Below are 288,358 nucleotides of genomic sequence, written 5' to 3'. Positions count from 1 at the left end.
TTATTTAGTTTGTAGGATACCTGAAGAGGGAAGTTATCACAATAACCCAGGTATCGTACTCACGTCTGTGCTGACAGAACATGTACACAGCTTGTAGACTTGGCACCTGCCTGACATCACTTACTGGGATAAGTTAAATTATTCGTTCTTTCGTCAATGGAAGGACTGCTTACTAAGAAGACACGGCAGCATTAAGTGACCTGCAGGTGAAAGAGCATGTTGTCATCTAACAGAAAACATGCCCTGGAAGAAAGAAAGAAAGTCCTTCAAGATTTTTTAGCTAGTATATTGGGCTTGGACTTCCATTAAAGGAAAAAATGTTTTGTTTTTTTTTTTTAATAACAGAAATGTTATTTTCCCAGAATTCTAAAGGCTGGAAGTTCAAGATCCCAATTTTGGTCAGTTTGGATTCTGATGAGAGCTCTCTTCCTGGCTTGCAGATGACCATCTTCTTTCTATGTCCTCATGTGGCCTTTCCATGATGCATATGTGCTGAGAGTGAGAACTTGTGTCTCTCCTTCTTTTATAAAGACACCAATCTTATTGAACCAGGACTCAATACTCATGACCTCATCTAACTCTAATTACCTCTAAAGACCTCATTTCCAAATACCATCACATTGTGGGTTAGGGGTTCAACATGAGAATTTTGAAGGGCACACAGTTCAGTCCATAGCAACTAAACAATGGTCTCCATGTAATAGCTGAACTGACTAAGATCACATGGGTAGAGGAAGCTCCAAGGAGAACTTCCCACATTTCCTCCCTGATCCAGTGCTTTCCCTCTGGAGGGCTGAATTGGTCTAGAAGCACTCTTTTTTTCATTATCTGTTCTGTAGTCAGGGAACTTGTATAAGAATTGTTTTTGCCTAGGAAAATAACTACATATCTCAACTACCCTGAAATGTTTCTGACACTTGCCTGAAACTTCCATCATAAAAGGATTTCCATTGGCTAAACATTTAGGCATTAGCAGCATCGGTGGTATGGTTAGGGGTGAATCATTTGAAATTTGTAGGAGTTAACTGATAGAACCCTCTCATACTCGAGCTTCTACATATAAACATGAATGGGAAGAACTTTTAATATATGAGTGCTCATCATGTCATTAATTTGAATCTCAGTTTCCTTGTCTGCCAAATAGAACTAAAGATAATGACTTTTTAAAATTTGACATGGAAAAAAAATGGAGAGGGTGTAGCTAAAGTTCTCACCAGAGTATTTGATACATTGTAAGCTCACAATAAAAGATGGCAGCTAATAATGATGATGATCAAGAGAATAACTCTGATGCTATTGGAAGGCTATTTGAGGGCTCTTGGATATTCTGTGACTAGTGTGACTACCTTGGGATTATGAGACTTTGAGGTGGAAAGTGGGTCACCTAGAAATAACATGAAGATAAAGGGCACAAGCATATGCCATGATTATTGATGAATTAAAGTTAATAAATATAAAATTTTATTGGAAATACAGCAACAGAATGGGAAAAAATATTTGCCAGTCTTCTACCTGATAATGGGTTAATATCTGGGTTATACAAAAACCTTTTACAACTCAATTACAAAGCAACAACCAAATTAAATAGGCAAAGGAACTAAATAGGCATTTCACCAGAGGTACAAATGGCCAATGAACATATGAAAAGATGATCAACATCATTAGGAAAATGCAAATCAAAATCACAATGAGATCTCATCTAAAACCACTAGGATGATGTTATTTTTTTAAAAGCCAACAAAAATAGAAACCCACAGGCATTGACCAGGATGAAATCCCCAGGCATTGCTGATAAACATGTAAAATGGTACTGTTGCTTTGGAAAACAGTGTATTGGTTTCTCAAAAAAGGAAACATAAAGTTAAATAAACATATAATCCAGCCAGTTCATTCCTAAGTGAATAACAAAGGATAAAAAATGGGGACTCAAACAGATATTTTATATGTTTACAACAGTATTATTCACAATGGTCCAAAGGTTGAAACAACTCAAATGTGCATTAAAAGATACATTGATAAACAAAATAAGGTAAAAACTTACAAATAAATGTTATTTGGACATATATAGTGATGAAATTCTGATGCATGCTAAAGCTACATGAATCTTGAAAGTATTAGGCTCAGTGAAATAAACCAACACAAAGGACAGATATTGTAAGATTCCACTTATATGAGGTGCCTATAATAGGCAACTCACAGAGACAGACAGTAGAAGTTACCAAGGGTTAAAAAGATGGGAGAATGATGAGTTGTTTAATAGGTAGTGTTTCTGCTTGGGATAATAATAAAAAGTTCTGGAAATGCATAGTTGTGATGGTGTCACAATATTGTGAATGTAATTAATGCTACTGATGTACATAGACAGATGGTTAAAGTGGTAAATTATACATTGCATGTAACTAGAATAAAAACATTAAAAATTAGATTGGAAATATTGGAGCTGAGTTTGATCTGCACAGTTTTGCCTATGAGAAATCTAGAATTAGTGAAGAATTTGAATTCCCATTTACAAGAGGAAACACCTAGCAGCTGAGTTAGCAGCACAGCACATCCAAGCAACCAGGCAGGGAGCAGGGAAAAGAGGACTCAAACTCTGTTTTGGTATACACATTGAGTCTCAGTCTCTGAGAGGTTTGTGTCATCAATAAACCGGCAGAGACTTTCTTTTTTCCCGCTGTATGCTAAGCTCTGGTACTTACTGGGGATGGTCTGCAGAAATGTAAAACACAATTCCAATACTAAAGGATTTTACAGTCTGGTCGGGAATAATAATTTGATGATGACATAAAAAATAACTTTTGGGAAGTGTAAGATGACAACTTTGAGACCTGAGTTGGGTGATTTAAAATTCTGAAATACTATAGTAGGTGAGATTCAGCAAGGGATAGTGATATTTGGGGAAGATCTGACCTCAAGTGGGACTTGGTTTGGGCCAACATGCTGATATTAAAAGGGTAACAGGTGTCAGATCTGCTGCATTACTGATGGACATCCTCATGAAAGTTGAGTTGTTAGGAGGCTAGTGATACCTACGAGAAGCTAAAAGATTTATCAAAACTCCCCATGAAAGCTATTCTAACTGGATTAACTGCTAACATGAACTGAGTCTATAAGTGGGATTAACCTCGATTGCACTGAATTATTTCCTCTTTTATATCCTTTTCTCTCTTTCCGCTATGTTTTGACTCTTGGGCAAAGCCAGGTGGGATACAATGGCCATGTTGACGTTCTTGGAGTTAAAGGATCTGGGGAAGGAGTTAGTGAGTGACCTTTCCCCTGCTTTTACACCTGGCAGATGTAACTCACCGGTGAAGGAAACTTACCTTGCAATTTACCTCCTCCTGGTCAGCATTTCTCTTCTCCAATATTGAAGGCTTATTTACTGCCTTAGTATCCCCCCAAATTTGAGGGAGGACTGGAGGACAAAAACGCCACTTCCAATAATCTCAGATTGCAGGCAACAGGATTGCTCTTTATTAGGCTTGGTCAAGGTGACTTAACCAATGAGATCTATTTCTGGGGGAGGTTTCCATGTTCTTGCTGTTATGATCATTGGCTTTCCTGATGAAGAATGGTTAGCAAAACCTTCTCCTTCTCTAGCCCTCTTATCCTCTTTGTTCCTTTCTGTTCTCATTGTAAAAGATGAAAACTAAGTTCTGAGTATAAAAAGTGAATAAAACATGCATAGCTGATCCTTCATCAGTGGTTCAAGCTAAGCTGAATGTGTAAGCCTCTTCTCTCAGTCTTGGGTGCCTCTGCTTGGCATTTAGGTCTGGGCCTACGAATGTCCCTCTGTCTCTTCACCTATCCTCAAGGATTCCTCTAATCCAGAGTCACTCACCCCATCTCTTAAACACACCATGAGTGTTCACTCTCCAAGTTTCATGTGATGACCTCTATAATCCCTTTTCTCTATCCCTATGTCTTGACCCTTCAAATTCTACTCCCTTCTGGACAATTTTTCAAGAATTACTAGAGATCTAGGACCTGTCCTCTGCCACCTCTTTCTCTGAGGACCTTTAATAATTAGTATGCACAGAGAACACTTTGCCACCCACACCTGGGTAATGCTACTGAATCAGAATATGTCTCTCTAAGTGTGTTTGTCTCCGTCAGTCTCAGTGTCATTGGGAACCCTTATTGGCTTTTCTGCACATCACCACACATTGAATGATTGTTTATACAGCTCCTCAGGCCTTTTTGGGGCTTCTAATCCCAGTACTACCTGAAATGGTTTTTAGAAGTTCTTCTTATTCTTCCTCTAAGTTTTCAGTTGGCTCAAACACCTTCAATTCTGGCTAGGCTTAAGGCTCACTCTGTGCCTCGGGGTTATGAATCAATCTGTGGCTTAATTCTGGATTCAGTTTATGTTTGGAGTTAAATCATGACAGTAAATATACACAAACATGGTCGATGTTTTACTCTTTTTTCTCCCCATATTTTAGATTGGTACATTGTACACAATGATTTGTACATGCACACAATTGGCCAATATCACCCCCGGATCTCTTCTTCCTCCTCTCCTCCCAACCCCTGACTCCTTTCCTCTATTGATATCCAATCCCAGCCTCCACCCTTTATTCTCCTTTTCCCTCTCTAACTTTCACCTATGAGAGTAAACATGCAACCCTGGACTTTTGAGTTTGGCTTTTTTTGCTTAACATAATGGCCTCAAGTTTCATCCATTTTCCTGCAAATGACATAATTTTATACTTATTTATGACTGAATAAAACTCCATTGTACATATACATCATATGTTCATCATCCACCCATCTGCTGATGGATACCTAGGTCTGTTCTATAGTTTGACTGTTGTGAATTGCATTGCTGTAAATACGGATATGTGTGTATCACTATAGTATGATGACTTTAATTCTTTAGGATAAATGTTGAGGACTGGTATAGTTGCATCATATTGAGGTTCTATGACTAGTCTTTTGAGGAACCACCATACTGATTTCTATAGTGATTATATTAATTTACAATCCCTCCAACAGTGCAAAAGTGTTCCTTTTATCCATATTCTCTCCAGTATTTATTATTGTTTGTATTCCTTTTTGGGGGGTGGGTACTGGGGATTGAACTCAGGGGCACTCAACCACTGAGCCACATTCCCAGCCATATTTTCTATTTTATTTAGAGACAGGTCTCACTGAGGTGCTTAGCACCTCACTTTTGCTGAGGCTGGCTTTGAACTCATGATCCTCTTGCCTCAGCCTCCCAAGCTCTTGGGATTACAGATGTGCACCACTGTGCCCAGCCATTATTTGTATTCTTGATGACTGCCATCCTGACTACAGTGAGATGAAATCTCAATGTAGTTTTGATTTGCATTTCCCTGATTGCTGATGAGTTAATTAAGCATTTTTTTATACATTTCATGAGAATTTGTATTTCTTCTTTTGAAAAGTTTATTTAATTCATTTGCCCATTTATTAATAGGATTACTTTTTAAGTGTTAAGTTCTTTAAATAGGCTAGTATTAATTCTCTATCAGAAGAGTAGCTAGCAAAGATTTTTTTTCCATCATTCTTAGGGTACTCTCTTCACATTTTTAATTGTCTCCTTTGCTACAGAAGTTTTTGCCATTCAATGTAAACTCTTGGCATTACTTACTAAGTCTACAAACTGAGGTCCTATTGTAAAAGTTGTTGCCTGTGCATATGTGCTAGGGTCTAATTCCTAAGTTGTTTATTTTGAATCGACTTTTGTGCAGGGTGAGAGATAAGGGTCTATTTTCATTCTTCTCCATATGGATAACCATGTGTTTTCCCGACTCCATTTATAAAAGGCTCTCTCTTTTTTTTAATGTATGTTTTTGGCACCATTGTCAAAGATCCTATGACTGTAGATCTGCTGGTTTGTCTCTGTTTCTTATATTCTGTACCATTTATCTACAGGTCTGTCTTTATGCCAGTACCATGCAGTTTTTGTTACTATATCTCTATAGTATAATTTTAAGTAAGATACTTCAATGTCAATTATTTACTCTTGTTCTATCTCACATGGATATTTTTCTGGTTACCATATTCCTAGTGTCCTATGCAGAGCCTAGTTTGTACTGGGGGTTTTAATACTTATCGAATAAATGAACCAATGAATGGTCCCACTCTAGTCAGGATTAAGGCTCACCATTGGCTGGGGTTAAGGCTTGACACAGACTATGTCCAATCTGTCTTGTTTTGGAAGTAAGACTGGTCTTTTGTAGCTGAGGTCAGGATATTTTCTTTGATTGGGAGCAGCACAGAGTTTGTGGCCATGCTCAGGGCTCAGTGGGTGGCCACAGATGGGAGATGCCTGATCAAAGGACCCAACAGGCAAACTGGTCCAGATAGCATCAAATTATTGTTCTCTTGGGGCTGGGGATGTGGCTCAAGTGGCAGTGCACTCGCCTGGCATACATGCGGCCCAGGTTCGATCCTCAGCACCACATACAAACAAAGATGTTGTGTCCACCGATAACTAAAAAATAAATAAATATTAAAAAATTCTCTCTCTCTCTCTCTTAAAAAATATTGTTATCAAGCACATTGCTGCTGAATTTTGTATGGGCTGTCTACTGGAAATGGGATGTTCAACATAGGGCAGACCTGCTAGAACATACCATCTCGTTTCAACCTAGAACTGTAGACTGAGGCCATACCTATACTTCCTACAGTCTGGACTTCAAAAGTAGTTTTCAACTGAATTTTAGATAAAGGTATTTGTGACTTGATCATCTTTTGAAGACCATGATTCACATTGGAAATGAACAGCCTCGTTTGAAGGCCTAGAATAGGGGTTCTCCTGCAGTGATTGCTGGGCAGCAAGGGAGTTGATAAATTAGGATTTTAAATTGTTCAGTGGTTCTGTGGGTTCATCTTCTCTCTGTTCTAGAGAAAATGTCAGTCCTTGGCATTTCTATTGTGGTGGAGTTTCTCAGCTGCTGGGTCTGTCTTGAGGTCTTCTGGCTGGTTGTCTCATTGTTTGTCTGCAGTTTTCTTTTGTCCTCTCCTGGTTTTTAGCAGTCACCTTGCTGGGATTTTGCTGAGACAGCACTGCTCCCAAATGATTAATAACTTGGAAAGTGGCTCTGTGTCTGGTGATGGATTAATCCCAGTAGAGAAGGAATAACTAGAGGCCAGATGCCCTGAAGAGGAAATGGAAGCTCTTTACCCATATTTGGGTAATTTTTTTCCCTACCTACATCTCTGCTTGGCTATAAGACTCGCCTTCACTCTTTTCCCTTCCACAAGCTAGCTCACCTTCCAGAGTCCTGTTGCTATTACCTTAGGGGCATAGGGTCCTGTATCCTCATCTTCTACTTGAGCCAAAAGACCTAGGTTGTGATCTTAGAATCATTAGAAATCAGCTGTTATACTTTGCAAAAACATTCCTCTGGGCTGGGGTTGTGGCTCAGCAGTAGAGCACTTGCCTAGCACGTGCAACGCCCTGGGTGCAATCCTCAGCATCACATAAAAATAAATAAATAAAGGTATTGTGTCCAACTACAACTAATAAATAAATAAATATGTTTTAAAAATTCTAGAGCTTGGATTCCTCACCTGTAAAGTGGGCTTGGGGAGGGGGGAGTTGCCTTTCTGAGGATAAAAATTTGTCATTGCTTGTAAATTGAGGAGTTTGGTGATGAGGTAACAATCATTTTAACGGGTCCTCTCATACATTTTTTTCTTTTGTCTTAGAAGTGAGACTTCTGTATGATAAGTTGAATCCACAAAAAATAACAAGGTAGGTACCATAATAGGTAGAGATGGGGATATATATTTCTCTGGCATGGTGGATACTTTTCAGAGATTTTAATGGAAACTGATATTTTGCTTGTGTGTATAGACATTCTCTCAGTGTACACAGTCACATGCTTATCCACCCATTTATATACATTCATCCATGATGCAAACTTTTATATGAGAGGGACTAATTTGAGGATAGACTGTACTCTTTCCTTACAGAGTTCCATCATTCTTAATGAATTACATTTACTTTGTTGCCATAACTTGCATGGTATTGTTATTTTAAAAATACAGACATAAAAAAATAAATAAAAATACAGACATATTAAATTCTATTCTCTAATTATTTTCTTTGAATCTTTTATGACAAATGTGTTTTGCCAATGTTGCTGATCCATCATTGGATGAGGGGCTCATCCATAAGACAATGTTGTGTTTCTTATCTGTTTTCTTGTATGAGAGGGACCTTCCTCGGAAGTGTCATTCAGCTAATAGTTTGGAGCATGTACAATATGCACATTCTGCCATATTGCCATTAGAAATAATCTAGAATTAGGTAGACATGCTCTCTGTTATCATGAAGTTAAAATTTCCTCTTTTATTAGCCACATGCTGTCTTAAATATTTGAATGAAGTGGTAAACAAGGAAATCCCCTATTCTCATAGAGAGAACAAATGTACAAAAATTATAAAACATTTTAGGCGAGTTCCATAAAGAAAATCAAACAGACATGTGGTAGAGAGTGCCTTGAGGGGAGTACAGATAGTGTGGACAAGGGAGGGATCCTCTGAGAGTGTGCCATTCAAGCCGAAGTCAAATAAGAAGGGGCAAATCATGCAAAGATTTAGGGCAAAAGGAACCAAAAGAAGGTCAGGATAGCTGGAAACTTGTGGGAAAGTGGAAGGATAAGAGAAGATGAGATTGAGAGAGTAAAATTATCTAGGACATTGCAAGTGTGTAAGTGCATCAGGAGTCTGCTCGTTTTAAGCAGGGAAGACATGATAATGTTTTTAAAGGTTCAGTGGTTCATTTTGGCTATTTGTGTGGACAATGGATTATGGGATTGGTTTGATACAAAACTCAGGCAGCTATCATGATAGATTTTTTCAGTAGTCTAAATAGAATATTATCAAACTGTGGGTTAGGGTATTAGTAGTAGAGATGGATAGATGGGAAAGAATTCAAGGCATCCTTTAAATTTAAAATCTGTCTGACTTGCTGGCAAATTGGTAGAGGGATAAAGGAAGGAGACAAATTGTCATTATCATATTTTAGTATTTTACTCTTCCATCACTTATTGTGGACTGTGAAATCGTTGAGGTTAAAACTTGGTTTTTAAAATATCCCTTGAAGTTAGTACAGTGCTTGGAATATTGAGTGTATATTGAATGAATATATAAATGCATGCATGCATATATGTAATACAAGTAGGAGCTAAATTATCTTGAAGAAAGTTATCTTTTTCCTACTCAAAAGTTTTTAAATCCCATATTTATATTTGAAATGCATTTTTATTTCTTTTACACCATAATTGAATTTTAAAAACACCAGAGCAACAAGCTGGCTGATATTTATATGAAAGCCAGCTGTCTTGCGACTTATCAGTGATGACTTAAAAGTCTCAAAGAGTGACTCCAGGGTAGGTTTCATGAAACTTAATAATCCATTGCCTTTCAGCCTTTTAAATCCCATGTTTCCCAGTAGCCTAGCTTCTAGGCATGGACCAGATGTGATTGACTAAAATTGATTGCTCATTGAAAAACGAGGGGGCTGAGTAATAATGACTGGAAATTTGAACTGCAAATTCCATCAGGTCAGACTTTCTGCAAGGACTCCTCAGCCCAGTGAGCCAGGCTCAGCAAACAGGGACTGGTATGGATGGAGGAGGATTTAAATTGGAGCTGCTTTTTCATAGCCCTTGGAAAGCTGCTGATTCATCTTCTAAACTAGGCCAGATCAAAAGCAAAGCTGAAGCAACTTTCTCAGGCATTTGCTGTAGGAGAGGAATGAGAACCTGGCTTTACACATATAAATAAAATGTATTGTAGGTTGTATCATTTCAATGGGGCTTCAAAGACCCTACTGACGGCCAATTGCCCTGCCAATAAGACTGGAATGTGGCAGTGCTGATATTTTATGATGTTGTTCCCAGAGAGGATTGTGCTGCTGTCCATGGTTCTGAAACAACCTGCAGATGGAGAAGAAACTTGGCCTCCCTGAGAGGAGGAGCTGACAAAAATACTCACCTGAAATCAGTGATTTGGTGGCAGAAAAGAGACGAGATTTCTTAATTCTGTCCTCTTTCCCAAAGCTTGCATTATGCCAAAGATTCCCTTTGTTTCATTTACAAGTTTTCATGCTATAACATCTTCCTGATCACAGAACAAGGAAGTGTCAGTAGTATCTCAGTGGAAAAGAAGCCACGTTCTAGTCTCTAATCATGGGTTGCCTAGAAGCTTGAAGGTTTGGAAATGAGTCACCTTTAGGTACATTGGTAGGCTCAGGAACATTACAGTAAGAAGCTGTTGAGGCTTATGAATCTGGGGCAGGCTAATACAAATGGGGATGTAGTCTGTGGGACTGGGAAGAGTTTGCTAAGCCAGTTAACATCATATATCTAATAGTAGAAGTTTCCCTTCTTTAAGGTTTCTTAGTACACCTTCATACTAAATAAGAAACACCAGCCTAAATTAGGAAATGCAGAGACCCATAGTTTTGTATTGCCTATTAAAACAAGTCTAAGTGTTGCTTTAGTTAATTTCATTTAAATAACAGATGGGAATGACATGGAATTAGTATATAATTAAAATTATAAGTGCCTGCTTCTAATTTGTATGAGAATGTTTGGAAAATAATTTTCTCTAAGGTTTCGTAAACATTTCCTCTGAATATGTTAAAGTGTTGGTTGGTTTAATACAATTTTCTTTATAAAGGAAGCGTTTTCGCATAATGGTTAAGCTTATGACTTGAGTAAATCTGAAGTTGGGATGATCCTATTCACCTATTACCAGTTATGTGGCCCCAGGAAATTCTAGTACTATTGTAAACCCTCAGTTTTCTCAATTAAAAAATGGGCTTAATGGTGTCAAGTTTGTAGGACTGTTGCATGACTTAAATCAATGCATATTAAATGCTTAGTACAGTACCTCTCACATGGTTATTAAATAGTGCTCAGTGAATACTAGTAGTATGATTTAGTATAATTAATAAATACTAATATCAGACATTTCAAAGATTGGTTTCTCATTTTTAAACTATTACAAATTTTATAGCTAGAAGAAGATGACAAGAGCTAAGTAAATAAAGGATACCATCACTGTTGATAATTATCAAATTGAAGTCAGCAAACCTAATTCTGAACCGTTAAGGGGAAGAGTCTGGGTGCTTATGCCTTCATAAATTCTGAATTATTTAAAACCATCCACTTGAAAGAACGTGAGTCCTATATTGACATCTGAGGCCATTATTTTGATAGATGGCTCCTTCCAAAGCTCCATCTCAGTGTGACTTGTGCCCAGCTGGGCTTCAGGGTGGTCACTCTTTTGCTCTATTGACTTGCCAAGGGGAATTATTTATTTGGCACCAAAAATATGCTCTGTGTTCTATGGTACTTGGTGATAATAATAGCATGGGTTTATTTAGTTTCTTTCCTCCAAGGAATTGAGAGGATATTTGGAACAACAGGGTGGGGGGTGGAGGAGCGCGGGGGTTGGGGAGACTGCCATATTGCCTCTCATAACTCTTAAAAAAAACCACTTTGGGATGATGGTAATCTTGAGATGTACATGGGAGCAAACCCTCATGGGAATGGAGATAAAGATATGCAGAGACTGAGAACAGTCTGAGAAAACTGAGAACAGAAGCAGGGAAAAGTCAGTGAGAGTTCTAATTTGATTAGTGTAGGAAGGCAAAGTGCATCTTCACATAATGCTGTAGACAGCCTGAAAAATCAAAGATACAATATGTCACTCTTATTTCCTCTAAAAGTTGATTTCTTTCCTGATTTTCAAAGGAATAGATAGCCAGTTTCACTCAACCTCTGTCAATTTCCCTCTTTTCTTAACCTCTCCTGGAGTTAGTTTTGCCCCTCTCACATTCTCAAATTCCTCATTTTCCAAGCAAAACTCGAACCAAAATGAATTCCAAAAGACTTCATTGTAACTTCTTATCTAGTCTCAGCCTCTTGGATGGGAATGGATGGCATCAATCTTGTCACCTCTCCAAATGGTAATCCTTCCTCAAATCAGTGAGACACTTGGTTCTCAGTGTTGGTCTTCCTATGTCAACTGGAAATGTGTTTGTGTTCTCTAATGGCTGATGTTATGAGGGATTTATTAAATATTAGTCTGTATGCTTTATATACACAAATTCCAAACCTCTCAATAAATTTGAAATATAGTGACCTTCATTTAAAATAAAGGAAACAAACTAAGACTTGAGAAAGTTAAATGGTTTATACATTCACCTAGCTTTCTAGTGATGGAACCATATTCAAGGTCTTGTCTTCACGAGAGGTTTTAAGCAAGAAACAAGGCACAGTGAAAGAATAGCAAAGTTTAATAGAAGAGAAAGAGATGGAGAAAGTGGGTCCTCTCAGAGATAATTCCTTACTTGTATCCCAGCTTTTTTGGGGGATGAAGGTACAGATTCTAGAGGGTCCTGCCTCTTGATTGGCGTCTTAGCTCTTGATTGACAGACTGTACAAGATTTCAAAATCCTGATGGCGAATGTCTCACTCATGAGTGTCTAAGTGAAACTCACGGGGCAAACATTTATAATTACAATATGATTAAATAGTATGCCAAAGACCCGAAGGCATCTTTGGTCATCTTGGCCCATGCCAACTAATTTTATCTGGAACTTAATTTCACAGTCCTTGAGGCCACTGAGCTCTCCATCTTCCAGTCAGGTCAGTCTGCCTGCTTCTTATAAAAGGAATTGTTTTGGGCAAACACACCTCAGCCCTGTGGATAATAGGTTGTTATGGGGTTATTAAGACACAGCAGGGCCAGACCAACTTTGTGTACATTGTTTCTTTAAAAACATGTTGAGCATTAGTATATGGGCTCAGTCTGCGGAATTAACCTCTTCCTCTCCATGTTTCCACTGCTTATGTCCACCTGTGCCTATCACCATTCCCTTTCTTTCCAGCTATCATTTTTTAGGGGGTTCAGGGGTTACTGGGAATGGAACCCAGGGTCTTACTTCTGCTAGAAGCACTCTACCACTGAGCTGCATCCTCCGCTCCCCACACTTACTCTTCCAGTTACCTTAATTCTCCATTTTTCTGATACAGCTTCTTTGGCCACCCTGTCCTGCAGTGCTGAAATTTCTGAGTCATTGCAGCAGTCTAGTCTCTTAACATTCTTACGGCAGTTACCGCATATGATAATGCATCACAAAATCCTGTTGTAAACTTAACGTTTCCTTAAATGTTGTTTGATTATGCAACAACATGGACTGCTGGAAATGAAAGGGACAAAAGAGGGAATAAACGGCAATTCTTGGTAGTTATTGAGTGTTTACTATGAGCTAGGCATTACTCTAAGTGATTTGCTTTCATTCATTCATTTAATGCAAATGAAGTATGGATTATGTGAAGCGTGTGCATGTCTTTTCCAGGTTTTACAAATGAGAAAGTGGAAATACAAGGAAATCATTCATTTTCCCATGTCCATAGCTATAGCTTCACAGTCACTTAAATCTACAGGCTTTGAAATGGAATTTTTTTTTTAACTTATTTGGCAGCAAATCTGATCTGAGCTGAACTAATTTTGTGGCAAACCTTGTCCTGGCCTGACACAAGACTATTTATAATTATTTCTCTCACTGCATGTTCATATTCATCAGTTTTACTGCAGAAATATTTATGTGTTTAACAATGGAGCACTTGCTTCAAACCTTCCTAGAGATGGGCTTGCTGTGTGGTATTGGTTTACTGTTTTCCTAACTCTGTCCCCTACTCCAGCCCCAAATCCTATGCAGAAAGGCTTTAGATCAGCAGGTGGTAGTAAAAGATTCACCATTCAAATCAGGCTTTTAGATACCAGACCTAGATTGACAAAAATTAGGAAATTATTTAAATATTTAAATTATTTAAAATATTAAAGAACTAATAAGGGCTAAACAGTGACTTGACTAATAATAAATAGTAAAGTCTGTCTTTTTAGTATTTTAGTAACATATCAAATAGGATAGTATTTCTGTGTTCACACCTTGTTTCTTAATAGCACTCTTATCTTTGCCTGTGTGTGTGTGTGTGTGTGTGTGTGTGTGTGTGTTTACTGGGGATTGGATCCAGGGCCTTGAACATTGAACTACATACCCATTCTTTTTTATCTTCTCTTGAGACAGGTTAACCTTGACTTTGCCATTCTCCTGTCATGCCCGTAAGTAGCTGGGAAGCAGTTCAGACAAGCACCACTGTGCCACTCTCAGCTTCTTGGGGGAAGACGAAGTACTTGAAACACAGATTTTCTTCCTGGACACACCATGGTATGGTCAAGGGAACCCAAGCCTTGGGGCCAGAGGGCTGTGTGTGAATCACAGGCTTCACCATCTACTCGCTCCGTGATTTTTGACTTTCTTTAAGCATAAGACACAGTAAAGATAATGCTAAGAAGACTGCAGGTGGTGATGGATGTCAAATGTACACAACAACAAGGAGACACATGGAATTTTCTCCCTTCATAGTATATGTTTGTTGATGAGGGTCTGAGCTGATAGGCTTTGGCATCCCCTTTCCCTACATTCTAGAAATTTTAGCAGAAACAACCCCTGAGCCTTACTTTTCCATTGTAGCAGGAAGAACAAGCCCTGTAGGGACCTCTTTGTTGGGTTGTCTGCAGATACTCTGACCCTAATTTGGTTAAGCAAACATGGGAGTGAAGATGATTAATCTTCCATTCCAAAAGGCATGAAGTTTGGTGTTTGACTTGAGAAACACCATTTTTTTTCAGGCGGTACAGGTAGAGAAAATTCTTACAGATAAGGAGTTCATAGATATTTCCTATGGAATTAATCTTTGGCCCCTAATGATCTCCATCATTATGCAGTTATTTAAAAAAAGAAGAAAGGGCTGGGGATGTGGCTCAAGAGGTAGCGCGCTCGCCTGGCATGCGTGCGGCCCGGGTTCGATCCTCAGCACCACATACCAACAAAGATGTTGTGTCCGCCGAGAACTAAAAAATAAATATTAAAAATTCTCTCTCTCTCTCTCTCTCTCTCTCTCTCTCTAAAAAAAAAAAAAGAAGAAAGATATTCCCATGAGATAATTCTTTCCTGTCCTTTAAGATAGGCCATATCAAGTCTCATTTATACTGAGAAACTACCAGATGAGAATACCATTTATTTTCCATTAAATAGAATGTACTAGATATAAACCAAAAGTTTGGTTTAATGGAAGTGGTGGAAGCCAGCTAGAAGACCTGCTTGCATTAGAATCACAGGAAGGCTCTGTAAAGGGTGGTTTCTGAGCTCCACCCCCAGAGGTTCTGACTTCAGTACCTTCCCCAGGACCTAGACATTAATTTTTTATGTTCCCAGGTGGTTTCCTATAAAACCAATCTCCAAACAACTTTCCTAAGATAAATGCTGGTACAGGAAAGGACTCAATTATTATTTAGCTTATTAATTCATTATAAGTTCTTATTTAAGTCTTTTGCCAACTCTGGTTCCCAGGTTTCTCATTTGTAAAATGGGAAGTTAGCCTCGCTCTAAGTTTTTCTTCTCATGCCAATGTTTTATGATTTGATTTCTGGAAACATAGCAACTACAATGCATCGCTCTAAACTGCTGCTCAGAAGGCTAATTTTTTTTTTCTTTTTTGCCAAGGTAGGCACAGTGCCACAACAAAAGACAGAACAAACTGTGGGTAATTGATCCTAAAACTAGGGCAGCAGTGGAGAGAAGCCTGTTTTTGGGGGGTGGGTAGGTACTGGGAATTGAATTCAGGGGCATTCAATCACTGAGCCACATCCCCAGCCCTTCTTTATATTTTATTTAGAGACAGGGTCTCAATGAATTGCTTAGCGCCTTGCTGTTGCTGAGGCTGGCTTTGAACTTGAGATCCTCCTGTCTCAGCTTCTGAAGCCACTGGAATTACAGGCATAAGCACTGTGCCTTGCGAGGACCCTATTTAAAAAAAACAAACTTTATTATATTATATGACCAAAAACATGAGATTCATCCTCTGACACATTCTGAAGTGACTAGTGCAGTATCTTTAACTATAAGCACAGTGTTGTATAGTAGGTCTTTAGAACTTTTCCATCATGCATTATCAAACTTTATACCCTCTGAGCAGTGATGCCCCATGTCTCCCTCCCCACATGCACCATTTCACTTTCTGCTTTGATGAGCTTCACTACTTTAGAAACCTCACATAAGTGACTTCATCATGCCTTGTTCTCCCGTGACTGGCTAACCTCACTTAGGGCAGTATCCTCAAAGTTCAACCATGTTGCAGTACTTGACAGGATTTTCTTCATTTTAGGCTGTGCTGGTAGCAGGCCCACCCTGGCCCCTGGGGACTCAACCCCCAGTTCTTTGTTCTGCATGTCAATGCGGCCAGCTCACAAGGCCGTGACACGGGCTTGTGGTTTCCTGTTTATCTGCCTCAGCATACGTGTCTCTCGGGAACATCTTGACCTGTTCGAGCCTCCTGATAGGGAACGGTGACGGTGGCGGTAACCCAAGGACGCAGTTATTACTCTTCCCTTCTCGCTTTTGAGTAGTTTCCCGCAGCTGTTACAAAAGATATATAAGGGGAACAAATTTGGCAATAAAGCGCACACACGCCTCCTCCTGGATGAAGAACCTTGGTGTCCTGTGTATTTCTTAACCCCGCCATCCCTCACCAGACTCGGCTCCTGTGGATGGACGCGGCAGGCTGGATACTATTCCACTAAATATTTGTACTGCAGTTTCTTCAACCATCCATTCATTCATTGATGGACATTTGAGTCACTTCTACCTCTTGGCTACTGTGAATAATGTATGGTGAAAACTAGGTGTGCAAGTATCATTTTGAGATTCTGTTTTCCATCTGATTAAATAAATATTTGGAAGTGGGATTGCTGGATCATTTGTTCTATCTTTAATTTTTTGAGGGACCTAGATAGTTTTCCACAGTGGTTACCCTGTTTTACATTCCTGCCGAAAAGGTTATAAGGGTTCCAATTTCTCCACATCCTTACCATCTCTGGTTGTTTTCTGTTTGGTTTTGTTTTGAATAATGACCAGGACAATAACTATGGGGTGATATCTCATGATAGCTTTTATTTTCATTTCTCTGGTTGGTTAGTCATGTTGAACACATTTTCATATACCTGTTGGCCATTTTTTCTATCTTCTTTAGAGAAATGTCCATTCAAATCCTTTACCCACTAAAAACATTACTTTATTATTATTTATTATTTTTGCTATTGAGTTGTAGGAGTTTCTTGCCTATTTTGGAGATTAATTCCTTATCATATATATTATTTGAAAACATTTTCTCTCATTCCCTATGTTGCTTTTCATAGAACTATTATTTTAAAGCAAGGAAAACTTAAATTCTTTTCTCCTCTCTTTCTCTAACATCCATGGGTAGTCCTTAGTCTTTGTGAGACCTGTCTTCATATCTGCCAAAAGAGATAATGAACTCATCCTTAAGTAATTTTTTTTTGCCTTGTTAACACCAAATGATTTAATATTTACTAAAATACTTGGTACCATTTCCTTAAATTATTATTTTACATACCATTCTCACAATTCATTTCCTATGTAATTAATGGGTTTACAGACAGCTAGATTTTCTTAGATTTCTCCATAAAAAGAGTCACAGAGAAGATCTTTGAAGTCTCCATTACAGGGTGAGGAACATGCTTTTATGTGATTTTTGAAGTACCTATTTATTTCTATTTCTATTTCTCCAGCTATTCATCTCTGCATTCAACCATCCAATTAAGAATAATTAATGTATGATAATTATTATAATAAAAATGGAATTTAAATAGTTGTTATAATTATAATGATTCCTTACATCTGCATAGAGTTCTACAGTTTAAGAAGCATTTTGACATGCATTACTACAGCAGTCCTGAGAGAATGATTTATGCCTATTACCTGGTTCTTGGCTGAAGGTGGTTTACTTAAGCAAAAAATTTACCTGTTTCCTTGCTAATGAGAGGCAGATGATGGCAACCTTCAACAACTCTGCCTCTCTTTAATACATTTATCACAAACTTTTTACCCTCAAGTTAGTGCAATCAGTTTAGAAAAAGTGATTTTATCTCCATTTTGTTTATATGGTACCTAAAGGTCCAGAGAAAGTGCATGATTTGACTAAGAATAAATAGAAACTTGACTGTAAGCCTTGATGTTAAGTCTGAGCTTTTTGACTTGAGTCCCTTTCTCTGACTCTGAACCCTGTACTCCCAATGATCTTACTATCCTTTTCCATATAAGCCTCGTCACAGAATATTTCATCATTGGCTTCTTGCCACCTCCTCTTTCTGCAGTGCCTCCATGCAAAAAAAAAAAAAAAAGAAAGAAAGGAGAGAGAGAGAGAGAGAGAGAGAGAGAGAGAGAAACCCATGTCACTCTTATCCATGTCCTAACCCCATTCTGTCACTCCTGCCTGCATGCTGGTGAAATATGTGTTTGGCTGGGGAAAGAGATTTTGCAAGCCACCAACTCAAAGATGATCCTGACTTTGGAAGTTGACCAGATGATGGAAGGAGAAATTATCTTCTGTTGAGGGTTATCTCCCAGTAGTCTCTGTGTTGAGAAAGACCACTGCAATTCCTCTGCCAGTTTCCCTGATATTTTTTTCATAATGGGTTCTATATGAAATATAGTATTTAAACATATGCATGCAAGAATTGTAGTGTAATAAACATACAGAAACCATACTATAGTAGGGATACATAGTGGCTCATGAATATAATCTTACTATTTTATAAATAGGCAAACTGAGGCCTCATAAGTTGGTAGAAACTTGCTCAGAATCATCACACACATGATGAGGCAAAGCTGGTGCAGAACTCAGGAAAACCATACCTGACTCTACTTAGAAAATACATAGCTGTCATTTTTTTGTTTTTTTTTCTTAATTTTTTTGAATTAGCACGTACTAATTGTACATATTTATAGGGTGCACTGTGGTAATTTAATTTATGAATTGACCAAATGTATAATGACCTAATCAAGGTAACTAACATTTTGTCTCCTACCATTTCTTTCTGTTAGAGGCCTTTGAACTCTTCTCATCTGGTCCTTCATAAAATATGCAATAACTTGTAAGCTATAGTCACCCTACTGAGCTGTAGGACACTAGAGTGTGTTCTGCCAATCTAACTGTACTTTCCACCAAAAATTTCCATAGCAACAACTTCTATGTCTTGTCCATAGGACTTATAAAAATTAAAACTACATAAATTCTTTTTATCTTTTGTTTATTGTCTTTCTCCACTACTAGAGTGAGAGCTCCCTGTAGAGGAGGAAGTGGATTTGTCTTATTCCCTATAACATCCTTAAGTGTTTAGCATGATGCCTAGCACAGAGAGTTCTCAATAAATATTTGTTGGCTGAATGAACCAATAAATGAGCACATTAATGTAAATTAATAAGCAAACCAGAAATAGAACCTAAACTTTTAGGATTCCAGAGTAATATTCCTCCCTTGGAACAAACTTTCCTTCCATGTTTTATATTTTGTAACACATTCTATATTTAATGATGGCATAGATGCATTTTTCATTCATTCTGTGTGCAGAGGCAAAAATCCTTGCTTTTAGGATGACAAATAGAAAGTGATTTAAAATTATATGGTGTATTCACAGCTGGAACAAGACCAAGGATTGGCCCAAAGCTTGTTAGTACCATTGACAGGACAGCGGCCTACCTCAGGGAGATCGGTTTTCTCAGGGCTTAATTTTTCCTATACTCCCTTTCCTGCTTCACTCTACCATCTACTTTCCACCCCCTTATTACCCTGTTCATCCCACTTCTCCACTTAATTAGACAGAGGGTTGATTGATTTTCCATGATAGGACTGGTAGGCAGAGACCGGCTATACTCTTGGTCCCTCCTGGTTGCCTGGATGTGAGAGCTGATGTTTCTAGCTGATCTGATCAGCAGAGTCTTGTTCAGGACCTAGAGTCAAGTCTCCCCCATCCTTTGGCCCTCATCCTCAGATAGTTCTGATCCCAGGCAGCCCTGTAGCCTTGGGATGCTGGTTTTCTGTGTTGGCCACTCCTAGTCAGCAAGATGGGAACCAGAGGATCTTCCTGCTGCAGTACTTAGCCTAAGGGAGCTGCCTGGAGCAGAAGGCCTTCGAGGTGTTGCTCAGCTTTGTGAGGGACTGTGTCACCATCAGCCAAATTTTCATCTTCTTCCTTGGGTCAGGGGTCACCATATTCCTCTCTGGCTGATTCTTGTTTCTAAATTATTTGGCAGCATCCTTCCTCCCCCAGAGGGTATTGTCTTAATTTGTTTTGAGATTTAAAAATCGGTCAGTATTAGTCTGGCATGATGCTCCATTTAATGACCTAAATTTGATTCCAGTTAGAGAAGTAACAGACCCAGAGGAAATTTTAGGCAAGGGTGAACCTCCTTGCTGTGTTAAGGAGAGTACTGAGATTCTGGGGGGTGGGGGTGGGGGATGGGAATAACTTTTCCAAATTCCCACTGCAAGTTCTTTTCTTCTCTCAGTCTAGTTATTTGATTTTTGAAACCAACTGTGAAAGTTAAAAAAAAAAATTGTTAGTAACACAAAGGCATTGGGGAAGGTGAATAAGAATTCCCCAGGAAGCTTGTTAAGAAAGATCCCTTTCTTTTGGTCTGCAGAAGGGCCTATGACACTACACTTTTAACTTCTCTCTCCCTAATGATTCCATGTAGATTTGCTGAGGGCCCTGCTTGTGCTGATATGGACTATGAGAGAACCTTGATTGGTAAAGTAGGTATGGCTGGGCAGAAGAAAATGACCACTGAGATTTCTCCAGATGCTTCTAGAAGATGTAGACAAAGGAGGTGCAGAAGATGATGGACATGGTGGTGGAGGTAGAGGTTGTTAGTAGTACATCTTAATCAGGGCTCCTGTTGCCAGCAAGAGAAACTGGCTCAGGCTTCTTGTATTAGTTTGCTGGAGCTGACATAACAAAATACCACAGATTGGGTATTTTATGGAGCATACATTTATTTTTTTATACTTCTGAAGGCTGGAAGTCCAAGGTCAAGGAGTCAACAGAGTTGATTTCATTCAAACCTTTCTCTTTGGCTTGGCTTGCTGGTGGCGGCTGTCTTTTGGCTGTGTCCTTGGTTGGTCTCTCCTCTGGGAGTGTGCATTCCTGGTGTCTGTGTGTTCAAATTTCCTCTACTCACAAGCACAAAAATCAGATTGCATTAGGGCCCTAATTTTTTTAAACACTTCTTATTGCCCAATATGGTAACATTCTCAGGTCCTTGGGGGTTAGAATTTCAACATATGTCTGTGGGGTGGACAAAATTCAGCTCCTAACATTGCCTAGGCTCACATAGTTGATAGGGGGCTCATGGACCAGGCTTATTAGTGGGGAAAATTCAGTGACAATTAGGAAGGCGACCTTAGGGATGAGAGAGCAATCTAGCCTGGTGACTTTAAGGTTTTTATACTCTTCAGTTCTCCTTCTTGGAGTGATAGGCATACTTTGAGTCCTGCTGTGTTTCCATGAAATTAAATAGATTTAGATGTAAGCCTTTCATCCAAGTTCAAAAAACTCAACTTTACAAATACAGTTTGAAGACATGAAGACACATGGAGAATGAAATATTGAAATATGGATTTAAGTTCCTTATTCTGCTTTGAGAAAGAGATGCTGATAAATAGGATACTGACAGAAGAAAGCTACTGAGCATTTTTTAAATGATCATATGAGGCACTTAAACGTATCAACTGTGTGTCAGGAATTGTTTTAACAGTTAGGTGTATATTCACTTACTTAATCTGTACAGTAGCCCTATGAAGTAGTGCTATTGCTACGTTCAATGTTCAGATGAGAACACTGGGATGAAGAGGTTAAGGAAACTTTCCCAAGGTCACCTGGCCAGTAAGTAGCAGAGCAGTGCTGAACACAGACTGGCTGATTCTGGAGCCTTGCACTTTGTTAAACAGTTGAGAATACTGAGGACTTTCAAAGAATGTAGTTTTCAGGTATATTTTAAATAACTTAAAAATATATAGTAACTTGGTATGTTTACTCTGTATGAGGCATCAGAGTAGATCTAAAACTAATGACTAGGAAGGCATATAATTTTAAGAAGCAGTGTCCAATTCATTATTATAAAGAATTTTGAATTATTCCAGTAAGAGACTGGGCTACTGTGGCCGACATGGCTTATTGCCCATGCCTAATAGCCATTTTCCTTTTTTCTTTGCTTTTATAACTCCAAAGCATGATTCGTAAGTAGTCAAGACCAACTTTGGCCATCCAATACCCCTCTGTGAACAGTGGTGAGGGAGGTGCATACAATCCTATTCTGACCAGTCAGACACAAGGGAGAGTTTTCTGGGGAAGGTTTTCTACCTTGATGACATGGGAGAGGCATAGAAGAAGAAATGCCACATCTTCACATTACTTTCGTCTTGCTTTTAATGGTATCATATGAGAAAAGGATACTTGAGCCAATGGGAAAAACTACCAGTGATTTCCAGCAAGATGGAAAAAAATCTTTGTTGTTGGTGATGCTCTCAAATCACTAACCAATTCCCTGCCACCTCCCTCCAGACTTCTTACTAAAAGGAATGTTGAAAATTTGTTTGCCTAAATATCCTATTACTGTGGTACAAATCATCCTATTACAGCTGCCTTGGGAGGTAATGAGTTTGATGTCCTTGGAGATGAACAAGCAGAGCCTGGAGGCCCACTTACAGGAATATCATAGCAAAAGATCGTGCTTTTACCAGAGGATAAACTGAGGTCACTTCTAGTCCCGATATTTTATTATTGCCTTCCTGCCCCTATCCAACCTCAGCACAAGTCACTTTGTGTGCCTCCCCAAGTCTGTGTATATTAAGACAGGCTGGCAGCCACAACTGACACTTTGTCTGAGTCACCTGTAGTGCCAGGCTTTGGAAAAAGGCAGAGGCTGTGATGATGTCACAGCTCCTCCAATGACACAGCATCAGGGGACAGCCACAAATAGACACGTGGAAGCCCTTGCCACTGGCGCTCTCTCTCACTCTGAAGTAGCCCCATTTCTCTCAGCTCAGACACCGGGCTGCTGGAAATTTGGAGACCCAAAATAGATTGGATGTCTAGTCACCCTTCTAGAATTCCCCATCTGCTCTCACAAAGTTCTGGGGACACCCAAGGTGAAATTCACCCAGCAGAACATTAAAAAAGCAACAGAGCTTTAGCAGGGCTTTGGTTCCTAACCATTATGGGTCATTCACAAAAGAAGGTCCTGAGAAAATTCCAGAGATCTGAGGTTGGGAAGAGTTGGAGACCATGGTTTGTTTCATCTCTGACTTTTGGTTTTGATTGCTGCTGAATGTAAGCAGCCAAAACCTGTCTAGAGCCATTGGTTAGAATACAAAGAAGCTGGAGATTCTGCTGGTAACAATTTTTTACATAACACTGATCATCAGAGCAGCAGATAATATTTGCTGGGACTTTAGTGCATTAGTAGGTAGTGCCTACATTTTTCTTTAAGCCTAATACCAATGAAGAGAATGGATATAAGAATCAGAAAAAATAGGTACCAAAATGTCAGACCCATCATGGATGACCGTGAGGTTGGGAGCGTTGACTTAAGAAAGAAGCAGTAATGGACATTTTAATTCGGCACCCCAGAGAAGAACTTTTGCAGACCTCCTAATGTGTGGCTGAGAGGAGATCTCATTGTAGCCTTCCAAATGCACTCTGATAAATCTCTCTTCCCCTCCACGGTGAGTGGGAAGAGAATCCAGGAATGTCGGTGCAGTTCAAGTCTTAACCCCAAAATGAGATGAGGGTAGAGTGTCTTCCCCATGGCTTTGAGTGAGTTCTTACTATTTACCAGGTACTGTGTCAAGCATCTGCATAAATTGTTCAATTTAATTCTCTTTTCAACCTTCTGAGGAAAGTACCAGTATCATCATCATCATCTTATTGATGAGAAAACTGAAGCTTAGAAAGACTCAGAACTTTCTTAAGCTGACGTGACAGTTTGTGGTGAGATGAAATCTAGGTGGAGTTCTGTATGAGCTAGAACCTACCTTGCAAGCCCAGAATCTCCCCCTCACAACTGCACACGAATGCCCGGGTGTTCGGAGGACATGAGAAAATGTGGGGTTTTGGATGAGAAGACTTGGGTGCTAGCTTAGTTTCTGTCCTTCTTATACAGCTGTGGTGTCCTTGCCTGAAAATGGGAACTATGAGGTCTTTTTTGAGAAGCTCATGATGTTCCTATAAGGATCCAGTGAGATCAAGGCATTTAACGTGTCTTATAGCTCTCTGGACCACGGCAGTGATGAGCATCCAGCCGTAGGAGAGGTCTGAGTTCCAATCCTGCCTTCCTCAATGACTTTCTCAGTGATTGTGTCTAAATACTTGACTTCCAAGGCCTCGGTTCTATACCTGTAGATTGCAAGCATAGTCCTTGACTTAAGAATCTCTCAGATGTATTGTGATGCTTAAAGGGAATAAGGTAAAGAAAACACTGTGTGTGATGCGAAAACATTGCAAGAAAGTGATGGGGGCTTTCTTCGCCTTTTGGGTGCCATATGGTGTTTGAGGCAGTGATCACTTTTGTGATAAAATCATAAGCTCTTATAGAGTCACTTATCAGAATAATTTTAATGGTGATAAAACTAACCACATCTCCACAATACTATTCAAAATAACATACTAAAATAAAGCTCTCCAGCTAATGCAAAGGAAAGGATTCAAACCCAAGCATTAATAAATACCAGTTTTGTACTCATCCTTAAGTTCTATGAGGAATAAAAGAAAAAATATCACATGCATATAGTTTACTCTGTGCCTGCTACTTTTCTAAAGGCCATCACCATATTAATTTATGTAATTTTTATAAGAAACCTACGAGTGGGCATGTTATTATCTCCACTTTTTTTAGGTAGAGAGTGGGGAGAACCAAGGCTCAGAGGTTAAGTGACATGTCCAGGATCTCACATCTCACAATCAACAGAAGCAGGATTGGAACCTAAGAATCTATTGTCATAGACCTGAACAGGGCTTTATAAAGCACAGTTCCTGTACCTTGCAGAACAGGGTACAGACTAGGTGAAAAAAGCCATGCATAGATGACAGATAAACCGGAAAACGATACAGGACATTGCTGTGTCGAGTTGTGTGTCAAGTGCTGCTGTCAGACTACAAGAAAGAATTCTAAAGAAAGATAACAGGCTTCTGACCTGGGCCTTTGATAGCTGTCGTGTTTGAGTAGGTAGGAAAAGTGATAGGACCATTCATGCGCCCCTTGGTCTACCGAATGGAACTCATTACTTGAGGAAATAGCTAAAAATATCTCTAGATGAAGAAAAATACACACCCTACAGAGGAGACGGCTCTAGGAATAAGTGATGGTGTTCCAGAACATTCACTAATCATAGGACAATATGTGCCTCAGTGGTGTCTGGCTCTGCAAAATGCAGATAGGAATTTCTAATTTGCCTTCCTTGCAGAGTAAAACTCATTTGGAAAATCATAAAGTAAGAGATACATTTACAATGAAGCAATATTCTTAAAAGATTGCTTTTTTTAAAAAAATCTTTTGTCTTCCCAATTACAAGACTTGCCTTCCGTGGCTGGCGGAGTCTATTGCCTGGAGAAGGGAAGGGGAATCAGGAAATGAGGAGAGGGATAGGAGGGACAAATGCAGACCACAGAGAGCATGCACACACAGCCAGGCCTGTCTTGGGTGGGGGGAGGGGGGTCCCTCTGTTCCTGCAGCAGCCTGTTTAACACATCAAGGCAGAGTTTATCTAAAAGAGGTCTCCCCAAAAAGGCCACGTAGAAGAAGCAGCCCCTTTCTATCTTCAAAGGGAGTGGGAATCAGTGGGCGGGGGGAGGGGGGGCGGAGAAGAAAGCAGGCAAAGAGAACAAAGTGACTTGGTCCTGATTTTCTCATTCCTGTTTTGGCTTTGGCACAGGAAGCAGGAGGCTCATTAGAAAAATTGGAACAACAGTGGGAGGAGATGTGCTTCTTCATCAGACTAGGGCACAAGAGGGACCTGCTAGTCCTGCGTAGCATAGGCTGGGCTCAGAAGTCATCCGAGACTGTGTCTGGAGATCTCGCCAGAAGGAGGGTCTGGGCAGGGTGGAGGTCACACCTGGCAGGTGGGGAGTCTTAGAGAGGGCCTGGTGCTAGCAGCAGGCAAGGTGAGGGACAGGTATCCCAGGGTCACCCAGACTCTGTGCTCTGGCTAGAACAAGAGCACAAATAACAATGCTTGTCATGCCAGCTTTGATTTCTGTCATGATAGCTGGAAGGTTCAGGGGCATGTAGTTGGAGACGGGATGTGGCCATGCACCAGAGAAGGTATGAAGCCATCCCTGTGTCCTGCATGCCACCACGAAGGCTCAGAAATCACACCTCCCTCTCTCTCTCTGCCCCTTGCTTATGTCCACAATTCATCTGGATGGAGAAACAGGAAGGAATTATCTGAATGATTAGAAGATTTTATTCAAGAGAGACGGACACAACCTAAAATGGTCACTTAGGAATAAGAACAGACCAAATTTAAGCTAGATTGGCTATTTAGTTCAACTTTTCTACCACCCAGATAAAGGAAAGTTCACACACAGGCAAAAGAAATTCATTTTTTTGTCCTCATCCAAGGGGTGGTATGAACACAAATATAATGCAATCCAATTACAAACAATATTGTTAAACAGTGCTCGCTGAGGATAATAGACTTAAATACTGAATTTTTAAGATATTTAAGTGACATCAACTTTTCACTGAAACATGATAATATATGTTAGGATTTCTGGCACATATTAGGTGCTCAGTGAATATTAATTATTTTCATGTTGTTTGAGGTCAGTGTCAGGAAAGGTAACCACTATGTTCCTGGGATCCAGCTCTTTTTTTTTTTTTTAAGAGAGAGAAGAGAGGGAATTTTTTTAATATTTATTTTTCAGTTTTCGGCGAACACAACATCTTTATTTTATTTTTATGTGGTGTTGAGGATCGAACCCAGCGCCCCGTGCATGCCAGGTGAGCGCGTTACCACTTGAGCCATATCCTCAGCCCAGGATCCCGGCTTTTGGTTTTGCATTTAGAGCCTGGATATCGGTAAGATGGTCCCAGAAGAGCACATTGCCTTCTCTCTGTGTTGAACCAGGGCCTGTGGTCCAGAGCACAGACTCTCAAACCTGGTCCTGCATCCGAATCATTTGGATGATTGTTGTTTAAAAATAAAGATAGTTTCTCCTCTGTTTCCCCTTGTGGTTATGATTCAGTATTTCTGGGGAGGTGCCAAGGCATCTTTTGAAAACCGTTAAAGTCTGTTCAGATGGCATTGTAAATACCAAGGGGCACTGGGGGACATCTTCGGCTCTTCCTTTCCTTCTCTGATGCTTGTTGATTCTTGCAGACACACGTATGGGTAAGCAGGGAAAACTCAGACCTGATTGTGGTTTTTGGTTTTCATCTGAACAGAGTTCTGGGTCTACCTGGCTCAGCTTCAGTCCATTCCCTTAATTTCAAAACAAAACAATTGTAAGGGGTGATGAGGTTTTGGCTGGGCTAGGTCAAAGAAAAGGCATCTCCTCTTTTATTTAGCAGGACACAGTCTCAAAAATCAAGAACAGAGATCAGGAGGGAGGGGACATCTTCACTCTGGACAGAGCCATTTTCTGTTTTTTTCTCTCCTTCGTTTCCCTCTTTTTTAGTCCCAGGGGGGACTTTGCTCTTATCAACTCTCAAGCAGAGGATTTTTCCTACAGCACAGAACATTCTGGAAAGCAGAGAAGACGACTACTAGGATTCATTAGGGAAACCTGCTTCTTCAGGCCTGACATCTTTTATCCTATCTCTGCTACCACTTTTGGGGGCCTTCACCTTAACGTGTCCCCACCCCTCCCGCAAGCCCTTTCTGAGTCATCATTTTCTGTTGGTCACCTGACCAAAGGAGATGCCCTGGCTAAAGTTGGCAAATGGCCTTTGTGCTGAATAGAATTGTTCCAGTAAAATATGGCTGATTAGCATAGAAATCTCCATAAGCCTTTCCATTCTAATTTTGCTGTTAGAATTCTGGCCACTTCAGAGGTCATGCTAACCTAGTTAAGGCTTACAGAGAAAAGACTGTCGTTTCAGCTCATTGCGTTTGCATTAAAATATATTGTCCTTCAGTGGACGAGCTAACCAGCAACCTATCACCAGCCACTCCCTGCAGAACCTGAACTACAGGGCATCGTTCTTGATTTAAGTTGGAATCTGGGAAGCTCCGTGAAAATACATGATGGGCACTTAGACACTAATGTCCTTAAAGTTCTGTTGGTGTGCACTTTACTCTGGAGGAAGTGAAAAGACTTTGATAAAGAGCAGATTGCTACAAAGTAAAGCATGCTAACTGCTGGGGTCCTGCCAGAGTAGCATCCCACAGAGACAATATGGTGTTTTGAGGGTGTGAGAGTTCAGACAGCCAGGTGGCAATCCCTGTTCTACTACAAATGCACTTTGGGGATTGGGACAGGTTACAGTATGTATTTCTGCAAGGAACAAAAGATAATACAGTTATATATCTCATTGGGTTTCCATGAAGCTTGAATGAGGCTGTTCCTATAGAATGTTATGTGACTTGTACTCAGCCAGTTATCAATGGTTGTTACTAATTAATACTGCTATGTATATTCAACCAGTGTGAACTATTTTTATCAACCCCTATAACAAACCCATTAAACAGTTCATCCTTTGTAAGTCTCATTCCTATGATCCTTGAGAAAAATTAGGGAAAAGATGTTCAGGTGCTGGAAACACATCAGCACAGGAGAAAGGAGAGTTTATACCATAAGGGCCATGTTCCCCAGAGATGGCCTGGGATTCAGTAAGCCCACCACCCTCAAGAAGAGGGTGTAAGATCACGTTTCAATATGTCATAAATTTGTTTTTATTGACCGAGAGCTAGGACATTGCTTAGAACCATGCCTGACTAGAGTGAGATGAACTCTTATTTTTGATTTGCATTTCTCTAATTGTTGGACATGTTGAGCATTTTTTCATATATTTGTTGATTGATTATAGATCATCATTCCTTGGCCCATTTGTTGGTTGGATTATTTGGTTTTTGGTGTTAAGATTTTTGATTTCTTTATATATCCTAGAGAAGAATGCCTGAAACCATATACTTAACATGTAATAGTTTTTTAAAAACAAGATCAACAAAATTGTTATTGTTGATCTTGTTTCTACCTGTGTTTATTTGTTCTGTCTTTTTTTTTTAAAGAGAGAGTGAGAGAGGAGAGAGAGAGAGAGAGAGAGAGAGAGAGAGAGAGAGAGAGAGAGAGAGAATTTTTAATATTTATTTTTTAGTTCTCGGCAGACACAACATCTTTGTTGGTATGTGGTGCTGAGGATCGAACCCGGGCAGCACGCTTGCCAGGCGAGCGCGCTACCGCTTGAGCCACATCCCCAGCCCCTTGTTCTGTCTTGATTAAGCTTCATGATAGCCTTGTGAGAAAGGTCTTGTTATTAGCCCATATTCCTGATGAGAAAACTAAGGAGAGAAGAGATCCAGAGCTTCCTCGAGACTGGAGTCGAGACTTAAACCCGCTTCCTTTGTTGTTCAGGGGTTGTTTTTTGTTTGAGCCGACTTGTCATAGCCTGTGTTTCCAAAAGCAATGGGGAGAATTGGAGCTGTCAAATGTTTAGTGATGGCCACGAGCTGTGTAAGGTCCTTGACTGTGACACATCCTTCCAAGGAAGGGGGTCACTCCCTGTGGTCCCCAGGAATCCCCTGTGGGTTGTGCTACATTCCATCAAGACCTTTAGAGGTTGTCTGCCTTGCTACCTGTCTCCAGACAAGACTTTATTTAATCCTTCCTCAAGAAAACATCTACCTAAATACTCCTACAGAAAAGGGGAATCTATACTTTATGACCTTTAAATAAAAATTGGACTAACATGCATTAGAAACGGAAGAAACCTCCAGGATCCTGTAAGCCAACTCCTCCAATTTGTACCTGAGACCTAAGCTAAGGGATAGGATGCAAATCACCAGAAGTCACTTGATTAGTCATGGGGCAGCATGGTGGCTGGGAGAGTGAGTCCTGGAGCTGGGTGCCCTGGAGCACCAGTTCTAATCCCTCTCAGCTCTGTGACTATGAACAACTGTCTTAACCTCTCTGTTACAATGAAGGTACTAATACCACTTCCCTCATAAGATGTGATGTTTAAGTTGGTTCTTCTGTATAAAGAACTCAGAACAGGGACTGGCACATAGTCACCTGTATGTGTTTACCATTCCTGTTGTTTTGTTGACAACACTGTTGGTATTGAATCAAATTGCTTAATACCCTATCCAGAGCTGCTTTCATCTACCTAAATTCATTTCTCTTGAGGTCTTTGTGTCTAGCTGAGGTTCATCCTGCTCTAGTTTGACCCCATTTATTTTTCCATATGTAGTCCTGGATATGACCTCCACATGCTATGGCCACAGGGCTCTGAGGTCAGAGAGACCTGGGTTTGAAGTCAGCTATACACAGGTAACTTAGCCTCCCAGTGCCTCCTTTTCTACACTGGAAAGGACTAAGGATTATCTGCATTATTTGGGTTGCTGATAGGGTTAAATGAGCAACTATTTCTAAGAGCATTGATTCTTGTTAGGTACTTAATACATGCAGCAATGTGTTATTATTACTATTGTTGTTGCTCCTTATGGGACCATAGAAGTGATAATTTTTTTTTTTTGCAGATTATCCTGACTAAGCTGAGCCATCAGTGAAAAGGAGGCTGAGCATTGCAGAAGTAGAGAATCTGAAGCCAATGTGACAGGTGAGTTAGCCTTGTGTTCCGTGAGCATTAGTCCTTGGACAACCTGCTTCAGAACCCTGGGGAGTGCATTAAATATGGATGACTGGGACCCACCTTGTATCTGTTGAATCAGAATATTCTAAGGAAGCAGGTCCCAAAAATAAAGGTTTTCAGTTCCTTAACTCATTAATTGATTGGTTTAATATATTTTGGGGGTTCAATTTTTTGAGTCCTTTGTATATCCTGGAGATTAGTGCTCTCTCTGAGGTTGTGTTATAAAGATTTTCTCCCATTCTGTAGGCTCTCCCTTCATGTTGTTGATTGTTTCCTTTGCTGTGAAGAAGCTTTTTAGTTTGAATCCACCCCATTTATTGATTCTTGATTTTACTTTTTGTACCTTAGGAGTCTTGTTAAGAAAGTCAGTTCCTGAGCTGACATGATGGAGATTTGGTCCTACTTTTTTCCTATTAGGCACAAGGTCTCTGGTCTAATGCCTAAGTCCTTGATCCATTTTGAGTTGAGTTTTGTGCAGGGTGAGAGAGAGGGGTTTAATTTCATGTTGCTACATATGGATTTTCAGTTTTCCTAGCACCATTTGTTGAAGAGGCCATCTTTTCTCCAATGTATATTCTTGGCACCTTTGACTAGTATGAGATAACTTCATAGAAGAAGAAAAAGAATGACCAAAAAATATATGAAAAAATGTTCAACATCTTTAGCTATTAGAGAAATGCAAATCAAAACTACACTGAGATTTCATCTCACTCCACTCAGAATGGCAATTATGAGCAATTCAAGCAACAATAAATGTTGGCAAGGATGTGGGGGAAAAGGTGCACACTTACATTGCTGGTGGGACTGCAAATTGGTACAACCACTCTAGAAAGCAGTGTGGAGATTCCTCGGAAAACTTGGAATGGAACCATTGTTTGATCCAGCTATCCTACTTCTTGGTCTATACCCCAAAGATTTTTTAAAATCAGCATACTATAGTGACACAGCCACATCAACGTTTATAGCAGCCTAATTCACAATAGCTAAACTATGGAACCAACCTACATATTCTTCAACAGATGAATGGATAAGGAAAATGTGGTATATAGACACAATGCAATATCATTTAGCCTTAAAGAAGAATGAAATTAAGGCATTTGGTAAAATGGATGTAGCTGGAGAAAATGCTAAGTAAAATAAGCAGATCCCCCAAAAACCAAAGGCTGAATGTTTTCTCTTATATGTGGATGATAATTCACAGTAGTGGGGAGGGGCTAGGGAAGAATAGAGGTACTTTGGATTAGGCAGAGGGGAATGAAGGGAGGGGAATGGGTATGGGGGGTAAGAATGATAGTAGAATGAATTGGACATTATTACCCTATGTGCATATATGATTACACGACCTGTGTAATTCCACATCATGTACAACCAGAAGAATGAGAAGTCATGCTCCATTTATATATGGAGTATAATGCATTCTACTGTCATGTATAGCTAATTAGAACAAATAAGAAAAGGAAATAAAGTTTTAAAGCTACTAGGCATACCAGATTGGTTTCCAGATTTGGGATCCACATGATAAAGGCAGCCATGTAATAGGGGTGACTTACTGAATTCCCAAAGATTTCCTTATAATTTCTTTCTCTCATGACCATCCATTCATCCACCTAACACTCATTCCATCCCCAAGAATGTTAGTGCCCAGTGGTTGCTTCTGAGGTTGGTACACAGATGAATCTTCAGTGCTCTTGAGGAGCTGATAGCCTAAGAGAATGGATAAATGGAGGATAAATAGCATATGATATGCCATGAAGTGCTAGGGACGTTCAGAAAATGCACACTTATTTCAGATTGTAGTGGAAGAGCCAGGGGAGATTTCCCTGAACCTACGGCATTTTGTCCCCTTGGGACACTTCTCTGTTTAAGCTTCCCCTTCTCCCGACTGTTTGCATTAGATACCAATCCCAAGGGTGTCTATAGCTTTCTGGGCTGATTTTTTGCATTACAGTTTTGCTGGGTTTGCTTATGTTTTACTGACAAGCCAAGAGCTTGGTGCAAATGGAGACTGCATTTCAATCATTGTCTTTCCCTCCACCTGAGTTAGCCGCCTACCTCTGATGGGGCAGCTGTGGTAAGTGCTCGCTAAACATTGGAGAGTTTGAGTTGTCCTGTTGGTTATGCATGGGGCGTGGTATGGGGAGTAAGCTGGGAAGCCAGGGCTTGGAGCAGATCACAGAGCCCCTGGAATTCAAATCCAATTTGGGTCTTAATTTTCCAACAATAAGCCCAGGACCATTTTGGAAACAATATCTCCTTTGTCCACAACAACGTGAGAAAGGGAAAGAACTGGGGCAGACTAGAAAGGCAGAGATCATTTTAGGTGTAAACTGTGACGAATCCCATTGAATTACAAAGTGAGATGATTATTCCATTTCATTCTGTTTGGTTATTTCAAGAAGATATTCTTAGATGAGAAGTAGTATCTCAGCACCCTTGAACACTTTCTGATCTACTTTTTTAACAAAGAAAAAACAGGGCATGGGCCCAGAGTCTTGGCAGATTTTTAGTTATTTAGTGCCACATCAATGTATATAACAAGCCACCCCCCTGCAAAAAAAATTCTCTGCCTTTTAACAATAAACATTTATTTTAACTCTGGAGTCTGCCTTTGGCCTGGAAAACCAGGGTTCCGCTGGTCTTGATCTAGCAGGGCTGACAAGTCTGGTAGTTAGATTCTCTGCCGGCTCTTAGCTGGGGTCACAGACTGCTCGGTGGACTTCTTACATTGGCTCCAGCAGGCTAGCCGGGGCACGTTCTCACTGCAGAGGAGTGACCAGCCACACCAGAGCTTCTCATGCTTCTCAGTCTCAAATCTTGTGCCACAGCCCTGGCAGAGGAGGTACACTGGCTGCTTCAGAATCCAGAGATGGAGATGTGGGCTTTGCCTAGTGAGTGAGAGGAACTCAGGTCATATGGCCAAAAAGCATGACTCAAGAGGAATGAAAGACTCATTAAGGGTCTCACTATATCGACCATGCAGGCAAGACTGTCTGGCTCGATTCGTGGAATGTCTTTCATTTTTATTTTAACTGCCTTCTTTTTGTGGCAAGCAATTTAGGTTTGTTTTTTTTTTTCTTTTTTTTTCTTTTTTTTTATTGGTTGTTCACAACATTACAAAGCTCTTGACATATCATATTTCATACATTAGATTGAAGTGGGTTATGAACCCCCAATTTTACCCCAAATGCAGATTGCAGAATCACGTCGGTTACACATCCACAATTTTACATAATGCCCTATTAGTAATTGTTGTATTCTGCTACCTTTCCTATCCCCTACTATCCCCCCTCCCCTTCCCTCCCATCTTCTCTCTCTACCCCATCTACTGTAATTCATTTCTCTCCTTGTTTATTTTCCCATTCCCCTCACAACCTCTTATATGTAATTTTGTATAGCAATGAGGGTCTCCCTTCATTTCCATGCAATTTCCCTTTTCTCTCCCTTTCCCTCCCATCTCATGTCTCTGTTTAATGTTAATCTTTTCTTCCTGCTCTTCCTCCATGCTCTGTTCATATTTGTTCTCATTATATCAAAGAAGACATTTGGTATTTGTTTTTTAGGGATTGGCTAGCTTCACTAAGCATAATCTGCTCTAGTGCCATCCAATTCCCTGCAAATTCTATGATTTTGTCATTTTTTATTGCTGCATAGTACTCCATTGTGTATAGATGCCACATTTTTTTTTATCCATTCATCTATTGAAGGGCATCTGGGTTGGTTCCACAGTCTAGCTATTGTGAATTGTGCTGCTATGAACATCGATGTGGCAGTATCCCTCTAGCATGCTCTTTTAAGGTCTTCAGGGAATAGTCCGAGAAGGGCAATAGCAGGGTCAAATGGTGGTTCCATTCCCAGCTTTCCCAGGAATCTCCAAACTGCTTTCCAAATTGGCCGCACCAATTTGCAGTCCCACCAGCAATGTACAAGTGTACCCTTTTCTCCACATCCTCGCCAGCACTTGTTGTTGTTTGACTTCATAGTGGCTGCCAATCTTACTGGAGTGAGATGGTATCTTAGGGTGGTTTTGATTTGCATTTCTCTGACTGCTAGAGATGGTGAGCATTTTTTCATGTACTTGTTGATTGATTGTATATCCTCCTCTGAGAAGTGTCTGTTCAGGTCCTTGGCGCATTTGTTGATTGGGTTATTTGTTATCTTATTGTCTAATTTTTTGAGTTCTTTGTATACTCTGGATATTAGGGCTCTATCTGAAGTGTGAGGAGTAAAAATTTGTTCCCAGGATGTAGGCTCCCTATTTACCTCTCTTATTGTTTCTCTTGCTGAGAAAAAACTTTTTAGTTTAAGTAAGTCCCATTTGTTGATTCTTGTTATTAACTCTTGTGCTATGGGTGTCCTATTAAGGAATTTGGAGCCCGACCCCACAATATGTAGATCGGAGCCAACTTTTTCTTCTATCAGACGCAGAGTCTCTGATTTGATATCAAGCTCCTTGATCCATTTTGAGTTAACTTTTGTGCATGGTGAGAGAAAGGGATTCAGTTTCATTTTGTTGCATATGGATTTCCAGTTTTCCCAACACCATTTGTTGAAGATGCTATCCTTCCTCCATTGCATGCTTTTAGCCCCTTTATCAAATATAAGATAGTTGTAACTTTGTGGATTAGTCTCTGTGTCCTCTATTCTATACCATTGGTCCACCCGCCTGTTTTGGTACCAGTACCATGCTGTTTTTGTCACTATTGCTCTGTAATATAGTTTGAAATCTGGTATCGCTATACCACCTGATTCACACTTCCTGCTTAGAATTGCTTTTGCTATTCTGGGTCTTTTATTTTTCCATATGAATTTTATGATTGCTTTATCTATTTCTACAAGAAATGCCGTTGGGATTTTGATTGGCTTTGCATTAAACCTATAGAGAACTTTTGGTAATATTGCCATTTTGATAATGTTAGTTCTGCCTATCCATGAATAGGGTATATTTTTCCATCTTCTAAGATCTTCTTCTACTTCTCTCTTTAGGGTTCTGTAGTTTTCATTGTATAAATCTTTCACTTCTTTTGTTAGGTTGATTCCCAATTTTTTTTTTTTGAGGATATTGTGAATGGAGTGTTTCACCTCATTTCCGTTTCAGAAGTTTTGTCGCTGATATACAGAAATGCCTTTGATTTATGCGTGTTGATTTTATATCCTGCCACTTTGCTAAGTTCACTTATTAGTTCTAGTAGTTTCTTTGTAGACCCTTTTGGGTCTTCTAGGTATAGAATCATGTCATCTGCAAATAGTAATAATGTAAGTTCTTCTTTTCCTATTTTTATGCCGTTAAATTCTTTCGTCTGTCTAATTGCTCTGGCCAGTGTTTCGAGAACTATATTGAATAGAAGTGGTGGTAGAGGGCATCCTGTCTTGTTCCAGATTTTAGAGGGAATGCCTTTAACTTTTGTCCATTCAGAATGATGCTAGCCTGAGGCTTAGCATAGATAGCTTTAAGAATGTCAAGGTAAGTTCCTGATATCCCTAGTTTTTCTAATGTTTTGAACATAAAGGGATGCTTTACTTTGTCAAATGCTTTCTCTGCGTCTATCGAGATGATCATATGGTTCTTATCTTTAAGTCTATTGATGTGGTGAATAACATTTATTGATTTCCATATACTGAACCATCCTTGCATCCCAGGGATGAATCCTACTTGATCATGGTGCACAATTTTTTTGATGTGTTTTTGTATTCGATTCGCCAGAATTTTATTGAGGATTTTTGCTTCTAGGTTCATTAGAGATATAGGTCTGTAGTTTTCTTTCTTTGAGGTGTCTTTGTCTGGTTTCGGAATCAGGGTGATGTTGGCCTCATAGAATGAATTTGGAAGAGCTCCCTCTTTTTCTATTTCCTGAAATAACTTGAAAAGTATTGGTATTAATTCTTCTTTAAAGGTTTTGTAAAACTCCGCTGTATACCCATCCGGTCCTGGGCTTTTCTTGGTTGGTAGTCTTTTGATGGCTTCTTCAATTTCATCCATTGATATTGGTCTGTTCAAATTGTGTGTATCCTCCTGACTCAGTCTGGGCAAATCATATGACTTAAGAAATTTATCGATGTCTTCACTATCTTCTATTTTATTGGAATATAGGTTTTCAAAATAATTTCTAATTGTCTTCTGTATTTCTGTAGCATCTGTTGTGATATTGCCTTTTTCATCCCGTATGTTAGTAATTTGAGTTTTCTCTCTTCTTCTCTTCGTTAGCATGGCTAAAGGTCTGTCGATCTTATTTATTTTTTCAAAGAACCAACTTTTTGTTTTGTTAATTTTTTCAATAGTTTCTTTTGTTTCAATTTCATTGATTTCTGCTCTGATTTTAATTATTTCTTGCCTTCTGCTACATTTGCTGTTGTTTTGCTCTTCCTTTTCTAGGGCTTTGAGATGAAGTGTGAGCTCATTTATTTGTTGTTTTTTTCTTTTTTTGAGGAATGACCACCAGGCGATGAATTTTCCTCTTAAAACTGCTTTCATTGTGTCCCATAGATTCCGATATGTTGTGTCTGTATTTTCATTTATCTCTAAGAATTTTTTGATTTCCTCCTTTATGTCTTCTGTAACCCATTGATCATTCAGTAACACATTGTTCATTTTCCATGTGATGTAGGATTTTTCCTTCCTTCTTTTATCATTGATTTCCAGTTTCATTCCATTATGATCAGATAAAATGCATGGTATTATCTCCACCCCTTTATATTTACTGAGGGTTGCCCTTTGGCATAATATATGGTCTATTTTTGAGAAGGATGCATGTGCTGCTGAGAAAAAAGTATATCCATTTGATGATGGTTGATATATTCTATATATGTCAGTTAAGTCTAAGTTATTGATTGTGATATTGAGTTCTATAGTTTCTTTATTCAACTTTTGTTTGGAGGATCTGTCCAATGGTGAGAGAGGTGTGTTGAAGTCACCCATAATTATTGTGTTGTGGTCTATTTGATTCTTGAACTTGAGGAGAATTTGTTTTATGAATGTCGCAGCACCATTATTTGGTGCATAAATATTGATAATTGTTATGTCTTGTTAGTGAATGGTTCCTTTTAACAGTATATGATGTCCTTCTTTATCCCTTTTGATTAACTTAGTCTTGAAGTCCATTTTATTCAATATGAGGATGGCCACCCCTGCTTGCTTACAAGGACCGTGTGCGTGGTATATTTTTTCCCATCCTTTCACCTTCAGCCTGTGTATATCTTTTCCAATCAGATGTGTCTCCTGGAGGCAGCATATTGTTGGATTTGCTTTTTTAATCCATGATACCAGCCTATGTCGCTTTATTGGAGAGTTTAAGCCATTAACATTCAGAGTTACTATTGATATATGGTTTGTACTTCCATCCATGTTTGATTGTTTATCCTTTTTTTAAAAAATTTAGTTTGTTTCTCCATGATTATCTTTCCCCTCGCCCTCTGTCTTTACCGAGGCACTTCCCACTGATGGTTTTGGTTATTGTTTTTCATTTCTTCCTCGTGTAGTGTTTTGCTCAAGATGCTTTGCAATGCTGGTTTTCTGGCTGCAAATTCTTTTAACTTTTGTTTATCATGAAAGATTTTTATTTCTTTGTCATACCTGAAGCTTAATTTTGCTGGATACAGAATTCTTGGTTGGCATCCATTGTCTTTCAGTGTTTGAAATACATTGTTCCATGACCTTCTTGCTTTCAGTGTCTGTGATGAAAAATCCGTTGTTAACCTTATAATACATTGTTCCATGACCTTCTTGCTTTCAGTGTCTGTGATGAAAAATCCGTTGTTAACCTTATTGGTTTACCCCTGAATGTAATCTGTCTCCTTTCTCTTGTAGCTTTTAATATTTTCTCTTTGTTCTGTATATTGGATATCTTCATAACAATGTGTCTTGGCTTTGGTCTACTATGATTTTGTGTGCTCGGTGTCCTGTATGCATCTTCAATTTGTATATCTGTTTCCTTTTTTATTTCTGGAAAGTTTCCTGTAATTATTTCATTCAGCAGGTTACTCATTCCCTTGGTTTGAATCTCTGTACCTTCTTCTATCCCGATGACTCGTACTTTTGGTTTTTTTATGTTATCCCATAACTCTTGGATGTTTTTCTCGTGGTTTTTTACCAGCCTTTCTGAGTTGGCTAGACTCTTTTCAAGATGATATATTTTGTCTTCATTATCTGACATTCTGGCTTCTACTTGCTCCACTCTGTTAGTGATACTCTCAATTGAGTTTTTAATTTGGTTTATCATTTCCTTCATTTCTAGAATTATTGTTTGATTATTTTTTATAATCTCTATCTCCTGATAAAGATGCTTAACTTCTTCTTTTATCTGTTTATGTAATTCATTCTCAATGTGTTCTTTCGCTGCTTGAATTTGCTGTCTTGTATCCTCTTTAAGGTTCCATTTCGTCTGTCTAAGGTGTTCCTTGAGTTCTTTATATGACCATTTTTCTGATGACTCTAGGTCCTCCTGAATATTTAGGCTGTCCTGCATTGTTTGTACTCCTTTTCTTCCTTGCTTTTTGAAGCTGCTCATGTTACTTCTTGTTCTGTTTGACTGCTGAGTTACTGTTTACTCCTATAAATTTATTTGATGCTTGGGAGGAAAGGTATTAGAAGGGAAGGGAAGAAGTCACTAAAGAGAATGAGAGTAAGCAGGTAGAGTTCAAGGAAGGGGGGATAAGATAATTGAAAAGAAATTAAAAGACAAAAGAAGAAAAAAATAGGAAATAAAAAAGAAAAAATTTTTTTAAAAAAAAATTAAAGTTAAAATAAGAAGAAAAAAAAATTTTTTTAATTGTAAAAAAAAAATTTAAAAAACAACAAGCAAGAAAAATGAAAATGAAAGAAAAACCCAAATCAAAAAAAAAAAGAGAAAAGAAAAAAAGAAAAAAAAACTAATAAATGCAGTCTTAGAGTTTGATTAACTTCCCTTCCAGTAGGTGGCGCTGTGCCCACCAGGCCAAGTTTCTCCTGTCAATACACGGGAACCAATCACTGTGCAGCAGCTCCTCCCAGACTGGGTGATTCTCCAATCCTGAGTGCCTAGGGCCTCCTCTTGTGTCTAGTCACTTCCCACTTTTCCTCTAGCCAGGCCCCTCTCACGGGTGCCGCTCACCACAATACTGGCTACACGCCAGGTCTGCTGCTCCCGGGAGCCCTGTTTTCATGAAGGACTGGGCACACTCTTCCAGTTTGCCATTCCCTCAGACCCTAAGTTTGTAGAGCTTGGGGCTGAGAATCCTCAGCGAATTTTACTTGCCCTCCGGTAGCCACACCCCCCGTAGCTGGTGCAAGAGACCTCAGCTGTCAGCACTGGTGGGAGCGGTAGTTCCGCGCCGCGGGTCCCATGCCACCTCTGATTCCCTCGGTTTGGCTATCGCGCTCATGGGAGAGCTGGGAGGGGCCCTTACGGGAGAGCTGGGAGGGGCCCTTAAGGTTTCCCCGATGTGTGGAGAGGGAAGGCTAGGGGATTACACACCTGTACCCGCAGGTTTCAATGAAGTTATCTCCTCCGCCGCAGTCTGGTGACGTCAGTTCTCTGCCATGGTGGTGTCTCTTGCAAATAGCGACAGTTTGTTTCCCTTTGCCGGGCGACCAATGCAACGGGTGGGTCCTTACTGTCTCTCCCAAGCCCCGTTTCAAACCTGTGGCCACTACCTATGAAGGCCTATGAAGGCTCGGTTGGCATTTACCTCCGTAGGAACAGAAGGGCCGACCAGTTGTTTCAGCCGGATGGATTAGTGCTGAGTCACAGCTGTTTGTCTGCGGGAAGCAGGCAAACGGGAGCTTGAATTCAAGCAATATAGGTTTGTGACGCAAGCTTCCAGCATAAAGCAAATTCATTTGACACGAACCTATGTGGATGTAAAGAAAAAAGACTTTAAAAAAATAAAGTAGCCCATGTGGTTTCCATGTATGATAAGAATCATCAGAGGAAGGAAGTGACCAGTCTGAGAAACTGGGAAACAGGGTGATGACGGGCCCTGGGACTGCAAACAGGGGATTCGTGCAAGAGAGACTGCAGAGTTGGAAAAATAAGCTTAAGAATAATCACAGGGTTAAGTGAGTTCAGTTAAACAAACATTAGTTCACGGAACTACCTGTCTGAGCTGGTGGTAGGAACTAGAGATGCCAAGATATAAAGCTCAGATTCTCAAATGCACTTTGTAATCTATGGGGTGGGAGACACCCAACAGCTCACGACAGGTCTAGATGCTCTGCGAGTCTGCAGAGAGGACTTGGAGCTGAGGCAGAGGAGTGGCCACAGGGAAGAACTTTCAGCAAGTTCTCTGCAGAAGGTTCTGGAAGGGTGAATGAAATTGCCTCTGATGAAAAGGGTGAAGAGGGTCCCCAGGACCTGCAGACGTATATAGACTGTGACATTCTCCTCCTCAGGAAAGTTCCTTCTTATGAGATGATGTTTGAGATGAGATGACGCTGATGTGTTGGAGCCAGTGTTCAGTGTGCCAAGAGTGACATCCTAGAGTTTACCTGGACAACAGGGGGTCATGGAAGGTTCTCCAGCAGGAAAAGGACATAACTAGATCTGTGTTTGGAACCCTTGCCGCTCACCCCTGCCTCCAAACAGATATCACATCTAACCCCATGACGTCTAGCCGTATGTACCTGAAGTGCGCACACAGACATTGTACATGATGTGTATACCTGTCTCTATTTATCTTTGCAACATAGATATTTATATGTGTTTTCTCTACAAAAATTCCTGCCAGGTGCTTTTCTAGCTTCTGTTTGCAGACCTCTGGTGACAGGGAAGCTCATTAAAGTCTTGATTGGAACCTGATGAAAAAGATATACTTGAGGGACAAAAAACCCAAAGCAGGGATTGCTGCCGTGATCCAGGCGAGGGACGCAGAGGAGCTGAACTGTGCAGGGTGAGCATGGCTGTCCCGATGGACAGGCACAACTAAGTGCCACAAAAACATGAATTAGGTGAACTGCGGATTGTAACGTGATTGTGTTCACTTTGGAGCCCCGAACAGACTGCGCAAACAAATCCCCAAACGCACCGAGATCCATTTTTTTTTCCCTTAAATCGGACAAAGCAATGCTGACACCCAGTGGCTGGCTCTGATTCTCCACCGATCCCAGAGAGGAGCCTGGGGAGGTCGATGTCAGCTTGCCTGACCCTGGCTGCCCAGGAGCCTGCGCTGAAAGGGCAAGTCTAAATTCAGCTAGAAATGGCCAGCCATGTGACGTGTTTGGCAGCGCACGAAGCACAGCTCGCAGGGAGGTTAATGCAGACAAAAGAGCTAAATTAAACCTGCAGGTGAGAGCATCATTGTATCACGGTCGGCTCCTTCCAAAGTAGGGTTGAAAGCAGTTGCCCTCAGAGTTCGCTTGGATCCTCAGAGCACCTACCTATCCAATGCACGAGTAAGAAAATGCACTATTTAACGGTCAATTTCTCAGTCCAATCAGTATTGTTTATATGATTATGTCACAAGAGAGAAGACTCCTTGCTTCAAAAGGAAGCCATTCTACCCCCCATTCCAACAGTCAGGTGTCAACAGAGAACGTGACAGATGAGATGGGGAAACAGCTCCAGGATGGGGAAATGAGTTTCTCAAGGTGTCAGAGCAAAGTAGTGGCAAAGAAGAAAGACCAGTGTGCTTCCTGTCTGATGAGACACGATGGCTGGAGTGCCAGCAGCCATATTGGAGCACGTGACAAAGACACATTTCAAGAATCATGGAGCAAAAAAGCAGAAGAAGTCTGGGGAATAAACAAATTCAGGAGCTGCCAGACCTCTCTGAAGTGTGGCCCCTCTGACATTAATGAACTCTCATCCACACCCCCAACTTCACTTACCATCTGTCTGCAGTTGGGGTCTACCACCTATCTACTTGATGGTATTCTTGGAATATCTCAGAGGAGTGTTCAGAGCCCAGTTCAGGACTTTCTCCTCACAAATCTGGTTTCCATACAGGGTCCTCTTTCTTGGTAAATGCAGCGCACAAAACAGAAATTAGAGGAGCTGTCCTTGACTGTTTCCGTTCCCTGGGTCCCACATCTGAAGCATCCCGAGGCGTGAATGCACAACTTTCTGGACACCCCGTTTATCAATCCATGTGGTCACATCCTCCCCCTTTGCTCTCCCCTTCCTGCTTCAGTTTTCTCATAGCACCTCTCCCTGCGGGATGCATTCCCCCTGTTTTTTTATGGTTCCATACCTGCTCTAGTCAATGACCCCTGTCCCTTCCTTGGTGGCACCATATGAGTGCATGCTCTGTATTTTCTTCAGAGCTCTTATTGATATCCGAAACAATGTCTGCCCATGAGACAGGGACCTGGTCTGTCTTGCACCTGGTTGTTGACGACTGTATCGAGAAGAACAGGGATGGTTTTGTCCGTCTGGTTCACTACTGTGCTGCCAGCCCCTGCAGCTGCACCTTGTACAAATGGGCGCATGGTGAACATTTGCTGGGCAGAGAACACGGGTACACGCCTCGTGTCCATGTGGTGCTTGCAGAGAGGTAACCTCTGGCAAAGGGTGCCCAGGGTCGGCAGTTGGCAGTTGCCTGCTTTTAGCCCCAGACTCTATTATCTGAGCCTTGTAGTTTTGTGTAGCCTTTAGTTGCAAAGCCAATGGTATATATATATATATATATATATATATATATATATATATATATATATATATATATATATATATATATATATATATATTATATATATATGCTAAGGACTTAAAAAGACAGTGTTACGGTTCAGATATGAGTGACCCCAAAAGCCCATTGTGAGATAATGCAAGAAGGTTCAGAGGTGAAATGATGGAGTTAGGAGAACTTTAGCCCAGTCAGTCTTCTGATATGGACTAACTGGTGGAAACTGCAGGCGGGGGGGGGGGGGGGGGTGGCTGGAGGAGGCGGATCACTGGGGTGTGCCCTTGGGCTTCTGTTTTGTCTGTGGTGAGGCGAACTCTGTCTGATTCCTGGTGTGAGGTCCTGAGCTGCTGTCCTCCACCACACCCCTCCACACCCTTCCACGGTGGTGTTCTGCTTCACCTTAGGCCTGAGCAATGGAGCCAGCTGTCTGTGGACTGAGACCTCCAGAACCAGGAGCCCCAAATAATTTTTTTTCTCCTCTGAAATTATTTTTTGTCAGGTCTTTCGGTCACAGCAACAAAAAACTGCTTTAACTAGTCAGTCTGCTGAGTACTATTTACCTCAAACATGAAAAGGGAGATGGGATGGGGGCGTGGGGCGTGTTGTCTGAGACTGTCCCTTTTACTATCTGTTCTAGCCAGCGTCCTCATTCATGGCATGGGTTAGTGTCCTTGACTGAGTCTACTTATTTATTTTAAATATTATTATTATGTACTATCATTCATTTAAAATAAACACGCCAGGTACTCAAGGGATTGCTAGGAACTAGAGGCCTCGGCTTCCTCTCTCCTTTCTTTTCTGACTCCACATTTGCTTTCTTCTAGATGCTGCAGCCAGAATTCTCCTTCCCTCTCCCTCTCCTCCTCCCTCCCTCCCTTATTCCTGCCTCCATTACTTTAGGGCAATAAAGTGTGTTTTCACTCTCTGAAGATCAACAGGAGCTGGCTGGTCAGCAGGGGGCTGTCATGTGCGGACCTAGGGGTTCTGACATCTTTTATCTTGTAATCCTGGATTCTTAAGGGCCTGGAGACTTCTGCTCATGGAGACAGAACAGGAAGGTGCAGGCGTGGGAGGCTTTCATACCTTAAATGTAATGGTCTCTTTACAACGTAAATCACATGATGTTCTTCAGTGGCTTCCCTCTTGCTAAGAATAAAATCCAAACTCCTCACCTTCCAGCCCTCCATGATTAGCCCTCCTCTGCTTCTCTGATCTCTTTTCCTGTGGCTTTTGGAATTCCCCCCTCCTCCATTCTGCTCCAAGCCACGTGGGCAGACGTTTGCTGTTGTTTTCTCTTAACAGACTGAGCTTTGATCAGCCCCAGGGCTTCTGTGTTTACATCCCCTCTCTCTGGGTGACCCAACTCAGTGTGGCTGGCTTTGGCTCTTGATTTGGCAAACTGCAGAGAAAGACCCACCCTGTGTAATAAGACTTCCCCTTAAAATGCTCCCTTGCCTCTTCCTCAAACACACCCTTTCATATTGCATTCTATTATTCTCTTCATAGCTCTTAATGTAACTGAAATTACATGCATTTACATATTCATAAGGATTGGGGACCTATGTCATATATGATGGTCCATCCTTGTGGCACCTTTCTTGGTACATGCTTAGGAGTATTCACCAAAAGGCAAAGACTCTCTAAACTGCATAGGCATTAACTCGTTTAATTCTAACAGCTCTGTAGAGACTCTACTGTCATAGGAAAGCTGAGGCCCAGAGAGATCAAGTCACTTGCACAGGGTTACACAGCTGATAAGTTGAGAAGCTGCATTTTGGATTCCAGAGTCTAGGAGCTTGATCACTGTGATGCACGACCCCCACCCCCATCAGAATCCCAGTTTTGGAGACCAATTAGGTTTTCTCTGATCATCTAACCATGATCTGAGGTGTAGAGAATGCTCTGTGACATTCTTTCTGAGGCTTCGTTCTTGAAGACTCTGGCAGAGTGACTACTTTCTCCCAAGCGAACCTACGCCATGATGCTCTGTTAATTTTCCTCTTATAATAAGGAGGGCTCTGCCTCCCTCTCGCTTCTCTCCCTCTAGTTTCCACCTACCCAGCCTCAGAAGGGACCAGCTTGCCGTGCCTCAGGGAAGCCCATGAGCAGAGATAGGATCACCCTCCCAGCTGAGCAGCGCTGGGTTCCCCTCGGATATAGCTTATCTTCCTTTCTCTGCAAAGAAACGTGAAGTCTCAGCCCAGATAACATATGGGGGAACCCATCCTGTGTTTCTGTTCTTTTGAGAGCTGTGGACCAGATATGAGTTAGTGGGGATCCTAAGACCATCACACCTGGTTTCTCTGCATCTCCTCTCTGAGGCAGGGTGGTAACAACCGAATCCCTTATGGTACAAAGGCCATTCCTTCCTGGGCCAGTGAGAGTATTATCTGGGCTCCTCTGTGCTGCCATTAGCATTACTTACAGCTCCTGTTCCTCCCCCACAGTCTGAAATCACAAGCATGGGAAAGGCTGATAAAGAAACTGCCTTCTGTGTGCCTTTCCTCTCCTTGCTGATATGCTCGTCCCTTGTGGATTTCTTACAGAATAATGGAATTGTGAAATGAGCAGAAAGTTCTATCGTTGGAGTAGGGAGTATGGAGTTCCGTCATGATGGACTGTCTGACTCAGGGCTGGAGGAGGACAGCATTTGCAAAATAAACCACCCCCGCTTCTTTTCAAAATGGGCATTTGTGCACAATTACTTGCATTATTTATTTGCTGTGTGACTCTGGTTAGTTACTTGACCTCTCTGAGCTTCTTTCAAATGGAGAAACAGTACCTGACACAGCTGCTCTACAGCTTAATTACATTTTGATATTTTGTAAGCCATAGGTGCTAAGTACACATTAATTTAGATCACTTGGACTCAACTGAGGTTTCCTTTACTTTTCAAAGTTCATACTCATGAAATCTAAATCTCTGTCCCAAGCATTTGGCTAAACCTGCTTATTAAATAAGATTGTAGCCTAGAAAGGCAGATGAATCTCTACAATGACAGTTGAATATGTCTGGTGCTATCTAGTTTTGCAAAATGCTTTCTTGTGTGCTGCATCATTTAATCTCTGTGCCAAACCTGAGAGGGAAGGATTATTGTTTTATATGTTTTGCATACAAGGAATCTAGGATGCAGGTAGGTTATTTAACTGGCCCAACCTCACTCATTTGGTGAGGGATTGGTCACTGCAGTAGCCCAGACAGAGTGTGTCAGGGTCTGCCTTGAATGCAGGTCTGATGTAAGCTCTGCTGTGGTGTTCCTTTGTTGGACAGAGTCCTTGCTGGATTCATTGACATCAGCTTTGTGTTACTTATCTCTGTATCCACCAAGTTAGTGCCTGGTACACAGAAGGCATTTGTAGAATTTGAAAAAGAGTTTCAAGAAGCTATGGATAACGAGCAAATCTTTCAGGAATGGAGCTTGGTAGTACCAGTGTACTAAGTAAGGTAACTTAAAAAAGGGAGCCCTGTTCACCCATCCCAGACCACAAAAGAGGTTAGACCTGCCCCTATTTTATAGCTCATTTATGCCTTGGATTGGGCACATTTGAAATGTCTACCAGGAGAACAATTGTGAAAAAGAAATGTCTAGTTCACAAAATCTGTATTTTTATAAATAAGAGAAATTCTGTGAGCTTCAGATATTCTTGAGGGCAGTAGCATTTGGTAGTGGCAAGGGGGGTAGGTTGGGGTCCTTTTCTGATCCAAGCCATGTAGATCTTCATGGATCATTCATCACTATGTGTCCATCCTGAATCTAGCACTCTCAGGACCCCTCTCCTATGCCATGTGGTCAGCTCCCGTGATAATAGACTTCAAGCCACACCCTTAACGTAGTATCATCTCCTGATCTGTTCTTGTTAACTGTTTCATTAGCTCTTTTCAGTTATACATAACAATAGAATAGACTATGGCATGATTATAGAAGCATGGAGTAGGGTTTGCTCTAATTCTGTCCCCTGTACTTCCCCTTCCTCTCCCCACCCCTGTTCCCTTTGCTCTACTGATCCCTCTGCTATTTACTTATAGTTTTTTTTTTTAAATTAGTGTCTTGTGGATGTGCAGGATGGTGGGCTTCACTGTGGTATATTCCTATGTCAACCCAGGAATTCACTGCCCTACCTCCTCCCTTGGACCCCTCTGGGCCTGGCGCCCTCATGTAGGCTGGCCTCCTACCCCGTGGCCTCCTACCCCGTGACCTCCTATCTCGTGGCCTCTGCCTGGGGCCTGACCTGCAGTGCTACTTCTCTGATTCTGATTTTTGTTTTCCTTAGCCATTTAGGGTGCAGCCTGCCTTTGGTTTTTCTCTGGCTCCCCCATAGAACACACACCCTCAAGAGGGTCATCCTCTTCATTTAGTTCCATTTGTTTCAAAGGGAATTAGCCTGATAGAATCTCTTGTATCTAATGTGCAGGGCCCATATCTATTCATTCCTGCATTTCTTCATATTTTCATTCAGTCAACCAATATGAATTGTCACTTGCTTCTCGGCACACTCAGATTAGAAAACCAACGGACTAAGTTCTTGCCCAGGGAGCCCATTGTGTGGATGGGAATGTAGTATAGCCTGGTGGTTAAGTATAGGAATGGATTTGGGTTCTAAACAACAAAAAAAAAAATGAAAAGCTGTTCTGTTTGTTAGATGCATAAGAAGTAACCTGTGTTACTTTGGTCAAGATACTTAATTTCTCTGAGACTATTTATAAAATGAGACTATTACCTTGTAGAATGATGTTCTATCAAGTCACATGACCTGTGGTGGGTATTTAGTACAGTGCCTAACACATACTAAGCACTCTGTAGATTTTGCTTGTTGTTTTTTATTAGTAAGAGGCAGATAATAGAAATATAATTAGAATATAGTGTTAATAGCACTAAGATGATGCACATGAGGTCCTTACTCAGGTTTCAGGCAGTGATATGCCAGCAAATCCTTTAAGGGTGAGCATGAGTTGACCATGTTTTGGAAGGGAACAGCACATGAAAAGTCCCCGGGGTGGGGGGCGGGGACAGTGTGGATAGAGACAAATTTTGAGAATCCTTGGTGAGAGATGAGGTCAGCGGCTTGCTTCCTTCCTTCCCTCCCCCCTGGGTCTCCCCATCCATGGCCCCATCTCCTTACCCTACTTTCCCTCTGGGCACAGCTGTGACTTGCTAGGGGCAAAGGCTGCCCAAGAGAGAAAGTTACTTTCCCTCGGTGACTTACTTATAGATTTGCTGATGCAGGTGGCCTATGGAAAACTTGGAGCCATATTCTATTTAGAGACATTTCGGCCTTACACAGCACATCCAGCGTGTGGCTCGTCTCCTTACCTATTAAGGGGACATTTGCACGGAATTAAATGGTTTCTTCCCCTTGTTCCTGAGGCAGCTATTTCCACAGTGGATCATTTGACTGGCAGGGAGTGGGTTGGGAAGTGAGCAGGAGGAGACTGAGGCATGCTTCTAACCTGCCCTGGTTGAAATGCCCGTCTTAGACTCTGGGAATGATAGGGAACAGCTGGGGCTGGTGGGAAGGGAAGGACAGTCTGAGATATTGAGAGTGATTGCAAAGCTGTTGAAATTTGCCTCTCTGTGCTGGGGATGCAGTTCAGTATTGGAGCATTTACCTAGTGTGCACATGGCCCTGGGATTCATTCCTACCACCACAGGGTGAAAGGTCAGCTTTCTAATCAACCATCAGTAGTAAACAAACATGTGGTCCATCTGCCATCTGCCTTTACCCCTCTTTATGCTCCCATGGCAGACATTACTAGCTGATCACAGCACCCAGACAGGGACTCAGAATTCATCTCAACATAGCTCCAGAGATTCGTTGTGTGTGGAGTTAGCACTGTTCATGATACACATTAACTGTCCTCATCACCTCTCTTTTGAAATGCAGGGAAAGTGAGCCCCATCAAAGCAAAGGGCTTTACCCAACATAAACCTGCACATTAATGGTAGCGCTTCTGTTAGAATTTTGTGTTTTTGACCCAAATCATTTAATGAATTTCTTCTTTTGAAAAGTATCCTGCTGAGAAAAAACTTTTTAGTTTAAGTAAGTCCCATTTGTTGATTCTTGTTATTAACTCTTGTGCTATGGGCGTCCTACTAAGGAATTTGGAGCCCAACCCCACAACATGTAGATCGGAGCCAACTTTTTCTTCTATCAGACGCAGAGTCTCTGATTTGATATCAAGCTCCTTGATCCATTTTGAATTAACTTTTGTGCATGGTGAGAGGAGGGGATTCAGTTTCATATTGTTGCATATGGATTTCCAGTTTTCCCAGCACCATTTGTTGAAGATGCTATCCTTCCTCCATTGCATGCTTTTAGCCCCTTTATCAAATATAAGATAGTTGTAACTTTGTGGATTAGTCTCTGTGTCCTCTATTCTATACCATTGGTCCACCCACCTGTTTTGGTACCAGTACCATGCTGTTTTTGTCACTATTGCTCTGTAATATAGTTTGAAATCTGGTATCGCTATACCACCTGATTCACACTTCCTGCTTAGAATTGCTTTTGCTATTCTGGGTCTTTTGTTTTTCCATATGAATTTCATGATAGCTTTATCTATTTCTACAAGAAATGCCGTTGGGATTTTGATTGGCTTTGCATTAAACCTATAGAGAACTTTTGGTAATATCGCCATTTTGATAATGTTAGTTCTGCCTATCCATGAATAGGGTATATTTTTCCATCTTCTAAGATCTTCTTCTACTTCTCTCTTTAGGGTTCTGTAGTTTTCATTGTATAAATCTTTCACCTCTTTTGTTAGGTTGATTCCCAAGTATTTTTTTTTTTTTGAGGATATTGTGAATGGAGTGTTTCACCTCATTTCCGTTTCAGAAGTTTTGTCGCTGATATACAGAAATGCCTTTGATTTATGCATGTTGATTTTATATCCTGCCACTTTGCTGAATTCATTTATTAGTTCTAGTAGTTTCTTTGTAGACCCTTTTGGGTCTTCTAGGTATAGGATCATATCGTCTGCAAATAGTGATATTTTAAGTTCTTCTTTTCCTATTTTTATGCCTTTAATTTCTTTTGTCTGTCTAATTGCTCTGGCTAGTATTTCAAGGACTAAATTAAATAGAAGTGGTGAGAGAGGGCATCCCTGTCTTGTTCCAGATTTTAGCGGGAATGCCTTCAGTTTTTCTCCATTTAGAATGATGCTAGCCTGAGGCTTAGCATATATAGCTTTTACAATATTGATGTAAGTTCCTGTTATCCCCAGTTTTTCTAGAGTTTTGAACATAAAAGGGATGCTGTACTTTGTCAAATGCTTTTTCTGCATCTATCGAGATGATCATATGGTTCTTATCTTTAAGTCTATTGATATGGTGAATAATATTTATTGATTTCCGAATATTGAACCAACCTTGCATCCCAGGGATGAATCCTACTTGATCATGGTGCACAAGTTTTTTGATATGCTTTTGTATTCTATTCACCAGGATTTTATTGAGGATTTTTGCATCTATGTTCATTAGAGATATTGGTCTGTAGTTTTCTTTCTTTGAAGTGTCTTTGTCTGGTTATGGGATCAGGGTGATGTTGGCCTCATAGAATGAATTTGGAAGAGCTCCTTCTTTTTATATTTCTTGAAATAGCTTGAAAAGTATTGGTATTAATTCTTCTTTGAAAGTTTTGTAAAACTCCACTGTATACCCATCCGGTCCAGGGCTTTTCTTGGTTGGTAGTCTTTAAGAGAGGTAAACAGGGAACCTACATCCTGGGAACAAATTTTTACTCCTCACACTTCAGATAGAGCCCTAATATCCAGAATATACAAAGAACTCAAAAAATTAAACAATAAGATAACAAACAACCCTATCAACAAATGGGCCAAGGACCTGAACAGACACTTCTCAGAGGAGGACATACTATCAATCAATAAGTACATGAAAAAATGCTCACCATCTCTAGCAGTCAGAGAAATGCAAATCAAAACCACCCTAAGATACCATCTCACTCCAGTAAGATTGGCAGCCATTATGAAGTCAAGTAACAATAAGTGCTGGCGAGGATGTGGGGAAAAGGGTACACTTGTACATTGCTGGTGGGACTGCAAATTGGTGTGGCCAATATGGAAAGCAGTATGGAGATTCCTGGGAAAGCTGGGAATGGAACCACCATTTGACCCAGCTATCACCCTTCTCGGTCTATTCCCTGAGGACCTTAAAAGAGCATACTATAGGGATAGTGCCACATCAATGATCATAGCAGCACAATTCACAATAGCTAGACTTTGGAATCAACCTAGATGCCCTTCAATAGATGAATGGATTAAAAAACTGTGGCATTTATACACAATGAAGTATTACGCAGCACTAAAAACGACAAAATCATGGATTTTGCAGGGAAATGGATAGCATTAGAGCAGATAATGCTAAGTGAAGCTAGCCAATCCTTAAAAAACAAATGACAAATGTCTTCTTTGATATAAAGAGAGCAACTAAGATCAGAACAGGGAAGAAGAGCATGAGGAAAAGATTAACATTAAACAGAGATGAGTGGGGTGGGAGAAAGGGAGAGAGAATGGAAACTGTATGGAAATGAAGGGAGACCCTCATTGTTACACAAAATTACATATAAGAGTTTGTGAGGGGAAAGGGGAAAAAAAACAAGGGAGAGAATTAAACAACAGCAGATGGGGTAGAGAGGAAAAATGAGAGGGGAGGGGAGGGGGGATAGTAGGGGATAGGAAAGGTAGCAGAATACAACAGTCATTAATATGATATTATGTAAAAATGTGGATGTGTAACCGATGTGATTCTGCAACTTGTATTTGGGGTAAAAAATGGGAGTTCATAACCCACTTGAATCAAATGTATGGAAGATGATATGTCATGAGCTTTGTAATGTTTTGAAGAACCAATAAAAAAAAAGAAAAGTATCCTGAAGACCAGTTAAAGATTCATTTCCCCCTGTAATCCCAGTTACTCAGGAGGCTGAGGCAGGAGGATCACAAGTATAAGACCAACCTGGACAACTTAGCAAAACCTTGTCTCAAAATCAGATTTTAAAAATTGGACTGGGAGTACAGTTCAGTGCTGGAGTGAATGTTCAGCGTGTGCCAGGCCCTGGGTTTAATTTGCAGCACTGAAAAATAAATACTTTTTCCAAAAATATGCTGTCATCGTGCCACAACTTCTGCTCAGCATCTTCCAATAGAAAAATCTAGTCTAAATGTCTCAGCAAAATAGTTTGCATTTTTCATCTTAAGCCTGAGGCAACCAAAATGGGTTCATGCCCATTATTTATACTTCTCTGTTCAACTCTTTGCATTTATCCTTCAGAGCTTGGGTCAAGCCTTTTTTTCTTCTCTGATACGGGCCAGTATTAATCCTATTGACTTTTAACCATGAACAATTGAAATATTTCTAGTTCAACCCATATTACTTGTTGGAGTTTTAGAAGTTTTTTGTTTTTATTTATTTATTTATTTTTGGACCAGGGCTTGAACCTAGAGATGCTTAACTACTGAGAAACATCCCCATCCCTTTTCATATTTTATTTAGAGACAAGGACGCACTGAGCTACTTAGGGCCTCGCTACATTACTGAGGCTGGCTTTGAATTTGTGATCCTCCTATCTCAGCCTTTTGAGTTGCTGGGATTATAGGCATGTACCATCATACCCAGTGAATTTTTAGAAGTTTTAATGGTGAGGAAGTGACATTAAGCCAGGGTTGCTGTAGAGCCCAGGCTTGTGTGGCAGGAGGCTGTCTTGACATTCAAGTGGAAATCGCAGGTTGCCACAGGCATTCTGTCATTGGGAAGATGTTTGTAACAGGCTATCCCTGATACTATGTTAGCTTTCTTTTTTTTTTTTTTTTTTTTTTTTTTTATTGGTTGTTCATAACATTACAAAGCTCTTGACATGTGATATTTCATACATTAGATTGAAGTGGGTTATGAACCCCCAATTTTACCCCAAATGCAGATAGCAGAATCACGTCGGTTACACATCCAGATGCCCTTCAATAGATGAATGGATAAAAAAAATGTGGCATCTATACACAATGGAGTACTATGCAGCAATAAAAAATGACAAAATCATAGAATTTTCAGGGAAATGGTTGGTACTAGAGCAGATTATGCTTAGTGAAGCTAGCCAAACACTAAAAAACAAATACCAAATGTCTTCTTTGATATAATGAGAGCAACTAAGAACAGAGCAGTGAGGAAGAGTAGGAAGAAAAAATTAACATTAAACAGAGACTTGAGATGGGAGGGAAAGGGAGAGAAAAGGGAAATTGCATGGAAATGAAGGGAGACCCTCATTGCTAAACAAAATTACACATAAGAGGTTGTGAGGGGAATGGGAAAATAAACAACAACTATGTTAGCTTTCTATTTACTCATGATTTGTTATAAGGATGGTTATCCTGCTTTGTAAGTCAGAAAGCATTTTTATATAAATTATCTGATTTGATCTTCATGGACAAAAATTTGTAATGTCCTCACTTTACAGATGGGCAAACAGACTTCAGACAGAAGTCCCATCTTCCCTGCCCAAACTGGAATCATGACATATGGATTATGACCCCACAGTCAGCATTATTTTGCAGGACTTTAACATGCTTATTGATCCATCTTATAAATGTAGAAATGACAGGATAGTGGTTAACGCCTCCTTTATGCCCAAGATATTCCTAATTTTGCTCTTTACTGAGAGTGATGGTTGTACCATCTCTGATTTCCTATTCCAATGTCTACATGTTTCCTAGTCCAATGGTCCATCTTTCTTGCTGATTTTTGACTTTTCTAAATTTGAAATACACATGAACATATATTTCCTCTTCAAAAGTTATCATGTACATTAGCTGGTTAATCTAAGTGGTAACGTTTTTTTTTTTTTTTTTTTTGAGAGAGAGAGAGAGAGAGAGAGAGAGAGAGAGAGAGAGAGAGAGAGAATTTTTTTAATATTTATTTTTTAGTTTTCGGCAGACACAACATCTTTGTTTGTATGTGGTGCTGAGGATCGAACCCGGGCCGCACTCATGCCAGGCGAGTGCGCTACCGCTTGAGCCACATCCCCAGCCCCTAAGTGGTAATTCTTAAAGGGCCAAAGGTATGGAATCATTTACATGATACCTGGAGGGAGCACTTCAACTTTGTTTCCTTCAAGCTTCTACTCCAGTGACCTCTTTATCCAACTTGAGTCCCCTGTGCAAGGCCATCCTACCACTTCCTAGAAGCCATCTATACTTTCTCAGACCATGCAGTTTTGTCTCCTTTGACCACCCATAGCTTTTATTGCTTATCCTGCTCATCTTGACTTATGTAAAATCCGTTCTCAAATTGCATTGCAGGGCATGAGATTGTGGCTTGGTGGTGGTAGAGTGCTTGCCTAGCGTGTGTGAGGCACTGTGTTCAATGCTCAGCACCACATGTAAATAAATTTAATAAAATAGGTTCATCAACAAGTAAAAAAAATTAAAAAAATAAATAAAAGAACAACAACAACAAAATCACATTGCATAAGTCAGTTACCTATTCCAGCTTGAAATATAAAATCCTCTGTGGCATGTGTAGATTCCAAGTCTGTTGCCACAATGTCAGGCACCCCAGAATGTCAGATAATTCCTTGATGATTTTAAGTTTACCTCTTTGGGTTGTGGTCTTCTTATTGATAACAGGTGCAGATGTATTTTCCATTTTCCCAGAGAAGCAGGAGTAGCAAATAGCTTTGGCTTGTAGGATGCAGTGTTCCTGGGTTTGTATATCAGCTCTGACATCTTCTGGAAAAGCAATCTTGGGAAACTTGCTTCACCCCCTAATCCATATGGGTTAGATGGGGATCATGACAGGGACCTTATGAAGGTTGAATGAAGGAAAGGGTGACATTTGTGAGCAGAGTGCTTGGCACATTGTTATGCAAAATGGATGTTAGTAGTTCTTGTAAGTATTGCTGTTATTCTCCTTACCACACGATCTGTCAGATAAAATGACCTGGATCCGTGCAAATGATCTGGTGCTCTGACTAGAGACACATACACTAGTAAATCAGGAGACCTATTTTGGGTGTGTATGTGTACATTTTTATGCTTGTGCTTATTTATTTATACCTTGCCTCGTCCTAAAAAGGATTTAAGGCAGCTTGTTAACATTCAAAGCATACAGCAAAGTGAAGTGACTTTTAAAATAAGAAAAATGATGCAAAAGGAAAATCAGAACAGAGAAAAGCAAACTTAGAAATGAAGATAATATTTGAAATACATGCTACGAAATATTTCACCTTTAATGGAGGTGGGCTGCAAATCTGTTCTCAAGTATAAAACAATCAAACTGCTTAGGGAATATGTTAGAATGCTTCATGGCAGGATTTTCTTGTAGCTCAGAGAGAAAACTGTACAATGCAATGAAGAACATTCCTGTGGTGGTTTAAAAATATATCCACAAGCTGGGTGTGGTGGCGCATGCCTGTGATCCTAGCAGTTCAGGAGGCTGAAGCCGGAGGATCACAAGCTCAAAGCCAGCCTTAGCAAAAGTGAGGTGCTAAAAAACTCAGTGAGACCCTGTCTCTAAATGAAATACAAAATAGGGCTGGGGTGTGGCTCAGTGCTTAAGTGCCCCTAAGTTCAATCCCTGGTTAAAAAAAAAATAATAAAAAAAAAATATCTCCACAAATTGTTTTGAGACTTCTCCCTTCAAAGGAAGGCATGTGAATGTGCTATTTCTCCTCTCATAAAGTGTAGGACATCTCACGTTAAAACAGAAAAGACCATCAATGGGGTCACTCCATCCTGGGGAAGCCAAGTGTCATGTTGAGATGATGCTCAAGCAGCTCTGTGGAGAGGCCCCTGAGCTGAGTGATTGAGGCCTCCTGCCAACAGCCTTGTGAGCGAGCCCTGGCAAGTACAGCTTTCTCAGCCCTTCTTAGGTCCTTAAGTGACTGCAATTCTGTCTGATATCCTGATGACAATCCTATGAAAGTTCCTGAGCAATGTAACCAAGCTGCTTCTGGGTTCTTTACCCTCAGAAACAGATGAAACAACACTGTTGTTGTTTTAGGCTGCTTTATTTGGGGATAATTTGTGAGATGGCTATAGGTAACGGATACATTCCCCCCCACCTCCCCACAGGGATCCCAGTGAGGAATTTCATGAGGATACTTCTCATAGTTTATAACTTATATATGTAAAGTGATCTGGCTTAGGCAGACATAAAAAATGTCTTTGTGTGCTTATAATTTCATGTAGGAGGTGGACACACAGACCATTAACCGTGAAGGAAACATCTTAATGAAGGCACAAGCAACATGCTCTGGGGACTTAAGAAGGAACACTGAATGTTATTGAAGATCTTGTGAAGGAGGTGGCATTTGGGCTGGGCCTTGTAGGAGGGTGTAGTAGGATTCCTTTGTTTTCAAATGTAGAAATCCCACTGTCTTAGATTGAGTTCCCCAGGAAGCAGATTCTTCTGAGGTGAAGATTTGCATGCAGGGAGTTTATGAGGACTGTTCCTGGGGACAGAACCTAGGAGGCAGCCTATCCTATGGGGGATTCTAGGGCTGGGGTGACCCTTCAGAATTGACTGGGATAGAGACAGGGGGTCTGGAGCTTGATGTTCCTTCACTGATCAGTCATCAAATATGAGTTTCTTCTTGGGAGGGGGCACAACTCTGGGTGACACAGTTTTATTTGGTTATGTGCAAATTAGGCCACCAGCAGGTGGCATTTCTGGCCACTGATGGCATAAGTGCCCCAATTCTGAAGGAGGATTAGAGGGGTGCCCTAAAGCATCCATTCTTCTAGCTTAAACAGACATAGTGATCATCAACACCACCATCACCAGCATCATCACTTTTTGGTTCAGAGATCTGAAAAGCCATTAGTTAGGGCTAGTTTTAAGCGTGGCTAGATTCAGATGCCAAACAAGGTCATCCATGATATGCTTCTCTGGACTCCGTTTCTTCCTGTTGACTTTATTCACACTCTCACACTGGGACAGAGAAAGCCTGATATCCCTATGTAAAGAGTCCTCCCCTGATCACTGCTGTCAAAAGTCCTGAGGTGACTGTCATAGGCCCCCTTGGGTGATCTGCATATCCCTGAACCAGTCACTATGGCTGGAGAGGTAGAGGCTCTGAGTGGCTATATGTGGACCATGTACCCATCTCAGCCCCAGAGGAAGGGATCATTCCCACACAAACCACCTGGACTGACTCACACAAGGGAGAGTAGATTGTCAAAGAAAATGGAAATCATGTTACCAAAAAATGGAAACAGGCAAACAGAAGTCCTCAAAGGTGGGTAGATGTCAGTAGGCAGTAAAGGGACAGAGCATCCTTCTAAGCCAGGAAGCTAGCTTGAGCGATGACACAGAAGTGTTAAAACATATGGTTTGTTCAGTGACTGGCAAGTAGCGTGTATTTATGCACAAGCACATTCAATATGTAACAATCTCTCTGGTCTCCCCTGATACAGATACAGATCCATACTCCTTTAGTCAAGGGAAGAAGAATGCATTGGGGTGATAAGTTATGCAGACAGTATTTCTATATGCACATGGAGTCCAACCACAAGAGACACCAGGCTCCCCTGGGAAACCTGACTGAAAGACACCGGCCAGGAGCAGAAAGATGGCAGGAGAGAAGGAGCAGAATGAGCTCTGTCAGGTTTCGCTTGCAGCTGGAGCAAGCTGAATGAGCCAGCGATTTTCCCCGAGGCTGTTCCATCCTGACCAAAGTGGTGTGGATTGGCTGTGGCACCTGGGTGGTCAGCTCTGACATGCAGGATGTCAGAGTGTAGACCTGATAGGAATTTATGTTGCCTTCCAAAGGGTGGCAGCTTTGGTGATTGTAAGGTGGCTGGGAATGAGGGGCGGCTCAGCATATCCAAAGGGTCATGGTGCCCAGCTCAGAGCACTGGGCCAGGAAACAGGAGGCCTCTGTTTGGCCACTCATACTGTTTAGGCTGAGGGCCAGTTGGTAATTTCATCTGTAAAAGGACAGTGTTCTGTCCTCAGGAGGCCCACTTCTAATTCTGTCTCTGGATGCACGGATACAGGAAGATGTGATTTGATGCAGAGAAGGGAGATGGATATAATAGTGGAATACATCTCAGGGACAATAAATGGACCCTCCAAAAGGAGGACATGGTTACAAAATAGACTTAAACAGGCAGGTTGACTTCTATTAGGTCACTGACCTGTCTCAACCTTGCTAAGAGAGATCAAAGTGACTTTAACCATGACATTGACTCTGTAGACATAGAACAAGAGAGAGAGATTTGGTTATGCCATAACATTTGAAAAATGAAGTTGAAAAAAAAACAGTCCCAGTTGGTTTATATTGTTTATGGTTATGTAAAATGATATTAGCAAAGCCAGGATTTGCACTCCATCTTATGACTCTGACTTTCTTGGCCTGAAAATAACTTTCCCCATTAGAGGATCACACAGTACTGACCAACCAAGTTAATTCACACATTCTGAGCTATAGGAAGTGGTAGAAGACAAATTAATGGAAAAACAATCAGCTAGGTAGACATGTGGGTGGACTGAGGGTTCTGGGTCAGATGGAAGGCAGAATCTACAACAGGGAGATCATCTAATTCACCCAAAGTAACAGGAGGTGGTATGCTCCAGGGAAAAGCAACAGACACCAATTTTCATGAACACAGTCCTAAAAACATTGTTTTCTGGTCATTTGGGAAATATGTGTATTTCACCTCTCTCTGGAATATTCACAGGATTAAAGCTCTGAGCTTATTAAAGGCTCTGAGAAGTCCTACAGTAAACAAACCTGCTTAACTCTGATTAATCAAGTATCCCCTCCCTCCATCCCCTCACCAAGTCTTTCTCTGTAAAATTTTATGATTAAGTCAAATGTTTGCTGGAGTTCTCTCTAGTTCCTTTTATTCTAATTCATGCACATCAGTGGTGAAATTAAAAATAGAACCAAGGAGGTTACTATGGTTTGAATGTGTCCTCCCCAAAGCATGTGTTGGCAACTTAATCTCCAGTGTAGCCATGTCGGGTGGTAGGGCCTAATGGGAGGTATTTAGAACAAGTTATTTTAAAAGAGCTCAAATACATCAAACTGGAAAGCTTCTGCTCTGCAAAGGGAACAATCGTTAGAGGAGACAACCTACAGGATGGGAGGAAATATTTGCAAACTCTACATCTGACTAGAGGCTCTTAACCCAGGATAAATGAGGAACTAAAACCGTCCATAGCAAAGGAAAAAAAAAAAACTCATTCAAAAAATGGTCCATAGACTTAAAAGGATATATTCCAAGAACCATACAAATGGTCAACAGGTATAGGAAAAAATGCCCAATATTACTAATCATTAGGGAAATGCAAAACAAAACCACAAGGAGATATCACCTCACTCCAGTTTAGGATAGCTATTATCAAAAATACTAAAGATAACAAGTGCTGGAGAGGATGTGGAGAAAAAGGAATCCTTGCACACTGTTGGTGGGAATGTAAATTAGTATAGTCATTATGGAAGCAGTAGGGAGGGTTCTGAAAAAAATAAAAATTGAACTACAGTGTGGTTTAGCAGTCACACTAATAGGTATTATATTCCAAAAAAAGAAAATTGGTATATGGAAGAGACAGCTACACTTCCATGCTTGTTGTAGGTCTAGTCACAATAGTCAAGAAATGGAAATGACCTATACAAGTCCATCAATCGAGAAAAGGCCCCATGGAGCAGGCCTTGTAGGCTCTGGCTTTAGTATTAATGCTGTGTTCAAGTCCTTGTTGAACCTTGTGACCGTGGGCAGGTTGTGACCTTGGGCAAGTTCCTTAGCACATCACTGAATCCGTTTCCACATCTGAAACATGGAGATAAAAATACCAGCACCTGCTGGGCATGATGGCACATGTCTGTAGTCCCAGGCTGATACACTAGGATTGCAAATGCAAGTCCAGCTTCAGCAATTTAGTGAGGGCCTGAGAAACTTAGTGAGACCCTGTCTCAAAAAATAAAAAGGGTTGGGGATGTGGCTCAGTTGTTAAGCATACCTGGGTTCAACTCCTGGTACCCGCCCCCCCCCAAAAAAAAAAAAAGTTACTAGCACTCACAAATACATTTTGAGGTTTAGATGACATAATGTTAGAAATAGCCCCAATCACTGTGTTGAAATGTGACCCTTAATAAGGGTTAGATGACACTATTGGGAAACTGAGGGCCAGGGAGGTGTGTTACCGGTGGTGGAGACTCTACAGCATGCAACTTCGCTGGCTAGGGGTGCAAACACAGGGTGAGAGATTCATGACTTCATTCACCAGGGATTTTCTGGGTTCCCAGATGGACCAGGCCATCTGGAAGGGACTGGGGTCACAGTCCTGGGGAAGGTACAGTGCTTGTCCTCAAGAAGCACCCAGCACCTATGTCCAAGGCATCATCACCAAGGAGCAAAAGTGCCACTGAAAATAGACTTGGCCGTGCTTCTGCCCTTGCCTGGCACAGGTCTCACTGCAGTACAGCTCTGATTCCAGCAGATCCTTCTCCATGGCTCTTAATTAGAGACCAATTCCCAACTCTTCCTCAAAGTGTTATTTTGCTCATTTAGAAGGAGGGACAGAAAGCCCATCGGGAGTTTTAGATGGAAAATATATTTTTTTAAATTTTCCTCCCTCCCTCCCTCCCCCTCCCTCCCCCCCCCTCTCTCTCCTATGTAAAACTATTTTTTTTTCAGGGCTTTCTGGGTCACTGAAACCTCAGCGTGTCTCTTTGTCTAGACTCTCCAGTGACCCCTTCATTTTCACAGCGATCTTTCCTGTCTCCATGGGACTTGGCAGCCTGCAGGATGACTTTCCCAGCCTGGCTGAGTCGGAGGCCCTGCATGGGTGAGGCTTCAGGGGAATTGGGGAGTGAGAGGAACGTGGCAGTGATCTCATTGCTGGGGCTCCCCCACCCCCGGCTGCTGTCCAAATTACCCACATACTGGTGAGACTTCATGGGTGCTCAGAAAGCACATTTGGTACAAAATAGCACCACACCTGTGTAAGAAAGGCTCAAAGACACTGCTGGCTGGTTTTTATGATCTTGATGAACTTTAGTGGCATTTCTAAAGGAAAGCATAGTTGGAATTTTCCAGCAATTTCTAGAGAACAGGGACTTGTCAGTTGAAAATGCTATCTTGGGTGTCATCTGATTGTGATTGTAGAGCCAGAGGGAATCAAATCATTCTTTGAGAGAAGAGAGGGACTACCACCCACAGGCCAGAGACAGAATTCAGTTTCAGGGGGAGCCATCTCCGAGGTAATCATGTGGCGGACTCGTGATCAATTAATACTAGCAATAGGCAAATCTGTAAAGTGATTAGTTTGGATCAGATCACTTCTAAAGCTTCTTCCAACCTAAAGTTCTTATTCCCAAAGATGACAGATTATTTGCAATTAAATAAAACAAAGAGTAGAGTAGAAAACCTTGAGATGAGATCTTCACCAAAGCTCAAGACCTATTAAAACAATGTAAACCATACTGGGCTTTTGTTTAGCAATCCCCTCTCTCTCTCTCTCTCTCTCTCTCTCTCTCTCTCTCTCTGTGTGAGTGTGTGAGTGTGTGTGAGTGTGTGTGTGTGTGTGTGTGTGTGTGTGTGTATTGGGGTTTATGGTAGACGCCAGTGAAAAGTCTGTATAATTGGGGGGGGGGGATTACCCCTGGAGTGAAAAAGATCTGGCAGGATGCCATGAGTCCTGTAGGCACTTCTGATGCCAGAGGGCAAGACATTGCTAATCCATCTTATCACTCATTTCCATATGACCTCACTGCATTTTACACAGGGCTCTAGGCAGCTGCTGGCAAGGACCTGGTGGAATCTATTTTTCTCTCCTAGCCTAAGGTGTGAGACCCATTGCCTTGGTCTAGTCAGCAATATTCTCTGACCTTTGAGATCCAAGGGGGTCTTTTCATTTGGACATTCATTCATTTATTTGTTCAACACATATATGTTAAGCTCTCACTGTGCACACAGTTCTAGCCAAGCATAGCTCTAGTTAATGGTGATAAGCAGTGACTAAAACAGACAAGACTCTCTGCCTTTATGGAGTTTTCACTGTTATGGGGACAGAGGAGGAGTCAGACTATGAACAAGTAAATAAAATAAGCAGTATGTTAGGTGTTGGTAAGTGCTAGGAAAAAAAAAAATCAAAGCAAGGAAAGCGTAGATGAAACGATTGTCTATGGGGATGGAATTGGGCTGCAATATTAAACCAGACTGCCAGGAAAGGCTTTGTGAAGGTGACATTTATGGAAAGACCTAAAGGGGGCGAGAAAGATCAAGTGAGGATGGGGGGGTCATCCAGGGCCACGTAAGGGTGAGGTTGCACAGAGAGGAAAAAAGAATCTTTATAAGAAGAAGTTCACTGACCAATTGATCAGTTGTAAAACTTGCCAGGCAATATCAATCCTGAATCCTTATCTTCTTGAAAGAAAGATTTTGGCCAAGAGACTGAGAGAAGAGGCGTAAATAATTTGTGTAGTATAATAGAGGTGGAGAGGGTTGCCTCCCAGAAAGGAGGGGGCTGGGGCTTTCCATGGGGTGGGTTTTATATTTGGACTCTGGGAACCTCCCTCCTCATGTGTTTTATGTTTGGGGTGGTCACTGTGGTTCTGATGTTGTGGCTTGGAGCACCTGTGCTGGTTTCACCGTGTAGGAAAGTTTACATTGATATCTAAGTGAAACCTACGGGGGTTTAAAGCTGTCATGTGAATCACATTGAACCCGGCTTCCCCCAATGACAGTGCCTCAGTGCCCTGCCCATGTTCTGAAGTTGGAAAAAATCCCTTAAACTGGTCACACCCAGTTCTTGTAGATTGTGAGGGTAGCACTTGACCCTGAAGAAGGTGAGTTTATGGGCAGGATTTCTATCTACTGAGGTAGAGTGATTTTTTTTTTTTTTTTTTATCACTCAAGATGAGAGGAGCCAGTATTTTTCCTCCCTCCATCCTCCTGTGCCTGTGGACCTATCTGTCTACCTATTGTAACAAATTAGGTCCCTTCAAGAATCCCTCTCCTCTGGACACTCATTTCCCCACCTAGCATTTCTAACATTTTTATTGGCTGGTTTGATGAAAACGAATAGATATTGGAAATATCTAACACAAAAGTAATTCAAAGTAGTTGTAAAGTCAAAGTGCCAATTGCAGCAGAGGGAGTGATTTTGTGAAGTTAGAGCGACACTGGAAAAACGCCTGAATCATAAGCAAACGATTCTATCAGGAGGCTCGAGATCCCACTCTGGGGAGGAAGAGGCTGGGCTCTCATGCTCTTGCTCAGGAAATATTCAGAGTCCAACTGCTAGGAAAAGAGGCTTCATCAAAAGCCAGTTTTGAAGGAAGATAGAAGAAACATATTGTTTCGAAGGTTCTGTCTCTGAAATCCCTGAAAATGAGCAGAACTTTTAAAGAAGAAGAGGCAGGGAGGTGAGAAAAGGCCGGAGATAAGCAGGTGCAGCCTGGGTCCTTGTGTGTTGGCCAGGCTTGCCTGGGCACTCCCCCTTGGTGCCTGGTGGGGTTGGGTCACAGCCCCTGCAACTTCCTTCTCTCAGCAGGAGAAATTCTTAGTTCTCAGAGATGACAATGGAGGAGACAATTTTTGAGGACTAAGTGTGATAAATTCAAAGAAAATGCTTAATTGAAAGACTATAAACAGGCTTAGGAAAACTTTTCCTGTGCTTAAATACTTTTTTAAAAAAAAATATGACTCCATTAATGGCCATCTGGGAAAGTCAAAGGAATGAAAGTTATGTCTTATTTTGTCATTTTTTTTGGGGGGGGGTTGGAGAACTCCAAAACTGACCACATTGCTTTACTCCTTGTTGCTTTGTAGCATTGGCATGAAGTTAGCAATTCCATAAATTTCAGATAGAAATAGCATCTTTTTTGAGGGGGGGTCTCTTTTCACATTTCTTCTTGGTGCATTGTAGTTGTACATATGGTAATATGTAACAACAAATTTGTACATACCTACAATATAGCAATATAAATTGTAGAGTAACTTATTTTTTTAATGAATTTATTTGTATGTGGTACTAAGAATTGAACCTCTGATGTGCTAGGCAAGCACTCTACCACTGAGCCACAACCCCAGCATGCTAACTTAAAGATTCTGGTTTTAAGTTGAATTCCCCATTATGCTCCTCTGTTGCTTAGTATACAATTGTAGGGTTTGTTTTACGTGGATTCACTTTAAATTGGTCCATTTTCATCACCAGTGAAATTCCATTAAAGGAACGAGTTAGGTTTTGACAAATGGAGGATCTCACTAAAGTTAGATGGTTATGAAGCAGCAGAACCTAGGTAATGTTTTTCTGAAAGAAGACCAAAGTCAAATTGAGAGAATCCTTTGGCAGATTCATGATTTGAACCCACATGGGAAATCAGAGCTTCCAGGCAGTTAATCGGAAAACCAGCATAGTGGCTTTTTTTTTTGGATAGGTTTTATCTTTTAATAAAAATTTATTGACACCCAGAAAAAAATAAGTGTGGACATGATTCTGATTTAGAAAACATTGCTTACAATTTACAGCAGTCTTCAAGGAGGCTGTGTTCCCTTAAGAGACCTTTAGGAGAGGATAAAATGTGCTTACTTATATGCCGAATGTTGTAGTGATATTCTGAACACCTTTCCCCCTTAGTACATGGGTGTAAGACTTCTAATTCTGCTCACAGTACATTCTGCATTTAATAATGGTCAAACAATTTTAGAAGCCCTATTTCCTAGGGCACTTAGAGAAAAAATAAATGCTTTCTTCAGTTTCTTTCTTTTTTAAAGACACCTTGCATTTTCCTCATTTGAACTTATATCTTGAAATCTCTGTTGATTTGAAGAAGTGCTTGGAAATTTCCGAATTTGCATTTTGCTTAAATTTATATAAGGAAATACTTTACCGGCTGCTCACCTGTTGGATGGACAGATGAGTAGGTGAGATTGAGATTCCATGAATACCTAGACACTTACAGAACTGACTTTAAAGATTGTCTCAGATCCCTTTTTCATTTTATGTTAAGGTTGTACAGAAAGAGGGTAACAATATACACAGGTCACATAGCAAGACAGTGACAGATCTCACACCAGAATGCACCTCTCCTGGATTATGAGTGGGGACTCTAGTTCACCCCAGTATGAATGTCATTTCATTCCTGTATGCATTTTCATTCCTGTATGCATTCATGCAGGAGTAGTCTGCACAGCCTGTGTTCAAGATGTCTGCAAGAACTGTCTTTTCCTTTATTGCATCCCCTGGGGTTGTGGTTAGGAGTATGTTATATGGAGCTGTACTGAAATTACCTGCCCTGTGTTTCCTAACTGGCTGTTTGACTTCAGGCAAATTTTTAAAGTTCTGTATATTCCATTTCCTCCTTTGCTAAATAAAAGCAATAATACGTCTTAGGCTTGTTATGAGGATTAACAGAGATAATTGACATAAAGCAAGTTAGTGCTTGAAAACGCTTGTGATCAAGCATGGAGCATGATCTTAATAAATGTCAGTCATGGGGAAGCAGCATTCCCATCATCAGCATCATTTTGTCATTGGACAGCTGCAGCCAAACTACAGCAGGGTCCTTTGAGTATATCTAATCCTCATGATTCAATCTTCCCTCTGACATCCCCACTGTGGGACTGGCCAGTCTTAGGTTGAAATAGCTCTGATATCAGGGAACTCATTTCTTTCCAGACTATTCCATTCCATTTTCAGACAAGATCTGAAATACAACTAAACCAGGATTTACAAGTCTCTAATATTTAAAATAAATTGCCTGTCTTGGCCTCATTATTCATATCTGAAATGATTTATGTACCAATTATGTAAGGAATTTATTTCTACTGTTTCTCATAAATATTATGGATCAATTAGGTCTTTGTTTCTTTCTTGTCTAATCCTGAAGAGCTGAGGCCAAGACTCGGCATTAGGATGATCTGGATACCTCAGTGGTCTTCATTTCCTGCTTGACCTTTGTCACCAGCTGTCACTGTGGGCTGAGAAGTATCTAGTGCTCTTCTAGGAGACTCCTCTCTGAGTCTGTCACTTCTCTTCCTTAGTGGACATACTGCACTTGAGATGGGTATTATCTAAGGAGATAAAAAATGCTTTAGCTGTGTGTACAAGTCATGGATAGAAATGCAAACTTTGAGAGTTATTGAACTAGGGTTAGTGCTTAAAGACATTGAACTAGAGAGAGTGCTGACAGTGTTCTGTAGCAAAACACATTTAAAGGTATTATCGGACAGCAGCCATTGGATTGGCAAATATGCCATTTAGATTCTCTTTCGCAGTCTTCCTGCAGTTTTAGAAAACATACTCAGAAGGCCAAAAATGTGCAAAATGCGAGATGCTATCAATGACAGAAATGGCATCTGCCTACAGGTCGACGATCTTGCAACATCATCTGGAAGGGGGATGCACCAGTTACTAATTATAAAGCAAGGCAGGTGGAAATGGGTCCGGAGGGCAGGGGGCATGTCTGGGACAGAGAATAGGAAGGGGTGATTAATTTGGGGGAGCTTATCAGGGCAGAGTTCACATGGAAGATCTATCTGTAGGGAAACTGAAATGATAAAAGACATTTCAGATGTTAAAAAAAAGAATAGAAGGTTTCTCAGAGGAAACTACATGGAGCATTCAGAGGGGGGAGAGGAGCATATATAGGATCTCAAAGATTCGTGAGATGAATGAAGAGTATCCCTCTGACGCTGTATCTGGGCTGCCCATTTCTCCTCTGCAGAAGCCAGCTCTTGAAATGGATTTATCCCTGTGTTTTGAGATGTAGATCTTGCAAAGCCCAGGAAACTCAGAGCCTTTCACCTTGTGCTGAGATTTGAAGGGCAGAGAAGAAATAAACTTCTCCCACGAGGCCAATAATGATGACACTCAAGATTGTGGATGGTGCACTTGTTCCAAAGGTTCCAATGGGTATCTGGGCAGCCCGCAGTAAATCACCATGCCCCAACCTGGCGGCAAGTTGCTGGCTGCCTGGTGTATTCTCTCTGGAGGAGCCAGGACAGCAACCCAGGAAGTAAAATGCACAGCTGCAGAAAACCTCAAAGCCAGAAAGCCACCCTGTGAAACCCGTAACCCTCAGTCACCAGATGGGGAAACTGAGGCTCTGAGGGAGCAGTCAGGGATCCGGCTGATCTAAAGCAGTGGCACCACAGTCACTAGAACATTTCATTTCCATGTGATTTTTTTTTCCTATCCTGCCTCATATTCATTCCCTTTGTTTCGGAGATCAGTGTTTTGCAGGCTCAACCTGTGCTCATCTTTAGCTCCAAAAGTCACTGTTCTCACTGCCACCATGGTGCTGCCTTCCCTAGCATTGTCTCTGCTCTCATCCTGCTCTCAGGATTTTCAGGATGCTCAGCCCAGGGTGAACATCTGAACACTGGGTGGAAGCTGAATTCCTTCACCTCTCTGGGGACCCCGGCATCTTTGCAAATGTGGAAGTGGAAGATAATTCAGTGACACTTACTCAACAAGCCCTGCAAAGAAGACTGTACTCAAGCCCATCAGGAAAGGCTGAGGGGCCGCTGGCCTGGCATCCTGAGTGGGTGAAAGAAATCAGGCTCAACCCTGAATAGAGCGTGGGCAAGAGGGAATTTAGAGCCAAGGAATAAAGTCGGGGTTCTTAAATGGAAAATTACTAAGAGAAGAATTTCAGGAGTGAGCAGGACTCTGGCTTAACCAATCTACATGCAGATTCTTTCTCAAGATTGGCCAGGGTGATCAGAGCTCTCTTGGGGGATGCAGGAGGAAGAGGAACTTGATCAGATATGGAGGGGGACCATGCCTTGAGGATGGAGAGGGTGGTTCTTGCTAAACTGACTGAGCAGAGTCCTTTGCTCAAATTGGGTTTTATGAGGAAGTGGACACGGGCCTAGAAGTTTCAGAAGCCTGTCTAAAGTTTGGTTAAGCAAAGGATCTTTGTCACAACCAAGATTGTCATACAAGGGACGATGGCCCTTTTAGGCATTGGAGAACCCATGATGATCGTTATGAGCTTAATATCCCTTAATATCCTTCTGAAGCCAACTTAGCCTGGAAGGGACTGCAACTCTCCTGGGAACTTGATTTCCTAATTTCCTGCCTTCCCAGATGCCCAGGCACTCTTTCTCTCTTCCACCTGCTCTCTGAAATGCTCCCAGAATGACTTGGGGACAGATGGTGGCTCTGGCTCCTGCTCTCTCCCTGGACACCTCTTGCCTTGTAGCTGGGGAGAAAATGGAAAAGGGAATGGGATGTCTGACCATAGGGAAGGCGGGGTGTGGAGCCGCCTAGGAGAAATGGGCGGGGCGTGGGGCCAAGGCACTTGAGATCTGTTTCAGAGGAGAGGAGGGGGCTTGAAAGTCAGGTAAGTGGGAATCGGTGAAAGAACAGATCTCAGGCTGGTGAGATGCAAGCCTCTTGCTGCAGCCCGGGGGTCCTGGGGGTAAAGGACAGGATGGTGTGGAAGCAGAAGTTCATAGCATCAGGGGCTTTTCCCAGGGTGGGGAGGTAGTCAAGGGCATTGAAATCTGTGGATGAAGAAGACACCTGTGTGCAGGAGAACTCCAAGGGCTGGACGCAGACTGTGGTTTAGGGTCTTGAATAGGAAACAGTCCACTAAGCAGGACTAAGGTACCAGATCACAGAAAGGACAGCCACTCTGAGAGTCTTGGCTACCTGTATCATCCAGTCTCGGGATCTCTGGTGGCCTGGCTGGGGTGGGTTTCAGGGGCCTGACCAAGGCTCAGCCAGGCAGGGCTGGCCAGTCAGTCAAGTGACCCAATGTGAGGACACAGGGCCAGAGTACCAGACTCCTTCCAGAAAACCTAAGTCCTGAGTTCTAATTCAGGTTGAAGTAGGTTTATTATCTTTTTTACCTAAAACACTTTAATACCCTCATTCTCAGCACCAGTAGCCCCAGGCTAGAAGTAGTTTTCCTAGCGAGCCATTCAGGGTACTTCAGGATCCAGTTTGTATGCCGTCTTGGACTTCCCATTCCTGCTTTTTAATCCTCAAACCATTTCTCCAGGCCCTGAGAGCTTGCACTGTCTCCCCAGCCACTTCATCTACATGACTCCTCTTTAGCCCACTAATCTCAGGTGTCACCTTCTCTAGGAAGCCTTCCTTGATTATCACACCCTATCAGCTTAAGCTTTGGTTTTCTTATTTATTTCCGTTTTTCTTGATTCTCTAGCATATTTTATACCATTGTGCTAACCATTTTGTTATAATTTCCTATTTATATGCCTGTGCTGATCTTGCCTGCTACTGTATGCTCCTTGAGGCTGGGGCAGTGTCTTATATATCTCCCCATGCCTAATGCAGGCTCAGCACATAGTAGTCACACAATAAACACTTGCTACACCAATGAATACACACAAAAATGGCTTTGACATTGAATGACCTATGTAGCTCCCTTTTGACTTTGTTTCCCTAGCTAAGAATAAGACTCCCTATCCTTCCTGCCTTACAGGACTACTGAACAGAATCAAATTAGGTGATACAAATGAAGCTATGAGAACTTTAATGCTCAGTACTTAGGAGCGTAAAGGATTTCTATCATCTCCTGGACTCCCCTGGGCCTTGTGAGTGACTGTGCTATCTCCTGCTTCCTTTTGGTGCACTGGAGAAAGTTTTCCTCCTGAAGAATCCAATTCAAGTTTGTTTCAGATAAATGATGATAAAGAGCCTCCTTTTCCTTCTTACCCAGCCGCCCCCGCCTTGGTCTTTCGGTCCTGATTCTATCTCCATTTTTGCCCTATTTTCATGGAAACAGCCACCCTCCTGTTGGGGAAAGAGTCAAAACGTGATAAGCGTGTTCTCTCAACAGTTCTATATGCTGCAGAGGGGCATGGAACTCCAGCAAGCAGGGAGGAATTTGGGTTGGGGAGGAAAGAATAAGGATTTGAGATCCCAGGATCTCAGATCAGAGGGAGGCCATGGAATGTGTGATTTCCCCACTGACATTTCAGCTTTGAGTTTTTGCCTAAAAGCAAACAAACAACCAAACAAAAACCTCTGCCCCTGGTACCTGGGAAAATGGGCTTTGGCCCAGACCCAGATACTAATTGCTCGGTGCAAAAGGCCAGTCCCTTTTGCTCTTGGGGCTGCACATTGAAAGGGCTGATTCTGACACATTCTCCAAAGTTCAGTGACAGTCCCTGTGGCTGGGGCTGGCCTCTCGTATGCATTCTGCAGCTTCCCCCTTGGGTTCCATCCCGCTCTGCCTCTCCATTTCAGCTTCACCAAGGAGCCTGACGCTCACAGTGCCATTGCCCTGAGGTCCCAGAGCTGGCCAGCAACCTGCCTGACTCAGAGCCCTCCCTCCCATAGCATTCCCTGGCCTGCACCTGCGTCCTCATGGAAACAATGTCATGGGTGTTTGGGGAACACTTTAAATGCCACATGATCAAAATCTGGAATGGAGAAGAGGGGAGAGGGAGAGAAGCCACTAGATAGAATACCGCTGTTGAATTGGAGTTTTCTCTTGCTCAGAATAGTGACCTTACAGAAATAGAGCCAGTAATATTATGTGGGCCCCTATTTACCCCCCAAATTTATACTAGGCACAAGAATACTTGTTCTTTTAAGGATCCTGACTTTCGAATGTGCCACGGTCAGTTTGATCCTGGACCTGCCATTTGGAAACAATTAGATGAGGACTTGGAAACCAAACAGACAGGGGGGCTAGACCCCAGCTCTGGAGCTGACCAGCTTACTACTATTTCGTTTTCTTTATGGATCCTGAAGGTGCTCCTTCATTTCTAACTTTCGTTTAGTATTTGTGCTCCATGCACCGGAAGCTCAAGAGGTGGTGATTAACAAACTGGGCATCAGATATTTTAACCATAGCCAGATGGCCCATCCCAGGAGCCTGTGGAAAATGTGAGAGGGACTTTCAGTCTGCACACCTGGTCTCAAATCCCAATTCTATCCTGTCTCCAGGGGCTTTAGCCACTTGCTGAACTTCCTCAGGCGACAGTTCCTTCTCATCTATAAAAATATGTATTGCTCTAACTGAATCAGCCCTGTCCCCTTCTGAGGGTAGAAATGAAAGCCACTGACTTCCCAGCCATGACTTCAGGGCCCACCTACAAGAGACTATAGCACACTCCACCTCCTGATCTTGATTTAGTGTAGGTCCAGTCCTCCCTCAGAGCTCTGTCTGTGTCACCCCCTTGGGGAAGCCCTCCCTATCCCCATACAGGATTGAGTCCCCTTGTTAAACTTACACAGAGTGTTCTGCAGCTGGGGCCTTCTGGGAATCTGAGGCAGCAAGAAGACCCGCCCTCCCCCAAACCCTGATTCTTGTGATCAAGTCAGAAAGATTTCAGACATGTCACTCAGAGTAATAGGAAAGAGTTTATGAAAGGCACAGAAGAAGGGAAAGGGGACAGAGTGGCTCCTCTCAGAGAGGAGAGGGACAACGTGCCTCTCCTGCTCTCCAGTTTTACTGGGCACCCCAGGGAATTTTCCAGAGAGTCCCGTGCAGGTCCATCTCTTGACTTTTGACCTAGAGCAAGATGACATGAGACTTTTAAGTCCCCAGTCCCATGACAACTCTAGGTCACTTTGGCCCATGCTTACCAGCTATAATTGGATTCTTAATTTTTTTACGTTTTTACAGGTTTTATTGTTAGGAGGAATTTCCTTATCTCACTGAGTTTCAGGATCTGGTGAAGAGAGTCTCCTGGGTTCCTCCCATCCACATTATCTCAGGCCTGCATTTCTCCTGCAGATAACAGGAGTTTGCGGAGAATGTGATATATCTGTCTTCTTAGGCCAGGCAGGGTTCCAAGTAAATTACTTCTTGGAAAAGAAGGCATGTGGGGGTCAGCACAGTGTGCCTATTTTATAGAATCATTCTCTTAACCTTGTGTTCCACCAACCTCATCTGTCCGTCCCTAACAATAGAACCACAGGATCAGCCTTTATAATTGTGATTATTTGATGAATGTTCATTTCTCTTCAAGACTGTAAGCTTCCCAAAGGAGGGGACTCTGTCACTTTTGCTCATTGGTGTGTTCCTAGAATCAGCGCAGTGTATGGAAAATTGTAGTTTACAAGAAGGTGTTTGCTGATTGACTAAATGAATGAATGAATAGAAGGAAAGAGGGGAGAGGAAGGTCATCTAGCTAGGTGACCGATTGAGAGGGCTCATTCAGTTTTTTGACAACTTTCCGGTGTACCTCTCAGTTCCACTGATGGGGACAGTTGCAATAGAGGGAAGAGATGGTACTAGATGTACAATTTCAGAGACCCAGGAGACCACTTCTGATTCTATCTTAACCTAGAGTAGAGTCCTGGTTATTGATTCTCTCCCTCCCAGAGCTTCTCTTTCCTTCCGAACACTAGTCACAGGTGATGTGTTGGGTTATTGGATGTGTACCTACTGTCCACAATTCACCACCAGAACCCCAGCACCTGGCACAGTATCTCACCCTCATTTCCTTGACCTCTAAGTGCAGGGGCAGAGCTGGCTGAGCACTCTGCTCTCCTTGCAGGTGGTTTCTGAATGAATGCCAGTCACTGGTCTAGTCAAGGAGGATGCAGAGGTCAAATGGAAAAGATGCCCCTTCTTAAGAAGCCATCATGCCAGGTGTGGAGGCACACACCTGTAATCCTCATGGCTAGGGACGCTGAAGCAAGAGGATCATGAGTTCAATTGCCAGCCTCACCAGCTTAGTGAGGCCCTGAGAAACTCAGCAAGACCCTGTCTCTAAATAAAACATAAAATAGGGCTGGGGATGTGGCTTAGTGGTTAAGTGCCCCTGAGTTCAATCCTTGGTACCAAAAAATAAAAAAGAAGGAAAAAAATAAAGAAGCCATCCATGCGGTGAGGAGGACAAGAATGTGAAAGGACCATGAATGTGAAACACCATATTAAATGTTGTGTGACTGTAAATGGTTATTATAGGTGAACATGATAAAAATATGCAGAAGGGGCTAGGGATGTGGCTCAAGCGGTAGCGCGCTCGCCTTGCATGCGTGCGGCCCGGGTTCGATCCTCAGCACCACATACAAACAAAGATGTTGTGTCCGCCGAGAACTAAAAAATAAATATTAAAAATTCTCTCTCTCTCTCTCTCCTCTCTCACTCTCTCTTTAAAAAAATATGCAGAAGTCTCTGCTAGCTAGAAATTACAAGGTTAAGTGTGATAGGGTACTGTTAGGAACCGATTCTCTTCTAAGGTATCATTTATTTCCTCAACAAACATTTACTGAGCCCTACTATGTGCCATGTGATCTTAGTGAAGAGAGAGCAGTAAGCAGGATGGTTGGATCTTGGTTCTGATGGAACTGGAACCTCTCAGAAGTAGCAGTTCCTTCTTTCTCATCTTTAGTACCTTGTACTCCTATAAACAAAGAGGCCACAGTCATAGTCTTTGGGACCCCTTTTCTAGGCACATACAAAAAAGTACTTACCCTGGAGATACTGTAGTCTGCCAGGTATCTAAACACTGCTTTTGGATTTGTAAATCATGTATCAGCCCAGCTGTCCCACATTTGAATTCCTGTGTCATAAGGAATGTGAGCTTCTCAATTTGATCCTCATGAGTGCAGACATACACCCTTATGTGACCTCTGAAAGCCTCATTTCCTCATCTGTAAGTTGAGGATGATATTAGTATCTGTACTCAAGGATGACTGTGAGATTTAAATGAGATAATGCATGTCATTTACACGGGAAAGTGCTTATCATGGTGAACACTCAATCAATTACTGGTTTTCCCTGTCATTGCTCTGACTTGATGGGGCATCTGGTCAGACTCTGGGGACAGTGGAGCAGCACTGCCAGATTCTCTTTGCAGAAAGTGAAAACTTACACCATTTATTTTATCCAAAGGAGCTTTCAGGGAGGTGGAAGGGAAGGCGGGGAAGTTTCAAAGATGGCAGTATAGAGGCTGGTTGTCAAGTAGCTTGTCTTCTTGTCCCCTTCAGCCACAACTTCTCCGTGACCTTACTCTCACCCTCATTTCCTTGACCTCTCAGTGCAGGGCAGAACTGGCTGAGCACTCTGCTCTTCTTGCCCACAATTCCGCCACTGGAATCTCTGGGCCATACATTACCACCTCTTCCATGTCTGGAGTCACCCAGAGCTGAGATATCTGAGGAGGCCTAGGATCTGTGCCAGAGACTGAGCTGGGACCTGCCATGTCCACCGACCACAGCCTGAGGCAAGGAGCTGATGGCTCTATTGCCCATCAGACAGACGCCAGTCCCCTCCCCACCAGCCCAATCTTAGTTGGCAGTTCCTGTGCTGAACTGGGGACTGGTGCTGGGATCTGGCCCTGTGGACTGTCATGACCTCTAGATACTCCAGGTTGGGCTCTAGTCCAATGCAGGATGGGTGACACAAGTACTGCTAGAATTACTGCTCTTCTTCCTTGCTCCTCTGAGGGACAGTGTGCTGAGCAGTCAGCAGTTAGCGGGAGTCAGGAGAGGGGAATGGAGGAGAAGAAAAGAGAGTCCAAGAAGTGGGTGCTGGGTAAATGCTGGATGGAGGAGCTGGGTGTGGAGGTGAGTGTGACTTCATACATGGTCAAATGTGTGGCAGAGAAAGGTGAGAATGGCAGATCCTCATTCATCTTCAGGGAGGTGAGCCCAGTGCCCACACAGAGAAGGTGCTGAGTAAATTCTGGGTGAAGTTGGAAGAGAGAAAATGAGAAAAGAAAACAGAATGGGGACTGGAGAGAGAGAAGAAAAGGAAAGGAGTAGATACGGAAAGAAAAAGAAGTTCGTAGTAATTGAGGGTGGAGGTGGTAGCTAATACAAGGAGAGCAATGGATGAGATCAGGGAGGGTCCTGCTCGTGGTCCTTCTATACACTTCTTTAGAGGCTTTAGAGGCGCCCGAAGCTCCAACACTGGGATTAGAAACCATATGTGTTTGTGTGTGTTGGGGGTGGGGCTGCTCTCTATTAAAATCCAGGATTGGGACAAAACAGGAAGCAGTTAACAGATCAGACCTTCTTAGAGTCAATCCCACAGCAGGGTTTGGATTCAGGCCACTGAGACTGGGACTCTGGGTGACTGGTGGAAGGGAAGGGGGAGCCAAGATAGCTGAGAACCAAACCCTGCAACAGGGAGTTGGCATTGCAGAAGATTCTCTAATGTGTGAAGTCCCATGACTTCTGCTGTTCCTAGAAGTTACAGTGAATGAGAGCTGGAAGTCCCTAGAGATGGTGGAGTGCACACCCCAATAGCAGTAGCAAGAAGATGCTGTTTCTGTGGAACCCAGGCAAATATTTTAACATTAAAAAATTTTATATATATATATATATATATATATATATATATATATATATATATGTTTATAGTTATCTTTGGTTAACCTAAGGGATGCTGGTTTTCCATTTGTAATAGTGGTATAAATTTTTCTTGTTAAAATTTAGGCTCCCCCCTGCAAAAAAAGTGAGGCAATTGATATAAATCAAGAGTCTTAAGGGAACAGTGTCCTGGCTGGAAGGCAGTTTTTGAAGAAGTGAGGAGAGGGCATATGTGGCTCAAGGTGGGGAAATGAACTTTGAGTTCAAACTTGTCATTCTACAGAGCAGATGGGGTCCTAAGTGGGGTTATGATTTGCTCATGGATCAGAATCAAGGGTGCAGCGCCCAGGGCTCCCTCCTCCTCATCAGTGGGCTTTCCATCTGTTGCTGCTCCCTCTGTAATCTTCCTCCCATAATCCCTCGTAAAGCCCCAAAGCAGCTGATCTGTTAATTAGGGGTCTGCTTGACAAATACCAAACCTCCTATTGCTTCCATTCAAGGACGAAAATGATATATTTGCCTCAAGATTACTTGTCATGGTAGCTACCTTGGAATTGTATGCGCATTAGTCATGGTGTGACTATTGTAGACGCTCCTTAATTTACAGAATAAGGGCATGTTGAGAAAAATGATATATATAAATCAAATTTTTACCAATCAAATTCCATTTTTCCACGGATTTACTTTATCTCAGAGGTAGTTTTTCTTAATTTTTAAATTCTTTACACTTGGTAATTGCTTCAGAGTTCCACCTGTCCCCTCCAGCATAATAAAGAATGAACACCAGTCCAGGTCTTCCAAACTCACTATGTGGCTCTTGACAAATAGGGAACCCCTTTGCTTCTCATCTGCTTCCCAAAATGAAATGAACAATAAACAGGTTTAGGATAGAGGATCTCTGGGAGTCTTTTCTTCTGTCTCTAGTCACAGGCTGCTCTGGATTTATATTCTTGACCCTAGTAGGCTTCCTTTCCTCTTTAGTCTCTTCATGGTCAAGAGCTCATAATAGTTAAACCACCAATAGGAACACTCTCAAATCAACAGCCACCCGCAGTGGTAACATGGGGAAGGCCGAGGCATGGGGTGAGATGAGGCACCATTAGCCCTTGACTCAGTCAGTATCACTGCAGGAGGACTGACAGGCTATATTCTCTGACCTCATTTCTAAGACACCTGTGACTGATTGATGGTCAGGCAAGCTATCAGTGGTTCCCCATTACCCCCAGGATATAGGCCAGATCTGAGTGCAGCCCGAGGAGCCTGCTCATCTGGATCTATTTCTCCACCTCTCATGGTGTACTGCTTCCTGCCTCCCTGCGTCCTCTACTGCTGTCCACTCCTCTTGGAATGACCTTCTGCTCCCCATTCTGCTCATTCATAGGCAGCCTGTAAGACATACCCTCTTCCAGAGCACCTCACTAAACTCAGGCTCCTGGAGATTTTGTGCAACAGAACCTGCCTTTCTATGTGATTATGTTTGCCTCTTCTTATTCAAACTTATGTTATAATTTTCATTGCTCACATTTATGTTGTGTTTAGTTTGTTGCACAGTGTTGAATACTTTGTAGCAATTGTCTCATTGAATCCTCAGAATAACCTGATAAATTTGGTGCTTTTATCATCACCATTATAGAGATGAACAAGCAGAGCCACCATGAAGGAATGTCACATGGGGTAGTTGGGATGGGGAATAATGTGGTCTGATCACACTGTTCTTGTATTTTTAATTGATAACATAATTGTATGTATTAATGGGATGCAGTGTGAAATTTCAATACATGTATACAATGTGTTATGAACAAAGTAGTTGGCATATCCAGCACCTTAAACCTATCATTTTCTTGTGTGGATTACATTCAAAATCTTCTGTACTAGCTACTTGGAGATATACAGTTATTGTTGTCAATCATAATTACCTTACTGTGCTATAGGACATTGCAAGTTATTCCTCTTATTCAACTACACTACTGTGCCCATTAACTATCCTCTCTCCACCTCTCCCAAATTCTTCCTAGGCTCTGGTAACCACTATTCTATTATCTACTTCCAGGAAAGTGTTTGTCTTTCTGCACTTGACTTATTTTGCTTACCATCTTCTAGTTCCATTCATATTGCCACAAATGATGGGACTTCATTCTTTCTATGGCTGAAAAGTTTTCATTGAATATTTTCCTATCTATTCATCTACCGATGGATGCCCGGGGTGAACCAGCATCTTGGCTCTCTGAAGGTGCCAGCCTTCTCTTTTTGATCCTTTAACCTTAGTATCCTGAATGGTGCCTAGCATGTAAAAAATATCTCTTTAGCTAAATCTGGCCCAGCACCTGGATCATGGTTTGTTTTCAGTAATCTATTTCCTCTAACTTATGAAATAACATATTGAAATAGGTTGAAAGTTATAATAATTGCAATATTAACTGTGTTAGTCAGTTTTATCACTGCTGCAACCAAAATACCTGACAAGAACAATTTTAGAGGAGAAAAGGCTTATTTTAGAGGAGGAAAACCAAGAGAAAAAGGCTCATGATTTCAGAGGTCTTAGTTCATAGATGGTCAACTCTATTCCTCAGGGTCTGGGATGAGGCAGGACATCATGGTAGAAGAAAGCAGCTGGGAACTTGGTACAAGGAAGGAGAGAGGGGAGGGAGGGGAAGGCTGCTGATAAGTGACAAAATATATACCCCAAAGTCATGCCCCCAGTGACCCACTTCTCCAGCTATACCCTACCAGCCTACAGTTACCACCGGCTTGATCCCTATCAGAGGACTAATGCACTGATTCGGTTAAAGCTCTCATAACCTGGTCATTTTACCTCTAAACTTTCTTGCTTTGTCTCACACATAAGCTTTCTGGGGATACCTGATGTCTAAACCATAACACTAATGCTTGATATAATTTTTACAAATGTAATGAAAGGCAAATATAAGTCACCAAGGAGTTAAAAAATGTGCTGGCTTGGGACCCTGGTTTCTGACCCTGGATCAGTACCACAGAGGAATGAAACCAAGATTGATCTAAAAGTTACTAAATTTCAGGAACTGGAGATGTGGCTGAGTGGTAGAGAACTATGAGGCCTACATGAGGCCCTGGGATCTGATCCTCAGCAACATACACACACACACACACACACACACACACACACACACGTACAATATTTAAAATTTACTAAATTTGTTTTCCATTTCAGTAGAGCCAACAAAATGCCTATCTCTTTTTCAATGTGGAAAAGATAGGTCCTATGTCTCTTAATTTTCAGGTTATATATAGTAGATATAACTTTTCCTGAATTGACAGATATCTAAGAATTAGAGTAACAGTAAAAATGTGCTAAGGGAGCTGAGTACAGTGGAACACACCTGTAATCCCAGAGCCTTGGGAGGCTGAGGCAGGAGGATTGCAAGTTCACAGCCAGACTCTGCAATGTCGAGGCACTAAGCAACTCAGTGAGACCCTGTCTCTAAATAAATTACAAAATAGAGCTGGAAATGTGGCTACGTGATAGAGTACCTCTGAGTTCAATTCCCAGTACATACATATATATTGCTAAGGGATCATTAGATCTCCCTTTAATCACCCCCCAACCCCAGTGAGTCAAGTTTTACCATCTCAATTTTACATTTCTGGAAACGGAGGCTTAGGAGGGTAGTGTGACTTGATCAAGTTTACATAATATGCAGAAGGGGCTGGGATTCAACCTCAGCTTTATCCAGCTCTAAACTCTGCTTATTCTACTATATCACCCTTCAGCCTTGCCCAACCACCTCTGTTTCTGAAAAGCCTGGCTTGTCCCCAGAGATCTGGACAGGTTCTAATGAGCATTAACATCCTTATGCATCTTCAATTGCTGGTACAATGGCTTTCCCAGGGGAAAGACCTGACTTCCTGCTTCTCTGCCCTTCAATTAGGCAATTTGCAGGTGGCTCCCTGGGGAACCAGGTAAAATTCTGTTACAGAACTTTAAGCAGAAAGAGAGCTATGGTTTTCTGAAGCAGCAATCCTTCAAGGGTCTTGTCCTAGCGCATTAAGCAAGAAGGAACTAAGAGAGTTTGCATAAATTCACAGAGACAGAAAGAAGATTAGTGGTGGCTGGCAGTATGGGGTGCTGAGAAGTGATTTCTTAATAGATGCTATGGAGTGTCCTTAGGCAAACTCCTCGCTACTTAGATGAAAATGTCCTAGAACTAGACAGTGGTGATGGTTGCACATCATTGGAAATGTTTAAATGCCACAAAATTATATACCTTTACAAGGTTAGATTGGCATATTTTTAATTGCACGTACTTTATCACACACAGGGGAAAAATTTGCATAAACATGTGGCCTCCTTTGTGGACTATTTACAAACAGCCACAGGTCTCCCACCATCTTTTGTGTCTATAATGATTTCTTATAGTCATTGTGGTCGTACAATACGATCGTTGACAGCCAACTGTAAGTGTAGTGGCAGTCTAGAGTGGACATGGCATCTCTTCTTTATTCCTGCCCAGATGCTTTTCCCTTTCATCTAGGAAGATAACATGCTCCAAAAGACAGGGGCTTAGAGTCAGGTGAACCTGTATGTGAATGCTGGCTTGATGTTAACTGTGCTGTGTAAGGAAGTTTATTGAATCTGTATGAGCCTTATTTATAAAATAGGAATTTTAATACTTCATAAAGAGATAGTGAATATTAGAATTACTACCTATAAAGAGATTGGCATATAGAAAGTGGTTAGTAAATGGTGGCTATTTTCCCCTCCTTATCCTCTTAATTCTTATTGTAGTTATTGCCATGTCACAATGAAGGAAGGCTGGGACTAGGGGAAGAGACAGAGACAAAGGAAAGAACTTGAGAGAGTGAGTATTTTATAAATCACAGAGTTACTAGTGATAGCAACAGTATTAATTGTTCTGTTATAGACAAGCAGTGCTGTGAGGTCTTCAAATCTTCTTTCTACTCACTATCTCCTGTATTCCTTGCTGTTATTCTGATAATAGAACAAACTTGTTGGAGATATATTAAAAAATGTTCAACTTCTCTAGTAATTAGAGAAATTCAAATCAAAACTATTCTAAGATTTCATCTCTCTCTAGTCAGAATGGAAATTATCAAGAATACAAGCAATAGGTGTTGGTGAGGATGTGGGGAAAAAGGTACACTCATACATTGCTGATGGGACTGCAAATTTGTGCAACTACTATGGAAAAACAGTATAGAAAATTTGGAATGGAACCCCAATTTGACCCAGTTATCCCACTCTTCGGTTTATAACCAAAGGACTTAAAATCAGTATACTATAGTGACACAGCCATAACTGTGGTCATAGCAGCTCAATTCATAATAGCTGAACAGTGGAACCAACCTAGATGCCCTTCAATAGATGAATGGATGAAGAAAATGTGATATATATATATATCAGTAGAACATTACTCAGCATTAAAAGTGAATAAAATTATGGCATTTGCAAGTAAATGGATGTAGTTGGAGGATATCATGCTAAGTGAAGTAAACCAAAGGTTGAATGTCCTCTCTGATAAGTGGAGGCTGATCCATAATGGGGGGTGGGGGGGGAGAATGAAGGAACTTTGATAGGGTAAAGGGGAGGGAGTGAAGGGGTGAGGACAGATAGGGGAATGAGATGAACATCATTAACCTAGGTTCATATATGACTGCACGTATCGTGTGACTCTACATCATGTACAACCAGAAAAATGAAAAGCTGTGTTCCATTTATGTACAATGAATTGAAATGCATTCTGCTGTCATGTATAACTAATTATAACAAATAATTAAAAACTTAAAAAAAATAAACTTGTTGGAAGATGAGGAACTTGAGGAACAGGCAGATCCCACAAGAAATGGCCGTCACAGAATCGAAACAGGAGCCAGTACTTGCCCATTTATAATTGGCTGTTTCTGTTCCCAACATCTTTTGTAAAGAAAGAGAATCTATCTCCATGGAGGCACCGAGGGACACTGTGGGAGTGTCCACACTGTTCTTCACTCTCTTTAGTGCTGGAAGAATATGAGAAATGGTCATTAGCATTGCTGTCAGGAGACCTGGGCTCTAGTGCTGGCTTGGCCATTAATCCAGCTTCGCCTGAAGCTTTGGAGAAGTTAATTTATGATAATATTCTTCCCTTTCTTTCTCTCCCTTCCCCCTTTCTTGCTCCTTCCTCCCTCCCCTCCCCTTTCTCCTTTCCCTTTCTTTTCTCTTCCTTCCTTTCATTCTCTCTCTCTCTCTCCCTCACCCTCTCCCTCTCCCTCTCCCTCTCCCTCTCCCTCTCCCTCTCCTTCTCCTTCTTCCCACCCTATTTCTGCAATTCTGTAATGAAGGAGTATTCTGCAAGACACTAGCAATAAATACAGCAATGAATAACAGATAAATTATTTTCCTTCCTTTGTGAGTTTTATATTCCAGTGCATGGAAATGATAACAAAGAAAATAAATCAATGCACAAATAAAATAATTCAAAGTGGTATGAAATATTAGAAATGGAAAAAAAGAAATATTAGAAAGGAAATAAAGGCGAGCTGGGCATGGTGGCATGTGCCTGTATCCCAGCAACTCAAGAGATTGAGGCAGGAGGATCACAAGTTTGAAGGTCAGCCTACAAAACTTAGCAAGGCCCTAAGCAACACAGCAAGACCCTGTCTCAAAAAAAATTAAAAGGGCTAGGGGTGCACCTCAGTGATGGAGCACCCCTAGGTTCAATCAATAGTACTGGGGGTGGGTGATAAAGGAAAGGAAATAAGGAGCCAAGATGGGATCTGTTATGGTTTGGATGTGAGGTATCCCCCCAAAAACTCATGTGTGAAACAATGCAAGAAGGTTTAAAGGAGAAATGATTGGGTTGTGAGAGCCCGAACCCAATCAGTGGATTAATCCCATGATAGAATTAACTGAGTGGGAACTGAGTGGATTAACTGAGAAGGTGGGGTATTGGGGTGTGGCTTTGGAGTATATATTTGTATCTTGCAAGAGGAAACTCTCTCTCTCTCTCTCTCTGCTTCATGATCATCACATAAGCCATGACCCTCTGCCACACCTCAAGCCTCAAGGCATGAAGGCCTGCCATCTACAGAATGAGACCTCTAATAAACCTTTCTCCTTTACAATTGTTCTGGTTGGGTCCTTTAGTTACAGCAGCAAAAAGGCTGACAAAAACAGGATTTAGTAGGAAGAGGACTAATTTAGGGTGCTCAGGTCAAGCTGAGTTCTGTAGACTGGCAAAAAACCCAATCAAGTAAACAGGGAAAATTGAACTGGGGAGTGGGCAGTCTTTCAGGCAGAAAGCATGAGGAGGGTTACCAGGGATATAGATTATTTAGAGGGTCCTAGAAATGGAAAGAAAATGGCACAACTAGAACCTAATAAGGATAGATCAGGATGGAACCCAGGCCAGAGCCTATATTGGCCCCTGCAAGGAGTTTGAATTTTAAGTGCAACAAGAATTCTTTGAGATGTTTTCTAAGCAATCTGTGATCTGATTTGTATTTTAAGAATGCAAATCAAGTTGCTGTGTGGAGAATGGTCCAGAAGAGAAAGCCAGGAGCCAAATTAAGAGCTGAAACAATGATTCAAGCGAGGGTTGGGTAGCTTTGAATATGGAATGACAACAAAGATGGCAAAAGGTGGGCAGATTGATGGAAGATTTTGGAGGCACACTTTAAAGTTTGATGATGGGTAGCCTGTAGGAAATGCTAGGTGTGGAGAAGTCAAAGATGACCACCACAGTTTAGGGCAAGGCCTCTTGGTGTTGGGAAGACTAGGTTGTGGTTTGGGAGAAACTTGTTCTATTTTGGACATGATAGGTTCAGTGATTGGGGTACTGTTTTAGTCTGATTTTTGGACCAAAAAAAGACCCAACAAGAGAGGAGGAAAAATTTATTCTGGGTCACAGTTTCAGAAGTTCAGTCCATGGTTGGCTGATTTCATAGCTCTGGGTTTGCAGTGAGGCAGCACATATGGTGGAAGGATGGGATGGAAGAAAGCTGATCAGTCAGGAAGCAGAGTTCTGCTTGGACCAAAATGTAAACCCCAAAGGCATGTACCCAGTGATCTACTTCCTGTAGTCACACCCTTCCTGTCTACAGTTAATCCAGTTAAGTGGATTAATCCATTGGTCAGGTCACAACTCTCATAACCTAATCATCCCACTTCTGAACATTCTTGCATTATGTCATATGTGCTTTTGGGCGTATGAATTGTCTCCCAAAGCCTTATGCATTAAAGACTTGGCCTCTAGTGCAGCAATATTCAAAGGTAGACCTTTGGGGAAGTGATTGGACCTCATCAATTGATTAATCCATTAATAACTGAATGAACTACTGGAAAGTGGTGGAAACCATTGCAGTGGGGCATAGTTGTGGGAAATAGGTCCCTGGGGACATGCCCTGGAAGGGTATTCTTATCTGAAAACCCTTCCTTTCTCTCGTTCTGCTTCCCAGCTGCCTTGAGCTGAACAGCATTTCTCAGCTACACCCTCTGCCCTGGTTCAGGTTCAGAGCATGAACTGAAACCTCTGAAACTCTCAGGCAAAATAAATCTTTCCTCCTTTAAGTTGTTTATATCACGTGTTTGGGTCACATGGACAAATACTGACTAATAGGTCATAAAGAAAGGGGCAGAGTAGCAATGAGGAACTCTAGAATCCACAGTGGGGCAAGTGGCAAGACCTTATAAAAAGTTCTTGGATAAAATTGAGTGAGTGGCTTTTCTTTGTCTGGGACCCAGTTTCTCCATCCATTAATACAAATGAATTGGATTAGGAAATGTCTGTGTTTGTCATAGCTTTGACAGTCCATGATTCCAAATGAGTTCACCTGTCATTCCTGAGTCTAACTAAAGTTAACGTAAGTCGGTTTATATTTGAAATCTCTTCTACCTCTTTTAAGCCAGTGACTTCCTTCTTCATATTAAAGGAAGTGATGCTTCCTTTAATACGGCTAAAGGATCTTTAGATGTCTTTGCTGGGGACCATCTGTTGACTCTGCCAGAATGGAGTGAGTCCTCCACAGAGTTTGAAACCAGAACTTCGGTGCCAGTGTTCCCGTGCATTTGTTACTTCTTTGCTTCTGGGCACTCTCTCTATCCCAGTTGGGTAGATATTAGCTCTATGGTTCCTAAATTTAGCTACACATTGGAATCACCTGAGGATCTTTGGAAAAAATACCCTTGCCTGGCTCTCCTCCCCAGCCATTCTGATTTAATTGGGATGTGACCTGGGCATTGAGAATTCTAAAGGCTCCCCAGATGATTATAATGTGCAGCAAAGTTTCAGAACCACTGTTTTGGGGAATAATTAAGGTGCTGGCAGATAATTAAGTTGTGCACTGATAAATGTCAAGCTAACAGAGAAAGAACTTAAATAGTCACTTTCAGGATTTTAGAAGCTCCCCAAAGCCCCAAAGTTTCAAAGGACAGGAATAGTGGAGTGGCAGGACAAGGAAGCTATTCTTGTAGGGAAGGACACCAGCTGGGATTGTCTGGTGCCCAGGATGCAGCCAGCATTGTCTGCTTTTTATCCATTTTCTCTTCATCTCCCTATAATAGACTTTAGACCATAATCTTATCTATTTTGAATCAGGATGTTGCTCTGTTGGTCAACAAATGTTCAAAACACATCCCATCCCTCCCATTTATTAGCCATCAGTTGTAGGAGTTGTTCCTGCTGGTTCTGAAAATGTGGCCTCACAAGTTCTTACTTCCCTTTGATTCTTCTGGTCACTCCCTCAGTGGGTCAGAGTGGACTGGAAGACATGTATTTATCATCTCACCTCTAAGTCAGGGGCACACACACACTCCCTGTTCTCAAATTACAAAAACCTATATTCCTGATGGTATCTTTAAAAAAAACCTCACTTCTGCACTCTGGTTTCTCTTTTTTAATATAAAACAGGAAATTTGGATGAGTTACTCTACTTGCTTAGAAAGCACAGGAGGCCTGTTGCTGCATTGGGGTTTTCTGGGCCTTGAATCAATGAGGGACAAATCACAGATTCAATGGAAGGCCACATATGGAAGACTCGATATCTGACTAAAGGAAACCTCAAGGTTGTTCATCCTCACCTCACAGTAGCAAAACAGAAATAGAAATGACTTTTCAAAAGAAGGGATATAGGATGTCCAGCTTTTTGAGCTAGCCTTTAGATATTTTTTCTTATCCAACCTATTTCCTTTATAAAATATAACCTTATGGAGCAGAAGCATTGGAGAAGATTGAAATACAATTGCAGTTTCTCTCCCTCCACAGTTTTGAAGTTTAAAGATCGTGATTTTTTTTTTTAAACAAAAGCTATGACCTTCTAAAAGCTAGACACAAGCTACCAAGGACATATGAACCTTGTTAGTAAAATGTGGGATCTTAAATCTCACTTGTCTCTGAGGTTCCTTCCCAGGTTTTAGGCTTTCTTCTTTGGAGTGACTTGATCTTTTGGTCATTTGCTGGCAGACCTGAGTTTAGAATTAAGATCACCTGACATTTAACTTAATACTGCTCTGCCCCTTGCAATCCTTAATATATGCTTATAGTCCTAATGTTTTGAGCTCAGCCCCTGCAAGACCAAGATAATTATTTTCATCCATAGGGAAAAAAGAAGATTTTTTTCCCTAGCATCATAGTACACATCTGTGCCCTTGACCAGATCTGACATTTCAGGGTGTTGGTTGAGAGAGGGGATGGGGGACAGCATGAGACAGGGTTTGACTCTCTATAGCTCAAATCCACCACACAAGAATAGATCTCATCCACCCCCCATCCCGCCCAGACCCCAAATCCCCCTTTGCATGAGAGACACACATTTTGATTTTTTTTTCTGTCACTCTGGATCTTCTGACCTCAATCAATAACTTCTATACCATAGAAAGGCAGAGGGTTCCCCTGCTGAAATACAAAAACTGGGAGAGAAATTCACTTAACACTAAGAGAAATAGAGAAAACAGTTTGCTTTTCTCTTTATAGACTCCACAGAATTATGCAACAAAATAAAACCCAAAAGCATAAGGGCAAACCATAGTCTTTTTTTTTTTTTTTTGAGTTTCAGGAAAGAGGAAAGAAAATAGCCTGGCTGGTCTTATTCTAATGAATTGAGCTGGGGTATTTATAGGTTTGTACCTTTAACCAAGGAAAAGAAACCAAAGAACTGGCTAAGGCATGCTGAGAATTTTCTGTGGGTTAGACACTGGTTTCTATGTGATTGAAGCTCCACAGTCCCTTTAGGAAGCATGTGCTATCTTTTTTTTTTTTTTAATGTATACTGGGGACTAAACCCAGGAGCAGTCAACCACTGAGCCACATCCCCAGCCCTATCTTGTATTTTATTTAGAGACAGGGTCTCCCTGAGTTGCTTAGTGCCTCGCTGTTGCTGAGGCTGGTTTTGAATTTGCAATCCTCCTGCCTCAGCCTCCTAAGCCACTGGGATTACAGGCATGTGCCACAGTGACCAGCAGTTGTGCTACCATTTTATAGAGGGGGAATCTGAGGGTCAGAAAGGTGAGTCCATTTGTCCATGGTCACACAACTAGTAAGTAGTGGAGCCATGCCATAAGTTGGGTGGTCTAAACTCCAGACCCTTACCCAGGATGCACTACAGCCTCTTAACCACAAAGAAATATGCCCCTAACACATTTTTGAAATCTTCAATAAGCCACCTCCTTTTTCCCCCTGCATGTATAAATAGGGATAGACACCCCAATTCACATATTTAATCATCTCTTCCTCCTCCGAAACAATCTTTACCGAGTGTTTGGAAAGGACCACTTAAATCCATAGCCCAAGAAAAATGTATCTTTGTGATTAATATGTGCTAAAATGAGGAGTGACATGGTAATAAAATGGAAAGGTTTGGGGGCCTTTGGGGAAATCCATCTGACTGCAGGCTGTGGTTCCAGTAATGAGGCTGCTATTTGGCGGTCATGGAGGGAATGTTTTCTGACGCAGGTAGAATGATTAACAAGGTGAAAATATCTGCCTGGAGGGAGGAGGGGCAGAGGGGAGCTGCCTGTGGGAAAATGGCTCAGGCTGGGGGACTGTGGGCCTTTGCCTCTTCCTTTTCAGGAGCCCAGTGAGTTTCAGCTTGGTTGGCTGGTTCTCCTTCCTGTCTTTTGCTGTCACACCAACTCATTCAGTGTATTTGTGGCGGAGGGGATGGAACAAGAACAGAGGAGAGGCAAGAATAAATTCAGAAATGGGTTTGCTGGATCTATTTTGTAGATGGTCTAGTTTAAGTCAATATTGACCTGTTGGGCTAACTTGGCAAGTGGAGCCATGCTAGATATAGGATCCTGGGGTGCCATTGGCAGGGGGTGGTGACTGTGATTATATATGGCCAGAGGGCTCAAGAGTACACAAACCCTGCTTTTGCCCAGTTATTCCTCTTTCCATAAGCTTTATGGAAAAGATACATACAAAACATTATTATTAGATGGGTTTGACTTTACATCTCAAAGTATTGTGAACTTCTGAGCCCCTCCCCTTACATCCTGGGAATAAAATTCTGAAACTACCTAAACTCAGGGTTCAAGGGATTAATTGATTACAGCAAAAGCTGTGCCCTCTGAACCTGGCTGCAACCAAATAAAACTGTTTCCTGCTGTCTTCAGTGCCTTGCCTCGTCTGTCCCTGCAACATGGAGGGACTGGACCAGGTGTTTCCTCTTATTCAGGCCAGAGGCCATCCAGGGGGAAAGTGAAAGGAGTCCAAATGGTCCTTTTTTTCCCCTCCAAATTTAGGCACCTGTCAGTTCAATGCTAGAAAAACTTACCCTGTTTATAGAGAAAGGAGCAGAGAAGAGAGGGATGGGAAGGTGGCACCCTTCTCCTCCTGTCTTCTCAGGGATTTCAGGCAGAACAAAGCTCAGACCTGGCTGCAAGGTCAGAGTAAGACAAAACATTCAGGGCTGTGGATATGGCTGGGCAGTTGCCCCAGGAAGTGTTGCAAAGTCTATGTGTCTCCTTAAGAACACCAGCCCTAAGCAAAGCAGCCTGATCAGTAGATCAGGACTCTCTGACCAACCAGATGGGGTGGGTAGGTGTGTGTTTATGTAGAGGGGCTCCTGTTTTCCATCCTAATTTGTCTTTTTTTTTTTTTTTGGTGGGGGGTACCAGAGATTGAACTCAGGGGCACTCGAACACTGAGCCACATCCCCAGCCCTATTTTGTATTTTATTTAGAGACAGGGTCTCACTGAGTTGCTTTGTGCCTCGCTTTTCCTGAAGTCGGCTTTAAACTTGGGATCCTCCTGCCTCAACCTCCTGAGACGCTGGGATTACAGGAATTTGCCACTGCTGCCGGCCCTAATTCGTCCTTGAATGGAGTCATGGAGGCACCTCGGAGACTCACAGGCGCAAATATTCCTGACACTCCTATCGTCTCTTCCTCCCCACGTGAAGCATCTTCACAGACTGCTGTCCCAATTCCGTCTTTCTGGATGGATGCAGGGTTTCACCCCAACAGTCTCTTCTATATTCACTGTCAGAATAATTTTCCCCAAGCACGACTCTCATCATGTGCCCACGTGCTCCAAAACACTCTGTGGATCTCACTGTGCCGAGCTGGAGTGGGCAGCAGTCTGGCCCACTTCCTGTTTTTTATAAATAAAGTTTTATTGTAACACAACTGTACTTATTCATTTACATATTGCCTACTATTTTTATGCTGCACACACAGAGATGAGTGGTTGTGACAGAGAATGTATGGTTTGCAAAGCCTAGATTATTTATAATAATTTTAAAAGTTTGATAAATCCTAGTTTAGAAAAAAAAATACCCAAACACCTATTTAAGGCATTTGTGTTCCTTGTCCATTCAATCTCAAATAATAATTCTTGTCTTATATACCTCTGCTCCCCTTCAGGTACCTCACGTCCCAGTGAAGGCAACCCCTTACTTCATACCATTTTCAGTTGTTTTTATACTTTTGTTGAGTATAATATTCATTTAGAAAAGTACCACTGTTCTAAGTATATACCTTGATGTACTTCTGCCATATGAATATATCCTTATAACTGACACCCAAATTAAGAAACAGAACATTTTTCTACCCCAGAAGTCCTCTTCGTGTTCCTTTCTGTCTCGATTTCTAACAGTGTAGATGAGTTTGAGTTCTTTGTAAGCTCAATATTGAGTTCAAGATTTTTAAATTTGCTACAATTGGTTATACATGATAGCAGAATACATTTTGATTCATTGCACACAAATAGAGCACAACTTTTTATTTCTCTGGTTATACACAACACAGAGTCACACCATTTGTGCAAACATACATGTACAAAGGGTAATGTCCATCTCATTCCACCATTTTTTCCACCCCTATACCCCCTCCCCTCCCCTCAATCTAAAGTTACTCATTCTTCTCTTGCCCCCCAGCCCATTATGGATCAGCATCCACATACCAGAGAAAACATTTGGCCTTTGTTTTTTGGGGACTTACTTATTTCATTTAGCATGATATCCTCCAACTCCATCCATTTACCTGAAAATGCCATAATTCATTCTTCTTTAAGGCTAATATTCCATTGTGTATATATACCACAGTTTCTTTATCCATTAATCTATTGAAGGGCATCCAGGTTGGTTCCACAGTTTAGCTATTGTGAATTGTGAGCTCAATATTTTGTTTGGCTTCTTTTGTTCAATATCATGTTTGTGGAAGTCATGTCATTGTGTGTAGTTGTGGTTGTCTCCATTCTCTGTGGAATACCATTTTATGTGCCATTCTATCCACTGGTATTTGCACAGTAGTTTGGGGTTATGATTATAGCATTATGAATAATACTGGTATAAATATCACTTTACATGTTTTAAATTGATGAATGTATGTCTTTCTGTTAGGTTAAAACCTTGGGTGTATCATTCCTGGGTTGTAGGGTAGAAACCACCAAATCATTTCCCAGGGTATTTATACCATCAGGAGCACTTGGGAGCTCCATTTGCTGCTCAGTATTTGGGTCTTTATTGATGGTGATTTTTTTTTTTTACATTTTAGCAGTTTTGGTTAGATATATTGTAGAATCACATTACAGTTCAAATTTGCATTCTCTTAATCTCTAAGAGGTAGAGCATCATGTCATAAATTGGAAATCAGTTTTTGTGATATGCTGGTTAAATATTTGCCTTTTTCATATCAGATTATCTATATTTTCATATTTATTTGTATAAATACTTTATATACTTTAGGTAGGAGTCTTCTTGGATGTGTGTTGTAAGTATCATCTCTTACTCTTTGGGTTGCCTTTTCAATCAGGGTTTGATTAATGAAGAGTTTCTATATATTTTTCTTTGTGGTTAACACTTTTGATTCTTATTTAAGAGGTTTTTTCATCTTAAAAAAATTTGAAGATATTCTCATTGATTTTTCTTCTATAAGCTTTACTGGGTTTTTCTTACCTTCAGATTTTAAATCTATCAGGAAATGATTTTGTGTATAAATATATACATGTGTGGCATAAGTAAGAAGCCTAGAGTTTTTCTCTATATGGATATCCAATTGATACAACCTTTTTAAATTAAAAAGTCCTTTCCTCACTAAATTGCTATGTCACCATTATTTTCTCAAATTGTACAAATATTGTGCAAGAAAATCACTATATTAAAAGAGCATAACATTTACAGTAGTATCCTGCTAAGTGAAGAAAGCCAGTCCCCAAAAAACAAAGGTTGAATGGTTTTTCTGATAGGTGGAAGCTAACCCACAATTAGGAGAGAAGAATAGAAGTTCACTGGATTAGACAATGGGAAATGGAGGGAAGGGAGGAAGAATAACAAAAAGGAAAAACAGTGGAATGAATCTGACATAATTTGCCCAATTACACATATGAAAACAACATAGTGAATCACACCACCATGTACATCCATAAGATTGGAACTCTAACTAGAATAAGATGTATTCCATGCTTGTATAATTATATCACAGTGGATTCTGCTGTCATGTATAACTATTAAAGAATCAATAAATTAAAAAAAACTTCAAAATTACTAGGAATAAATATAAAAAGTTATATAACCCTCTACACAAAAATCTATAAAATATTACCAAGAAAAACAGAAGGTAAAAATTATAATATATATGAGTGTGTATGTGTGTGTATATACATACACATGCATATGCAAATGAATAGGCCATAGTTTATATGTAGTACAGAATATATACTGTAATGTACAGGTGTGTTGTGTATGTATGTGTGTGTTTTTGTGTATGTGTATATAATTTTCCATTTCTTTATGACGGGTCTTGAAATATGGCAGCATATATTCTTTATCAAGACGACCTTGGCTAGTTTTACCACTTCTTGTTTGTTTTTGAGATGAGGTCTGACTATGTTGCCCAGCCTTGGCCTCAAACTCCTTGGCTTAAAGATCATCCTTCCTCAGTTTCCAAATAGCTAGGTAGCCTTGGCATTTTAATTTCTCATGCAAATTTTATGATTATGTTTTCAGTTTGCATAAAAAATCTTATGGGCTTTCAACTGGAAAAATCTTAGAAATTATAGGTGAGTCTGGGAAGAATTGGCATATTTTAATATGCCAAGATTTCTAATCCATAAACATTTACCTCTGTTTTATTTAGATAATCTTCTGGTTTGATCAATAGTTTTGAAATTTTTAGTGTGGAGGTTTATTGATATTTAACATTGTAACATTTATTCCTAAGAATTGGATGGGTTTTGATGCTATTATAAACATTAGACTCAAATTTAACTTTTCTAATTTCTAGTGTTATTAGTATATGAAAATACAACTAGTTTTTATAGCCTGCCCTTATATCTAGTCAACTTGCTTACTTAAAAATTCAAATGGTTTATCTAGGGATTCTTTTGAAAGTTCAGTCATGTTGTTTATTAAAATGACAGTTTTACTTCTGCTATTTATTTTTCTCTCCTTACGTCTTCTATTTCTTTTCTTGCTCTGTTACCCAACTAGGAAAAATCCAGCCTTGATATGAGTAGTGATGATATGTAGTTCCTTTCTCTTGAGCTTGGGGTGGCATTCAGCCCTACATGACTTATCTCATTGATTTGGTCTCCACCTGAATAAAAGGAATTAATGGGATAGTAACTGTTTGCCAAGGTCTTTTATGGCTGGAAAGAAACATATGTGTATCTCTCATTTTGATTTTTTGGAATTCTTCAACTATTTTGTGGAGGATCAAAATCTACTCATGAGATTTGCTGGGTAAAGTGAGTATATAGCTCTTTCCTGGATATATAAAACATCATTAAATGATAACTAGTGTCTATTGAATATTCATTATCTGTTGAATATTTATTTATTGACTTTGTTTGCATTCACTTATTTAATGGTACTGACAATCCTATAAAGTAGCTGTCAGTATTTCTTTCATATACATGTGTACCCTGGAGATTGGAAATTACCAACCTGCTTCACATCATCTAGTTATAAGTAACAGAACTGAGTTTTGAAGCCAGGCCATTCCACTCCAAAGCCCTTAACCACTGTGAAGTGCTGATTCTCTGCCACTGAGTTAAAATTTATCTCCTTATACATTCTTTGTGGCCACACAGTATAAGCTTGCTGTCCCTTTCTGATGAAAGCCTTGTAGTTGTTTGAAGATAGCTTTGATCAGCCTTCTTAGCATTCTCCAGATTAAACATTGCTAGTTTCTGTCATGCCTTGCATGACAAGGATTAAAATTTTCCTTTTCCAGTTATCAGTTTTCTTCCCAAAGCTCATTTCCAAGCACGGTATTCGGACTGGGATTGGAGTGCTAAAGAGCTTTGCTTGAATGATGTAAACCATGCAGTTGAACTTATACCCTTTGTAAATGTGATTCTTATACTCTTTTAAATGCATTTTTATGTTGAAATAACTCAGTATAAATTTTTGAGTTCAAAGATTTCATTCCCATTTTAGCACAGCCATTTACAAAGCTACATGACCTTGGGCAAGTCCCTAGCTATCCTCAAGCTTCCATTTTCTTCTTTTAACACATGGGACCATCATTCCTACTCTGCTTCCCCCTCAGAGAATAATGCAGGACTCATTTGAGATAATGGATGGGAATATTGTTTGCAAACTCTAAAGAGCTCTATCAATGTCAAGTATTTTTAGCAAACACGTCATGGTGTTGACACATACTGGGTATCTGTACAAAGTGGAGCTGAATGCAGCCCTAAAGAAAGTGAACAAAAGAGAATGTGGTGGTGTTCAGCGCACATAATGAATTGCTAGTTGGGTTGCATAGGGGAAAAGGAGGGAGGGTGGTAGAGTTAACCTCAGAAAAGGAGGACATATGGACCTGAATGTTCAGCTGAGATTTTGGAAAAGCTTCCATGGTCTATAGGATCCAAGGGGACCAGGAAATCATAACCAGATTCAGTGATCCAAAATGCTGAATTGGGTATTTTTCTAACACTGAAATCAGGAGGCAGAGCCATTCCCTGCCACCCTCTCTCCATCCCACAAGGCTAATTATTATAAAAATTCTCTGTCATTGCTCTGCAATGGTCCACAGCCTAACTAATTTAAAAATGCAAATGAATGTTAAATTACAGTCTGCTTGTTTCCTGCCTATGTACCCGGAGATGGTAGGCATTGTTTCTATAGCCGGAAATCAATCTTGGGCACCCTGGGTGACTTGATAATGGCTCTTGGCATCATTGCTGATGTCACAAAATGCGCAGCTGATGGTGGACTTCAGCAGCACTGTGGGCTATCAATCTTAGACCTGTCTCAGCTTCCACAGCAGCATACTGCAGCACCATGTTATCTCTCCAGAAATTCCAGGGCCCTCCCTCTGCCATCTGTTGGATCCAGGAGAGGCTGAGGGATGAGCCTGCATGGAGGGGTTGGACAGCTCTGTCTCAACAGCCACCCCTCCCAGCTGTGAGCTTTGAGTCTCTAAGCCTATTTGGTGATTATGATAATGATGAGGAACGGAGTTCTGGTCGTCAATTGATCCTTTGTGTGTTTTGCAGTGCAATCCTGGAACCCAGGGTGCTTTAAACATACAGATTCCTGGGTCCTTTCTTGAACATACTGAATTGCACCACAGCAATGTAATTTTCAAAAACAAGTCTCCCAGGTGATTCTTATGCATATTAATATTGGGGAAATTACTGTCTTATATGGTAAAATAATAGTCTACAGAGGCTAAAAGAAGCCCTAGAAACCTTCCAGTCCAGTGATGTTCAAACTTACATCAGAATCACTTTTAAAGCTGTCAGTGCTGGAGGCCTTACCCCACATGATGTCTCTGGCATTGGGACCAGGCTGTCAGTATTTCTTTAAAGCTCCCCAGTTGATTACAACCTACAACCAAGTTGGGAATCACTGCAGCAGTCTAAACCATCAGTTTTCAAGTTGGGAACAATGTGGCGTGCTGAGGTACTGTCCGTTGGGCTCTTAAAAACCCAAGAAAGTCAGTGGCTCAGACAGGATGAGTACCCGGGTTCCTTACTGCCCATCTGTGCTCCTTCTACCATACAGATTTGTTTCTCTTTATTAAACCATTGGCAAGCCCTGTCCCTGTGTTTTTATTTTATCTTGTAGAAAATAAAATGGTACCCAATGGTTTGATTTTTTAATAAGCTAGAGAGTATTCCTGTTCTCTCAACGGAGACTTCCTAGAGCTGGTGACCCTGGATTTAAGATGTAGCCTAAAGTCCAGCCCAAGCTGTAGATACACTCTCACTTTACCTCAAGTTCAAGTGAAGCCTCTTGTCATCTGGAGGCTTACTGGGAACCAGACTTCAGGCTTGGGCATTAGTCCTGCATGTGTGATCCCAAGCAAGCTGCTAAAACCTCTGGGCACCTATTTCCTTCCCTTAGACACAGTGCACATCCCCAGACCAAAGAGCTATGAGAAGAATGGGATTGTTTTTCAATGCCATAGCCTAGTACTAAGCACAAAGTGGATGTCTGGTAAATACTGGAAGAAATGAATTAATTAAGCAGTGCAAGCATAAACATTATGTCATTTCCCCTAGTTTATTTTTTCCCAAAGTGATTTACACATTAAATCTTTTTTCAAAAGATTTGCCTGCAGTGAAAATGTCTGTATAATGTTTCTATTTTTAGCCTTAGTGACTGGCATAGTGATATCTCTAACTTATGTTTTCTACTACAAAATGTTGGTGAGAAAAATAACTTGTACTATGCCTTATAATATTTTTCTGCAAATTTACTCTTTATAGAATTTAATATACCAGAATTTCCTTAAGATAAGTACTTATACTGATCATATCCTTATTACCTCTATTTTTTTTCTTTATTTTTCAGTGCTGGTGATTGAACCCAGGACCTCATGCATACTAGGCAAGTATTCTACCACTGAGCTATACCACCAGCTTAATTACATCTTTATTAACCCTAATGTTTGTTTTGTTTTGTTTTTATTTTTAACAGTGTGTAAAAAAAAAGTGGGAAAGAAACGTAAAGGACCGGAAATATTCTAAACCAGTGATAATGTCACTGATGTGTATCATTTAGATCGGAGCTAAACTTCTAGACTTCCTAACTTAATGATGTTATCTTTCATTTAGAAAGATCATTTGATATTATCAGATATCAAATATACCTTGAATTATGCTTTCATAACTTCTTACCTATCAGTTCTAACATACTCATTTGATAGCTCTTGGACCATACAAATTCCCAGTTCACAATCTGGATTAAAAGTCAGTGGGGGGCTGAGGTTGTGGCTTAGTGGTAGAGTGCTTGCCTAGCATGTGTGAGGCACTGGGTTCGATTCACCACATATAAATTAATAAATAAATAAAGGTCCATAAACAACTAAAAAGTATTTTTAAAAAAGTCAGTGGGTATAATGAGGACATGGTGTAGACATTGATTGACAGGGGTTTACTGATATGAGCTGGGTGCCGTCCTTCATGCTGGGGTTCCTTATTGTCTTGCAAGACACACTTTCTGCCCTGTTGGCATGCACAGTCTGGCAGGGGAGATGGGCATTGCTCAAACTAGCAACAAGTTGCTGAATGATCATGGACATGGGGAGGGTTGTGAAGATGGAGTGCAGCTCTGTAAGTGTGTGTAGCAGACACACAGTCAGAACCTCAGACTTAGGCCAGAGGTTCATCACTCACAAGGCAATGGTGACTGAGCTGATATAGGAAAGAGAAGTAAGAGCTGCTGCATGCACTGGAGCAGGGACATGGTTCCAGCAGAAGGAGCAGTATTTACACAGACCCCCTAGGAGTCATGAATCTGGTGAGTTGGAGAAGCTGAAGTGGCATTTTCAGCTGGACAGAGACAGGCTAAGTTGTGCGTTATGGTAGTGAAAAGTCACTCTCTGATTGCAATTAGGGGATCAGTGTATATGAACTTGACTTCATGTTAAGTTTGTGACCTGAATTTGGTCTTAGTCTATGCTCTGGAAAGGGGTTAGTCTGTGGCCAGCATTATAAGCAAGTTTGAGGACAATCATTAATTTCTTTTTTAAAAAATATTTATTTTTTAGTTTTAGGTGGACACAATATCTATTTTATTTATATATGGTCTAGAGGATCAAACCCAGCGCCTTATGCATGCTAGGTGAGCACTTTACCACTGAGCCACAACCCCAGCCCTCAATCATTAATTTCTTTCGCAGACACTTTCTTGAGTTTCTACTATGTGAGAGGCAACTTAGACTGGGCAAAGGGAAGGGAGTAAAAGCCAGTTTTGCATTGTGGTTAAACCAGTCAGCTGTGAACAGACAACTGTGGGATTGCAGCCAGGCCATGAAATGTGAGTGTTTATTCTCATTGCTTAATTTCTCTAAATTTCCGCTTTCTCAGCCATCCACTGGGGGATGATGACAAGCCTTTGCATAGTATGGCTGTGAGCATCAAATGAGTTAGAGGGTAGAAAATACTTGGATTCATTCTGGAGATGTCTCTAATTAATATCAGCTATAAGGATATAAGATGGAAAATATAAGAAAATTTAATCTTTGTTTCTAATTCTGGGTTTGAACAGAAAACTCCTGAAGCATCCTAGGGGACAGTTGAAGGGATGAGTGGAGGTTTCCTGGCAGCTGCATCATCCACCCAAGAGACTCAACTGGCACCGCCCTTGTCCCTTTAGACAACTTGCTGCTGACTGGGATGGTGGCGGTGGGCCAGTTACTGAGTTTAAATAGAATTTTCTGTGCAAATTGACATAGCAATCACATTACCAAATGGCTGTGTTTATCTTTCCAAATAAAAGACAGATTTTAAGTACATTATACCAATGTAATTGAAAATCAGAAGCAAATGAGTGGGTGTGGCATAACTTCTACACTAATGTGAGATTCCACTCTCCTGACCTGTTAGGTATAGCAGGAGGGAGAAGGGATGCTTGCAGTGTCCCTGTGCTCAGAACTGGTAAGGTGAGCTGAAATCCTGGAATGATAGTGCCTTGCCATTTGGGAAACTTGAAGCCAGCAGGTTTTCTCTGGAGATATAAATATAGCAACATGGATTTCAATTAGAATTCTGCTATCCCCATGATAGAGTCCTTTTCATCCTTCCTCAGGGGTGCTGCTTGGGTAATCAAACCCTCATGGTGCAAGCTGCAGGCTGCAGGTGGCTTTGTTTAACCCAAGCTTAACTGCCAAAGCTCTGGGAGACAAACTTACCTGCCTGAAATCCATGTATCACGTCCTGTTGGAGCTGCGTGTGGGGAATTGCAATGCCTCTGTGTTGTGCAAGAGGCTGCCTTAAAATACAAAACTGGGAACCTTTACAGGAGGTTTCAGGACAGGTTTGTTGGCTAGTTAGCCATCTGGTATTCCTTCCTTCCTTCCCTCCCTCCCTCCTTTCTTTTCTTTTTCCTTTGTGTGGCTTTAGTAGCTTGCACTGATGAGTAGCAGCAAGGGAAGTGGAGGTAGGCGTCCATTGCTTCTTCCTTCATCACTCCCAAGTAAGTCATGACCAATTACAATAATAATATTTTTATTGGATAATTATTTATTGGATAATAAATAATACTAATTTAATGTGGACTGAGATAGTTTTTCAATCTTAAAAATGTGAAAGAGAACATCTTTGCTAAAACTTCACTATTTAAAAAGCATTACTCATGCATATTATAATTTGGATCTTAAATGTTCTCTAAAAGTTTACGCATTGAAGGCTTGGTCACTATTGTGGCATTGATCAGATGTGCAGCCTTTAGGAGGTGAATGGATCATGAGGGCTCTGACCACATAAATGGATTAATCCATTTATGGATTCATACCTTAATGGGCTATTTGGAGGTAGTGAAAATTTTAGGAAGTGGGGCTCATTTGAAGGGTATATTTTGTGTCAGTTCCTTTGTCTTTCTTTTTGCTTCTGGCTGGCACAGGTGAGCAGCTTTGCTTCACCACATGCCTCCAACTATGATGTTCTGCCTCACCACAGGCACAGAAAGAGCAGAGCCAAATGACCATGGGCTGAACCCTCTGAAACAGTGAACCAAAATAAATCTTTTTAAAGTTGATTTCTCTCAGGTATTTTATTACAGCAAGGAAAAGCTAACTGACATAATGCACGATTATCTAGATCAGAAGAAGATAGTTTGAGACAAGTACTAGTGCAGATTTCTACCCTAAATCTTTCCAGTATAATTTCCCTCACTAATACCTGTTCATCTTGTTTTCTTATTAATAGTATCCTATGGCTAACTTCTTAGCATGGGGAAGGGGGTCCAGCTCTGTCTGGAGATATGGATTGTTCTCAAATCCAGGCATAAAATAGGTAGAAAAATGAGTATCTGCGATAGAAAATTGGTAACAGTGTGCAGTCCTCACCGAACGGATAATAGAATTTTGCTTGTAGGATATTGGCAACCAAGTATTAGTCACAGAATATTGACCATGAGGTTTCAATAACAATTGTTTAGAGATTCTCATCTCTGGGATTTTCTTTTAAAACTTTCACTTGGGTGAATTCTTAGACCAAATTATTGATAGGGAGGCAAAATTTGCCTCAGATGCATCTAGATTTCCCTGTCATTTCTACCTTGAGTTGCAATTCTGCTCCTCGATATCCTCATTTAATAACAAAGTGGCCTAGAGAATCAAGTGTCCTTTTATTGGAGAACACATTACAGTGCCATAGTGGTCAAGATGAGATCCAACTCTCTCAGCTCAATGTCTGTGGTACTCAAAGAAGCAACTAAAAAAAAAAAAATATGGGTGTCATCGTCAGTGCTATGGGCTGGGTGCCCTCACTTAGCACAGAGATACAGAAGGGAATGTTTCCTTTTTTCTTCGGAGAAATGCAATGGTAATAAAATGTGGATCGGGTCCTTATTCTGAGCACTTCTGAACAGGGTGGCCCTCCCTCTTTGGGCTCCCTTTTGCTCAACTGTAGATCAGAAGTGAGGCCAGATGGTTTCTAAGATTTCAATGAGGTGAAAAGGGGCTTGGAGTCGTGAGGCTTGGGTTTGAGCCTGCCTTCCTTACTGATTAGGTGAGTCCTTTCTCTTCTCTGGGCCTCAGCTTCCTACTAGAGGAGAGTGTTGGGATAAGGAGTCTTTAAGATCCCTCTCAGTTTTGAAGACCCATCTAGCAGGCAGGCAGTGGTCACATTGTGGCCCCTGTAACACACTGACAGAGGCCCTGGGAACAGAATTAGTTTCAGAGGATGCTTCTCCTGGTGGACACTCTCTCCTCCATCTCCTTGGACCACTTCTGGCATTCTCAGAGGTTCAGGCCATGCTATTGAGTATTGAAGAGCAAATGCAGACACGTGGAATGGCATTGGGAATACTATTTTTGCCTACACTGAAGGATGTTTTGAAACTACCACATTCAGCAGGAGATGAAGGAAGTATGTACAGAAGGAAGTTAAAATGATGGCAACTTATTTCAATAGTACTGTGATGAGAAAGGTTTGGGATGGAATGACAAGTTCATGGTCCATCAGGGTGAGTTGGGACAATAATTAAGGGAATTTTATCTTGATTTACTCATATCAATAGGGGTAGGGTTGGCTATATGTCCATGAAGGAGGGAGGGAGCTGTGACCAACATGTAACCCTGGATGTGGGGTTTAGTTTTACTTGGAAGGAAGTATCAACATAGTGGGGGACATGCAGAGAGGTGACTAAGAAGGGTAATGGGTTAAAAACATAGGTGGTATAAATAGAGTTTTCTGGGGTGATGGGTATTAAGCTAAAGGGTTTGGAGGGAGACCTGGTAATAAGGAATTATCATGTGACTGCTAAAAGGAGAAGGGGAAGATGTATGTCCTTCCACATCAAACAAAGGTCAGTTGAGACAAACACTGGGATAGGGAGATCTTTCAGAATTGCACAACAGTGGGAAGCCTTTTTTCAGGAAGCAATGATCCCTTATCACTCTGGGTGCTCAAGTAGAAACTGGGAGGTCTATCTTCAGAGATGCCATACTGAGTGGGAGGTTTAGCAAGGTAACCCTCCCCAGTCCTGTTAGGCTATGGTGGATGCATTGTTAGGGTGAAACCCCCAAGTTCAAGTTGTGGTTCCTCTGCTATCTTGCCATGTGAACTTGACTGCATCATTTAACTTTTCTGAATTTCAGTTTACTCATCTGCAAAATGGAGACGATCATACCTGTCCAACAGAATCCTCTTAATAGTAAGACTGGAGAAGCCTGTGAGGATAGAATAATGCTCTGAGGAACAGGACAGACTGTGTGTAAATGTCTCCTTATCCCAACACTCTCCTCTGGTAGGAAGCTGAGGCCCAGAGAAGAGAAAGGACATAATCAGTAAGGAAGGCAGGCTCAAACCCAAGCCTCATGACTCCAAGCCCCAGCTGTCCTCTCACCTGTCTTCATCTTGGTGATGAAAGTTGGAGACTCAAAAGTTAGACTGCTTGAGTGCCAACTCTGCTAACCCATGGGTATGTGATCTTTGGCAGGATACTAAATTTATTGAGCCTCAGTTTACCAGTCTCAATAAAGGGAGTCATCAGGATAATATTGATTTCAGGCTTGCATTGCAAGGATTAGAACCTTAAGTATACAAAATAATTTTCATGTGGCCTGGTGCAGAGGATGCTCCCTGCAAGCCTTTGCCATCCTCTCCATCACCATCATCGTCAGGGAAGCATTTATCTCTCTTGCAATAGATTGTGACACCAGATGTCTGAGTTGTCTTTTAAATGCCTCTTGGAGGGACCTCGCCATCTCTGAATGTCCAAGGCAGCTAAAAGCAGAGAATGCTCATCTAGATCCCACAAGGGAGAGCTAAGCACAGTTTTACCAAAGTTTGTCAATTTGGCGACCCCAAATGTTTTCTTTTATTTGGAAGCTCATAGTATTCCATCATAAATGTTTCATAATTGCCTCATGAATTATTCACCTGCAACTTAATAACCTTAAATTTTATGGGATTATGGTTTTATGGGAGAAAAACATTACCAACCTGGGGCCCAGCTGTGAAGAGAAAGTGCTGACATTACCAATTCATTTTCACTATGCAGTTGATGACTTTTTTTGTTATCTATGAAATATAGAATATTAATAAAAGAGCAAATAAAAAACCAAAATAAGAGGTAAAAAATCCTTACATTGCTCTTTTGAAAATACTTAATCTCAAAGCTGTGTTTGCAATATTTTTTTTTCCAATTGCCAAGAAGCTGATCCAGCTTTGTTATAGTTGGTGTCACTCTTTGGTAAAACCCAAGAAAAATTATTTGTTTTCCTACCTGATCTTTGACTTTCCTATACATTTATCCCTGACTCCATTATTTCTTTAAGTTTGTATCCATTAGTGATTTTGAAATTAGGATCACCATTCTCACCATGCTAGACTGTCGGTGTTAGTTTTGGATGCCTTTGTGACGTCTAAGGAGTTTTGAAATATAGAGAAAAGAACAATGATCAGAAGAATGAGTCTAGGCTGTCATTTAATTGATGCCTATACATAGCAGTTCAGTTAAACTCCTTCAGCCTTGGTTTCTTTCTAATGGATGAGTCAGTCTTTGTAAGAACAAGTCACTGTATACATGTCAGCTAAACTAGTCCAGCAACACAGGTCAGGGGAGGCCATGATGTTGGTAATGCTGAGCCTCATGGAAGGATGAGCAGGCCACTCCAAAGAGAAAGCTAGTTCATTTCAGAGAGCTGGCAACAAAGTCACCTTCTTTACTTGGGCTTGAATCTTCACTGGGAACCCAAAACAAGGTTAAACTGACCTCTAAGGTTCAGGTAATACCTGTTCACCAACTGGTATCAAGACCAGCTTTTATTGAATCATAGGGTATGTGTGTACTTTGTAGAATCAAAGAACAGTTAAAATATAACTGAGATGATGAAAGGTCTGTCTTAATGTCCCTATTCTACAGATGAAAAAACCAAGACCTAGGGAGGAGAGTAAATTTAACCAACATTTCACAGTAGGTGAGTAGCAGAAGCCTGATTCTTTGGTATCTTAACTAAGCATTTGTCTGAACACAGATATACCATAAATATGCTATAGGTAGAGGCCCCTGGAATGGAGAGGAGGGAGTTACTGGTAGAAATGGAGATGCCGGGCAACGTGGGGGTAGAGGAAAGAGCTAAGAAAGTGGAGTTTGCTGTAGGCAAAGGAGCTCTACAAGCAAAGTTTGGGAATCAGTGGGGCGTTTTTTTTTTTTTTTTTTTTTTTTGGACCAGTTAGATCTGAGTCATCCAATTAAAACAGAAACAGGTGCCCCAGAGGCTGCACCTCCTGTTCTCCCTACAGTTTTCTCTGACTTCTAATAACGCTTTATTAAAATTCTCTGGGTCCTGATTAATTTTCCTGACTTTTTTCTTTCTTATTGCTCTCCCGGCCACAAGATAAGGACAGCGAGTACTCTAATGAATGGAGTGAACAGTTGGGCTCAACTCATTTGGTCTAAATGGCTTTCTCTTCTCTGCCTAGTGAAGCTTTGGGGATTTCTCCCCCAATGCCATTTTGGATGGATGAGGGAGACAACACCTGCTCATATGTGAGAAGTACCAAGAACTTGCCCTAAATCCTTATCTGCAAAAGGATTATATTGATTTGGTTACTGGAGGGTCCACCTGTCAGCAAAAAGGAGATAACTTGTATTTGCTGAGTACTTACTGTAGGATAAGCATTTTTTTTTCTAGGTGTCCTCTCTGGATTTTCTTCTCCTGTGTATCCTTCTAGCCCAGAGACTCCAAGACCTGTTTTCTCAAAAGCACTGTGAGCAACTTGAGGGCAGGTACTGTACCTTTATCATAGCTGCAGTCTTGGTGTGATGGTCAGCTCATAGCAAGTTCTCAGAAAGGAGGTGTTCAGTGGATGATTGCTGGTTGGTAAACAGGCTTCCTCATTCACTGCTTTCACCATCTTAACTTCCAGCCTATCCCTATTTTATAAATAACCAAAACAAAGCTCAAGGGACTTGACTAAGTCTCACATTTTAATATGCACAGAGCTGCATGACATGAAGACACCCATGCTCTTTCTACTGATTAAACATATTGCCCACTTCAAGGTGCAGCATCTTATCTCTAGGGATTTGCTAAATTTCAGCACAGATCCCAGTGAAGTGCAGTGTTTGGAAAATGTGTTTTGAACTTCACAGCAAATGAGATGATATACTATCAAGTTTGCCCTGTACTGGAATCATTATTATGAACCGAGAGGTGGCTTTAGATATGGCAAAAGAGGATAGTGATGGTTTATAAACTGGAGTCTGAAGAATTGTAATTGTTAGAAGGGAAGATAATTTGGGATCTTCCTTGTACAATATTGCAATTTTCTCCATCCCTACCAATGTTTACCTGAAATTATGGACCCAATTATTTTGATTCTTAGTGGTTATGGAGGTTGCCCTTGGATGAGCCGTGTTAGTTAATGAGGGGCTAAAGGCAGGAAGAAATGGAGAGGGCTAAATGACCTTTGCATGTAGAAAGAATCAGAGAAAACAGAAATAGGAAAAGAGCAGAAAGAGGCATGATTCCGGAAGATAAACCAGAGCCAAATGGAAGGCGGGGCAGGGGTGTTAAGGTTTGGATATGAGGTGTCCTCCAAAAGCTCATGTGTGAGACAATGCAAGAAGGTTTAGAGGAGAAATGACTGGGTCATAGCCTTAACTAAATCAGTAAGTTAATTCTTGATGGGATTAACTGAATGGTAACTGAAGTGGTAGGGTGTGTGGCTGGAGGAGGTGAGAATTGGGGTCTTTGGGATATGTTTTTGTATCTGGCAAGTGGAGATCTCTCTCTCTGCTTTCTGATCATCATGTAAACTGTTTCCCTCTGCCACACTCTTCCACCATGATGTTCTGCCTCACTTTGAGCCCTGAGGATTAGACCCTGCTTTCTAGAGCACCTGAATAAACTTTACCTCCCCTACCATTATTCTGGTTTGGCCCTTTTATAGTTACAGCAGAAAAAAAAAGACTAAATTAGGGATTTTAGTTTGGTGAGCCCACTTGAAGGTGGGCTTTAGGAGTGAGGTTTCCCTCTGAAAATATATGCAAAATTTTAAGACACGTATTTCAATTTCAGTAGAGAGAGGATGCATAGCTTTCATTTTAAAAAAAGAAGCAGTAATTTCAAAGATTAAGAGCCACTGATTGGGGATAAATAAAAACAAGTCAAAGAGTCTTGGTACCATAATGGGTGGGGTGGTGGGAATACATTTTTCAAAATTGGATTTGGAAGGTAGAACTATGGGCAAGGTATAGTAATTAGCATTTATTGATTATAAAACATTTATAATATTAATTTAAGACCACCTTCAGCATTATTCTATTCAACCCTCACAACAGTGGGTTGAAGGAGACTCTATTATCTCTTATAGTTGGGGATACAGAAGCATACATGTGGTAGTCATGAATATTGCCCGAAGTCACATGATTAGCAAATGGCAGAGCCATGATCAGAACTAAGCACTCTAACTCCAGAATTGGCTATCCCATTTATATACTCTATGAGTTTTTTTTAAAGAAAAGTGTGTATCAGGGGTGGGGGAAGGTCTAGCATTTTTGCATGTCTTCCTATGTCACCTGACTGTGACCCTAGGGATGCAACCCTCCCAAATGACCTGAGCTAACTCGCTGGGACAGGATCTTGCTGGATGAGGGCAGGGTTGGGCCAGATAACCAGCATGTGGGGTTGCATCCTCAGCAGCAGCAGCTGACAGGTCCTGAAGATTTGGGTGGCTGAAGGAGACTTCTGTTCATGGAGCAACTTGGAGGATCCTTCCATGAAGGGGCTTTCCAGAGCAGGACTAGTGGAGAGATGCAAAAGTTAAGAATCTACCAGTAGAATTTACCCAAAGAGAGCTTCAGGGATGCCTCCCCTGGAAACTTATCTGTTGCTTATGTAGGAGCGCAGACACTGGGGAGAGAGTGGGCTCTTCGCTAAACTCGCCCCTCATCTCTTGCCCCTGCTGCCCTTTGTCCTCAAGCAGGTAATGTCTGAGAGCTGCCTTTTCCTCTCTGTGAACCTGGAGCATGTGCCACTTGGTACCAACTCCAACCTCAAAAGGCTCTTGTGAGGGTTAAATGAAATAGCACATGTGCAGCTGCATATCATGTGTAATGAGCGTCCAGTGTATGGGAGCTGTTTATTTTCCTCTTACCCCAAGGGGGCTCTATTCCTATCATTTGCAGAAACATTCCTTGAGCCAAACAGGATTCTGTTCTCTTCTAGACTCTCTTCAATTCACTTTCTAACCGCTCTCTCCCATCAGAATGTGAATGTTGCTTCTCTCAATTCTACATAAACTCCTCTCCTTCAGGGAACCAGGGAGGAGTGTATTGGCCATCTCCAGTCAGTGGGGAGGAGGGGAGGGAAGGGAAGAGGGAGGGAGGGAAAGAGAGAAAATGATTGAAAAGAGAACGTCAGTATTATAGTATCCTGTAGCTGCCTGGTACCACCTCATGACAGGTGATTGTTAATTTTTTTAGGGATTTTGTGAGCTTGTTGACTTCACTTTGGCGGTTTGAAATTGGCCAAGGTGGGAGTATTTATACCACAGGAATTATCACATGTTATACACTAGAGCTTCTGTTTCCTTTTCTTTTTTCCCCTTCTTTTTAAAATTTATTTTAATTAGTTATACATGACAGTACAATGACTTTGATATATCATACATTTGAATCAGATAGGATATAATTTCTCATTTTTCTGAGTGTACTGATTTCTAAACCTTCTCCAGTACACCCCCAAGGGGCCCCACAGTTAGAAGGCATGCTGTGCGTCAGAGGCTGTTGTAAGAGTGTTGTGTCAGCCTTTTGAATGTAACATTATCATTTCCATTTGACAATGAGGAGACGGAGAAAGGGAGGCACCAGAGGTTCTGTAGCTGGTAATGACAGAATTGTGACACAAAGTCAGGCAGGCTCGCTTCCCAGTCTGCATTACAGTCAGCTCTGCTGCCCTCGGAGGCCTTGTGAGGACTCGGTAGCTTATGTAAGGAGCTGGGCACAGTATGTGTGCTTAGTAATGACTTGAACAATACTAGCTGTCATTTTTATATCAGTTTCTGAAGTTTTGTGAAATCATGAGAGCCCATTAAAGCAAGCTATGAATCCTTTGTTCCTAAAAGATGTGCAATGTGTATTCCCCACACACATATTATCAGGGGACCCATGCAGTCTTGGACATCCATCCGTTCTTACTCCACAGGGCCACATAGAGATCCATTAGGCAGTCTCAGTGGCCTGTACAGTCTTCCAGGGCTCTGAAGATAGGGAGCAAAATCCCTTAGTGTTTTATGTTTTTCCAGGTGAATCTCCCACATTTTTTCAACCCTTCTTCACGGACTTTTTGTGAACCCCTCCCAAGCCACTGACTGCCCTATGGGTGTGCTCCAGTTTGCTGTTTCTCACAGTGTGAAATCTAGAGTTCTATAGTTGAATCATCCTTCTTCCCACATCTCCCAATCTCTCTTCCAGTTGATTCATATTTTTTTCCTAATCCTGTTTTGCTCCTGGCATCCTACCACCATGGGGCATTCAAGTTCTCTAGCATCCGGGGTATAAAACTATAGTTTCAACATCCCTAACATCGCATGCACCCCAGTACATACCCTTCAAGCAGGAAAAGGATTTTGAATGTCAGAATACAGACCTCGGGGTTTCTTTCCTTCCTTCTTCTCGACTTCTGTGAAGTAGACGCATCTTCTTTGGTTTTATGCTATATGCACATGCTCCTTGTATCCCCACGCTACTTCAACTTCTAGCTGACCCTGCTAGCATGTCCGCTGATCAGGTTTTAGGTGAAGCTTTTGCTTTGACTCAACAAAAGAGGAATAATAACTAATAGGTGTTACCTTCACTTTCTCTGTGCATGAAACATCGCAAAAATAACCCAGTTTAACCAAATCCATCAAAAGGCTATGATGTAGGGGGTTTCAAAGGAAACTGAAGCTCAGAGAGGTTAAGTAATTTGCTAATAAGAGGTAACACAGCTAATAAGTGACTAAGCTAAAATTTAAACCCACACATGGGGGTTCCAACCTTATACACTTACTTTCTTGTGCAATGACTTCATTTCCTGCCTCACAGCATTTAATCATGGTATGACCTGATTAAATGACATGACCCCTTTCTAGATATCTGCACTTACCAGTGGGTTTTAGAAATTAATAGTGTTTAAAAAAGTTAAAGATATTTATGTCCCTGAGTGTTGGAGAAATTCTTGCAGGAGAAGTATCTCCTCAATTTTTGCAATTAACTGCCACACAAATGCCACCCCAGTCCCCAACCAATCATTGGTCTCACGGACTCATTTGGAGTTGTTTAAAGCCCGTCTGCCTTCACTGCAATCTCAGTAGAAATTGAGGCTAATGTATTTACAGAAATGAAGCCAGCCTTCCTTGCAAAGGGCCCAGAGCTGGATTTCCGAGAGTCCATGAAGCCTTTTAAATAAGAACACAGTTTATAAAAACCTGACAGGTAAGCATCTTTCCAGATCCCTGTGGCTTACCAGCGGCCCCTAGTGGCCAGAGGCTCCAAGTGCCAGGAGCCTATGCCTTGGCCTTTTGCTGTCTTGCGATCTCTACAGAGTTCTATTGCACTCAAAGTATTTTGCAGTTGGGGTCAGGAAGGAAAAAAAAAACCACCTAAAACTATGGACAAAGAAAGTATTATGTATAGTTGAAGGTCATACCGTCACTAAGGTCTCTCTTAACATTCCTGACCACAAATCTATTAGGTAGGCAATATTGTTTGACTACTAGGTAAACTGAGGCTAGAAAGGTTAAGTAAAGAGGTCACAGTTTGGTTAGCAGAAAAGAATACTGAAGTTTGTATGGAAACAGGTCTAATTTTTGCCAGGAATGGCAGTGGTATGTTCCTGGAAAATCCTAAAAATAGCTCACATTTAGGAATTCTCTCTGTGCCAGGCATGTACTAAATGCTCTTATGTGGAATATACCACGAATTCTCCAGTTACCATGTAAGATAACCCCCTTCAGTCCCTAGTTTACAAATAAGGGTTCAATATTTGCAAGATCAAAACTTCCAGAGGTCACACAGCTTGAGTGAAAGGGCTGGATGGAGGACCCAAGTTGTTTGAATTCAAAGCACTTGCTTTAATGGACCTTAGTATATTCATGTGTATCCTCCTTGGAGAAAATCTATGTTGTTGGTCCTCAGTGCTTGCTCACCTGAAATACTCTTTTCCTCTCTGCTGACCTGGCTATGTGCTTAGGAGAGTTTTGGTTGATAAGAGCCCAGGGACTGTGGAAGCCTATTGGCCAAGGGTCCTCCTCAACATAAGATTTTATAGATTGGAAGAAGCTACATCTTTTTGTGCACTTGATACTCTCAGAAATCCATTATCTATGAGTGGGGTTGGAGCTGCTTTTGGAGAATTTCTGGTGACTCAGTCATTTCCTGGACTCTTAGTGTCACGAAGGCATCGGGACCCAGTATAGTGCTCATGAGGCAGGATTTGCAGTCCGGAGGTATGGGACACAGTTACCAAACCATGAAAGACTCACTTTCTTTGACCATAGAATGATCACTCAAAAAGCCCTGTTACATGCTAATGAGAGTTAGGAGCATATAGCAGCTTGACATATTTTTTAGGAAGGTTAGTAGCAACAGCAGTAACCATGGACAGACCTGGCTCTGTTTTAGGTGTTAACAGGCAAGATCAGGTTGTTTCCTTGAAGCTTATAGCAATTGACTTAGACATTGAAACAAAACCAAATATACTGATAGGAGAAGACCAAAAGCAAAGAAGTCCCACTCCCAGAGAGAAAATAGGTGGGGTACATAGTAACCAAGTCTTTGTTATTGGGATCTGGCTATCCAGATCCCTTGCCAGGAGAGTATTGAATCTTGGGAGCAACAGGGGAGAGAGCCACAAAGGAATTAATTTGCCTCAAAAGGAATCGCTGTGACTTAATGGCTTTATTGAATCCTTGGTTTTTAGCTCATTGATTCCCGTTTACTTTAATTCAGGTCTACGCAGAAGCTGTGCCATTACTTTGCCTGGTCATATCAATTACCCAATATCGCTCCTCCTCTGGCCTAGAGTTTGTTCTTCATGCATTTCACTATGTCTTTCTTACCCAATTTTCTCATTTCTCCTGACCCAGTGACTGGACTAGAAGCTTGTGCCGATGGTCCTGGGCAGACCCTCTGGATGTCGGGTGATTGGCAGTGCTGACACCTAGCAGGTGCACCTACCTCACCATAGGGCTCTTTGTGCTGGTTTTAACCCTGCTTTTTTGCTTTAGGATTTGTTTTCTTAAAAAAAAACTCTGAAAATAAAGAACTTTCCATTTTTAAGTTCTCTGGGATGATTTTTCCTGTAGAGCTGTCCTGGGAGTTTTTAAAGGAATATTTTTCAAATTTTAGTATGCAATAGAGTCACCTGGGAACTTCTATGGAAAAACTTTCCTGGGCCCAAATATTTTAACTCAATAGGTTGTTGCTTCTTACTTTAATTGAGATAAACTTCACATAACATCAAATGAACCATCTTAAGAGGAACAGTTCAGTGGCGACTTGTACATTAGTACAACCTGTGTAACAATCACCTCAGTCTAGTTTCAAAACATTTGTATTGCCTCTGGGAAGACTCTGCATCCAGGAAATAGGCATTTACCATTCCTCTCTCCTTCTCAGGATTTGTCAATCACTAATCTGCTTTTTTTTCTTTGTGGATCTGCCTATGGAATCCTATAATATGAGTCCTTTTGCATCTGGCTTATTTCATTTAGCATGTTTCAATGTTTATCCATGTTGCAGCCTTCCTTTTTGTGGCTGAATAATATTTCATTTTTAACATACACTACATTTTTTTTCATTTAGAGAAGGACTTCATTTGTGCCTGCAGCTGCCAGTCTTTGGTACAAGCTTTGGGAATCACTGACAGTGGAGATGTGGTTGTATCCAGGTGGCTGGATGTTTTGTATGAGCAGATTCTGGATTGTGCAAAGTTCCATCTGCCCACTGGGTATGACTGACCATTGGAGATGGACCAAACAGTGGATGACCAAGGGATGCCCAGCCAGGTAGATTAAGCATTGTATCATGACATAGAGACCTAGGAAGTCCAGAGAAAGGCAAGTAAGAGAGAATTGCATTTGCATTTCAACTCTGCTCTCTGACTCTGGGCAAGTTACTAAAGCTTGATTTCTCTTGTTCCTCATTCATAAAATGGAATAACAACAGTATAAGTTTAATAGCATTTTTTTTAATTACACTGAATAATTTGTATTAAGTGCTTGGTAATGAGCCTGGCACAGAATGAGTAGAATGAAACTCAGGGTGGCCATGTTTCATTACTTTTCCAGAAAAGGGGTCACGTGCATTGGAGTCTGGCGTGGCTGGTGGGTCTCTTGTACAAACAGAGAGAAACACTGTCAGGATTCTGCAGCATCTTCAGGAAACTCCATGAAAGCAAGACATGGCCCCGATGCATAAGAAGGAGACCCAGTTCCAACACAGGACACTTAATTGCAGCAATAAAATGGGTGTTGTCTTAAATTGGGACATATTGTTAGAATAGAAGCAGTAACAAGGCTAAACTGATCAGAGTTGAGGCTGTTTGTGTGGTTTTCTTACTAGACCATGATTATGGAGAGGGCAGGTGTCTTATCTATGTTTTTCGCTGCTGTGTTCCTGGCATGGCATAGAGTATACATCTATAAATATCCATTGCATGGATGGATGCTGTTTCCTACCCATTACCTTTAGGACTCATTCAATTTCTCTGAGTCAGTTTCATGTGCTGTTGGAGGAATCTACTCTGCCCAAGACTCACTTCTATGAGACCACTTGGAAATCTGCCTTGAAATTCTGAAGAAGAAGAAGAAAAAAAAAAAGCCCACATCTTTTCATCCTGTAGTTCTGCTTTTAAGTATTTTACCTAAGGAATACTTAAAGGCTCAGAGAGATTATGGCTCAAGAACATTAATTGTAACATTATTTAGAATAGCAAAAGCAGTGGAAATAATTCCCTATCCGACAAAAGGGATTAGTTAGCTATATAACATTGCTTACATTCAATAGAGTGTTGCAAAGACATAAAATAATGAAGACTGTTTAATAACATAAGAAAATGTCCAAATTATGTAGTTAGTGGGAGAAAAAGCAAGTTTTCCAACAGTATTTTTGTATAATAATGCTTTGTGTATGTGCCTAACATTAGAAGGATTTATATTATCTTTTGCTCTGATTAAATTAAACATAATTTTAGTTTCATGCTTTTTGAAAAGCTTTTTGAGGCTTTTCTATAATTTTCAATATTTTCACACTGAATGTGTAATTAAATAGAAAAATGAAGACTGTTATTAAGGATTACCTCTGATAAGAATTTGGGTGTTAGGCTTCCAGAGTGTGCCTGGAACTGAATGGGCTCCTGACCAGCAACAGGGGGGGGTATGAGAAAACTATGGGGAGAGACCAGGACACAAGGCAGCCAGCAGGGCATCTGCACCATCCCAAGCTGCAGCATATTGTGCTTTCTTTGCCAAAAGAAGCTCACATACCCTGTCCTGTCCTGTCCCACAAGCTAGCATTAAACACATCCCAGGTTGTGGCCATTTTGGTCTGCATGGAGCCTGGATCCATGGTGTAGCCTCCCAACTGCAGAGATAATCAGCCGCAGACTGGTTTCAATGAGATAAATCGAAACCTTGCAGGGGATGAATTGACCATGCAAATTAATTCTGTTCCATGTTTCTGCAAATTAAAAGAAGGAAGCCTGGGCTGAGAAAGCACAAATGGAATAGACACTTGCATTTAAAGGGAAATGAGAGGACACCTCTTGAGTGAGGGTTTTGTTATATTTTCGGTTAACTGGTTATAGATCCCCTCCTGTTTGGGCCTGGGCCCTTGTTCCTGGGCCAGGTACATCTGTCTCACTTCATCTCCTTTGAGGTTAGGTTCTTCCTGGGTCCTTTACTCCTGGATTCTCCTCTAGAATTCCCTAGAGGGGGTGGTGATTTAGACTCCTGTTGGGTCCTCTGTAGAATTTGCAAACTGAGAGTCAGTGATGATGTGTTGTGCAGTGTGCTTTAAAGGCGAAGGAAATATGCTAAAGAGGATGTGCTTTGTGGGTTCTCTGAAAGCAGGTGTTTGATTTGAGTCACCTTGATGATTATCTCTGCTGATGACCAGTAGAGTCCTTTATTTTTAAGAATGCTAATTGTTCACTGAGTGCTTTCTTTGAACTTGGCATTGTGCTAAATGTTTTATTTTTTTATTTATTTTTTTAAAATTTTTATTGTTGGTTGTTCAAAACATTACATAGTTCTTGATATATCATATTTCACACTTTGATTTGTGCTAAATGTTTTACATTGCCTATTAGTTATGGTTCTTCAGAGCAACAATACCAGTAGGAAGTGTGTGTGTGTGTGTGTGTGTGTGTGTGTGTGTGTGAGTGTGCACTCACACACACAACTCTCCCTCAATATCAATGGGGACTGATTTCACAATTGTTTGTAGACACCTAAATCTGTGGATGCTCCAATTTTTTATTTAAAATAGTGTAGTACTATATATGACCTATAAACTTCCTCCCTTATATTTTAAATTATCTCTAGATTATTTATAATACCTAAAACAATGTCAATACTATGTCAGTAGGTTCTATTGTATTGTTTAGGGAATAATGACAAAAAATCTGCACATGTGCAGTACAGACATAACCTTTGTAAGCCTGACAGCACTGCACATAAATGATAAGTGAGGTGGATAATGCTGATTCAGTGCTAAGAGAGACTGAGGACCTGTGAAAGAGCCTGCAAATCACTTCATTTGTGTGGATTCAGCATAGTGGTCAGCACCAGGCAAATTCAAATTTTGCTTATTTGGAATTTTTTGAAAAATTTTTTTCTCAGTATTTTTTAACTGAATATGATTAAATACATGGATACAGCCTCTCACACTCACACACACAGAGAAGGTAATAGCTAGGTGTGTATTACAAAATATGACATACATAATTATGGAGGCAAAGGAATCCCAAGATCTGCAATTTAAAAGCTCTAGATCCAGGAGAGCCCGTGCATATTTCCAGTCCACATCTGCAGGCTGAGACCCAGGAGAGCCAGTGGCCTCAGTTCTAGTCCAGAAGTGGCCATACCTGAGACCCAGGCAGAGCCAATGTTTGAGTCCTAGGTCTCATGGAAAAGACCAAAATTCCAGCCCACACAGCTAAGCAGGGGGAACTCCCTCTTATTCAGGGGAAGGTTAGCTTTTTTGTTCCATTCAGGCCTTCAACTGTCTGACGAGGTCCACCCTTGATCTACTGATTCAAATGTTAACCTGATCTAGAAACATCCTCATAGACAAATCCAGAATAATGTTTGAGCAGACACTTGAGTACTCCATGGTCTTGTCCAGCTGAACTAAGATTAGTCACTACAGAAGGATTAAATAACTTATGTAATGATTTTGAAAGGCTATTTCTGTTTTCATTCCTGTTTTAAAGACGAGGAAACTAAGCCTTAGAAGGTTTAGGTCATGTGCATGTAGAAATAGCTAGTAATCCATGAGGCTCAGATTAGCAACCAAGCAACTGACTCAGGGGGTCAGATCTTTGACCACTATGTGATAAGGAATGTTCTAAAATTGATCTCTCGTATGCAAATTTAGCAAAAAATCACTAATGATGAATATTGTTTTAGACATCCATTAATATCTACAGAATGAATAAATGAAAGTATTGTTTACATTTAACATCTACCCTCCAATAAATCCAAGCCTTAGAACTCTTTCTTGATTCTGAAGGAGAAAATCTAGATACTGTGAGGAGAGTGTCGCTCAGCAGAAATTGGTGAACTTGGTAGAGAATCAGTTTCCCTTTCTCAGTCACTGTTCTAGGTCATGCCAGTTGCATTTTGGGAAGAAGGAAATCAGTCCATTAAGGTGTGGAGGCATAAGAACTCTGAGCACTGGGAAACTTGTGTTGTGAAAGGAGACGCTTGATTCTTGGAATGAATAATGCTGTTAAGTCATTTCCTGAGCATTGCCTTGAGTGTATTTGAATGAGGTTAGAGTCAGCCAGTCTCCCTGTAGGGTCTCAGCAGTTACAGACTGGGTTGATGGTTACTATAGAGTAATCCTGCTCTCTTATTGATTTTCACGATTCTCCGAGATATCCAGTGGCATCACTGTATTTTCTATCTCTACCACTCAGTTTTCCTAGGTAGTTTTTATCTTTGAAATAAATGACATATCGGAGGTGCATGCTCTGAATTAAAGAGCTGCTTTGTGATTTAGTCAGCTTTTCCAATGCTGTGTCTAAAGGACCTGATCAGAACAATTGTAGAAAAGGAAGAGTTTATTAGAGGGCTCACAGTTTCAGAGGTCTTATTCAGGAGAAGGCTGGCTCCATTCCTCAGGGTTTGAGGTGAGGCTGAACATCATAGTGGGAGAAAGTGGCAGAGAAAAGCAGCTCACATCACTATGATCAAGAAGCAGAGAGAGATTCCACTCTCCAGATACAAATATATGCCCAAAGCCATGCCCAAATTCCCATCTTCTCCTCCAGCCACACCCTACCACTTCGGTTATCACTCCACAGGGGATTAATTCACTGATTGGGTTAAGACTCTCACAACTCAAATTCAAACCATAACACTTTGGAAAAGCAAATTTGCTGCAGAGTTTAATACAAATTGACATATTTTCATTACAAATTTCCTTAAATCAGGGCACATCTGGATTTATAAGAAAATGTGGGAGAAATTCTCAATTAAGATGACGAGATACATTTTAATACACCATTTATGCAATTGTTTAATAATTTGTAAACATAGATACTGGCTGATTATTTTAATATTTTTTAAACTGTTGAGAGAATAATAAAGGTATATTTCAATTTAGTTATTTTTCAACGTAAATCTAAGTGATGTAGGAGAAAGTAAAAAGAAGCAAATAGTCTTCTTGAAATATTGTCATATTTAAGATTAACTCAACTCAAAAGCAGCTTGGGGCTTTTATGACCTAGGCTGGTGGGAAAGGATGGCCTGAGCTCATTGATAGTCCAAATTGCCACATCCATGCGACAGCTTCCAGCTAAAATAATACCAGTGTTCACCATTTAAGGAAATCCAATGCCAAAAAAATCCTTTTATTTGCAAGGAACCAAACCCATTCAGGTTGGTTCAAGAAAAGGAGGGTTTTGAACATTTTTAGTGCATTTTGCAGAAATGAAACCCAACTTTACACTTTGCTTCAGATGTGCACATGCTTAGCTTAGGAGATACTAAAGATTGAATTTCCCCTTCTGCCTGTTTTTCTTTCTATCTGGCTGCATTAAGAAAAAAAAAAGTGAATCAGTTTCTCTCTGAAAAGCAGTTTTCTAAGACAATTTTCCAGAAAGAATGTGGTTGAAAATGGCCAGCTCATCCCTGACTCCATGTGAACTTTCAAATTAAACTTTCTCTAGCGTCTGAACATAACCTTTTCCTTTTTTCTTTGTCTTCCTTTGTTCAAACCATAAAGGTAGAGTACTGATTGTTTGATAGCCAATCAGTGGGATGGCTTTTCTTCAATGGATCTTTTTCTGGTAGTTTGTACAATTTGCTGGACTTGTACTGGATCACATGTTCAACACCTTGCTTCACCTCCTCAACAGAAGCTACAAGGATACCACACATTTCTCTGAGAAAATCAGGTGCTGGACTTACCAGTATCTCACAATCATGTTCCACAGGAAGTCCCTGCAGGTCTTCATCAAACTGTGGCTCTCCTCTGAAAAACCACAGAGGTGTCACATGACTGTCCTCTGTCATCTGTTTTAAGCAGAACTCAGGCCAGTGGCTGGAAGTTCAGCGGGCATGATTTAGTTCTCAGAACAAAGAGACTAGTGTGTATATAGTCAAAGCTTCAGTCCAAGAAAATAAGGTTCAAAACAAGATCTTAATCTCAGAATGGGGTAGAAATTGGGAAAACTGAAGTGGAAGTTGTACGTGATACACAAAAATTATCTGAGAAGCTTAACTTTAGGGCACCCATCCAGATCTAGTGAGCTGTGAGTGAATTCTTTGGACATCAGCACAAAATCAATATGACACAGTCTCAGATTTGGAATCCTCTGACTTCTTAGGCCCTCAGCTGTCTTCACACACAGATTCTCAACCAACCTACAGATGACAAGACCTTAGTTGTCCTGCTTCTATTGTGGGGCTCTTTCCTTTACGAGTTCCTGCTGCTTGTAGTTGATGAAGGCCATCACATGATGCTTTTATGTCAGAGAAATTGGGGTTCTTTTGACTATTAGCATTGAGACCAGATGGACAGGATAGGCTGGACTTAGATTCAAGGTTCAATCTCAACATTTGCACCTATGTGTCTTTAACAACCGAGTTTTATCAATCAGAAAAGTTTAGATATAATTTTTCCTTCAGTAGCACAGAGCAACAGAGGTTTGTTTATTGTTGATGTTTTATGTACTTGTTAGATCTTTGGGGGGGCTATCATACAGACTTACCTAGCTCCAAAGCCCAGACTATTTGCTAAAACAGAAGAGAGAGAGAGAGAGAGAGAGAGAGAGAGAGAGAGAGAGAGAGAGAGAGAATGGCAGAGTATATACTGAGTGGCTCTCAAAGCTTCTACTCCAAAATGACATGCATTGGGACAATTCATATTTTCTTGGCCAAATCAAGCCCTTATATAGGCAGGGATATGAAATATTACTATGGACTTGAAAACAAGGCCCATTTTTAAAGCCTTGGCTTGTTTTCTAGGCATTCCAGGTATTTAGAACAGTGTCTCACACATGGTAGACACTTAAAAATATGTGATGAGTAAACAAATGAAAAAACAATATATTAAAATAATAATATTTTACCCCGGTTCCTTTACATAGTTCTGAAATGTTCTTTGTTAGAATGTTTTAGGAAATAACCACAAAAAGGATTATGTTTGGAAAATGGCATTTAATACAGATTATTTTTGGAAAGCCCATGGCTTGAAGAGACACCATAAATATGGGAGACACGAGGCCCTCGTTGCATTTTTATATTGCCACAGAGGGCATTTCCCATGTTTTCCCAGAGGGTGATTGGCAGGTCAGTTTGAACAACTGATTCTCAGGATATTAAAAAGTGAAGAGGAAGTGTAGGAGTCATTTGGGGCCTTCACAATAGAGCTAAGAGTAAAACTCCCACACTGACCACTGATTTTGCAGATGGATGTCATGGGGAACTTCTTTTACCCAAAAGTATAGCTCCTCTGGGGTTAACATTGGTTCTTCCATGAAATGGCCAAAATATGGCACTTAAGTGGTTGTCCAGGGAGAAATGGGTCCCAAATCTGTAGACACATTGAGACTAATGGCCACTTCCATCTCCCTGCTTTGTTCTCAATTAGCATGAGTCCTCAGAGCCACTTCATGCCAAGAGAACAACTGTTTGCAAGTGCCCCTTTTCATTTCTGGGAAATCTAAAACCTGCCCATAATTTGGCTAATTTGTAGTTGATCATGGGGAAGATAAAGAGTAGGGAAAATTGAGGGAGCAGGGGGACAGGGTTGCTAGGAAACAGATTTACTTCTCACATCCAGACAAATAAAGAAATGGTGTTAATGAGTCCAGTTACTGACAATCTCACTTCCAAGGAAGCACAATTACAAAAGTAGTGTTACCATGATAAAGAAGCAGACAGGCAGAGCTCTGGGGAAGAGTGGATCAGGGTGTTTCAGACCAAGGCTTTTACAATGAGGCAGACTGCAAAGTGAGACACAGGACAGTACTAAATTCTTAGAACAGCTTTGCAGAATAAATTAAGGGGCTTATGGAAAGGGCTTAGCACAGTATCTGCATAGCACAGGTGGTCAGTAATGTGAATCTCATCACATCCTTATGGGATTCTTGCTCTGGGTTTTGCATTGACCTCAGACATATCTTCCATTATTAGTTGAGACCATTTCTGAATCTTAATTTCCTTGTTCTGCCTCCTCTACAGAGATCATGGTGAGGGTCAGTGAGGTGAGATGTGTGTAAGTAATTTACAAAGTTCAAGAAATTATATGTTGGCAAAGAATTTTCCTCATCATGATGGCCAATAATCACTCTCAAGTTCTAAAGAATGTTCTTACATAGATTCTTAGGGCTCCTTCTCTGCTGATCTCCCTTTTCTTTGCTTCTCCAATCTCAATCATTTTACTAGTTATGAATTCTGATCTCTTTTCTCAACTCAGCAATACCAATGTTGTCTACTTGACTCTACTTCTCCTCAGTTTCAAAAAGTCCCTCAAGATGAAAGCAGGTATGAGTGGGAGTGTATAATAATTAATTTTATACGTCCACTTGATCAGGCTAAAGGGATGTCCAGATAGCTGGTGGAATATTATTGGATTTATGATTTCAGGCATCATCAAATCCGTTGAAGACCTGAATAAAACAAAAAGGAGGAGGAAGAAAAAATTCACTGTATCTGAGCTGAACTATCCATCTTCTCCTGTTCTCAGATATTGGTGTTCTTGGGTCTTTAGATTGGTATATAATCCACCTGCTCTCTTGGTTCTCAGGCCTTGCATGCAGATTCAATCATGTCCCAAGTTTTACTGGTTTTCCAGGTATATAGATGGTAGATCTTGGACTTCTCATCCTCCATAATTACAAGAGACAATTCCCATAGCAAGTATCTCTCTATGCAGTTATTCATCCATTCACTCATCCTTCCAGTCATTCTTTCATCATTGGTCCATCCATCCTTCCTGTTGGTTCTGTTTCTCTTAAAAGACCTAATGCAAAGTATCTCACGTCATGTGCTTTCTTCTTTTCAAGGTTCATAGCTCTGTGTCAGTCATTGTCCAATTTATGAAAGTATCATTTTATTTTTTCATTTTATTTTATTGGACTGGGGCTTGAATCCAGGGGTGCTCTATCAATGAGTCACATCCCCAGCCATATTTTATATTTTATTTAGAGACAGGATCTCACTGAATTGCTTAGCACCTTGCATTTGCAAAGACTGGCTTCGAATTTGTGACCCTCCTGCCTCAGCCTTTTGAGCCACTGGGATTACTGGTGTGTGCTACTATGCCCAGCAGTATCATTTTATATACCATCTTGTTCACATTTACAGTGGAGGTTCTTGCTTATGTGAAACAGAGGTGGGTAGGTGGGTGTAGAAAACATTTTATAGAAGTATGGATTCCAAATAGGTGCCTCTTGCTGAAATTTATGCTGCATAAGTAAGAGATGCTGCATTCCCTCTGAATGCCATGTTTTTAAAGTTAATAACTTTAATCATTTTACCAGTATGTGTGTGTGTGTGTGTGTGTGTGTGTGTGTGTGTGTATATATATATATATATATATATATATATATATATATATATAAATAAAATCTACTGACTGGTAAGCATATGGTGACCTTAAAAGGGAATATGAAATAAAGAGCTCAAGACTTTGGCTGGGGCTTGAATCTGACAGATTTCAGGGGTATGCTTGCATGAGTGCTACCTGCAAATAACCAAAGGACTGCTATAGAGAGGGTAGGATACTCCTGAGAGTGTGGATTGCTAAACTCCAGCCCAAGGGCCAAATTCAGCCACATAGTGTGTAATCTAAGGAGTATTGTTTAAAAACATTTCTTGTATGATTCCATTTTATTTTATTTATTTATTTTTTAATGTAGGAAGAAAAGAGGTTTATTTAGCTCACAGTTTTGGAAGCTGAAAGTTCAAGATTGAGTAGCCCCATCAGTTCACCCTCTGGTGAGGGCTTCACTGAGGGTGGCATTACAAGGGCAGGAGAATGTGCAGATGAAGTCACATTGCTAAATAGGAAGCCACAGTGATTCAGAGGTCAGCCTTGCTTTTTTTTTTTTTTTTTTAAATAGTTCACTCCTGTAGGAATTAACCTGGATCCAAAGAGAATTATATTAATTCCTTCTAAGGCCTGGAGATCAATGACCTAAGTCTTAGCTTTTGTGTGTGTGTGTGTGTGTGTGGGTGGGGGGTGGTTCTGGGGATGAAACCCAGGGCCATAGGCCATGCCAGGCCAATTCTCTTACCCAGCCCAAACATTGCATCTTAAAAGTTCCACCGCCTTGTCACCACTATACTCCTTGGGAGGACAAATCCTATCCAAACCACAGCATGAAGGGTATCACAGTAAGTTTAATTTCCAGACAATCACAAAAGTAAGGACAGGGAAAAAACCATGTCTCTCCTACAATTCTTTTCTTGAAGAAGTCTCTGGAGCTGAGGAGAGCTGGTTGGAATGCTTGACCACCATAGCAGTTCCTAAACTGTGAGAGTAGTTCCTGTATAATAACCTCTATTTTGTCTCTTAGATCACAAATCTTAAAATATTATCTGGCCCTATAAAATTTTGCTGGCCCTTTTTCTAGACCGGTTGAAAGGCTTTAATTTATTTTAGCAAAATGAATGACTAGCAAACTTAAAATAAAGTATTCTTTAGGGGAAAAATATTTTCCTGGACGGGGACCTGGAGGGATGTTCCTCGGAGGTCTTCTCCGTATTCCTTATCTCTCACTGGATAGTTTCCCACTCCCTCCACCCAGGAATAAGAGGACCTGTATTTGACCTCTTGAGAAAAATGCAGAGGCATGGGGCCAGCTGGCTGAGAATCTGGTTCTGAAGTTGAACAGTTTTCTATTTGGCTGAAACAATTGTTTGATTTCAAAACACAGAGACTGTGGCTGATAGATTGTTTCACTGAATTAAATTATCCTCCCTCCAACTGAATGTTGAGCATAGATAAAATCCTTGAGTAGCAGATTAGTGTGAAATTGATCTGTGGCAGGTCACCAATTACCAGGGGAAGATTAGCTCTTGGTCTAATAAACTAGACAAATTCCCCAGAAATGACTCCATGGACTTCAAAAGGAAAATAGTAGGTTTAGGAGCAGACTTTGCTAGCGTAAAGCACAAAAATGATAGAACATCCTGGAATACGGTATGGACTTCATTCTTTTGTTCATTTATTCAACAAGAACAATCTAAGGGAGAGACAGAAAAAAATAAAACAACAACTATATGGAATATACATTTAGTTTTTATAGGCATAGAATCATGTCTAGTGTACTGTAAAACATAAGAAAAAGACATACAGTTTGGCTTTCAGGGAGACCAAAGAAAGCTTCCTGGAGGAGATAGTGTGTTGAGAGCCACAGCCGAAGGGGCCCCAGCAAACTTCCAGCTACCAGCTGATTGGGAGGTGATGCTCACTGGGCTGTTTTTCTGCCCTTGCAGACCACGGAGCTGCTCATTGGGGGACTCTTTTGGCTCCACCCACACGACCCAGCCAATCGGCCTCAAGAGCAGGAGGAGTGGGGGGGTGGGTTGAGAGGCTTGTGGGAAGCTGGTGGTGGCAGTTGGGCTCTGAGGGAATTCTTGAAGAGCTAGTGTGGTGTGGCTGGTGTGTGATCTAAAAATAAAGTTCGGGGGCTGGGGATGTGGCTCAAGCGGTAGCGTGCTTGCCTGGCATGTGTGCGCCGGGGTTCAATCCTCAGCACCACATACAAACAAAGATGTTGTGTCCGCTGAGAATTAAAAAATTCTCTCTCTCTCTCTCTCTCTCTCTCTCTCTCTCTCTCTCCCCTCTCTCACTCTCTCTTTAAAAAAAAAAAAATCTAAAAATAAAGTTCGTTTCTGCTTGACAAGTGGCTGTGAATTATGCCCAGCCAGACTAAGGCAATAGTGTCTAGGTGATTCTTGAGGAATGGTTAGAGGTTATTCAAATAAAGGGGGTGGGGAAGCTCTGAGTGGGATAACTTAGGCAGAAGAGGGGCAGAGCCATGAGAATACTTGGTTCATTCTGAAAAATTTACAAAGTTCTGGATACCTGGATCAGAGTGGTGAGAAATGATGCTAGTGTGTCAAAAAATGGCAAGGTCATGTGTTATGGTCTGAATTTTTAATGACACCCCAAAAGCCCATGTGTTAGGCAGGGCAGCAATGTTCATAGCTGAAATGGTTAGACTATGAGAACTGTAATCTTGTTGTGGATTAATCTATTCAATGGATTAATAATTTGAAAAGAATACCGGCTGATAACTGTAGGCAGGTGGAGTGTGACTAGAGCAAGCAGGTCACTGGGGGAGTGGCCTGGACTATATTTGTCCCTGACTCCTTTCTCTCTCTCTCTCTCTCTCTCTCTCTCTCTCTCTCTCTCGCTCTGTGCTGTAAACTGAGCAGGTTTCCTCTGCCTGTGCCTTTCTTCCATGATGTTCTGCCTCACCTCGGGCCCAGAGCAATGGAATCAGCAGACCGTGAACTGAATCTCTGAAATGGTGAGCCCCAAATAAACTTTTCCTTCTGTAAGTTGTTCTTGTCAGGTACTTTGGTCACAGTGACAGAAAGCTGACTAACACTTCATGCTATGTTAAGGAATTTGAATTTTATCTGAGGACAATGGGGAGCTATCAAAGATATGGACAGTGGCTGTTCATTTGAATTATATTGTGTTTTAGAAGGATTGTTCTTATAGTACATTGGGGCATTCAGGAGCACGGTGAGATTGGCACTTGGGGGATGTGTTCCGATTGCTGTTGCAGTTATAAAAATGACAGATGACAGTGATGCAGGCATTAGGAATGATGTTGGGAAGAAGGGGATGAAAGGAGGCCAACAGAATAGAAATAATTATTGTTTGGAAGCAGGAAGTGAGGAAGACAGGAGTTATCAAGAATTGTATTCACATATTTCTTAAATGATATAAGCATAGCAGGACAGATACACAGAACATTAAAAGCAAGGGAAGGGACAATTAGCAGGATAAAACAATATGGAAAACTCTGGGGGCTTCAGCTGGAAATGAGGAGGAAGAAATGGCTTCTGAGACCAGTGTTGAATGGGCATGTTTTCATAAGGGAGAATCGGTCATGTTCCTCCTTTGTTAGGAGGATCAAATCATTAGCCAATGCTTGGAAGAGAGTCAGGGATATATGGAAGTCATCCTTTACTTTCACAGGTTGATAAGAGCCTGTAGTTCACAGTGTTTATTACCATGTGTGCTCTCTGTTGACTGTGACCCTGTTCTTATGAGAAGCACGTGGTAAATTGCATGATCTCTTGGGTAACATAATGCTTCCAAGCTCCCCGCTTTGAAAAGAGAAGAACCAGGGTTTAAACAAGGTAGTGTGACTCTAGACCCAAATTGAAAAGTCAGGCTGTTTTGCTCACAGAATGACCTAGACCAACCAAAACATCTCCTTCAAAGGAGAACTGTTAGTAATAGAAGCCGGTTGTTCTTGCACTTTGTATCCTAGAGGGCAAAACCTGAAGTTAGGATAGCAGAGCAGGAGTTTTAGAGGACTCTTCAAGGGCACTGAACTAATCAACACCACTGAGAGGGAGGAGACCTTCATTCTTTTACTCTTGGGAAGCAATTACCTTCCATGCAGCCATTGGGGATGGATGTATTACAAATCCATTTTTTTTTTTGGTACAAACTTCTGAGAGACTTAGCTTTAAAGTTAGAAGAACTATAAGCAACCACCTCATCCAATATTTTTGAAAGAGTATTCTACAAAATGTGAATTCTATTGGATGTTAATAGGTAATATATAAGTAATAAAAAAATTCTAGGACCAATTTAGCTCTTGGAAACACTGGTAGACAGATATAGTTTTTAAATACATTTTAAGGATAGTTTTAGTTTTATAGAAAAAAATTTGAAAAAGAGTACAGATAGTTCCCATACATCTTATACCCAGTTTTCCCTATTGTTAACATTTTGCATTAGTGTGGTATAACTTGCCACTTTTAATGAACTAATATTGGTATATTAACTAGTAACTGAAATCCATGCTTTATTTAAATATCCTTAGTTTTTGCCCAGTGTCTGCTTTGTTTCAGAGTCCCATGTACTACAGCACATTATTTTAGGATGCTTTATCTTTTGGCTTTTCTTGGCTGTTGCATTTCACCTGGCTTTCCTATTTCAGGTGACCTTGAGATTTGTGAAGAGTACTGGTCATGTGTTTTGTAGAATGCCCCTCCAACGGAATGTGACTGGTATTTTTTCTCATGGCTAGAATGAGATTGTGGGGTTTTTTGAAAGAAAATGAGATAGGTAAACTAGTGCTTTTCTCATTCCATCCTGATCAAAGGTACATGCTATGAAGATGACATACCAGTGCGTAGCTGTTAACCTTGGTGACATGGCTTTGGGAGTGCTTGTCAGATTCTCCCTATTTAGATACGCTTGTTTTTCTGTAATCCTGTAGTTGGTGGAAGAAAGTCATTATATGCATCTTATACTTAATTTGTAAGGAGTTGTGCTCCATCTCCTTGAGGCAGAGTTTCGACACGAATTACTTGAAATTTCCCCACTCACAGATATTTGATTTATACTTTGGGTGATAATTGAATATAATTTTTTAATGTTCAAATTGTTTCATCTTTAGCCATTGGAAGCTTTTTGCATTGCCTCCTTGTTTCTTTCTTTCTTCCTTCCTTCCTTTCTTTCTTTCTTTCTTTAGCAAGGATGGTGGAATGTGATGGACATCATTATCCAAAGTACATGTATGAAGACACGAATTGAGTGTCAACATACTTTATATACAAACAGAGATATGAAAAATTGTGCTGTATATGTGTAATAAGAATTGTAATGCAAAACAACAACAACAAAGTACATGTATAAAGGCATGAATTGGTGTGAACATACTCTATATACAAAGATATGAAAAATTGTACTCTATATGTGTAATAAGAATTGCAATGCATTCTGCTGTCGTATATTTAAAAAATAAAATCAATAAAACTAAAAAACATATTTTTTAGTTGTCAATGGATTTGTCATTTTATTTATTTATATGCAGTGCTGAGGACCAAACCCAGGGCCTAATGCATGCCAGACAAGCGCTCTACCACTGAGCCACAAGTCCAGCCCCTCCTGTTTTCTTTTAATACAATTTCATCATTATAGTTTTTGTTTGGTTGATTGTTTTTGTTGGTTGGTGTTTTTTTTTCCTTATTGTTGTTGTTTTTCTGTTTTGTTTCAGCACATCTTTACTTTCTGACACAATGTGTTTCAGGCTTTCAGGCTCATTTTTCTATTTCCTGCCCTAGTCCTAGAACCATTTATTTTCCAAGAAAACCATATTTTCTGAATTATAATGAAAACTAAGATCTGGGAGCTAGATATGCCTTTTGCAACTGGGGTGCCATTGCTTATAGAAACTCTGGGCTGATAGAGCAAGGAAATATATGTGTATATACTAACTAGTGATCCATATGTATACACATGTACCTATTTATTAATTTCACACTGGTGTCTTCTGCTCTAATCCATTAACGAGTACATCATTCTAGTTTCCTCCCCTTGCTTATCTGGAGTTCCCATCTTCAACAATGAAAAACCTGGTTCCTATTATCTGTCATCCAATGGTTTAGTTGTTCAGTGCCAGTATATATGACTACTTGTTTCCTTGCAGGAAGAGACTTCACTAGTTAGAGTACAGTATTTATATCTGGGTCCTTTGGCCTTTGATCTCATGGATTCCACTAATTTCCAACATCAGGTTTATCCCACTGTCTTCAATGAAGTTGCTTCATACATTTGTGCTACAGGTAGATTTTTTTTTTTGACATATTCTTCATTCCATCCTGGGATGCCTTTACTTCCTAAATTATTATCTTTTAGAATTTGAATATAGTTAGGACATTGTTTTAGTTTTTTGTTGCTGTGACAAAAAGACCTGACAAAAATTATTTAGAGGAAGAAAAGTGTATTTTGGCTCATAGTTTCAGAGGTTCAATCCATGGTTGGCTGAGTCCATTGATCTGGGCCTTAGGTATGGTAGAATATCATGGCAGCAGGGCATGGAGGAGAAAAACTACTCAGTTCATGACAACCAAGAAGCAGAGAGAACTTGAGTCCAAAGAGCCAGAGAAAATATAATCCCCAAGGGCATGCCACAAGTGACCTATTTCCTACAGTCACATTTTATCTGCCTAGCATTACCACCTACTAATCCCTTTAAATTAGTAACCCATCAAATAGATAATCCGATTAGACTGCAGCTCTCAAAACCTAATCAATTTACCTCTGAACCTTTCTGTGTTGTCTCACACTTGAGCTTTTGGGAGACACCTCAAAACATTTTTGTGAAGGTGTATGAATGGATATGAATTTTGAATTCAGGAGTGTGATCACTTGGTTGTGTGTTATGAGTATAGTTATCTTTGTAAGAAACTGAGCATGCTATTTTGCATCCCTGACTGCAATGGGTATAAGTTCCTGTTTCTCCTCATTCTTGTCAGTAATTGGCTTTTTTTTTTTTTTTTTTTTTGGTGGTGCTGGGGATTGAACCCAGGGCCCTGTGCATTTCAGGCAAGCACTCTACCAACTGAGCTATAGCCCAGCCCTCTTGCCAGCAATTGGTATTGCCAGTTTTCCTTTCTTGAATTTAACCATCCTAATAGTTACTTGGTGGTTAATTTCATTTCCTTAATAACAAATATTTTGAACATCTTTTCTTGCTTGGCAGGGTATCTATTCACCTGGTTTGTTCATTTTTAAAATTAGTCCTTTTTTTTAATTGTTGAGCTTTAGAAGTTCTTTGTGTATTTTGGCTACAAATTCATTACCACATGTATAATTTGCAAATATATTTCCTAGTGTGTGGCTTGCCTTTTTATTATCTTAATGGTGTATCTGATGGAAAAATTTTAAATTTTAATAAAGTCCACCTTGCCAACTGTTTTATTTCATAAAATATGCTCATGGTGTTGTATCTGCAACTCATTACCAATCTTGTAGTCTCCTATATTTATTCCTCTTTTTCTTTCTAGAGGTTTTCCAATTTTGTTTTTATGTGCATACAATTAAATTTGAATTAACTCTTATATAAGATGGAAGGCCTCTGCATAGATGACTTTTTGGCATATGGATTTACAATTGTGCTAGCCCCTTTGGTTGAAAAGACTATTCTTACTCCATTGAGTTGACTTCAGTTGACAACATTTGTGTGGGTCTGTTTCTGTGCTTTCAATTATGTTACATTGATCTGTGTTTCTTAAAACTATTAGTATATAAATGTAAATTGTGAATATCTAAGAAGGGCATATATTTTATGGTGTTTTCCCAAACCTTTTTTTTTTTTCTCTTTCAATATTATGGATTGGACTTCAGGGTGCTTTACCATTGAGATCCATTCCCAGCCACTTTTCATGTTTTGTTTTGAGACAAATTCTCACTAAGTTGCCCAGGCTGGCCTTGAATTTGTGATCCTCCTGCCTTCATTTCCTGAGTAGCTGGGATCTAAACTTTTTGCCTTTAATATCTTATTTTTTCCCTGAGCCTAAATTTTATGATCCCAGAGATAATACCCTTCATTTGACAAAATAAAGCAGTGAACCCTACAGAGGAAAAGGTTATTTGGCTGTATTAATAGTTTGATTAGGATCCAAGCTTGGACTAAAAGTTTTTAGAATTTTGTGACAAATTCAGATTACATTTTGGTCACATCTGTAACTGAAATATATCTCCATATGTATCTCAGATAATCTTACAATTGTGTAAAAGCTCATAAAAGCACAATGCAGATATATATCTGGATTAAAAGATTTTAGTATTCATGGTGGATGAATGGTTTTTCATTTAACTTAATCTTTTACATAATTGTCAGTGATTAATGGTAATTCATTGTGTATATATGTAACAATTTTCTTCATATTCTGATGATGAAACAATATACAATTTAATACCAAGGATAATAATAACATAATTCTTGTTATTCCATACCTTCAATTCCCATCAGCATTTACCCAATACACATAATGAAGTGAGGTCTGCTTGTTGAGAATTCTAAATGGCAGTGATTTGAAAATTGAAGCCCATGGACCTCTCTGAGCTTTTATTTCCTTTGAAATTCATTTCCTGACTCTTCACTCTCCTAAGGGCCATGGGACTATGTTTTGTTGTCTTATTCACTTAAACAGAGCTGGGCTGATGAGTGGTTGTGAAATACTTTCTCTAGATGTGTTTATGTAATAGGCTCCTCAATTCTTCTGAACTTGTGTAAGGTCATTGAAGTCACCCTTGAGGTCCCCGGGCTAAGTAGCTCATACAAAAGACAGGTGTGTGACTCCAAACACCTTGGCCATCTACTCAGTTTATGTCTTTTTGTTAAAACAGGGACACTACAGTTCCTTTTGTTGATGGGTTTGTAGGTTCGTTTGTATACCCAGATTAACAGTGCAGGATTATCAGAAGGCTGTCTTCTGTAGGAGTTGAATAATGTTACCAAAAAGATACATCCAAGTTTAACATTCTGTTACTTTGAATGCAACCTTCATTGGGAAAAAGAGCTTTGCAATTAAGGATCTTTTTATTGGGGGTGGGATACTCGGGATTTCATGGGCTCTTAACCACTAAGCCATATCACCATACCAGCCCTTTTTATTTTTTATTTTGAGACAGGGGCTCACTAAATTGCTTAGGGCCTTGTTAAGTGACTGAGGCTGCCTTGAACTTGGCTGGAATTATAGGTGTGTGTCACCACATCTGTCAAGTTAAGGATTTTAACATGAGATCATACTGTATTAGCAGGGTAGCTTCTAAATCCTTATAAGTGGGAATGAGAAGATACAGGGAGGAGAGGAGGAGGAGGAGAAGGAGAGGAGAAGACTGTGGAGATGGAGGCAGAAAGTAGTTATAAGCCACAAGCTAAAGAATAAGTGGAATAAACAGATCCTGGAAAAGGTAAGAGAGAATTCTCCCTTAAAGTCTTTGGAAGGGGCATAGTTGTGCAATACCTTGATTTTGAACTTCTGGCCTCTTGATCTCTGAGAGAAGAAATTTGTTTAAGTAAGGCAGTCACAGGGAGCTAATATATCTTTCCTCCCATGTTTTCCTACTTAAGTTTTAACAAATTCAGAGCATCTGTCTTCAATTTTAGGTTTGACTACCCAGAGGGATCGTAAGGAGACACTACGAGCACTTTAAGGGAAATAACCAGGTCTGCTTTAATTCACCGACATGTCCCCATGCCTTGGTGGCCCTTGATGTAATTATAGCTGCTCTGTAAATATTTGTTGGATGAATTATATCATGGAATAGTTCAAGATAGATTTAAAGCTAAATTTATAATAAAGCTAAATCTAGATTTATAATAGTTAAATGGTGGTGAATTACCATGCTAGACACCATTTCTAAAATACTAAGAGGATGGTATTTTAGCCTGGCGACCACAACACTGGCCTTTCTTTGGAAACTTCCACACTCACTGAAGACATGTTTTGTAAACTCAAGATTCTCTCAACATAAACTGAAACCATATACAAATAATTCCTACCAAGTCAAGGGGAAGTATGCCTTCCCAAGATTCAAAGGAGAAAGCTAGATTTAAAAAATCTATCTACCAAGAAACATAACACACAAATGAACATACAACATCAATGCTTAGAATATGGCTAATTATATAAAATGAACACTAGTGTAGTAACCACTCCCTAGGTTGTGCCAACCACTGGCACCCCTAAGTTCTGCTGCATGTTTCAGAAATTTCCTTCTCCCCTCCACCCTGGAGGTAACCACTATTCTGATTTTTATGTAATCATTTCCATGATTAAAAAAAAATATTGTAGGCTGGAACCCGGGGCCTTGTGCATGTGAGACAAGTGCTCTACCACTGAGCCACACCCCAGCCCTTCCTTGCTGTTCCTTATACTATTGCCACATGTGCTGCATCCCTAAACAATGCAGTTAACTCTATATAAATGAATTTGTACTGTTTGTTTCTTAGTAATATCATTACAACATATAATTACATATAATATTTGTTTATTCACTTTCATTATAGATAATGTCCCATTACATGAAATGTACTACAATTTGTTACCCAGAAGTAGATACCAGGCCAGGCACAATGGTGAATGCCTGTAGTCCCAGCAGCTCAGGAGGCTGAGTCAGGAGGATTGCAAGTTCCAAACCAGCCTCAGCAACTTAGGGAGACCCTGAGCAACTTAGCAAGACCCTACCTCAAAATAAAAAAATAAAATAGGCTGGGAATGTAGCTTAGTGGTTGAGCACCCCTGGGTTCCATCTCAAAAAACAAAACAAAGCAAAACAAAAATACCAGAGATTAAGGGCCCTTAAGAAATTAATTTAAATATCACAATTGGCTGATGAGAAGAAAAAGTGACACAAGGGGAAGTGACTGTTTTTACTTGTTCATTTTGTTAGTGGAGGGCAATAATTGATCATAAAAATTTTTATAGAAGGCTGATGACAAGTCTTATTTGTATACAAAAATGTATATGTTATTTTACATATGATCATTACTTAAAATTTTATACCTAGCACTCTAGAATGAGATTTAAGGTCTCTTTGCTGATCTTAAATTTCTCAAAGGTATAAAGAAGATTTTGAAATCACAAGATCTTGTAATTTTTGCAAGCGTGCTGTTGAAATACAAAAAAGTATTAAGTCTTAATTATTATTATTATATCTATCTTCATAATACCATTATCCTGCAATTTTGCAACAGCATAGTAACTGTCTTACCTTTTCTAGTTTACTTTCTACAATCTGTTCACACATGGACAATTGAATCTTCATAGCTTTTAGATTATGTTCTTCTACTTAAATGCTTCACACTGTCGTCTTCAAATGTCTGCCAAAGGGACCTAAACTGTTGTCTTTGTTTTATTCAAACCTTTTCCCTTTTTATTCCCACCCCAACCTTGTTAAAAGTTCATAGAGTTGGGCAAGGTGGCACACTTCTGTAATCTCAATGACTTGGGAGGCCGAGGTAGGAGGATCACAAGTTTGAGTCCAGCCTCAGCAATTTAGTGAGACTCTGTCTCAAAATAAAACATAAAAATGACTGGGGATGCAGCACAATGGTAAAGAACCTCTGGGTTCAATCCCTAGTACCAAAAATAAACAAACAAAAAAGTTCATGAAAGCCCTCTTGCTTCTAGACCAGTGCTTCTCCAATATAATGCACTTACTAGACACCTGCAGGATCTTGCTAAATGCAGACGCTGATTAAGCATAAGTGGGAATCTAGGCTCCTGATTTTATAAGTTCTCAGTGAAGCTGACAAAACTGGTCCAAGAACCATTTTTTAAGTAGGAGGACCTTGACAATATTAGGCCTTTGTATGTATGTGTCACATATGTGTTTGGTATCTGTCTTTCCCCTCTTTTAGAGCGAATCCTGAAGGTTGATATCAGATCTCTTTTTTTGTTGAGTCACCTGGCACCTGTCAAAATGATTCTGGTATTATTAATATTTTGGTTTTCAAAATGACCTGTTCACCTATTTCTCTCATGCTATAGGCAGTGAATTGAATCTAGAGAGAGATAGTGTCCTCACCAGAGTGACACCATAAATTAGTGACAGAGCTGGCACTAGGAATGAGTATTTGAAATAAATACCTACCATGACACTAAACTTTAAGGAAAGGTCTAGGACAAGCATCGCATTATTCAGAATTAGGCTCCCAGGTATTGGATACTCAACATAGAATTCCCATTGGGAGCCCTTTGGCAAATTGCAAATGTCTTAGTAAAAGAGCATGAGAAGATGACTAACATTAAACAGGGATGAGAGGTGGGAGGCACAGGGAGAGAGAAGGGAAATTGCTTGGAAATGGAAGGAGACCCTTAGGGTTATACAAAATTACATACAAGAGGAAGTGAGGGGAAAGGGAAAAATAATACAAGGGGGAGAAATGAATTACAGTAGAGGGGGTAGAGAAGAGGGGAGGGGAGGGGAAGGGGGATATAGAGGATAGGAAAGGCAGCAGAATACAACAGACATGAGTATGTCAATATGTAAATCAGTGGAAGTGTAACTGATGTGACTCTGCAATCTGTATACGGGGTAAAAATGGGAGTTCATAACCCACTTGAATCAAAGTGTGAAATATGATATATCAAGAACTATGTAATGTTTTGAACAACCAATAAAAAGAAAAGAAAAGACAGGAAATACCTTGGGGCATTTCTCTGAGCCCAGGGAGGCTCCACAATTAGATTAACAGCTTACTTACCAGGTAACTAGAGTGTGGCCAATTGGGAAGGATTGACCTAATTCTTCCTCTTTAATTACCTTAATTTTATGCATCAGGTAATTAATTGAATGACTTAGTGATTTCAGATGCTTTCTGTAGCGCAACTGGAAATGAAAACAAGTTGCATCAGAAACATAGGTGTGTGGAGGAGGAGAGATTAGGAAATGGATCCTGATAGGAGTCTATACATGCCATGTTGTTGCACAAAACTCACTGTAGCCTTTTATGTCTGAGAAGTGCATCTACCTGGTAAAAAGGAAAGGTAGTTCCCCAAACAGCTTCTAGAACATCACCAGAGTTTCTTAATTTTAGCTACTGACATTTTAGTCCAGATCATTCTTTATTTCAGGGATTGTCGTAGGTATTGCAGGATGCTGAGCCTCATCCCTGGAAACTCTGAACTAAATGTCAGCAGCACTGTTTCTCTTCCTCACAACTTAGAGCAATCAAAAATGTCTCTAGATAATGCCAAATGTGCCCCTGTGGGAGAAAAATCATCTCTAGTTGAGAACTACTGGGTTAGACTCTTGGTCAGGTTAAGCGTGACCAATGGTGCTACACTATGTGGTGAAGCAAGTTTTGAACTGACAATTCCATAAATGGTCCTTCTCAGAGACTTAAAAAATATCTGTGGCAATTTATTGCAGATATTGGTAAAGTCTGCAATCCAAGACTTTGGCCTTTGATACTGAAAATTTGCAGACTAAGAATGTCTCCCTCTCTATTTAAATACGATGTAAAGACTTTGCAGAAGCTACCAGAATATCTGGTAATTTCAAATATCAGGAAGATCTTCCACTGGGATCGCCTCCATCTTCCAATATTCAGCTCCTCTCACCCTAGACCTATCATCTCCAGTAACTATATCACTTCTGAAATCTTCATTTCAATCATTTTATTCTGCTACTCCCTTATTCTCAGTTTCTTTGCTCTCTGATCACCAACCCCTTTGCTTCTAACTTGATTAATCTAGCCTTCCTGCTACAGCCATGTCTTCACCCCAGCTGACTCTCCACAGCATTCACCTCACCAGTTTGCACCCTGGCTGCTCTTGCCCATATTTGCCCTTGGTCTCTATTACAATTTAGTATTTAGCCTTAAAGGTAAAATGACTTGGGGTGTTTTTTTTTTTTTTTTAAACAGTTGGAAGGAAGAGCAAACTAAAAAGTTAAAAGCAGTTAACACCAAAGTGTGACAGATTCACAGCCCCTTGACAAACAGGAGGTGGGGGGAAGGGGAAGGGGCTGGCCTGACCAACAGAGATAAATGCATGAATCAGCTCAGCCCAAGAAGGCCCCCCTGCCACAAGAGAACAAAATGACATGGAGATAACTAAAGGTACAATTCTTTAAATAATAAGAGACAATAAAACCCAGGTGACATTGGAAGACTGTACACTCCACAGTGCTTAGCCAACAAGCAATTCGGGGAGGGATCTTGAGCAGTAGGGAGTCGAGTGTTGATGTACCTGCCCTGGGTGCGCCTGCTCACCCAGACACCTGATCTTACAATACTGTCCTAAAAGCCTCACTCTCTGTACATTGTGTCTGTCAGTCCATTCTTTGGGTTTGGACAGGTAAGCACTTTTCTCACACTTGTCCAATTGGAACTCTCTGGTCCCTGATGGTCACTCTGCCCATGTAAACCCCCTCATTAACCCTGCTATTCCAGTCCTGTGATTGTCTGGCTCAACCCAGAGCAGATTGAATTAATTAGTTACCTTACCTTCGAAACCTAAACAGATGAACATGTGCCCCTAAATGAAACACACACATAGCAATATGGTGACTAATCCATTGCAGTTTAAATTCAAGAGCACAGACTCCATATGGGCACCCATATAGCCTAGAATTCTCATCCTGGTAAATCTGTGTTCTCCTCTTGGAGGTAATTCTTGTCTACCTCCCAGATACTTTAACACCCCACCTGACTCCTCTCACTCTTATCTGATAGCCTTGTCTTAAAAAACAGAAGCAGAGGGGACTCACTCAGACACACATTATCAAATCCACAGTGTGTTTTAATCTAGGCCCATATCTATGTATCTTCGTATCTATGTTCTCCATCTTTTCACTGCTTTTATCAAGAGCCGGTATCCTCTGGTGTCCTTTATGCTAGTGTCTGTGACTTTCTCAAGGATGCCATTTCTGTAGTTTCCCCCCATCTCCTGCATCACAGTTTCTTTCATTCAAACAAATCATTCCCATCACATGTAAATATACTACAGTTTTGTACATTTTTCATTTCCCTTCCATGATCCAAATTCTATTTCTTTATCATATTTCTCTTTTCCTTCCAATCAGTCTTGAAGGGCTAGTCTAGGCTAGTCTGCACCAAGTTCCTTATCTTCTACTTTATTTGATCCATTTAATCTCTGATCTTCCTTCTACCATCACGACTTCTCTAAACCATTCTTGCGGATGGTCATCACGCCGCTAAAACTGATGGATACTTCTTTGAACTCCCTCACTAACCATGTGTCATTGGCCTCCCTCTGCATGAAACTATTCTCCTGGTGTCTAGACTATCACCCTTTCCCAATCTTCCTCTTGCCTCTTTATATCCTCCTTCTCTTTTTGTTTGTGGATTCTTCCTTCTCAGTCTTACCTTTAATTGTTAGACTTCCCTACCTATTGGTCCTGGACCATTTCCTTTGTCTGCACATTTTCATGCACTGATCTCATCCACCCCATGGCTTTAAATACCATGTAGATAAAGAGGCTCCCAAATTTATAACCACCTACTGCATTATTTCCTGTATCCCATATTTATGCATTCCACTACCTCTTACTATTTCTAATTGGATATGTTATAAGTCTATCAAATCTGCATTGTCATAATTTATTTCTCTCTTCTATTTTCATCCCTTCCTTCTCTTTCTTTTCAATACTGGGACCTGAACACCAGGATCTTCTACCACTGAGTCACATCCCCAGCCCTATTAATTTTTTTTTTTTTTTAATTTTGAGACAAGGTCTTCCAAAGTTGCCCAGGCTGGACTTGAACTTGGAATCTTCCCGCCTCAACCTCTGGAGTCACTAGGGCTACTGGTGTGTGTCACTGGACCAAAATTTGAACTTTCAAGACAGTTTTAAAATTTCTCCTTATTTTCCTTTCATATTTCTCCTCAAGATTTTTTTCATCTCAATAAATGGCACCCTTACCCACCCAGCTACTAAAACCAAGAACACTTTTATTCCGGACATATAATCCTTCCACAAGATATTTCAATCTCTTTCTGGAATATGTCTTCTTTTCCTTGTTAAAGAGGAAAAGCATCAGGTATTTGTGAGATTTTATTCTGATTACTCCAGCAGAGGAGAGAGACTCCAGTGTTTACTGTGACCACTGCAACTAAGAAGAAGGTAACAGAGATTTTTAAAGAGAAAACAGACAGCAAATAATGGGGCTGTAAGAAAGTGAAAAGGGGGAAACCAAACAGGATTGGGGGCTATGAAGAAATGGAAGATTGCAAAAGGTGGTAAGTGGAGAAATACTAAAAGTGGTTTGGTAATAATGGGCTGGAGCAGCGTACAATGCTTGATTTGGCATCACATGTCACCTTGAGGGACATGGCCTGCTGCAGGTGGTGGCCAGAGTAAAATTTGGTCAGGTCTTTTAGCACAGTGTTTGGCAAGTTCTTCATATTATGTGGGAATTTGTAGTCCACACCCTTTCTACCCTGACTTCCTTGTCTATCATTTATCAATCATCTGAACTTTGGAAAACACCATTTTTTTAACCTTTATTTTATTTATTTTTATGTGGTGCTGAGGATCAAACCCAGTGCCTCACATGTGTTAAGCAAGTGCTTTACCACTGAGCCACAGCCCCAGTCCCTGAAAGCCCCTCTTTAGTGCGCTTCTTGCAACTATGCTTATGCAGTTACGTAAAATCATGGTGCTCCTTAATCAAAACCGCAGTGGCATATCCTTTCAGATTTGTTGGAATGTCAATGATCAAAAACACAAAGAAGGGGCTGGGGATATAGCTCAGTTGGTAGAGTGATTGCCTTGCATGCATAAGGCCCTGAGTTCGACCACAGCACCAAACAACAACAACAACAACAACAACAACAACAACAACAAAACAACAACAACAAACCATACCCACACAAAAAACCATACCCACAACAACAAACCATACCCACACAAGTGTTGGTGAGGATGTGGAGAAACTGAAACCTTCATACATGCTGGTAGAATTTCAAATGACTAAATTGCCTTTGGAAAATAGCTTCAAAGTTTTGTTTTGTTTTGTTTTTTAATGTTAAGTATAAAGTTACAACATGACCCAGCAATCCCATTCCTAAATATCTACCCAATGCAAAGAAAAGCATATCCCCTCTCCCCCCGCAAAAAAATGTACCCAGGTGTTATTATTGGTCCACTGTGGATCACACAGGGCTCTGCTTATTTCAGGACCTAGGGTAGTGAAGCATTCTCCATTCCTACTATCAAATGTTAGCTGTTATTCCAGAGGGAAAGCGAAACAGGCAGATCATATATCAACAATTAAGTGATAACACGTTATTCTACTACAATGTGGAGGCCAGAATTAATCACAAGGCCCTTTCTAATACAAGAGCAATGAAGAGCAGTCCTGTAGCTGCCTTGGAGGTGAACGTCAGAGACCTCAGCCATCAGCAATAATGACAACTCGCTGCCCCAGCTTAGGGTGGGTACCCCCGAGGTCCCCTTGGCTTGCTAGGATTATCTTCATCTCTCTGCAGAGCTGGTTGCTTCACAGTCGAGGAGTTCCCCAAGAGAACATCTCTATCAAGTCCGTCCCAGGAAGTGCCTCCATTTTTTCTCCAGTGCTTTTGGGCTCTTTATCTATTGTTTTAGTCAATTTTTTTTTTCATTGCCATGACCAAAGACCTGAAAAGGACAATTTTAAGAGGAAAAATTTATTTTGAGGCTCATGGTTTCAGAGATCTCAATCCTTACGTGGCCAACGCCATTGCTTTGGGCCAGAAGGGAGGCAGAACGTCATGGCAGAAGTGTGGCAGAGGGAAGCAGTTGTGAATGTGGCACCAGGAAGTGGCAGGCGGGAGCAGACAAGGGACAAAATATATACCCCAAAGTCACGTCACCAATGACCCACCTTATCTAAACACACCCTACCAGCCTACAATTACCATCCAGTTAATCCCTATCTGGGTATTAATATACTGATTAGGTTAAAATTCTCATATGACAATCATTTCACCTCTAAACTTTCTTGCATTTTCTTACATGTGAGCTTTAGGGGAGTCCCTCATACCTAAACCATAACACCCGTCCCCCAGAGTGTTGTTCTAACCCTGCTGATTTCTTTTTTTTTGGGGGGGGGGAGGTTTAAATTTTTTTTTATTGGTTGTTCAAAACCTTTGAGATGTCTCTTTGCTTGTTTTCTTACTGTCAAACTCTTCCCACTAAGAAGATAAACTTTTTGAGGCTGTAATTTGTATTCTCCTCTGTCTTATTCACTCTTGAATCCCCAGCATTTAGAGCAATGCCTAGCAGGCTCATAATAGTAAAATCAATAAATATTCATTAAATGAATGAATGATCATGCTTTCTTACCTCTTTAGCATTTTTTCAAACTGTTCTTTCTTTTAATCAAAATACTGTGCATTTTCTAAGGTCATCTGCGCTATAAATTCTTCTCCTACTGAAGGTAATTTCTAACTCAACCAGGCTCTCGTAAAATTTTGCTTAGTTCGTTCTTTTTTTCCCCCCATTCTTTATACCAGAGACTGCCTTATGTCTTTGTAGTTACATGCTTGCCTTTCTATTGTTTCTTACTCCGTACTCAGAATTAGGTTTATGTGCCTTAATACCAAGTATTATGCCCTATAATTGTTTTATACCTAGTAGCCAGCTAACTCAACCAATATCTACTGAATATTTACAATATTTTGTAGTTAACATTCCCCATGGCATTTATTTTCTATTGGGGAAGACAAAAAATAAGCAAATCAGTATGACAAAGTATTATATCAATATATATTAATTAAGATGTAATTAGTGCCTTTTAGAAAATTAAAACAGTGTAATGGGGATAGGTAGTGAAGAGGGAGAAATTAACTGAAAAATGTGGGTCAGAAAAAACATTACATCTTATCTGGGATGTAATGTTTGAGTAGAGATTTGTACAAAGTAAAGATGCAAGCCATCCAACATCTGGGAGAAATGAGTTACTGGTAGACTGGACTGTAGGTATAGAGGCTGAGATGAGAATGAGCTAGAAGAAGATGTTGCAATTCAACATGGAGGGAGACAGGATGGAGGGGGAATGGGGGGGGAAGGAGATGGAATAGAGGTGAGGTGGGGTGGAGGGAGATGGGGTGTAGGTGAGAAAGCCTCAGTGGAGTGGGTTCAGGTTTCATTCTAAGTATGAAGCACCAAATCCACCATCCTCTGTCTCTCCTGTTTGGAGAATGGTTTGGGTTGGGGGTCAAAGTGCTGTGAAGAAAACAGGGGAAGGTAGCTTGTTTTAAAGCGGCAGTGAAGAAATGTTTGAGAAATGTCCGGAAGGTGAGTATGGTGTCCAGGGATCCAAGAAAGAAAGTGTTTCAAAAGGGAAGAGGATCAAATAAATTAACGCTGCTAAGAGGTTTAGCAAAAAGAGGATTTACGGCTGACACTTGGAGGTCACTGGTGAGCTTGGTATGTTGTGTTTTCCCTGCAGTAGTGGAAAGAAAAGGGAGTGATTCCAAGAAAAAGTGGAATCAGAGGCAGAGAATTCAGACCTGGATGGAATCTTTCTCTAAAAAGGAAACATAGAAATGGGTGAGGGAGTTGTAGTGTGTGAACAAATGCTGATCTAATGGATGACATTTTTTATTTTCAAGAACAAGACACAGAAGCATAGGTAGAAAGTAGTAGAGTAATATAGAATTTCTGGCCATTCACTCTCACTATGAATGGAAACTTGAGTGGCTTCTCTGTGTGCTCCCTGAACTTCTCTCCACCCCAGAGAGGAGAAGAACTTCCCTATGGATGAGGGACAAAATAAACTCCAAGGACCAGTCAGGCCACCTTGGCAAAGGTTTCCGAGGAATGTGTAAAGCAAGAAGTAGCAGAAACGCACTGCGGCAACGGCTCCCTTGTCCCTTTAGGATCCTCTGTGTCTCTCCCCTGAGCTTTCTTGGCCATGACACTTTTTTTTCCCTCCCATCTTAGGTTTCTGCTCTGTGCTTTTGAATTTCACTCTTCAGAAAACCAGTTATCTGAGTTAGAATGCTTCATTGCATGTAGATAGAGTGGACAGTAAGAGAGGTATCAAAATAGTAAAAAGCAAAGCAAAAACTCTAATTTAACTCTAATTGTTTTATTTATATATATATATATATATATATATATATATCAATAATTTCTTATTTTCCTCTAATATTTTTTCTTATGAAAGATATAAGGTCAGGTTGTGACCTTAGAAGAAAAACTGCTACCATAACAACAAATCATTTGTCTACTTTTAGTCTCCACCAGGGTTGAGTAACCTGCCACCTGTTCTTGTAGATGAAGTTTTATTGAAATGTAGCCAGGCTCATTTATTTTGACACCTGTTTTCCTTCTAAAATGATGGTGTTGAATAGTTGTGACAGTGTATGGCTGGAAAACCCTAAAATATTTACTCTCTAGCCCTTTTGCAATAAAAGTTTGCTCACCACCTAGTCTGCACTAATATTCCCCAAAATGTGCTGTCAGTGACATTATTTCAATGGGATGCCATGAGCACACAGATATGAAAAAGTTCAAATTAAATGAGGTTAAGCAAATTTGTTCACTGTCAGACTGTGCAGAGACTTTAATGCACCATTATGAATTATGAGTCCTTAAAAGGGTGATAGAATATGCTTTGCAGATGTAAGGATGAAATCATAGGGGAACAGGAAGGGAATTATGGTTCTGATTCCTAAAATATGTCCAAATCCTAGATTGAAGGACATCTCTTTTTTCTCTGGACATGTGATACCCAAAAAGGAAAAAATGCAGCAAGACTAGAAATATCACTTTATTAAGAGCTGCTCGAGTCAGTACCCCAATGTAGGGCTCTCTGAAAATGACCAAGTTGAAATACAATGTACAACTTAAAGCACAGAAGGGGCTTCCTTCTCACCCCGCCCCCCGCCATTATGTAAGTCTTGAAACATTACCACCTTAAACATAGAAGGGGCTTCCTTCTCTCCTGGCTTTATGTAAGTCTTGAACATTACCATCTTATGCAAGGGTTGTGGATAAAGGAAATAATTGGAGGTGATGGTTGGAGAGCAATTTCACACCTGTAGAGCAGACCATTATCTCTTTGGGTGTGGAGAGAATGGGAAGAAGAGAGAATAATCCAGCCATATTTGCACACTTAGAAAAGCAGCAGTCTCCAAATGAAAGCATGTGGGGGTGGTACTCTAATCCATATCTATGCTTTTAAAGTGCAGTGATAGAATCCAATTAAAATAGCCCAGTCAATATTCCAGTGTTCTGGCCAATCTGATGTACAACTCCTCCTCCTTTGCTGGTGATGAGGATAATTAAAGGCAGGGGCAAAAGTTCCCTGGCACGGTCACAGGATGCTATAGTGGGTTCTTTTCCTAGAATTCTGAACTTCTCCCTGGCTGCTCTGACTTAAACATCTGATGATTTTTCATAGAACTCACGAGCAGAACAACCTTTTTGGGAAACCTCCTGGGATATACTGGCCTAAACCAGTAGTCCTCAGTCTTTAGTGGGCATTAAGAATTGCATGGTAATTCTTAATCCTAGTTCATACCATCAGAGAGGTTCAGTAAATTCAGGTGCGTTGTTCTACTAAACTCCCAAGTGGTCCCAAAGCAGGCAGCCCACTGGTCATACTTTGAGAAACACGGGTCTTGACATTAGTTGGAGAAGCAAAAAGAATCCTAAAGCAGATGCATACATAGTTCTGCCCCACCCAACAGAGAGGCAGGGGTAAAACTCTAGGCTGGGATATAAGCTCGAGTCTTGTTCTGAAATCATGTTACAAGACTTCTTTGTAAAACTGATGCAGATAAGGAGTTGTCATGGGAGCTTCAACTCTACCTGTAACATTTCATTTCTTAGGTTGGTTGGTGAGATCTTGCATATTCATTATATTGTTTTGTGCTTCATTCATTCATTTTCTTAGGTGTGAAGACTTAAAAAATAAATATTTAACAATAATTTTAAAAAAGGAGTTGATTTAGACTTTTAGTTTGAAATTTTGACACTGAATTCTCAGGGACATGACTCACAAATCAGACGTAGGAAACTCGTGAGTCTTAAGGCTGACAGGGGCCCTTTGTATATCAGAATCCACAAGGGAAATGACAATTGGAGGAATTTGGGGATCAGACCTAGCTTTCTGGGTTATCCAAATATGCTCTCTAGAAAGTGGCAGTTTCTCTGGTTTTGAAAATCACTGACATTAAGAGTGGTATAGATGAGGGCTGGGCTGGGGCTGTGGTTCAGTGGTGGAGCACTTACCTAGCACATATGGAGCACTGGGTTGGATCCTCAGTACCACATAAAAAATAAATAAATAAATAAAATAAAGGTATTGTGTCCATCTACAACTAAGAAATATTTTTTGAGAGAGAGAGAGAGAGAGAGAGAGAGAGAGAGAATTTTTTAATGTTTATTTTTTAGTTCTCGGCGGACACAACATCTTTGTTTGTATGTGGTGCTGAGAATCAAACCGGGCCGCACGCATGCCAGGCGAGCGCGCTACCGCTTGAGCCACATCCCCAGCCCCTACAAAATATTTTTAAAATAGTGTAGATGACATTAGAACTGTTGTATAGTTTGCTATTTCACAGACTTTCTAGGACAAATCAAGTGGAGTTGTCAGAAGAGAATGAGGTGCCTTTGTAAGCAGTTAACTAACATAACTAAAAAATAAGCACAAGCTAAATGGTAGAGAGAACTTAATTATGTCACTAGTTATAGGGTTCTAAATTTGAAATTTCTACAGATTCAAGTCCTCACCCCTTTGGGATTTTGAATCTGATGGGTTATTTTACTATTTTTTTATGACAATGCAAACATAAAATTTTATTTCTGTAAAAATAATCTGTGTGTCCACTTGGGGGTGGTAAAGTATTTTTTTCAGTATCTCTAGGGAGTCTTAAGTATTTTTCTCTGCATGTATATTAGATAGGAATGAAAACTGTATCAAACAGATGTTTTGCAATTTCTTTTTCTTTGTAAATGACAGTTTCTTCTAGTGCATAAATAAATGCAATAGCAATTATGAACAACCATGTGCTACTTCCTTTTTTATTTTTTTCTGTAATGCCTGGAGAGTTTAAAACATATAAATTAAAATGATTTTATCAGCAGTAAATATGCTCAGAGTAGGTCGAGCCTGAATGACATTTGAGTTAATTCTGTAATGATGGCCCAATTATATTCAATTAAATTCAATTCAATAAGATGGTCTCTAGATGGTTTGAAAGTTTCTAGGTTATAAAGCTATGCTAATACTTGAATTATTTTACTTCCCTTAAACTATTTCAAGATTGTTACATTTTCCCCATAATAGCAGTAATTTTACAAATTATGCCAGTACTTAGTGGCTTAAAACTGCACATCTACATTATATTATAGTCTCTCTTGATCAAGAAGCAAACATGGCTTTGTAGAGCATGCTGGCTCAGGGTCTCTTGTGAGGTTCTGTAAGGTCCTCACAGGTGTTGCTGTCACCTGGGGCTTGACAGGGAAGGTTCTGCTGCCAAGCTCTCTGGTGGCTGATTTCTCCAGAGAGAGAAATTTCTTCCTCCGGGAGTGGAAGAGAAAGAGGGAAAAAATGCTCAGGAAAGAAGCCAGTCATTCTGTAATGAAATCTTGCAAGCAATTTCCCATCATTTCTGCTATATTCTATATGTTAGAAGCAAGTTAATAAGTCCAGCTCACATTCTAGGAGAAGAGATTACGTGAGGACATGGATACCAAGAGGTAGGGGTCATTGCAGGGGACCATGTTACAGGCTACTTAACACTGGTATAGATTTTACAGCTATATGATCTAAAATAAGTCCTCACTTGAGAAATGACTAAGGCAATGTTCATATTCATATTTCATATTCATAGTTCAATATTCAGCTTATCATATTTCTATGTTATGGGCCAAGTATCTAGAATGTGTGTTGCACTGTTAGTCAGTTGTGTTAGTTTGCTTTTCAGTGCTGACATAATATCTGATAAAAATAAACTTGAAGGAGGAAAGTTTTTTTTTGGCTCATGGTCGAAGAGGGTTCAGCCCATGGTCACTTGGTCCAGTTGCCATGGGCCTACAGTGGGGCACGACGTGGTGGTGGAGCAAGCTGCTCACCTTATGGTGGCCAGGAAGGAGAGAGAGAAAGAAAAAAAGAAAAGAGGAGAGAAGTAGATAGGTTGATAGAGACAGAGAAGATAAACAGGGCTAGGGACACCATAAAGCCTTACCAGGCCCTCTCCTAGTGACCCAATTTCTCCGTGTAGGCCCTACTTCTTTAAAGTTTCCATCACCTCCCAATAATTCATTTAGTTATGAACCTTGGTAGATTAATCCACAGAGGAGACCAGAGTCCTAATAATCCAATCTTTGCCTCAAATCTCTACCTTTGAAGAGCTTTTTTTGAACTGAGGATCACATGCCTTTGGGAACTCCTCCAATTCCAAACCACAACAGCAGTAGATTTGGGTCCCAGATCTTCCTCTGTATTGGCCAGTGATCTCAGGATCACTGTGTAAGTCCTGAATCTTGATTCCTGTTTCCACAAAGAGATAGTTAGGTTGTTGTCTTTAAGAGCACTTGTAGACAGTAGGCCTGGATCCATCCCTCCACAGGCACCCACTGGGGCCCTGCCTGCAGCACAGGACCACCCCTTCCCACTAGCAGACTACTGCAGGAGGTCAGGCCTAGCCCAGAACCACCCACACTGACTTGCATGGGACCCAGGTCCAGGGTAGGTCTGAGTTTGACCCCCCCCCCACTCCACCTGGGAGTCCAAGCCTAACCCACTTCCATCTTGAAACACTGCAGTCATCACCATAGCCCTCCCATGCAGTGGCTCCTACCTTTTTCATAACAGACAGGGCCTAGAAGCAGCTGTATCTCAGAGCAGGCATTCCAAAGAGAGTATGAGGCCCACCCTTTCAGCCCCATCTCTGTAAGACATTGCATCCATCTTGGGGCACCTCCACTATTATCTTGAATTACTTCAGTATTGCTGCCACCACCTTTAGTTGCAGTAGCATACATTGAGGGACACCAGCAGGGTCTGGAAGCCCAACATCAAGGTGAGGTATAGTCAATCTGCATGGATACTAGAAGAATATAGGGTAGAAAGTGTAATATCCCAGATCCACACTACAAGAAAAGAAGACACATAGACAAGGGAAGAAAGTGACCCAAACAATCCAAGATACTATAATAACAGAACCCATGGACAGTGAAGTTATTGAAATGTCAGAGAAGGAGTTCAGAAAGTTCACAATTAAAATGATCTGTGAATTAAAGAATGACCTAAATGAGCAAATACAGGTAAAAATTGATCACTCCAACAAAGAGACAAGAGAGCAAATACAGGTAGCAAAAGATTACTTCAAGAAAGAGAGACTCTGAAAAAAAAAAAACACAGTCAGAAATCGTTGAAATGAAGGATACAGTAAACAAATAAAAAAACTCAATAGAAAGCATAACCAACAGACTAGATCACTTGGAAGAAAAAATGTCCAATAATGAAGTCAAAGTATATAATCTGGAAAATAAAGTTGATCACACAGTGAAGATAGTAAGAAACCATGAACAGAACATCCCAGAATTATGGGACAGCATCAAATCTAAGAGTTATTGGGATAGAGGAAGGCACAGAGTTTCAAACTCAAGAAATACACAAACTCTTCAATGAGATAATATCAGAAAATTTCCCAAGCATGAAGAATGAATTGGAAAGCCAAATACAAGAGGCTTACAGGACACCAAATGAACAAAATTACAACAGATCTACACCAGGGCACATTATAATGAAAATGCCTAGCATACACAATAAGGATAGACTCTTAAAGCCACAAGAGAGAGGAATCAGATCAAATAAAGGGGGAAAACAATTTGTATCTCAGCAGGAGATTGTGGAACAACATATACCAAGCTCTGAAATAAAATGGATGCCAACCAAGAATCTTATATCCAGCAAAACTAAGGTTTAGATTTGATGATGAAATAAAGACCTTCCACGATAAACAAAAGTTAAAAGAATTTACAACTAGAAAGTCTGCACTACAGAACATCCTCAGCAAAATATTCCAAGAAGAGGAAATGAAAAACAATGATGAAAATCAGCAGAGGGAGGGATTACACTAAAGGAAAATCTAATTGGAGGAGAAACCAAGTCACATTAAATACCAAAAATAAACAAAAATTACTGGGAATATAAATCATGTCTCAATAATAACACTGAATGTTAATGGCCTAAACTCTCCAATGAAAAGACATAGATTAGCTTATTGTATTAAAAAAAAGGCCCAACAATATGCTGCCTTCAAGAGATTCATCTCATAGGAAAAGACATCCATAGACTGAAGGTTGGGAAAAATCATACCACTCACATGGACTGTGGAAGCAAGCAGGGATTTCCATCCTCATATCAAATAAAGTAGATTTCAAGCTAAAGTCAATTGAAAGGGATAAAGAAAGACACTACATACTGTTCAAGGGAACAAAATACCAACAAGACATAAAAATTATAAATGCTCAAACAATGCTCAAACAATGGAGTGTCGTCTACATTCATCAAACAAACTCTTCTCAAGTTCAAGAGTCAAATAGACCACAACACAATATTTTTTGGTGACTTTAACACACCTCTTTTATCACTAGAAAGATCTTCCAAACAAAAGCTGAACAAAGAAACTATAGAACTCAATAATACAATCAATAACTTAGACTTAGCTGACATATATAGAGTATTCCATCCTTCAATGAGAGAATAAGATAACAATAAGATAACAAATAACCCAATCAACAAATGGGCCAAGGACCTGAACAGACACTTCTCAGAGGAGGATATACAATAAATCAACAAGTACATGAAAAAATGCTCACCATCTCTAGCAGTCAGAGAAATGCAAATCAAAACCACCCTAAGATACCATCTCACTCCAGTAAGATTGGCAGCCACTATGAAGTCAAACAACAACAAGTGCTGGCGAGGATGTGGAGAAAAGGGTACACTTGTACATTGCTGGTGGGACTGCAAATTGGTGCGGCCAATTTGGAAAGCAGTTTGGAGATTCCTGGGAATGCTGGGAATGGAACCACCATTTGACCCTGCTATTGCCCTTCTCGGACTATTCCCTGAAGACCTTAAAAGAGCATGCTACAGGGATACTGCCACATCGATGTTCATAGCAGCACAATTCACAATAGCTAGACTGTGGAACCAACCCAGATGCCCTTCAATAGATGAATGGATAAAAAAAAAATGTGGCATCTATACACAATGGAGTACTATGCAGCAATAAAAAATGACAAAATCATAGAATTTGCGAGGACACGGTTTTGAGAAAAAGGAAAAAGAAGGTTTATTATTTTGCTAACAAAAGAGAAACACTGGAGACTCCTGTCCCTGAGGCTGTGATTCTGCCCGTCAGCAGAAACAGGGGGCTTTTAAAGAGGGATTCAGAGGCGACGTTCCATGTGTTCTCTGTTGGAGTTGTAATTCATTTGTTATTTTGGAAGATAGTCATTTCCAGAGGTCTTCTGGTGCCATCCCCAAAGTCTGGATGAGTTTGTTCCTATGGTGGGTGTGTACTCAGGGACAGATAACAGCCTAATTTGGGAAGAAAGGTAATCCTATTTCCCCTGAGATTAGGAGCAGGGAGAGAGGAAAAGAAAGAAACATGTCCATTTAAAAAATAAGATGCAGGGGCTGGGGATGTGGTCAAGTGGTAGCGCACTCGCTTGGCATGCGTGAGGCATTGGGTTCGATTCTCAGCACCACATAAAAATAAAAATAAAGATATTAAAAAAAATAATAAGATGCAGTGGCAGAGAAGCAAGGGCTATATTCAAAGCATAAACTGATTGATACCCAAATATCTTTCCCTCCATCCTTTATCTCACCAAGCTTCTCTCCTCATATATCTAACCAAGTTCCCCTTAGTATTTTTCCAGCCTCTCCCTCAGCCTGTTGGCTATAAATCCTTGTGGAAATGGTTCACTTTATTCTTTGAATATAGCCCTTGCTACTTTGCCACTGCAACTTATTTTTTTTTAAAGGATACATTTCTCTCTCTTCTTCTCCCTCTTCCCTTCCTAATCTCTCTTTCCTAATCTCCCTAATCTCAGGGGAAACAGGATTGCCTTTCCTCCTCATCCTAGGCTGAGTTACTTGTCCTTGAGCACACACCTACCATGGGAATAAAGTAATTTAGATTTGGGGATGGCACCAGAAGTTCTCAGAAATGACTTTCTCCCCATTTACCAGGTGAATTGCAACCCCAGACAGAGAACACATGGGATGTTGCCTTTGAATTACTTCTTTAAGCCTCTTTAAAAGCTCTCTTGTTTCTCTTGATGTGGAGAATTACAGCTTCTGGGACAGGAGTCCCTGGTGCTTCTCCTGTGCTAGCAAAGCACTAAAACTTCCTTTTACTCCTACTCAAAACTGTGACCTCATTATTGGATTGGCATGGAGTCAAGGGCCAACTTTGGGGAACATCGTCACCTGTCTAGATCACTTTCAGAGTTGAGTTTAGTCTTTCTCCCTTATTCCCATCACGTTGAATACAGTATTCCTTGGCGTTTTGAAGAGTCCAGTATAATTTTGTTCTTTTACACCATTATGAGATGACGGCTCCAGGGAGTGAAAACTGTAGGGAACAGGTTAAGACTGAATTCTTAAATTTTCAATTTGAGGCAAAGTATGATTTTTAGATTTTTTTAAAAATCTCAGACTGAGTCTTCGTCTGCTTCTGGTTCAGGCCTCATTACCTAGGCATATTTTTGTTTTTTGTTTTTTTTTTGGTACCAGGGATGGAACCCAGGGGTACTTAACCACTGGGCCATATCCCCAGCTCTTTTTATATTTAGAGACAGGGTCTTGCTGAGTTGGGCTTAGGGCCTTGTTAATTTGCTGAGGTTGGCATTGAACTCATGATCCTCCTGCCTCAGCCCCCTGAGCCACTGGGATTACAGGCTTGGTCCACCACGCCCAGCCTAGGCATCTTTTAAAGCTACATATTTCTGCTGTACAGAATTGATATCTATGTTGAGGCTACAAACAAATTTTAAAGGCAATCAAATTAGAAAGAAAACTTGTTAATAAAATTTTCTTTGATGGGATTCAAAGATCGCTGTTATACATTGGAGGATTATGCTGTTCATTATGCCGATTATACAGGGTATAGGTGCTCTTTATTTGCTCAAAGGAGCCAGGCATGGAAGGAGCCATGATCTTGAGGCCTGAGAAGTCAGTCCTGATATCAACCTGCCACTCACTGTCTTATACTGGATCAGCCACCTTTCCTTTCCGTGCATTAGGCAGGAGGTGTTGATTTGTAGTAAAAATCTGGAGTTATAGTCTCAGAACCAACTGACTTAAATCCCATCTTCCGTACATATTAACTTCAGTGAATATAAACTGTGTGACCTTAGGAAACTCACTTAACTTTTCTGTTTCAGTGTAGTTTCTCCAATGTTGCAGAGGTCACAAAGGTGCCCATCTCTTAGGATAATTAGGAAGGTTAAAATAGATGCTGAATAAAAGCTTCTAGTACAGTAATTTGGAAATCTAAATAACTATTGCTGATATGCAAAAGGACCGTTAGGCTAGACAATTTTGAAGGCTTCTTTACTTTCTAAACTTCTGTACATTTCCTAAGTTATACAGGAGTTCCGAAGAAGCTGTAGGCCGTAATGAATCAGGGCCAGAATAAGGACAGATGATGGAAGGATGGGGGTCAATTCCCTTTTGGCCAGTGAAGCTTAATTCTGATAGAATCAGTAGATGAAGTAGACCAAGAACAAGGACTTATTTATTCTTCTCTGTGGTTTTATATCAAGCTCAGCGACTGCGACTTGGCATGTCTCTGGTATTTGCTGGGGTGAGATGGGGTGGAGGGAAAATGGTCTGCATACCAGTTATAAGCAGGTTCCAGATCAGGCTTGTTGCCTCTCAGTCCTGGCCCCTGCACTTACTGACTTGTGCAGGTGGTAACTCGAGTCACTTCAAGCCTCCGTTCTCTCATCTGTAAAGTGGGAATGATTACAAAGCTGACTTGATAAAAAAATGTAGAACGCGTGGCCCCAAATCTGCCTCAGAGTAATTGCTCTGTGAATAGAGATATGCGACATAGATTTGACATTGAAGTTCAAAGACATGGTATACCGAAATCTCTCCCTCTATTGAAAGTAGTGTGCCAGTGAACAGCCCTGGGGCTTGTCTGTGTTTTCATTTCTGAATTTGGTATCTGTGCAAGAACAATCATGGGAGCTGCATCCTTAACCCTCTGTCTTCTAATAATGAGAGCCAAATTTCAGGCACATATTTTCCAGATGACAGTAGGCTGGAGGTCTTAAAAAACAATTAATGTGCTTAGCTGTACATAGCAGCCTGTGCTTGTCGTTTTGTTGGTGACTCTACCATAATATTGATTAATGTTTTATGTAACAGAGAAGCACTCTTTAATATACATTCGTGCCTTCGTTACTAATGAAGTCCTAGCTCTTGGTGATGAAATCTTAGGCAGCTTGTTTATTTGTTAGAAATGAATGCAAAAAATGCCTGACAGATTTCCTAGTGTTGATCTCACTTGAATTTTGCATTTGAAGGCTGTCCCAGAGAGTAACATTGTCTAAAAGTGAATTGTGGCATAAAAATATATCTTCATGAAACAATAGTCATTCCTGTTTGTCATTTTTTGCAAACATTTATCTTAGTACTTCCTAAGTGTCAGCCACTGTCCTAAGAGTATTGCAAATAGTGTATTAACTAATTTAAAATTCACAGAAACACCATCGTAGGTATTGTCATCTTCTCAATTTTGTAGGTGTGGAAATGGGGCTACAGAAAAGCTAGGTAATTTGGACAAAATCACACAGAGTTAATCATTGTCCCAGCCAGTATTAAACCTAGGCGTCTGGTTCTGTGTCCATATTCAAACATGTTTTGATTGCTGTCTGTTCTGTATTAATGATTTAGTGGGGAAATGACAATATTTAGGGATGACATTAAATTGTGAGGCTGTGCGGGTGATGTCAATGAAACTGACTTGTAGAGTCTGTGTAGAGTAATGCAGGGCCTAAACTTGGGGTCAGACACCTCTGGATTTCTAGCGCTGCCACTTACTAGGTGGTCTCTAGTCCTGATTCTTCACCCACTTCTAGTAATATCATACATTCCAGCTCGTGTGTGCTCTAGCGTCGTGGTGACTGCACTATACTTTTCTAGACCCCTACCTATGGGATTGGCTATGTGATGTGCTCAGCCTGAGAAGCTATGCCCCAGGCAGCCACCGAGTCTCCTGTGAGTCGTCATCTGTAAACCACCCTTACAGACTTACAGGTATCTCAGTGAGATATCAGCACTTTCTGTTGTGTCTTTGAAGTTCCGTCTAATTTCCAAAATTAAAGCAAGGACAAGCCACATTCTCTTATCTGTAAGAGGAGAAGAATGATAGCCCTTGTTTATTGGTGAAGCTGTGAGGACTCAGCCGTAACAACACGAAGTAAACCTTTATCCAGTTCCGTTATTAAGGAATTGATAATAGTGTCAGGATCTACATTAAAATTTTCAATAGTTTCAAAGAAAATAATGAAAATATGATGATATCCCTTCTGTTGGGAAAATATTCCAATAAGCAAGTTCTAAAGTATGACATATATGTGTTTCTAAATTTGAGTCTGGATGTCATTTAATGATTTAAAGCGGGTAGGGAAGATAAAGGGGATGGATTGGATAAATAGGCACTCCATGTTTGCTTGCCCTGTTTTCCATAAGCTAGGGTAATCTTAACCTTCTTTTAATGTTCTTACGGTACATTGGATTTATTAAAATAAGTCAACAGCCAATGAGAGAAGAATATGGAAAATGTACATCTTCTGTGATGAATCTTGTGATATTTAAAAACAGATCTATAGGGATGATAACAAGTAGATCTATTGCTATTTTCAGAGCTAATTATTAATATTAGCATCTAAAAGTAATACTTTCACTCTAAGTTCTTTATAAAATGCTGATAAGCCTTTCATGACATCATTAGTCTGCTTTAACCTACTTTATCTGGTATCTCTAGGTCAAAAATCTGGTCCATTGACTTTTTTTTTTTCGGATAAGTAAACCACAACCTAAAGTGTTCCACAATTATAATAGTTACTGAGCATTTATTCTAAAAACAAACCACACATATAACAGCAGGTTGGCAGCAAGCCAGCTTATTAATAGCTAGTGGGGTGCTGATAAGCCAACTCTGAGGGAAGAAAAGCCCTAAGAGTGCTTGCTAATTTCTGTGGTATAAATATTTCCTCTGTGACTGATTTCGACCTATCACTCATTTGACAGACTTGAAAAAATTCCTAAATATTTTAATAATAAGTTTTTTTTTCAGTCAGTCCAAGCTAGTCACCAGTATTCCACTGAACAGCTGATACTTAACCATGCTGGATTTTTTATGTTGGAATCGTGGTACTTGTTAATTATCCTACAATGCCATTAAAACTCATCTATCAAAAGATTATGTAAGATTTCAAGCCACTTTCCAATAGTGGTTAGAATAATTTGAGTCACCGACAACTTTGAAGAACTCATCAAAGGTGTAGACCTTCTCTTCAAGGGGAGAAAAGGACACATTAAGAATTTTGAATAAAATATCAATGTATTCTTTGGCTTCCTGTCATTTTTTCATGGGTGGGTCCTGGTTAAAGTCTGTGCTATTTCTGCAAGTAGGAATAATTAATTTGGCAAGCAACATTGTGAACGTCATTGCTTCAGTTGGCTAAGTTTGTAGATAACTGGAGAGCTCGAAAATCAGCATCTCATTATAGAAGAGTTGGATTACCAGTGTTTTATTAATCATGTTCACTATCTTGTTTCTTCTGTCACTAGTCTAAAATTCAGAGATCAGAAGGAGTTCATGAAAAGATCATGAGGTCAATCATTAATAACATTAAACAAATAACCCAATCAATAAAAGGGCCTAGGACATGAGCAGACACTTCTCAGAAGAGGATATTCAATCAATCAACAAATATAGGAAAAAATGCTCATCATCTCTAGCAATCAGAGAAATGCAAATCAAAACTGCTCTAAGATATCATCTCACTCCAGTCAGAATGGCAGCTATTATAAAGACAAACAACAAGTGTTGGTGAGGATGTGGGGAAAAAGGTACACTCTTACATTTCTGGTGGGACTGCAAATTGGTGCAGCCAATATGGAAAGATTCCTTGGAAATCTGGGACCATTTGACCATTTGACCCAGCTATCCCTCTCCTCTGGCTACACCCAAAGGACTTAAAACCACATACTACAGGGACACAGCCACGTCAATGTTTATAGCAGCACAATTCACAATAGCTAAACTGTGATCTCTGAATTTTAGACTAGTGACAGAAGAAACAAGATAGTGAACATGATTAATAAAACACTGGTAATCCAACTCTTCTATAATGAGATGCTGATTTTCGAGCTCTCCAGTTATCTACAAACTTAGCCAACTGAAGCAATGATGTTCACAATGTTGCTTGCCAAATTAATTATTCCTACTTGCAGAAATAGCACAGACTTTAACCAGGACCCACCCATGAAAAAAACCCACCCTAGAAAGCCTTCAGTGGATGAATGGATAAAAAAATGTGGCATATATACACAATGGAATATTACTCAGCAATAAAAGAGAATAAAATCATGGCATTTTCAGGTAAATGGATGGTGTTGGAGAAGATAATGCTAAGTGAAGTTAGCCAATCTCAAAAAAAAATGCTTGAATGTTTTCTCTGACATAAGGAGGCTGACTCATAGTGGGGTAGGGACGGGAGAAGCATGGGAGGAATGGACAAACTCTAGATAGGGCAGAGGGGTGGGAGGAAAAGGCAGGTGGCAGGGGATTAGCAAGGATGGTTGAATGTGATAGACATCATTATCCAAAGTACATGTATGAAGACATGAATTGGGGTCAACATATTTTATATGCAACTAGAGGTATGAAAAATTCTTCTACATGTGTAATAAGAATTGTGATGCATTCTGCTGTCATGTATTTAAAAAATAAAACCAATATAAAAATAACATTAAACAATTTTTTAAAAAAGCATGTTTTTTACTTTCTTCTAATTTTGTGTAAAATGTTGTACAACTATGTTTTATGACCTGTCAATTTTCATTTTGAAGTATATGCTTCTTATATAGCTACATGTACACATATGTATGTATGTATGTATGTGGATAACTTTTTTTTTCGTTTTGAAACTGATTTTCTCCTGAATAGGTCAAACTAGGCTTGATTAAAGTTTACAATACCCTGTCTAGGTCAGACCCCTTTTAAATGCAGTCCCAAGTACAGTATTTACTTCCTAGCACACTTCACAACTAGACTTAAATAACCGAGTAAGGCTTTCCAAAGTGATGATCTTGTCTATTCTATGTAAACTTCCAAGGCCAGAAGATTCAGAACCCATCATGATGCATTATCACCTGGTGGTCACTAAGTGAAGACTGTTGAATGAAAGAATTAATGAGCAAATGACAATTTCCCAATGTAAATATTTAAGAGGAAAAGGTGAGGAAAAAACAAGCAATAATACCCCCCCACCAATTTTAATCCAGCAACCAAATTACTAGCTTCAGCTTGAGTGTTATTTATTTTTCTATCCATTCCCTGATGGCACAGTCCTTTTAGTCTTGGTCATTGATGTTAAGGATAATGACCCTACTAGGTTCTTTCAGAATGTTTCCACTGCAAAAGGGAGGAAGGAAACTCACTTGTCCTCCATTTCTGAAATTTGGTTTCAGTGAATCTTTTCAACTTAATCATCAAATGACCAGATAATTATGTTCACCAATGTAAACCATCACTGGGGAATTCTAATTTATTAAGGTTGGGTTCTGATTAGCAAAAGAAATTTTTAATGCTGAATCACTTTGACTATCACTATTAAGTTAGTAAATGATGAAGTCAGACACCACTACTCCCATTTATCAATGAGATTATTCATCCAATTTGTAGAAAATTCAGAGATTAAATGACTGGAATGTGAAGCCAATTCACTTTACCACATATTTATTGAACATCTACCATTGTAACAGATATATTTCCAGGGTTCTAGTTACAGAAAAAAAATGAACACAAGATACTTCATGCCTTTGACAAATTTACACTCTGGCAAAGCAATAAGTCATTGTAATACAAAGCAGAAGTGTAGAAAAAGCTTAAGAGAGATAAATTGACCAAAAAATAAATAAATAAACCAAAAAACACCCTCAGATGCCACATCTATTTGAATAAATTAAACACAGCCTTGTGGAGGAGGTACCATATTGAGATGAACACTGAAGAATAGGCAGTAGACAAAGAAGTCATTCTACATGCAAAGATGTTCAGCTAGGGAAAACTACTATAGTTGCATAAGAAGAGCAAATGATCCAGTTTAAATGGAGTACTCATGGTGGTTTAGCGGAAGGTGAGTTTGGGAAGTACATTTTGCCCATATTATATGTGCAGAGCATTATGTGGATGATAAAGGATTGAGTAGGTAAGACTCATGAATTGGAGACCAGTATTTGTCATTTAACTTGTCTTTGTTCCAAGATAATATATCCTACCTCTGACTATACATGAAATAAGACATTAGAAATACAAGCTTGGATCAAATTTTGAAAATGACCAGGATTTGGTTTAGTGTAATTTCAGTCTTTTTCCACCTGCTTCCTCCCTCTTCCCATTCTGTTCTTCTCAAAGTTGAACTTATATCTGATCCAATTCTCAATTAGGAGTGGAAGGATAATGACTTGGAGACTGGGGTGCCACGACTAATAGCTCCAAGGACATTCCCAGGTCATCCGGGAGCTCTTAAATGGAAAGGTTTCAGCACTCTATGGAATCATGTTATAATCGCCCTGTATGGGGTGGGGGGATAAATAGATCACCATGAAGGAACACTGTTATGGGCTTCTCAACTCAAAGATTATGAAATGACTTGTCTTCCATCTGGGGCTTCCAGTTGCCATTGGTTACAAGTATAGTCATGCTTTGCCATGTATGCTGTCTTCATGAACTAGAGAAGGGGCATGAGCCACTTAGGATACTATAAAGATAACTAAAAATCAGGAAGCTTGGCATCTGTTTTATTTTAGACTTATATCTGTGTTTTCACATTCGTTAAAAAAAAATAACTGGAAATAGGTACATGAGTTTTAAGAGCCATTTTATCTCCCTAATTTCACATAAGGAGGTATAGATTTCATAATGTCCCTCCCTGCAGTGCTGAGACATGGAGAAATCCAACTCAAAAAAATCAAAGGTGGCTCCTCTGAGAGTTCTCTTCACGGTGGCCGTTGAGGGCAGAAGGCCGTGGAGACCTGAGAGTTGCAGATGGGTGACTGACAGGGAGGCTGGGGACCTGTGTCTTCTGTCAGCTCCACAAGATGGCATTCTGTCAGGAAGATGTTCCTCTGGGCAGGTGGTCCCTGTGAGTGATCCTGGGAGGGCCACCTTTTGCAGGAAGGAGAGATGACATTCCGAAATGCTGCCCGGAAGCGGCGAGACAGTAGGTTGTAGATAATTGGGTTGACTGCTGAGCTCAGATAGAAGAAGACCCCTGGATTACGGGGGATTAAAATAAACGTGTCAGGGAGAAACTGAACAGGAGACACGAAAGGGTGAAGCATAAATATTTAACAGAAGCCTGGAATCCCTGGTGTGGCCTCTTTTGGAAGCAATGACATATGCAAGGCTTTAATTGAGAATACAAAATGCTCTGAACAGATCTATCACTTGTGACTTAGGAATCAAACACAGAAAGATTAAAGAGTCTTGGAAACATGTAGGCTGGTACAGGATCTCTGATAAATCTGGAAACTTCCTTTGATTCCTACTTGTTTAATTAAAGAAAAAAATGTTCCCATAGCATTAATGAAAAATGTTTAGGTATCAGAGGAAGGAGATTTCTTTTTCTTCACTGGAACTTTGCTTAAATCTATAATTTGAAACCGTAAGTGATGGAGGAATAGAAAAAAATCAGTCAAGGCATAGTCTCTGCTGAGATTCCTCATCATGCTAAAAAGCTTTTTGAAGAAATATTCTCCCACATCTTTTCTCTACCTTTCCTTTTCCCTTGATGGCTCTTCCGCATTATCGAATAATTGTGTTTTGTCACTTTTTTCTCCATGAGATGCCTTGTTCACTGTCATTTTCTTGTTTATACTCTCTTCCTTATTACCATGCTCCCTTTTATTTCTCCAAGGCCAAAATGAGTCTAAGGCTGGAAATGAGAGGAACTAATTTCCTATTCTGGCCTTGTCTTGATCCATAAATTTAGATAAACACTGATACGTCAATTTCCCCCTACTTTTGTAAAATAAAAATTCTAGCCTAATCCATTTCCTTACATTATTGTGAGGCTCTAGTTGAGATTCCATCCACAGAAGGGCTGAAACTACACAACCACCCATAGCTACCATGGGCAACATGTTCCTTCTTATCTTCATTAACATAATTTAAGCAGTGAGAGTACCATGTACCATGTGCACGGGATGTGCAGGGAGAATTATGACAGAGACCATTGCTGTTTGCTGTTTGTTCATTCAAGAAAGAAAAAGTGATTGAACCCTTACTGCATTCTAGGAACTTCAAGGTAGATTCTACAGTAATGAATTAAGAGTTTCTGAGAGGGCTGGGGATGTGGCTCAAGTGGTAGCGCGCTCGCCTGGCATGCACGGGGTGCTGGGTTTGATCCTCAGCACCACATAAAAATAAAATAAAGATGTTGTGTCCACCGAAAACTGAAAAAAAAAAAATTTAAAAATTCTCTCTCTCTCTCTTCTCTCTGTCTCTCTTTAAAAAAAAAAAAAGAGTTTCTGAGACTTAGGATAGCGTTGTAGAGGCAAGATCTGCGCTAAACTCAATAATTAACAATACAGCAATTCCAAACAGTATCTGCTAAGAGCAAGATACAAGATACTGTCAAACTATGGAAATCCATATAATGGCATAAACCCAAGGACTGTGATGCTCATGAACATATTCGTGGGACCTGATTGGCTGGTAGCCAGACCTTAAAATGACTGGGAGATAACTGAAGATGGGTTGGGTGGGTCCTGAGGGAAGAAGGCTTGACAGATAAAATGTGAAGAGTTGGGAGTGGTTATATTCTGCAGGAATCTTGGTTAATACTCTCTACTAACTAATGTGATCAGAGTATAGTCTACTAATGGAAATGCTATATATTTAGGATGAAAATACTAGTCAGTTTTTTTTTTTTTTCTGTACCATTAAGCAGTTTAGACTTCATCAGGTTTGCTTTGTGGCAGAGGAGGAGATGGTACCTTGACAGGATAATGTCATCAGAGAAGCCACAGTTTAGAAATTTTAAATGATGACTAGTCAACTAGTCAAGTTTCATGTTGACTTGCTGTGTTTTCCAGTTTTCTTAGACACTCCCATCCTCCTCATATTTACCACAAGGATAAGCAAAGAGCTGTAAATATTTTTGCAGTTTTGCTAATTTGTAAATGGGAAAACATGAAACTACTGATGCCCCGGTATAAGCTGTTCACACCCTGCTGAAAACGAAACAGGGGTGACAAAGGAAATAACGCAAACGTTCTTCAGGATACACGTCATGCTACTGTTTTAGTTCTGTGCACATCTGGAGCTCATCTCATGCATCTATCCTGCTATGTGTTAGATAATCAGAAGACCCCCTGGAATCAGCCAGTGACTGGCAGAGGGGAGGGGGCAGAAGTGGGGAGAGCCTAAGGCCATCAGCTGCACTGCCTGAGTAGAAAGGTCCTTGGTGGCAATTCTGCACTATGTTTTAGTGGGAAGAACCAGAGTTTGAAACTCAACAACTGGGGCTTAGCCCTATGTGCACAATCGGCCAGCTAATGCCTTTGGACAAGGCACTTCTTCCTGTGAGAGTGTTTCTTTGACAAGAAAATGGTTTATGATAATATTCACTTAACAATTTGTGATGATTACAGAAAGGTAGCATTGACAGCTTAAAAGCTCTGTAATACTCACCAATTTGCTGCCCCTGGTGTCGAGAGCAGATGCTATTGCCATTTGACAGGCAAGATACTTTGGCATGAAGGCAGCTTGGGACTCCAGCCCTCTTTAGCATTTATTAAATGTGGAATTGGGGTGACAAGCCAGGTGCTCTTAGTGACTTTCCACCATGATTTCTCTCATATTCTGAGGTATCCTTGACAAGGAGAGTTACAGTAGCCTAAAATCAGATCTTGATGCCCAGGAATATCCTTTGGCGGTTTTCATGAGGCCATAGGAGATGATAGGGCCAAAGCATTTACTAAATAAGACCAAAATCAATCCCATGGCCCCTGGAGGGGAAAGCAAAGAAAGCACCCCTATTTTCCTGCTGCAATCGTCACACTTAGAGTCCAGCTATTCCACAAGGCAGCCCTGACAACAGAATGCTATTTCTTTTGGACCAGCAGTAAGTCTAATTGATCTTTGCATAACATTGAAAGCAAGCGTCTTCACTCTAGGAAGGCACAACCCCATGATATTTTGTTCTGTTTCCGCAGCTAAGCAAGATTGCCTGTAGACCAGCTAAGCCTTTACCTGACACCACATGGATGAGGTTGAACACTGCAGCCAAGGACTCAGTCCACTCCTCCACGAAGCTGAAGAAGAGGCGATCAATGTGGAACGGGGTCCAGCAGATGGCAAATACTAAGACCAAAACAACTGGAAAAAGATGATGAATGGGAGAGCAAACGGCAGTGTAGGCAGGGATAGGTGCAGGTTGCTCACCAAGTCATCCATTCCTCTGGCAGTCTTTCCTTCCACCCTGGCTAAGCTATCATGGTTACAGGCAATCTAGATCCCAAGGAGCCCCAGTGCAGAATGTTCAAATGTAAGAATGAATTGTATCGAATCTAGGATCTGCTTTCTAAATACCCAGAGAAGATTTCTTATATAATGTGAATTTCCCTTTAGAATATTTAAAATAGTTCTGAATTTATTTCAAAGTTTCAAAAGCATTTTGTTGTGAAATATAAAGTATGCTGTAGGTAGATGATTGGAGTCATATAAATGGGTTACATAAATAAAATTATTGTGCTTAAGCAGTTGGTGTTTTTTGAAATCCATGGAGTAATAACAAACTTAAAAGTATATATGGATTCTTCTTGTTACTCTAGAAATAATTAGAAGGTTCTCTGAATTTGATCATTTAAAATCCAGTGATGTGTTCGGGGAGGAGAGGGAGGAAGATTGAACAATCCCAAGTGTAATATCACTTTCCGAGCATCTTTTGATTGAGAGGGGATGAATCCATATTATAAATTGCTAGAGCACATAATCCTCCCAATTTCTTATTTTCAACCCTCCAGACAGAGATTGGCACAACTATAGTTTCTCTTTGGGGTGTTTTAACTTCACAAAGATAAATATGCATATTTTTTTCTCTTATGAAGTTAGGGAATATGTTTTCTTTGCTGATACATGCTGCTTGGGATTTGTCTCTAAGTAATCCAACAGGGACTGGGGGAGAGATCAGAGTAGAGATGAGACAACGTTAGCTAGGAGTTGATAATTTCTAGAGCTGAGTGATGGCACATGGCATTCATTTTACAGTGCTCTGTACTTGTGAGCACTTTTAAAGTTGTCATAGTAAATAGCCTAGGTATTTCTTGCTGGCAAAAAAACCCACTCAGAGCAAGACATCTGCCTTGCTGTGGTTTCAGGGATATGGAAGCTCCTGAGCTTATCCCCCAAGTAGAAGCCCTTAATCTGCTTGTTTCTGTCTCCCCACTAGAAACAAATTTATTACTTGATAAAATGAACTCTCTCCCAAGGTAAATACCTCACTGTGACTTTAATGTGAGTGAACTTTACACATTAGTGAGTGAATAGATTATGATCAAAGAGATAATGAAGACAGTAGGACTCTTAACAGCAAAAAAGAAAAAAAATCAAGAGCTTATATTAGGAGCAAAAAGATTCCCCAGGACAGGATTATCAGAATCAAAAGGTCAATATCAGTGACTTTTTAGTTATTTGAATGCCAGTTACCTTGAGTGCCTTATATGGATATTGGCCCTGAGGAATTACTTCTTTCTAATTTTGAGTTTTGATTTGGAAAGTATATGATAAATCTCTCCCTGTTCAGTAATTCTTGTAGACTAGTAATGAATTATATATTTTTATAACATTCTTTTGAGAGTATGATTTTTAAAATTTTTAGCTACAAAAAAAGTACATGGTTAGACACAAAGTTATAGAATATCATAGGTGGGATGACTACTTGGAGGTGCTCCTGGCCCAAAGTTCTTAATTTGGATTTAAAAGATCCTAAGGAGTTCATGCGTGGGCATCAGGGGGTTCATGATACCCTGAAATGGATTATAAAACATTTTGTGTGTATGCTCATTAGTACACTTTTGAAGTAGAGTCTAGAGCTTTTATCATGTGTATAGTGAAACTCATTAACACAAACAGTAGAAACACCAACCAATTTTGCAGAGGCGGGAAATGATGCTCAAAGGCTCAAGAGAGGATGCAATTTACCACAGATCACGTGGAGTGTGTTGCCGTCAAGGTGATTTAGCATATCCTTCTGAAGGTTCAGAACCAAAAGGAAAACATCCAGATGTGTCCCAGAAGCTTGAGTAATCCAAGAAAGTTTGACCTGCTATTGTAGTTCAGGGCAGTTTTGAGCCTGAAGCCAGCAGTGCTTCCTAAGAACCAAATGCAAATCCTTTGCTTTTGCAAACAAAAGAAAACAAAGCACAAAAACAAAGTGGGACTTACACAGCATCTTGGTCACTGATTTTCTGGAAGGTCTGTGGATATTAGCAGTCACTTCATCCGCCTCAAGGGATTCATCTTTCTTCAGCTGAAGGAGAGATGGAAAGAGATGTTAAGAAAGGGAAGCATTTCTATTTTCTTCCTTTGAAGATCTGAGATGTATCACTCGAATACTCATTTTGAAGACAAACAAACAAACAAACAAACACAAAACAAAATCCACACCACCACCCAAAATAAATAAACAAACAAACAAACAAACAAAAAGCACAGCCAAAAAGACAAAAATAAAATGGATTATAAAACATTATATATACTCCCAGGACTTAGAAAAATATAAGAATATGTTAAATATTTAACAGTAAGCTTGGGATTTGTCTCTAAGTAATCTAACAGTAATTGGATCCAGGTCTCTTCACTCAACTGGATAGATGATTAAGGCCAAATTTCCCCTACAAGCATTTTTGATATGTAAGAACCCTAGTTATGTAGTACGTTTATAGGTGTTTTGTGAAAAGTGTTAGATTCTGAAGTTAAAAAAATATATATAATCTAGGCTCTTTCATTCACTCATTTATTCATCCATTTATTCATTCAATAATTGTTAGATATCTATCAGAGTAAAGTTCCTCTGCAGGTGGCAGCCAGGCAGTAGAAAACAAGGGCAAGCACTCTTCCTGCTTTATGAAGTTATAGGTTCCATTGTGGGTCTTCTCAGAGTCCTTGATATGCTAACAGGCATTAGGATTCTCAAGGGGGATGGGATAGCATTCCTCTCCACTTTCCACACCCACATCTCCCATCCTGTCCCAGGTCCCAGCCAAAGGGAAATAATATTTCTTTGACTAAACACCTTCCCCAAACTTTCTTCAGTGAAGTCCCTTGTCCCATCTTCACATGCACAATTTGGAAAATGCTATTTTACTGACATTACTGATAAAAATGCATGTCTTCCTGAATTGGTGTTAAAATATATTCATCTATTTAGACTCTGAAACCTCTGAAATTTTCAACACTGCCTGTACACGCATTCTTGCTCGATTAGTTAAAATCCCATCTATTCCTTGTAACGTTAGTCCATTGTCCTCTTCTTCCTCTAAATTCCCCTAGCATCGAATGTCTTTATAATTTATCTAGTCATTAAATATTTTTCTTTCTAATTTATATCTACCTTGGTTTGTAGGGATGTCCAATCAGACAAATGAAATTTTAAGGATCCATGATAAATGACCATCAGATATCTGGAGGTTAGTACAGTATCCATCTGCCTGTTGGTTGGCATTTATTTCCTTTATCTCTTACTAATAATACCCTAACTTTCTCTTAGGCAATTTACTCTTTGCCTATACCTAGTCATTAGTTTGGCTGGGAATGACCCCAATTGTAGCTCCTGGTATTGTCCTAAAATTACTTATTCAATCAGACCTCCTATCCTACAGTCATGAGGACTTGAAAATTGGAGGCAATGAGATTTCAGATGTTGGCTTGCACTTCTGGGGAAGGGAATTCAATTTCTTTTTATGGGGACTGCCAGAGGGAGCCCTTCGTCTCTGAATGTGATGTCTGGGATTATAACAGTTACCTTTCTTTCCCACATTGAAAAGAGAGCCTGGAGCAACCAGTGGACCGCCACATGGAGTTTAAGATTAAAATCAGTGCCATAGAAAGAAGAGAAAAGAAAGAGAAACAAACCAGGTCTTTGACGTTGTGTGTTTTACTGGATTTGTCTTTGCCAGGAGCCAGTGCCACATCTGGACTTTTTAGATCTCCTGCTCTTTGGCATTTTGCCGGACTGTGTAGAGGGTTCCCTCACCGTAATAAAGCAGTCCTGGCTGGTTGAATAAGGGCCATCGTGTGGAAGAAAATTTCAAATTATTCTATATAGCCCAATACTAGTATTTATTTCCTTTCTCTCTACTAAGGGGGGGGTACCCTTTAGCCCTTCTTATATCAGGATCAGTCTGACTTCCAACAAGATAGATTGAAATTCAAGGTAAATTAGAAGTTGGTGTGATTATGTGCGATAAAGGAACACACTGCTCTAAGAAGCAATGAGCTTCCTGAGCTAGAAGGCATTTCAAAGGAATATTTTAGAAGAAGTATTTAAAATGAGATAAGACCTGGAATGGTGGGTCATTAAAAATTGCCTCTAAGGTTCAATAAATCGATAGTCTGTCTCCCTAACAAATGTATCAGCTGCTGGAAGTTGGGTAGCTCTCAGGACGCTTGGGCCTGAGCATCTGCCTATATGGCTAATAGGCGTGGCCATCTGTCTTGTGACTGAGCTGGGGCTCTATGCATGTGCCTATGTTTTCATAAAATGAGGGACTGAACCCTTTGGAGTCACCTAGAACTTAAAAAGAAACAAGGGAGTTGCAGGTGCAGCCATTTAGGAATAGAAGAGGAAATGGAAGGTGGTGGGATGGGATGTTTTTAATACAGTAGTAAAATAAGGCTGGCAGAGTGTGTATCTCAGTGCCTGGCATGTGATACTTAGCAAAGTGACACCTAATGGCCGTGATTGTGATTCAGGTGGCTGTTCCAAGTCCACTCATGGGATGCAATGAAAACTGAATTTATTTTGAGTGGAGTTACTTATTTACATTAGAATGAAGTGGATTACTGACTTCCTTCTTAAAATCCTCTCTATCTTGCTATCACTTGCTCAAAAAAAAAAAAAAATAATGCTTTCCTGATACAAAGCAGCAGCCAGATGCACTGAGGAGGAAAACATGAGCAAGGGGAGCCGCACACCAGCCCATACACTTTATCAGTACATGGTCAGTCAAATCTACTGAAGGTTTTAATTATTTCCTGCCCTTGAAAATTACTTATTATGAGATATGCTTCTTTCATTACTTAATTTCAGTCCATAATTAAGAATAATGAAAGGATGTTGAGATCTATTAGTCACTTCTTGCTTGGCTTTAACAAGTCTCAGTGGAAATACGTCCACCCCCAGGGATAATTTCCTTAAATCAAACATCAAGAAAATAGTCAAAACAGTTTTTTTTTTTTTCCCCTGAACAGGCCTCTCATACAAGTGTAGTTTTCAGTGAAAGAAAAATCACGTGCCGATTAATTGCTACTTACTTTGCATCTTCCTTAGGCTATAGTGACATAGCTAACTAATTGGAGGAAAAGTGAAAAAACAAATTTTTATGCATGTCGTTCGTCGTTCTAACAGAAGTGATGTGGTTGACAGAATAGAATCCAAACAATTTGTCTAACCAATATTAAATGCTAATTTATTATTGAATAATTCATTTCCTTGTAGATGTTTAACAAAGTAGATATTCTTTATAATCATTAACAATTTCTGCTTTACTCCAAAGTTTTATTTCAAAGCTCAGCAAAAAGAGGAATAAAAAAAAGTTGTGGTCACTGTAATAAGATGTTCCAGAGCTTTTCTTCCCCACCCCCTCCAACTGTAGAGTATCCAAGTGGAGGGCGGTTCATGGACTCAATTATCCTTCAGGTTGACATTTTGTCCTGATTAGTTGTTTATAGTGATTGAAAGCATCCAACCACATGGCCCCATGTATAGTTTCTGGAGATGTGGCTTCAGAATAATAAGATAGAATAGATTTTGGGTATCTCTGTAATCTTAACAAAATCTATTTACCAAACATTGACTGGTGAGTGTGTGTCAGTGTATGAGCATATCTGTGTATGTATGAGCACAACCCTGTTTGGCATGGCTGGATTCTGCTGCAGTCCATACCTGCATCCTTTCAGGTCTAACACTAAAGTGGCTTGTAGGAAACACAAGGATGAGATCAGCCTCATCACACCCCCTCCTAGGTGGGAAGGGACTTGCCTTGGCATAGTCTGCCTTCTGTACCTATAACATGCTGCCCCTGGAGAGAGCTCTGTGGAGGATCAATCCCTGGAATGATGGGTCATTGCTGAGTGCTTCTCTCTTCCTCCCTGGGCCTGTGATGTCTTCAGTTCCTGGCTCACTGCCTCTGGGAGGCTACGGCATCCAGAGTTGTTTATACCTTTAAACTTGCCAAGAGGGTCAATAACTTAACTATCTTTAGGATTGCTTGGGTCTCTTTAAATCTCAGAGATCAAAAATGCCCTTTGAGACAAATGTTTCCAAGTCTTTCCTTTTTAAAGGTACAGAAGTTAAAAGTCTAGTAAGAGAGAAGTCATTTAGTCCTCATGCACTCACTGAGCTCCTGGGAGAAATACGTTAATTAAGGAATTCTACAAGTATGGAATTATAAATTGTAATGAAAAAAAATTACTAAAAGCCATGAGCACCTACAATAGGGACCTGATATAACTAGGGGATCTGGAGAGCTTTTTAAAGGAAGTGTGACTAAGTATGACTTAAGGTTAACTGAGAGTTAAGAAAGACAATGGAGTTGTAGTGGTGGGCAGCAGGGACATTTCAGGCAAAAAGTATAAAATCTCTCAAACCATTGCCACAGAATATGGCTGACTTTCCAAGCTTCCAATCTACAGGTGTTTAAATTACTGTAGGAATGACTTTTATAGATTTCCTGGTATCCTCTAGTACCCTGGATGATGCCTCATCTTTTCTGAGAATAAGATGTCATTAAGTTGCATTACTCAGAGTAAGCAAACTTAGGTGGTTTCTAACCTCTTTCTGAGCTGTCACTCAGCTTCTGATGCAACCTAGCTGTAGATTCATGACAGTGAAACAAAAATGTAACAAAAACAAAAATGTAACTGGCAATGTTTCCTATTCGAATTTAAATATTTTCCCCAAATGGAGCCAAGATAAGTGATTGTTTGGTGTTGGGCGAGATGATATTTATTAGTTTGGGGTGTGGATTTCTCACGGGATTTATGATACTTGGTAATGTGTGTCGTCTCTTCTTCCTAATAAAATTGATGCAAAAGGCATTCACAGACATGGCTTTGAACTGCTTTTGGGGTAACATATGGATAAATGCCAGAACTCAAGGGAAAACTAGCACAGCTCTCTGCATGTTTAGATATACTCCAGTTCTCAGATGTCTGTGACACTTAAAATTTGTTCTTCTTCCTTAGACCTTGATAGTCATCTTAGGGAAAGTAGGTACTCCAAAGGTTGCCCTATGGGACACTCAATTTTGAGTGTCCTTTTTCAGAGATGGACTGAGGTGGGAGGACCCTGATTATTACATAATGTATACTGTCAAAGCCCTCTTGTAGCACATTTTGTGAGTGAATGCTTTTTATTTCTCCTTTCATTTGTAATTCACGTTTTATTCCCCTCACAGTTTTATTTTTCTCTCTTTAAAAAGAATCACAGATCTTTAAAGCTAGAAGGAGCCTTAGACATGATCTGATGTGGCTTTTCCATTTTATGAATGGAGAAGTCACTCCAGGAGAACTATGTGGCTTGCCTAAAGGCAATTTCTATGTCAGCTGAAGACCTGGGAGTCTAAATGGTTTTAGAACTGTTACACAAGCTACCCTCTTACACGAGTGTAAAGATGTCACAGTTAAGACTTGTACCTCTATGAACTTGGCACAGGATATACTAGGAATTTTACAGACTCATTTCTTCCCTTGTCAAATATAATTTCTCCCAGATAATTTAGTGCCAGAGAAAATAAAAGATTTAAAAAAGGACACCACTTTACCAACATGAGCATAGGAATGTAACTTCTAATTTTAAGATATGTTGCAAACTAAGTGCTGCTTTATCTTAATCCCAGAGATCTCTTAATTTTCTTCTGCTCTATCTCATGTGTCTGTTGATCTCCCTACCTGTCAATCTCCACTTGCTCAAGAGGAGACCAAGCTGATACCACTCAGCTCATGATATATAAATCAATATTTATTTATATGTATGTATATATTTATATGCATATATATTTATATGCATATATATAATTTTAATTTGATTACAAGCATAAAGAAGCCGCAAGAAAGTATTTGACTTTAAAAAGTATGTCTCTCTTGGACTATAAAATAGGGATAGTTTGTATCTTACTGAGATCAAGTTAGTACAGAGGAAAATGTCCACATAAGCATTAGATGTGGGGACAGGAAAGAGACAGTAAAGTGTGGAAGGGTGCTTCAAAGTGTGTTCACCAAGCCCAGATGACCTAATGTGTTAATTTAAAGTGAGGCTCCTTGTCAGACCTCCTAAAGCAGATTTTCCCATGGCTAAAGTGTGCATATTGGGACCTGTAGTAAGTTTTCGAGCTGATTCTTAGAAACACTAAGATATGAGGAAAAAAAAGTCTAGAGGAAAGAATAATGCAAGATAAGCTAAAGGAAATGACATATAGTTGTGTTTTTTTTGGCATATTTTTTAACTTCTTATTTTCCATCTGAACTCATCCTATTTTCCTCTCTGCTCCCTTCCAGTTCTGACGTTCTCAAATTGTTAAGTTTGTCTCTGAACTTTGAGGCAGTGAAAATGAAGCAATGCTGCCCAAGCCCGTTATCCTGGCTACTCACCCTGAGCCCCATCAGGTAGTAGAGGACACTGATGAGCGTCATGGGGAGGACGTAGAAGAGGAAGGAGGTGACCTGGATGATGAAATTGTAGATCCACATGGGCTTGATGACTGTACAGGTGGCAGAGCCAGGAACCGAGGTCCCATTGGGGAAATAGTGGAGCTTGATGCCATGGATGCTGGTGTTGGGCAGAGAGAAGATGAGGGAGAAGCCCCAGACGATGCCCAGGATCCTGAGGGCCCTCCGGCGGGTGCTCTCCAGCTTAGCACGGAAGGGGTGGAGGATGGCCACATAGCGCTCCACGCTGACTGTAGTCACGCTGAGGATGGAGGCGAAACACACGGTCTCAAAGAGGGCAGTCTTAAAGTAGCAGCCCACAGGCCCGAATAGGAAGGGGTAGTTGCGCCACATCTCGTAGACTTCCAGGGGCATTCCCAGGAGCAGGACCAGGAGGTCAGACACAGCCAAGCTGAACAGGTAGTAATTGGTGGGGGTCTTCATTGTCTGGTGCCGGAGAATCACCAAGCACACCAGAAGATTGCCCACCACCCCCACCACAAAAATCAGAGCATACACCACAGACACCGGGAGGAAGAGGTGGCTGCGGGGAGGCCCGCACAGGTAGGCCAGGTAGTCCTCGGTGCTGTTCAAGTACTTCTTGAGTGGATCTTCCAATTCCTGCTGGTGGATCCAGGAAGCATTTTTAAGTTTTTCCATCACTGACATTAAATCGCAGACCCCAGAGTCCCCTGGTATGTGGCTCAATCCCCAGCTGAGCCAGACAGGGAAGAGGAAGCAGTTCAGAGGCACAGGCTCAGTGAAGAAGGCTGGGAGAGAGTGAGTGCTTCAGCCTCCAGTTTGGGCTGCTCTCACTGTGAGCCTTTTTGAAGAGCCCCTGAGACAGAAGCCCCGCCCCTCCACAGGCTGTGGGCCAATGAGCGTGTGTCAGACTGCACTGCTTGATAGGACAGCTGGCTTTGTGTGCAGGGAGCAGGGGGGAGGAGGAGACCTTTCTGAGAATTGGAAGAAGCTGGGAAAATAGCTTACACAGACTGAGACACTGGAACAAGAATAAAGAGTGGGCAGGCAGTCCCAGCAGAGCAGGTTGCAAGACTGTGGGAAATACAAATGCAAGTTCCCCAGTCCCGGGGAACAGAATACGGATCTCCAGTGATCCTTGTCATTTGTACAACAAGACAAAAATGGGAGGTCGATAGATTTCTCAAGTTACCTTGTTGCATTGGACAGTCCTGGCTCTCTGGGGAAAGCGTGATCAGTGTGGCATTGGTTTTGATTACATGCACCATAGAATCCCAAGCCTATAAAGACATTGACCCATCCTCTATCCCTGCATGCTACCTGATATTTCTATCACTTTTGCCTGCTCAAAAAAGCAACTGGGTTTCAGAATCAGACACAATCATTGAGATTTAGGATGGCTGGGAGATCTACACCCCCAGTGCTCACTTCCTTGTCTGCATCATGAATTTTATTTTGTTTAACAAATATTCCCAGAGAATTCATTTTGTGCCAGGCACCGTTCTAGACTTTGGGGAAATATTAGTAAACAAGAAATGCAAGTCTCTGCCTTCATGAGGCTTTTTTTTTTTTGAGTTGGGAATTCTGAAAGTATACTAGTGAATTAATAAATTAATAATATGATTTGAGATTTTTTAAAAATCCATAGTTTTCAAGGATGGACAAAGAAGGTGTATTTCAGGATGTCATTTGGGCTGAACTCTGAATCATAATGTCAGCCATAAAACAGATAAGGAAATGTATTCCCAGTAAAACCAACAGCAAGTGCAAAGGTCCTGATGCAGAAAGAAGCCATGTTTCAGGAACATGGAGACCAGCATAACTGAACTTCATGAGTGGTCAGGAGAGTATGATCAGATTGACATGACTGGCAGGTACCAGCTTGTGTAAACTTTTATAGAGTATCATAAAAAGTTTGAATCTATTCAAACTGAAGTTTCTTTGGATCTAAATCAAGCTACAGGGAGAATTCTTTGGAGGAGTTTAAATAGGAGAATTAAACAAGGAGAGGCTGGTGAGAGATAGTGGATTAGATTACTACGAAAGCAGCGAAGCTGAGAGATGTCTTCGGATTTAGGCTACTTGTTTTTTTTTTAAACAAGGGACAGTACATTGTCTTTTTTTTTTTTTTTTTTTCTAATTGCATATGTCAAAGCCCCTTGAACTTAGGAGATACTCACAAATGTTATTTCTCCTTTCCTTTTATTTGCTAAATTGGATGATGAAACTTAAAGATGACTTGTTCAAGAATAATAGGTCAAGATGGGATGGTTTACTTACTGTAATAAATTATCTCCCTATCTCAGTGGTTTTAAAACAAGATTGATTTTTTACTTACACTACAAATCAATCAAGTGTCAGCTGCACTACAAATCAATCAAGTGTCAGCTGGAACACATTTTGATATTTACCTGAGCTCTTGGTTACATGCCCTCAGAATCCTGGATATTGCAGTGCTCACTATCTGGAATTTTGCTGGTCCTTGTGCAGAGGGTAAGGCAGATTTAGAAGCCCTACCTAGGTAATTGCATGCCTAAGGCCAAAGGATAGAAACATATATTGCTTTTGCTCACAGTCTATGAACCAGGGCTGGTCATATATAGTGACTAAACCACAACAGGGGCAGGAGGTGCCGTCTTATCACATGCACAGAAATCAGAGACAGGAAAATTTGTTGAATAGCACTAAGTGACCACAGATATAGAAAAGCCAGTATAGAATCAGAACTAGAGCCCTTATATTAATGATACGTTTGATGTTAAAAACCACTATTTACAACTTTGAATGTATATTTAAAAAATATTATTTTTTTAGTTATAGGTGTACACAATATCTTTATTGGTGCTGAGGATTGAACCCAGTACCTCACGCATGGTAGGCGAGTGATCTGCCTCTGGGCCACAACCCCAGCCCTTGAATGTATATTTCTGATGAAACAGAAAAAAGTTTAAATCTGAGCTGAAGAATTCCAATTAAGACATAAGGAATTAAAATAAAAATAATTATGAGGGAAGATAACAGCAGATTCAAACATGGGATTGTGGGAGGGACTTCATAATACATAGAGCCACAGATTAAAGATTGAAAGACATCTTCACATGATGACGTGGAGGAGCTAATAAGTAGAAGGATGTTTAATAAGGGATAAAGTAACAGTTTCAGTGCATGGAGATGATGTGGGAAGAGACTAAGACATGGACTCTTGGGTAGCCTTGGACTTTGAATCCTGGCTCTGCCTCCTAGTTGTGTGACTATAAGAATCATATTTCATATCTGCGAGTCTCAGTTACTCCATCAACTAAATGAGTAAAATAAAAGTTTTGTTTTATAGGCTTCCTAGAAGAGGTAATACGTTCAATATAAGTAATGTGTAATGGTATATTATGTTAAATCAGTAACGTGATATTAATGATGATAAATGAATATTGAGAATGTCTTTATTGAGGTAAAAACAATTATTACATGATTTAAAAATTGGGAGTGTGCTTGGAGTGGTTAACATGAAAGGACCTCCCAGTTTCGATTAACATTTGAACAAGAATGCCAGTCAGAGAAGCTGCTTAAGGAAGTCCATGGACTTCCATCCCCGGATCCCCAATGGCTGGATCTGCAACCCCTATGTGCAGCTGGTGAGGACAAGGTGGTCAACACTGTGTAGGGAATGTGGGGTGCAGGTGGTGGTGGTGTTTTCCCTGAAGAATTCTTAGGGGGAGAGGAGTATGAGGTCACTTCCAACACTTGACAGTAGATTTGAATTAACACTGAGGCTGCAGGGGGACTCCTGTGTGACAAGTCTCAGGGAGCAGCAACAGGGAGTCAGTGCTACTGGGATTTCCTGATAATAGCAGAGAACCTCTCGGAATTGTTCATCTTGACCCGAAGCTGGAGTATTCACCTATTGATTTCTGTCCCCTGAACTGTTTTTGATCATCTAGAGAAAGTTATGGGTAAAAAAATAGAAATGCAGCATGAAGTGACATGCAAGCTTATCAGCACTCTTGAGTCTGAGCTTGCACAGGACTGCCCTTTGTAACTATGGCTGAGATAGGGGACGAGAGGATATGATATGAGAATTTCAGTAGCATCTATCTACAAATAAAGGAATATATTAGTTATGGTGGTTGAGTGCTTGTTTGCTCAGGTACCACTGTAAGATTCTCATATGTATTAGTACATGTGATCTTTACAGTATCACCCATGAGGTAGGCTCTTTTTTATTCCTGCCATTACAAGTAAGGAGTTTGATGCACACAAAGCTATGGGGCTTGCTGATGCTCAGGTGGTGTGTCAGTTATTTTCTTCAGGTTAGGTTTCACAAAAAAAAAAATGCACAAGTTACAGTGGGTTAACATAAGCAGAGTGGTGTTCCTTGCTCATTTAACATGTCCAACAAGGATTGCCTGGTAGCTTCTATTCTCTATTGCTCACACATTGGAACGTAGGTGCCAACATGTATTTTCATAAGTCCTAAGACAGTATTCCTATAGGGATTCTGACTCCTAAATTATCTGCATGGAGATGACTTACTTTTATTTTGTTCACATTTCATGGACTAAATCAATTTATATAGCCATTCCTCATCCTATACAGTGTTGTTTGAAGAGCCATCTTATTACCTGCTTGACAGGAGAAAACCTTGCTAAATGGAATTCATGATTACACCTTCTACTCCTCTGGATGTGACATTCATAAGCAAAATTTAGCTTAAATTTTTTCTTGCAGTCCAAATAACTTTCTCTCTGATGCACTGGAGACACTGTAACATTCTACCTAGTTACTTCTGTGATTTAAAACTCCAGGAACTCTGGGTGGCACAAGCTTTTCTTTACGACAGAAAAGAGAGCAGCATTTTCTCCACCAGTTCCGCATGTGGGTCCTCTTGTTGCAGAGACCTATAAATTCAAAGGACAAGTTATCAGCTTCCCAGGTGGACACTTCCGGCCTTTAATAACAGTTCTCTGGTTGCTCAACATCTGGCCTCTAGACTAATGCCATGTATTTTTAGAACCTTTTTTATGGCAATCCTCTATTTGCATTTTGTTTTGACTCAGTAAATTGGAATAGATTTTCCTGAAGTAACAGACAACTACCAACCTGCAGAACAGTAATAACACTGCTGGGAGACGTGACTGTGGAAGTGTTGGTTCCTCACTCCCATCTTTCTGAGGAATTCCTCCCCATCTGTTTGCACCTCGTACCGTTCTATTCAATGAGCAGTTACTCAATAAATGGATCATAAATGGAGAGATGTAATAGCAATTAGCTTGGCTATAAAGCAACCACATTTGTGGGAGGCATGATAAGAAAAATCATTACCACATACAAGAAAGTGTTTATTTTATAGATTGTGAACATATTTTTCAGAGAACTCTGGGAATAGAACCTTAGTTCAAAGGCATAGCGTTCCCAGTTCTCAACTCTGGAGGGTGGGAAATGCTCAGGTGACGTTGGTAACATCAATGAGAGTAGTGTATCCAGAATAAGGAGGGCTTTCTTCAGTCCTGTCATGCACAAGTAAGGCCAGACCAAGAGTAGTAGCTCCGTTTTTGAGTTCTGCACTTAGAGATGGATGTGGTAAAGGTGGCATAATCTAGTGAAGATTCCTGGGATGGTAGATGGAGTTGGAGTCATTTATCCTAATACAGAGAAAACTTGGGTTACATATGTTTTTAGCTGCTTTCAAGTAGGTAAAAATAGATACTTTTCACTGATTCAAGGGTTTAAAATATACATTTCTTTTTCATAATTGAAATTTTTTTTGGTTGTGTTCAGGATCAGTACAGAGACATTTCAGTTTGTACATAATTCTTAACATGTATACCAAGACTCTTAAAAAATCATGTACTGTGAATCTTTTTTTTTTTTGCTTTTTCTTTTGCACTGGGGATCAAATCCAGGGTCTCACACATAGTAGGCAAGCACTCGACAGAGCCACATCTACAGCCCATGTTTGATTCTTTTCAAAACAGTTATTTCAGTGATTTTCCAGCTTCGAATTTGAAGGCAAATTTTTCTGAAGAGATAACCAAGAGCCAATATTTTCAAATGCTGATATGCTGTCCCAACAATTCATAATTGCATGCCATATATATCACAAACTCAAAGTTTTAATCTTTCACAGCACATTAAGAAAAGTATGCTACCACAACCAAAGATGTCACAGAGTATACCCAGTTCTGACAGGGCAATGATCAGGGAATTTTTTTTTTTTGAAATAGTTCTAAAGACAACATGGGAATAGAAGTAATTTAAAATGTTCAAGTCATACTAAGTTCATAATAGTGACTTTAAATTGACGATTAGTATGCTCCGTTTTTTTTTTTTTTTTTAGTAGCTCTGGAAACATTTTAACAAGCAGAACATTTCATCTCATCCTATTTTTTAACTAATTTTTTTCTTAACATGTAAAATTATTTGCTGGTTATTATTATTTTTTTCTTAGTACAAGTAGTAAAGAATTGAATATTGAATTATAGGAAGTTTTGACTTTCCTGGGTATCAGTCAATAGTCCATAGGCATATGGAGGGTAGTTGCTATATACTTCAGTAAAAAGTATACTAGAAGTATTCATTTTTAATTAAAGCAAAAACTTTATTTATCCTAATTAATTTCCTAGAACAGAACCAAGAACAATGGATGGCAGGTCTCAGGGTGAAGACTAAGCATTTGGAGCACTCGAAATAGAAATGGGTCTCATGTTGCTGGAGTCACTCAACTAAGGTTGAGTGGCCACCTATTTGTAGCATCAGGTTATGGTGACTTGGGTTGGCTGGCCTTTACCGATCCTGCTGGCAATACTATTCTTGTTGCTTATATCCTACTGATCACTCAGTGTCTTCTCATGGTGTTCCATAGGTATCTCAAATTCAGCATGTCTGAGATCGAGTCTGTTACAGCTGACCTCCTGTGTTCCCTGTTCAGTGACTAGCATTACTGTGTGCTAGTTGTCCCAGCTAGAAAACTGTGTCTTTTTATGAGTTTTCTTTCTCCTTTATCCCACATCAAGTGAATCCTATGAATCTGAATATTTTGTCTTCTCAAAATTCATATGTTGAAATCCTCACCCCCAATGTGATATGGTATCAGGAGAAGGGGGCTGCAGGGAGTGACTGGCTCATGGGAGCAAAGTCCTCATGTGTCAGAGTCCAGCTCCAACAGGGGGTCTCAGGAGACATGGTGAGGAGTCGGCGAAAGGGGATGGAGAAACAACACAGACACCAAAGTGAAGGTGCTGAATCCCAATCTTTACTTGTGAAGTTAATCATGTATACTTTTCATTTTGGCAGGCTCACAGTACTTTGTGGTTACAAAACAGGAATCATTATTCAAAGAAACAGAATATTACGTAGCTACAATTAGATGAGAAGAATGTATCTTGGCTTATGCATAAGCAAGCATTTTTACTTTCAGTTCACGTTTTGCTTTGAGCTGTTTCTGCTTAGTTAGCTTTTAATAATTGTTAGAAATGTCCCAGACTATTGTATACCTTGACTATTCTTTCTTGACTTACTGACTAGAATCGGCCTCACGGTTATGGCAAGTGGTTAACTTGAAAAGAGAGGCTACTAATTTTAATCAAACAAGAGTAAGAGCACAAACCATTGTGCACAGGAACAAGAACAAGTTGCCCAGTACTAAGCGCTAATCTGTCTTCTTAACATTAATTCTTCTTTTCTAGATTTTAATTTAATTTCTCAAAAACTTCCTTGACTGTTTTTCCTACAGGGGGGTTTTCATTAAACAATAACAATTTATGTTCCACAGCTGAATCATTGCTTTTAGAGCAAACAGATTTATTCTTTAGAAGTAGTTGCATTAATTGGGAAAGTCATGTTTTTTCCTTCATACTTAATGGTCATATGAGAAGTTGCAACTATACTTATTAAAGGAATACGAAAACAAACCAGCCCATTCCCAGAAACATACTGTGCTCCTCCAGAGGATGGACGCCTTGTGCCATCCACCTCAGTAGGGCCTTGCCATTGCCTGAGTCAGGGGAGGGGCACAGCACTCATGGATCAAATTAGTGTGTCTATGAGAGAGGCCTGGAACAGACCCTTGCCGTTGGTGACACAGCAGAACAATGTCACCTACCTCTGCACCAGCAAGTGAGCCCTCACCATACATTAGATCTGCCCCACCTTGGTCTTGGTCTTCCCAGCCTCCAAAACTATGAGAAATAAACTATTGTTGCTATTATAATTCACCCAGAATATAAAATGTTAAAGTAGCGCAAATGGACCGACATTGGTCAATATTCAAATCTGTACATTATATCTCAAAAATATATCTATATTTAAAACCACTTACAATTTTATATCCCTCTCTTTCTATGCCTGGCTTATTTAACTTAGCACAATACTTTCCAGGTTCATCTGTTTTTGTTTTTGTTTTGGTAAACCAGGATTTTTTAAGACTGAATAATATCTTGTTGTAAGAATATGCCACAATTTTGTTACTCAGTCATCTGTGCATAGACATTTGGCTGATTTTATCATTTGGCTATGATGAATGGTTCTGTAATGAATATGGGAATGCATATGACTCTTTGAGATCCTGATTTCAATTCTTTTGGATATGTATTCAAATGGAATTGCATGATCATAGTTCTGTTTTTTGAGGAATCTCCATGCTGTTTTTCATAAAATTATATGATTTACTTTTCCACCACAGTTATACACAGTTTCCCTTATAACCACATCTTCAAAATCCCTCATTGTCTCTTGCCTTTTTGACAATAGTATCCTAACAGATGTGAGGTAATATCTCATTGTGGTTTTGATTTGCATTTCCCTGATGAATAGTGACACTGAGCACCTTTCATGTACCCATTGCTCATTTGACTCTCTTCTTTGGAAACAAAACAAAACAAAACAAAAAAATCTGTTCAATTTTGGCCAGTTTGTTAAATGAGTTTCTTTATCATTAAATTGACAGAACTGTTGATGATGGCTAAGTTCCCTTATTATATTCCATAATGTCCACGACATTTGGTTAATTATGATAATTCTTCCATATTTGATGACCAATCCTGTCCTCCTCTGTTTATGAACTCTGGTGAGTCTGCATTCCAGAAGATTTATAGGAAAGAAAGGAGAAGTGTCCTTGATTTAGATCAATTTTCACAGGCACATCTCTAGATTCACAAAAGCCAGGGAAAATTTAGGTGGCAAGAAATGTTGCACGTCCAGGATTAGAGTTGGGGGTGGCTATTGATTTCTTTATGAATTCTCTGAAGGAAACAACATCAGTGTGATAGTCAGCTTTTCAACACTGTGACCGAAATACCTGAAGAGGACAACACAGAGGAGGAAGAGTTCATTCTGACTCATGGCTTCAGAAGTTCAGTCCAGGATTGACTGACTCCATTGCTCTGAGCCCAAGTTGAGGCAGAACATCATGGCGGAAGGGCATAGTAGAAGAGCGCTGCTCAGCTCATGGCTTCCAGGAAGCCGAAGAGAATGGTGTTGGGGGAAGGGGCTGCAGGGCTTATGAACCTTTCCCAGGGAATGTTCCCAGTGACCCACTTCTTTCACCCACTCCCCGTCAGCCCACAGTTACCACCCAGCCAGTCCATTTGAACTAGGATTAGGTTACAGCTTTCAAATCAAATTGTTTCACCTCTGAATATTCCTGCATGAACAGGAGCTTTAGGGGGACTCCTTGAATCCAAAGCATCACAATGCATCTCAGCTCCAGTCTGAATGACTTGGATTGATTAGAAACAGAATGACGAAGGGTGTTTAAACTCCAGCAGATGGAGACTTTAGTAACTGTGTCTTAATAAGAGTGGATACCTGAGCTGCATCCACAATGTGCAGTGTTCCCTGCAGATCAGAATATGACTCAGTGAAGTCCTCACCCGGGTTTGTGGTATGATTTCAAAGGACATAAAAGCCCATACTTGTCCAAATTTTCTGACCCAGTCATGTTTAAAATCTTTCTATTCATTTAAGCATCTCATCTCTCTGAGGGAATTATCTTTCCTCCTCCTCCTCCTCCTCCTCCTCCTCCTCCTCCTCCTCCTCTTGTTCTTCTTCCCCTCCTTTCCCCTGCCTCCTATTCTTCTAATTCTTTCCCTCCTCCTCCTTTTCTCTTCCTCCTCCTCCTCCTCTTCCTCCTCCTCTTCCTCCTTCTCCTCCTCCTCCTCTTCTTCCTCCTCCTCCTCTTCCTCCTCCTCTTCCTCCTTCTCCTCCTCCTCCTCCTCTTCCTCCTTCTCCTCCTCCTCCTCTTCTTCCTCCTCCTCCTCTTCCTCCTCCTCTTCCTCCTTCTCCTCCTCCTCCTCCTCTTCCTCCTTCTCCTCCTCCTCCTCCTCTTCCTCCTCCTCTTCCTTCTCCTCCTCCTCCTCCTCTTCTTCTTCCTCCTCCTCCTTCTCCTCTTCCTTTTCCTCCTCCTCTCCTCCTCTTCTTCCTCCTCCTCCTCTCCCTCCTCCTCCTCCTTCATCTTAATCACCAGGATCCACACCAGCAGCTCCTCCTTCCCTAAGGGAATGTTCCATGTGCCTGGCACTGAGCTAATTATCTGTTTAAATCCTTGAAACAACCTCAGGTGGAAACCTTTTCATTACTCTTGTTTTACAGAAAAGAAAAGGTAAGATTCAGAAAGATGAAATGCTTCATGAGCTCACATAGATAACTGTCGTCAGTGCCAGGACCTGCACAAGACTGCCCCTCTGATGTCTGAGGGCAAGGCCTTTGCACCCATTTACAACTCAGTTTCCATGGAACAGAGTTATTTTATTTTCATATAAATGGCTGAGCCATGAATTTCAGGGATACCTACATTAAATAGACATATCACACTCACCTGAGCCAGTCCGTAGCTGACTTCTTTATTTAAATTTAAAAAGTAAAAATGTTATGCCCCCAAGTTAATAGGACTTGTTAAAATACTTTTATATGAAAGCATTCTTAGATTATTCTGTTATAAGGAAGGGGCCATTAGCTATGTTAGCATTATTTACATATTAACTTTGCCTATAAATACCACTCAGTATGCCTGGTACTATGGAAGATATTTTGAATAAAATAGAGGAATTTTGCAGCCCAGTGAGAGAGATGGAGTAGTCAGCTAATTACATAGTAATGTAAAAGTATAATAGGGTCACAACTGAGAGGTACTTTATTATAGTGTGAACTTTTAGTCCATTTTTTTGTTCCTATAATCAAATACCATAGCCTGGATAATTTATAAAGAGTAAAGGTTCATTTGGCTGACAGTTCTGGAGATCTAAGATTGAGAGGCTGCATCTGGTGAGGTTGTTCTGGCTGGTGGAGACTCTGCAGAGTCCTGAAGTGATGTCACACATTACATAGTAAGACAAAGTGTCCTAGCTCAGGTCTCCTGTCCTTATTGAGTCACAGTCTCATTAGATTAGTGCCACCCCTTTATGGCCTCAGTTAACCTTGATGATATTCCAAAGGTCCCACCTCTAAATATTATAGTCAGGGTTAAGTGCCTGCACTCTGAATATCCCACAATGGGCCTTAAATCTCAGCATGGGTTTTGGTGGGTACATTAAGACCATAACATAGTGCTCTAAGATAGACTCTGAAGCTGAGATCTCAGAGTTTAGCTAAAACTAAAAGTATTAAATATTGGGATACAGGTTGGAAGAATAACCTTCCAGGCAAAGTAAAGAGCATGTGCAAATGTCCTGGGTGTCTATGAGATGAAGGCCACACAGGAACATGTAGGTCATGCTAAGGATTTTGGTTTTGCTTTGGTTGTTATTGCAGAAGCCAATGAGCAATCTTAACCAGGAAAATCATGATCTTCAAAGAGATCTCTTTGGATACAGTAAGGAAATAGGTAAAGTTAGGCAGATAAGAGCACAATGTCATCCCACTTGTTAAAAATGAAGGAGGACAGTCACTAGGATGTAGATGGTGGAAGTCTAGAAGAAGAAGTACAAACACCTACAGAACTGCTTCGTGTCTCTAAGCCCTACTTCCTGGTTGTGTGACCTTGAGAATGTACTTAACCTCTCTCTGAGCCACTTTTCTGCTCTGTAAAAATTATAACATTAATACTTTCTCCATCAAGGTCATTATAAATAAACATAACAACGTGACACAAAGAAAGTGCTCAATAAGTGTTAACGATCTTGGTCTTAATAGAAGTCATCATAATAGTAATAGTTGTGTTGTCAAGTTAAAAGAGAAAATTGGGAAGAAAATATTTCTGATAACTAGATTCATGTAAATTCCTGGGTCAGAAAGTTAGGACTAAAAAAGTTAAATTCAATCTACTTTTTTGTAATATATTTTATTAGATGTTTTAAAAGTTCAATCAATCTTCATAAGAGGATGCTCAAATTTTTCAGTTCCACAAAAGTGACTGGCACACATACCCCTGAAATATTGCTAACATTGGGTACATCTAATGTTTCTTTGGGGGGAATATAATATTGTTATTTATTTAAAATTTAATGATCATTTTCCAGTTTTTTTTTGAAGTGGTTTTCCATGTAATTTTTCACAATAAGTAGAAAACCAGGCTTTTGAAAACAGCATAGAAACAGACTAAAATTTCAGTAATAAAACTTTTCAGTAAGTACTTGAAAATTTGAAACAAGCCGGGTATTGACTACCAAGATGATAAGGAGATAAAAAAAATTATAAAAGGGAGAATTAAAAACCCTGGGAGGATTTAACAGGGAGGAGAGAGTGTTTGGGTAGGGTGTGATTTTGGGAATGGTTTGCTCATTTCTAAAAGACTGTCATCTGGAAGATAAATCAAAGGTTTTCTCTGACTCTTCTTGGCCCAAATAAAAACACGAGAAAAAGGTGAATATTGAATGGAAATAAGAAAGAGGTTTCTAATGACATTCTGAGTTCTCTGAATACAAACAAAAGCTGTTCTGTGAGAGGCAGGGACTTCCCTAGCAGGGAGATATTTAAGGGAGATGGGAGATTGATCAGAATCAGGGCAGCTGGACAAGGTTCCAACTCCAGTAAGGGCCAATGGCATATCCATCCTGAGTCCTCTGCAGATCTGTGCAGGGTATCATGTGGGAGCCTATTAGAAAAGCATAACATGTGCCCAGTCGAGCCTCCTGAATCATAGTGTGTATTTCTACACAGCTCTCAGAAGATCCATTTGCTCATGAATGTGTGGAGCACTGGACTATGTGACTTCTGTAGTTCTTTGTGAACTCCTGTGATCCCAGGACCTAGGCGTGATCTCTGATGGAGGCGACATGGGGCTTGATTTGAAGAGGGGCAGGAAATCCTATTAGCTGGGGAGGCTTTCAGCATTATTCAAACTACTCTAGTCACTGCCGCATCAGGTTCTCAAAAGCACCTGGAAGGATACAAAAGAAGCTGGTATTGTTTCCTACAGAATCAATCTTCAACTGTTGACTTTCTATTCTGGAAGAAATTCAGGGACTATCTGAATAAAAGCTGTTAATCAGCTTTTATTTCATACAATACGAGCTAACTGAAGAGCTAAGAGGATAGTGACTTATCCCAGGTTAAAGAAAAAAATTGATAATTTCTTTATGCTTCCATCTCTAGCCATGTTTTCCTTTTTTCTAGCTTATTCTCTGTTAGAATTTCTGTTTTCCGCTCCCTCTCACACATTCCCTTCTCTTGCTCCTCAGTTTAAATAATCTTTTTCAATTGATCTGGTGGCTGTCCTCAGAGAGATAGCAAAAGGGAGGCGAGAGCAGGTGTGAGGCTGCAGTGGGAGTCTTTCCAGGCTTAGCAAAGCAGTCTGAGAGCAGTGTGACAGGAGTTGAAGTCAAAGAAATACAACAATTTCCAGAGTGGTGTGTGGTCCTCATTAGCTTCAGGCTCTTGAGCTGATGCTTTCATTGATGGCTGCAGGAAAGAATCTAGGGTCATGATTGAGGCTGGAGAAGAAAATGGAGAATAGCATTGGAAACCTACATAGAAATTGCAGTTGCTCCATTCATTGAAGGGGGCTGTTTGGCTTGATAGGTGCATGGCCAAGTTATGTGTGTGTGTCCTTCCCTTATCCTTATGAATAAAAAGAATGGTTTATTTTATATATTCACATATTTTTCAGTACTGAGAATTGAACCCAGGACCTCATGCATGTGAGGCAAGTGCTCTACCACTGAGCTACAACTCCCACCCAGGATGGATTATTCTTAAGACTGTCATTCATGAGGTTGTTATGAGTTCCATTGATAGTTTAGGAAAATGCCTTGTGGCTCCCAGGAGTGTGTTGCAGTCTCTTTTTTAAATCATCAGTCTTCCTAGGACAGACAGGATTAGATTTATAAAGGCAGAGCCTGTCAGATGTGCTCTGTGCTCTGCCGCCCAGTTCTACTGCATGAAGAACATAAAGAGGACTGAATAAAGTTTGGATGAGTGGATGGATATATACATGGAGGACAGGAGGATAGGAGGAGCTGAAGGAGGGGAGGAGGAGGAAGAAAGATAGGTTTGCTGCACATGTGACATTTGAATCTTACTCCTGACAAACAGATTTCCCACCATCTCTTTCTGGGGCTGATCTGATGTTTCCTTTGTAGCTTTTGCTTCTTAGAGATGACATTAAACTAGTTGACAGTATAGTGAGAACTATACAGCATAGTGAGACTATGCTGACAAGCAAATTTGGGTTTCAATTTTCTTCTTGAAACTCTGTGACCTTTACCTACTCTGAGTATCAGTTTTATTATCCATAAAATGAAATTAACAATTCCTATCTCATTGAGGTTGTTGTGAGGATTAAATGGTAAAATGAATACAAGTTTAGCACAGTGTTTGGTATACAGTAAGCATTCAATAAGTGCTATTTCCCTATGCTGACCATTCAAGGACGTCAATCTACTAATGAAGTGGTTTGATCAGTGGCTAGTACAGTGCTACACTGGCATTCAACAAATCTTCTGAAGTGCAAGGAAGGCATATATGCAGTATTGGCTTTGGTCTTCAATCACATTTTAGTTAAAGGCCAAAGTCTGTCATTTTTTATCGGCATGATTAAATTTTAGGAATTTTTATTTATTTGAAAATGTTAATTCTTACCTTTTAACGTTATTGAAAATTTCCCTTTATTCTAATCTGTGATGCACCATTTTTTTTTGTTAAGTGTTATATGAAAATGTGGAAGGAATGTGATATATTTTTGTGTGAAATAAAATCTGAGCTCTCCTCAGGTAATTTAATCTTCCAGATTGCATCAGTTAATTTCCTATGGGGGGAAAGAGCTAATACTGCTGTAGAAGCAAGTAGATAAATAAACACCACTTATATAGTCACAGCATACTGTGTGAGTTTCAGATTTAAAGGATGACATGAAGAAAGAGCCGGGTTTTAGGTGGGAAATGATTCCAGAGAGCTCTACTGGCCAAAGGGTAGCATCTTTGAGATGGAATTCTGACTGTATTCTCTCCCTTTGGATTTCTTCATAACAGTTCAATTCTCCAAAGAAAGAAGAATATTATCTTAGTGTAATTCTGTGATTGGCAAAAGAGAAACTGTTCCCCACTAGTAGAAGAGAGGAAGTGACCGGAAAGGCAAAAATGGCAGAGATTCTCTGCCTTTCTTGTGAAGTTCACATTGCTATATCCCCATCTCCATGTTTCTCTCTGATCTGTCAAACTAAGCCCTGAGGGTACTTAGGATGAAGAAAAACGGGAACATGGTCAACTGCATAAGATGTCTGGGCTTAAGTTCAAATTACATTCTCTCCCTGGGTTTGCTAGTCTGCAGCATGTTGGCATATTACTATTACAGTTGGTGTAGACCACCTCCTGTCTAGTCTTTTAATAACATTAGAGATATTTTTCAGAAACGATGCTTAGTACATTAGTTCCCTGATAAGGTTAGAATATGGTGGAAACATTTGTATAATCACATTTAGGTCCTAAATTGATATGTGATCACAATTGCAGTAACTGTGATAGAAGAGAGATGCAGAAAGTCTTAGAGAACCTGTACAAGAAGACATTGCCTAGTCTGACAGGCAGAGAAGACATCCCTAGGAAGGAGTGAAGAGGATGTATTAGTGATCATGTGGGAGCTCGTTATGGGAAGAGAGTCTGGGAAGAACATTTTAGGACAAGAAATGAGTTTAAAGAGGTTCACATCTAGCAGATGCAAGACTCATTTTAGAGACCAAATGGAAGGCCCAGTGGATGGAGTTTAGTATGAATGGGTCTAGAGAGTGGGGTGCAATCATGCAGGACCTTGTCAATCTTCATATTCAGGTGTTTAACCTAAGAGCATTGTGCAGCTATAAGCATGTGAGTGAAATAGCCAGATTGACATCCAGAAGCAAAACATGAAATATGGACACATCTGAGAGGCTAGGAGTAGTGGCTGGGGGGTGCGTTAGGAGACAATTTTATGATCTATGAGCCAATGATGGGGCCTTGCAATAGAATAGCAGAATAGGTGAAAAACAGTGGACAGATTGGGGAATATTTAAGGAAAGATAACAGATAACTGTAGTGGTGGATCAGATATAGAGAGCATGGGAAAGCAGAGTGATGGCCATGATCTCAGGGTTTGGGCTGGTGCAAGAATGTTTGGTGAGTCCTCACACAAATGAAGAATACCAGAAGTAGCTGAGCCCGTGGGAGAGCTGTGAGTTTAATTCTGGAGATTCCCTGACTTGGATATAATTTTTGATATAATTTTGTGATAGCCGTGTGTAGTGCAGATGCCTGGCTGTAGGCTGGGTTTTCTTTTTCCCTTCTAAGAGGGACCATTGCTTCTAAGCACTTTATATATAATTCTTCAAGATACTTCCATTACTGCCATCTTGCCTTTCAGAGAGTGAAAGTGACTTTGTCACCCGAGGCTACAGAGCCGGCAGAACTGGGACAGGAACACAGGCCTGCTTTCTAGGAATTTTTGAAAACTCAGCTTATAGTTTTTATGTTTTTTAAGTTAGCAAGTAGTCATTTTTTTTAACTCTCTCCTACAGCCCTGGATCTTCAGGGTGGGGATCTCCACAGTTAACGTTTTAAGCCAGTTTGTATAGAGTATACCCTGCATAGAGATGATCTGGGGAAATGGAAGTTCTTTGCTCCTACCAGAGGCTCCTAAATAGCAGTTTTAGGTGTGCAGCTTCGGAGGAGACTGGAGAGCCCTCTGCTTACTGGAGATGCTCTGGGAAATTCAAATGCAGCAGGTAGATCAGGCTACTGGAAGAGGGTGGTGGCAGGGTGAGGTGCCGTCGAGCAGTGGTGTTAGTATTCTGGAAGAAGCAAGTTGTGCCTAGCCAGGGAAATCCTGGAGCAGTGGTTCTTGTGTTTCAGACAGAGAGGCAGCAATAAAGCAGTCAATCAGCTGAGACTAGCACTGGCAACACTCTAATCATGTGAGCCTCACTGCCATGCTGCATCCCACTCCCAGGGGTCCTGCAGCACCAGGCAATTTACCTAGTCACAGGAGCCAGCCACAGAGTAACCTGATACCATGGACTTACTGGAACTGGGGCTTAAAGGCACAATAAGAGTGGCAGTCGGAAGAACTTCATCGTTAAAACTGTCTACCAATATGCATGTCTGCCCTTTTGTCTTTCTGTCTGTTCTTCAGTCTATTTGATGAACGTTGACCAGTGCTTGCCAGGTGCAAGACCGTGTGCAGCATCCTGGGAATAGGAAGATGAAGTAAGACCGCTGGGTCTCCCGGCCACTGTTAGCTCTCTATTCTCAGAGTATGTTCAACTTTCTCAATCCTTTCCCTTTGTGGAGAAAGGATAATCTTGTACCCCAGAGAGAAATAAAGCTTCATAGTTGGAGATCCACAAACACCAAATGAGTATCCAAATATTGGCATATTTTAATATGGATGGCAAATGCATACAGATGATCAAGATGCCTTCAAGTGTAAACCACAGGGTCCAAACCTGACGAGAATGTCATCAGTCAGTAGTAAGCACATCTTTCACATTTGTCTTGAAGTTTTGACATGAGAACATATGCTAATCTGTTGATCTTGTGTTGATAAACATGTTTATCTCCTCTTGGGAAACACTTCTGCTCAGGCCAGGGTATAAACACTTACTCTTTTCCCTTTACCCGTGGATACTCCCAAGGGCTTCACTCTATGGATACGAAGTCACCGGGACTCATTGTAAATAGCACTCGAGCTCTAGAAGGGAAAGAGAGACACATCATATGGTGCCTCATGCTCATGGGCCTCGGGGGCTGAGGGCTCCCAGCTTGCTTGCTCAGAGACTCTGCCCTCCGTGCCAGCTCATTACATAGTAGCTATCTTCATCACCATCTCATTCTTCACTGATGGGAACATGTAGCCACAGTGAAGCTGGAATACAGACCTCAAGATGGAGCAGCATGAGCTTGTCCTGTGTTCAGGGCAGTAGAGCAGAAAGGAGACAGTGACAGGAGTCACAGACCCTTCCCTATTTTCTTCATACTTAGGCTCTTCAATGACATGGTTCTGGGTTTAATGGGGATGAGCCCTTAGCAGAAACTGGTATGGATGCAAGTCCCCACATGGCCATTTCAGTTCATTGGAAGTGGCCTTTTTTGTGTGTATGTGATCATATTCATGAAGGTCCCAGGTTAACAAATCCGTGGCTCACTTCCTTGAAGAGCTGACAGTCTTGTTGGCTGTGTTCTGTTGCCCTCCTAGTCTGCCCTCTGAGCATCACACATGTGCACCCTGGGTCACAGAACTGAGAGGGGCACCCATGGCTTACTGTAGTCCTCTTATCCACCTAGAAAGACTCATGACATCTGAAAGTGGAGTATATACAGAATCACAAGCTGCTAGAGCAGAAGAACCCTTAGGAGACACTGACTTCTTCCCTGACAGATGAGAAAACAAAGCCCAAAGATGGGAAGAGCTCACCAAGAAGCAGGTTAGGTGAGCTGGAATGAGAAGCTGTTCTTCCTTCTCTCTTTTTGTCTAACAAGGTCTTCCAAACTTCTGCTTTTAATCAAAGACTTACAGAGATCCAGACTTATCTTCTTCGATAAGAAAGCAATTGATGGAAATGTAGATGAGTCTGGGGTCCTCTTCCATTGAAAACATTGACTTGTTTCAGTCATTTGAAGTCACTGACCCGAGCTTCCGAATGAAGCCTCAGTCTGGTGGAAGGTGCTACTTACTGATGGACCTGAAGCCCCCAGGAGGTGGGCAGCGTCAGTGTTGGGGGTTGGCTCCTCAGCAGGACCTGTTCCTTTCCTTCTACTTCATGTCTCTCAAACCCACTGGCACAAGACACCCTTTAATATATTTCTCTCCTTTCCTTCTGGAGCTCAAGTGTTGTTTACAATGAGTCTTGGTGACTTCACATCCATACGATGACATCAGAATGTTATTGTGACATTGCACTAGTTATAATTAAATGGAGCAACAGTGAATCTGGGAAGAACTGTATATTTGTTTTGTTGGTAGAGATGAATATACACCTCCTTCAACCTCTGATACTCTTTCCCCTGGGTCCTTTCAAAACTGCTTACTTTCCCTATTTCAAAACTGTCTACTTTCTCTACCCCTGTCACAAGCAGAAGATCCAAGTCTTCTTGTGTGAAAAGAAATTAAAATTATAATTGAGATTTGAAGTGCACCAAGAGTACATAAATGAATATGGAGATGGGTGTGGTGACACATGCATGTAATCCCAGGAGTTCAATAGACTGAGTCAAGAGGATTGCAAGTTCAAAGTCAACATTAGCAATTTAGCAAGGCCCTGTAGAGTTTAGTGAGACCCTATCTCAAATAAATAAATAGACAAATAAACAATAAATAAATAAATAAATAAATAAATTCTAAAAAGGGCTGGGGATGTGGCTCAGTGGTTGAGCATCCCTGGGTTCCATCCCTGATCCAAAAAAAAAAAAAAAAAAGAATACGGACTCCCTGTTGACAGAGAAGTTCTCTTAACCTCTCTCAGTCTCTGTTTTATGATATTTTTGTCTAGTTTGGAATTGCACATCTTTTGAGGATTTTATTAAATGGAAGTCATGGGATAATGCTAGAGAACTGGGTAAGGAGCGTCACCTTTTCCAGTCTTTACTGAGTACCTTATGAGTGGGGGGATAACTAAGAAAGATATAGGGTGCTTCCTCCTTACTCTTGGGTGCAATTGAGCTCTGATTGCTTCTTCAAAGGGATTTTTGTATTTGCCAATTCACTTGACATCCCCAAGGAGGATGACAGGTGAACATGGAAGAGAAAACTGATTTGTTCAGGACCATCATGCCCAGAATTGGGATGTTAGAGGTTTAGTCTTGCTGGGTTTCCATGTATCCCTATCTGATCCTGGAAAAGTGATCTTCAAAAGATGCAAAAAGAATCATGTTATTCCCCAATTTAATATCGTTCATATGTGTCTTTTTGCTGGTAGAATAAGTTCCAATATCTTCCACATGTCTGCAAGGTCCCACACCATTTGGCCCTGGCCCATATCACCTACTCATTCTCCTCCTTTCTCCCTTCCACCGGATGCATTTCTGCAGCATAGCACTTCCTTCAGTGCCTCTACTCTGGCTTCTTTTGCTGCCTCTGAGTCTTTGAATATACAGCCTCTGATGCTCTGTCCCCTGGGTCCCTTCAAAACTGCCTACTTTCCCTATATCAGTTCTCTGCTCAAATGTCTCTTGTTCAGAGACTTTGCCTGACACCTCCCCTAAAGCAGGTGGGCTATAGCATCATCTGTCCAGCTTCGGTGTTTTGCTTTCACAGCTGTCTGAATTTGCACTTTTGAATGAATGGTTTTTTATTGTATTTGGTTGATTTATCTTATTTGGTCTGTCTACGCTTTTGAAATTTACGAAAGTAGGGGCTGTATCTATTTTATTTATGACTATCCCTCCAGCATCTAATTACAATGACTGGCACCTGGTAAGCACGTAACATTTGCTAATACAACAAATGACTGAATGGAGAAGTTATTCTGTTTTCAAGTCTTAGTTCATCTTAGATGAAAATATTCTATGACACTATCTACCCTGCTCCTTCTCTGAACCTCAAAGTAGGAGGACACATGATTCTTCTCTTCTGTGGTTGTCATTTCCCAGCGCTCTTCTCTCTCTCTCTCTCTCTCTCTCTCTCTCTCTCTCTCTCTCTCTCTCTCTCTCTCTCTCTCTTTTCACATTTTCCTCTGTCTGCCTGAGTTAAAGTCCAATCTGGCATGAAGCACTTACTAAACTTAAAGTTGTAGTGATGGGAACAATAAATTGGAAGGAAAAGACTTGAGTATTAAGACATAGATATATGTTTGCAGTTCATAGTGTGATCTAGGAAAAGTTAGATGCCTAGAAGATCTGTTTCTTCTATTTTTATGATAGAATATTGCCCAACTTGAGTTGTTTGTTTACCTTCTATCCATTAATATAGATAGCCTTGTAAGACTTCTACTTTTGAAATAGCAGTGACCATCTAGATTCTTGTTTGGGTATATTCACTAAAAATAGGAATCTGATGAATTAGTTTATGTTGCAGAACTTATATAATCTCAGAGGAAAAGCCAAGCTTCCAAATGCCCTGCCACTGAGCAAATATTCTGTGTCCTTGCTGTGTGCCTGGTGCTTTCTAGAGTGGCCTGGGAGCCATGAAAAACAGAAGGGAACAGAATTATATCCTCCTGTGGCTCTCCATCTGCTTGTTTTTGTAGGGTCTGCCAGGATTTTCCCAGCACGGCTTCAGCAAATTTCTCATTTCACCCAAGATTACACACAACTCCACCTTGGCAGAAAAGTCTGCATGTACAGCCAGATTTTTAGAGTGCAGTGTTTGATAGGCACAGCTTTCTCATCATCCATTACCTTGTACCCAAAGACAGAACAGCGGGTGAATGGGCATGCAGTTCAAAGACGACACTGTGGAATCTGGAGTCTGGATTTGAATCTGATGTGACCTGGGATAATACTTGACCATTCTGAGTTCCTTTATCTAGGATAGAAGCTTTATAATAAAAAAAATCCAAGTTACTGATGGACTTAAATAAAATAATCACTTAAAATATTTAGCACTTCCCGAGCCCGTGGTCATCATTCAATAAGCATTGTTTTTTGTTTGTGTTTCTTCTATAACTTGAGCAAAATCTAAATTCTGACCTAGTATAAGAGATTCTGGTTTGTATTAGTTCTATTCAATATGTTGATCTTCCGTTTCCTTATTTGAAAAGTTGGCATTGGGACTCGGTTCTTTAAAATGAATACATTAGAATATATTTGGCATTATAAGAGGATAAACTGTAGGCATCCTAGTTTTTTCTAAGTGGTCGAAAATCTCTTGATAGAAGCATATTATGTAAAAAGTAGCTAGGGCTTTCTCAGTATTATCACAGAATTCAGAAAATGAGTGTGCGGCAGCATTCTCACATAGGAACTCTGGGCGTCTCCAGAGGTCCCCTCTCCTGGGATGACTCTTGAGCATCCTAGCTTTTTCTCTGATGGTCTTGGATATCCTCCCTCTGCTTATCAGAATTACTGAATTATATGCCTTATGTCTATCTATTAAATGCAAGCTCATGTTTCCCCTAAAATAAATTTCATGCTCTGAGAAGCAGGCAAGAGGCATATTTCACCCTTTCTCTGTGAGAGTGTCATGCTGTCTAGTGCCCTGATATGCTGACATACTGGCAGCTGCTATGATCTCTCTCAGTTGGCAGATCAGAGAATCATGATGCCTCTTTCATATCAGTGAGGTGTCTAGTTATTTAATCTTTACACACTTGTGCTTCTGGCTTCAGCCACTGACTAATAATCCATTTCATTCTCTAGGAGCCTAGAGTTTCTTGTAGGCTCTATAGTAAATGATCTCAGATTCCCAACTGTGACCCGCTCATTTTGTGGATGAAGAAATAGAGATCCTGAGAGATTGTATGGCTCAGTGGACACCCTTTCAGCTAAAACATTACAAGCTTTCTGGAATAATAGGTGAACTATTATTACATGATCCACTCCTTGGAGTATCACTGTTTTTATTGTTTGTTTTTGTTGTTTTTAATAAGAGAATTGCATTAAATTTTCATTTCTGTAGTATAGGGGGTATACTAAATTGGTAGTTACTAATACTTTATTCAGGTTAGTTAACAATCAGTTGTTAGTGAGGGCAGAACAAGAGTAAGAAAAATGCCCTGGGCAGAGGGTCCAGAAAGGATATGAGGAAGTGGAGCGTATAGATTGCTATGCTGAATGACACTGGATCAGGCATAGTGGGCTTTGTTGGTAACCTTGATATGGTGGCTTCCATGCAGTGATGAGGAGCAAAACTAGCCTAAAGTGGGTTAAAAAGTAATCAGCATATGGGGAAGGGAAAAGATGCTTATATTTCCTGGAGTTTTTTGCTAAAAGGAAGTAGACAAATGAAATAGCTAGAGAGAGATGTGAAGCCAATAGTTAGATTAAAAAAAATAGATGATTTATAGCATATTTGCATGCTGTTGGAAATGATACAATATCCAGAGAGAAATTAATGATAATGATAAGGAAATGTTGATCACAGGAGCAATATCTTGAGTTGGTGCCCTGGCCCAGTGCATATAGAGGATTTGACTTTGTAGAGTTGAAATAAAAGAACTTTTTGGCAAATAGCTTGAGATAGTGGAAAGATACAATGGTTCTATTTTCTTTGGTTTGATTTTCTTAATGAAATAAAAAGTGAGACAGCATCTGAGAATAAGTAGAGAAAAAATATCGGTGATCTCCGAAGATAAAGTGTGGACATTCATCTCAGAATGAAAGAGGAAATGCTTAGGGAAATATGGTAAAATTTCTCCACAATACTGAAGGTCTACTTGAGTTCCATAGTCAAAAATTTAAGAGACTAGTTAGACCTGTAGTGATTTCTTTCCCTAACAACTTCTTCAGCTGTCTGAGTGGGGCTGAAGAATGAATGGAAGATTTAGGTGAAGTTGGGGTTTTGCCAAATAAACTAAAGGAAGAGAAAGAAGCAGGTAGTTGGAAACTTATAAAAGGAGTGGCTAAGGAGATTGAGCATGGAATCTCAGAGGAAGAAAGGTAGTGAAGACCCAAGGCAGGTAGCAAACAATGCAAAGTGGTGGGACCTGTGGGTGGAAGTCTTGATTGAGTGTGTAGGGGAGATGGTAAAGGTGATAGAATTATGAAAGTAAGAGCCTGTGTTTTGTAAAGGTTTCAGAAGGTTTGAGTCATTAACAACAACAGTGTGTAGTGGTTGACCAAGGTGGAGGGTAACTGAGGGGTAGGGGAAAGAGACAACTGGAGGTCAGTGAGTTAAAGAATGAGAATCAAATGTCGACCATGCCATTGGTATGGAAATATCTAGAATGCTGACACAGTACAGGGTAAAGGAGGTGGAGACCAGTGATAGAGGACAGGTGAGTAGTGAAGGAGAGCTGGAGAGTCAGACAGTGACTACCAGACTTCATCTTCAGTGATTGAGGAAGCCCATGAGGTAGGCTAATGACTGCCACAAGGTGGGAGAGTAGGTGACAGAGACTGACTGACAGCACAAGCTTCCCACGAGGTAGGGATATTGGAAGGAAGGAGGAAATGATGAAGCTATGTGATTGTGAGGAACTTAGAGGCCACCTAGCCTCACCTCTAGGCTCCATGGGATATGGAAGAAGAAACAGCTCTCACTTAAGAGGACTATAAGGGAGCAGTTTCCAAGGAAAGAACAAGGATTCACAGTGACACACCACCGATAGAGAAGCTAAATGGAGTTGGAAGAAATAGGTTTCTCTCTAGTTTTATTCTCTTACTAGACAACAAAAAGCACCTACTGAACAATTGGGATAGGGACTCTTTAATAGTAGCTGTGACATCACATCATAGTAGGTGCAAGTCTATCTGGGTCGTAGGTGATCTAGAGCCATGCTTCTTAATCCTTATGGATATGCAAACCCCTTTGGGATCTTGTGACCATTCAGATTCAATAGGTCTTTTGGATGGGTTGTGGGGATGCTGAGATTCTGCCCAAGGAAACCAACTTCCAGTTGATGCTGAAGTCTGGGTGTTCTCTGAGGAGCAAAGTTTTTTAAACTTGGACCATGAGTAGTAGTAGTGTGAGGGCTGGGACTTGGGGAGGGGTACCATAGACACATTTATACAGGAATATTTAGTTCTCTTGAACCAACATTTTTTGAACCTCAATTTTATTCCTCTATCCCTCATCTTTCCATCTCTGAACTTGAAACATGCATATTTAGTGTATATTTCTTCCAATAAGTATGCCATTTTTGCTCCATTGGTGTGTACCTATTATTCCAACAGGATCATTTGTTGCTTAGAGCCAGAGATATAGCCAAGAATGGAACATTTTTTCAACCTGAGTCATAAGACCTAATTTCAATTCCCATTCTACCATTAACCGGTTATGGAAAGCAGTAGAAAAAATAATTTCCTTTCTGATCATTTTTATGTGTGAGGTGGGAGTAATCATGCCTAGATGTGAGTGTAATGAGATTCAAATGAGATACTTGATATAAAGGTGTCTTGCAAACTGAAAAACAATGTAATAACAAGATGATGGATATTATAGGGATAGTATTTCTCTGGAACATACCAGCAAGGTATACAGGCTGGTGCATGCTCTTATTGATCAGTGAACATGTCTTATCAGGAATGAAATACTGAATGAAACCCATAAATATAAGATTTTACAAGTGTTGCTATTAATTTTTCATCTTCATAAAGTGCTACCAGAGAAGGCTGTAGCTCAGTGGCAGAGCACTTGCCTAGCACGTGTGAGGCACTGGGTTTGATCCTCAGCACCACATAAAAATAAACAAATAAAATAAAGGTATGCTGTCCATCTACGACTACAAAAAATTAAAAAAAATAAAGTGCTCTCAGAAAATGGCATAAAATAAATATCAATTAAAGAGTTGGTTTAACAAGGTGGGTAGAATAGATGGACTCCTGAGACATGGTGAGTGAAAAGTGAAAGTGCTTTTAAAAGGCTGTTTATACATTCTTGGTAATGTTGATTTTATCTGGAAGCACTAAAGTGTTAATTCTGTTTCCATTTTAAGGTGACCTCATTCATTTCTTGCACTTGCTCCCCCTTGAGGTCCCACCTCTCTCTCTGCAGTTGATTGGAGGCTGAGTCATGCAGGTTCACTTAGCCCAGGGAAGAATGCTAGGCACAGACAAGCTGTGATTACCTCCCCATCTATTCTGCTCGGAACAGAACACTCTGTTCCAAGATGTGTTGTGGGGACTCAGGTCAAACTTCTTCAAAGACATCTTGGGTGAGTTGCTATATGTGGAAATGTATTTTTGAAAAGAGTTTTGGTTTCTGACAGTAAAAAATATTTTTTTTCTTGCATTGATTTTCCCAGGACTTGTGATTGAAAAGCAAGGATTTTGGAGTGATAGCTCTGGGCTCACCTCTTTTTAACTGTGGTATACTTACCAACTTACTCAATCTCTGTCATCTTCAGGCATCTCATCAATAGCATTGGGATGATGATAGGACCTTCCTTACAGGACTGTTGAGAGTAGCGGACCTTGTGTATGAAACAGGTGTTCAGCATCAGCCCAAAGTAAGGGCTTAATCATTAGTAGGAGTGCATTAAAATCTGGATTAAAAGACTTGTTTGCAAAATTCATAAATGAGCATCTAAATTAAACAGCAAAAATGAGAATGGGCAAAAAGATTAGAAGAGGTGCTTAATAAGAAAATGCTACAGGTGGAAAGTAAGCATCTGGAAAGATGTTCGGCACCAGTATTGGTTAGGGAAAAACCAGCCAGCCACAGTGACACACCACCAGGAGTGCTGCTTCTAATGTCTATCTCCATAGCAAGTGTTGGTAAGGATGTGGAACAAGAGGCATCTCACACACTGTGGTTGGGGATACGAGATTGTAGAACTACTTCAGAGAAAGAATATCACTCTCTTTAAGAGCTGCACAATCCATTTCCACGTGCCCCACTTGTTCCTATCCTAGGCACTTACCCAAGAGAAACAGTGTGCTGCCCTATGGTGCTTTATATACAAATGTTCATGTCTTCTTGTCTAACAGCCTCAAACTGGAAACAATCCAACTTTCCACAACACTGGAGAGATAAACAGATTGTGGCTTACCCATCTATAAAAACTACTCAGCAATAAAAGAAATTAATTACTTACACACATACCAGTACAGGTGCATCTGGAAAGAATTGTATTGAGAGAACCCAGGCAGAAACAGTATGCTTGTATGATTCCATCTATCCATAATTGTAGAAAATGCAAACTAGAGTGACAGAAAGCAGGTCATTGACCCCAGGAGCCAGAAAGGCTGGAAAGAGGTTTATCAGGAGACGGGGAAGTTTTCAGAGGAATGGATGTTTTCATTAGCACAATTGTACTGTGCCCAGTGGTAGCTTCACAGGTATATACATGAGTCCAAATTTATCAAATGTATTTATTTATTTATTGCCAGTAATTGAACCCAGGGGCACTTAACCACTGAGCTACATCTCCAGATTCTTTTTATTTTTAATTTAGAGACAGGGTCTCACTAATTGCTGAGGCTGGCTTTGAACTTGTGATCCTCCTGTCTCAGTCTCCTGAGCTGCTGAGATTATAAGCATATGTCACTCTGCCCAGTTCAATGTAACCCTTCAGAAATAAAGAACATACAATGGCACCGTCTCCCTTTGCCTTCCCTGTGCTTCTCAAAGTGGAAAGCTCTCTGTGATCCGGCCCCATCTTAGCGTGAATCTTGCTGATTACTGAACCTTCTACTTATTCCAGACTGTTTTCTTCGCTCCCCCTTCTGCAAGGCCAGATGGTATCGGCCTTCTGCCTCTGTTTATGTCATTTCCCTGTGTGAAAGGCCGGCCCTTTGGTTATCCTGATAAACCACATTTGCCCAAAACATTTCTGAACTTGTCATTAAACACACATCCACTGGGAGCCAGTTAGGAAGCCAGCATGAGGACGGGGCTGGGCGTCCATCAGGGAGGAAGGCAGCCGTGGCTCCTGTTCTCCTGGGGCCCACAATCTTGCAGAGACACCATCAAGTCAATTTCCGTGTACTTAAGCAGACATTCATGATTTCTGCCTTCTCAGCCTTTCTGTTATGGAGCAGGTCCCCACTGGGGTTTGCTGGGAAGCAGGGCCCTCTTCTCCCTGAAGCTCTTTAATTAGAGCAGATGATCCTTTTGCCATGCCCTGGGTACAGGCATGTGACCTGGAATAGCTAGTTAATGCTCCTGCCTTGAACTTGAGAGTTTTGATAGAGTAAAGCAGAGATAGGTCGAGTCAGGTGAAGTGATTGATGACAGTGGTGGTGGAAGAATTGGCACTTAGCAGCAGCAGAGCAAATGCCCCCAGGTGGCTTTGGCAGCATCAATATTGTAAAGAGCCCATGCCTGGGGGACTCCTGTGGTTCTCCCCCATGCTCAAAACCCTGTTCTCCATTCTCTGATAGCTCCTGGTAACCTTCTCATTCATTCCTTTTCTTTCCTGCTTACTTTCCTGATGTATTCCTGTCATTTGTACAAAGACCCGTGACCGTCCCAGTGGTGTGGGACTACCATTGGGTATGGTGGGGGAAGTCATTAACCTCTGGAGGAGAGGGCTCAGCTTCTCTCTGACTCCTTGTTATTTGCCATCCTACCATTTCTATTTTAGCTAGGAGGAAAATGATTAAAAGCCTCAAAATTTGGCACCTGAGCTTGTGGTCTTCTTCCTGAACTTCTGAACAAGGTAGAGAGAGAACATACCCTAGAGCAGGAATTACCCTATTCCTGCTCCATCCTTCTCGATTCATGTCCAAGAGTAAACATGAGTAAATATCGGTGACTGTTATATATTGTCTGTCTCTTTCCATCATGATGGTACTATTGAGACCAGTGTCTGGGTGGCACATGTAGTAGTGGAGGTTAAACAGACAAAGGAGTCCCTGTGTTCTAAGAATTTTAGGTCTAAGTGGCCAGAAAAAAAAAAAAAAAAAAAAAAAAAAAAAAAAGCACGTGTATTCAAGATTGACATTTTAGCTTCACTGTGTTTGTGGCCAGGTCCTAGCTAATACTGGGCCCCTTTCCTCTGCCTTTGCTTCTCTGAGTCCATCTCCTTCATGTGATCTAGATGCAGATACAGACCATCTTTCTGTATCTCAGGACTTATTCACAGGCATGGCCACTACCTGAGCACGAATATTAAATAATAGTATCCAAGTCTTTCCACATTTCTAGAACTGGTATGTTGGGAATAGATTGAGGGACCTTTAACTCTGACTTGGGTGAAGAGAGAAGATTTCTTAGGAGAAGGATAAGCATATGAGTAATATGAGGTGTTTCCTAGGCAAGAGACATCTTGGAGAAGGAGTTCAAGGATGGGAAGAATCATAACCAAGTGGATAAATTCCTGACTTGGCTGTGAAGCTAAGAATAGTTCAGAAGTTCAAGATCATTTGGTACTTAACTTGAGTCTCTTGCATTTTAAATGGAAATTCCAATGTAGTGACTGATCTTCTCCCTTCAATGGAGATCTTTTTCCATTATTCTTAAATGGTTTCATGGATTCTTTATTCCTCTGTTGCCACTTTTCAATAAACAGGGTAGCCTAAGGGTGAAGAGCCTGAGTTCTGATTTCAGACTGTGGAAACTTAAATCCCGCCTCTGTGTCTTGCTGGTCTACTTCTCCTAGTTTTAGCTTCAGGACATAATAGTGTCTGTCTCATAGACTTGCTGTGAAGGTCAGGGAGACAATCCCCCAAATGCTCTTCACAGTGCTTGTCTTGTTGAGATGCTCAAGATTGCGAGCCTTGCTCTTATCCTGACTAAGGTGACCTATCTGTGTGCAGAATTCCTGCAGCCAGAAGCGGTTGACTGTGGATCACTGGAAGACAGCTTTGAGCTAGAGCCTTGTGTGTAACTAGAACACCAAGGAAAGTGCCCTTGTGTGGATGACTTTGTCACAGACCACAAGAGGCAGAAACTGAGAAGAACAAACTGCAACCAAAATACATAAGGTGTGCAACCCGGATGCAGAGGAAAACCAGAAATTGAGGCTGTCACAGTTCTACCAAGGCTCAGGAAGCAAAGCCAGCCTATAGCGAGTGTCATTCCCAGGGCAATAAGTCAGGCTCACTTGGGTGATGATTATGCAATGGGAAAGCTAGACTCATGACATCTGTCTCAATGCTAAAATGACAATTTAATTCAGAGCCAGTATTTTTGCCTACTGAGGAGAAGCATATGGTTCTCAACTGGAAAAAAAAAAAAAAAGTGGATATTGTGAGATCTGAGCCATCAGGGGGAAGTGACTCCTAAGATAGAGAAAAGCAAGAGACCACAGTGACTGACAGACCTACACAGAACATGTGTCCTTTTTATACTTGTTAGCTTGTTCTTATCTTAAAAATTGTGACCCAGTGCAAATTTAGAGAGGATAAAATGTCACTGAAAGAATATTACTCATTCTATGAAAACATGGACTTAGCTGATGATTTAAAGAAAATAAGTGTAAAAGGGACCCATACTCAGATTCACTTTTGAATCCAAAATAAAAAACATACATTGCTTAAGAAATGAAGAAAAGTGGAAAATCGCTGTCCCTCTTAATGAGCAGAGCCAGAAAGACCCTCTGTCATTATGCTAATTATCTCCTTGATGTGGGGATGGATGGGCAGTGTTTTCCCAGCAAGCCTAATGGAACACCGGCTGTCCCAGTGGACTGCCCCTTCAGCACTGGACAGCAGGCAAGGGCAGGGAAGGGGAGCAAGTGGAGTGCTTCATGCAGCAGGGATTTTTGCAATGATGGACTTTACTGTGGTCCAGATCCCTGATAGTGTCCCTGCATCAGAATATCCCTATGTCCAGGTGAAGGGCCTGAATATCCCTATTTTAAATGGAATTCCTTGGGAGATTGAACAGCAGCAGATAAGAGTAGGAAGGAAACTGGACACAGGTGAAAGGGAATAGCTGTCAGAGAGGATGTCAACACTGAGGCTGGAAGTTCAATGGCACCCTAGCTTCTCAAAATAGACCACTGAATCCCCCTGGGATCCCCCGTTAGCCTCTTTCCCTCTCTTTGGTTTCATCTCTTTTGTTCTCTACATTCATCCCACTCCCTCTCCTGTGTTTCCCAGGCTCCCTAAGAACATCAGGTACTTGAGAGATCAGAAAAGGAATAATAGTCAGTCCTGGCACTGAGAGGCACGGGACCAGGGTTTAGAACAGTAACATCCAATGGTCTAGATGACTTTGAGCACATCTCTATATATCTTTAGCTTCCAAATTTATCTTATTAAAAAGCTAGGACCTAGAGATGGTTTTTAATGTTTTCTGAAAGTTTACCGACCTTTAAGTACTATAATGGTCTAGACACTGAAATAAAAATGGTGTTTAATTCTTATGAACATACAACAGGTAAGTTCTATTAGATCTCTTCCATTGTACAAGTAAGAGGACCAAGGCTTATGGTTAGATAAACTGCAGAAGGTAGCTCAGACAGTAAGAGGTAAAAGTAGAATTTGATCCCAGGTAGTCTGACTTCATACAGGGACAATATATCATTTGAAGCTACTGGGTTTGTTTTTCATCAGGACTGGCTGGCATTAAGAGAAGTGTCCCAGGTATATGGGCTCTGATATCCAAATTCCCTGATCAAATGAAGTTGCTTAACCCTGGTGTGCCTTTGTATCAGGCTATCAGTAGGTGACTAACACATTTTGGACTAGAAATCCTTGCCATGCTAGGCTGTGCTTTATGATTCAGTAGCCATCCATTTCCTGACCCCTACAATTTGCCATCCTCTCTGTTTCAGTGATATATTGCCTGAATTTCACTATTATGATATCAATTCTTCAAACAAATCATTATACTTCTTGTATTAACTTCTTGTTAATAAGAAAAATGTTGCCGAGATCCAAGTATTGTTGTATGCCAAGATTTTAAAAAGTCTAGGTCCATCATCTGTTTACTCATCACAAACCTATGAAGCATGTATATGCAGTATACATACAATAATTATTCTCATTTTACTTATGGGAACGTGAGACTCAGACACATGGCCAAGATTACAGTTTGTAACTAGTGGGACTGTAAATCTATGGAGTTAGCTCTCATTCTATAATTAGTTTCCTAACTTTTCTGTCACCCATAGATAGGCCTGGAGGAGTTAGGATGGAGTCCTTATATAAAGGTGGATTTGTTTGTTCCTCCTAGTCTTGACCCCAGGAGAGGGGGAGTCAGCACAGAGTGAAGAATGTGGCCATGTAGGGCTGAGGCCAATTTCAAGGAGAGGCTGGGTTCAGACAGCCTCCTTCCCTGGTGGGTCCTGGAGAGTCCTTCCATTTTTCTTATTTGTTTTACAACCCATGTGAGGCTGCTGCTGGGAAAACACAGCAGCCCTGATTCCAGTTAGAATCACAGAGGGCCTGGGGCTGGGAAAAGGATGTGGACAGGGCAGCCATTAGCCCTTGTCTGGTGAAGGCTTTCTCTCCATAACCTCATCAACTCTATTTGCCCCTTGTCAGCTCTGACACCTTCTTGGCTGTGACATTGCTACATCCTTTAGGTGATAGTCAGGTCTGCATTTTCCAGCTCTTGCTTATCTTAAGTTTGACTTTTCCTTGATTTGTTTTCTCCTATTGATAGAGAGAAAGTATGCTTTCTTGTCTGTACACTGGCTTTATATATATTTTTTTAGGCAACAATTACAAGCCACATCCTCTGCTCAGTCTGTCTGCCATCTCTTAATTTGTTATTTAAGGTTTTAGGTCCTAAAGAAATTTCTTTTCCTTAGGAAATATGCCTAATGACCCAGAACACACCATTGTTGTATGGGTCTGCAGCACGATGAGTTCTCTTTGGCAGCACTTGGTACTTCAACAAGTGTGTAGGGTATGTTAAATATTCACATTTCCCTCAAGGTAGCAGCTCTATAAGGGCAAGGACTTGTCTGAAAAGGTCACATCTGGCACTGTACTCATAACATCCATTTGAAAACTTCCACAGCCCATTGTCTGGGTACTGGTGACTGTTCTTGTGAATAAGATAGGTGCAGTTCCTCACCTCAAGAGATTTGTAGTCTACTGACGTTTTGCACAAACTTCTTTTTCCTTATAGTGTAATGGAGTTTTCCACATTTTTTTTCAACTTTGATCTCTTGTAGCAATTGCCAATAAAATGGTTTTGCTGCATGATTCCTCTGTATGACATTTCTCTAAATATTAATTGATTCACAACTGTAATTCACAAATGTGCTCACTGCCTTGATTTAGTTTACAGACTGCACTTGCCTTTATTTTACAGATTAGAACTCTGAATCTGGGTGGTTTTACTGACAGCTATATAGATGGGTGATGTCACTGGTAGCACCAGAGAGGATTGGGAACAATTCATTCATTCAAACATTCATTCATTCTTTTTTTCAGTTCCTGATTCCCTTTGAAATTCCATTTCCACTCATCTTTACATTTAGAATGATAAAATCTTTGGCTTTCTGTAGTTGTGGGATTTGTGGTCCTTGTGCTTGAGTTCAGTAGGACCCAAGCCACCTTCTAGTTGTGTGACCTTGTGCAAATTTGTTAAACTAATTCTTAGTTTTCTGATAAGTATCAATTCCTACATATGGGTTTGTTTTACAACAGGGTTAAGTGGTAAGCAGTGGTAAGAGTAGTAGCAGTAGTACCACCACCATGAGGATCACCAGCAGCATCCAAAAACACTGTGACACTTAAGACGAACCAAGAAGTGTTCTGAGGACTTGCATGTATTACGTCCTTTAATAACAGTCTGTGAGATAGTCACTAGTATCATCCTTATTTTACAGAGGTGGTAAAGGAGGCCTTCAGAGGTGAATTGCAAGTCCAGTGTCCCCCAGCTGGACAGCATAGACCAGGAGAGGAGCCCCAGCCTCTGAATCTGCATCCAGTGTCTCCAGCCACGTGGCTGTCACTAGCTCTGGGTAAGGTATGAGCACACTCACCAGGGCACTCCATAAAAGGAGTCTTCATCTTGCTAATTTAGGCTTATGGTTAGTCTGAAAAGATTTGTCCCAATTTTCCTAGGGGGTCTCATCAGAGAAGCTTGAGACACTGCTATCCATTCTTTTACTCAGATGAGCCCTAAATCTGGCTCGTACCTGCTCCGACTGGTCAGATGACAAACTAACAGGGATTTCTGGGTCAAGAGGCAGGCATGTAGTCTAATGGGGAAAACGAGCTTCAGATGTGGGAAGTGTACATAGGGCCATAGAGTTACTCCTGGTCTTCCACAAAAGTGCTTGGCCCTGGACACAGCAGGATTGTTTATCACTGTCCCATGCCCTCTTGCTGTCCATCACATTGCAAGTTCTCAGACTTAAAGTTCTCTTGAAAGAAGTGTGATCCTATCTTGTATTTTTCACTCTCCTGCTCTGCATGGTGGTTCTTCCTTGAGAGGGGAACTGGGGGATTTTCTGTGCATTCCCACCTGCTGTGCTGATTCTCTGTCTTGCAGAGGAGATGAGCCCCTGCTGTGTTCCCTGTCATCTGCCCTCCCCTTCCAGCCTGCATGCTAGTCTTCTCTCTGCTCCTGTAATGGACATCCCAGGTGCAAGGGTCTTATACATTCAGTCCTTCATCCTCTCACTCACTCATTTATTATCTCAGCCAATTTTTATTCAAGTTCCTAGGATATGTTTGGCCCCAGAGATAGATTAAAAACAAAAATAAAACATGAACCTTGCCTTTTCAGTAACAGGAATTTGAATTGTAGGTTCAAGGGGAAGACTTTGACAGACTTTAGTGAGGGTTTTTATTAGACTGACATTTTGAAAAGATCCCTTGAGCTGCAATGGGACAGATGATTTGCAGTAGATGATAGTAGATGCCATTACAGTAAGAGGTAAAAGGTGATAAGAGCATCCTTTCCCTCCATTCCCGTACATACGGTGCTCACTAGATCATCTGAGTCTTAGAATTTTAGCATCAAAAAGACCCTTCGAGGAAACAGAGTATAACAATTTTAATTAGCAGTGCTCAGAGAGGTCAAGCAATTTCTCCAAGACACACATTAGTGATAAAAATTAGATCAAATATTAGCATTCTGTGTCCAACTTCAGTTTGCCCATGGTCCAAGGAAGTACTGAATGAAGTCTGTCCCCTTATTGTTTATAGGTGGAATTCCATACTTAACTAGGAGAGGGAGGTACAAAGTTAAAAAACAGAATAGACATCCTTGCCTGCTCTGCTATTCATATCAGTAAAATGGGAAGATGCAGTATTTCTAGACTGGCAGGTCGTGATGGGCCTGGAAATGCAGTCAGCAGAGAGTGTGGGACCCCATGGGGAAGTCTGGGCAGGGACCACCAGACACGATGGTGAAAGGAAAATGTTCCCTTTCTGTCTTTTTCTTTCTCCTTATTTCAGACCCATTCAGACACATGGTTTCTTTAATACAGCAGAGTTTCCTTCATGTTCATGTTTTAATTTGTGTTCAATTAACCAGACTTTGTGACACGATGGCATTTGATTTGGCGTCAGACCCTTGGTTTTGAGCCTGGCTCTCTGTGACATGTAAGATCTTGGGCAAATATCTAAGACTCTCTGAGGATGAATGTATTCACTTCTGAAACCTCAAAAATCATACCCAAAGTGACAATCAGCTGGCATAGCCATTTCTAGGCTTGTGTGCCACCAGTCAGGGTTTTTCTAAGCCAGATCACCTGCATGAGACTGCAGGTACCTGGTAGAAATGTACATTCCTGGGCCCTGCTCTGAACCTCTGCATTCAGAATCTCTGACAGTGGGATTTCAGAGCTATTATTTCTCCAAGTGATTCTCTGATGCATTGAAGAACCACTAAATAATTTGGAATAGTTTTATATCTGTTAAAAGGCATTAATTATATTAACATGCTTTCGGAATTTTAATTCCCTCCTCTCCCCAAGTTTTCCTGGTCTTTACCTATCTTTCCTCAAAAATCTCCCTAACAACCTATCTGCACAGGATCCTTGACAGCAATGTGGCTAAGCTAAGACACTTCATGGATGAAGTGAGATGGCCATGAGACAAGAAGTTCAGTGGTTTGTTTTAAGCTTGACTCACCAGCTTTTTCAGAAAATTCTGTGATGCTTTTGAGTCTATAGAACAACCGAGGGGATTCAGACAGAAAGACAGAGACGCACTGCTGGACAAGAGAAAAGTCCCTGAGCTGGAGAAAAGCAGAAGAAGTTGAGGTCAGGGTTTCAGGCAGACGCAGGACCTGTGCTGTCATGTTTAACAGGTCTAGTTTGCTCACACGGAGAGTAGACACCATGTTCTGCCTCATCATCTCCTGACTAGGTTGCTGTCATCCCTCAGTGGTCCTCCAGCTGCCTGACCTCCTTTGAATCTGTTTGTGGCTCTGGTGGGGGAGGAGAACCCAGGTGAACGTCTTCCCACAACTCTGGAAAGAGGATGCTGGCTTGGTTGAGGTGGGACACCCCTCCTGTGACAGAAGTAAGCAGGTACTGAGGCTGAAGCCCCCAGGCCCTGGACCAGCATTGCTTGCCTCTTAGGGAAGAAGTGACCTCAAGATTTGCCAGAGTTGGTGCTGCATGAGGACCTGGTACACTGTCAGGCCTGCAGACTCTGAAAGCTCAAGAAAGACCCGTGTGGGTTCTGACAACCCAGAACAGGGTTGTCCTGATGGAGGCTCTATCTTTGAGGTCTACTTTTGCACTCTCTTTTTTTTTCCACTAAAAAAAAAATTATATTTCTCTTTGAATGACTATCAGCATAGAACAGGGGAAGGTATGAAATAGCTGGATTTATGGCCTATCTCAGAAGTGATTTTTTTTTTCAACTCATCTAGGCTAAAATGACTGCAGTCTTCTTATTAGAGCTCCTTTGGAATTTACTTTCAATTTAGACTGTGTACCTGTCAAAATAGGATGCAGAAAGATATTGCAGTTTTGAGGAATAGTCTGGAAACCTAGACTGTGCATGCTGATAAACAAAATCAAACATGTTTGTTACAAAGCCTGGCATAGATTGAAATTCCAATTTTCTAACCACTTTACCCAAGAACTTTATTGATTCTTTTCTCAGTGAGCCAAACTTCAGGTCTCTTTATAGACCTTAATGTGACTTTTTAGGACACTTTCAGGAGATCCAAAACTGTAGTATAAAAAGAACAGTAGTTAAGAGGGAACTGATTCTGCTTATGTATTTATCTCATCGTGGCCAAAGCTTTCACCTTTTGGGCCTCAGCTTTCTTATCAATAAAATGGGAGAAGTTTGACCCAGATCATCATTTCTGAAACAGTGTTTTCTAGAACACAAGTAAAATCCCTATAACTAAATGCATGCCTCAAACAACAATTAAGATATTTTTAATATATCAGATATTCCCTAACCTGATTCCAGGATTAAGTATTTAGGAAATCTGCAATACCCTCAATCCAGAAGAAAATTCATTCAAAAACTTGTTATTTGGTCCCAAATCAGGGATGAGATGGGGAAAAGGAGACTTCTGTGTTCTCTCATTGGCCATTTATTCCATCAAATTGTGTTGGCTCCCATGAAATTCCAGTGAGGTGTGTATACAAATAAGCTCTCTTAAGTCACATCATTTTGATAACCATGCAGAACAGATTTCACATTAAATGGAACTTTAAGTACCTTTACTTTTTATTATGACTAGGGATAGTAAGTTGAGGGTGAATCAATATAGAAACCAGAAAGTGACATGATTTTCTTGATTATGTGTGTTCTTGTCCTAAGCAGAGCCAGGTCTTGAATGGCAACTTTGAGGTCTACTTTCATCAGAAGGGCAAATTTCAGTTGATAGCAGTGTCTTTTGAATATGGTGTTGAAAAGAAATCTAAGAGATATCTGAGATCCATTAGCCATGGTTAGCATGCAGCTGAGAACCTGGAGTGGCAGTGTAAGCCCCACCTGTAGTCTGATCCAAGCCTGACAAGTCCACCTGTTTGGGAGGACACATACCCAAGGATGGAGTTTAAATAGAGGTTCAGATATCCTGTCTGTCATTGGTGTCTGTGGAGCATTTGGAGAGCTCTCAAGAACAGATAGCTAGGTCACTGGGGGCATGACTTTGGGGTATGTATTTTGTCCCTGGTAATGGAATGGTTTCTCTACTTCCTGATTGTCATGTTCTGAGTTACTTTCCTCCATCACACACTTCTGCCTTGACATTCTCCCTTACCTCCATCACGGAGCAATGGAATCATCCATCTCATGAATGGATTCATGAGATCTATGAATCTGAGTGCCAAACAAACTTTTCTTCTCTAAAATTTTTCTTGTGAGGTCTTTTTATCACAGAAGTTTTATCACTAAAACAAGGGCACATAGCTAACCTGTCCTCTGTAGGTACCATGGTATCGTACAAAGGACTGTGCAATATTCATCAGACTTCTTCAGTGAAGAGTGGTTAGGTTAATCAGTTGGTGACATATTAGCTGTACTACTTGAAAGAAATAGGATATGCATTTATAATAGTGACTACAGATGAATATTATAAGCAGTTTTATGATACTATTGATTTAATTATTTATTGATTTCTTAAATTTTTGGCACTTTGAGGGATTGAACCCAGGGGTGCTTTATCACTGAGGTACATCCCCATCCCTGTTATGTTTTGAGGCAAAGTCTTGCTAATTTGCTGAGACTGATCTCAAACTTCTGACCCTCCTGCTGAACCTCCCAAGTTACTGGGATTACAGGTATGTGCCACCATGCCCAAATTCTGAATTCATTTTTAGTTGAACATTTCTCTACAGAATATATGTAGAAATGGGAGTTAACTGAAGAGTTGTATTACTGTCCACATGCTTTTAAAAATTCTGAATATTAAATTATTCCCATCGTCTAAAAACAAGTAAATTTCCTTCACAAAGAGAAATCAATGAGATTTCCCTGAGCCTCATCAGGAAATGCTGATGTCTAGAATTTGCTAGGAAGCTCACATACCATTTAAAGGTCAATGCAGGTACCTCTTAGCACAAAAGAGTGGATGCTCAGAAAATTAGAATTGTACCATCAGTTTTGTGTCAGAAAATGGGAGTCAAATGGGAATCAAGAAAGTTAAAAAAAAAAAAAATACCCCAAACAGAAATGGGTCGGACAATGGATTTTGCTTTCAAACTCATTTTCTGACCTTACAGAGACATGCTGCATTGACTCAGGCTGAACCTCTCGGGGAGTAATCTCAGATTCTACTTGAACCAAACATACTGTCTCTTCCCATTCACTGAGTGAGTTAGTGTGGGTGTTCTGTTTTGCCCAATTTACTTCTCTTTGCTGAGGTGGTAAGCAACTCAGTGAGACCCTGTCTCTAAATAAAATACAAAATAGGCCTGGGAATGTGGCTCAGTGGTCCAGTGCTCCTGAGTTCAAGCCCTGGCACTCACCGCCCACCTTTCAAAAAAGTGGAAAGACCAAAAAAAGAAAAAAAATGTTAAAAGGGGGCTGGGTATGTAGCTCAGTGTTAACACACCATGGAATTCAATTCCCAGTATCTGCCCCCAACCCCTGCAAAAAAATCTGTTGTAAAGCTCAATGAAAAAAAGAAGTTGGGTTTTACATTCAGTAGAATCCAAAGCTTCTGGAGCATTTTAAGCAGTGAGTCACGTGATGTGAGAAAACAGGCTCTTCCCACTCTGCAAATCCTTTCAATGTAGAAAGCAAAGGTACCTAAATGGTACCACACTGCTTTTACCACAATACTTATATCTTTTCTCTTCTTCTACTTGACATCAAATTTGGGGGAACAACTTGGCTTTGGCCCATCTGCCTGTTGCTAGGAAGTTCTTAACCGCATACATAGAGTTTCTGTTGGCTCTGGGTTTCAGGCTGATTTTCCCATCTCTCTCCACATGTGACTACCCTGGGACCTTAGATCTTTAATTTTCTTTAGTCATTGCACACAGGACTTTGTGATCCTCTGTGGCCCAGCATAAGAATCATGGGTCATCTTTCCCTCTCTTCCTGACCCAAGACCTGTTACAAGACGCTCAACAGATGCAGATCTCATCAGTCACTTCATGCTGATTGACATAATCTCCACCCTTCACATCAGGCTCACGTGTACCATAGTGCAGATGTGCAGATAGGACACCACTCGTGTGCCCGTGGGGTTCATCCGGAGGGCAAGCTCCTCTTAAGCATTTTCTCACTTTTCATGGGAGTGATCTTTCAATCTGGAATAAAGTATACATGAAGTAGCCCTCATGGGCCAACCTCTGAACCAGGTGATAGGGATTCAGGGGTGATGAGCTTCACACACAGAATCCTCGTGTATAGCTCGTAGTGTCCTGTCGAAGGGAAAGAGTGTGGAATACACAAGGGAGAAGAAGGCTGGACTTGAGGTCTGGGTTCTATATTTCCCTTAGCATCTCTTACTATGAAGTTCCCCATCAGCTCAACAGAGACACGAATAACCCTCTGCCTTCCTCTCAGGGTGATTATAAGGGAAATTATTCCTTATAGCACTTTAGATTTGTTTTATTTTTAGATAAGTTTAATATTTAATATTATTCACTTGCCAGCACAGAGTTCCCTAGAGATGGTGACCATGATTCCCCCTGTTATTAACTTACTATTCTAGTGTGGTAGATTTGTTCTCATTAATGAACCACTATTGATACATTATCAACTGAAGTTCATGCTCCATTCTTTTTCCTCAGCGTTTACTGCCGTCCTTCTGCTGTTGCAGAACCCTTCAGGATGTGACGTCATGTTTAGTTGTCACGTTTCCTGAGATTCCTCTTGTTGTGTGTATTTCTCAGACGTCCTCTCCGTGTGTTTTAATAACCTTGGTGATTTTTTAAAAATATATTTTATTTAACGCAATATATTCAGAGTGTTATATTTTTACCATGTAATCAATATAACAAGTTATGAGATAGTTTACATTATTTTTTTAAAAGGCTTTTTTTTTTTTTAGAGCAATGTGTGGTTCACAACAGAGTAGAGGTAGGTACAGAGACATCCCAAATACCCCCTCTACACCAGCAGAACACCCATTATCAGTATCTCCTACCAGGTAGGCATATTTGTTAAATGGATGAACCTGCATTGATGTGTCCACAATTAACTTAAGGGTTAACTCTTGGTGCCCTGTGTTCTATGGATTTGGGTAAATTTATAATTTTATGTACCCACCATTAGAGTGTCGTAGATATTTTCACTGCCCTAAAAATCCTCTGTCCTCCAACTCTTATCAGCCACTGATTGTTCTAGTGCCTTATAGTTACATATAATAGTGGGGTTCATTTTGATATATTCAGAAGTGCATATCAGAAGTGTCTCTGTTTCATTCTCTATACCTCCCTCCTTCTTCCCCTGACCCTCTTCCTCTGTTCTTCTTCTGACCTTGAGGGTATTCAGGAATGTTATTAAAGCATATTATAGGATGCTGCTCTGTTGAAATTTGTCTGATGTGTTCTGATTAGACTGGGATTGAGGGGAGTTTGAAGGAAGATCACAGATGTAAAGTACCTTGTTTATCACACCATATTCTGGCTCTGTGCTATCAATGTGATATATGGTTGTCAATGCTGCCTTTGTTCACCTAGCCAAGGGAGAGTTTGTTAGGTTTCTCTGCCATAAAGTTGACTCCTCTCTTCTCCCCACCTGCTGTTCTACACTATTGAAGATCGAAGGAAGTCACTATGTGCTCCGTGTATGGAGGACTGGGGATCACGCTCTACCTCTCTGCAGCAGGGATCTACAGAAATTATTTAGAATTTTATTTTATTTTTTTGTATAGGAAATTTGTCTCTTGTCTGCCATTGATTTATGTGCTCATTTATTTGTAGCCATATAAACTCATGTATATTTATTTTATCCTTAAAACTTCATTATCTAAGCCTGTTTTATTTTGTTGCTTAGCTGTTGGAGCTTTGATCAGTGGCTAACTGCTGTGTTCCTTTGGCACAATTCAGTCATTATGAGAGTCTGCTTCCTTCCTTCTTCCCCCACTTGTACTCCCTCCCTCTTCCCTCCCTCCCTCCCTCCCTCCCTCCTCCTCTTCTGAGGTTATGTAAATGGTACCTTTTTCCATTACCTTCTTCACTGAGGATATTTAACATTCTTTTGTAACATAGATTACAAAACTCTGTATTCCATCCTGGGATTCCTCCAACTTCTTAAATGACTTTTTAATGTGTATCCATTAAGGTGCACTCTGTGCTGTGATGTTCACTGGGTTTTGACAGTTGCCTAGTGTCCTGCATCTGCAATGGCAGTGTCAGGCAGAATAATTTCACTTCCCTCCCCAAATCATTTGCCTGTCATCTATTTAATTTTCTATTTAGCCCTGAACCCTTTTTAAACACAGAATTTTTTGTTGTCTCTATAGTTTTACCTTTAGCAGAATGCCTTATGAAGACAGTCATATGGTACACAGCCCTGCATTCTGATTCCTTCACTCAGCAATGTGCATTGATACTCACCCCTGTTTTTGTGTGCCTGAATAGCTCATTTATTTTTATTACTGAGTAATATTCCATTATATGAATGTACCAGGTTTTTATCCATTCACTTATAAAAGGACATTATAGTGGCTTCCAGTTCGGGAGATCACGGATACAATTTCATTAAATATTCATGAACAGGTTTCTGTGCGGCTCTTTAGTTTCTGAGGCATTTTTGAATCATATTTTCAATTTGATTTTCAGAGCATTTGAGGCTGGAGTAATTGAAGGCACATCACGCTCCTGTTACGATTGAAGGAGCCTCAGATTAGAAGAGGTCCTTTCCTCTCCTCACTTCTCCTCACTTTTCACCACTGGCAAAGGGCAGAGCTGGGTTTGAAAGTACCTCTTTTAAGCCCGCAAATCATCTTCTGCTCCTATATTATTCTGCTTCTCTGTAAATTATTTGAGTAAACAATTGAGAACTCTGATGCACTATATAGATGATGGTAATTTCCTTTAGCCAGAGGTCCTCATTTTTCTTGCTTGTTTTTGTCCCTATATAGATCCTCACAGAGCAAAGTCAACAACAGCTTAATATTCCATAATAGAAATGAAAAAGGAAATAAAGAGCTCACCTGATACCTTGCTACTTCTCTTTGGATTTCTTCACTTAGAACATGCTACTAGGGCACTTATTATTTTGTAATTACCTTTTGCCTTTTCTTGAAATCATTTTGGATGACTTATTAAACCTATTTAAAGTTGATACTCATTATAATAGGTGGCCTTTGAGTATTGACCATGTACTAGACACAGGGCTAAGCACTTCATTGGCTTAACTTCATTTACACCTCCCACGACCCTCAGAAGTGGCTTATGTATCATTATCCCCACTTTACACACGAGGAAACAAAGGTTTAGGCAAAATTATGTAACTGGCCCAGAGACTTGCAGCTTATAAAAGGGAGGAATGAAGCTTGGGATCTGTTTGAGCTTCACTTTTCACCACCTTATCAATGAGTTCCAGAGATGCATTACCTTCAAAAGCACAGTGGTCTTTCTAGAGCTGTGCCCTGGATGTTGAGGGTGAGGCAGAAGGAAAGCTAATGGGAGGGTAGAACTATAAGCATCCCACATCAGGGCCAACTAGACAAGTGTGTCTCATAAACACAGCTCCTGAACAAAAGTTGCACCTCGGGAAAGAGGAGATGTTGTTTCCCTTGGTGACGCCATCTAATAAGAACAGAGCTGCTCTGGGGCACTGGTCCATTATGTGGAAGTGATAATAGAGCAATTAGCTTCCTTCCTCATTTTCCCATGTCAACCCAGGGGTAAAATGGCACACTGAGCCAATATACTAAATTATATTAAACTTAGTGTTAAATTTGAAAATCTTAGCTGCTGGCTACAGAGAGATTAGCAGGCTCCAGAGATTTTTCTTTTCCAAGTCATACTCCAGGCCCACCAGTGAGAAACCTCAGGCATAGAGCTGGTTGTTTTTGTCAGGTGCAATATGGCTTTCGATAGGAAACTCCTGGTTGGCACTAGGAGGTTTGCAGAGAGAACTCTTGGTACCAGTTAGTGGGGTGACTCTTATAAAGTGACTAATGCATATATATATTTAAAAGAATAGAAGTATAATGCTGGGCTGAGCAGGAGGGTGAGAACTGTCTGTACAAAAGGACATCAACGTCCCCGGGTCCTGATGAAGTCAGCATTGCTTGTGTCAAAGCCAGTGTCGTGCATAAAAATAGAAGGGACCTCAGCACATTGCTACCCTGTTACTTGCAGAAACACAAATGGCTTTTACATTAATGGTAACATGAAAGTCACTAAATTTGTCAAATGTCTCTAACACATGGCTCTGTTCATAAAGTCAAATCAAGAGACTGCAGTCTTGGAGCTATGAATGTCACATTTATACATTTGGCAAATGTTCACTAAATGACTTACCGTGTACCAGATTCACCTACCCTATTGTGATATGTTTGTTAACCACTTCTGTAAGATACTCTATATTTTATCTGACATCCACCAGTTTTCCCATTAATGTCCTTTTATGATTCTGTAGCAAATCCAGATGCCACAGTTAAGTCATCTCCTTAGTCTCTAGATCTGTGACAGTTTCTCTGTCTTTCCTTATTTTTCACGATGTTGATAGTTTTGAGGAGTACTAGGCAGGTTTGAAAAAATGATTCTCCAATGATGTTTTTCTGCTCTTTACTCTGAATAGACAAGGGATCTAGGTCTTTGGAAATACCACCGGGATGAAGCGCCCTTCCTAATACACCATCAGGTCACATGGCATCACTGACAATACCCTCGACCACCTGCTGATGTAGTGTTGGCCTGTTTTGTCCACACGTAAAAGGTGGGGAGATGAAGCTGTGCTGTGTGTGTGGCAGGGGTGGTTCTATATGAATATGGAATGTATTTGGAATGCTTTTGTATGGAAGATGTGTCTCTTCTCTCCCTTTATCCATTCATTCATTTGAGTATCTACTCATTTGTATTTAGTTTATACGTTGTGTTATGATCCCATGTGCTATTATTCATTTTGTCTCATGAATTTATCCAGGCTTGAGCATTGGAAACTGTCACAGATCTTGTGTCCCGTTGAGATGCTCCATCATTTTATGTTTTGAGCACTTCCTATCTCCTGGCGATACCTAATGTTCCAGGTTCAACTTGCATTTCCCCTACCATCGCCCTGAGTCATCCATTCCTCTCAGGAGCCCAGATTCCTGTGATTGGAGGATGGTATTTTGAAACCAAGGTCTGGGTGCTGGGAGTGATACTTGCTGCTGGAACACCATGGCTCCAGGCTCTTTCAGGAGACAGAACCAGGGAACACAGGTATGTACACTAAGCCAGGCATTTACCCTTACCTACTATTGTTCCTGTACCTGTCCATCTCTACATGCACATTAAGATAAATATGGATTCATACTAATGTCACTAATCCAGTAGCACAAGTTTCTTGTAGTCTTCTGTTCTTGCTTATCCATAACTCTCTTCTTCAGTGGTAGGAAACCTGATATTTACCAATATCAACTATTTACCTATTTTTCCAACCCTAGTATACATGTTAAATAGTTTCAGAATTGTTGACCTGTACCCTCATGGTAAACAGCTTTACCAACTAAAACATGGGGTTTATTGTATAAGTATATAGTTCCCTTCTCCCTTCCCTTATCATTTTTTATTCTAAAAAACAATTTCAAAGTATCTTACGTAGGTCATCTCTCTTCTCTCCCTACTCTTTCTAGTATAGTTATGTCTTACATTTATAATAGGATTAGTTTCATTTTTAACCATCTACATTTCATTGTGGAATCCCCCCAACTTTCTGATTTATTATTATTATTATTTCAAAATTTACATACATTAATGTTCCTTCTTTATAATGTGAAATCTCTGCATTTTGACAAGTGCATGAAATCCTATATCCACCACTCAGATACTATATCAAACAGTTCCATCACTCTACAATTCCCTCTAAAGAATACAGTCATTTAATATTTAATGTAACTTTAATAGAACAAATTTGCAGATCTTCCTAAGGCAGAAACAATATATTGGTTAACTCTCTTCCTACTCAGTTCCTCCCTATTTCAACTTTTTTTTTTTTTTTTACCCATCTACTCCTATATCCACCCTCCCCTGGAAAATATTGATCTATTTTTTTATCCCTGTGGTTGTACAAATTTCAGGCTGATGTGTGAATGTAGTTCTCCAATATGCACCATTTGATTCTGGAATCATTTACTTAGCAAAATGCCTTTAAATTTTTCCAGAATTTGAATGAGTCAATGAGAAATTTAATGTCAGCCACAAAGGATGGAAGACTTTTTAAACTTTTTTTTTAATGGTACAATGTAAATCTACTCCCTCTCCCACCCAGGATTTCATTAAATATATGACTTTAGAGAGGTACTCCAAAGTGAGACTGATTTTTAATCAGTCTCGAGCAAGTGAAGGTTTTAAGCCATATTTTAATTTTGCTGGATTAACGAATAATAAAAATAATTTAATGTTTGATTCACTTTAATATAGAACAAATTTCTCAGACTCCCTGAGGCAGATACTATATGCTGGCTCACAGAATTTATCTTATGTCTCCCAATCTCAATTCCTGTTCTTAGTCTTCCTCACAGTAGTGGAGGCTGCACCTCCCTCCCTCACAGCTAGCCGTGGCCAGTAGCCCAGTTCTTGCCTGCGACTACTTCATACATCTCCCTTTCTCTTTCTTCCTGCCTGGAATACGGACATGCTGATGTTCATTTTGATCAAGGCTCAGTGTCCATTAGGAGACTGTGAACATAACAGGTTGAGCAAATAGGAGGAGCCTCATTCCCTGTGGATCTGTTGTATTATAGCACAACCTCTGGATTTGCTCTGATCTTGCTTACATGAGATGCTTGCATGGGTTGCTTGCACAGCTTGTATCTCAGCTGCTGTGGTGATGTTTACTGCTGTTAATCACCAGACTCAATCCTAACAGAGGCACACTGCAGTGGTGCTAAATACAGGGGTCCCAGGGATGTTCGAGAAGTGTCTGATGATGATTAGTAATTCAATGAAATCACTATTTTATGAAATTAACCGTGTTGAGTCCTCATTAATTGAAAAATATTGTGCTAGACTTCTGCAGCTATGAAAATGACCTAACATTTCTTATTTTTTCATAAAGAAACTATGACATAATCTAGTCAATGCTGTGTGTATTCAAGAGAACCTTAGACTCGGAACTGATATCTGGGTTCAGCATATCTCTTAACTAGCCATGTGATACACCTTTATTTATGCATTTATTGCTGTTGTTTGTTAAATACTTATTTATGATATACCAGGCACTCTATGATGAGACCTTAACATAAACAAGCATTGCTCTTCATAAATACATTAAGTAGGATTTAGGATTATTGAACATTTTGCAGAAAACTGAGGGTCAATAAAATGAGCATTTAGGCAGCTAGTAAATAGCGGAGCTATAATTCAAATTGAGGGGTGTAGAAATCTAACCTCTTCCAGCTTCAACATCCTCTTCTGCAAAGTGCTTGCTATAAAGTTTTTGTTGCCTTACAGTGCTTTTGTCAGAAATGAGGAGAAAATAAAATTGAGATTGGAGGTAGTTTTTATTTTCCATCATTCTCTACTCCAGAGTTATTAGGTGTTAATCCTGTACCTGGCACATGACATATACTCAAATATGAATTTATATGAGCAGTGGGGATAAATAAAAATTATGCGACCAATTAACTCTGTATCAAGGTAGAGTGTGATAAGTGGAACAAAGAACAAAGAGAATCAGAAGAAAAGGATTGATTCTAAAGTTAGGCATGTAAAAGGACTTGATCATACCTGTGGTGCCAGCTTTGTGTAGCTGTGACCAAAATGACTACCAACAACAATTTGGAGGAGTAGAAGTTTATTTGGAGGCCCCAGTTTCAGAGGTTTTGGTCTGTAGTCAGCTGACTCCATTGCTCTGGGTCTGGGGGGGACCCAGCATCATGGTGGGGAGGCGTGGTAGAAGAAAGCTGTCAGCTCATTGCATTCAGGAATCAGAGAGAGCTCTGCCATGGGGACAAGAGAATCCCCAAGGCCATGCCTGCCACTGACCTGCTTCCTCCAACCACACTCTACCTGCCTAAAGTTACCACTCAGTCTTCTTTCCAAATTAATAATTTATCACATGGATTAATCCACTGATGAGGTGACAGCTCTCATAATCTTGTCATTGCAACTCTGAACATTCCTTCATTAACACAGGAGCTTTGGGGTGACACCTCCTATCCAAATCGTAATGGAGGTGATGACAACACATTTGTATCTTCAAAGAGGACTGGGACTTTGCACGTCTGTGAGGTCCCCTCAGTGAGTATCAGGTATCTGTGTGCAGATTCTCACCTCCAAGTCCATACCACAGGCATCAGTCACAGGAACCACATTTTCCTCTTCTCATGGCTCTGTATTCTTGACACGGGCCTTAGACATGATGTGTGCTGATGGTGCTTTGATGGGGATGTTTTGATTTAGCAAGATTCATTACTTTCTTGAGGAGAAACTGATAATAGCTTACTTTCTAATTTATTACTTAGAAATGTCTGAAGCATATCCCCTAGACTTTCAAGAACAAGATTCTAATGTGTCACGAGAAACACTCCAAGGGTTTCAGGGACATTTTGTCATTGTGTTTCCTCTTGTGACATTTTGCTGTAACTCTTCCAGAACAAAATGTGAAGAAATGTCATCAACAAAATGGAAAATACAAGTTAAGTTTAGGCTCATATTATATCTGTACTGTGTCAGTTCTATAGCTTTTGTCTAAAGGGCACTGAAGTCTATGGAAAGATAGGGGAAAAATCCATAGAAGTGAATAGTTAAATTAATTCATTCAGTTTTGCAAAAATTTATCCAATGCCTAATAAATGTTTCAAGTATTATTATAAGCTTTAGGAGTACAGCAATAAACTGAAGAGTCTTGGTGACTTAGGTATATTTAAAACAAAATGTGTATATTTGTCTTTTTCTCCTTGTTCTTAATTCTCACCCCCCAAAAGCTTTTGGTTGATCCTATTAAATGCCACTGTAAAAGTAGCTTTGGGGGGGGGGATAAAGATCATTGTTTTCTATATCTGATTATCTTATCATACCTAGCTCAGTGTATATGTGTAGGTCGAGAAAAGAATTATGGGGATTTAAAAAGAAAACAGGTTTTGGAGTCAACAGAAAGTAGCATTAGATTTAACCTTCATTTAATGAAAATTCTTGAGTGGGTACTCTGTGCTAGGTACAGAAGTGACAATGGGAAACAGGATAGGCTTAGCCAGCTGCTTATTTTCTGGGGCTCATATTCTATTGAAGAGATAGAATTAAGGTGGTATGTGAGACTTGGTCCTCTGATGAACAGGCATCTGGAGACTTATTGGACAGCATGATTGTGAAGGAAACAGAGTAAGAAGTGACAGGAAGAGCATGGAAGGTCATCAGACAGTACACACCCAATGCTTGAGTGGGAGAAGTAGAGGACAGGAGCATTTATAGAAAAGTCTCTGCATGGTCTTCATGAAGTGTTGGTAAAGCTGCTGAGTCCTGCAGCCAGGTCAGCAGTCAGAGGCATCCTGCACCCACCAGGAAGGGCTGCTTTGTATGACTCAGGCTCTGTGCTGGGCTGGGGGGCAGCTGGTGGGCAGGTGTCTACAGTGCTCCTTCACTGAATCTCACACTCCTCCTTCAGGGATCCCAGAGGTGACTTTGCATGGCCACCATGACAAAGTGTGTTGTGTGTTGTGACTGGGAAGCACAGGGTTCTAGGGGAACATAGAGCGATGGCCACAGGTGGCCCTGAGGAAGGGATGCTTGGGGTGATAGTCAGACTTACCCAGGGAAGGAGACAAACCAGGGAGAGCATTTCAGGCACAGAAAATGGCATGAAAGACACAGAGCCTAGAGTGGCTGAAAGGAAAGAAGTAGAGCAGTCTGAAGACAGCATGTGAGAACAGGGAACAAGGTAGGAAGGGGGCTGTTGGGAGAAGATGTAAGGTAGGGGGCAAATCCTAGCCTAGCAAGCAAATAAGCAGCTCAGGTTTATATCAAGGACAGTAGAAAGCATTTGAGCATGTAGGGGGCAGGGAGAATGGAGCTGTGTCACATGATCATGTTTGCAGTTTAGAAATGTCACTCCGGTGGCTCTGGGGAGAGCAGACTGGTGGACAGCAAAACCAGTAGACGGAAGACCCACTAGGAGGCTCTCAGCTGTGGTGCCTGGCCTGCTGCTGCACCTGTGGACATCTGACCCATAATTAGAACAGCAATGACAGGTTGTTAATTGAATGAATGTAGTGGAGAGAGATATTAAGGCAGACCCTCAGGTTCAGTCTCACTGGACATGGGATCTGAAAGGATTGCTTAAATTCTTCAGGCTTTGCTCTCCTGGTCTGAAAAATGAAGGCAATAAAATCTACCACATAAGGGTGGTTGAAAGTTAAATTAGATAAAGTAAATAAAGTATCTAATACAGGGATATCTTTAAAGGGTAATTCCTCTGGACTTCTGTTTGCAGGAGGATTTAAGGTATATTCCTACTGGAGAATCAGATTAACCATAGAGGAAAATTAGGTTTTCTGTCTATGATCCGACCTCTCTGTTTTCCTGCTCCAATTTCTTGGATTATAATAGTGCATATGAATAAACTCAATTTTAACTCAAGGATGTTAAAAGAGTGAATCATTATATTATTTCTTCTGATAGAAAATCCATGCTATTAAGTTAAAGATGCACAATAATTGATGACCAATCTATACCAGATACCAAATCAGGCTAATATTCTTTGGGGTATGTGTGCATTGGTCTCCCTGTTTCTCTCTGAGTCTTAAGCTGAGTGGCACAGGGAGAGAAGAAAAACTGGAAATGGGTAATTCAAGGAGCCTTCCTGACTGGCCTTCCTGTGTCATCCCCTGCTCTACCTCCTCCTTGAGCCTCTGTGAAGTCCCTTTTACCTTAAGCACAGCCCATGACTGCCCCAGGAAGCCAGAATCAGTTCTTCCTACCTTCAGTCAGAGACCTGGGACACCATCTCCTGCAGGGCCTCTCTCTAGTTGTGTCAACCAAGAGCCTCCCCTTGAGGCAGAAAGCCAAGCCCACTTACCACTACTGGGACTCTATCTCCTGTCACAACTGCACACTGTGTTTAGGATGTCATTTCCATGGGATTCCAGGATCTGCTATGAATACCCGAATCCTGAGCACTGGCACCATGGTTTCTAGAACATGAGGGGGGTTATCACACTTGACTGTGCTTGTTAAAATACAGGTGCCTAACCAAAAGAGACTGGTAGACCAATGGTACAGAATAGAGGACACAGAGACTAACCTACAAAATTACAATTATCTTATATTAGACAGAGGTACCAAAAACATACATTGTAGAAAAGATAGCCTCTTCAACAGATGATGCTAGAAAACTGGAAATCCATTTGCAACAAAATGAAATTAAACCCCTATCTCTCACCATTCACAAAACTCAACTCAAAGAAGATCAAGGACCTAGGAATTAAACCAGAGACACTGAACCTATTAGAGGTAAAAGTAGGCCCTAATCTTCATCATGTTGGATTAGGATCCAACTTCCTTAATAAGACTCCTATAGCACAAGAATTAAAATCAAGGATCAATAAATGGGATGGATTCAAACTAAAAAGTTTCTTCTCAACAAAAGAAATTTTTACCCCTCACATATCAGATAGGGCACTAATCTCTAGGGTATATAAAGAATTCAAAAACCTAAACACCAAAAAAAATTATAATCCAATCAATAAATGGGTCAAAGACCTGAACAGATAATTCTCAGAAGAGGATATATAATCAATCATCAAATATATGAAAAAATGTTCATCATTGCCAGCAATTAGAGAAATACAAATCAAAACTATTCTAAGATATCATCTCACTTCAGTCAGAATGGCAACTATTGTGAGGACAAACAACAATAAGTGTTGGTGAGGATGTGGGGAAACAGGTACACGCATACATTGCTGGTGGGACTGCAAATTGGTTCAGCCAATATGGAAAGCAGTATGGAGATTCCTTGTAAAATTGGGAATGGAACCACCATTCAACCAGCTCTCTCTCTCCTCAGTCTATACCCAAAGGACTTAAAAACAGCATACTACAGGGACACAGCCACATCAATGTTTATGGCAGCACAATTGACAATAGCTAAACTGTAAAACCAACCTAGATGCCCTTCAGTAGATGAATGGATAAAAAAATATGCCATATATACACAATGGAATATTACTCAGCAATAAAAGAGAATAAAATCATTGCATTTGCAGGTAAATGGATGGAGTTGGAGAAGATAATGGTAAATGAAGTTAGCCAATCCCCAATAAACAAATGCTGAATGTTTTCTCTGATATAAGGTGACTGACTCAGAGTGGAGAAGGGAAGGGGAGCTTGGGAGGAATAGAAGAACTCTAGAAAGAACAGAGGGGTGGGGAGGGAAAGAAAGAGGGCAGGGGGTTAGCAATGATGGTAGAATGTGATGGACATCATTATTCAAAGTACATGTATGAAGACACGAATTGGTATACTTTGTATACAACCAGAGATATAAAAAACTGTGTTCTATATGTGTAATTTGAATTGTAATGCATTCTACTGTCATTTTTTTTAAACCAATTAAAAAAAAATATAGGTGCCTAAGCCCCAGTACAGGTCCTCAGAACCAGCATCTTCTGGGATGGCTGGAGGCATGTACATGTTAAGGAAAGCACTGTAATGTAGACTTTTGCCTCTAACGTGCTGTCCTCCGATCATAAACATGAGTATCACTTGGGAGGTGTTGAAAATGAAGACTAGCAGGCTCCACCCAAGCCTAGTGAGTCTCTCTACATTTTTTTTTTATTAGTTACACATGACAGTACAATGATCTTGACAATTCATACATCTGAATCAAATGGGGCTCTATATTTTTAACAAGGTCCTCCAGTGTTTATTTACACTTAAAGGTTTTTGAAGCAGCACTCTAGATCTGTGGTCCTCAGTCAGGGTAGCTTTTGCTCCCCCCAACCCAACCCGTGCCATGGTTTGGAGATCGCTTTGGTTGTCATAACTTGGAGGATGGTAATGAAACCTGGGTAGCTAGAAGCCAGAGATCTGCTAGTATCCTACAATGTGCAAGGCAGACCCCCCAGCCTAGGACAAAAGACTAGCAAGTCAATGAAGTGAACAGTGGTCATGCTGAGAACCCCCCAGGGCTAGATTTTTGTAACCAAATTAGTAGATTAGTCTGGGAGCTAGCCACCTGTAAAGGCTTGGCAGAAGCAGCTGGTTACCTTGAGAGTCCAGCTGAAGGTTCTGGAGCAAGCTCTGCGGTCTCAGCCAGAACTGAGAGAATGGACCCTGGGGCCCCAGAGCTTGTGGCTGAGTCCCAGATCTTCCCCTGACAGGCTGTCTTAAGCCACTGAGGAGATGGAGACCAACCAATGAGAACAAGCAACGGCTTTTCACTAAGAGCTCGCCGTGTGTGATTTAACCATCATCACTAGTGTCTGGCAGCCTCAAAAGGCAGACGGGCATAGGAGTGCCCTGCAGTGGAGGACACAGGAGGCCTGGCTGGAGATGTTGGTGCGGGAAGCTGCGTCAGGCTGACAAGAAAAGGGACCTCCTGGGGGATGGCAAAGTAAAATATGCACCCTAGATTGAAAATGGGGACAGAAATTTGGAAGCTCTCAGCTATTAAATCCTAGTTGCCTGGGGATGATTGTTGCATAAATTGATATTTATATTTCCAGTTTGTTACCAGGAAAAAAAAAATAAAAAGCCAAAGTCCTCACAGGGTCCCACCAAGGGTCTGGACATCTCCAAGAGCACAGGTCAGCAAGATTTTAGGGAGAGTGTTTGCAAGCCACTGGGTGACTATGACATGCTTCATACTTTTTAGTTTCAGGAAGAAAACATTACTAGAATGTGGGAGTCACTTCCTATTAGGACTTGAGTCAGAGGCTGTCTGGTTTTACTTATACTTGATTGACCCTGGGCTTATGAAAATCCCCATAGACCTCTTTTTATAAAACAGAGACAATATCTGCATTTATGGGTGAAAATAAACTAAATATTTCCTGTCAATCCCCTGACAGGGCACCTAGCAGAGGAAGGACTCTGAAGATGTCAGCTGTTTATTGCTGTTGTCACTGAGGCAGCCAGGAGATGAGGATGTTCTCGAGATGGGAACACAGCCTCCCGTGAGGTGTAAAAGCCTGCCCTCTGGGGTTCCTTGTCACTCTAGATCTACTCCTTCGTGCTGGAAAATTCCAATCACAGGCCCTGGGGTCACCCAGGTGTTCCTCATTGAGTAGAATCTTCTGGGAGAAGCTTATAAATCCACAGGTGATTAACTCAGGTGATGCTTATACTCTGAGGTTTTGAAAACCACCCTGCAATCTGTATTGCTCACTCTGGAGGCAAGGGGATTCTCTGAGGTGTCCCCGTCTCCTCACACCTGATGTAAGTCACCAGGAAATTTGCAGCCCACCTTCTCCCCTTACAGACCGGATGGGGATGACTTCTGAGACCAAGGTCTTCTGGGCAGGAGGCTGGAGTTTCCTTCCTTTGTTTGAGGTAAGCAGTGGCCTGTCCTGTTCCTGGCTCTGATACAGAGGTCTTGCTAAGATAACCCACCTGCTTGGGCAGACAGGTGAAGGACATGCAGAAGATCTCTGGGCACAGACTGAATCTGCAGTGGGGGACCTCCCTAAGTGAACAGAATTATAGGAATTGGAGTCATTGTGGGCATGCTTCTAATTTGAACAGCTCGTCAGTCAGCAATGACTACAACCAGGGCTGTCTCTTGGAGGTCTCTGAGACAGTGAAGTATTCATATGTTTGGAATTATCTGGAATCAGATTTTTTTTGTTGTTGTTTTTGAGCCTCTGCTGTTACATGTTGAAATTTTGATTGACTGGGGACATCTGTTGCCAGTGTGGGGGTTGAGAAGACGGTGACACTTGGATGGGTTAGTGCTTGACTGTGTTCCATGGAACCCTCCTTCCCTTGAGGCAGATGCCTGACAGCATGAAAGCTGAGTACTTAAATCTCAGCTTTATCTCGAGGTCATTCAGCCAGCACATGGTACTTTGCTGTCAGGTCCCACTGGCAAGAGGATTGTATGTCATCAGAGCTTTGAAGCAGGCTAAGGGCTGATGGTCCACACAGGAAGACAACGGGGTTTGCTGGGGGGGGGGGTTGTGGGTGCTGTAGGATCAGGTGCTGCCTTCCCACTGTCAGTGCAAACTAACAGGGAAGAGAAAACAAAGAGAGTCGCCATGGGTCCAGTGGTGACTGTTTTGATGTATCCTTAATTGAGATGATTTTTTGTCTTAATTTTCCTATAAATTACAAGCTTTAGAATGTATGAAATGCTATCTGTTTTGGCTGTGATAGAGGAAACCTTTGCCAAGGAGCTTGATGTGAGATTCGAGTGAAAAGCCCCTGAGTTCAGGGCTAGTGCGCAGGTTCTTGCTGACTTGGTGACTCGGTGGGGGAAAACTGTCATCTCTCAGCCAAGGAACAGCTGAGGCCCATGGGTTTCTCTTCTGGGTGGCAGAAGGCCTGGTCATGTCTGCAGCGTGACCTGAGGTGGGCAGGGAGCAAAGCTTCCAAAATGTTGGAGATGAGCTGGGTGGAGAGGACCAGAGAGCAGCTGGCAGTGGAGCCAGAGGTCTCCAAAGACAAAGGAGCTGAGGCTGATGGAAAGGAAGGAGGGGAGAGTTCAAGTGTGAAGAGGAGCACAGGAGGGGGGCAGCTTAGGGGTGGATTTGGGGAAAGTAATAAACCGTACACCAGAGGGAAGATTATTGGGGCACTACGAAGAAAGTTGGTGGAAGGGGAGAGGCTGGCTCTGCAGGTGTGAGGAGGGGAGTACTGGGCGTGTCCTTGCAGGTGTGCATGGTCCTAGGAAGTGAAAAGCTGGAGAGGAGCCATGGCTGTATTCCAAGCAGAACTGCGCTAAATGGCACAAGTGACTGAGAGAAACAGATGTTATCTGGCTCACTCTCCTGTCCCTAGGAAGGGAAGGGAGAATGTGGAAGGCCCTTCTCTCAGTCCTTGGTTGTAGTAGAGATGGGAGACGTGTGTGTGTGTGTGTGTGTGTGTGTGTGTGTGTGTGTGTGTGTGTGTTTTGGGGTGGGGTGGGGTGGGGAGTGCTTGTTAATGACTACAATGATGAATTTGCTGCTGTAAACTTTACCACTGTGAACGGCTACTCCAGGAGATGTCCACATGGGGACATTCAGCAGAAGGTGTTTAGAAAAGTGGTGAGGGTTGGGTTGATGTTTATGGAAATTTGAGAAGCAGGTAAGCCAGTAATAATCAGGCTGTATACTTTTTTTTTTCTTTCTATGGGAATCACAAGCTTATTAGCCAACAGACTACTTGAATCTCTACTCCTAAGTTCTCTGGGTTCTCTTTTCCTAACTTGATACAGCACATTATAATACCTTTTCCCTCCATCTTTGGATGAGGGGCAAAGGGGTCATTTGCATGGAGAATCAATCATGAAGCAATGGCTGTTTTGGGGAGTGGGTGTTCATTGTAGGGCATAATCCAGCAGAGGAGGACTGTGTTGTTGTTGTTGTTCCTGTTGTTTGATCTATAGGGTAGGCACATATACTGTAAGATCAAAATAGTAAGCTTGATCATGTGCTGTCCCAATAGAAAATAAAGCCTCTTAAGGAGGAGAGCACTATAAGCATGTCTGTTCCCTGAACTCTGGAAAGATTTAACTGGATGAATTATCATTACTGACATAGTTGAAGGGAAGAGAAACCCTGTATTTTTTTTTTTTAAAGAGAGAGTGAGAGAGGAGAGAGAGTGAGAGAGAGAAAGAGAGAATTTTTTTTTTTTAATATTTATTTTTTAGTTCTCGGCGGACACAACATCTTTGTTGGTATGTGGTGTTGAGGATCGAACCCGGGCCGCACGCATGCCAGGCGAGCGCGCTACCGCTTGAGCCACATCCCCAGCCGAAACCCTGTATTAATTACTACTAAATCCAGGCAACATTCAAGTCTTCATCTGGGCATCTTGTATCCTAATAGCTCTCCCTAACCACCCAGGAAAAGAGAAAACAACATGAAACCGTAGAAAATAATATGTTAATTGCAACTAAACTGTTTCTGCAAGTGTGCTGGATATAACAAATCCCAATTTAACTTGAGGCTCGATTGATGAAGATGACAGACCAAGGCTGGGGTCTTTGTGTTTTTAGGATGTTTCTGGAACTAGCAAGCAGTTTGCTTGTTTGCTCTCAGCAACTGTGCCCCTAAGTAGATGACATCAAACTAAAAAAATTGCCAAGTTAAAAAATTAAACTTGGAATTAAAAATTCAAAGATGAAAAATATGGGATAGAGTTCAAAGACTGGTATAAATTTTTCTCTGACCTTTGTTCTTAACAAATTGCTATTTGGAGCAAGTTTTTTTTTTTATATATATTTATTTATTTTTTAGTTGTAGTTGGACACAATACCTCTATTTCATTTATTTATTTTTATATGGTGCTGAGGATTGAACCGAGGGCCCTGCACATGTGAGGCAAACACTCTACCACTGAGCCACAATCCCAGCTGCTGGAGCAAGTTTTAATGTATAGCATGCACATGGCAATTTGGTTTAAAGGTCTTAAAATAGCATATGCACAAGTTTACCCTCTTCTAAGGAGGCCCACCCTGGTAACTTTGTAGCTTTCTCTCCTTTATCTGTGTGAGGCATAGAGTGGGCAGGGGCTGCATATTCTCACCTTCCAATGAGGGCAGCCCAGCCTGGCAAGGGCCTTTCATACAATAAACTCTCTTTATTCAATGAGGGGCAGCAGTGCAGGTCTCTCCTTTTTGAATCACTGTCTTCTTGGCAGAAAGCCCATGGCCCATATGTAAAGTGGCTGTTGGGCGAGGCTCAGGCCTGGGGAAAAGGATTTGGTATCCCAGCAGGTAAAGGAAGACGCCAGGTGCAGTTGGATAGTAAACATGCTTCATCTGGAGATGGCAACAGCCCACAAACTCAGCCCCCCGAGTCTTTCCATAGGCCTCTTTTATGTGCAGGCCAGACAAAGAAGGCACATGGCCAACAGGTTATATAAGTGGGCACATGCTCACAGCAAATGTTTATTACCTTGAGTATATATGCTGAATCAGGGTATTCATGACCTTGGCTACATACTAAAAGCAGCCTGCCATAAGCCACAATGAGAGAGCCTTAACTATAGCCATCTTGGGCCTGCCTTACAGTTGCTCTCAGTTTGAGTGCAATACCATTGGGTATTTATAATAAAGGAAATGAGAGACACTATGGAGACAGGGTAGGAATTAGGACTTCCGGATCTGGATTCTAGGTCTGCCATTTATTCTTGCCCTTGGGGAAATCATTTCATTTCCTGGTTATTGTGTGGGACTTGGGTCTTATGTCTGTGCTTTTACTCATACCTGGTGCTGTGGCTCTAAGATTCCTAGTCTCATTTGAGTGCATCTTCCTGTTCATTCTGTGGCTGCTGCCCTAAAATTCTTTGTCATTTCCACCTGGAATCTTCAAATGAGTTCTGAGAATCAAAACTACTGGGTACATCTGAGTAGTACTTACTCCTGGCCACCTCTCTCCTCTACAAGACTGGATTTTACCAGGGAGAGAACAGTGTGTGGAAAACTGTGGGAATTTCATTCCAGGGCACATCCCAGGAATTTTAAATTTTATCTGAATCTCTGGGAATAGAGTGCCTCTATTCTTACGTGCTCCCTCCCTGTCTAAATATGCATGTATGTGGGTAAAAAGATACATTTAAAGTAACCAAGATTGAGAATGGTTGGGATAGGTTATTAGATCAATAGTAGGTTCCCAAGGTATGTTTGCTAAATAATCTTTCTCAGTGGTTTTCCAAAACTGTTATGAATATAAAATAGTATAGTAAAAAGCATAACTTCGACTTCCTAAGCCTTCTGTTTGGCTGAAAACAAGAGTGAGTCCGGAATAATTTTATCTGATTGGTGGAGACTCACATATCTTAAGGGTTTTTTTTTTTTTTTGGTTGTTGTTATTTGTCGTCATCATGGGGATTGAACCCAGCACTTCACACCTGCTAAGCTAGTGCTTTTACCAGTGAGACTTTTAATTTATTTTGGGGGACTGTGTCTTGCCAAGTTGCCCAGGGTGATCTTGAACTTTTAATGTTCCTGCCCCAGTCTCCCAAGTAGCTGGGATTATAGGAGTGCACCACTCACTGTGCCTGGTTATATTCTCTGAATTTCAGAGAAGGATGGAGTTTCAAAGACCTGGGTATTACAAGGAAGGCCATTGGGGGCTGTAGAAGTGGCTTCCACCTCTGCCAGTGTGTCCAGTGCTGGCAAAGACTGTGTTGAGGGGCTGTGGCTGTGCAGAGACAGAATAATGGTGCAAGATGAAACATTTCCACCTCTACTTAGGCATAACCACAATCTATTATTTAGGACTGTGACATTGCCAGGGGCATCTTATTAATGGAAATGGGTATTTAACTTGGAGACTTGACATTTCTGCTCTTAGGATTTTGACTTCTTATTTTGTTTCAAAAAAGTCATGCTGTATTCCTCAACCATTTAAGAAATGTGCTTCCTTGGTAATGAAGTTCACATTTTCCCACAAGATCTATTTATTTGAAATAAATTACATGTGATAGTGTGCAGCATGGACATTTTACTTTGCTGAGCTTCTACATCAGAATCCAGGATTTTTAAAATTTTTTTTTTTTTTTAGTTGTAGATGGACATAATGCCTTTATTTTTGGTTATTTAATTTTATGTGGTGCTGAGGATAGAACCTAGTGCCTCACCCACATTAGGCAAGTACTCTACTACTGAGCCACATCCCCAGCCCCTGGAATCCAGGATATTTTATAAAAATATTCCAATATATGAATATACCACAGTGAATCTCAATATTGTGTACACCCACAAGACTGGGATCCTAATTAGAATAAGATATACTCTATGTTTGTGTAAATATGTCAAAATATAACTAGAAAGAACAAATAAATAAATATTGCAATCCTGGCTCTTTGCTTTAGTTATGTATCTATAACTGTAAAATGTTTCCCTTCCATGTATTTAATAGTACTTATGTGTGAGAATACCCCAACCATGAATGTTGGTAAAGCCTTGTGTCAAGGATTATATGGCATCCTTAAAATAGTCTGCTTGTGATAAAGGAACCTCATTGAAAGCTGGTTTCTCACTGTTACCTCCACCCAACTTCATGGGCCTCTGCAGGGTGGGCATTTCTGTGCTTGGCCATCATCCTTCAGTATGTTGGTGTGAATGAATGTGTGGTGTCTCTGAGTTGTGCTGGGACAAGGGAAAATATTGACAAACTCTAGTGGGCAGGATAATTTCCTGTCACCAAACATGGGCCCATGTCCTAATTCCCCAGAGTTGGTAAATGTTACACAGCAAAAGGATTTTTCAGAGAATTACATTAAGGACCTTGAGAAGGGAATATTTTCATGGATTATCTGAGTGAGCCCAAGCTCTTCACCCAAGTCCTTAGAAAGAGAAAAGCTTTCCTGACCATGATCAGAAGGAGCCATGGCTATGGAAGAAAGAACCAGAGATACAGAAGTTTGAAAACTCTCTGAGGTCGCTGGCCCTGAATGAAGATGGAGGAGGGGGCCGCGCAGAAAGAAGGGCAGGCAGCCCCGAGAAGCTGGGAAAGCTAGGGCTACAGCTTCTTCCTGAGCCTCCGGAAAGGAGAACTCAAGTCAGTCTTCAGAGCTTAGAAGCACAACATTGATATCTGCATTCTTTAAGCCACCAGGGTCTAGCTCTTACTGCAGCACGTGGGAACCCACTGGGCCTGCTCTCCTGGTCGAGGGTCCAGGGCCTCCCTGGTGCCCCTGGTCCCGAGGGCACTGTCCTCTGGAAGCTGCTCTGCTGTGTGAGCTGCTGTCTTCTCACCAGACCTGCAGGACTTGCTTCAGATCAGTGGCTTTCAAGCATTTTTACCCTGGGCTTTCCCTGGAAAGAAAGGTCTCTCAAGATGAGGCCACTGTGCTGAGCCAGGCAGGAGTTAGGGGTCTGGGGTAGAGGTGTGTCTGCCAGGAGGGTGGTCAGGGCAGCAGCTCCTGATGAGAGGAGGCCCTGGGCCCCACCAGCCCAATCTCTGTGTGTGAGTATCAGGCTTCTTGGATGATACATGTAGATTTTCAGGACAATGTATCATGCAGACAATCAATGAAAACCATATTATGGGGTAAGTGACAGTAGTGGAGCTCTGTTTTAATAACTTAGTGTCTTCTTGAGAAAGCACATTCTGTATTTCCTTAGTGGACCAAGAAGAAATGGGGGGTCAGATTTATTAAAATTAACATTTTAAAATATGTAAGAAATAACAACTAAGTTATTTGTAACCTCTCCATCTAGAGATCTAACCATACGTTTATGTGTCCTCTGATCCTTTTATTTTTCTTACACCCCAATTCCTTGCGCATTCTAAAGACAAATGATGTTGCTCTCAACGTGATGGTTTTAAAATGAGAGGCCCTAGATAGGGTGAAGTCTCTCCTCTGTTACAGGAGACAACTCAATTAACCTGTCTGAATTGCACTCACCTATACAGGGCAGTGACACAAATAATCCTTGGTAGTACTGTCCTGAGGATAAAGGAAATGGTACAGTAATTTTCGGTCCTCACTGCACCCTGGACTCACCCAAGAACTTTGACATTTTCCAATGCATGTGTACTGCTTCCTTGGAGAGCCCAATGTCATTTTCCTAGGTCTTTATTTTTTATTTTCAGTTATATATAACATTAGGACACATTTTGACATGATAACAAAAAGCATGGAATATAATTTGCTCTAATTCAGTCCCTAACACTTCTCCCCCCTTACCCTTCCTCCCTCCCCTTGTTTCTCTACTGATCTTTCTGTAATTTATTTAGTTTGCTTTTTTAAATTTGTGTCTTATGGATGTAGTCGATGCTGGAATTCACTGTGTTATATTCATGCATGCACATATGAAAGTTCTGTCAGATTCCTTCTACTATTTATCTCTCTTCCTGTCTCTCCTCCTCCTTCTTCAATCTCCTACATCTACTCTACTGATCTTACTTCTATTTTGATAAAATTCCCTCACCCTTTTTTCTCCCTTTCATTCTCCCCCCCCCCCTTTTGTTGCTTTTCCTAGGTGATATATGCAGTCAGGAACAGGACATATGTCATAATGTATGCAATGCTCTTGATACATAATGAACAAAATATTTTCATGGTACAGTTTTTTAAAAAACAAATGGAATAATAAAACTTGGAGAAAGTATGGTATACCAAACTATGGAGATAGTATGGTGTAGCTCTCAAGGTCAGACATGTATACAGACTTCATTTGCCATCTTCCATGTTCTTATATTCTATTGATTATTCACACATTGAACACTTAGATCACTGTGTATTTCACTCTTCTAAGGAAGATCGTGAACAGGCTTGGGCTTTTATTTATTTTTTTTTATTGTTGGTCGTTCAAAACATTACATAGTTCTTAATATATCATATTTCACAATTTGATTCAAGTGGGTTATGAACTCCCATTTTTACCCTGTATACAGATTGCTCTCACATCAGTTACACTTCCATTGATTTACATATTGCCATTCTAGTGTCTGATGTATTCTGCTGTCTATCCTATTCTCTACTATCCCCCCTCCCCTTCCCTCCCCTCCCCTCCCCACTTCTCTCTCTACCCCCTCTACTGTAAATCATTTCTTCCACTTGTATTATTCTTCTTTTACCCCTCATTTCCTCTTATGTGTAATTTTGTATAACCCTGAGGATCACCTTCCATTTCCATGCAATTTCCCTTCTCTCTCCCTTTCCCTCCCACCTCTCATCCCTGTTTAATGTTAATCTTCTTCTCAAGCTCTTCGTCCCTACCCTGTCCTTGGTTACTCCCCTTATATCAAAGAAGTCATTTGGCATTTGTTTTTTAAGGATTGGCTAGCTTCGCTTAGCATAATCTTCTCTAATGCCATCCATTTCCCTCCAAATTCTATGATTTTGTCATTTCTTAATGCAGAGTAATACTCCATTGTGTATAAATGCCACATTTTTTTTTATCCATTCATCTATTGAAGGGCATCTAGGTTGGTTCCACAATCTTGCTATCGTGAATTGTGCTGCTATGAACATCGATGTAGCAGTGTCCCTGTAGCATGCTCTTATTAGGTCTTTAGGGAATAGACCAAGAAGGGGAATAGCTGGGTCAAATGGTGGTTCCATTCCCAGCTTTCCAAGAAATCTCCATACTGCTTTCCAAATTGGCTGCACCAATTTGCAGTCCCACCAACAATGAACAAGTGTACCCTTTTCCCCGCATCCTCTCCAGCACTTGTTGTTGTTGGCCTTCATAATGGCTGCCAATCTTACTGGAGTGAGATGGTATCTTAGGGTGGTTTTGATTTGCATTTCTCTGACTGCTAGCGATGGTGAGCATTTTTTCATGTACTTATTGATTGATTGTATGTCCTCCTCTGAGAAGTGTCTGTTCAGGTCCTTGGCCCATTTATTGATTGGGTTATTCCTTATCTTATTGTCTAATTTTTTGAGTTCTTTGCATACTCTGGATATTAGGGCTTTATCTGAAGTGTGTGGAGTAAAGATTTGTTCCCAGGATGTAGGCTCCCTGTTTACCTCTCTTATTGTTTCTTTTGCTGAGAAAAAACTTTTTAGTTTGAGTAAGTCCCATTTGTTGATTCTAGTTGTTAACTCTTGCGCTATGGGTGTCCTATTGAGGAATTTGGAGCCCGACCCCACAGTATATAGATCATAACCAACTTTTTCTTCTATCAGACGCCGTGTCTCTGATTTAATATCAAGCTCCTTGATCCATTTTGAGTTAACTTTTGTGCATGGCGAGAGAAAGGGATTCAGTTTCATTTTGATGCAAATGGATTTCCAATTTTCCCAGCACCATTTGTTGAAGATGCTATCCTTCCTCTATTGCATGCTTTTAGCCCCTTTATCAAATATAAGATAGTTGTAGTTTTGTGGATTGGTTACTGTGTCCTCTATTCTGTACCATTGGTCCACCCGCCTGTTTTGGTACTAGTACCATGCTGTTTTTGTTAATATTGCTCTGTAGTATAGTTTGAAGTCTGGTATCGCTATACCGCCTGATTCACACTTCCTGCTTAGCATTGTTTTTGCTATTCTGGGTCTTTTATTATTCCATATAAATTTCATGATTGTTTTATCTATTTCTATAAGAAATGCTGTTGGGATTTTGATTGGCATTGCATTGAACTTATAGAGGACTTGTGGTAATATCGCCATTTTGATGATGTTAGTTCTGCCTATCCATGAACAGGGTATATTTTTCCATCTTCTAAGGTCTTCTTCTATATCTCTCTTTAGGGTTCTGTAGTTTTCATTGTATAAGTCTTTCACCTCTTTTGTTAGGTTGATTCCCAAGTATTTTATTTTTTTGGGGGATATTGTGAATGGAGTAGTTGTCCTCATTTCCGTTTCAGAGGATTTGTTGCTGATATACAGGAATGCATTTGATTTATGCGTGTTGATTTTATATCCTGCCACTTTGCTGAATTCATTTATTAGCTCTAATAGTTTCTTTGTAGACCCTTTTGGGTCTGCTAGGTATAGAATCATGTCACCTGCAAATAGTGATAATTTAAGTTCTTCTTTTCCTATTTTTATGCCTTTAATTTATTTCGTCTAATTGCTCTGGCCAGTGTTTTGAGGACTATGTTGAATAGAAGTGGTGAGAGAGGGCATCCCTGTCTTGTTCCAGATTTTAGAGGGAATGCCTTCAATTTTTCTTCATTCAGAATGATGCTGGCCTGTGGCTTATCATAGATTGCTTTTACAATGTTGAGGTATGATCCTGTTATCCCTAATTTTTCTAGAGTTTTGAACATAAAGGGATGCTGTACTTTGTCGAATGCTTTTTCTGCATCTATCGAGATGATCATATGGTTCTTATTTTTAAGTCTATTGATGTGGTGAATAACATTTATTGATTTCCCTATATTGAACCAGCCTTGCATCCCAGGGATGAATCCTACTTGATCATGGTGTATAATTTTTTTGATATGTTTTTGAATCCGATTCGCCAGAATTTTATTGAGGATTTTTGCATCTAGGTTCATTAGAGATATTGGTCTGTAGTTTTCTTTCTTTGAAGTGTCTTTGTCTGGTTTAGGCATCAGGGTGATGTTGGCCTCGTAGAATGTATTTGGAAGTTCTCCCTCTTTTTCTATTTCATGAAATAGCTTGAAAAGTATTGGTGTTAGTTCCTCTTTAAAGGTTTTGTAAAACTCTGCTGTATACCCATCCGGTCCTGGGCTTTTCTTAGTTGGTAGTCTTTTGATGGTTTCTTCTATTTCCTCTATTGTTATTGGTGTGTTTAGGTTGTCTATATCCTCCTGACTCAATCTGAGCAGATCATATGACTTAAGAAATTTATCTATGCCTTCACTATCTTCTATTGTATTGGAGTATAAGGATTCAAAATAATTTCTGATTATCTTCTGTATTTCTGAAGTGTCTGTTGTGATATTGCCTTTTTCATCCCGTATGCTAGTAATTTGAGTTCTCTCTCTTCTTCTCTTCGTTAGCATGGCTAAGGGTCTGTCGATTTTATTTATTTTTTCATAGAACCAACTTTTAGTTTTGTCAATTTTTTCAATTGTTTCTTTTGTTTCGATTTCATTAATTTCAGCTCTGATTTTAATTATTTCTTGCCTTCTACTTCTTTTGCTGTTGTTTTGCTCTTCTTTTTCTAGGATTTTGAGATGAAGTATGAGATCATTTATTTGTTGTTTTTTTCTTTTTTCAAGGAATGAACTCCAAGCAATGAATTTTCCTCTTAGAACTGCTTTCAATGTGTCCCATAGATTCCGATATGTTGTGTCTGTGTTTTCATTTATCTCTAAGAATTTTTAAATTTCCTCCTTGATGTCTTCTATAACCCATTGATCATTCAGTAACCTATTGTTCATTCTCCAAGTGATGCATGATTTTTCCTTCCTTCTTTTATTGTTCATTTTCAGTTTCATCCCATTATGATCAGATAAGATGCATGGTATTATCTCTACTCCTGTATATTGTCTAAGAGTTGCCCTGTGACATAATATATGATCTATTTTTGAGAAGGATCCATGTGCTGCTGAGAAAAAAGTGTAACTGCTTGATGTTGGGTGGTATATTCTATATATGACAATTAAGTCTAGGTTGTTAATTGTGTTATTGAGTTCTATAGTTTCCTTATTCAACTTTTGTTTGGAAGATCTGTCCAGTGGTGAGAGAGGTGTGTTGAAGTCTCCCATGATTATTGTATGGTGGTCTATTAGACTCTTGAACTTGAGAAGAGTTTGCTTGATGAACATAGCTGCACCATTGTTTGGGGCATATATATTTATGATTGTTATGTCTTGCTGGTGTATGGTTCCCTTGAGCAGTATGTACTGTCCCTCTTTATCCCTTTTGATTAACTTTGGCTTGAAATCTATTTTATTTGATATGAGTATGGACACTCCTGCTTGTTTCCGCAGTCCATATGAGTGATATGATTTTTCCCAACCTTTCACCTTCAGTCTATGTATATCTTTTCCTATCAAATGCGTCTCCTGTAGGCAGCATATTGTTGGGTCATGTTTTGTGATCCATTCTACTAGCCTGTGTCTCTTAATTGGTGAGTTTAAGCCATTAACATTTAGGGTTATTATTGAGATATGGGTTATCCTTCCAGCCATATTTGTTTATTTATGTTACTGAATATGGTTTGTTTTCCTCTTTGATTATTCTCCCCCTTTTACTGTCCTACCTCCTACTGTTGGTTTTCATTGTTATTTTCCATTTCCTCTTCCTGTAATGTTTTGCCGAGGATTTTTTGAAGAGATGGTTTTCTAGCTGCAAATTCTTTTAACTTTTGTTTATCGTGGAAGGTTTTAATTTCATCTTCCATCCTGAAGCTTAATTTCGCCGGATACACGATTCTTGGTTGGAACCCATTTTCTTTCAGTGTTTGAAATATGTTATTCCAGGATCTTCTAGCTTTCAAAGTCTGTGTTGAGAGATCAGCTGTTATCCTGATTGGTTTACCCCTAAATGTAATCTGCTTCCTTTCTCATGTAGCTTTTAAAATTCTCTCCTTATTCTGTATGTTGGGCATCTTCATTATAATGTGTCTAGGTGTGGATCTCTTATGATTTTGCACATTCGGCGTCCTGTAGGCTTCTAGGATTTGGGATTCTGTCTCATTCTTCAAGTCTTGGAAGTTTTCTCGTATTATTTCATTGAATCGATTGTTTATTCCTTTGGTTTGGAGCTCTGTGCCTTCCTGTATCCCAATGACTCTTAAGTTTGGTCTTTTAATGTTATCCCATATTTCTTGGATGTTCTGCTCATGGTTTCTTAGCAGTCTTGCTGAGCTGTCTATGTTCTTTTCAAGTTGAAATACTTTGTCTTCATTGTCTGATGTTCTATCTTCTAAGTGATCTACTCTGCTGGTAGTATTCTCAATTGAGTTTTTAAGTTGGTTTATTGCTTCCTGCATTTCTAGGATTTCTATTTGTTTGTTTTTTATTACTTCTAACTCCCTGTGAAATTGATCTTTTACTTCCTGGATTTGTTTCTGTAGTTCCTTGTCAATATGATCTTTCATTGTCTGATTTTGCTGTCTCATGTCTTCCTTGAGAGTCCAGATCATCTGAAGCATGTATATCCTGAACTCTTTATCTGACATTCCATCTGTTGCAGCTATTACCTCTTCTAAAGTTGAGTTGACCTGCATTGCTTGTGGTCCTTTCTTTCCTTGTCTTTTCATACTGCTCACATTTCTTTCTGCTTGGTGAAACTGTTGTGTTTTTGAAATTTTCCCTCTATTTATTTATATTGCTCTTGTATAGTTGAAAAATCTCCCTTGCAGGCAGGTAGTGGCTGTGATCCTCCTCCAATTGGGGTGATCTGTCTCCCACGCTGGCGGGCCGCTAGGTCTGCTCTGCCGGTCGGTCGCAGGTCCGCCTACCCTGCAGGTGCGTGGGGCAGCTCTATCACTCTGCAGGTTGCTGGGCCTGACCTGCTGGTGGGTCGCAGGTCCGCCTACCTTGCAGGTGCAGGGGGAGGGGGAGGCTCCGCCCCTCAGCAGGCCGCTGGGCCTGATCTGCCGGTGGTCACAGTTCTGCCTACCTTGCAGGCACTGGGGGAGGGGGCGGGCCTGCCCCTCAGCAGGCCGCTGGACCTTTTCTGCTGGTGGGTTGCAGGTCCGCCTACCCTGCAGGCATGTGGGGCAGTTCTGTCACTCCGCAGGTTGCTGGGCCTCAGGCTTGGGCTTTTAAATATCCTTCTCCCTGTTCAAATTTCCTCAAGATGAATTCATAGGCGAGAACTTCTGGCTCACGGGGTACAAACATGTCTGAAGCTTTTGAACATTGTCAAACTGCCTTCCTTAATGGAATGATCAATAGCATTTTGAATGTATTAGGGCTACAAATAAGAAAAAAAAAAACTTAGTTCAAATTGATTTAAGCCATAAAGGAGATTTATTGGCTCTTGTAACAGGTGAGTCTAGCAAGTAAGTGTATTTCAAGCCCAGTTGGACTCAGCATTTCAGTGATATCATCTGGGACATGTCCATATCACTTCACCTCTCTTCTTAGCTCTGTATGGTAACAGCTTTTTCTCTAGTAAAACAGGGCTACCAACAATTCCTGGGCAGCTTGCTTCCTAAGCACATTCAGGGAGAGAAGGTTCCTTTATTTAAGGAGCTCTCTAAAATAACAAGGGAGATTCTTTCTTCAAATTTTAGCAAATTGTGCCTGGCTGCTTACCAGTCTGGTTTTGGTTGGTCATTAGTGAGAATGTGTTGATTAACTTAGGTAGAGGGGTTGGCCCTGGTCTTAAAGGAGGAGCCAGCTGGTTGGGCTTCCTCTAAGGCTCCTGGATTGTAGGGGAGCAGGAGAGTGCATGGAGGAAGAGTCATCCAGGTGAGTGGCATTGAGAGCTGAAGCATGGTGTTGCTTACAAAGTTGTAAATAAGGGAAGAAAGTGAACTTGACAGAAATGGGGTTTATTAAAAGGCCATGGGCAGTTGATAGAAGATTCCACTGCTGCACGGGCAAACTATTTGGAGTGTCCTGTTCTGAGAACAAGCCTTGGGTGTGGTGGGCGGGTCCTGTTACAGCCACACAAGTGGGGAGTTTAGAGAAGCAGCTTCACTACCACAGGCTCCTTGATTCAACAGAAGGCAATTGAGTAAATCCAATTTTGGGGGGCTAGGTACTGGGGATTGAACTGTGGGGGGGCACTCGACCACTGAGCCACATCCCCAGCCCTATTTCGTATTTTATTTGGAGATAGGGTCTCACTGAGTTGCTTAGCATCTCATTGTTGCTGAGGCTGGCTTTGAACTTGTGATCTTCTTGTCTTATCCTGCCACCTGCTGGGATTATAGGCATGCACCACTCTGCCCAGCAATAAATTCAATTTTGTGTAATTTTTATGGTTCAAATAAAAACTAAGCCAATTTCTCATAGCTGATATAGAAAGCAATCTTAACACTTGTCAGTCTTATTTCTTACTAATTGCTAGTAAACCTGGGGAGAAGGACTTGCAATGACAATCATGGCTCTAGTTTCATTTTCAAAGGCCTCTGCTCCACCCCCCTCTCTTTTGCTCCTGTTTTATAATTCACAATGCTTCCTAATGTCATGGCCACCTATATTTTCTAGCTAATAAAAATTAGCTAGAAAATGTAATTCTGACTCTACAAGGAAGCAGCATTTTTAGGAAAGGGGCAGGTTTGCTTTCAGACAGAACACAGGGAGATACTGAAGGAAGAACTGTCCAGGAAGAAGAGCTTCACTCAGTCTTGTGATGATAGGAGGTTCAGAGATGGCAGTCAGTGCAGGAGATGAGCCTGGGTGATCTCCTTCACTCTTGTGACTCTTGGTATGATTGCTCTCCACCCGATGGTGCCACAGTTCTCTGGAAGGATGAGCACGGGTACTGTCCCCCACCATCTCTGTTTTCCAATGCAGCAGGGATGTGGTGGGAAGGAAGACAAACATTTCTTTTTTTTTTTTCTTTTTAGATATGTCAAAATACATGCTACACTCATTATATATTCTACATGGAGTATACCTTCCCATTTCGGTGTTGTACAGGATATGGAGTTATACTGATTGTGCATTCATACATAAACATAGGAAAAAGGAAAGTTGTATCCAATTAATTCTACTGTCCATCCTATCCCCATCTCTCATCCTTTCCCTGCACTCCCCGCTGTCCAATTTGGTGAGCCCTCCCCCACTCCCCTGCCTATTCTGAGCCAATATCCTCAATCAGAACATTTGGCCTTTGTTTTTTTTGGGATTGACTTATTTCAGTTAGCATGACAGTCTCCAGTTCCATCTTTTTTTACTGGCAAATGCCATAATTTCATTCTTCTTTATGGCTGGGCAATATGTCATATTCTTTATGTAGCACAATTCCATTCATCAGTTGTAGGGCACCTAGGTTGGTTCCATAGTTTAGCTATTGTTACTTGAGCTTCTATAAACATTGATGTGGCTGTCTCCCTATAGTATGCTGATTTTTAACTCCTTTGGGTACATACCTAGGAGAAGGATAACTGGGTTAAATGGTGGTTCCATTCCAAATTTTCCTAGGAATCCCCGTACTGCTTTCCATAATGGTTGCACAAATTTGCAGTCACATCAGCAATGCATGTATGTATCCTTTTCCCCACATCATCACCAACATTCATTGTTCCTTTTATTCTTGATAACAGCCATTCTGAATGGAGTGAGATGAAATCGGAGTGTTTTTTATTTGCATTTCTCTCATTGCTAAAAATGTTGAACATGCTTTCATATATTTATCAATCAATCAATCAATCGTGTTTCTTCCATGAAGTGTCTGTTCAATTCCTTTGCCCATTTATTGATTGGGTTATTATTATTATTATTTTTTTGGTATTGAGTTCTTTATATATCCTGGAAATTGATGCTCTGAGGTACAGGTGGCAAAGATTTCCTCTCATTCTGTAGGCTCTCTCTTCATGTTGTTTTCTTTGCTGTGAAGAAGGTTTTTTTTTTTTTTTTTTTTTAGTTTGATACCATCCCATTTATTGATTCTTGATGTTTACTTCTTGTGCTTTAGGAAGGACCGAGCATTTCTTGCAAGCTTCCAGGTGAAGCTGGTGTGTGCATCCTGGGTGCCCTGTGAGAATCTCTACTGAGTGCAGGGGCATTTTGCATCATGGAAGGTTTGCAGGTGAGGACTCTTGGGTGGGAGGGTCCTGGATTTGAGTCCAGCTGTTTATCAGTCTTTAGATCTAGAAAAGCTTCCTTAACCTCCATGAAACCTGTTTCTGTGATATTGAGTGGGCAATCTGGATAATAGTTGTCGCCTGAGGACAGATGCATCTGCCCTTTCTATCTAGCTGAATGTCACTTCCCCTGGAGAGTCTTCCTACTATCAACTACCTGGTCATGTTCATACTTTAAACACAACAAAACTCTTTAAGAACACTCATTCCAGTTTTTTGTTTTTTCATTTGTAGGGCAATTTGATTAATATGTCTTTCCCATAGTTTTCAGGAGAATAGAGCTTAACCTTGATTTTTATTAAGCTAATCATAATGTCAGTAGCTCCCAACATTGTACTGACATCTGCTTTGCAAATATATTAAATAAGTAAAATTTAACATGAAAATCAATTAACAATATTCCTAAAACATAATGCATGCTGTCCAAAATATAAATTTATAATTCACTATTTTCAGCTAATTGTTTCAGGGATATTCATTATTTGTTCTCATTCTTCACCCCCACTTTACATTTAAGTTTTGTGTGTGTGTGTGTGTGTGTGTGTGTGTGTGAAACTTGTTCATAAATGGTTGAATCCTATCAATGGTGTGTGCGTTTGATGTGACCTTCTGGTGAATTGCAAGGCTAAGCAGGTCAGAGTTTCCCAGGGAATGCTTGTCATTGATAGATGTGCTCACAGGGAAACACAAAATTCAGAATGGATGTTTCTCTAAGTCTCTAGACTGAAGCCCCCTCCCCTGCTGGAGCTTGGGCACAGGTGTTAGGAAAGGTCTTATGTTGATTTTCTTTAAAGCAATCACTCCTGTGGCCAGATTCTCATTGTGGTCCATCCTGTCATGAAAGAGACCTTCTGGTGTTCCCTCTGGGTGCCATTGGTATAACAATTCTCTCTGATAGCATTTCGCTTTGCTATAGCTTTTTCAATCCCAGACCCAAAGGAGTCTCGGATGTGGAAATATTAACATTTAGATTAATTTCTTCTAGCAGTTGTGTTATTGGATTTCTCTCGCCTGCCAGCTTACTTTAAACTGGCGTAACTCTCACCATCTCCTGTGGACCTCTTAAACAGGAAGCATTGGTAGAGTAATGTCTAGTAAAAAAGGATTGCATCCATTTAATCCACCCTCAGCATCCGGCACAAAACCATGCCCTGTTTAGCAGAAATGAAAAACATCTGTAAAGGCCTCAGTATGTCTATTTCAGGGATCTTTAAAGATCATTTAGTCCCTCTAGGACTCGAAGTACAGCAATTGCTTGACCAGGTCAGAAATGTAATTGTCTTGACATATGTGAGACAACTTTTTCCTATTTCTGCTTAAAACCTTTTAGTTGAAATTAAATGTTTTGTAACTATTCAAATAAAACTAAGGAAGAGCCAGGTGTGGTGGTGCATACATGTAATCCCAGTACTCGGGAGGCTGTGGCAGGGAGATCACAAGTTTGAATCCGTCCTTAGCAACTTTGCAAGGCCCTAAGAAACTTGGTGAGACCCTCTCTTAAAATAAAAATATGTAAAAAAGGACTAAGCTTAGTGCTTAAGTGCCGTTGGGTTTAATCCCTGATATCAAAGTGGAACAGGAACCTTAAAGAAGAGACTTGGAGACATTTAGGAACTTGGAGTTTTGTTACTGGATGAAATATTCTCTAATATAGTGTTGAATTTTGTTTGTGTATAGGGAATATGCGTTTAGTTGCACATATTAAGGAGTAAAAAAAAAAAGTTTATTTCTCTCTATCAAATGGAACCAACTTTGAGTCTCATTTTTCCAGCTCCCAGGTTTTGGGGTAATCTCCAACTCCCCTCTCTCTAGAATCACAGTATTCTTTGTGACTCAGGCCATGGGCTGAGTAATGTCTACAATGTCCAGGTAATCATGGGCTCACTGTTTAAGCTCAATCGACCACTTGGAGCAAGGTGAGTTTGTGTCTGTCCTGAGTGAAGTTCTGGCCACTATGACAGCCTCTTGACCTTAATGAAGAGTCAAGAAATGGCTAACAATATAACACTTTTTTATATTGAGCCCAGCTAAGGGTGTTGGTTCTCAGTTCAAGACACATAAGTGGAGCATGAGTGACAGTCAGATGTCAGCACAGTGACAGTGAAAGCCCCAGAGAAGGACTGAAGACAGTCCTGGAAGCTAGGTCTTTGCTCCTCAACCAGATCCACTGGTGCAGCAGGCACCATTACAGAACTGTGACCTCCCAAGAACATCCAGAATCCTTTTGTTCTTCCACTGGGAGAAATTCACCAAGAATCTAGCTGACACAGGGCATCTGTATTTGTCCCCAAGAAAACATTCATGCCACTGCCTTTAGCTCCTGATTGCTATTTGGAGACTGGTGCTGTTCCAGGAAACCTAACCTGATCCCTGGAAATCCTCACCTATGAGGGAGTGGGCTGGTGGTGTTACTTGCCACTCTCCCAGTGATAGACAGGAAGTACTCTTTTTTATTTATTTGTCCTAATTGACATAAAATTTACATATTTATAGTGTTCTATGTGATTTTTTTTTTTTTTTTTAGAGAAGTACCAAGAATTGAACTTGGGGGCACTTGGCCAGTGAATCACATCCCCAGCCCTATTTTGTATTTTATTTAGAGACAGGGTTTCACTGAGTTGCTTAGAGTCTCACTGTTGCTTAGACTGGCTTTGAACTCGAATGGTCCTGTCTCAGCCTTCTGAGCCACTGGATTATAGGCAGGCATGCACCACCACCCTCTTTGTTATTTTAAAATGAATAAAAGAAAACAATGAAATTATAGGATACAAAATGATAGCATTCTAATAAACGATGGATCTAGATGATGCTCATCTGTGCCTGGTAACCCACCCCCCTCTCTTTCACACATACACACACACATACACACGCAGACAGATATCATCTGTCTCTGATAGAACTTACCACCACCCACTACCTACACCTGACCAAACCTCCAGACCTAATTATTGGTTCACAGAATGCACAGGGAACGGTGGAACATGTTAAATGACACCCAGGGAGTACAACCAGGAAAATAGTGAGTGGAGAACTACAGAATCAATGACCTACTTTCTTCAACAAATTATTTGTGAGAATATGAAAAGGGAGACAACGAGAACCTGTGTATCAAAAGCAGACTTAAGAGAAACGCTTATCAATTGCAATATATGGATTTTTAAAATTTAGATTCAGACAAACTGTAAAAAATTAAATAAAATTTATGAGACAATTGGATATTAGAATACTGATTAAATATTTAACGAACTTAAGGAATTATTAACATTTGTAGGTATATGATGGTATCATTTATAAAGTTCCGATATTATTTATGATTTTAAAATTAGAGAATAGTGACATAATTTTAAAAAACATGCAGAAAAATTTACAGATAAATTGTTCTACTAAGATTTGCTTCAAAATGAGTGTGGAGGAAAGGAAAACATGGGGTAGGGTGGAGATGTTGCTGGTCATTGCTTTTGAACTGAATCGGGTTATTGGCACATGGCACGTTTGTTTTAGTCTTTTATTTGTTTGTTTGACTTCTGTGATGACAAAAGCCTGACAAGAGCAATTAGAGGAGGAAGTTGATTTGCTGCTCATTGTTTCAGAGGTCTCAGTCTGTAGATGGCCAACTCCAAGGCTCTGGGCCTGAGGTGAGGCAGCACATCATGGCAGAAGGGTGTGGCAGAGGAAAGCAGCTCAGAACATGTCAACAGAAAGCAGAGAGAGTGCCACTCACCAAGGAAAAATATATATACCCCCAAAGTATGTCCCTGCAACTTATCTCATCCAGCCTCACCCTACCTGCCCACAGTTCCCACCCAGTTAATCCATTCACATGGATCCAGGCTCTGATTAGGATAAGGCTCTCAGAACCCCATCATTTCACCTCTGAATTTTCTTGCACTGACTCACATGTGAGCTTTTGGGGGACACCTCCTAACTGAACCATAGCAGAGTTCATGATATTCTTTCTTCTCCCTTTGAACTCTTCCATAATAAGAAGGACTGTGTGTGTGGGAGGAGGTGGGGAGAGAAAGCAAAATCAAGTTCCACCAGAGGAATGACCAGGAGCCAAGGCTTTGAAGCAGAGTTCAGTGCCTCTGAAGCAGTGCAGGAAGTGGAGAGCAGCTGCAGGTTGGTAAGGAGGGGTCACCAGAGAGATGGGGCAGGAGCAGCAGACAGGGGCCAGCATGTGGGGCCTTGTGGCTGGAGGGTAGAGTCTGAATTTTTTTAAGATAGTATCAGCATGTTCTGGGTATACAGATAGCTCCCAACTTACAATGGTTGGACTTATTTTTTGACTTTGGGGGCCACACCAGTAGTTTCTGGGCAAGTGCTTGTGCAGTTCAGCTGGCTTGAATGCAAATCTACCTGAGAGAAGGACTAATAAGGATTCTATTAAGAAATAGTGATACTGGTCTTGAAAATCAAGATTAGGTCCTTGTTGTCCCTCCTTCCTGTGTTGAAGATTGAACACCCTAGAAATGCCAAGGCTAGAGCTAAAAGTAAATTTTATTTAAGGAGGTGGGGGGAGAGGAGGAAGAGAGAGAGAGAGACTCCTTTGGAAAAGAGGGGACCCAGAGCTAGTGCCCCTGGGAGAAAGGGTGTCTTTCCTCTTATAGAGTCTGTTTCCCTTCTTCTCATGCCTATGTGACCAAAAGGCAGAGAAAGAGCCTTCGAGGGTGTGATTTTTGAACTGAATCAGGTTATTGGCATGTGGTGTTTTTTTTAGTCTTTTTTTTTAGAAAGTGCGATCTTTCCACTCCTCTAGAGGTGTTAGCATTTCTCCATCACCTGGTTGCTAACTAGGTATATTCTTTGATAATCAGCTACCTGTCCTTATAAGGATAAAAGCCACAGTGGACCCAAGGCCTTGCCCTTATCTCCTTATGTGGGTACAAACCAAGCTGAACCAGGGCCCCACCCTGATCTCCTTATAAGACACAAAACACATTGGATCAATAGTCCCATCCTGATCTTTAGAGAGAGAAAGACCCCTCCGGATAGAAGGGGATCCAGAGCTGGTGCCCCTGGGAATGGGATTGTCTAACCCCTTATAGATTTAAGATTTCCTTAAATCTAGGTTAAATAAGTTTATAATCAAGCCTATGTGGTCAAAAGGCAGGAAAAGAGTCATCCAGGAGGTGATTGCTTATGTTGGAAAGTAGGATCCTTTTATTTCCCTGGAGGTGTTAGCTCTTCCCCATCAACTGTTAGCTGATTATCAAAGAAAAAGAAATAAGTAGACAGCAGTCTGTATTTTGCCCTTGTTGGCAGGCTGGCTGGATGGGAGGATGTAAAATGTCTAGAGAAGTATCTGAGACATGTAATTTGTAACTGTATATTTCTGTTGTCTTATAGCATCTATATTACTTATTTTCATATACTGAAATATCTAAGAATTTCCACTCATTAACTCATTTTAATGCTGTACATGGAACACTGTTGTTCTCATGATAGAAAAAAAATATACACAGTGTTTCACATGTGTTGTGTGAACCAAAGGCAAATGCATTCTGCATAAAACCTGCCCCTTTATGTTACAAAGCTGAGCATTAATCCTTTAAGAAAATCACTTGGCATGAACTGGAATAAACAGATATGCATTTTCCCTCAAGGAACATAGCTATTCCACTCTGGAAGTGGGAGGGCTTCCACTGTCATCAGAATCTATTTTGGATACTGTTGTTGAATAACAACCCCCTCAAAACTTAGTAGTGAGAAATATTGAATCATGGTTATAAGTTCTGTTGGGTCAGAAATTAGGATAGGGTATGGGGTAGAGTGGCTTGCCTCTGCTCCAGATTCTCTAGTAACTCATCTAAGAAGGCTCAAAGGCATAAGGGGGACTTGATAGCTGGGGACTAGAATCACTGGGAGTGTCATTCACTTGTCTGCCACCTGGGATGACATGTCTTGCCACTGAACTCAGCAGGACTGTCAATCAGAGTCCATGTATGTGTCCTCTCCATGCAGTTGTGCTCCCCCCAAACATGGCAGCCCCCAGATAGTTGAACACATAACTTAACAGCCTGTGGTTCCAATGGGCAAGGCAGAAGCTTCAATGCCTGTCATGACCCAGCCTTTGTGGTCACATAATATCACCTCTATCCTATTTTGTTGTTTGAAGTTGTTCCTAGTCTATCCAGGTTTCCAGGCAAGAGACATAACCCTCATACCTTGATGGAAGGCATATAAAAGAGCTTTATACTCATGTTTAAAACCCCTCACTCCTAAGTGTTAGAAATTGAAGTGTAGAATCCTATGGGAGGCAATCTTACCTTAATTCATCTCATCACCCTTTAGGCCTGATTTTCATTGACATATATCATCCACTTTTTGTGAGAAATCAGATCTCTAGCCTCCTCACCATGCCCAGAATGTGCTGGCACCATGGTGGCAAGAAAAGTCTACCTCTTTTGCTGAATTAAGTGCTTATTATGGATGAAGCTAATTTGAGGAGAGGATCCCTTGGCACTGGCTGGACCAGTGGCAAGCCACATGTCTAGTGTTCTGAACATTAACAGAACCCATGTTCCCTTCAGGGCAAAGCAGTTGGGCACCGAATAGCAGGTCACAACTGGGCAAGCATGCTGATAGCCATAGTGACCCACACCAAAGTTCCATCTACCCCATAGCACTCCTTCTCCTTAGGATTTTGACCATTGGCCTTATGGTTCTTTCAGAGTGCAACAGTTTTCTGGAAAGATCTAGAACCAGGGGAAAAGCAGCAGTTTCCTGTGAAATTGGATTGTTTGAGACACGTTATTTGGGGCTAAAGGCCTCCTGTGAGAGACTCTTCTTTAGCCTCATCAGGGGTCTTTAGAAAATAAGGTGGGTGTGACAGGACCTTGACTCAGAGCAAGGAGATCTTGGGACTTGAGATCCACAGGCACCAGGGAGGTGAAGATGTCCTGTTGTGGACTGTCAGGATTTCTATGACACCCTACATTCTGTTCAGCAGGAACTCAAAGCAACTCAGAGTGTCCCATGAGCGACAGAGATGTGTCCCAGTTCAGCTGGTGTACACTCCTGGGACTGAGTGCGAGAGGTGGTGCATCCTGCCCACTCTGTCACGAACTAAAGTGCCTGAGCATCCTGTGGGCTGTCAGCTGTGGCCAGTGACCCTGTACTTACCTGGATTCACATCATCATGTCCACTGGGAGAAATATCTTCCCATGCACGAGGAAAAGGATGTACCAACCATTTCCTCTCCCATAGCATCTCCCAGCAGCAGCTGGAAGATCCAACTGTAGTCTTCTTTTGTGTGCATTGCTCAGGATAGAGCAGGACCTTTAGCTAAGCTTCATAATAATCACTCTACATTATCGAGCCCTTATTATGTTTTACACATTAGAGACAATGTTTGTTCTCTGTGTTCATTAACATAACAATTCTGAACTCAAGTACCAAGTATCCCAAACATTCATACTGCTAAATATTCATTGGTTTACATGATGACAGATGAGTTTGGAAAAGGCTGATAATCTAAACACTGATACAAGTGGGAATTCTTCAAGAAAGGAGTACATGTAGAATTTTCCAAACTTAGTTATTAAGCAATTTGGATGACTGAGTATTTTAAGGAACACAAAATTGAAGCTTGAGCAGATGGCATAGAAATGAATCAAGAGTAAATACAGTGTCCTGTGGGGAGTGGTCTGAGAGGCATTGGTAAATAGGTAGAGTTGAAGGCATCATGGTGGAACTCATGCCACTGTCTTTGAAAATGGACACTCATGATAGACACGGGATGGCCAGTGACTCCTGAAGGTAACTGTGGTTTATTCTTAGAAGTGTGGCATCTACTTTGAAACTCTCTATAGAACCCTCAATACCACAGGAGCAAGGAGCTTCATTTGCTTCTCACTCCCAGTCACATGTACAAGGTAGAAAAATGCAGAGCCACTGAGATGTTCACAGGTTACCTCTCTGCTGTGTCCACCTTCTCCAAGAATGTGGAAGGCTCTTTCCTGAGAGCAGCACTACATGGAGTCCAGGACCAAAGTCACTAGCCATATTGACACCCCAGGACCATACAAGTTGCCATATCTAACCCTTGTTTTTTTTTTTTCTTTAATTTCATCCTAAACACAATCTTCTTTCTTTTTCTCCTTCTGATATCAAAATATTTGGGTCTGTTTTTGCAGCATTTATACATCTTTTACACAACTTCATATTTATTACACCAAATGCCTTTGAAGAACTCCCATTTGTGACTAAAACATTTTCCATCTTCTTAACTCTAGTGATTCTGATCAGAGTAAAATTGACTATATGTTTAGTACTTGTGACAGGCCAGGAAGGAAATTTCTTTTCATATCAGGTAACATACAGGTAGCTTAGTTAAACTCTACATAATTTTCAAAGATCTGGTTTTAGAAGAGAGTTATCATGTTGTTTTAAATCATCATTTATTTAGGAACTTGTGTGGGATGGTGGTAAGCATGGGTTCGAGCGATATCCAACTTCTAACTTGAGTCTTTAGACCTGTTGGAGGGGCCAACTATTGCCCACATTTCACATTTATGAAAATGAGGCACAAGGTTAAAGCAAGAATTATAGCTCAGACAGCCTAGCTTCCAGAGACTTCAGTGTTAACAAGGAATTTACAACAAACAAAACCTCATACCATTTCTATGACCATGGGCTTGATAAGCACACAGCTTTTTCAAGTGAAATAGCACACAGCCCATGGGAGGGCTGCCTTCTTACCAATTCTTCAGGAGATCTTTGGAAACATTTTCCTATGAACAAAAATTTGTTAATGGAGCTGTGTTATTATAATGCCAATGTCTTGGCTGGGCACAGAATCATGAGCCACTCAAGCAGGAACAAAAGTTTATTTTTGAAAAAGCCGCCAATCCTCTGTACGCGCAGGCAAGCCAAAACCGGTCCACCCACGCGTGCCTACCCGAAGGGGGGGGCGGACCTCCCCCAGAATTCCCTCCTACTATCCTTCCCCAACCAATGGGAACTCTCCAGGAGTCCAGTAACATGAGTCCCTAGCAGGCCAAGGTGAACAGCAGGAGTCCAATTTCCATATGAATGTAAATCTTAACATGATCATATCATCTCAGTGGCTAGCTGACCTTACAACCGAAAGTGCCAAGCATCATATTATTTGCTTGTGGCTCCTAGCATCATAAGACTAAAGATTCTAAAAAATGAATAGTACAATAACTTGGAATTATATAAAATGCTTCCATCCCAAATCATTATTGAAATGCTACAAAAACAAATATTCTTGCAGTTACATTTTACATATTGAGAGCAATTTTCTGGATGAATTCAATTGGAGAAAATCTGTTATGTGAACATAATACTTTTATCTCATGACACTTAACGAATATATATGGTTAAAACAGCATGTTAGAGTATTTTTACTTTAAAACATTTTTTTCTTGGCTCAAGGTGAAAAAGGGCAAACTATTGAAATGACACATGGAACATCTTTCTGGCCGCCAAAGGGAAGGGCAGGAAGAAGCTGCCAGAGTAGCTCTGGGAGTCCAGGGCTGCAGAGATGCCAGGATTGGACGGTGCACAAAGTCTCCTGTCCTAACCTGAATGTTTCTTACTTTTTGTGTGCACTTCACCGTTCAAAATTCAGTGTCAACAGAACCCAAAGATAAGAGCAATTCCACATGGGTGCACTATGTTTTTATGTAAGTAGCATCCCTGAGATTTCACATCTCTGTTCCCCAAATCCCAAGTGTTATCTCTCCACGACCTTCAGTGACCAGGAGGGGCTATTGGGTCGGGAGGATGCAGGGCAGGTGGTGAGGCTCAGTCACTGTTGCAGGCAAGCCCACCCCAGCTGCTGGCCCAGCGATTGCTTCCCTGCAAGTGGGATTATGGAGATGAAGCCACAGAACACTCTGGGACCTCCAGTGCTTTGCCAGGGGTGTCTACTCCAATGACTGCAACCCACCCTCCCCACACAGTTCGGGAGAGAGGCCCGAAGACCAGAAATGAATTTCTTCTTACCAAAGCGACCAGCTCAAAGTGAATCAAATCTACAATGGTTCAAGAAAAGCATGTCTGTCTATATTCCATCAATGGGAGCAAGTCCCCATCTACGTTGGCTTAAGGCAGGTGAATCCACATCTACCCTGGCTCAAGGTGAGCAGGTGTATACAGTGAGCAGTACAGGGAGGCACAGTGGTCCAGGGCTTGGAGACAATGGCTGCTGGGATCCAGCCCTTGTCCTAAGACCTCTTTCTTAAAAAAAATAAAAATAAAAATAAAAACCAAAACTGCTTTTAAAAAAATCTTTGAAACATCACTTTTATTATGCAATTTGTGAAAAAAATAAAATAAATTAAGAATAATTTCTCCCAAATCATGGAGGAAAAAACAAAGGACAGGGCAGGGGGAAGTGTCCCAGGAAAAAGTCTGTATGATGTATCTTTGCAGGTGGGGGTAGAGGAGTCTGCTGGTGGATGCAATTTCCCCCTGCCTAGAATCCATGCAGAGGAGAAGCCTGAGCCAGTGGGCACACCTCCCTCCCACAGCATGATGTCAGCATCCACACAGCTCAGGTCTTCTGACTGCTCATCAGTTCTGCCCAGCATGATGCCTGGACTGGGCATTTCCATTGAAGCCACTGTTTCTGGACAGTGGCTGATGGAAGCAGGTTATGCAGCAGAGTTGCTGGATGCATTTGGTAATCTTCCTCCTCACCCTCTTCCAACACTGGCTGCTGTCTCAGGGTTGCCCTGTGGAGGTACCTTGGGAGGATGAGTGGCTGGGAACAGTGTCGTGCTTGGAGGTTAAACTTCAAGGGGTGTGTCCTTTGGAGGAAGCAGAGGCAGATGGCGGATACACTGGCACTTCCATCAGGTTGCTGCTGCTCATGGGGCAAGGGAAGGGCAGGCTCACTGGGAAACTTGTTATGGTAGAGCCTGGGAGGATCCTCAGGGCCCAGGCGATGCTTGGCCTTCACCTGGGTTCTCTGGAGCTTGTGATATATGGTCATTGTGTCATTAAATTTTCTACTTGCCCACCGACACCTGGGTAGTATGGTGGCCATAACCCATGTTGATCATGGTTTTCAAAATTGTGGGATCTGGGCACTAAAACTCATACCCCTAATTACAAGAATGACAGTACCCCAATTTTCCGCGAGAATAGCCACAATTTCTGTTTCCTCTCCGTGTCAGGTCCTGTGGCAGCCTTTTATTTATTACCTCAGGGTTCTTGTTAAGGAAGTTGGTGCCTGCACCTATAATGATGGAGTGTTAACTGTTTTCTTCTAGCAGTTGCAAATTTTCTAATTCCTAAGTTTTTGATCCATTTTGATTTGACACTAATTTGTGCAGGGTCAGAGATAGGGCATGTTATGCTTTTGATATGAGATGTCCCTCAAAACTCACAGGTGAGACAATGTGAGAAGGTTTACAGGTGAAATGATTGGGTGATGTCAGCCTTAACCCAATCAGTGAATTAATCTCCTGCTAGGGATTGAGTAGTAACTGTAGATAGGTAGGGTGGGGCTGGAGGAGGTGTGTTCCTGGGGACATGCCTCTGCAGTAGGTATTTTGTACTTGGAAAGTGGCATCTCTCTCTCTCTCTCTGGTTTCTGGTACCATACTTTCAAGTGCTTGCCACACACGTCTGCCATGATGTTCTACTTCATATCAGGCCCTGAGGAATGCAGTCAGCCATCTATGAACTGAGACCTCCAAAACCATGAGCCTCCAAATAAACTTTTCCTCCTTTAATTATTCTTGTCAGGTCTTTAGCCACAGCAGAAAACAGCTGACTAAAATAGGGATGGAATTTCATTCTTCTACATATGGATTTCTAGTTTCCTCAGCACCATTTGTCAAAAGGCTGTCTTTTTCTCCAACATATATTTTTGGCACCTTTGTCAAGTATTAGATGGCTGTAATTATGCAGATTTGTCTCTCTGTCTTTTATTGTGATCCATTGGTCTTTATGTCTATTTTGATGCCAATACCATGCTGTTTTCACTACTATTGCTCTGTTATATAATTTCCAATAAGATTTTATGATACCCCAATATCACTTTTTTCTTGTTCAAAATTATGTTGGCCATCCTGGGTTTCTTATTCTTCCAAATAAACTTAATGACTTTTTTTTTCTTTCCTAGTACTGTGAAGGATATCATTGGAATTTTGATGGGGATTTTATTGAACCTGTATATTGCTTTTGGAAGTGTGGTCATTTTGGCAATATTCTTACTAAGAACATGGGAAGTCTTTCCATCTTTTGAGGTCTTCTTCAGTTTTTTTCTTTAGTGTTCTATAGTTTTCACTGTAGAGATCTTTTACCTCCTTGGTTAGATTAAGTCTTAGGTATTATTATTTTTTGGTTATTATTAAAGGGACTGTTTTCCTAATTACTTTCTCAGCTGAATCACTATTGGAGTATAGAAAGCTATTGATTTATGAATGTTGATCTCGTATCCTACTACTTTGCTGAATTTATTTATCAGCTCTAGAATTCTTCTGGTGGAATTTTTTGAGTCTTCTAGATACAGAATAATGTCATCAACAAAACAAGTATACATTATTCTTTTTTTTCTTATTTGTATGATTTTCATTTACTTCTCCTGCCTGATTGCTCTGGCTAGAGTTTTGAGAACTATATTGAATAGAAGTGCTTACAGTGGAAAGCTTTGTCTTATTCTTGAATTTAGAGGAAAAGCTTTCAGTGTTTCTCCATTTAGTATGATGTTGGCTTTGAATTTGTTGTATATAGCCTTTATAATGTTGAGTAAATGCCTTCTTTCCCTATTTTTTAATGATTTTTAAAAGCTTTTTAAATTGACTTTTTAAAAAAATACATGACAGCAGAATGCATTACAACTCTTATTACACATATACAACACATTTTTTTAATATCTCTGTTTGTATATATTGTATGTTGACACCAATTCATGTCTTCATATGTGTACTTTGGATAATGATGTCCATCACATTCCACTGTCCTTGCTAATCCTCTGCCCTCTCCATTTCCTTTCCACCCTTTTTTCCTTGTTTTAATTAGTTTTACATGACAGTACAATGTATTTATACACTTTTATATATCATACATAGATGGATATAATTTGTCATTTTTCTGAGTGTACATATTACAGAATCATACTAATCATGTCATCACATATATGCATACAGTAATAATGTCTGTTTCATTCTACTATCTTTCCTATACCCACCCACTTTCCCTCCCCTCCCATCACTTTCCTCTACCTAATCTAAGGTAACACTATTCTTCCCTAGTGCTCCCTGTCTTATTGTGAATTAGCATCTGCATATTAGAAAAAACATTTAGCCTTTGGTTTTGTGGGATTGGTTTATTTCATTTAGCATGATATTCCCCAACTCCAGCTATTTACTGGCAAATGCCATAATTTTAACTCTTCTTTAAAGCTGAGTAATATTCCATTGTGTGCATATACCACATATTCTTTATCCATTCATCTATTGAGGAATACTTAGGTTGGTTCCATAGTATAGCTATTGTGAATTGAGCTTCTATAAACATTGATGTGGTGTGTTACTATTGTATGCTGATTGTAAGTCCTTTGGGTATAAACCAAGGAGTGGGATAGCTGGATCTGATGGAGGTTCCATTCTCAATTTTCTGAGGAATCTCTATACTGCTTTCCATAGTGGTTGTACCAATTTGCAGTCCCACCAGCAATGTATGAGTCTACCTTTTCCCCACATCCTCACCAACATTTATTGTTGTCTGTGTTCTTGATGATTGTCATTCTGACAGGAGTGAAATAAAATCTTAATGTAGTTTTGATTTGCATTTCTATAATTGCTAGAGATGTTGAATACTTTTTCATATATTTGTTGTTCGATTGTATTTCTTTTTCTGTGAAGTATCTGTTCAGTTCCTTACCCCATTTATTAATTGAGCATATATTTGGTGTAAAGTTTTTGAGTTCTTTATATATCCTAGAGATTAATGCTGAATTTTAACATGAGTTATTGCTATATTTTATCAAAGACCTTTTCTGCACTATTGAAAGGATTATATTATTCTCATTTTTAATTCTATTTGTGTTGTAAATTACGTTTATTGATTTGTGTATATTGAACAAAGCTTGCATCCCTGACATAAAGTCCCGCTTGATCATGTTATATTATCTTTTTAATATGATTTGAACTTGGTTTATTAATATTTTATTAATGATTTTTACATCTATATTTATCAGGGATATTGGTCTATAGTTTTCTTTCGTAGATGTATCTTTCTCTGGTTTTGGCATCAGGGTTACACTGGCTTCATAGAAAGTAATTGTGGGTGTTTCTTCCCTTTCAGTTTCATGGCATAATTTGAGAAAGGGTGGTATTCTTATGGAAAAGTCTGGTAGAACTCAGCCACAAATCCATCTGATTCTGGGCTTTTCTTTCTTTTAATTGCTATTTTAATTTGATTATTGGTCCATGTAGGTTTTCTATATCTTCCTGGCTCAATTTGGGCAGATCATATGTATCTAGAAATTTGTAATGTCTTCTAGATTTTGCAGTTTATTGAAATATACATTTTCATAAGAGATTCTAATGATTTTCCAAGTTTCAAATTGATGTTAAATTCTACTTTCATTCTATTATGGTCTGATATGATGCAGGAAACTACATATTTTACTGTTAATGTGTTTGGTGGGTTTTTTTTTTTTTTGTATTTGCTAAGACTTGCATTGTGACCTAGAATATGGTCTATTTTGGGAAAAGTTTTGTGAGAACGTAAACTCGGCTGTTCAGACGGTAAAATATTCGATAGCTGTCTATTAGGTCCATTTAATTTATAGTATAATACAGGTTGTACAGGTTGGATGTATCTTTATTGATTTCTTTTTTTTATTGAAGAGTGTGTTGAAATTAGTCAGTATAGTTCTATTGAGGTCCACCTGGAATTCTATGTCAAGGAGTTATATTTTTAATGTAACTGAATGAACTGACATTTGGAGCACATATATTTACTATCATTTTATCTTCTTGTTGTACTATTCCCTTTACCAGGATATAGTGGCCTTTTTTTGTCTCTTCTGATTAATTTTTGCTTGAAATCGGCATTGTCAGATATGAGAATAGCTACTCTGTTTGTTTTGGGATTCCATTTGCATAGAACATCTTTCCCCTTCCATTTATATTCAGCCTGTGAGTGTCTTTGTCAATAAGATGAATTTCTTGTAAACAGTATATAGTTGGATCTTGTTTTTTGACCCATTCTAGTAATCTGTCTTTTAATTAAGGAGTTGAGACCATTTATGTTCAGTGCTATGGATATGCTTATAAGGTTTGATGTCAGTTTGAGTTTTTGTTATATTTAATTCTGTTAATTTTAATTTAGATGATTGGTCTTCTATTGATCTTCATCTTTTTGGAACTTTTAGAATTTGCTTTTGGGTTCTTTTGTGTGTAGTTTATCTTTGAGAATCCATTGTAGTGCTTACATTGTTGACATGTATTCTTTCAGTTAATTCTTATCATAGAAAGTTTTTATTTCTTCATTGAAAATGGAAGAGAGCTTTTCTGGGTATAGCAATCATGATTGGCTATTATTTTCTCATTCCAGGTCATTCTTGTTTGTATTGTATTGAGAAATCAGAAGTGAATCTTATTGGTTTGTCTCTGAATGTGACCTGATATTTCTCTCACAGCTTTTAATGTTCTTTCCTATTTCCTATGCTAAGCATTTTGATTATGATGTGTCTTAGAGATCTTCTCTACTGATCAAGTCTATTTGGGGTCCTGCATGTGGAGGCATATCTGCTTTCGGATAGGGGTAAGTTTTCTGTGACTGTCTCATTGAAAATGCCTTTAGCATGTATTTACATGTTCTCTTCTATCCCAATAATTCTCATATTTGGTCTCCTGACTTATGTCCTAGAGTTCTTGTATATTTGGACCATGTTCTCTCATTCTTTTTCCTTTATTGTATTCTGTTTACTCAAGTTGATATATCCTGTCTTAAAGACCTGAGATTCTATTTCAAGGGCTGAAATTACATTTTTCTTAACAGTCTAATCTATTGGTGGTTGTTTCAAGTGAATTTTTTATTTGGTTCGTTGTATTTTATTTCTAGAAGATCTGACTGCTTTTTTCAATATTTCTGTTTCTTTATTGAAATTATCTTTTATCTCCTCTATTTGCTCTGAATTGATTTCTTAGATCTCCTTTCAGTTCATTGAACAGGTGGGGGGCATGAAATAGCACTAATGTCAACAACAGATGTATAGTTTTTGAGATATATGTTCACCGTCTACCTTGATATCTGTAATATTAATTGCCATCTATATAGGAATGATGGGGTAAGCATTTAACATCAGATCAAAAAAAAAAAAAATAAGAAAAAACACCCACTGTGACCTATATCAGGTACTTAACATCAGGTATTTACTATATTGTCCACTATATTAATATTCACAATAATCAGTTTTTAAATAAATTTTCTCTGGAATTTCATGCACTTTCTTTCCTGTGGGATTCTTTATTGGGGTATTGTAAACTTTGGAGGAGGTCTTTTTTTTTCCTTTTCCTGTTTCTCATGTTTTCAGAGGTCTTGAACTTGATACGTCAACATCAGTTGACTTAAGTTCCCCTTCAGCTTTTATATCCATGTTCTTTCATGTGTAGTTCTTTTTTTTTTTTTTTATTCTAGGATTTCAAAGTTTTTGGTATGTGTAGATGTTAATGGGTAGAGCTGAAAGTCCACTCTGCTTGTTCCCCTCTGGGGCCCGATTTTTGGTTTCGGGTATTCATCACCCAAATTCTATGAGATGAAGTAATGTTTAGGCTCTGGTGGGACTAGATCATGTGTTGGGTGAGATTAACTCTTGCTTGGTTGAGTTGTAATTATTTCTCAGCATCACAATCTTTACTCTGTCATCTTGAATGTGCCAATTACTTCCCAGTCCCATTTAGAGCAGGTGAGGGGCATGAAATAGCACTAATGTCAACAACAGATGTATGGTTTTGAGATATATGTTCACCGTCTACCTTGATATCTGTAATAGTAATTGCCATCTATATAGGAATGATGGGGTAAGCATTTAACATCAGATCAAAAAGAAAAAACACCCACTGTGAACTATATCATGTACTTAACATCAGGTATTTACTATATTATCCACTATATTAATATTTACAGTAATATGAATGGGGAATGAATTATAAAAACTATGTGGTTTTTTTACTTAGTGAAATTAGTTTCTTAAGTAAAGAAAAAATATAATAGGAAGATGAGAGAAAGTTTGAAATATTTTAAATTGATCATAAAGTTGGCAGGAAGTAGCAGAATGAATAAAAGATCAAATATTATGTCACAAAGCAACTCTTAGCAAATACCAAAAAAAAAAATGGAGATACTACCCTGCATTCTATCTGATCATAATGGAATGAAATTAGAAATCAATGATAAAATAAAAAAAAACAGAAACTACTCCAACACCTGGAAACTAAATAATACACTATTGGATGATGAATGAACAGAAGAAATGAGGGACAAAATTTTAAAAAAGTACTTAGAGGTAAATGAGAGCACCAATATAATGTGTCAAAATCACTGGGTCATGCTGAGAGGAAAGTTCATTGCATTCAGCCCATTCTTTAAAATCATAGAAAGCCAATAAATAAATGACCGAACATTACATTTCAGAACCCTAGTAAAAGAAGAACAAGTCAACACCAAAAGCAGTAGAAGACAGGAAATAATTTAAATCAGCTAAAATCAATAAAATAGAAACAACAGAAATAATCCAAAAAACTGATAAAACAAAAAGTTGGTTCCTTGAAAAAATAAATCAAATTGATAAACCCTCAGCCATGCTGATAAAGAGAAAGAGAAAACTCAAGTTACTAAAATTCATGATGAAAAAGGAAATATTACAATGGACACTGCTGAAATGCAGAAGATAATTAGAGACTCTCTTGAAAACTTAGACTCCAATAAAATAGAAAATGTCAAAGACATTGACAAATTTCTAAAAACACATGACCTACCCAAATCTAGAATCTGAATCTAGAGGACATATACAATTTAGTTAGATCAATTCAAGCAATAGAAGATGCCATTAAAACCTACAAACCAAGAAAAGTTCAGGATGAGATGGATTCTCAGCTATGTTCTACAAGACCTTCAAAGAAGAATTAACACCAATACTCTTCAAATTATGCCATGAAATAGAAAAAGAGGGAACACTTCCAAACACATTTTATGAGGCTAATATCCTGATACCAAAACCAGATAAAGACACATCAAGGAAAAAAAAATTCAGACCAATATTTCTTTTGAACATAGAATTCTAGCAAATTACATACAAAATCATATTAAAAAGATAATTCACCATGATCAAGTGGGGTTCATCCTAGGGATTCAAGATTGGTTTAGCATATGGAAATCAATAAATGTAATTTATCACATCAGTAAACTTAAAGACAAGAATCATATGATTATGTAAATATTTGCAGAAAAAGCATTTGACAAAACACAGTGGCCCTTCATGTTCAAAAAACTAGGGAGTGTAGGAACACACTTCAATATTGTAAAAGACATCCATGCTAAGCTCATGACCAACATCATTCTAAATGGAGAAAAATTGAAAGCATTCCCTCCAAAAATTGAAACAATACAAGGATGCCCTCTATCATTACTTTTATTAAAAATAGTCTGAAAACTCTAATGAGAGCAGTTAGTCAAACAAAAGAAACTAAAGGGATACAAAAAGGAAAAGAACTCAAACTATCACTATTTGCTGATGATATGGTTCCTATATTTAGACAATCTATAAAATTTCACCAGACAATTTCTAAAACTAATAAATAAATTCAGCAAAGTAACAGGATATAAAATCAACACTCACAAATCAAATGCATTCCTATACATCACTGATGAAGCCACTGAAAGACAAATTAGGAATAGTACTCCATTCACAAGAGCCTTAAAAAAATAAAATATTTGGGAACCAATCTAACAAAAGAGGCGAAAGACTTGTACAATGAAAACTGCAGAACACTAATAAAGAAATTGAAGACCTTAATAGATGGGAAAGATCTCCCATGCTCTTGGATAGGCAGAATTAATATTGTCAAACTGGCCATACCACCAAAAGCATTATACAGATTTAATGCAATTCCTATTAAAATCCCAATGAACCCTACATAAGACTATTGTTTCTAAAATGAATGTATTTGCCAAATACATTCATTTTAGAAATAATAGTCTTTTCTTGCCACTCCCATTTTTAATCTATTTATGTATTTTTTATAATTTAACTTTAAAATTTAAATATGCTTTCATTTTATTGTGTTCTTTTTATTTTTTTTTCATTCTGCATGATTTTGTGTGTGTAGGTGGGTGTGGGGTGAATGTGTATACTCATTGAATGGATAGGTTTGAAAAAATATATACACATTCATATGACTTTACTTGGACATTTATCAGTTCTTTCTGCATGTTTATTATTAAACTTGATTTGTCTTATGTAGGGTTCAGTTATACATGAATTTGAGTTGTTTCGATCTCTCAGTTACTGGTTTATTTGTACTTGGCTATTGTCCCTCTTATATACACTTCTTCACTCTCTTCCCACACTAACAGCCAAATCTTCTCACTTTCTCTTTTATTACTTTCAGTTAATCTTTTTTATTTGTCCTAATTAGATACACATGACATTAGAATGCATTTTGACATATCATACATAAGCAGAGTATAACTTCTCATTTTTCTGGTTGTATATGATATAGAACCACTCCAGTTGTATATAAAATAATAATGTTCAATTCATTCTACTGTCCTACCTACTCCCATACTCCTTCCCCTCTTTTCAGTCCCCTCTGCCTGATGCAGAGTACCTCCATTTCCCCTAACTCCTCCAGTTATTGTGAATTAGCATGTTCCAAGTTTCTGACTTTCTATGTCTCCATAGATTTATTTTTACTCTTCAGTATTAAGTCTCAGTGAGTTCCCCTATTTGCCCACTTCAGTGAAAAGTAGTCTTATGAGGAGCTGCTGAGGAGTGTGTCCTTTCTCTAATCATCCATCATTTTCTCTTTCACTACTTTTTTAAATAATCATATACTCATTTACTCAATGAAGAAGTGCTAGATAATTATTTAAAAATTATAACTAGTCATTCATTTAATGGAGGATAGAGGAAATATAGATTTATATTAACTGAATTGAACAAACCAACAATGAAACACCTCCAGAGTGACTAGCTTCCCAACCCCAAGTGTGGATTGTGAAATTTGTTGTCAAGAGAGACTGTCTTTTTCTTTTTTTTTTTCCACATTATTGGTGTATTACAATTGTATGTAATGATTCTACACACGGATAACCGGTTTTCCCAGCACTATTTTGTTTAAAAAAGAAAAGAAACCTGTCTTTTCTCCAGTGTATGTTTTTTGGTACTTTTGTCAAGGATCAGATGTGTGGGTTTGTCTGTCTTCTATTCTGTACTATTGGTCTGTGTGTCTGGTTTTATGCCAGAACCAGGCAGTTTTCATTACTACAGCTCCGTGGTATAATTTAAAGTTAGGTATTGTGATGCCTCTAGCATTGCTTTTTAGTTTTAAAATTGCTTTGACCTTTCTAGATCTTTCATTCATTCAAATGAATTTTAGGACTTTGATGCTGAATTCATTGAATTGCTTTGGGTAGTATGGCCATTTTAACAATATTAATTCTTCCCATTCATGAACGTGGAAGATCTTTCCATAATCTCAGATCTTCTTCAGTTTCTTTCTTTAATGTTATTATATAATTTTCACCCTAGAGGTCTTTCCCCTCTTTGGTTAAGTTCATTCCTAGGTATTTCATTTTATTTTTTTGAGGTTATTATAAATGGTATTGTTTTCCTGATACCTTCTAGCAGATTTATTGTTAGTGTATAGGAAAGCTATTGATTTTTCTATGTTGATTTTTGTAACCTGCTATGTTGCTGAACTTGTTTATTAGCTCCAAAATCTTTTGGTGGAGTCCCACCCCCCCAGGATCATACCATCTGCAAAGAGTGATAATTTGACTTTGTTTCTTATTTTTATCTTTTTAAATTTCCTTCTCTTGTCTAATTGCAGACTAGAATTTTTTACTGCTATAGTAATTAGGAGTTGTGAGACTGGACATTTTCTCTTGACAATGTCACATTCCAGATTTAAAAGGAAATTCTTTCAGTTTCTTCCCATTTATTATTAGATTGGGTTTGGGTTATTCATATGTAGGAATTATGATGTTGAGAAATGTTCCTTCTAGCCCTAGTTTCTTCTGTGTTTCTATCATAAATGTGTGCCGAATCTTTTTGAAGGCCTTCTGTGTGCTTACTGAGATAACTATATGACTTTTTTCTTTAATTCTATTTATGTGATTAATTATATTTATTAATTAATTATTAATAAATTTTATATGTTAAAATGTCCTTGCATCTTTCAATATACCCAAGTTAGTCATGATGTAAAATGAATTTAATATGTTGTTGAATATGATTTGCTAATATTTTATTAAGTGTTTTTGTATCTAAGTTCATCACAAATATTGGTCTGTACTTTTCTTTCCTTGATGTGTCCTTATATTGTTTTGGTATGAGTGTGATATTGGCTTCATAGAATGCATTTGGAAATGTTCCATCCCTTTGTATTTCATAGAATAATTTGATGAGTATTCTTTAAATTTTTGGTAGAATTCAGCTGAGAATTCATTTCATACTGGGACTTTCTTTGTTGGAAGGCTTTTTAGTACTGTCTCTATCTCATTACTAGTTATTGGTCTGTTTATAATTTCTATGCACTCTTGATTCAATTTTGGCTGGTCATACATATCTAGAAATATATCTATTTTTCCTAGGTTTTCCAATTTATTGGAGTATAAATTTTCAGAGTAGTCCCTAATGATTTCATGTGTTATTTGTTCTGTGTTGTTTGTGATTTCTTCTTCCTCATCTCTAATTTTAATTTGGATCTTCTTTTTTTCTTTTGCTTAGTTTGGCTAAGGGATTCTCAATTTTCTTTATCTTTTTGAAGATAATGCTTTTTTCAAATAGCATATATAGTTAGGCTGGCAGAATGGATTAAAAACCACACCTATGGCTTTTAATTGGAGAGTTGAGACCATTTACATTCAACATTTTTATAGATTGATACTTATTAATGTTGGCCATTTTGATTTTTTATAGTCTTTAATTTGGTCCTGTTTCTCACTTGCTTACCTACTCTTCAAATAAGATTTGTTCAAATGAATTACAGTAGATGGGGTAGAGAGAGAAGTTGGGAGGGGAGGGGAGGGGGGATAGTAGGGGATAGGAAAGGTAGCAGAATACAACAATTACCAATAGGGCATTATGTAAAATTGTGGATGTGTAACCGATGTGACTCTGCAATCTGCATTTGGGGTAAAATTGGGGGTTCATAACCCACTTCAGTCTAATGTATGAAGTATGATATGTCAAGCGCTTTGTAATGTTGTGAACAACCAATAAAAAAAAATAAAAAATAAAAAATAAAGTGGGCAGCCAACATGTAATTTTCTTTTTAGGCATGGACTTAGAATAAGAAACCACTTACTGGGTTGGAATAGATAGGAACAGAGCTGTTTCCCTTTGTGTAAAAATCATACTTGACCAAGTTGAGATTAAAGCTAATGTGCCCCCTCTAGTTGCTTTTAAAATTGAGGGATGCGGAAATTAGTGAAATTAATTTGCATTAGTTATAAATAACAACAACAAAAAATTTTCTACTTGATCTTGCGCAAACAAAAATGAGGAATGTTTTGGCTTGTGGGAGAAAAGGAAAGGGTTGAGCACCCAATGATGGGAGAGGCAGGGATGTCGCTGACTCTCCAGGACAATTGGAACTGAACCATCTTCCTCTGTATTTTAGCTTCTTTCCACACGTTGACTTCATCCTGTCTCTCCGCAGACCAGCCTTTGCCATGTCGGAGTGGGCGTCTGTTCCTGAATTTTATGATCTCTGGACTGGAGAGAACCCCCCTATCATATTTTTCTAATCCAAACTTCAAAAATCCTGCTGCCAGCGTCATGTACAAGCTCCAGAGTGTCCTTGACACCATAAACAATGCAGATTTCAACAGCTCCCTTCTAGATGGGTATAAGGGGTCTCAGGAAGGGTCAATTTTTCTAATCTGTACAAATGTGCCCTATGGGCTTGTGATGGCCCCAAGTAGGAGCTTTCTGATTGCCACAGGTTGGGTCAGGGACCCATGGGGTTGAGGTGATCTAAGCATTTGGGAGTCCCTATGGGATCCTTATATGTGAAAGAGCAGTTTGAAGACAAGGGATAGCGGGACATGATAGACAAAATACCACTGTCCACTCATCCACTCTAGCTGATTAGGGAGTCAGTTGTACATTTTCTTTGAAAAAATGTCTTGCTTTTGCTCTTCTTTGCTACATTTAAACTTGAGTAGAAGGATGACTATGAATCCACATGTTCCCAGAACCAGGGCAAATACAAATAGTGTTTGTATTTGTAACAAATAGTTAACAGGATCCATCAATTCATTCATTAGGTGGTTGGTCTGAGTTCATCCTTCTGAACTGATGGGCCTATTTTCCTTGACTTCTGTGGTATCTATGCAAAGTTCTCTGACCCAAGTGGCTTCTTTTGGAAGGAGACTTCGTTCGGTTAAGGGACTTGGGCAGGCAGTTGAATTCTAGTCCTAGCTCCATCTCTAATTAGACAGCTACATTAGGTTGTGTACTTCAGCTCTGTATTTCTGTTCACTCTTCTGAAATGTGGAGAAATCATCTGTCACCGGACCTGTCTCAGAAGGGTATTGTGAAACACTAAAGAGCAAAATTAATGAATGTGTTGGTAACACAGGAAATGGAATCATCTGCATTAGAAAATTGGGGCTAATTTTCAGGCATAGTTTAATAACATGACTCCCAGGCAGCTGGATGTGGTGTAATTCCAGCAACATGGGAGGCTGAGTCAGAAGAATTACAAGTTTGAGGCCAGCCTCAGCAACTTTGCAAGACCCTGTCTCTAAATCAAAATACATAAAAAATAAAAAGAACTGTGGGTGTAGCTCAGTAGTAAGGCATCCCTGGATTCAATCCCCAGTACCAAAAACAAAAACAAAAATAAAGAAAACAAAGCAAAGCAAAACAAAACTAACATACAAACAAACCCAACAATTACAGATGCTTTCTATTGATTTGTTTTCTTTTTTATGGTACTGGGGCTTGAATCCAGGGGCATTTCACCACTGAGTTATACCCCCCAGCACTTTTTATTTTTTATTTTAATTTTTTGAGTCTCCCTGAATGGTCCAAGCAGGCCTTGAACTTGTGGTCTTCCTGCCTCATTGCTTACTTTTGGCAAATTTGCGACTATAACCCCTGTAATTATTACTTTTCCTTTATTTTTTAAAATTATTTTCTTCTGGAACTCTTACTAAATACAAAGTTTCTCAAATTAATCTATCTTCATGTTTCTTAATTATTCTTTAAAACTTCTAATGTACTTTGTGCTGTATCCTGAGTGAATTGGGTGATACTGTGATCCAGTTCACTAATATATTCTTTATAGGTGTCTAGTTCTGACCTATTAAGAATTTAATTCCAGCTGGGCGTGATGGTGCACACCTGTAATCCCAACAACTCAGGAGGCTGAGTCACGAGGATCAGCAATTCAGCGAAATCCCTGTCAACTGGAGGTGTAGTTCAGTGGTGAATTTCAAAACTTACGTGTTTATGTAAAAAATTCTAATAAAAAATTCTGTTGTACTTATTAAAAAAAAAAAAGATTTGTTCCTTTTTGAGCTCTAGGGCTTATTTATTTTGTATGTGTAGAATATTTCTTTAAGTTCTGTAGTTCCACCTTAATAGTCGATGAATTATTTTAGTTTCTGTTTATCTAGGAAGTTTTCTATCTTGCTTTGGATTTTGGAAGATAGCTTTGCTGGATATAACAGTCTTCCTTGAGAGTTATTTTCTCTCAGGACTTGCAACGCATCATTCTAAGTCTTCTGGTTTTTAGAGTTTTTGCTAAGAAATCAAGTGCTTCTGATTAGCTTACCTCTACATGTGACCTGACCATTTTATTTTAAGGCTTTAAAAATTTTATCCTTTTCTTTGATGTTAAGTATTTTAATTATAATGTGTCATGGAGAGGTTCAGGTTCTTTATCAATATCTGTATCTCATTAATTTCTCATTCATATCCTGTACTGATTTTCTTAATTCATTCTGTTGTTTTTCTGTGTTCCCTTGGTATTCATTGATCATTTTTATGATCTTTCTTTTAAATTATTATTTTTTAATTATTTTTCTGTTTTACATTACCCTCTTGAATATGTTCAGGGTCAGTTGCTGATGGGTTTTGAACTTTAGAAAATATTGTGTTACCTTGTTTTATCATATTGCTTGTATTTCTGTGTTGGATTTTATGCATCTTTTGGAAGTGATTTATCTTCTGCTCTTTTTGTAGGCCTTTTTAGGGCACAACATTCTCTTGACAAAGTGTCTTAGAGTGATCCAGTCTGAGACCCCCTCATAGGTGTGGTACCCACCGCTTTTTTGTTGATTCTCTTTTTGTTGTAGCACTAGATGTCCATGAGTGGGAGGTGAATGCCCACCCCTAGCCATTCTTACTTGGGGTCTGGTAGTTGGTTTGAGTATTTGTCTCTTCTATTCATTCTATTAAAGCATTGCTGAAGTTTGAGTATCATTAATTTGTGTGTGGAACAAGATCCACTGTCTTTTGGCTAAGTTTAGTTCAGCAGAAGAGTCTCTCCTATGTGAGCTTGTAGTGTCCCTATAGGTTTCCAGTACCCCACAGAATAGTGGGGGACACACAATAGTAACAACCAATGAAAACAATATACTGTATTGAGATAAATACTTGGTCCCTACTATAAAATCTAACAATGTTATTTACCACACACACACACAATGAATGGTTGAATCAGCAATGGCCAACAGCATAATCAATAAGTAACAATGAATTATATCTGGTATTAAAGTGAACAACAGGTGTCAACTACATCATCCACAGCAAGTAATAATTACACAGCCTAAATGGTGGGGCCAGAGTTATATAATCCAATGAGTTCTAAATGATGTTAAAATTATAGTTCATTAAGAGAAAATAAAGTGTCACAGGAAGGTAAGATATAGTTTGCAACTCCAAAAAGTGAACAGAGTGAATGCAGAAGAATGGTAGCAGATGATAGTTATAAGAAAGAAGAAGGTGGGCTGGAGTTGTGGCTCAGAGTGCTTGCCTCACACTTGTGAGGCACTGGGTTTGATCCTCAGCACCACATAAAAGTAAAATAAAAAGATTGTGTCCATGTATAACTAAAAAAGTTGATTTTTTAAAAAATAAGGATAAAAATAGCAGAAATAAAGTAAAGGGAGAGTGAAAGAGAGAACAACATAATTTAGCTGTTAGCAGGAAAGAAAAGAAGAGAGAAATTAGAGAAAGAATAAAACAAAACAAATAACAACAACAACAAAATAAAGTAAGCCTACCAAAAACCCTAACCCACAAAAGATAAGCAAAGGAAAAATAACTACATCAAAATATTGCTAAAATAAGAAAAACAATACATTCATGAACCAGTCAGTGCAGCAGGAACATCAAAAGAGAAAAAAAAAAAAGACTAATGAGGGAATGTCTCCACTGAGGTGGTCAAAATAATTATCAGGAATGGATCATCTCTGCCAGTGCCCCTTCTTTTCTTCTGTTTCTTCTTGGCCTGTGTACTGAGAGAAAAAAAGAAAGGTACGGGGGGTTTTTAACTCCTCCTCCTTTTTGTGTTGCTCATCAAGTTGCTAGTGGGAGTCCTCTAAGACTGAAGTGGTTAAAATAGCTGTTTCCCTTCTCACCAGTATGACGGAATGGGAAGTGCTATCACCTGGAGTTTTGTCTGCATGAGCCACATGGATGCACTCTCAAAGTAGGGCAACTGCAGAGTTGGATGAGGGGAGTTATGGCAGATGGGACTTAGGTCTAACCAGGTCTCAGGGGCTTTGGCTGTATCTTCTTTGGGGAGATTAGAACCCAGTAATTTCAGATCCTTTTTGGGGAGTCCTGGATCTCAGGAACCCCCCAAGAATTCTGCTCATGGGATAGGGAAGCCAACCCTCCACACATTCCGCTGCCCATGAACGCAGCCTTCCTAGGCTTAGCCCTTGAGTGCATTCATACCTTGTTACAGCATTATCACACATTATCATAACTTCCTGGTTATTTGCAGTTGTTACCGATTTTCAAGCAAGTCAATGGCATTCTTCAATGTGGGATTCCTAGTCTCTAAAATAGTGTCTAGCACAATAGCTATTTTTAAAGAATGAGTGTATTGTCACTGGTGCTTATCATAGTTTTACTTTAAATTAATTAAAATAAAAATTTCCATAACTGAAAAAATAATTCATGGAAAAACCAATCTATTAATTCACAAATATGGATGAGAATATTGAAGTCCAGAGAATGAAAATGACTTGTCCAAAATACAGGGGTTTCATTGGTGGTATACTGGTGAGCATAGCTGTATTCTAAAAGAGTTGGCTAATGAGAAACCTAAGAACAAGTATCTCTGAGTTCATTTCAGGGGGTTCTCATTAGTCTATGTGTGTGAAGAGGTGACAGTGGGTGCAGTCCTTGCTGCAGACCAGACACTGTGCTGGATGATTTACCTGTGTTGTCCCATTTAGTCCTCAGAGCAGTCTGACAAAATAGATGCCAGTATTAGAAGAAGGTTTCCACCTTTCCCTCCTTCTCCCCTTCCTGGTTCCCTCCCTCTGGTCAATCTGATTTCCAAAGTTGGCATTGTGTGAGATCCCACTCACTGGGATGGTTTTGTAAATAATTATTGGTTTATAATCCCATAAACCAAAATTCGTTAATAAATGAGTTAGAAAAAGGAAAAAAAAATGATCACCCTAATGGTAGTCATAATCTGAAAATCATTGAATTTGACAGAACACTAAGTAATTGCCAAGATAACCTATTATATGCATTTGAAAAAATACAGACTCTACATTAAAATACAAGAAACCATCAGAAGACTACCAATCAAGAAAAGCCCAGAACCAGATAGATACATAGCTGAGTTTCAAAAGACATTCAAAGAAACACTAATACCAATATTCCTCAAATTATTTCATGAAGTAGAAAAAAGAGGGAATACTTCCAAACTCATTCAATGAGGCCTATATCACTCTGATTCCAAAACCAAAGATATGTCAAAGAAAGAAAACTTCAGACCAATATCTCTAATGAACATGGATACAAAAATTCTTAATAAAATTCTGGAAAGTCTAATACAAAAATATATTTAAAAGATAGTGCACAACAATCAAGTGGGATTCATCCCAGGGTTGCAAGGTTGGTTCAACATACAGAAATCAATAAATGTAATTCATCACATCAATAGACTTAAAGATAAGAACCATATGATCATCTCAATAGATGCAGAAAAAGCATTCAACAAAATATAGCACCCCTTTATGTTCAAAACACTAGAAAAACTAGGGAGAACAGGAACGTATCTCAACATTGTAAAAGCTATGTATGCTAAGCCCCAGGCCCACATCATTCTAAATGGAGAAAAATTGAAAGCATTCTCTCTAAAAACTGGAACAAGACAGGGATGCCTTCTTTCAGCACTTCTATTTAACATAGTTCTTAAAACTCTAGCCAGAGCATTCAGACAGATGAAAGAAATTAAAGGGACACTGATAGGAAAAGAAAAACCCAAATTAGCACTATTTGCTGATGACATGATTCTATACATAGGGGTTCCAAAAAATTCTATCAGAAAACTTCTAGAACTAATAGAAGAATTCAGCAAAGTAGCAGAATATAAAATCAAAGGCATTTCTGTACATCAGTGACAAATCCTCTGAAAGAGAAATTAGGAAAACTACCCCATTTATAATAGCCTCAAAAACAAACAAAAAATACTTGGGAATCAACAAAAAAGGTGAAAGACCTCTACAATGAAAACTACAAAATGCTAAACAAAGAAATTAAACAAGACCTTAGAAGGTGGAAAAATCTCCCTTATTCTTGGATAGGCAGAATTAATATTGTCAAAATGACCATACTACCAAAAGCACTATACATATTTAATGCAATTCCAATCAAAATCCCAATGAAATTTCTCATAGAAATAGAAAAAGCAATCATGAAATTCATCTGGAAAAATAAGAGACACAGAATAGCCAAAACAATCCTTAACAAAAAGAGTAAAGCATGTGGCATCACTATATCAGAACTTAAACTATACTACAGAGCAACAGTAACAAAAACAGCATGGTATTGGCATGAAAATAGACTTGTAGACCAATTGTACAGAATAGAGGACACAAAGACAAACCCACATAAATACAATTATCTCACACTAGACAGTGGTGTCAAAACATATATTGGATAAAAAGATAGCCTCTTCAACAAATGGTGCTGAGAAAATTGGAAATCCATATATAGCAAAATGAAATTAAGCCCTTATCTCTCACCATGCACAATGCTCCTCTCAAAGTGGATCAAGGACATAGGAATATACCCTGTGCCTGATAAAAGAAGAAGTAGGCCCAAATCTTCATCATGTCATATTAGGCCAAGACTTCCTTAAAAGACTCTAATAGCATAAGAAATAAAATCAAGAATCAATAAATGTGATGGATTCAAACTGAAAAGCTTCTTCTCAGCAAAAGAAACAATCAGTGAAGTAAACAGAGAGCCTACAGAATGTGAGCAATTTTTTACCACAAACACATCAGATAGAGCACTAATCTCTAGGATATATAAAGAACTCAAAAAACTTGACAACGAAAACAAAACAAAACAAAAAAAACAATCAATAAATGGGCCAAGGAATTGAACAAACACTTCTCAGAAGATGATAAACAATCAATCAATTATTTAATATCTCTAGCAATTATAGAAATGCGAATCAAAACCACACTGAGATTTCATCTCACTACAGTCAGAATGGCAGATATTAAGAATACAAACAAAAATAGTGTTGACAGGGTTTGGGGAAAAAGGCACACTCATGTATTGTAAATTGGTGCAACCAATCTGGAAAGCAGTATGGAGATTCCTTGGAAAACTTGGATTGGAACCACCATTTGACCCAGCTGTCCTACTCTTTGTTTTATACCCAAAGGACTTAAAAACAGCATACTACAGAGACACAGCCACATCAATGTTTATAGCAGCACAATTCATAATAGTTAAATTGTGGAACCAACCTAGATTCCTGCTAGGAGCCACAAGCATATATACGATGTATGGCACCTTTGGTTGTAAAGTGACGCCAGCTAGCCACTGAGATGATTATGTTAAAATTTACATTCATATGCAAACTGGACTCCCGCTGTTCACCTTGGCCTGCTACCGGACTCAAGTTACGGGACTTTACGGGACTGCTGGAGAGTTCCCATTGGTTGGGGAAGGATAGTAGGAGGGAATTCCGGAGGAGGTCGGAGGAGACGGGGGTTCCGGGACGCGCGGTTCCGGTCAGACACCCTCGTGGGAGGACCGGTTTTTTGCTTGCTGGCGCTGAGCGTGTTGGCGGCTTTTTCAAAATAAAGTTTTGTTCCTGGTTGAGTGGCTCGTGATTCTGTGCCCAGCCAAGACTGCGGCATTTGGCGGCCCGTACGGGGAACGCCTGAAGCTTAGAGGTGAGTAAATTGCTCGCCCCTGAGGGAAGGCGACAGGATGGATGACCTTCTCAGAAAACAATGTGTTCTTGTTTTGATTTATTTTGTTTTTATTTCGAGCTCCCTAGCCCTAGAATTTTCTCAGGCGAACTGGAAAAAATGGTTGGCTCAAGGTTTGAAGTTATTCAGCCCTGAGAAAGAGAAAATTGATACAACCATTGTCTGCTCCGTCTTTGTTTCATTCTGCTTCGGCTTTGTTTTATCCTACCTTATTGGGTTAGGTTATAGTAGATTAGAATCCAATAAAAAACAAACCGAAAAACTGTTAAGTAAATTGTTAGAGGTCCAGACTATGGTAGAAAAAACGCTAGGTCAAGCAAAAGAGAAGGTCTCTCAAGCTAGTCAGACAGAGGAAAATTTAAAGAAAGCAAGCTTAGAGGACAAGCAGCCATCAGGTGGAGAATTACAACAGGAGGTTGCTACCAACTCCGTTCTATCACCAGAGGGCGTAACTCAGCCAACAGCTCCATCTACCGCTGAGCGGCCCTCAACTACCGTAGTTGATGGACGGAATTCTGAGGCAGGACCCCAAAGATTAGCATGCCCTGTACTTGAGCAGGCAGGAGGGCAACGAATTCACCGTGCTTTAGATTTCAAAACAATAAAGCAATTAAAGGAGGCTGTAACGACCTATGGGCCGCAAGCTCCCTTCACAATAAGCATGGTTGAATCTGTTACCAACTTGGACATGACACCAGCAGATTGGGCTAACATGTGTCGATCTGTGCTAAACGGAGGACAATATTTGTTATGGAAGGTTGCCAATGAGGAATTTTGCATGGAGACAGCTAGGCGAAATGCAGAAGCTGGGTACCCTCAAAGAAATATGGACATGCTATTGGGAAAGGGACCATATGAGGGTCAAAGACAGCAAATTGAATATGACCCTGGCGTATACGCACAAATTGCTGTAGATGCAGTTAGGGCATGGAAAACTTTACAGGGGCATGGAGACTTACAAGGTCAATTATCTAAGGTAATACAAGGAACTAATGAACCTTATGCTGAATTTGTAGATAGACTTATTCAGTCAGCCTCTAGGATATTTGGAAATACAGAACAGGTAATGCCATTTATAAAACAACTGGCTTATGACCAAGCAAATCGTTGCTGCAGAGAGGTCATTAGACCATGGAGACATGAGGATTTAAACACATATATTAAATTATGTAGAGACATTAATGAACAGGGGCAAGTCTTAGCAGCAGTACAACAGGCTTTAGATGCCAGGCCAAGAACATGCTATAATTGTAATCAAACAGGACATTTTAAAAGGAGTTGCCCCATAAGAGGAGGGTTTAACAAAGCTGGATATCAAAGGAATAGAATACCAGGTATTTGCCCACGATGCCGTAGAGGGAGACATTGGGCTAATGAATGCCGTTCTCAAACCACCATAGAGGGTATTCCGTTATCAAAAAACGGACAAGGACCAAGTGTTTACCCACGATATCGTGGAGAAAGGTATCAAGCTCCATTGCCAAAAAACGGACTAGAGGGCCCAATGCCCCGGGGCCCCAAACCACAAATATATGGGGCAATGGAGGAACCCAACAGCCCCATCAAGGTAGTGCCCAGGACGCATTATCCATTAAATCCCTCATCAGACAAACTAGAGGGAGCGCAGGGCTGGACATCTGCGCCTCTGCCAGAGCAGTACTAACCCCAGAGATGGGAATTCAAATCATTCCCACAGGAGTAAAAGGACCTCTTCCCAAAGGAACAGTAGGCTTATTATTGGGACGCAGTTCTTCTACACTAAAAGGACTTATGATAAGTCCTGGGGTAATTGATCCCGATTATGAAGGTGAAATAAAAATTATAGCTAGTTCTCCAAGAGGTATATCAGTAATTTCACCAGGAGATAGAATAGCACAGTTATTAATAATACCCAGCCTGCATGATAAATTTTCCAGTTGTAATGTAGAAAGAGGTTCCAAGGGATTAGGCTCCACAGGTGTAGATTGGGCTATGCTGTCTTTAAATTTAGATTCTCGCCCAATGCTAAAATTAAATATTCAAGGACATGACTTTAATGGGCTGCTGGACACAGGAGCTGACCTTAGTGTCATCTCTCGTCAAGAATGGCCAAAATATTGGCCATTACAACAAGCCACTCAAACGCTTCGAGGCCTAGGAGTGGCAACAAATCCCCATAGAAGTGCTATGGTATTAGATTGGAGGGATCCTGAAGGATGTGAAGGAACTATACAGCCCTATGTATTGGATCATCTTCCTGTAAATTTATGGGGACGAGATGTCCTAGATCAATTAGGATTGACATTAACAAATAACATCAATCCTAACGCGCCCACTACTAGGGCTAAACAAGGCTTTAGGAAAGAAAAAAGATTAAGAGAACAAGAACAAGGTATGACAGCACCTATTCAAATAGATCAAGAAATAAATAGACATGAATTGGGTTTTCAGAAAGGGCCACTGAGACAATCAAAATTACTTGGAAATCAGAAAGACCAGTGTGGGTTCCTCAGTGGCCCTTGACTAAAGAAAAGATACAAGTAGCCCATGACTTGGTCAGACAACAGTTAGCGGAAGGACATATACAACCTTCCGTATCCCCCTATAATACTCCCATTTTTGTCATTAAAAAGAAATCTGGTAAATGGAGATTATTACAAGATTTAAGAGCCATTAATAATGAGATGGTTATTATGGGACCTGCTCAATCAGGGATTCCTCAATTGTCTGCTTTACCAAAAACCTGGCATGTTTTAGTTATAGATATTAAAGATTGTTTCTTTTCAATTCCAATTCATCCCGAGGATAGTCCACATTTTGCATTTACTATCCCTGCACTGAATCATGAAGGTCCTGATCAGAGATATGAATGGAAAGTACTCCCTCAAGGGATGGCTAACAGCCCAACTATGTGTCAAATTTATGTTAATAAAGCAATCCAGCCACTTAGAAACCAAAATCCTGAACTACAAATATTTCACTATATGGATGATGTGTTACTGGCACATAAAGATAAAAACACATTACTAGAATGTTATGCCACACTTACAAATTTATTGAAAAATTATAATCTAGAGATAGCAATAGATAAAGTACAATTAAATCTTCCAATTAATTATTTAGGAGTTCTATTATCCTCAACCATGGTCCGTCCACCAAAAATTCAAATACGAGTAGATCAACTCAAATCACTTAATGACTTTCAAAAGTTATTGGGAGACATAAATTGGATAAGGCCTTATCTAGGCATACCAACAGGAGAGTTAGGACCTTTATTTGATATTCTAAAAGGTCCATCAGATCCAAATTCACCCCGCATGTTAACGCCTGAAGCAAGAAAAGTATTAAAAATCATTGAAACATATATGGAAAATATGCATTTGGATAGAATTGATATAAGTTTGCCTTTATTATTTATTGTACTACCAACAAAAAATATTCCTACAGGAGTATTTTGGCAAGAAGGTCCATTATTGTGGATACATTTATCTTATTCCCCTAACACTATTCTTACTAGATATCCTGAGGCTGTAGGACAATTAATACTCAAAGGAATAAAAGCAGCTAAGGGAGTGTTTGGGATTTCTCCCAATAAAATTATTACTCCATATACTATGGATCAAATTGATGAGTTAGCTAATGAGTTAAATACTTGGGCAATAATCCTGTGTAAAACTAGTGTTTCATTTGATAATCACTTACCATCTAATCCTTTGTTGTCTTTTTGGTCTAAGCATCCTGTAGTTTTTCCAAAAATGACAAGAAAAACCCCTATCATAAATGCTCCAAATATATTCACTGATGGGTCAAACAATGGTACAGCAGCAGTAGTTACTCCTGATCAAACTTTTACATTTTTAGTACCCAAACAATCAGCTCAAAAGGTAGAGCTTAATGCAGTATTACAAGCTTTTATGATGTTTAAAGATTCTGTATTTAATTTATTTTCTGATAGTCAGTATGTAGTTAATGCTATTAATTCCCTTGAAGATGCTGGTAGGATTTCCCCTTCCTCTACTGTTTTCTCTTTGTTTTCCGATATACAAAGTCTAATCTGGGACCGAAAAGATCCATTCTTCATAGGTCATATCAGGGCACATACAGGATTGCCTGGAGCCCTTAGTATGGGCAATGAATTAGCAGATAAATCTACACATGACATACATATTTTCTCCACAATAGAAGAAGCTATAAATTTTCATAAAAGGTTCCATGTCAATGCTAATACTTTACAAAAGCGTTTTAAAATAACTAAAGAACAGGCCAGACATATAATAAAACAATGTCAAAATTGTGTGACATTTTTACCACAAGTTAATCTTGGAGTCAATCCTAGAGGACTAATACCTAACCATATTTGGCAGATGGACGTCACACACTTGCCAGAATTTGGAAAATTAAAATATTTACATGTTACAGTTGATACCTCTTCCGGATTTTTGATGGGCTCCCTTCATGCCGGAGAAAAAACTAAAGATGTTATAGCTCATTGCTTACAAAATTTTGCCACTGTGGGCGTTCCAAAACAGTTAAAAACGGACAACGGTCCTGGTTATACTTCCTCCTCTTTTAAACAATTTTGCTCATCATTTGGTATTACTCACATAACAGGAATTCCATACAATCCACAAGGACAAGGCATAGTTGAAAGAGCTCATCAAACTATTAAAATGTACTTATTAAAACAAAAGGAGGGAATTGGAAAGGGGTATATATCCCCCAAAGATAAACTTAAAATAACCCTTTTTACTCTAAACTTTTTAAATTTAGATTCATCGGGACTTAGTGCTGCGGAAAGACACTTGTACCCCAAAAATGTACATAAGCCTAAGGTACTTTGGAAAGATATTCTAACAGGACAATGGAAAGGCCCGGATCCAGTGATAGTCTGGAATCGGGGCGCTGTCTGTGTTTTCCCACAGGATGAACAGCAACCGATTTGGATTCCAGAGAGATTAACTAAAACAATTTCTACAGAAAAAGAAGATGATTTGACTCAAATCCATAACAGCTGACATCCAGAGCTCCAGCTTGGCTATTCTTACATCTGCGACAGTGATTAACCAAGGTTTTTTTTTTCAGTATCTATTTTATTATTGCATTTTTCCACATCATAAAGTTCTATTTTATTTTTGAGCTCATACAAACCTAGGTTAATGTTTTTCTGATCAGTTTTATTTTTTGACTGTGTTTTATTTTTTATTTATTTATTTATTTATTTATTTATTTTTTTTTTGACTGTGGAGTTTTTAAACATTGCAATGGAGATTTCACCTAAGTATAGTTACAAGGCCTTTATTTACTATTGTCTTATGTGTTGTATGTTGTGTGCACACTTCTGTTTTGTGTTGTATGTCTGTATGTGTGTATGTCCATATTTCTTATATGAGGAGCGCTCATGAAAAAATGGATCCGAATTTTTTCTTTATTCACGTGATTTATATGGTTTAATTTAAATTAGGTGAACAGCTGTTTATGATTGTTGTTAAAGATGGTTAACAGATCTGTTTGTTTACTTTCACCATTCCTTTTCATTATATTTAATAATTCTGTTCAGGATAATGTCTCTTTAGCATCATTGCCAGAATTTCCATCTCCATCCCAATTCCGGTGAAGACTGAGATAAAACCAAACTACAGCTTCTATGATAGCTATCACAGTAAACTGTATAAACTGATGCATCAATGAATATAACTCAACAAGTAATGCTCAATCAAGGACTTGATTTACTTTGGGAGGAAATGGACATATTGATAGACTCCTCCAATTTGAACTGCTTGCAGAACTTGCCTGGACTATATATCAGTTGCATACATTGTAAAATATCATCTGGTGCACCGAATTGTGGTACTGCTGGCATATCTTTGCTGATGGTGTCACCAGTGATGCAATTTCCTTGCCAGCTCACCCCATGTTTATTGTGGTAATACTGGCATATCTTTGCTGATGGTGTCACCAGTGACGCAATTTTTCCAAGGAGCCATCAATTGGCTTGGTGTCGTGGCATTTCTGTATCCTCCTCCCTTCTACTAGTGATGGTCTAAAATTTGGGGGCCAACAGAGGTGAGGCAAAGAACCTCACCCCCCCACTGGCACCAAGGCAAAATTTGGGGGCCAACAGAGGTGAGGCAAGAACCTCACCCCCCCACTGGTGCATAGGCCTATCCACAAGCATGGCTGAATGCTGGACCGGTAGTCAGCGACGGGTTGCTCTGATTACAGTGGATTCAACCTAAGACAGGAAGCTGACGCCTAAAGGTCAGTTCTCCCATGACGGGTAAGAACCATATGTTAAATTGGACAACCTACCAGGCACGGTCCCTAGCCACATTGCTTGTTGCTTAATTAAACAGAAGGGGGCAGATGCTAGGAGCCACAAGCATATATACGATGTATGGCACCTTTGGTTGTAAAGTGACGCCAGCTAGCCACTGAGATGATTATGTTAAAATTTACATTCATATGCAAACTGGACTCCCGCTGTTCACCTTGGCCTGCTACCGGACTCAAGTTACGGGACTTTACGGGACTGCTGGAGAGTTCCCATTGGTTGGGGAAGGATAGTAGGAGGGAATTCCGGAGGAGGTCGGAGGAGACGGGGGTTCCGGGACGCGCGGTTCCGGTCAGACACCCTCGTGGGAGGACCGGTTTTTTGCTTGCTGGCGCTGAGCGTGTTGGCGGCTTTTTCAAAATAAAGTTTTGTTCCTGGTTGAGTGGCTCGTGATTCTGTGCCCAGCCAAGACTGCGGCAGATTCCTTCCAATAGATGAATGGATAATGAAACTGTGGTATTGACACACAATAGAATATTACTCAGCATTAAAAGAGAATAAAATCATGGCATTTACAGGTAAATGAATGGAGTTGGAGAATATCTTGCTAAATAAAGTAAGCCAATTCCAAAAAACCAAAGACTGAATGCTTTCTTTGATATGTGGATTCTGATCCATATGGGGTTGGGGGAGAGCATGTGAGGAATGGAGGAACTTTGGATAGGGCAAAGGGCAGAGAATGGAAGGGATAGGGCATGGTGTTAAGAAAGATGGTGGAATGAGATGGACATTATTACCCTAAATACATGTATGAAGACACGAATGGTGTGACCCTACTTAGTGCACAACCAGAGAAATGAAAAATTGTGCTCTATATGTGTACTATGAGTTGAAATGCATTCTGCTGTCATGTTTAACAAATAGAATAAATGAATAAAAATTTTTTAAAAAGAAAGACAAAAAGAAAAAAAACACAGTTTCTGCACTAGATCATTTCACCTAGTCAAGGAAAATCATGCATGAAGAATTACTTTGCATATATAACATATTTCTGAACATTTGGGATGTTCTAAGGGTACTAATGTTGTGCTGATAAAATTTTACATACAAGTCTGCTTTGTTTTAATTTTTGTTAGCTGTTCATACAAAGAAAAAGCAAGTCCTCAGGTAGTCAGAGGTCAGGAAATAAGGAAGACATTGAATAATTTTCATAGTATAGATTAAATATCCTAATCTAAAATATAAATTTTGGAATTTACAATAGGGGTGATCAACCTTAAATTCTATGCAAATAACATCCACAAATCCAAGAAACTGAAATCTGCTGCACTTCTCCTCCCAAGCATTTCAAATAGCTTGTGCCTGTGTGCGTGTATCTTGTATCTGGTTAGTGAGCATGTAAGATCAGGGCACATAAGCACACAGCTGCAGAGGGGATCTCTTCATAGGTCTCTGAGTGAACCTGGTGTTGACCTGGTGAGGCCCTCCTCCCCTGCATACTCCATGTGTCCTGTGGAGACTGCTAAGGATAACTTTTTTCCTTTAATTTTTTATTTCTTAATTTGTTCTAATTAGTTATATATGATCAGGATGACTTTCCCCCTGTGTTCTGACATATATTTTAAACAACTTGTTTGCTTTGAAATTATTGGAATGAAGCAAAGAAGGAGAGAACACAATAGGTTGTGAATGATCCTATTCTCTCTAGGAATTCTTATTTCTTGGATGCACTAAGCAGGATGTTAGAATACCTTTTCCAAGTGAAGCTATTATTGAAATAATATTAATACCCTTCTAAGAACTAATTCTTACTGAGCGTTGGTCATGTGTGTCTAGTTTCCCTTAATCCTCTTATCAGCATTTAAGCTAAACTTTGCTGCTATGTCCTCTTTACCAATTAAGAAACAACAGATTAACTAATATGGCTGAGATTCCACAGTTGATAATTTTCTCTCTCTAGGTTGTAGCTATTTAAGGTGGTTCAAATAGTTCCTTTTTGCATCAAGTGAAGCAGGCATCTTCAGCTAAAAGAAAGAACAGTGATCTAGAAGAGAAAATTTGGAGAGAAAAAAGTGGATTCACTATGTGACAATGTGTGTGTGTGTGTGTGTGTGTGCGTGCGTGCGTGCGTGAGCTTTAAAATAACATTCAGGTGAATGAGGCAATATTCTATAGTGTTGAAGAACTTTGTCACTGAAGATTCACAAGGAACATGTATGGTGCTTTGATCTCCCCAGATAAACTGCAAGTTCTTCTGATACTTGCTGTACTCTAATCAACTGGGGCCTGTAAAATCCCTCAGGAGACTCAGCTACAAAAACACGCAGACAACAGAAAAGGAAAATTGTCAACTGAGACTTTCATGAAAAGTGCAAGTCTGTTTCTAAGAGGACAATTAAAATTATAGTGCCATTAAAACCAATAGGAGTATACTCCATGTATGTATAATATGTCAAAACACATTCTACTGTCATGCATATCTAAAAAGAACAAAAACAACAAAAAACAGAAGTGATGCCCATTAGAAGTAATATGAATGGCACAGATTTACTCTCGTTATTTTAGGTACTTAGAGTAATGGGGAGGAGGCTGGAGAGATGCAGCTTCCAGATGAAGCTCTTAATGGATAACCTGAGTATATTTAGGCTGAGTATATGTGGGCACAGGGAGCCAACTTAGAATGGAAATCACTGTGTGATTTGTTGGCATCTCTGTAGGATGGGTTCCCAGAAGTGCACTTGTTGAGGAAAAGGAATTTCCAATGCAATTTTGTTTAAATTGGTCAAATTGTCTCCCCACAACTGTCATTCTGGTTTATTATCACACTATGAGTGAAGGGATTATACATTGACAGTGGCATCTGATGAAGTCCTAACTGCCAATGTTTCCTCCTGGGAACAGTTCAGCCTTGGTAAGGGGTAACAACAGGGGAAGTACTACCCTACACAGCACAGAGGGCAAAAGAGCTGAGAATTGAGTGACAGCCTGCTGCTTCAGCCCCTTCTCACTCCTCTGAGGATCTCTCTCCCGTTTCAGTGTGCTGGATTCTCCATCCTCTAAGCTTAGCTTGCATGTGTGTTGCTTTGCTATGACTCCTGCATACTAATAAGGCTTTTGTGAAATGTCAGCAGTCATAGACCATCTCTTTTTCCTCCTCATGCAATTAGTAAAATTGCTGGCAGACTTCATTGTTCTGTTTTGATAAAAATTGACTGTTATGGAAATTGTAGTGGCTTTTGTAGGCCAGGAAATAGGGCTATCGATTCTACTGAGTTTAGAAACTTTCATGTGAATTTGTGCATGGTGCTTAGAGAGCTTTTTTGCTATGACATAAAATGTTTTTAAAAACCCATAATCTATTAATTTATTTTGAAGGATAAAGTATCAAAAAATATGCTTCAAGATGTAGAATATTTTTCCCCCAGTTAATGAGTGATTGTATTGAAAATCTCCTATTAACCAATAACTATGGAAACACCAAGATAAGATCCAGCCTCTGCCATTAAGGAGATTAGCTTAGTAGGAAAGATAATTGTCTACACCAATAATTACAACATGATATATAGAAAAAATGTGTAGCAAATTTAAGGAGACAACTACCTCTAAATTAGAGATTACAGAATGAAGAAAAAAAATCACTTCGAGCATATGTAAGAGTTTTTGAGACTTCGGGAGTTGTACTAAGTGGTCTTTCATAGGCAGCATTAGAAATCTAATACACCTAACATTACCAAAAATGCAGTGGCTTGAAATAATACTCATTTATCATCTTAGCTTCTGTAGGTCAGGAGAATGGATGGGTTTTATCAGGATGATTTGCTCAGGTTCTCACAAGTAGGGAGAAGTCTCTTGAGGAACTTGGGGTCCTCTTCCACTAATCTGACAGTTGGTGGAATTTAGTTCCTTTTGGTTGTAAGACTGGAGCTCTTTCTTGCTGTTTTCAGCTTCTAGAGACCCATACAATTCCTTCTTAGTCTATTTGTCACTCTGACTGAAATACCTGACAAGAACAACTTAGAGAAGTAAAAGTTTGTTTGAGGCTCAGGGTTTCAGAGTTTCAGTCCATAAACTCCATTGCTCTTGGCCTGAGATCAGGTACAACACCATGGTGCTAGGGAATGGAGGGGGAAAGTTTCTTATTTCATGGCTGCCAGGAGAGGTAGGGAGGAGGTTCAGGTTCAGAATATAGTCCAGGGTAAGCCCACAATGATGTATTTCCTTCAGCCATATCCTGCCTCCCTATAGTTACTACCCAGTGGTCTATCCATATTATTATTAAACTATCAAAGGGATTAATCTATTTACGTGGTTTCAGCTCTCCTAAGCAAATAATCTCACCTCTGTATATTCCTACATTTCTAACGTGTGAGATTTTTTGGGAGGATTAAAAACCCAAACTGTGTTACTTGCTCTGTAGTACCTGGGCAACAGACATCATTGCTAATTCTTCAGAGGAACAGAGAGTCGCTCCACCTGGAGTTACTGACTCTTAAAAGGGCTACAACCTGACTGAGGGCATTTATGATAGTCTTCTTTGATGAACTCATAATCAACTGTTTTGAGACCCAATAACATTTGCAAAATCTCTTTGCCTATAGCATAGTTTAGTAATAGGAGTGATGTCTTATCCCCTTGACCATGTCATGTGGTTAAAAGAATTTTCCAGGTCCTGCCTAGCCTGGAGAGGGTATGAGTTATTATTCAAGGGTATGAGTTATTATGGGTCATCTGAGAATTATGCCTATCAAGGTAGGTTGGACTTAAGAAGCAACTTAGGCTGACCCATAAAAGACCTTAAATTAAGGGTCATGGATTCTATATTGTAGGTAGTGTTGAGATATTGTTGTGTTTTAAATCAAGAAGGCATGTGATTTAATAAAATAAAAGATAATTCTTCCACCTGAGTAAAGAATCATTTGATATTTATTATGTTTGAGAGGAATTTAGGAGTTGAGTAACTCAGGATGGCCTCAAGACGACAGCATTGGAAATCGCTGTGAAGACAGGTGGGGAAAAATATAGAAATATTTAGAAGGGACACAAGGACAGTAATGAATAAAAGATTGGATATGGTAGCCAACACCATAACTGCATTTAGTGCCTCTTTCTCAAATCAAGACTTTAATTCCAAGGAGGCAAATGGACATGGAATATAGTCTACAAAGTACATTGGTGTATCTTATTAAATAATATTAGATCTTTACAGAAATTGGAGGAAAAAAAAACATGTGCCTTATTAGACTGTGTTTATCTAGCATTATACATTTCCAAAGCAATCTTTAACATATGGCTAAGAAAAGTAGACACTGAACTGTTAGGATTTTTTTTTTTTAGCTTTCTATACCAATTAAATGTCAGATTACATGTGAGTTAAAAGCAAAGCACAAAGGATTCCATGTGGCCTCTATCCAAATTCATTAGTTTGCATTTCACCCCATTTGCTTCATCAACCACTGCTTATGTACAGATAAACATTCATAACCATTTGAGAGTAATTTGCATATATTTTGCCAGTTGACCCCTAATTCCTTCATTATTTATTTTTTTAAACACAAGTTTTTATGAAGAATAATAGTTTTAACACTCTTTAATATCTTTGCTTTTAGTATCTATATTTACAGGCCTCATAAAATGGATTGGGAAGGATTCTCTCCTTCTCTTCTTTAAAAACAAATTTGTGCAAGACTGCTATGATTTCATCCTTAATTGCTTGATTATCTTCACCAGTTACACCTTGGAGAGTAGGATTTTTCTTTTGGAGAGGGAATTAATAATGAATTGGATTTCTTTACTAGACAAAGGGATATTCAGATTTTATTCTGTGTTTTACCAGATTTATGATTTCCAAAGACCTTGACCATTGAATTTTTGTTTTTAAAGATATTGAAATATTATTCTTTGTTTCCTTATTAAATTAACTTTTATTCTGTAGTATATCCAGATTTAAATGTAAGTTGAAAAATGATACAATTTTTCTGTATATCCTTCACTCAGATGCCCTATTATTAACGCTTTAACACAGATACTTTGTTCTCTCTTCTCCCTTAGATAGACATGTATTTATACAACATACTATCAGGATATGTTTTTCTGAACTCTGTACTTTGTTCAAAATAGATTACAGATATAATAGCCCTTAGTTCCTAAATACATCAACTTATTTTGCCTACGAAGGTGGTCCCTTTCATAAACATAGTCTAATTTTCAAAACCAGGAAATGAACATTGATACAGTCTTACCCAATATGCAGACCTTACTCCTACCGCACCACTCTTCTAAATATCCTTCAGAAATAAAAGGAAAACAAAAATTTCTGAGGTGAGGCAGGTTCCCACCCAAGGTCTCACATCTCATTTATTTATAAGTCTGTCTTATTTCCTTAAATATGAAATAGTTCTCTGGTCTTCATTGTCTTTTAAGACCTTAACGTTTTTCTGTAGAATGCTTGTCAATTAATGTTTTGTTAAAAAATGTTTTTCTTATTTTACTTATATTCCATAGTTCTTATGAGATTTGGTTTGTGCATTTTTGTCAGGAATCACAGAAGTGGTGTGTGTGTCCTCAATAAATCTGATCAGTAGGACCATAGTGTTCATTTGAGATATTTGTGATGTTAAGTTTGATTGGAAAAGAGTTATTGCTTTTCCCTTTGTAATTAATAACCAATAATATTTTGAATCTATAAAAATAACCTGTTTCTCATGAAATTTTCACCCATGAATCTACCCTGAAATAAGTTTTAATCCCATCACTCCTTCTATATATTCATTGACATTTTAAGTTTGGGCATCTCCCTACTAATATTCTCATTTTTGTGAATATAGTCTCATGAATTCCTATTTTATGTATTCAATATAATATATAATTATTGTTTTTACTTAAAGTTTCCCAGATTTAGTTGGGTGGGGAGAGCGTCCAATTCAATTTTTCTTGACGTGTCCTAATAATCCTTATAGCACTTCCTCTTCTCTATTATGTTTCAGTGCATATCACTTTGTCTGCCCCTGCCCTAGAGTCAGCCTTTCCTCCAAGAAACCTCAGGTCTCTTAGTCTAGAGAGAGATTTACACATCACCAACTGGGATACTAGGTGTTGTGGCTTGGAAGTCTTTTAGTTAGACTGAGCTAAGATATGTAAGTGTATGAGTATATATATCTACATACCATACATACATTCATATCTACAACCATGAGGTTTGCAGTGATGTTCCTTCTTTAATTTTTTATTGATCATTTTGCTTCTCTTATTTTGTTTTCCATGCCTATACTCATCAGAAGTTGATCAATTTTATTAATCCTGTCAAAAAACATTTTTGGAGGGCTTTAAGTTCTTTCTACTGTTTCCTGTTCCACTTGTGTTGACTCTTTTGCTAAATTTCCATTTGCTTATAATTTTGTAGCTTCTTAGGGTGGAAATACAGCATTGATTATAAATCTGTCTCCCTTTTTAATATAATCTTCAGAGATTATGCATCTTTTGTTAACCACTGTTTCAGCTATATCCAACAAATTTCATTATCACTCAATTTGAAATATTTTTAAACTTCACTGTAATTTCTTTCACTCCTGGGTTATTTCTATGTTTGCTATCTAATTCCAAAGTATATAGGGCTTGTAGAAAGAGCTTACATTTAGTTATTTCTAATTTAATCCCATGGTGGTCAGAGAACACCTTCTCTCATATAGTAATCCTTTGAAATATTTGAGAATTAAAAATATTTTATGGACAAGAACATGGTCTGTATTTCTCATCATTCCTTTTGTACCTATCTTCTGCAGTTGCTCAGTGCAGTGCTCTATAAATGTTTCTAGGTCAGGATGATTAATGTTCATATTTTCTTTGTTCTTACTGATTTTTTTGTTTGGGTGTACTGTAAGTTGCACAGAAAGGAGTCTTAAAGCTGCTAATGAGCATTGTGGATTTATCTATTTCTCCCTTTAGGTCTTTCAATTTTACTTGATGTTTTTTGAAGCTCTCTTAATAGGCACATAAATTTATAATTGTTATCTTCTTGAAAAACTAACAGTTTTGTCATTATGAAATATTTCTCATTATCTCCTGTATCACTCCCTGCCTTAAATTCTATTTTGCCTGAGTAACTTCAAATTTATTATGTTTATTATTGTGTGGTGAATTCAGGTTCTCAGTTTTCATCCTTTTACATCCTCCTTGTTTTTAAATGATATCATGTGTAGACAGCATATAATTGGCACTTTTTATATTCAGTCTGATCATCTCCAACATGTATTTGGAGTATTTAGTCTGCCTTTGTTTAAGGTGATTATTGATATGTAGGTTTAAGTCTATTATTTTCTTATATGTTTCCATTTACTCAGGCTGGTTGGTAGGTTAATTTATGGTTTCATTAGTCCTTTTATCCTGCATTCCTTTAGATTAATATTATCAGTTGTTAGTTTCTTTGGCTGCTTAGCTTCACTTCTTTAAACTTAAGGTGGTTGAGATTATAGCACACATTTTAACCCTACCACAATCAACTTAGAGTTGTTTCCTAATCCAAGGAAAATATTAGAATGTGCAACATCATAGGCCCATTAACTATTTGTTCTTTGGACAGTTGATAAATATATTACATCTGTGATATGTAGCACTATGTATAAAGTGATGTTTTTTTTTGAGTCGTTATATCTTTTTTTAAGTACAATATGTAGACTTTGACTTACCATATTTTTATGACATCTGGTGTGCTGCATTAATTTCCGTGGCCTTGACTTGAAATCTGATACCCTCTTTCTCCATTTGAAAAGCTTGCTTTAGTGTTTCTTCAAATGCAGTTCTGCTGAGGATAAATTCTGGCAGCTTCTATTTATTGGAACAAATCTTTCTCTTGTCTTCAAATGGAAGGTTATTTTCACTGGACATAGGACTCTGATTGAAATTGTTTTAACTATTTAAAAATTGATCACTTTTGCCCTCTTTTGTATTGTATGAGACCTTGACTACCATTTCTATGGCTCTTAATCCATTATTTGTTTTCCAGGGTGGTCTATCAACCTTTGATTGTCAGAAGTTGGAGGGTGGTACCCTGGGTTTGGTTTTCTTTGTAATTATCCTGATTGGGCTTTGCCAAATCCTCAGACCAACAAGGATTTTTGTTTGTTGTTTTCTCTCAAATTTGGGGAATATGTGGCGACTTTTTTATTCAATTTTTTTCTGCCCTATTTTATCCCTTCCTTACTCTGAAGCTTCTATTACACACACACACACACACACACACACACACACACACACACACACATCAACTCAAGTTTTTATTGTTTTATGATAAAATAAAAAATGAAGCTTGTTTTAGGTCTGATATCAACTTTCCAACCTTTCTACAACTTAAATAAATAGATATTTATAGATTCCAAGATTAGCGCTATTAAACAGTACTATAATATGAGCTGCATACATTCTTTTGAAACTCTCTAGTAACCTCATTAGAAAAAAAAAAGTGAAGAGACATGGAACAATGACTTTAATCATGCATGCATTTCATTTAATTTATCTAAAATATTACCATGTCAACAAATAACCAAGATAAAATTCAAGTCTTTCTCATTATTTTTAATGAAATCTTTGAAATCTGGAGTGGACATATTGCACATTTAGCATAATTCAGATCCTAAATTTTCAACAGTTTAAGAGAAAGTAATACTGAAACCACAAAGTCATGTTTAATAAAAAGTTTGTTACTGTTTCCGTTTTCAATATTTAATCCAAAATAAAATTAAATTCAATTTCTTAGTCCACTAGCCATGTGTCTGGTGTCCACTGCTCATGTAGTAATGACTACCATATGGGACAGCGTAGATTTAGATAAGACAGGATTTCCTATGAGAAATGATTGCTTCATAGAGAAGGAACTTAGCTATGAGCCTTCGGTACAAGTATGATTATATAAAAATTAAAAGTAATATATCATCATCTTTACCTTGTGAAATTATTAAAAAATTCCAAACTTTTTACAAAATGATTTTACTACTAGCAGAGTCAGATTGGTTTGCCTAATTCACATTATTTAAGTGCAGAATTTGTCAACAAATTGCTATTTTTTATGAAACACATTGTTCCTTCTTCTCTGAATTAGTCCTTTTGGAATTCATGTTTAATAATATCCTGGCTATAAATGCCTATTACTTTGAAAGTGTTCCATTTTGTTGACTTCATAATTATAATGGTGATGTTGATGGTTGAAAAAGTGATCTTTGGGAATTATGGTTATAATTGCCTTGAGTCCCAAGACAGGAGTGTGATTGTATTAATTTGTGTTCAATTCCAGCTCTGGAAAACAGCACAGTTCTTATGAATGGCAGTTGACTTGGTAGAAACTATGTCCATATGCTCAGAGTTGCCTTGGAAGCCTATTTAGGGTGGTAATGCTCTGCAAGCCTGGGTTACGATTCTAATGACTTCACCCAGTTGCTTTTGGATTCTGCTGCTACATCTGATTGATTCTACTTGTGCTGAATTCCATCAGTGTCCAACCAAAACATAGAATCCACCTGAGCCATGAAAACCAAGGTTCTAAAGTTTCAAAATCTTAAGGCTAAGGACAGTTTTGTTAATGGGTGCCATCTAGATAAGCTCAAGTGTCATGCACACAGTAAATATGGGTAGTTACACACTGGCAGACATAGAAGAAAAGGATGGAGTAAGAGCAATGGGAGTGTCTCCCTCTGTGGGTGAGAAGAGGGATCAGGTCACTAGGGATGATGGTCGTAATTTTTTACTTTGGGATTAACATAACAATCTTAGGACATTATTTAATTGAAAACTGTTGGGAATGCTTACTGAGTACCAGATGAGGACTGTGTTCTGAGAGTACTGTTGGACAAGATGGTCATAGCTCCTACCCTCAAATACATAGGAGACCAGTGGGTAAATTGCCAGGCAACATGCTAAGAATTTTACACTTGTTACCCCCCCTCTTAATTCCTTTAAAACCAAAGCCAAAATCAGTGAGGCATCCATTTTTCAGGGAAGAAACATGAGGCTTGGAGAGTGACTTCTCTAAGGTAACCCAAAATGTATGCGACAGGTGCCAGGTGACACACTGTGACCACCACTCCTAGTACCTAACAGTCACCTCCTGGTTCTGTATGAGCAGCCTCCTGTCCAAACCTCAAATGCAATTCTTTTGAAATCTAAAGACCCTAATATCCATGCTCATGAGCTCTTTTGCTGTAATGAAGAAAACATTTCTATTCACAGAACTTTACTATCCCTGCCAAAGGCCATGCTTTGTATTCTGGGTTTTCAGGTATTGTCCTGGGTTCTAAGCCCTGGGGCTTCAGTAACTTGTATACTTGGAGGAAAGTTCCAGTATTCCAAGGAGTGGATTATCTTACTGTTTTAAAATTTGAATAACAAGATCTAAACTTGCAAGTTTTCTTACATTAGCTTTTTCCTTATCTTAAAGCTTGGATCCCCTTCTATAGAAGCAGAAACTTACTAAAAATATGGCAGTGTATTTTGTTAGACCCAAACATTGCCTCACTTGCCTTTTAGAACCCCTCACTTCAGGGTTTAGACCAAATATGAGTCAAAACAGGGAAACCGGGTTGACAGAACTTCTGGGGTTTCCAATTATACAAAGTTAGTTAAGTATTATGAACTTTTCTATGAGTATAGGTAGGAAGGCAGATGGGAAGTCAGTGGAGGATCCCTCAATTTAACTATCCCTGAAACATCTGGTATGCTCAGAGGGAGGATGCTTTGCTTACTTCATTAACCATTGATTTTTTTGTTGTTGTTGTTGTTGTTGTTAAGCTTTTACATTGTCAAAAGGGAAACTAGTACTTCAGAATCACAGAAATTGTAGGGCCATTCATCAGGCCCTAGCTAATAGTTAAACTGCCCTTCAATATCCCCAGTAAGTAGCGTAATCTAGCACCTCCATTGGAAGTTTTTCTCTTTTACAAAGCAAGACTGAATCATACATGTTAAGAAACAATCAATGCAATTAGCAGAACAAGAATAGGACCCAATTCTGTCCAAATCCTGTGCTATAAACTCTCATAAGGTTTTCATTACATCCCTCCAGAGTCAGGACACTCATTACTACCCTCCAGTGA

The 288,358-nt window shown here is 40.0% G+C and overlaps 1 protein-coding gene across 1 annotated transcript; it reads right to left on the bottom strand.

Annotated features, from left to right (window-relative positions):
- Positions 1–156,354: 156,354 nt before the first annotated feature.
- Positions 156,355–168,958, bottom strand: LOC308650861 (neuromedin-U receptor 2-like; the record flags this gene model as incomplete). The annotated part of the gene is made up of 4 exons (XM_081297304.1): positions 156,355–156,629; positions 159,614–159,739; positions 161,807–161,891; positions 168,233–168,958. 4 exons carry the CDS (start codon positions 168,956–168,958, stop codon positions 156,355–156,357), a joined length of 1,212 nt encoding a protein of 403 aa, XP_081153430.1.
- Between the last annotated feature and the right edge of the window lie 119,400 nt (positions 168,959–288,358).

The sequence above is a fragment of the Spermophilus citellus genome (genome assembly GCF_964194105.1).
Source record: "Spermophilus citellus genome assembly, chromosome: 1".
NCBI lineage: Eukaryota > Metazoa > Chordata > Mammalia > Rodentia > Sciuridae > Spermophilus > Spermophilus citellus.
This window is presented reverse-complemented; position numbering and strand designations above follow the sequence as displayed.